This window comes from Crassostrea angulata, chromosome 6 (assembly GCF_025612915.1).
Source record: "Crassostrea angulata isolate pt1a10 chromosome 6, ASM2561291v2, whole genome shotgun sequence".
Taxonomy (NCBI): domain Eukaryota; kingdom Metazoa; phylum Mollusca; class Bivalvia; order Ostreida; family Ostreidae; genus Magallana; species Magallana angulata.
The window spans coordinates 47,382,492-47,589,998 of record NC_069116.1 but is presented as its reverse complement, the minus strand read 5'-3'; the positions used below and the strand labels follow the sequence as shown (position 1 = coordinate 47,589,998).

At 34.3% G+C, this 207,507-nt stretch overlaps 10 protein-coding genes and 2 pseudogenes across 29 annotated transcripts; 4 read left to right on the top strand and 8 right to left on the bottom strand.

Annotated features, from left to right (window-relative positions):
• Positions 1–5,656: 5,656 nt before the first annotated feature.
• On the bottom strand, positions 5,657–21,548 carry LOC128189122 (leucine-rich repeat-containing protein 15-like). Of its 3 annotated transcripts, XM_052860594.1 has the most exons (5): positions 21,414–21,548; positions 21,194–21,315; positions 17,351–17,499; positions 14,393–14,520; positions 5,657–8,411 (listed from the first exon to the last, which is right to left on the bottom strand). In XM_052860594.1, the coding sequence occupies exon 5, from the start codon at positions 8,406–8,408 to the stop codon at positions 5,769–5,771; it is 2,640 nt and encodes an 879-aa protein (XP_052716554.1). In that variant the 5' UTR covers positions 8,409–8,411; positions 14,393–14,520; positions 17,351–17,499; positions 21,194–21,315; positions 21,414–21,548; the 3' UTR covers positions 5,657–5,768. The 3 variants fall into 3 exon arrangements, with proteins under 3 accessions (XP_052716554.1, XP_052716553.1, XP_052716555.1); XM_052860593.1 differs by lacking the exons at positions 14,393–14,520; positions 17,351–17,499; XM_052860595.1 differs by lacking the exons at positions 17,351–17,499; positions 21,194–21,315; positions 21,414–21,548 and having other exon boundaries at positions 14,393–15,063.
• A 10,224-nt stretch (positions 21,549–31,772) lies between these two features.
• Positions 31,773–37,692, bottom strand: LOC128189450 (uncharacterized). Of its 3 annotated transcripts, none has more exons than XM_052861062.1 (7): positions 36,845–37,084; positions 34,150–34,415; positions 33,631–33,873; positions 33,351–33,404; positions 32,860–32,919; positions 32,455–32,505; positions 31,774–32,241 (listed from the first exon to the last, which is right to left on the bottom strand). In XM_052861062.1, the coding sequence occupies exons 1-7, from the start codon at positions 36,874–36,876 to the stop codon at positions 32,105–32,107; spliced, it is 843 nt and encodes a 280-aa protein (XP_052717022.1). In that variant the 5' UTR covers positions 36,877–37,084; the 3' UTR covers positions 31,774–32,104. The 3 variants fall into 3 exon arrangements, with proteins under 3 accessions (XP_052717025.1, XP_052717022.1, XP_052717024.1); XM_052861064.1 differs by lacking the exon at positions 36,845–37,084 and adding an exon at positions 37,619–37,692 and having other exon boundaries at positions 31,776–32,241; XM_052861065.1 differs by lacking the exon at positions 32,860–32,919 and having other exon boundaries at positions 31,773–32,241; positions 36,845–37,085.
• Positions 37,693–42,706: 5,014 nt separating this feature from the next.
• Positions 42,707–46,148, bottom strand: LOC128189982 (uncharacterized; annotated as a pseudogene).
• Positions 46,149–63,392: 17,244 nt separating this feature from the next.
• LOC128189980 (uncharacterized) lies at positions 63,393–68,823 on the bottom strand. Its single transcript, XM_052861826.1, has 2 exons — positions 67,292–68,823; positions 63,393–64,865 (listed from the first exon to the last, which is right to left on the bottom strand). Exons 1-2 carry the CDS (start codon positions 68,809–68,811, stop codon positions 64,598–64,600), a joined length of 1,788 nt encoding a protein of 595 aa, XP_052717786.1. The 5' UTR covers positions 68,812–68,823; the 3' UTR covers positions 63,393–64,597.
• An 8,480-nt stretch (positions 68,824–77,303) lies between these two features.
• On the bottom strand, positions 77,304–81,061 carry LOC128189981 (uncharacterized). The gene is made up of 2 exons (XM_052861827.1): positions 79,403–81,061; positions 77,304–77,900 (listed from the first exon to the last, which is right to left on the bottom strand). Exons 1-2 carry the CDS (start codon positions 80,908–80,910, stop codon positions 77,627–77,629), a joined length of 1,782 nt encoding a protein of 593 aa, XP_052717787.1. The 5' UTR covers positions 80,911–81,061; the 3' UTR covers positions 77,304–77,626.
• Positions 81,062–82,035: 974 nt separating this feature from the next.
• On the bottom strand, positions 82,036–103,894 carry LOC128190287 (peroxisome biogenesis factor 2-like). Its single transcript, XM_052862292.1, has 8 exons — positions 103,816–103,894; positions 100,912–100,989; positions 100,484–100,546; positions 86,890–87,087; positions 86,233–86,385; positions 85,811–85,858; positions 83,643–83,837; positions 82,036–82,205 (listed from the first exon to the last, which is right to left on the bottom strand). The coding sequence occupies exons 1-8, from the start codon at positions 103,858–103,860 to the stop codon at positions 82,107–82,109; spliced, it is 879 nt and encodes a 292-aa protein (XP_052718252.1). The 5' UTR covers positions 103,861–103,894; the 3' UTR covers positions 82,036–82,106.
• LOC128190285 (rootletin-like) lies at positions 94,893–149,456 on the top strand. 10 transcript variants are annotated; one of them, XM_052862282.1, is made up of 33 exons: positions 94,893–95,809; positions 108,277–108,552; positions 125,800–125,985; positions 126,910–126,993; positions 128,284–128,387; positions 130,123–130,288; positions 130,456–130,668; positions 130,967–131,088; positions 131,190–131,747; positions 131,969–132,220; positions 132,583–132,710; positions 133,075–133,238; positions 133,745–133,868; positions 134,685–134,791; positions 135,414–135,564; positions 135,943–136,113; positions 136,244–136,413; positions 136,509–136,688; positions 137,275–137,471; positions 137,604–137,779; positions 137,873–138,058; positions 138,187–138,431; positions 138,728–139,160; positions 139,372–139,595; positions 139,724–139,844; positions 143,028–143,191; positions 143,801–143,980; positions 145,051–145,331; positions 145,626–145,755; positions 145,847–146,047; positions 146,251–146,420; positions 147,483–147,624; positions 147,755–149,456. In XM_052862282.1, the coding sequence occupies exons 1-33, from the start codon at positions 95,060–95,062 to the stop codon at positions 148,097–148,099; spliced, it is 7,101 nt and encodes a 2,366-aa protein (XP_052718242.1). In that variant the 5' UTR covers positions 94,893–95,059; the 3' UTR covers positions 148,100–149,456. The 10 variants fall into 10 exon arrangements, with proteins under 10 accessions (XP_052718242.1, XP_052718243.1, XP_052718245.1 ...); XM_052862283.1 differs by lacking the exon at positions 126,910–126,993 and adding an exon at positions 127,076–127,156 and having other exon boundaries at positions 94,894–95,809; XM_052862284.1 differs by lacking the exon at positions 126,910–126,993 and adding an exon at positions 127,349–127,402 and having other exon boundaries at positions 94,895–95,809.
• Positions 149,457–150,007: 551 nt separating this feature from the next.
• Positions 150,008–156,404, bottom strand: LOC128187009 (alanine--glyoxylate aminotransferase-like). Of its 2 annotated transcripts, XM_052857029.1 has the most exons (13): positions 156,024–156,402; positions 155,559–155,637; positions 155,264–155,377; positions 154,758–154,822; positions 154,387–154,487; positions 154,125–154,195; positions 153,799–153,883; positions 152,914–153,009; positions 152,660–152,729; positions 152,227–152,322; positions 151,979–152,061; positions 151,518–151,657; positions 150,008–150,231 (listed from the first exon to the last, which is right to left on the bottom strand). In XM_052857029.1, exons 1-13 carry the CDS (start codon positions 156,294–156,296, stop codon positions 150,227–150,229), a joined length of 1,278 nt encoding a protein of 425 aa, XP_052712989.1. In that variant the 5' UTR covers positions 156,297–156,402; the 3' UTR covers positions 150,008–150,226. The 2 variants fall into 2 exon arrangements, with proteins under 2 accessions (XP_052712989.1, XP_052712988.1); XM_052857028.1 differs by lacking the exon at positions 150,008–150,231 and having other exon boundaries at positions 150,238–151,657; positions 156,024–156,404.
• Positions 156,405–159,380: 2,976 nt separating this feature from the next.
• Positions 159,381–201,288, top strand: LOC128187011 (inactive pancreatic lipase-related protein 1-like). Of its 2 annotated transcripts, none has more exons than XM_052857033.1 (7): positions 159,381–159,386; positions 196,732–196,781; positions 197,177–197,493; positions 197,872–198,112; positions 200,062–200,178; positions 200,521–200,643; positions 200,989–201,288. In XM_052857033.1, the coding sequence occupies exons 1-7, from the start codon at positions 159,382–159,384 to the stop codon at positions 201,225–201,227; spliced, it is 1,092 nt and encodes a 363-aa protein (XP_052712993.1). In that variant the 5' UTR covers position 159,381; the 3' UTR covers positions 201,228–201,288. The 2 variants fall into 2 exon arrangements, with proteins under 2 accessions (XP_052712993.1, XP_052712992.1); XM_052857032.1 differs by lacking the exon at positions 159,381–159,386 and adding an exon at positions 195,827–195,893 and having other exon boundaries at positions 196,730–196,781.
• On the top strand, positions 159,494–186,694 carry LOC128187008 (rho guanine nucleotide exchange factor 10-like protein). Of its 5 annotated transcripts, XM_052857023.1 has the most exons (27): positions 159,494–159,631; positions 160,369–160,505; positions 162,108–162,263; positions 162,814–163,561; positions 163,813–164,031; positions 164,261–164,293; positions 167,292–167,357; positions 170,806–170,940; positions 171,713–171,879; positions 172,473–172,517; positions 173,540–173,617; positions 174,442–174,615; positions 174,708–174,824; positions 174,931–175,023; positions 175,355–175,567; positions 175,806–175,885; positions 176,640–176,773; positions 177,086–177,201; positions 177,401–177,525; positions 177,771–177,859; positions 178,632–178,750; positions 179,059–179,324; positions 179,998–180,173; positions 180,422–180,570; positions 181,660–181,683; positions 182,638–182,806; positions 183,373–186,694. In XM_052857023.1, the coding sequence occupies exons 2-27, from the start codon at positions 160,452–160,454 to the stop codon at positions 184,377–184,379; spliced, it is 4,752 nt and encodes a 1,583-aa protein (XP_052712983.1). In that variant the 5' UTR covers positions 159,494–159,631; positions 160,369–160,451; the 3' UTR covers positions 184,380–186,694. The 5 variants fall into 5 exon arrangements, with proteins under 5 accessions (XP_052712983.1, XP_052712985.1, XP_052712986.1 ...); XM_052857025.1 differs by lacking the exon at positions 164,261–164,293 and having other exon boundaries at positions 159,495–159,631; XM_052857026.1 differs by lacking the exon at positions 172,473–172,517 and having other exon boundaries at positions 159,495–159,631.
• LOC128187010 (pancreatic lipase-related protein 2-like) lies at positions 189,230–192,709 on the top strand. Its single transcript, XM_052857030.1, has 6 exons — positions 189,230–189,281; positions 190,035–190,351; positions 190,567–190,807; positions 191,046–191,162; positions 191,561–191,683; positions 192,418–192,709. The coding sequence occupies exons 1-6, from the start codon at positions 189,239–189,241 to the stop codon at positions 192,654–192,656; spliced, it is 1,080 nt and encodes a 359-aa protein (XP_052712990.1). The 5' UTR covers positions 189,230–189,238; the 3' UTR covers positions 192,657–192,709.
• A 781-nt stretch (positions 201,289–202,069) lies between the features above and the next one.
• Positions 202,070–204,476, bottom strand: LOC128189556 (tripartite motif-containing protein 42-like; annotated as a pseudogene).
• Positions 204,477–207,507: the final 3,031 nt, after the last annotated feature.

Sequence of the window (207,507 nt, the reverse complement as noted above, 5' to 3'; positions counted from 1 at the left end):
TTGGTCGATAGGTAACACAAGACACCCCACACTGATGAACAATAACAGGTGGTGTCTGGGTAGAAGCTGTTGCTGCTGAGGGAGTATTGATTTCCATGTCTGTGGCTTCTGCTGCTGCTTCATCTCCTCCTATGCATATAAGGCCACTTTCTTCATCCTGCTCCTGCTCATCCTCCTGATTAGACATGTTCCTTACCAGTTTTCTCCTACCTTGCTTTATCTATTTAAAAATCATGCATAGTAATATATCATACATATCTGAACACATATTGTGTTTTTACATACCCGAGGATGATCCTGCATCCATAGTTAACTTCAATCATGTCCCACACAGTCATTGTACCCGCCAGCAGGCAATCACTGGTGAAAGTATGACCACTCAAAATAGCTTCATGTAAGTTCAAACTGCTATTTAATTTGACAGTTTGAAAATACTAAACTATTCTAATAATAGTCATAGTAATATGTGAATCACATTAACTGCAAGTATCTCATTCTGAAAGTAGAATTAAACAAAATTCAGACTAAAATTTATGACAAACATGTAATTTTTTGCACCCTAACCTCTTTGTGATATCCCATATGTAATTGTGGGTCAGGGTTCAGTTTGGTTGGACACCCATCAAGGAAATGAATTGAACAGACCTGTTAGCATTAAAAGATAAAAATATAATTAACCCTGATGAAAACTGTGAAGATGCACAGTCATATATCATATTTATACATAAACATGTATGTTAATGAATACTGTATACGTCTACATACCAGTATATAAAAGAACACATGTGGTAGTTATACATGTGTATACATGTACATGTGTAGATATATATGGTCAGCATACATTGCATATTCAGCTGTTATTATTGACGATGTAATTCCGATATGAAATTAATATGATCAATTTAAAAATTAAAAGACGATAACTGATAAATTGCGACATAATAGATATACTTGGTCCTTTTTTCCAGGTTGATAATCCTTTCTATTGATAGCTTTGAGCCATCTCATTCTGGTATCCACTTGCGCTGGAATGCAAAACATCCTGAAAGGCGCTTGGCAAGGACAATCTTCGTGTCTTTTCCCGTGCTCAGAGCATTCCTCCATCTTCCATCTATACAACTTTCTCTGATTATTGGTACAGTTGAAGACAACACAATGTCTTCCACCTCCTTTTTCGTACGGCATCGTATCAATCGAATGTTGACCGTCAGCACCGTAATGGCGGTCGACGATAGCGCCACCTTCCGTCTAAGGGCGATAACTGCGTTAATCTTACGTACTGGAATTATGTATAAATCTGACTTTTAAACAGACAAGTATAGCTTTTTAAAAAAGCTTACCGTCTTTAGAGCAATTTCTTAACGGCAATGTTATCAAAGAAAATTTTTTTTTTAATATAATGTCGCTCTCCTATTCATGTGGAACATGTTTTTATATTCCATAACTTGCGGGCCGGAAATTGAGAAATACCACGTGCTTCTCATTTGAGGTCGGTTATAGTAGGGAAACAGAGACCTCAGGAGAGGTCGTATTATTTTTCAAAAAAATCAAAGTTAAGGTAACTCCATACTCTTAAAATTCTCTGATGAAAGTTGAAAAACAGAACTGATTTCAACTTAATAGACTTAAATTTCATCAATTATTACAAAAAATATACATGTCATCACAATTTTTGAGATGTCAGATAAACATGAACTAGAGCATATTTTTAGCATCATAAAACCGTACTTTTTTTGTTTATCTTTTTCCATTTTATTATCAACTGTGTTAGAAAACTAAAACTACAAACACATAGAAGACATAGATCTTAATGACCTTTTCACACAATATAAAATACATATACCAAAAGTTAATGAAATGGAACAACAACTCCTTGATAATAACATTACCTTATCTGAAATATTGTGTTCTCTTAAGAACATGAAAAACGATAAAACCCCTGGAACTGATGGTTTCACGACGGAATTTTTTAAATTTTTCTGGATAGACTTGAATAAATTTATATTAAAATCCTATCAATGTAGTTTTAAGAAAGGGTATTTATCAATAAGTCAAACCCGAGGAATTATTTCTATTATTCCAAAAGGAAATAAACCAAGAGAACAATTAAAAAATTGGCGACCAATTTCACTACTAAATACAACATATAAAATTTTATCTGCTGTTCTAGCTAATAGAATGAAACCTCTCCTTTCTTCTCTTATACATGAAAATCAAAAAGGTTTTTTGAAAGGGAGATACATTGGTGAAAACTCAAGACTCCTATATGATGTTATTCATTATTGCAACGAGAATAAGGTCCCAGGACTTGTCCTTCTTATAGATTTTGAAAAAGCTTTTGATTCAGTTTCATGGAGTTTTATGTTTAAAGTACTTCATTTTTTTCATTTTGGGGAAATCTTTATAAAATGGGTCAAAATATTATTTTCAAAAGCAAGCCTTTGTGTTATTCAAAATGGGTTTTTTTCTGACTTTTTTGAGATTGGAAGGGGATGTAGGCAGGGTGATCCAATTTCACCATACTTGTTTATTCTATGTGCCGAAATAATGGGTATATTGATCCGAAATAATCTCAATATTAAAGGTATAGTTATAGCAGGGAAGGAATATAAACTACTACAATACGCAGATGATACTGTTTTACTATTAGATGGTTCAAAAAATCAATAAAAAATGCCTTATCTCTTATTGATCAGTTTGCAAAATACTCAGGTTTAAAACCCAATTATGATAAAACATTATGTGTTAAAATAGGTTCACTATCAAATTGTAAGCAAAATATACTCCCAGAGGTTAATATAAGATGGTCCCAGGAGCCGTTTACAGTTCTTGGTATAACCTACTGCATAGACCTAAACCCTATAGCCATGCATGAATTGAATTTTTTACCTAAACTATGTGAAATGAAAAAACTTGTTGCTTCTTGGTCGAAACGTCTGTTAAGCCCAGCTGGAAAAATAACTGTAATAAAATCTATTATTTTGCCAAAAATTATCCACTTAATTATTGCTCTTCCAAATCCTCCGTCATGTTATATGAAGGAGTTAGAACAACTTTTTTTCAATTTTATATGGAATAATAAACCTCCAAGAGTGGCAAAAAAATGTATCACACAAAACTATGAAGATGGTGGACTTAGAATGATAGATCTAAACAATTTATGTACAAGCTTAAAGATCACATGGATTCGTAGATTTCTAAATTATACTTCCTCTTGGAAATCACTATTACTCAGTATGTTGCCAAAAATTGAAAACATTTTTCTGTATGGAAATATGTTTACAAAAGTTTTGTCAAGTTGCTGTACAAACTTGTTTTGGAGAGATGTATTTGATGCTCTATTTAAATTTAGGAAAATTGTTGAAACCGAAGTGTCTGAATCTGTTGTTCAGCCAATCTGGTATAATGAAAACTTTAAAATTAACAACAATTTTTTTTTTTATGAATGCTTGGCTCAAAAAGGTGTTCTGTATGTATATGATTTTTTTAGTACTAATGGTCAAATACTGCAATATGAAGATTTTTGTGATAAATTTGATGTACTGATTCAATTTACAACCTATTATGGCATTGTCAACAATATTAAAATGTTAAAACTGCCTTACGATGTAAATACAATTATGTTCAACAATCCATATTATCCAGTTTTCTTAAAGCCAATTCTCAAAAACATAAAGGGTTCAAAAGAGATATATGATATAATCACAGCTACATCCTGGGAAAAACCAAAATATGAAACTAAATGGGAAAATGAACTTAATCTTGATGTAGACAGATTTTGGTGGAAATTACATAACCGTGCAATCTTTAAGATATCCACAGATGTACAAATTCAATGGTTTCAATACAGAATTGTTCACAGAATTTTAACTACAAATGTATTTTTGAAAAGAATTGGAATTGTGCAATCTGATTTATGCTCTTTTTGTGACCTTTATCCTGAAAACTTGTCCCATATATTCTGGGAGTGTACTTATGTTGAAGAACTATGGAATTCTTTTTTTGAGTGGATTAATGATCAAACTAATATGATGATTGATGCCAATATTGTTGATATTTTGTTTGGTAAACTGTCAAAGCACAATAATATAATCAATCTTTTGATCATCTTAGTAAAACGCCATATTTATAAGAAAAGAAATAACAAAATGTTACCTTCTTTTGAAGGCTTAAAGAGAGAAATACTGTATTATAGAAATTTAGAACATTATATGTATAAAAAAAAATAACAATGAAGACAATTTTTATAAACGATGGGATATTTTCTCTTCCCTTCAATAAGTGTCCTCTGTTTTAATTTACACTTGGGATACTCTATTTTTTCCAACTTCCGCTTTCTTTTTTTCTTATTTTTAAATTTGAACAATCTTAGTATATATAGTTACTCTGTGTACACAACCATAAACACTGGATGAATGTGTGTGTATATGCAAAAAATGTCCTATGTACAGCTTTTTTCACAATAATATTGTGTAAATTTGATGACTTCAGGGCCTCCCAACCCTGACATCAAATAAATGTTTAAGTTGTCTGGGACAATAAAATATTTAAATAAAAAAAAAAAAAAAAACTACAAACACATTTTAAAATTAGTTGTTGGGATTAGAAAAATTATAGCATTTAGACATACAACTGAGAGAAAAGTCAGAAAAAGAGTTATTTCCCCTTAACAGAGATAAAATGTATAAAAAAATTGGAAATTTAGGATAAAATTAAGCTGCAAAAATATCTTAAACTTAACAGTATTCTTATTACATCCATGTGATTATATTACAAATAAAACTATCTTGCACAAATTTTAAAGAATTCAAAGTTTTATAATAAAGTATGACATCACAGAACACTGGATCTACTTTAATACCAAAGCATTCAGAATCTTGTTTTACTGATATTAGTTTTACCGTATCTAATGTGCAAACTATTAGCCATACCGTATCAAAGTTTCACATTTTTTGTATTTGCATAAACAATACAAAAAGAAAAGAACAAAAAATTATTAGGGAATATTGCTTCCAACAAGTTGTAATGAAAAATTAAAGCCAAAATTTCATTCATAGCAATTTTTGATGGTTTTTCGTTTTCTCACTTTTTAAAGTTTGAAATCTACGAATATTGTTAAGTCGTACGTAAAAAAGATCATCAGAAAATTATCTCCCTTGCACCGAACGGTATTTTACCCAATGAAATAAATGTAAATTTTCACATGTATTTTCTACCAATCACAAAGAAGAAGAAATGTATAACACGGAGATTGTGTATCATTTCAACTACATGTTTGCCATAGTGGATCCTTGAAGAACTACTTCTAATGTACATATTGGTAAAGAGATCGAGCACCAGATGCACCGGTACGTTTTTTAAACTCTTTTCATTATATTCATCGCAGGCATATTTGCAATAACTTTGTAAAATACATCGGTACCATCTTAAAATCTCACTTCATTTCATTTATACATTTTGAAAGAAAAATAACATTTTATGATGTAAAAAGAACCTTGGAAGCTGAGGATCGGAGAACATTATATTATTTTTCTACAAAATCTCAATTTCAGACATAACAACTTTATTTTATTCTATAATGCAAGCAGGTACATGTTTGTCTTTTTATAATAATAAACAGCATGAGTATATGAAAAAAAGCACACAAACAATAAAGAAGAATATTCCAACTTTGTATTTCATTGGCACCAAATGTCAAAATCACAGTCTATTTCAAGCCATAAATATAAAAATAATTGCCCTTAGTTGACAACCAGTGAATAAGTTTTTTAAACAATGACCTCCCTCGTTTTCCGTTTACTCGTCAGTGCTTCTATTAATCTCTGTTTAAATACTCTTCTGGCATTGACTTCATCTTCCCATAGTAGAAATTCGTCTCGAGAAACTTTCCTTTGCAGCGATTTTGGAATGGATTGATATGGAACACCAAGAACATTAATCACAATGATATCATCAATGATGTCTTTTAATTTCAACATAACAGCAAGATCAATTTCAAATGTGTGCTGAGCACTAGAAAGATATTTCTTCGTCAAGACGATGATGACTTTTCTGCTCATTTCAATGTTGTCTGAGATGTTGGAAATCATACTGCTTCCAGGAACAGAGTCCCTGTCGTTAAAATACAACCTAAACTCCCCATTAAATGTTTCTTCCGGTGACAGCTCTCCGGAGTCTATACCTGGGAGTAAGTTTTCGAGGATCCACTGGTAATCTTCATCAGCATACGATAGATAGGCGTCATATTTCCATCTATGTTCACTATTAATTGGCTGATAATCAGCTCTGCTTTGTGGAGCCATGCAGGAGTTTTTCAGACGGTAACACCGATAGAGAATCCACCATCGCTTTCTATAGATGAAGACACAGAAGATAAGCATAGCAACAGAAGATGCCACGCTAACACCGATCACAAAATACAGGTTAAACCAAACACAGTTAATTTTAGTCCGATCAAATGACAAGAAAGGTTTCCCCTTCCATGCATCTGGGGAATTGCACACGTAATTTTCGACATTTGCAACATTCACCTTGGTTTGGTTTACCCAATCTCTAAACCATCGAAGGTCGCAAGTGCATGCAAATGGATTGTTGCTCAGGTTCAGCATCTGAAAATTTTGGTTTTGTGAAAGATCTTCCAAGGAAGTTGAATTCACTAACGATATAGAATTGTCACTAAGATCTAGGGTTTTGAGCGCAGAAGTTTGTTTGAATAAAGCATTGTTCCACCCAGAAATTCTATTGCCCTGCATTGTTAATGTTTTTAAGGAGCTAAGATCTCTAAACATCGATGTTGGTAGGTTGTGGAGGAAATTCTTTGAAAGACTAAGTGTTTCTAGTTTGTGTAATCCAGCAAACAAAGTCCCAGAATTGTCACTTCCAATTAGATCTCCAAGATTATTACCATCAAGTAACAAGTATTTCAGTGATTGCAAGTGTTTGAATGACGACAATGGCATTATACTGCAGCCGTTATCAGCCAATGAAAGATACAACAAGGACGTCATTGATGAGAAAATGTCTGGTGAATTTTGAACTGTTTTCAAATTGTTCTTATTTAGTTCGAGGGAAATCAGCCTTCCGAATGGAGCAAACAGTTCTGCGGCTAGACTACTTATACTATTGGAAACCAAATGCAGTTTTTGTAGGCTGACCAAACCATTGAAAGCCAATTTGTTTACCTCAGAAATTTTGTTGGCACCCAGGTAAAGGTTTTTCAACGATACTAGATTCACGAATGAATTTTCACCAAGAGCAATGATTTGATTTCCATTGAGATATAGTATATTCAGCGATGATGGAAGATTTGTGGGAACTTTGTCCAAATAGTTGTCTGCAAGGTTCAAATTGGTGAGAAAGTGGAGTCCTGCAAAAGTGTCGTTGGCAATTGTCTGAATCTTGCAGCCCTTCAAGTCGATCTGCTCTAGCCTTTTTAAAGTGGCAAATGCACGACTAGGAAGTTGATTGATTTTGTTATTACTCATAAGCAATTGCTTCAGTACTGTTCCATTAAGAAGTGCAAATGTGGAAGAGGGCAATTGTCCTCCAAGTTGAAGTCTTGCTATATTAAGTGAGCTGAGTGAGGAGGATTTGAGACCTTCTAATCCAATTTTAAGTTTAGGGGCCGTTAAATGATTTTGGCTGATTGTAAGAGACACCAGTTTTGTTAAAGGCAGAAAGGCTTCCTTGGAAATGTCAGTTATTTTATTTCTCGATAACTCCAACTTTCTGACGGGACAATTTTGCAGACTCTGAAAAGTTTCCTTAGTGAGATTTTCTATGAAATTTGTGCTAAGACCAATTGTTGACAGCAGTGTGCAGTTTTCATAGCTAGTTGGAAATGTTGCGTTTTTTACTTTGTTTCCTTGTATGCTGAGCTGCTGTAGTCCAGTTAGAAATGATATCGCTGGAATGTGATCTAAATAGTTTTGTCCTAAATGCAAGAAAGACATCTTAAAACATTCAACAAATGAAAGCGGATTAATATGTGTGATCATGTTATTAGTGAAATATGTAATATTGAGGTTTGTCATGTTGAAAAATGCATTTTCTTCCAACGAACTGATGCGATTATTGTCAAGTCGTATCACTTTTAAATTCGGTACACATGTTCCGGTAAATGTCAAACTCTTTATAAAGGAAAGTTTGTTATTCTGTAGATAAAGTTCCTGCAATTCGGAAAGCCCACAGAGAGAGTTCGGCTCTAGATCAGCAATTTCGTTGTGCTGCAGATACAATTTTTCGACCGTTTTTGGCAGGTCTGTAGGTATTTTCATCAACCTTTTGCCTTCGCAATTCACCGACGTGAGTAATTTATTGCAAAAGCAATACGCGGGACATGTATCTGCCCATGCAACACCAGCTTGCAACAGGCATATGCCAACTAGAAGTACTGGAGTAGTATGCATCTTCTGAAAAACAAACAGACAAAAAATATTAAAATGACTATATTTGACTGTTATTGTGCAGGATTTTGTGCGTTATATTATTAATAATTTGACGTTTCACAAACTCTAGGCCCTTTAAAAATGTTCCGTCTTTCATTAGTCTTTAGTTATTTGTCTCTAAACTTTGCTACACGTCTGATGAATATTAATGTGGTCCGCCATATATAACGCCACTGCGCATGAGTACGGGAAAACACAACATTGAAACAGATTGAAGAACAGTTTGTTTACAAAATACCGAATTGCAAAACCCCTACAACTTCATGATAGAAACTTTTAAAGTTTAATTCGGCTTTAATTCCTACTCCATCAATCTACATGGTCTCCGATGACAATCTTCCCTATGTTCCTATCCTTGTCAGTCTGTCTCTTTTTTCTTTCATTGCCAAACATGTCAAACTTAACGGTATACCTATCTTTTCTCGTCGTCGCCATCGTTGTTGAGAGACCGACATGGATGTCACGTAACCCTTTTAAGGCGGGGTTATTCAAATCTTTTGTATTTTTTTTTTACCGTGCCGGTAAAAGATAATTTTTTTTTAATTCTTGTATCTTTGTTATGCGAGGCCCTTTTAAGGCGTAATTTGTGTGCAAGTCCTATCTTTAAGTAAAGAAATGAAGCATATAATTAGATCCTATTATTGTCATTTATTAAAAATACCCGACATATACCTTTAAACACAACTGTGACTGGGCGAATTTAAGATATGGCGAAACTGTTTGCAAGTGTAAAAGGGTAAAAATTACATGGGGCAAAAATAACCCTGTAGTAAACTTAAAGGGTTTTTTTGTTTGTTCATACTAAACATATTAAATTGTCCACTTGGATTGCTTGTTGTATATTTAGGAGTTCAAAATTTATTTTTTGAAAAACATGCATTTTCTCCTTATATGATCAAAGATACTGCGGGTCCCAAAGTATGCATTCTCGCAAGCCATGGGTGGCGACGCGATAGCCAAGGTCGAAGATCCTTGGTGTTTTTGAACGCCGTCGTGAATAGAAATACGCCGAAAATTGTCACCCTTGGCTAGTTTCATCAATGAATTTTAAGTGTAAAGTTCCTATCGCGAATTTTCCGTGAAGTTGATCGTGAAGTTGTGGTTAGCCCGGTAGCATGCCATTCGGCTTTCTACTAAAATACTACCCAACATACACGAACGTATCTTGTATTTAATTTGTGTTGTAAAATGTAAATTGTAAGGTAAAAAATTCTTAAAATCCATATGGTGAACTCAGGGAAAGCTCAATTCGTTACACTCGCTCAAGTTTAAGCAGAATAAAAAAAAACTCCAAAACGAAACAAAAGTTCAACAAGTTGTATTTAAGTTCGTGAAATAAACGGTACATGGTATTCCAATGAAAACCGATTCTCGGAGTTCCGAGAGAACAGCTTAATAACGTGCGGAGATTCCAGCACGGACAGTCCGATATAATTCTGTGCACAAAATCGATACTAACGTGCGGAAATCCAGCACAGCTAGCCCGATATCACACACACTCCACTAGCGTGCGGAGTTTCAGCACAGTTAGCCCAACATAACACTCTATGCTAACGTGCGGGGTTCCAGTACGGTTAGCCCAACCGTTCTCCTCCAGATCTTAAACAATTCTCTCTTACATTTTTTTTTACAGGCATCTCTTTTTTTATGACAAAGGGATAGTAATGGCATGCCAGAAAAGTAAACATTCACACATATGGTTGTTGCGATAATTTCACACTTCTATTGTCCAAAAATTATTTAATTTGCCTGGAGATTAAATAAAGAAGATATCAAAGACTTGTGTCAAGAGGATTAAAATTTTTGTCACATGAAAGAATCTCCGTTTGTTTGTTTGATTATTTATTATTTCCTTTTTTACAAACTAAATTGCGTAATTAATCTGAGAGAAAAAAAATTAAACTTAAGACAGTTCTCAAAGCAGCTTGTAAATTTGAAATCGATAACCTGTTACATTAAAGGTTTAATGTAACACTAGCAAAGTTGCAAAAGTAAATTGTGCAGCGCATCTCCAATATATATTAACGACAGCACGTATCGGATATACTCGTACCATTGTACTCTCTGAAAGAATCGCTTGTTTGCATTTTAGATCGCATGACTCAAGAGGATTGGTTGTTGATGACTTTAAGGGGGGGGGGGGTTCAAAGTTGCGTGTAAACCCCATGCACCCTATTTTTAAACAACTACATTTACATAGAAAATACGACTTTATTTACAAACAAGTGGGTTGAGAAGAAAGTAAATTCTCAGAATAGAATTTTAATTATAACTAGAGCAAAGCTCGTTGCAAAGTAACGAGTGGGTTTTCCGCTAATGTCGAAAGCAACGCTAGAAGTACGTCTAAGAAGCAGAGTTCTTAATCTAGTAACAAAGAAACCTAGGTACAAAAAGATAAAAAAAACGAATGATTTTTGGTACAACTTAACATAATCCGAATGGTTTTAAGCACGACTTAACCAAAAACCCTTAACCATTTCAAGAACGACTTAACAAAAAAAAAACAATGTGTTTAAGTACGATTTAACAAATTTGACTTCATTTTAGGTACAAGTTAACTTTACCTTGAACTAACATCTTTTTTCTTAACCCAGAATGCAAAATTAAAATTTACGTAAAAAATCAATTTTGTTTAAAACATAATTCTGAGCAACTTTTCCTCTTCACTGCTTTTCAAAGGGTTGACCTTTCGTACTGTGTGCTCGTTGCGTCATTAATTGTCAGAAACTTATCGATGTAATGTTTACTTTACTGTACCTCTGTGAATATTTTATATGTAAAATTACTATGAACCAGACAACATTGAAATGGTGAACATTTCAAAGGGCCCCGCTTATGTTATTTCAGAGAATTTTGCTTTGACCTTGACCTTTAACTTGAAATTTTTCCAGCTGGCATAGAACTTTTATTTCAATTTCATTCCCCCTAACATACATGCATTTTTGTTCAATCTGACCAAGATTAAGCATATTTGGAAAATAATCTACTGTCTAAAACTAATTTTGAAAAGATCTGCTATGACCTTCACATTGACAGACTTGGTTCAAGGTCACTGCACGCCATTAACCAATAAACTCTGTAAAGGTAAAATATTAGCCAAATAGGGGCTAAAAGGAGAGTATATCTATGCTCTTAAAATATGGATTTTTGTGTGTTCTGATATGACCTTGAGTCTTCATCTACAAATATCATTCGAGGTCATTGCATATATTTTGATCAAAGGCATCATGTGGGTGAAGTATGAGGCTGAATGGAGCAAAGGGAGAGAAGATATACTCCAGACAAGGATTTATAAAAATATAATTCTGCTATGACCTTCACAGTTTCTTTTCACTGAAAATAGGTTCAAGGTCACTACACACCCTTTACTCAAAAGCTCTGCTTATGTGAAGTCTGAGCCAAATAGGGGTTAGTAGAAAGTATATATGCTCTCAAAAAAGGATTTTTGCATGATCCGATATGATCTTCACCCGTTACCTAGAAATTTCATGCAAGGTCACTGCACATCATTTAACCATCGAGACACTCTGCGAGTATTAGCCAGATTGGACCAAAGGGAAAAAAGATATGCCCCGGACAAGGATTTTATATATATAATTCTGCTATGACCTTAACCTTATACCTAAAAACATGGTTCAAGGTCACTGCGCATCCTTCAACCAAAGGAACCCTGTGGATGAGGTATGAGCCAGATTGGGCCAAGGGGAGAGAAACTATGCTCCAGTCAAGCAATCTCGGATGGACAGACGGACAAATTGATCACTAGAAGGCGCCCGCATAAACATGCCTTTTCATCTAATTTAAAATAGTATCCATGCTATCTGCCCTTGGTGAATAGTCGTCAAAACCATTCATCAGCAGAATTTGATTTCCCTCCTTTTTAAGGTGGTATGGGACATCTGTCGATATTAATGTGGATTAAAGTACTACCGTATATAATCGAAAAATTTTCACCGGTTTAGAATTTTCAAATTTTACAATATTTAACCAAAAAATAGCTTTTAAAAATATTTGAAAAGGTAAAAATTGTAAAAACCCCAGCGGGATTCGAACTCATGACTTACAGGTTCCTAGTAAACCCTCTAACCCACTGCGTTAAGGAGTAAGGTGACCATTTTTGAAAAGAAACTACATGTTCTTATATAATTACACTTTATTTTATTGTTTATTTCGATAAACAATACGTCACAACATGGAAGTGTCCCATATCACCTTAAACTCGGAACACCTCTGACCTAATAAGATCGCAGCATTAAATACAAAGTTTGATTTAACTCTAATTTGTTTATCATCAAGAAATTCTGCATTGCTGACAAATAAAGTTTTCTTCTGTATAATGAAATACCAATTAACTGACTATTCGGACAATAGCAAGTTTATTGTCCCACTCCACAGCAACTATTTCCCTTGGCTTTGCCTCATTAAATAGTTGCTGTCTTGGGGGACAATAAACTTGCTATTGTCCTCATACCCAGTAAATACTAAATAGGCATATAATATCCCATCCACCTACATTTCATGTTATATAACCTCCCGTTTGTAACCTTCAATTTCACTGTAAAGTCAACACATCTGTCATAGCCGCAAGTTTCACAATTTATTTCTGCTTCTCATGTACTTAAAATTAGGGGCCTTAATATTGCTTACCAATTCCAACAAGAGACATCCCTCTAACTATTGATAATCATTAAAATTCATTTCATGAATCTACGCAACAATGATAAACCTTCAAGTACAGTCACTCTCAATTTTACAAAAATATTGACGATATCCGAAACTGTTCCTTGTACCTTTAACTTAGTACACTAACATTTTTATGAAAAGACGGTTTGTCTTAGAATAAGAAAGCTAAAGCAATTCTGAGAAAAAGAATACTACATATTGCCAATTCCATTGAGGTTTAATAAAAATATGGCCATTTAAGTGAACCCCCCATTTCCAATTTCCTTTAGTAAACACAGATTTTACAGGGTTCTCCATAGTAAAACATCTTTACCTGACCTTTTAGAGGTCAACTGTTGTTCAACCACCTTTAAAAAGAAACCTTATACAATACAACATATGCCTACATGATATAATCATGATAAAAGCTTCACATCACTTAGAAATACCCTTACATGTATACCCCCCCCCCCCCCCAATCTTTTGATTTTCATAAAAAGTCATGGTTTGAAATGTTTTACCTAATTTTATGAAACGTGTGGCAATTTCCTTGAGTAATTTCTCACACATATTTGAAAACAATCATCAATGATTCTAAAATTTGATCTTTATTTGTTTATTGTATGATTTGTACCATTTTAATTAACAAATAGACAGCTGTCCTGCTTGTGATTTCTTGTTTTCATGAAAAAAGTAAGCTAACAATCATATTTAGTGAATATCTAATCTATTCTGATTTCTAGTCTCCTTCTAACCATGCTAAAACAGTAAGTTACAACCTACAAGTTAGACATCTGCCTTAAATTAGAATTAAATTCAAACACACCCAGGTAGCTGAAGACAGAGTTGATTTCAATGAAAAATGTTCAAATTTGACATGTTTTTCTACTTTTTTTCTGCATATATACCTTAGAAAGGTAGAAATACATGTAGGTTGTTTCTTGTTCATTTCAAAAGTAATTATCATAGCAGATGCTATTTCAAAGTCAAATGTACATTTACATATCCTACATGTAATCTTAATGCAGACAATTAAATAGAGGGGGGGGGGGGGGATTTTTCAATTATGTAAACACATCTAAATATCTTTATGAAATAAAAAATAAAGGAAACATAATTGCATACTTTTATTGAAAAACAAATTTTCACAGCAATTATGAATTTCTTTAAACAGCCTTAATTTTGTTTTCATAATTTCTTATCAAACACAAACCACAACATGGTATGATGCTTTCTTCAAGTTCCATTATTGTTCATGCATTATTGGATTTAATTTGAATTACCGGTAAATAGTCTGTAGAACACAAGGAATATGCATGTGGATAGAGGTGACAGGTTAATCTCAGGAGCTGACCCACAAGAATCAACAGGTACCGGTAAAAGCCATGTGGTAACAAGAGGCTGTTTTGAGCTGAAATAAAAAAAAAAAATAATTAGCTGTGTTTACATACATGTACTAGTAATAGCTGTGTTTACATTAACATATGCATAGTATTTCTGTAAAAAATACACTGACCATGCAGTGTAATAAGTATGACATATCCCAATACATGATATAACATTTAGGCAGTACAAGATCAAAAAATTGCATATCAAGTCATAATATAATATTAAGAAATTTTCATAGGTATAAACACTTATCAAATTGAGAGAGAGAGAGAGTTTGAGAGAGAGAGAGAGAGTTTATTACGGTACCGTACTTGTAGTGCAACAGTCAATATTTCAATTCGTAAATTACAAATGAATATTACCCACCGAACAGCGTCAAAGTACATGTACTGGTATTAGCTTCTGGTATACCATTTTTTATCAATTCTACTGTGTTTTGTTTTTTTTGGCAAATAAATTTAGCGAGGGTTTTTGTTTATTTTCTTATAAATTACATGTTTTAAAAACAATACTATGTGTAATAAGCATAAAACATGTATGAGTAAACTTAATGAAGAATTTTTAATAGATTATTTTTCACAAAATGTGTTACATTACATGTATGTCAATCTTTATAAAACTAGCGTATATTTCGTGCGCCATAAATTGCAAGTTTTTGGTAAATATCATTTACTTGCATGATAGGTATATATGGTCTAACCAAAATTTTTCTTCATAAAGCTACAGCTGTATGTACCACATATATGTTTTGTCACAAGTATACATTTAAAAAAAAAATACCCAAATTCCAACAGTTGAAATAAACTCAACTCATTCTCTGATAAGTTCATTGTGTTTTGTGCGTGCATATCTTATTTGTCTGCTGCAACAGCAGCCTATCAGTGGTAAGCTGAATCCACAAAAAGAAAGTTTGTGTTTTAGGAGCGGGTAAATTGTTTATGCGACACTGTCAAGAAAACCACACCAAATAATAACAAGAAACATAAATATTCACTTAAGGTAGCTCCATACTCATAAAATTCTCTGAGGAAAGTTGAAAAACCGAACTGATTTCAACTTAATAGACTTAAATGTCATCAATTGTTAGAAAAAATATACATGTCATCACACTTTTTGAGATGCCAGATAAACATAAACTAAAGCATATTTTAGCATTAGGAAATGTATTTTTTTTTCTGTTAAAAGTAAAATCTTGTAGGCAGAAATTTGTTTTTCTTGTTTAATTTTAAAGTCAACTTTATCAGAAAACTAAAATTACAAAAATATTTTAAAATTAATCGTTGGAATAAGAAAAACTATGGCATTTAGACATACAACTGAGAGAAAAGTAAGAAAAAGAGTTATTTCCCCTTTGCATAGATAAAATATATAAAAATTTGGAAATTTCGTATAAAATTAAGTGCGAAAATATCTTTAACCTACCAATAATTCTAATTACATCCATGTGATTATATTCACATAAAATAAATAAAACTATCTTGCACAATTTTTAAAGAATTCAAAGTTTTACAAAAAAGTGTGACGTCACAGAACACTGGATCTACTTTAAATGTATTGTGTTGTAAAGTAAAGGTTTTTAACACTTATTGCATCTTGCAAAACATGTGATACCCTTAATCATCTGTCATATATCTGATATACATGTATATGTAAAAGATGGGAGAAATAACGATAGAACAAACTGGGATTCGAACCTGGCCCTCTGAATCTCTAGTCAAGTGCTCTACCAACTGAGCTACATGTATCTGGCACCGGTATTCAAACCAGTCTGACCGTCACATTCCTCCCCCCTTAAATGATCTTCACCCTCGAAGATCACCCCTGGCAGGATCGAGTTAACCTGTTAGTTCCAGGGGTTGGTCACAACACCAATATTGTAACAGGATGGTAGAAATAATGAAGGACCAAATCGGGATTTGAACCTGGGCCCCCTGAATCTCTAGTCAGGTTCTCTACCAACTGAGCTATCTGGCACTGGTATTCAAACCGGTCTGATCGTCACATATATAAAGAATTATTTTAAACAATGTTGTTCAATAAAAAATAACACTCGCAACCTTCAGTTTTTGTCTGTAATTAATCAATATTGGCGTGCGATCAGTTCTCGCCGAGTACCATTTCTCACCAGTGCATTGTTACGTCATTTTATCAACACATAAAATTACATACGAAAATATGATGTAACAGTGCACCAGCGAGAAATGGTCCTCGGCGAGAACTGCTCGCACGCCAGTACTGCCAGTAGTCAGATTAAAAAAAGAGAATAAAAAATTACTATAACATTTAAAACATTAACAAAGACAATTTAAGTACACATCATAACTGCTAAACAAGAAAAATTATGTGAACTGGTAGAATGGTACGCATAGTTCTAACTTGTAACCTACATGTAGAAGTACATGTACCGGGTACCCGTTGGTCTGCTAAACCTTTCTAATGATACAATGATCGGCATCATAAAGATATTAAAGTCATGTTTTAACTCTGAAGTCTGAAGTATACAATTTTATTTACTTGAAGTTATGTCTACAGGGTATTCATGACTACATTTGGAGTCTTCTGCACAAGAATATATGATATGTTTCTAATTAGACCCTGCTTTGAATTTTGAGTTGAAAATTCACAATCTGTTATTTTTTTAAATAGATAAATTCAGTTACCCTTTCCAGTCCCCCATGAACCTCGAGCGAGTCTAAACATCCATGAAACATGTAAAAATTACACGTTAGTAAACAAACACCCACATCATAACAAAAACATCTAACAGTATGCACGTACTTACATGTACATCTATACTATATACTAAATTTTAACCAGTTAACAAGAAACTTTAAAAGGAGTAAAAGCCTCACCTTCTTCAGTAACATCCACATAAATCACACACTTTAATGTCCATCTTTTCTCCTTTATTAAGTACTCGTAGCTTATCAACCGCCGATCGTCGACAGAAGTGTGACTGTCAGAATTTCCTCGTAAACGATTCACACGAGAAAATATCCTCCTTAAACAAATATGTAGTATTGTTCCCTGTGCATGTTCATATGTTTCACAGTAAATTGAAAATGCATGTATACACCGAAAGAATACACAACTTCTCTTCTGCATTACGGCTCTCTCTTTTCTACAATGCCGTTCGTTACTGTTTACATTCGGCGCGCGCGCGGGGGTTACATACAGGGGCGCCCCGACAAATAGTTGCACATAGAACGTTTAAATAATGTGTGTTCATTTAATTCATAAATGATATAGATGAAAAAAATGAAATTGAATCACAACAATTTATCTAAGACGCAACACAACGTAATGCAGTATATGCCTGGGCCTTAAAGTGGCATTTGTTCGCTTGTGTGTCTATGTAGACATATTAACTCGTTCATGTACGATTCTCACATATTTGTTTTATGAAATTTGAAAAAAAATATAGCACAGAACTTGTTTAATTTGATACCAAATGACATTATTCAATATATTAACAATAACTGAATTCGTTTTTTTCATTAAATGATAATGATTTTTGCTATCAGAAAAATACGTGTATGAGCTGCTGACCCCTAATTATAGGGGCCAGCCCTTTTTTCTTAATTTTAAATGAAAGCTCTCGTTATTCTAAACAACTTTTGCTCTATATGTATTAACAAAATATTTTTAGTTTAAAGGTTATTATACAAAGAACAACAAAATTTCAGACCCCCCAAAACCTTATATTTTACCGGCAAATAGCTTAAAAACTAAAAAACATTTTGCCAAACTTTTCATGCCAGCAAAACTATAAAATGTTACCAACAATTCTGCTATATTTCATGCAACTATCTTATGTAGTTCCCGAGATCAACTCTGGACAAAAGACCCCCCAATTTCAATTAAGGTCAAGATCTAGTAAATGAAAGATGCCTACATGTTTATGAAATTCAAGATATAAATTCTTTTAATGATGCTTCATAACAATATCTTGTTTCATAGGCTGTACCGGGGCTTAAATTTTTGGTAGACACAATGAAAAATCATGTTTAAACAACCATTTTCTATGAAATATGAAGGATAAAAGTAGCAAATCTTGTAGTTTTGTCCATTTTTTACTAATAAAATATATCTAGAATGCCTACAGTCTCTCCAAAAACGGCATCTAACAAGCTCTTGGCCTCCTCTTTAAAATGATGTCAAATTAAATATAGGTACCGGGATTACTTTTCCCATGATTAAATGTAGAATGTAAAAATATTGTTTTATTTTCTACATAATTCCTTTAAAGCAGTAAAATACGGGAAAAGATTCATCAAATCAATTATGACGTCATAATGGTTCTAGCACCAAAAAGACTGTATGGGATCATTTACTAGATCCTGACCTTAAAGGGCAATAACTCATAACCGGAAGTGAATTTTAAAAAATTGAAAAAAAAGTCTCGAGATATTAACATTGTCTACATACCCTGAAAGTTTCATAACAATCAGACAACAAATGTACGAGAAATGGCCTACACAAAATTTGCGGATAAAAAAAAAATAATAATAAGAAACAGTAGAATAACAGAAGGGTTTTCCGTTGAAAAACCCTAATTACCATGAGCAGTCACTAGGACAAGAGCAAACAAGCAAATTCAAACGTGGCCTAATATCAAAGTCTTTAAAAAAAGAACATCTATTTCGGGGCATGGAGAAGCTGACCTCGATCTATTGATGTTGCATAATAGTAGCTAGGAAGACGGCTTGATTTATAAACAATGTTACGTTATAATGCGACCTCAATAGCAAGTTATGATGGCATTTGATGTTTTTCAGTCGCATTAAATTATTTTAATACAACTCTTTCTTTGTATACGTGTTAATGCTCTTTGTAGAGCCCTACTCAGTTTTCTGAAGAAGAAGATACATTAACATTTAATAATTACGTAAAAAATATAAAACTAGACAAGGAATTTACGAACGGCTTTCCCCAAATTTATTTCGAAAAAAAATTTGTTGACGGTTTATAATGATGAAATTATGGTGTACAGATTCAAAATATTCTATATTTTGTGAAAATACCGTACTTTTTTAATTATTTTACATCAAACTGATCATGTTGATTGCTTCTAGCTATCAATATATCATTATTGCCGATCATTCCTTTAAAAGGAATACTTGTCAATAATTTTACTGATAACAAGTTCTACTAAACCGGAGAGCATTTTGATAATAAGCCCAGAATTATTTCTTATTTATAGGAATCGTTTATAGAGCTTGAAAAACTTATGTAACAATAAGATCTCGCAGACATCTTTGTTCAGTCTTGGATAATTTCCAAAACCGCTGTCTACACAACTTATTGCAGAGCACTATCGATTTGCCTACAGATAAAGAACGATGGAAAAATAGCTCGGGAAAACCGGTTTTGTTTTAGGGTTTTTACATGTAAATATCTAATCTATCATTATACATATTAAAGAAAAACACTTCATCAAAACAAATATTTACTTTTCAGCGAAAATAAATAGATCTGGACCATTATTGAGCAGCCACAAACATACGTGTATCTAGTAGAGGAATTGATTCTTCATGAAAAATTCCTTATTAAATTCACATAAATTGACAAAAATAAGCAAAGGACCCACCTCTCCGAATAATTCATCTGCCCACCCCCCCCCCCCCCCCACCCCACCCCAACCACTTAAAGCTGAACACCGCTCGTAAATAGGCATTGTCCGCCATATTTCTCTTTAAAGCTGAACACCGCTCGTAAATAGCCACTGTCCGCCATATTTCTCTTTTATCACTGCTGTCCCTACAACCCTTATATAAGGGACAGACCTCTAAACAGTTCAAAGTACTTCGCTGTAGAGGTCTCACCTGTGTGGACGTACATTTTGCCTCGTCGTGTTACTCGGTCGCGATGAAATTATCAAATTTTACGCACCTTTTTGAAGCCAGGAGAATACTTACATCAAATAAATTGGTCAATGCATTATTTACGAACAGAAAATGAACATAAGTTAGGAAAAAATGCATAAAATCTAAAGACCACGAAAGGAATACTACATGTCTGCCACGAGGTTCAGGTGTGCAATCGGGTGTAACGAAATCAAAGGGTTTATATACCAGGTATCTGTGTGACGGTGCCTATTTACGAGCGGTGTTCAGCTTTAATCACTGCTGTCCCTACAACCCTTATATAAGGGACAGACCTCTAAACAGTTCAAAGTACTTCGCTGTAGAGGTCTCACCTGTGTGGACGTACATTTTGCCTCGCCGTGTTACCCGGTCGCGATGAAATTATCAAATTTTACGCACTTTTTGAAGCCAGGAGAATACTTACATCAAATAAATTGGTCAATGCATTATTTACGAACAGAAAATGAACATAAGATAAGAAAAAAATGCATAAAATCTAAAGACCACGAAAGGAATACTACATGTCGGCCACGAGGTTCAGGTGTGCAATCGGGTATAACGAAATCGAAGGGTTTATATACCAGGTATCTTTGTGACGGTGCTTATTTACGAGCGGTGTTCAGCTTTAACAAAAGAAAATGGATCCACGCAGAGATAATCAGAGAGATCGAGTTAGAGAGAATATCTTTTGTAAAATACTTTGAAAACTTGTAAACTGTAAATCATATTATATAAATTAAGAGACAGTTATTAAATATAACAATTAAATAGCAAATTATTTATTTCAAAAAAAAAAAAAAAAAAAATATTTAAAAAAAAAACACTTACCATTTTTGATGTACTAGATTCACAAATCTTGTCAATATGTGCTCTCGATCTTTATTTTGTGGTCCGTAGCCGGATAATTTATATCATCAGCAGCACTGCAGGTAATAAACGTGCTGGCGGTGCTGTATATAAAAAAAACCAAATTGGCAATGACGTATACAGTATAATATCTGAAAACTTCATTATATAGAATCCTCACTCGTAATGTCTCAACACCTACCTTGAGATTGAGTCCTTGGAAACTGTTTAACACAATTAAAATTGGCTCCTTTTTAGTCGGTGTTGCAATGAGTCAAACGGGAAATCCTGACCTAATTTAATAACAGCTGCCGTTTTCTGAAAATATATCTACAGGTATTTTCAAAATATAATGAATGCATTTTTATAAGATTATTATAATACTTCAAAGAATGAGTTATCAAACAAATTTTGTGATCTAGCTGAAGAATACTTTTTTTTTTTACAAAAATTTTAAAATTTTTTTAAAAGATACTGAAAATAAACATTTATAAATGTTCCACAGGAAATTTGAAGCCATGTTTTGCTTTATTTTAGATACACTCTGTATTTTTCCACGTACCGTCTCTACTTTCATTTTATTCGCTACTGTACGGAAGCCGGTTAATACAATACAAAATAAAAATATCTAGCCGCCAGATGTCACCACTAAATTGCGCTCACCAGATAAAATTTCGGTAACTGTCCCACGGGTTCAATTGCTTCATGTAGTGTATTGGATTCTTCAACACGTTTTAATTATACTGAAAAGCCAGTGTTTAAATTTTTTTTTCATCTAGCACCAACCGGATTTCGTACTAATGCTCTAAAAATATGTGGGCTACCAAATGTAAATAAAGGCCAACTGGAAAGACCTAAATATTATCAACAGGAAAACCTGAATTTAATATTGAATGCATCGACAATATGGTATATAAAAAATTGGGGTTTTTTATTTGATCTAAGCCATTTGTGGAGTAATTTCTGTGTATAAATAGAATTTTTAATTTTCATCGTATACAGTTAAACATTAATGTATTTCTGTATACAACTCGCATGGAAAACTTTTCAAATCGAAAGTGTAGATGCTTTTAAAATAAAATGAAGAAGAACAAATATTGCAACCTTTGACTTGCAATATAACTACGGCATTCATTTCATAACTATGCTGAAGTTACATGTAGCAGCCATTTACAGCCATGTTAAGCCCGTGGTAATTATTCATCAAAGAACTGAAAGTACAAAGCTGTCAAATTATTTCATTGATAACTTATGACAATTGATGCAGAGATATTTTGCACTTCAAATGACGAATTCGGTGACAGACATGTAGATAGCTGTGCATGGTGCCGAGGAAGTGGCATTTCAGGTTTACATGTCATGCCTGGTCCAGGATTTTTTTTCTGGGGGAGGGGGATAGGTCCGAGACCTTTTTTTCCGTAAATTTCATAATTTGAATTTTTCTGAACCCCAGCCCTAGATCCGCGCAACCCTGTTTCGATATTTGATTTCATAATATATAATAACTAACGTTTTGTATTTTCTGAGAGAAAGCTAATTTAAAATTGATCAGCACACTTTAAAACACGCTCACTAGAACATCCCAGGTTGAAAATTATGTACAAATATTTTTATCTTAATCAACTGTTTTAAAACAAAAATATTTAAGAAGACATCTAGCTGTTTTAAAACTTGTTTCGGTAATAAAAACACTCCTTAACTATACTTAGTGCAATAAAATAATTTTATATTAAGTTTATTTTCATATTTTCAGTAGCCTTACGACGAATTTAATGAAATTTTTCTTTTTATAATGAAACATACATTGCATAACAAATAACTTTTCAAGAAAGACTTACTTTAAACGACCCACTTAATCAAATAAAACACTTTACAAAAGTTATGTCCCTTGGCCGCCATCTTTGGGGAAAAACCCATATATTTCTCACAGTAGCGTTTGTAGTTTAGAGGGTTGTAACTTCGTCATTTGACATTAAAAATCCGTTTCCGCTGTGAATTTCAATTGCCCCAAGTTAGGGCAACCCACACATCGAAGGAATAAATCATATCCCAAGAGATTCCTTCAGAGGACGCCCAAATATTTGGTTGCTTAAAGAAGGGAAAAGTTGCTTTTTCCCTTTTGACCTTTGGGTTGACCCTGCAAAGGGGAACAACTTTTGCAAAGTGTGGATTGGACTGTTTACCCCATGCTTTCAAAACAGATCGATTAACACAACCGTATAAACATTTACTCGGAACTCTACACTATAGGTTACTTACCTTGTTAGATTACAGTCAAAAGATATGAATTTTTATTTTGAGGAAAATTTATATGCGCTGTGTAAATTTGTACACGAGATCATGATTATAAAAACAATGTACTAATAACCCCAATGTGAAATTAACAAGAAAATCCAGAATGTATGCCTATTTATAGACATTGTTTATATGTTGCCATAGCAGGTATAAGGTGGTCTCGTAGAACTTGCATTTTCGTACCGGTTGTATCGCCCTAAAATTCAAATTTTTATTTACAGTTTGAGTAGAATAGGACGAGTTAATCGATTTTTTTTTAAATATATAAATCTGTTTATTAATGGCCTGACAATCAATAAGTTTTTGAACGTAAATACACGTTATCAATCGTTCAATCGATAAAAAAAATTACAGAGAAAATGGTTCAATATGAATCATCATGTTATTATTTTCTGCAGAAATTTATAATTATAAACAAGTTTAATACGATAAATAAAAAATGTATGTATTTCTAGGATCTTGATGAAGTGATTCGGGAATTCTTCCTGCAACAAGAACAAAACTCTAATCCTGATAATAGAGCAGACAATGAAGAAACAATTTTCCCCGAACTGATAGAATCTGAAGAAGAGTTCATTAGCAGACTTGCGTCAAATTTTTCGCAAGATCATGAAGATGAGTTACAAGAATGTGCCGGGTTTAGTGAAGATTCTGATTTGAATGGTGTTAGAGATAAAAATTTCAAGTGGTTGTTCTTGTCATTTTAATTGTTTTGACAAAATTCAATATGAAGAAATTAAAGATCCTATACTTACTATGCGAGCACTTACTAGAGACGAAAAAGACATGTACATTATGGGAAAGCTAAAATGTAGAAATACTGGTGACAAAAAAACGCCAGCGATACATATATACTTTTGCTGATAGAGAGGTCTGTAAAGTAGCTTTCCTTATCATACATGATCTTAGCGAAAAGCAGCTAAACATTTTTTGAAACATCTGAAAATGAATGGACCAATTCCTAAGAACCATGGCAACAAAGGAAGAAAGCCAAAGCATACCCTTTCATTTCTTGACATCAAAAGAGTGGTGAGTTTCATCATACGCTATAGTGAGGAATACGGGTTTCCCCTTCCAGCAGTGCCCCATGGAAATGCAGCTGTCGAAAATCCAGTCCGTCTGCCAGCATCCTCAACTAAAATTGATACTTATACTAGATATCAATGTGTTTGTGAGTAGAGCAATGAAAGGTATAACATTTAAAAAAAACATTTTAAAATTTGCGTGAGTGGCAAAGGTTTGTAGAACTATCAACGTTTAAGAGCATATGGCTACAATGTGTTCCTCGCATCAAAATTGCCTCTCCACGAACTGATGTTTGTCCAAAATGCGAATCTCTAAGATGTAATGTGATAGGCGCTGTCTCAGAGGAGGAAAAACTAACTGCACTGGATGATTATACGTATTTTATATTAATCTATAACATTTAAACTTATAAGCTATGTTATGTTGAAAGTTGCGAAACTTAATATGGTAAAACCGTCGGTATTTACATTACTTACTCAATGCAACAGCAGCGGCATGGACAAATACACATGATGCAATCCAAAAGACAAGCCCTTCATGCACCCACCAAAGCGGGCAGCACATTTCTCAAACATACTTGAGCAGCTACATGAACCTTCGGATGAGACGTTGACGTGAGTTAGATAACGTCAGACAGAACTAGCCAATGAGGAAAGTCCATTCAATATTCCTTTAACTTTTTAAGTGCTTACTTCAGCGCCGTATTTTAGACAAATCTATGAAGACGATGTATCAGAAATGTTTGTGGAAATTTAACGAATGCGTTGACAAAGAATACATCCGTTCATTTGTCAAGATAATCTCTTATTTCGGTGTCGTGGCTTAAAGCTGACATTAATTCATAAAAGCATTCGGTCGCCATATTAGTTTTGATCATTCCTCAACTGCCACTGGGGTGTATTTACATCTACCATGTATAATTTCCTCTTTTTCTTACGGAAAAATATAGTCAATTCATAGCTCTACAGAAACAGCCAAACTGAAATTTACACGCCCCATTTATCGATTGGTCGAAATCTACAGCGGCTGAAAGTGACAGGACTGAAATTGACACGCCCTGTTTATCGAATGGTCTGAATCTACAGCGACCAAAGTAAAATCACGGACTGCACGAAATAATCATGATGATGCCAGACTCAAAGTCTCACAAGAGACGATTTGGCTGTTTCTTTTAGCCAACGTACTTATTTACATTAACAGTAATTTAGCGAATTTTACGAACTTTTCATAATCAATTTATTAATTAGTTAAAGAAAGATGATAATATAAACAATAAAATGCTTTCTTTGATGATTCATGCGGGTTATGAAGGTAGCGATCATTGCTGGAAAAATTAACATAACCCGCGTTAGCAGGTTATGTATTTTTCCTGCAATGTCGCTACCTTCATATCCCGAATGAATCGCCAAAGAAAGCATTTTATTGTTTAAATATATACCGGTCGAGAAAGTTACGGTCCGTTGCTTTCCGATCGAGGCATTCAGGTTGCATGGACTTCTAAATGCATGAACTACACATTGTAGTAAAATGTTTGTAAAAAAAGAATAAAGGAAACTACAATCAATAAAACATGATAGATAAATTAATTCTTTGAAAGAATTTTCAAGGTATCCGGATTATTCTGCACAAATAGGACTGTCTAAATTCACATGCAAATCGAACACGTGTGTCGTTCATACAGAGTGCTTAGGTCTGCTTCTTTTTTTTAAGAACCCCGCGGCACTACATCCAACACAGTAGATAAATGATAATAAATCCAACGTAACATCATTTCCATCGGGTTTTTTTTTTTACAAAAGAAACGCTCAGTTTCTAGAATCCATGCGGTCATTGTCATTGCTCGATCAGTGTGCCATGACAGTGGATTGCGCATGTGCGATGATTTCACATACACAGGAAAACGTTCTGCAATTATCGAAGATTTTTGAAAGATGTGTGCCTGGATTTCAGTCTGTCTTGTTTTGTCGTTCATTGGATATTCACTACCAGTGCAGTGGTTGTATTATTTTTGTTCAAAACGCTTTTCTACAAGTTTTATCGTCCAATGTAACTTGTTCGGGTGAATGAAATACCTGAATGCGGTGAAGCATGAATAGTGCTCTCGGCCTTATATAGGGGGTGTGTAGCGATGAGCAGAACAGTAGAAAACGACAACTAATATGGCGGTAGAAGGAGATAAAAGGTAAATAATGCCTATTTATGTCAGCTTTAACCTGTGATTCTGAACAATCTGGTAAATGATGTTATCCAATTGCAATACTGCTAAAATCGTACCAACGATTGTAAAGTAAAAACACTGCTCTGGTACGTTCTCATTTAGCTCTGTAGTGCAGACTTTCTTGGTTGGGTAACCTGATACAGAATCTTAAAGGGAACTAACTGGATCGTGCATGTCCGAGTACTTCAGCCAGTCTGACACCAGACTACTAATTATCAACAAGGCAGAGAATACCTGACTTGTTGTGTACCACCATACCTTCCGCGGCTTCTTCTCTTCCTTATCGTTTTGACCTTCAGGCTGCTTAGAATGCTGTTTTGAAGTTGAGGTCAACCCTGGGTGATACAATGTATTTGCATTCACTGAAGGCTTGCATTTTATAAAACATCTGTTTAAATATGTTTTAAATGCACATTTAATTTAGTTTTTTTTACAAGACATCCCTGTTTTATGCAGAAACAAGGTTACTATTTAGAGTTTTTGGACATTCAGGAATTATCTTGAAATTTTAAAAATACAGTTGTTACTTATAATTTTCATATATTTTTTTAAATGTTATCAAATTGATTGTAGTGTATAAAACATTGGATGAATAGAATCTCATATGATTTGTAGTATAATATGATTTATATCCAACTTGTGTGTTTTATCCCCTCAATAAGGCTCAAGAAAAAAACACTTTATTTGTTGGATGAAAATCATATCCAGCTACAAATCATGAGATCCTATATATTGCAGTTCTTTACATCTTATGCCGGGCATTTATTTTTCATCATTGTTAATACAAAGAGGATGGAATTCAAAGTTTTTTTCACTTCTCTATATCAATTGTCATAGCGGGGCCCTTCCTGACTGGTCAGTTTTCTAGTTTAACTACAAATTTCATTTAAGATTATATACAAAATTACCCGCCAAAAATGATAATGAAGGTGTGGTGTGTAAATGTAGTCAAATAGCCTCACTTTCTACATTTTATGGCAGATGATTTAGATTATGATGAATGATTTCAATAGCTACCTTAAATTATACTTATATAAACTGGGTGAGATCAATTAACACAAAACCTATAAGGTTCAAAATTTTCAAAGCCAATAAATATGCATAATCATAAATCACTTAGTTCTCCTCTTTCATCATGACATCACATATTGTGTTTCAAATATAACGCTAATGTATTATATGTATTATATGTCTCTGTTTTGTTTTGAGATTTGCAACACATTTCATATTCAAATATCTTGTAAACTATGAAAGACATAATAGTATTCAAAATCGTATTTCTGCATTTCGTTCAAAGTAAAAACCCAAGATAACATGTTTCCACTGTATATACATTCCTAAAACTAAGCATAAAGTAGACCATATAATCTTAACATGTTCACCCTTAAAAATCATTTTTTTTTTCATTTTACACAAAAGGCAACTATGACAGCACACAGTATTGTTCAACAATTTGTAATTAAATTCACATTTATCCTATTCGTTGGTCAAATATATCTTTTACTTTGTTTTTGTATCTGTCATTCCAATATTTTTTCCACAAAAAACAGTCTTGTAAACAATGCCTGGTGACAGGGATACTTGATTGTTTTTACAACAGATTTTAATAGAAACATTTACTTTTCTTATTCAATACAATGTAATCTATTCATAAAAAGAAAATCGCAAGTGAATAATTTTTGTATATATTGACAACATTTCATATCATATCTTAGTGATTTCATATATTTCCAATATAATAATAACAATTTAATATTTACACATCCAGTTAGCTTTTTGCTTTAGAGTGGATGACAATTCTTGAAGTGTTTTGAATCGGTCATCAGCATTAAAAATACCCTTTACATACATGCCGCTTGGAGTCCAGTTTTTATGACAAATTGTTTTACTATCAAATTGAAACAAATTATTATTCCAAATTGGTTATATAGCGTTTATATCAGATAATTTAGTCATGCCAATGTTGTTGTTTTTTTTACAATCGGTGAAACTACAGAATACTTCATCATAAAAAATGGGAGTTTGGAAATCATTATAAAATTAGAGCTATTAGTCTCCGATACGTTTAATACATAAATAATATCATATCTCCATTTAAAACTCTTAAATAAATATAACTCTTTTATTGATTTTGATTGTTTTGTCCATCAAGATTACACAACATGCAGCTGCTAAGGCCTTAAACTTCGATTCAATATCAATTACTCCTACACCGCCATCTTCTTGTCTTCCAGTCACAGTATCTCTTTTTTTCTATCTCTTCCAAATGAAATCAAATATGCTACTTTTTTGCGTTTGTTTGAGGTCGATTTTACCAGAGTCTCCGTTGTTTCTTTTCCGTATTTGTTTGCGATTTTTTCGTAAGTAAGCCAAGTATACGTTTTTTCCTGGCCAGCGTTCCGATTTTGTATTGCGGGTACCGTCACTGTCGAGGCAAGAGCCCCCCTCTCTGTTGTAAGTTGCATCGACAAATGCTTAAAGGTTAAATCTTATCTCGAAAAACTGGTACTTGACAAACTTGATTTTCAATATTTCCTCCATAACGGAAACCTTTGTGGACACCCACTGGTCATTGGATTTGACCTTCCTACCCAGGCGAAGGGTGGCAAGCGCATCATCGCGTTTTGCAATCGCGTTAGCAGAATCTAAATTGCGAACTGCTTTGAAATACTGAAACACGTGTTCTGTCGATTTATGTTTTACTCCAAAAAATTTTAGTTCACATAGTTCACATCTTGGGCACCGCAAAACGTCGTAAGATGTTTCTGTGGTTGATAATGAGGGCGTGCCTTATTTCCTGGAGAATGGACAGATGTCTTGCACAACTTAAAACAAGCATCATTTGCACACGCAGACCGATTATGATCGGTTTTCCAACAGTTTGTGCATATCAAATTGATATTTTGTTTTGTTTGCCATAGTGAAACAGTTTGCACTGAATACCGCCGCAGTAACTAATTCTGGGAAGATGCTTTCCTGTAAAAAGTGTTTCTACGTACATAAACCTAATCCCGTTCAGGAAGCTGGTGATGCATGTATGCTTTGAAACGGGGTGGCGGATTTTTTCGAATAGAATTGTGCTTGTTAATTTAACGTCTAGTTTGATAAATAATTCATGTCACTTTAATTCAATCAGCCACGGAAAGGGGAAGACGACATATCCGTAATTTGAGGGTTTTCTGAGATGCTGATGTAGCGCTAAAAGTTTAAGGGTATGCCATAGAACTGGTGAGACACATTATTGATATCAATACCCTGTGAGAATAGCTGAAGCCTACTCTTTTGACTTTTCAGATAAATTCATCATATATTTCTGTCCAGTTGAACACACAAAAAATCGTTACCGATTACCTGTTTGATCAAAATCAGTGATCTGTTTATCAATAGAGCCGCGGAGATCATTGCTCTTTTACCAAAAACGGCTTGGATTTTTATCAACTGTAGCTGAGTCGAAGTCCGCCATCTCCAGGTAAATTAATCCACAGGTAAACGAGTGAACAGAAATCACAGAAGAAATCAAAACATATATTACAAAGAACCAAACTTATTTACACAAAAGATAAGGTCCCAAAACGTGAGGTGATGTATGCACACAACAGTGTAAAGATCCAAAATGCAACACTTCAACAAACAAACTTTGATTCTGGGAAAAATCGTCAAAAAAATACAGAGCATCACGTCCACCTGCGTCTTTGTAACGTCACCTTTTGGTTTTGTTTTTGTTTTTGTAATTTTTTACGCAATTACAATTGTATGTCACTTTATTGGGGGTTTTTTCATATTCATCCACTTTCACTTTGTTTCTCTTTTATTCTTTATGGTTTGCTTAATTCTATGTTTAAACATTCTCTTCTTATTCGTGTAAATTCTCACTTCTATATCTGTTACAAACGTGAATTCAATCACGCAAACAATTAAGCTCTTTTTTTAATCATATGTTGATGTATGCTACACTAAAAGAATTCACAATCAAAGCGAAATAAGCTATCAATAGCTATGTATAATATATATATATACCACTGGTATAAAAGGAGAAGAAGGTTGGCAACTTGGGTTGGAACAGATTGGAATACTGGTGGAGGGGGGGGGGGGGGAGGTCCCGTCCCCAAGTACCTGTGTACGTAACGAGAGAATTTATTGGGAACTTACTTAGATTACACATAGAAGTAAAACGTTGACAACTGTTGAATGAATAGAATAAGGCCATTTGTTTCTTGAATTTGCAATTTTAGTTTTGATGGATGGAACTCTTTCACTTGCAAAGCACAAACTCTAGTAAGAGAGCGGGTCAGAAGTAACAAAGAACGCGGGTTGACTTATAAACGAAAGTGTATGATGAGTTTAACATGCATCGCGGGGAGATACCTTGGATCGGACCCATCTGGTTACTGTGAAAATTAAATAAATAAAATTTATAACCGAAAAATCGACAGGTGTCCCAGTCTACCTTTAGAACCACAATTTCTATTTACAGTCTAAAACAAATATAACAAGTATTTTGAGAGTATTGCATAAGCAATACACGTCCCCTACCGGATTGTAGAAAATTGTGAAAACAATGCACTAGTTATGCAGAATATTATTCCTTACCGTCCTAACAGACCAACCCGATAACGAACCCAATTGTAATTATACAAAAAACCCTGTCAATTAAATTTACAACACAATGCTTGACACTATTTTACAGAACTTATTTGTTTGTTAGAAAAAATAAAAGGAATGGTCCAAGTAATGCACGATATTATTATTACCGACTACATACTTTCCTCCTTTATTCAATACACACCGAACCCGATCATTAAAAAATTGGAATATAAAAAATCAATTTTCTCGAAAATATGTCAACAAGACGTTAAAAAAGTGTAAATTTGATCTGTAGTTTGACATTTTGAAGCTGTTCAGCAAATTTCATATTATTCCTCCAACGCATAGAGGAACAAAAGTGTGGAAAACTGAAGTGGGACAGACAGACGGACGGACGGACAGACAGATAGACAGACAGACGGACAGACTGACGGACGCTGAGGAAAGCTATTGTCCCCTCCGGTGAAAACCGGTAGGGACTAATAAGGCATTTACAAAACAAAAATATGACTAATGAATGAATCACAGGCAATCCTAAATGAAAAACATTAAAAAATATTCATTATATCTTTTATTATAATCTGATTCAAAATTCAAAAATTACAACAGACGAAAATCTAAAAATATGATAAGTATAAAACAATTATACTGGTATGTAATTATACAAAAGATATGTTCAATTCCAGCAGTATAACGATGAAGAATTTAAATAAAAATATGTAAGCAAAAAAATGTGTTAATAATTATTGCAGTGAATAAATGGAAATGTTCTATGCATCGGTGGCGTTGCTGTCATCCATGCTAACCTCCAACGTTACGCATTGCCCTTTGAGATCTGCTATGTCAAATGAGCTGCTAGGCGCCACGGTGTGAGTATCTGTATTCAGATGTTTCGGTCGAGTAGTTTCTGAGAATGAGTTATCGTTTCTTACTACGATAATTCAAAATGCACTTAGGACAAACGCAATTTGTAATCATACTCTTGCTTTCAAGAGAGTAATTTATTTAAAAGTAATATTGAAATCTTTTATCATAATGATGATTTTGAATTAAGCTTTATGGCTATGAAGCCTGAACCTCGTGTCTGTGCAGCTAAAGCAATATTTAAGTCTAAATTTACCTGCATAAGCACGTTGATTATCATCCAAGGATTCTGTTGGCTCCCTTCTCACTGTTTAGAAAGAAAAATTTCATTTAATTTTATATACAAATAATATTTAAAGCTTCTGTAATAAAGACGTTGACATTTTTGTTATTTTGTAATTCTCTCGTTTTACACTTTTAAATGATATCTTCGAAGCAAATATAATATATGTGTAGAGTGGTAAAGTTGTTGGTAATTATTCTTTCCATACATCTATATTTATGATTTTTAATCTATATAATCTATGATCACAATGAAAAAAAAACCCGTTCTTGAACGAAGTTATTTTCTTGGTATACTAGTACTAATATTTTTTTTATTTATCCAATCTGCCTTTTTCTCTCTCTTTCTCTCCCTTTTCAGAAGAGTTATGATACCTACGTTTATCTGAACTAACGCTGTGATAGCCGCAATCGTGTTGATGCTGCTTCACATTTGACCCTGAAGAAATTATTATAATTTTAGAAAATATTTTTTAAAAATTTTCTTTTAAATCATACATACATTTATTTCAAACAAACAAAAGCATTTGCTAATTCGCTTGAATGATTGGGATTTAAATATTTAAACATTATTTTCATGTGTTTGGTTTACTATATGGGCACAGTTAAAGGGGTCGTCAATACAAAGAGAATCATTCGATACAACACTGTACCACAAAAAACTGCAATTGTGTCAAATGTACTGTGACAGCAAGCAAGCTTAGGAAGCACATGTTGTTTGTGGTTATTTACAAAGAAATAGGAAAAACTAGAAAGATTACAAATTGGTTGTCAATCTTGATTCCGAAACGTAACAAACATTTTTCCGTCTATGAAAAAAAAAAAATGAAAGTAAAAAAAATATTGATAACTTTTTCTTTATCAACTCACTTCCTTTTTTCCCACCCCTCAGTTCCACATGCATGTCTTCACATTCGATACCATCTGTTTATTACAAGAGGAAAAGAGATATTTAGTGGATATACTCATTGTATGTTTAAATGCAAAGTAAAGTGAAACAATAGAAATTCGTTCATATAATTACCCTAACAGTATTACTAAAAATATAAACATACTATTTTTATTATCATATGTCTGAGTGCATGTTGAATGATAGTTCTGAAATGAAATGTTTTATTCTGATCTTGATATTTTCAAAAAATGTGCTTACAATCGCATGGGCATTTGTTCTTCATGTTGCTTTCCTGAAACTGGTTTTTTGCTCTCTGTAACTCTTCAACAAGACCCTGACATTCTCGTAGAATTCTCTCTTTACACTTCTTAAAAGGTCTTCCATCTCCATTCTTGTAATTTAGATCATCAAGGTGGTCGTTGTATTGACGTATGCGTTTTCTTGTCTTTGACATGACCATTTTAATACATGTGTTGTCTTGGGAAGCATTGTCAAAGTCCTCTGTAAAAGACAATTATTTTAATCTTGCTTTTATAAACAAAATGACATTTTTATTATATATGTAATTTAGTGTTTATGCGTATGTGGTATTGATGTGTATTGTATTCTGTTTCGTTTTGTAATGTCTAATAGAAATACAGTTGTTCTATGATACGTTTAAGCAGTTAATTAAAAAAATATTAAAATGTTTTCCTTAGAATGTATACGCTATGTATTAAAAAGTGTTTTCTTTGATACAGTTGTTTAATTTCCAAATCCAAATTCTACTGATTTTACCTTTTGAAGAGGTATCGCAGCAAACCTTTGAGATCTGGGATGGAGAAATTTCATCCTTAGAATAGTGTTCTATCAAACGACCACATTCCTTATTTAGCTCACATGCTTCTTTAAGTATCGATTTTTCACAGTCTTTACAAGGCACATCATTATATATGTGTCCTAACTGTGCGTCTTTAATTTTATTATTAAATTCACGTACTCTAAATCTACAGTTGAAAATGCTTTTTCCGGTGTCTTCAGCTAGTTCAACGCCTGACATAAATCTAAAAAACAAATACCAAATTTACAACTATTTAAAAAAAAACAGCACAAAAATTACGCCTGTCATTTTCTTATTATCGTTCTTATTTTAAGATTAGTAACCTGAATGACAAAATGAAGCAGTTGAAATCTTAATTATTTATTTATGTTTCAGCACTTCCGATAGAAAATTTATTGTTCCTTGGCTACTTTTACCTAGCACTGTGTATCTAGCAAGAGAAGACAACAAGGCTGAACGATGTCCCAAAAATATACAAGATTAGATAGTAATGTCAATTAAAAAAAACCATGAGGATAAGTAATAAAAAAAGAAAGATGCCAACAACCTAAACAACAAGAAAGTAGACGAGGTTTGAACATTTTTTTACCTTGTAGACACAATGGACATGACCAAAGTGACAAAAACAAATATAAAGAAAAGACAAGAATTAGCCAGGAGTGCCTTTTCATTTCTTAACAACGTATGAAAAGCAACTCAATACAGCACAAAGACCAAGCTGAGAATATTCGACGCAAATGTCAGCTTAACTATGGTGAACCACCGAGAAAGCTGAGAAGAAGCTTGATGCATTCCATCAGAAATGTCTTCAGAGAATTTTGAAGATACACTGGCCACACAGGATATCAAATCAGCAACTAAATGAAAGTACAACAACGATCAAGCTTTCGCGAACAATCAAAAGAAGACGTTTGAAATGGGAAATCCATGTTCTCCGAATAGGCAACAGTTCGAACTTAACATTAGAACTGAACTTCGTCCACTTGGGTTCCCTATGGAAAGAGAATGCGAAGAAGACCAAGGCTACCAGCTGGAGATGCACACTGGAGAAAGTGAGAAAAAAAAACTTGGGGGGGGGGGGGGGGGGGGGTTACTGTTAGAGAGAGGTGTAGGTTGTTGCAAGCGAGTGTCGTTAGTGGCGTCTTTTGTTACACGGTCTCATGCGTCCTCCGGGACAGGAAAGGATAAGTAAGTAAATAAATAAGTAAGTAAGTTAAAAAAGCAAGTAAGCAAGTTAATAAGGAAGTAAGCAAGACCACTATCTTTAAAGGGGCTAATTAAGAAAATATGCCACCTTTAATTTTAATTTTGACCTTTGGAATGTCTCTACTAAAACACAATCCAATTAACATGTTCATGTATACAAAAAGTTGATTTTACTATTCCGTAGTCATACAATCTATGTTTAAGAGGACCTGGACGTTCCAGTCTAACTTTATTTGTCAATGAATGTTTTGGGGTCTTTTAAACACTTCAACATTAAGATGTTTTTATATATACATTATTTTTTAGGCCACTTTCTTACCTTGAAATTGAGATATGGATAACCCCCCTTTTCTGGCATAATGATTTTTTTTTTGGCAATTTCAATTTTCTGAAATAATGATTTAGAAATAAACCTTTTTACATAACAGTATCATAATTTTACAAAAATATTGATAAAATCACCCATTTAAATGTTGATTTTTTCCCTTTTGAACAGAAAGTGACAGAACATAAAAAAACCTCAATGGAGTTTTCTATACAAAAAAAACCCCACAAAAACATCATATATCAACCTATGCTTTATATAATTTCATTGCTTTATAAAATTTCATTGCTACTTCTTTGGCATTCAACGGAGTTTTTACAATAGAAATGACACCCCTACCCTTATTTCTGGAATTAAGTCTTTTGGTGACAAAGATATATTTTTAAATTTAAAAATAGAAATCTGGTGATGTCAGCCTAAAGGTTAAAAGGAAAACAAAATGCAATACATGTATTCCACTTTTTTATGTTACCAAACACTGGGGCGTACGGTGATGAATAATTGTCTTCCAGATAAAAGTGAATTTCTTGTCTATGTCATTTTAATTTTAAAAAGTCAAAATGAAATGATTGTAAATTCTGTAACAGTTACGTCACACAAAAATCATTTCCAAAAACAAAAAATAAAAATAAAACTGACATGTCTTGTAACATAGTACTAAAAACACTATTGTAATGATTAGGGTATGTAAGTAAGAAAGTACGATACTATCGTATTGTAAATTTTGTTTTACACATCCACCCAGTAAATCCATCTCTGTGAATGGTAAATATTTTCAAAGTAAGTATATTTTTTTGGATGGTGTTAAAATTTATCATCATACATGTATTTGAAACTAACACAAGGAAATTTAAATACTTCAACAATTTCAAGTACAGTTTTAGTCAAATTGATTGAAATGGTATCTGTGATTATGTCATAAATGGAAACAGATGCATGGAAATGAGTAACTGCCTCTTGGAATACCAGTAAGCATTTATGACGGTTTTAAGAATTTGTCCGATATTTTTTTTCAACTGAAAAACAACCTATTATACCTGAGACCTTGATAAGGTGTAGTATTCTTAAAAACATACTAAAGGGACTTGTGTAGAAAAAAGCGTCGTTGAAAAAGTGGGTACCTCGGAGAAAAAGGAACAAGGGAGGACGCCATCTTGGATACCGCCTCGCCTTATCAGCTAGTTTATCATTTAAATTGTTAAACTACATGTGTGACCGATTTGTATTCCTTTATAAATGATTCTTCTTTGAGTTATCACATCCGGTATACTTCTTTTTTAAATGAACATTAACAAACCCGCTGATTTCTTGCGTAAATATTTGAAAACTGACAACTCCCTGGCTTCCATACAAAGCAAAAGTACGGCACATGAGATCCCTGTCATGCGATTGGTTATTGGAAAAGACAATGATTTTTCGATTTCGGATGTATACCCCCCCCCCCCCCCAAAAAAAAAAACAATTAATTCTTTTGGTATAGACTTCAAAAGAATTAAACTGAAGAAGTGATCTTAAATCAGAATCATTTATAAAGGAAGGTGAATTGGCGCAAGTGTCCTGTTTAACATTTTAAAGGATAAATTGGTGATGAAGAGAGACGGCATCTAAGATGGCGCGCTCTCTTGTTATTCTTTCAAAGTACCCATTTTTAAACGATTTTTTTTCTACACAAGGTTCTGCTAACAAAATATAATGCAGAATTGCCCATAAACGTTTATCGATACCATTTTATTATTTGAATAAGACCTCATTTCGTGCCACCGGAAACAGTAAAATACATCAATCACAACATCTTAAGTTCGTTTATTACAGGCAAAATACAAACTAAAGTTTCATAGAAGTGCAAATAAATGTATACTTATATACGTTTGCAGATAAATACAAGTTGTACTTACTTTTTAAACGTCTTATTAACGCCTACTGTTGACTTGGTGTGTTAGAAAAAGATCGATAACTCATCTATGTTTATAGGGTATGACAAATCAATTGGCGGATCATATCAGTCAATTCAACATTGGTGAACAATTTTAAATTTGTTCAATAAACGTGTCATCTAATACATGACTGTTTTAGGCTTTCTCTGTTTTCCTAAGAATTTCGCTTAGCAGATACTTTTAACAAGAAATTAATTTCTTTCATGATTCATTTGTTTTCATTTTTATTTCCCTATTCCGGGTACATAAGCGTTCATAGTAACATTCGTGCTTAATAGTGCAGTGTTTTGCAGCTGGTTGTACGCATCGAACTTGCGAAAGCAGAGGTACAGATTCCCAAATAATGTTAGGGAAAGGAAGAGATAGATAGATAAAAATTAAACCAATGAATACTGAAACGTTCTGATTACAATCAATTAAAAATGGGAAATAAAAATGTAAAATTCTAGAACAATGAAATTTTTAATAGAAATTATGATAAGATAATTTGATTAGAAAAGATATACCAGAGCAATGCTTATTTATATGAATGAAGTCTTTACAGAAGCTGAGAAAAAGCACCATTTATTGAAATAAAATACATGTAATTTAAAAATGGAAAAAACAGAATTACTTTCAATATACAATATCTTGCATTTGACTCTTGTTACAAACAAAACACTTTAATGCACAACCACAAATACACACACAGACACACACCCATATATATATATATATATATATATATATATATATATATATATATATATATATATATATATATATATATATATTAAATAAGAAAACACGAAAAACGTTCAATATAGCTTAAGCGCTTTCATTTTAAAATCTTCAGAAGCTATATAATTCATTATATAGCTTCTGAAGATTTTAAAATGAAAGCGCTTAAGCTATATTGAACGTTTTTCGTGTTTTCTTATTTAATTTTTATCTATAACTCGCCGACCACTGTGGATTTTATTGTGTTTCAATATATATATATATATATATATATATATATATATATATATATATATATATATATATATATATATATATATATATTTGCATGATCTTTACAAGATCATGCAAAATTCTGTCCGATTAATGCATTTTAAAATGTCGTTTAATTGCCATATCTATTCCTCCGGGAACTTAGCACATACATATACTGGCATATTTAAATGGATAAAAACTTACTTAAACAAGGAAGGAAGGAGGCACAAAAATATGAATACATAATGAATACATAAGTATATAATCAATGCAAAAAATGTTAGCATTTTAACACTTTCAGTTTATGCATATCAAAAATACTTTATGAATTCAAATAATTATTGCAATAATAACACTTGCAGACAGTAACAAGATTCTTTTAGCCGGATTTTGACTAGAAGGACACGCATAATTTGTCATCATAGTTCACAGCCTTTGCATTGCACATAATCATAAATGGATCCAAACTGTGCGACTTTGAGTTTATAAATAAATTCACATACACTAATTAATTAATTAGTGTATGTGAATTTATTTATAAACTCAAAGTCGCACAGTTTGCAATTTTTCCGGGCGCTTCAACTGTTGTAATTTCTGCCATAAGTGTAAAAGAAATATAATATTTTTAACAGTTTTTTCCTTTTGAAACAACACCAAAATTGTGATTTCATATTCTTATCATTCTTATTTTCAGGCTAGTAACCAGATGGACTAAATAATGTAAAAAAAGATCTCTATTGCTCTCGGATTTATTCCACTAAATTAAGCCGAACGATATCACAAGATATACCCAGGATTTAATATTATCATTAAAAACTTCTTAAATCATGAGGATGAATAGACAAAAGAACAATGCCATAAACCTAAACAACTAGGAAGTAGAGGAGGTGCAAACATTCATTTACCTTGGAGCCACAACGGACAAGGCCGGGAGGATGGAAAGCAGATGTAAATAAAAGATATGGATAAGCCGGGAGTGCCTTTTCACCCCTGAACAACCTGCAGAAACTAGCTCAGTAAATACAGTACTAAGACAAAACTCAGATTTCTGGACACAAAAAGCGTCTGTGTTTCTGAAATGGTCTAAACTCTAGATAACCGTCAATAAGATGAGGAGGAGCTTGATACATTTCATCAGTTTGTGGAGAAATTACACTGGCCACACAAGATGTGAAATCAACAACAATATAAAAGTACAGCGATGATCAAACAATCAAGGACATTCTAAGAAAGGTGTTGGGCACATGTAGGTACATATACCCCAGTGGCAGTAGAGGAGCGATCGAAACTAATATGGCGACCAAACGCTTTTATGCTGACATGAATTCATAACATCATTTGGTCGCCATATTAGTTTTTGATCGGCTCCTCAACGGGATATATATACCAGTCTGGAAAGTTACGATCGGTTGCTTTCTGATGCAGGTACTCTGGTTTCACGGACTTCTAAATGCATGTATTACACATTGTAGTAAATCATTTGTTTAAAAAAAAACCATAATCAAAATAACACAAAAGAAATTGATTCTTTGAGCAGAACAATAGAAATCGACAATTAATATGGCAGTAGTCGGATATATAATGAAATATACGTATTTATGAATGTCAGCTCTAAGTATCAACATGGAACTGACGTGTTGAAGCAATCTACGAATGTACTAATGTTCTTCGTCTTTTAGGTATCCAAGTTTTCCAGATCCCTTTCTAAAAATTTTGCAAATCTGTAACATCTGAAAACTTTTCATTTTTCTCAGATATCCTCCCATAAATCTCGTCATTTAGTCGGTCCCTTTACTACTTCTTTTTTGTTATGGACTTTTCTTAATCTCGAAATATTTCGTGTTCTTAAGTTGATACGTCTTTCTGTATAGCGAAGTTCTTCTTGTTAAATTTCTTTTACGATTTTTTTTCAACTTAAACATAAAAAGCAAAGTCAAATTAGTATTAGCATTAATATTAATATTAAGGGCATGGAAAAAAGAGGCAGAAATGAAATGAAAATTGCTACCATTTTGAAAATATGTCTACGTACTCTGCTACTTCTATCCATAAGACGACAAATAAATGGGTAATAGTTACAAATTAAAAGAAGCAAAAAACTCCTATTGTCAGGACTTCAAAGCACATAATGTTAGAATCCTAAACCGGTTTATAGGGACTTGGGACACGATTTTAGATCAAAATTTTCTTTTTCTTTTTTTATGTATAAAATGATTTACTTGCTCATTTTGAATGATTGACCAAATCTTGAATGTTGAAAGTCAAGCTATAAGAGAGATACAGAGGTAAAAAATCATTATTATGTATACAAAGCTCGAGTCTTATATTTGTTTACAAATAATGTAAAGTATGGGATTACCATTTCTTTGACCAAATGACTCGTGGCAAACAAGGTAACCTGATTCAATGTGTTTATAGATAATATGATAAACCGAAAAAGGAACATTTGATTGAGACTTATACCAATAAAACATATATGTAAACCATAACAAAGCTCACGATTTGTTTACAAAACAAAAAATTTTAAACTCTGTATCTTGCTTATACCTCAATATTTGAGCTTTGGAGTTTAGAAACGTGGGACAGCAATTATTATGTAAATGGTTTGCCTTTTGGTATAAATTCATGGTTATGTTATTGTTGAAATTACAGGTATAGATACAAAGATAACTTACATTCTTAAGCTTATCTCCATTACTAACATTTTCACCCTATATCCAACTTCAAACTTTCCAACATTCAACATACTTGTACAAAAAACTTATAAGTATTGAGGATATGAAATATCTAAACAGAAGGAGTTTCTTTAAAGCTGACATGAATTCATAAAAGCAATTGGTCGCCATATTATTTTTTATCTCTCCTCTACTGCCACTGGGGTAAATATACCGGTTGCGAAAGTTACGATCGGTTGCTTTCCGATCGAGGCATTCACGTTGCCCGGACTTCTTAATGCATGAAATACACTTTGTGGTAAAATGTAGTAATAAAGAATAAAGAAAACAACAATCAATGAAATACAAAACATATCTATTCTTTGAAAGGATGTCCAAGGTATCCGTATTATTTTGCACAGACTGTGTTGCCTTACTTCGCATGCACATCGAACACGATGTCGTTCATACAGCGTGCATAACATCTGCATCTTCTTGAAAACCCCGATGACACTACATCCAACTCAGCAGCTAAATGATAGTAAATCCAAGAAGGTAACAACGTTTCCATCCGTTCTTACAAAAAACGCCCCGTTTATAAAATCCATGCGATAATTGACATTGCTCGATCTGCCACCGTGTGTGGTTTGCGCATATGCGATGTCATAACATACACAGGAAAACGGTCTACAATTATCGAGGAATGTTTGAAGTATGTGCGCCTGGATTTCAGCCTGTCTTGTTTCGTCGTATTGGACATATCTTGCCAGTGCAGTGGTTGGCATATTATTTTTCTTCAAAACACTTTTCTGTGCGTCTTTTCGTCCAAGAACGTGTTTGGGTGTATGAAATTCCTGAATGCGGTGGAGCATGAATAATTATTCTCGGCCTTATATAGTGTGTGTGTAGCAATGAACAGAACAGTAGAAATCGACAACTAATATGGCGGTAGTCGGAGATAAAAGGAAAATAATGCGTATAATTATTAATTCATGTCAGCTTTAAAGAAAAAAATAATATTCACTCACCTCACCCTAGATAGGTATATATACTTATGTTAAAAAATAATTTCGATAAATTGACATTTGATCATAATTCTTATAAAATAACCAACGAAAAGAATTACGGATAAAATTTTTCGTTTAAGAGGAAACGATGAGTCCTTCCAGCGACCAAAGTGGTTAGTTTTATTTTTCCCTACGTTTCACCTCAAAAATGAATCTTTTCATTTCTTATTTAATACATATATTAAATTACAATACCTTAAGTCAAGAAACAAATTTTACATAACGTTAACATAAAAACAATTACATACATGTAATTTATACAGTGTATAGGGCGGGTTAGAGGAGGGAAACTATCAACTGACAGACTTGTAACGAACATCGCAATGGCCAAACCAACACCCATAATACGATTAATACAGCTCGCCAAGTGAGTCGTACACGATGAAATTACTAAGAATAGAATAAGAAATTCCGTAATGTCATAGAATCAAAATCTTTTGGAATTTTTTAAATACAATGTACAATTCTCGGATTGAAAAATACTTTAATTACTGAGTAAAGTCACACCCCCATCCCGGATTACTCACTGAAGGTCGAAGACACAAAAGTAATTGAAAAGTTGCAGACAATTGTATATGATCAGCACCTTAAATACAGATTAACAACATCTGTTCAAACATTAATTTTCTCTGTTGATCAGTAGAAATTTTGAAAGAAATTGTGTTGTTGTTGTTGTTGAGGCTTTGTTTTGTTGTAAATATCTGGAAAGTCCACAAAGGTAAACCTGACTCAAAATAGATTTTTCAATGTCAGCATACAAAGTTATCTTACCTGCTAGGCATTTAAACCAAATTCTACTTAAATATAGGTTGGAACGTTGCACTGCGATAAGACAACGTCGCAATTCAAGAATACAAATCTCTGCAATAGCATAAAGAGCAGGGACGTTCAAACTAAATTGCAGTTCAATTGCAACCACTCGCCTTGAATATCATTCATTTACAAGGATATTCTGTAATAAAATTCGTATAATGGAGACATCGTATCTGCATTACAGCAAACCTAAATTATAATCACCAAACATTTTATAAAATTTTCCTATCACTTTTTTAAGTGGATGTTTTTGTAATTTTTTATATACATCTGTATTTATTGTCGTAACAGTGGTAGCAATAAAAATGCTAAACAATTTCACTGTCACTTTAATGAATGTCTCAGGGATAAAACTACAAAATTCCTTGATTAAATATGGTTAGAAACAAAACTCAATAAATGAAAGTACGGTGTACAAAAAATTCACAAAGAATCTTTAAATACGGTTTTGTTTTAACTATACAATACGCTAAGATTAAATAATAGTACAATAATAAAATGGCATTGAAAACCATAGTTTGCAAAAAGCGTGATAAAAATGTTATTTTCAGGGGGAAATTGAATTCATTAAAATAAAGGGTTTTTATCTTTCTCGATTTATTGATTAAAGTGTTAAGCAAGCATCTTTATCATTTACATAATCTTAACTGTAAAATCATTTTATTCATGGAAACATTTTTTTGTGGATTTATAATTAATAAAAGTTCGTTAAGATTTTAATTACATGGATTTGTTACTATGTTTACAGACATATGTTCAATTATTAAATGTGAATGTGAACTCGTGGATATGGGGTACAAGTAATGAATGAATCTCCATGAATATTAATGAGTCTACAGTGTATCGCCACAATGGTCCGTAATTAAAATTTTAAAAAATGTGGGGTTGTTCTTTTTTTTCTTTTTTTTTTTTTACATATTAATCAAATATACATGTATATGCAAGACTAAATCAGCGTTCGTCAGCGTTAGGAAATAATACAAAAATAACATGAATTTATAAATGGATTATATATAAAAATATATAAATTAAAAAATAAAATATATAAATTTATAATAAAAAAATATTATTTAATGCAAACACGTTTACTGCAGTAGCGAAAAAGTACTTTTGTCTTTATACATGTAATTTTGTCAATTCTATCAAGCATAACATCTATACCCTAACATTATCGAAAGTATTATTTATTGTACGTTTATATGTAACGATTGATCTCATATGAAGCTGGAACCGTTTTATTCACTGATGTTTGAAATATTATGTTTATCGAGTACTTGAACATCTTCATTTAAACACCCAGTCCCACAGGCAGCCTAGTACAGTGTCGTAAACAAAATCACTGACCAACGATATGTCAATTGTGCAGGCGTATTTGATAAACCTTAGCACGTTCAGAAAAGCGACGAGTGATGTTGGAAAACTAGCTAGATCCGCTAACAAGGAGGACGAATCTGGTTCACACAGCTTACATCCACCTTTGCAGGCACTTTCAGTAGACATCTTGGAATTTTTACAAATGACGTAGACACAGCAGCAGGGAAGAAATGTTTTACAACTAAATCATAAAACATAAACAAGGAATTAAAATTGAATAATGAGAGCAAAGAATGAAGAGCTTATTGCTCCGGAATTTTTTTTATAAAGATTGTAAAACTGAAAAGATATAGTTTAAATGTACATGACTTACTCAATACAACAACAGCAACATGGACAAAGGCACTTGATGCAACCCAAAAGGCAACCTTTTATGCATTTCCCGCAGCGTGCAGCGCACTTTTCAAACAAGCTTGAGCAGCTACAAGAACCCCCAGATCCAGCTGAGACTTTGACATAAGTAAGATAACGCCAGATAGAACTTGCCATTGAAGAAATTCCATTGAACAATCCTTTTATCTTTTTAGGGTTTATTTCAGTGCCACATTTAAGACATATGTTACTTTCATATCGATGTATCAGGAACGATTGGGGAAATTTAACAAATGCGTTGACGAGAAAAACTTCGGTTCGTTCGTCTAGCCAGTCTCTTATATCTGTATCAGGGGGTAATCTGTGATTCTGAACGATCTGGTAAATTATGTTAGCCAACTGCAATGCAGCCAAAACCGTACCAGCTATTGTGAAATACAAAAACTGTTTTGTTTCATCTTCGTTTGGCTCTTTACTGCAAAACTCCTGTTTAAAAGAGTCTCCAACTTTGTCTTTTACGTCACCAATTGCATCATTCATATCCGAGTATTCCAGCCAGTCTGACACTAGACTTGTTATAATCAAAGCGGCAGAGAATACCCGACTTGTTGTGTACCACCATACCTTTCGCGGCTTCTTCTCCTTCTTCCCCTCCTGACCTTCTGGTTGCCCTACTGTTTGATACTGTACGTTTAATGGTACCTGAGTATTCCAAGCCGTTGAACCGGGTTGCAAATGAATATTTAATTGTGGAAATCCGTCGCCGCGATCAATATACTGGGCATTTGGTGGAAATCCGTATCCACGTTCAATAAACTGGGCATTTGGTGCAGGATAGCAAAGAACGCTTTCTTGATGATGTAACGTGCTTTCCTGGTATCCTCCATTCCAACCATGCCCTCCATCATTGCGGATTCCAGTTTTGATATAATCCGTTGCTTCGAATTTAGATGAATGGTCATTTTTTCTAGCTCCAGTTTCCGGTATTTCATACATCCGAGATCTTTCTCCAAAACGTCCCTGATGGTTTTCGCCAAGTTGTTCCATGTGTTCTTGTATGGGGTTGTCATGTATTGTAGAATTCCATTTACCGCTTTCTTTATATTTTTCCTCGGTTTGGTAACCTCAATTTCTAGACCCTTGCAGACCTGAAGCTTTTGCATGTTGAGACATCTCATTTTCCTCGAATCCCCTCTCAGGGATCTCATTAAGTCGATGGTTTCCTTTATGCATTTCCAAACTGTAGCCATTTTCTCCTATAGACAAACCTCGGCAATTATGTTCTAGGTCTGCCATTTCTCTTGTGACTGTGTGACTGAGATCTTTGATATCAAGTATCAAATACCTGTAATATTGCAAACGAGTTTCATATGCAAGGTGAAAAAAAATATAATGCAAATTCTTGGTTCCTAGCAATGGAAGAATGTGACAAGAGATAGTCAATAAATACGCTTAAAAACCGTTAACGGAAATTTGCCGAGACCCGATTTTAAAGTTTCAAGAGGTAATAAATTTACATTAAAAAAAATAAATTTAAATGCAAGATTATTGCTGTCACATTCAGCAAAATACAAAACACGCATGCCCGCTAACCACTCGGCCATCTAGGCCGCTTTCGATGACGAACGAAACCTAGCAATCCGTTCGCTCACTACACGTCGTTTTAGATACAGGTGGAATACAGTTAAACGACGATTTGAGCGGATCGAGACGATACACATTGCAATAACTCTCAAACTGACATATACCTTCCTATAATGAATGACATAGATATACAAAAAGCTCCACCTCCGGCCCGGTCGGGACGTCACAATACTCTAAGAATGACGTTATAATACTCAAGGGGAGATATAATTCGTACTAACTGTGTATGGAATATACACGGTCTCCACGTGACTGCTGTTCACTAATTGTTTCCTTACAATTTAGCAGGAGGTAAGATTTATTTAAACAATAAAATGCTTTCTTTGGTGATTCATTCGGGATATGAAGGTGGTGACATTGCAGAAAAAATACATAACCCGCGTTAGCGCGTTATGGAAATTTTTCTACAATGATCACTACCTTCATAACCCGAATGAATCATGAAAGAAAGCATTTTATTGTTTATATTAACATCTTTCTTTAAGTTAATCGATAAATTGATTAGGAAAAGTAAGTAAAATTCACTAAATTACTGTTGATGTACGTAAGTAAGTTAACAAAAAGAAACAGCCAAATCGTCTCCTGTGAGACTTTTAGTCTGACATCGTCATGATTATCTCGTGCAGTCCGTGACTTTTCCTAGGTCGCTATAGGTTTGGACCAATCGATAAACAGGTCGTGTCGATATCTGTCCTGTCATTTTCTTGTCAGTTCAGCCGCTGTAGATTTCGACCAATCGATAAATGGGCGTGTAGATTTCAGTCTGGCTGTTTCTATAGAGCTATGAATTAACTATAAGTTTCCGTAAGAAATAAAAAGAATAATACTTGGGAGATGTAAATATACATATATTGAGCACAAGCATTGCATTAACTCTCAAATTGACATCTATCTCATACGTGTGGTGTGTATTACCCGTGTGATAAACCTTTGCTATATCAAACGGTTGATGCTTTATCAAATACGTCCGGTCCGAACTATTCGCTTTAACGCTTCAGTGACCTATTTTCAAAGATTAGCAAGTACTTTCAACATAACTATATCTACTACCAAACATGACATAAAATTTTGATAAGATTTTGTCAGAGATTTAAATTACAATTATGAAGAAAAACACATAACATTGTAGCATATGTGTCAGAACAGTTAGATTTATCTCCGAAATGACATACTAATTTGTATTGCGCAAGATCACAATAACCGCTTAACAAAACGTTGCATCATCTATTTTTTTATCGTTAAAAAAAATTTTATTCGGGTCATATAAGGGACTCTCTCAAAAGCTTTATAATAGAAAATCAAATTGTATGAGATAAATAGAACATCTATAATTGTGTGATACTATATTTGCTTTATCCAACTCGTTGAAATGGTTATATTCGCTCGGCAAGCCTCGCAAATATATACATCATTTCAACTCGTTGGATATAAAAAATACAAACTCACACAATATAGATATTCTCTATAATTCTGTTTATACTGACTGCTATAGATATACATAAAGCACAGGGAAGTCCACTATACCGGAGCTCCAAACGCCCTAGTTTCCGTTCGAGTGGGTTCCAAAGGTCGTGAATTCAAGCCCCGTCCTGGGCGGAGGTGGAGCTTCAATATAGTGAATTCCCTGTGATATATATATATATATATATATATATATATATATATATATATATATATATATATATATATATATATATATATATATATATGTGTGGTTTGTAGTTGCCCAAATATGGTTTATTAGTGGTCAGTAAATTCAATACGGGGCGAGCGCTGAGCTCGAGTTCTATGTAGAATTTACTGACCACATATAAACCATTTCGGGTTAACTACATACCATATAACGATTATATCTTACCGTTCTGAATAAATGGCAGAGAATGAATATACCAATGCAAAAAAATAACGTTTTATAATAGAATTATAATTTCAATTTAGGTACGAAACCCAACAACATATCAGACTTAATATAATATTATAATGCTCAAAGGGAGTAATAATTTGTACTGACTGTGTACGACATATACCTGGTCTCCACGTGACCGCTGTTATGTAAGTACAAACATAACAAGTATTGTTTGGTACATGTACCTGTATCTTAGCATTATATTATTTTCGTATAACTGTTATAAAATAATGTCATAAAATTTACCATTACCTGATAAAAATTTAGGATTATAGCAAATATTTTTGTTTGGTACCTTGGCAGCAGGAAAGGTTTACTGTAGACTGAAAAAAATGAGACGTGGGGTAAACATTAAAGGTTATTAAATGTCATCGGATTTCCCTACAATGAGGATATTATTCCACTTTTTCAACATTTATGGCCTTGATATGGGTATATTAAGAAGATTGAAAGCCTGTTTTAAACGAATTTAAATAGGTACTTCGTGTGTCAAAGACACAAACGTTGAATCGAGAGGAAGTGCTTATGGACTAAAGAGTCCTATCACGTAAAAAAAAAAGTTCCTTGAAGAAATGAGACGACACTGAATGTTTTTCATTAAAAGTAAATTTCTATTCAAATATTTTTTTTTAAAACAAAATTTTGTCTGAATTGAATAAAAATAGAATATGATAAGGCGAGCTTGTTACTTAATCAGATGGGTTGCAGCGACAGTTTACTTGATTAAGGCCAATATTTCTGTTTGTATAAGAACATTTCATTTAGTAGTCTGACATCTGACAATCTGCAACGACATTGTTTTTTCTGGAATTTCAGTAAATTCAACATACATATTTGTAAAAGATATCCCCATTTTAACATCTTATAGAAGATGGAATCGCTAAATAACGTTTCTAAAAACATACCAATAAGCGTTTAATTTCTTACATGTAGCCATAACATTTTTTGTGTAATATGTTCTAGAATTGTATAACAAATTACCATCAAGTTTGTCTTAAAATTTTGAAAACTATTTTTTCAACCATTAACTGTTTTTAGCAATAAAATCCTCGTAATATTTTTGCTCTAAAAATTGCATTTTATGCAAAACCCTTCTTCTTAAGAAGATAAATGTTGTCTTAAGGACACAACCATGAAGTCCTTTTAAATCCTTTTGTCAAACTGATAGATTAGATACACGCAGCAAAGACTTCAAATTTAGGAACCGCCAAAACGAAATTGTTTTATCTAAATAAACTGATATATTTATAAAAACAACATTACACTTTCATTTTGAGTTTATTGAGTCACGTGACACCAAATTTTGAGGCTCAATGTTTACACATAACTGAATTAAAATATAAATAAAGAATAAGTAATACTGAGTCATTGAGTCACGTGTACCAATTTTTTCAATGTTCTACAAAAATATGAATATATGAAATACGATAAGTTAACTTTGGTTATACCATGCAAGTGGTGGGAAGACAAATATACATACAAATATTTAATAAAAGTTTTTTTTTTAATTCACAATGTGTTATTTGCAGACAAAACGTTATTTTTAACAAATGGTTTAATTAAATACCTTGAACCAAAAGAAACCTACAACAGTATCAAACACAAAAACAAGGACATCCGAAATATCGATAATGCAGAAGTATTTCACAACCCTAAGTCCATATAGAAATGTCACGAGAGCTATTGGTATACTAGCTAGTTCCGCCAATAAAGATGGTGCCTTTGGGTCACACATCTTACATTCACATTGGCAGACATTGCCTAGGCGGACACACTTGGTAGACATCCGGGAATTTTTACAGATGACATACATACAGCAGCATGGAAAAAAGGTCTCGCAACTAGAACAAAAAATACATTATAATAAGATAGTTAAACACATTAAGTGTAAAGCAATTTTAACGAAGTTGAGACATCTTCATAAAACAACAAATGACACTGACACACTAGAATGAAAAAGGCAATGCATGATACTCTGAAATATGAAATTGACAAAAGTACTTGAACACAAAATTATTATAAGAATAATGAAAGAAAATAAAGGGGGAGGGACGTTTTAACAAGGTATCAAACATTAATTCCTCAAATACATAAAGCAATTACTAGACCTGAAACATGAGTTATAAAAGCATAAGATAATGCATTGACAATTTGAGTAACAAAATCAAACTAGTATAATATGTGTTGCAGAAGTTGTATGATATTTTTATTAAAACAATATTTTATTATGCAAACATAACATAATAATGATTGGGCAGTAGGCAATCTGCCTATTTGAGCCCTCTCCTTAAGTATGATATTTTGAAAAGCAAGGCGATGAGAAGCATCACAAGTATTTAAGACGGCTAGATGGTCGTGGCCATTTTAAGACTTATAAATCTCCTTTAAAAGAAGAGCTCTATATAAAGTTATAGACAAAAATCCACGTTTCAAAAAAGTTTATAGCTAAACAATCTGATGGTTTATTAGTTGACCACTGATCTACCTCAAAGGTGACAAAACAGGACCGAAAATATGATGCTTAAAGAGACAAAATATTTGATTTAAAAATAATTATAACAATTAGTGAATGAAGCACTGAATTATATAAAATGAAGTATCATTAAATAAACCACCAAAGCATTGAATTATTACAACAATAAAAAGAGTACAGAAGCCTTGGAAAATAAAAGTGTTGAAGAAAGCAAAACAACCTGATATAATAAAATAAAATATTTCTTTTGGCGTTTTATGCGGAATTAAGGGTTACGAATTTTGCGGAAGAAATTTATAACCCAATATCTCATGTACAAGTCTTAAGCTCCGGTAACACTGTCACAATTAGAGCTACGAGTTGTTGCGAGTTATAACTCTCCACAACTTTACAGGAGCCCTGTAGGATTCAAGCAAAATAGTTTGATCGTGTTCTGAGGACATTAATACAATTTCTGCTCAACATGCGCCCGATATGCAGCGAATTTGAAAGCATTCTGTTGGAAGTTTTTTTTCTATTTACTCTTTACTTGATTACATACATTAACATAAGATCACCTCAAGCAGTATCTTCCTACATTACTTTAAAACAGTCTTAGCTTCTTAGCCTTTGATGGGCAATAGTGATAATGTTGTATCTATATATCTGAGTTGTTACAGGTCGTCTACACTTGTAAGTGTTTCGTAGAACGAATGTCACAAATCGTGCAAGTGTTGACTACAGTCGCCTGAGATCCTTCATTCTTATACATTCTCAACTCTTGAAAAAATGTCGTACACACATCGTACAGATGTAAGGCCCCTGTCGCTGTTTCACGATTTTGATCTACCATAACGCACGAATATAAAAAGTTCTCTTATTTTAAGTTCATCGTTGACACTCGTAGGCCATCTTTCTTCATCGTTGGAAGCCTCGGTAACTCATAACACTCATCCATCTTACAAGACTGCTATGTCTGTTTTTTAGAAATTTCATAAGAAAATATATAAGACAAGTCCTGAATTTCCCATCAATGAAGCACAGGTTATATATTTTGTGTCATGGCTACATACGGAGGGAAAATCACACAATACTATGACCGGTATAAATACACAAGTCGGTGTAACGAACAATAATTTATTAACGATCCAAACTTGTCGTTTCTACACGATCTATGCAGTCGGCATGGACAATACAAGGTCCAGTCTCCAACTGACGATCATTGTGGATAACGACTAATTTATAGGTAAAAGATTCATACAGGTGTAAATAAATAGAGTTACTCTTGACACATACAATAATTAATCTAAAGGATTACTCAAGATATATAATTAGTTCAATAACAGGTGGCACCTAAATGTCCGGCGACCAAGGTCTAATTAGCACTAATTAGCACTGAATACAGAAACAAAATGTCACTCTAAATAAGTGTTTCTCACACGGTGATAATACTCTCTCGCCCCCCGAAACACGTCCTCGTGTTTCCGATAGTTCTTTGCTCTCCCGGTAGCACTTCCGGTACATGAATGGGCAATCGGATAAGCATGGCGAGGATTTCGTGTTTGGAAATGTTGTCCCGAATGACGTGTTGGTCCGGATTGAGCGCGGTGTGACGCTCTTGGTCTCTCGATTGATGCTTTTTGATCTTCTCTCGATTTCATTGATTCGAGTTTGTCTTGTAAAGCCTGCAATGCGACTTGGAGCTATGCTTGTTTAATCCTCGCTCCCGCCAGATCTTCTTTTTGGGCACCGAGTTCTTCACTCTGTTTCTTGATGGTATTGTCTTTTTCCAACATTTGACGTTCGAGGGTTTTTCGGTCACGTTTCCATTTGTTTCTGAAAAAGTCCGCTTCTGCTTTCCTGGATGCCGCCTGCTCTCTGTATTTTTCGATTTCTGTTTCAATCATTTCACAGTGAATTTCATTTACATTTACGGTTGCTAATGGCATTTCGCGTAAAGTATTTCTTTCACTTCGATCTTTGTTGAATCTTTTAATACGGTCTTTATCCCTAGTTCGTTTTCTGTCCGATTTTCTTTTCCCGACGTCTTCTGTTTGTGTTCCAATTGTGCGAGTTGTAATAGAAGAGACGGCGTTGATGGCAGCTCCGGAGTTCCTAGTTCTGCACATCCGCGCATAATGTCCTTTTCTACCGCACTTGAAACATTGAGATGAAACGGCGCTGCAGATGTTCCATCCATGCCTTAATCCGCAGCGTCCACACGGTTGTAGAGGGAAGCGCGGCCGGACTGGATGCATCCACGCAGGGCTCAGGGTACAGAAATTCATGGATTGGGGATTGTTCGTTGCTGTGAGTAGGTACTGGGATCTGACTACTACAAAGTATATGTAGCAGCCCCGGGTATCTTTACCCTTAGGAATTCTCCACCAAATATGACCGGTATAAATACACAAGTCGGTGTATCGAACAATAATTTATTAACGATCCAAACTTGTCGTTTCTACACGATCTATGCAGTCGGCATGGACAATACAAGGTCCAGTCTCCAACTGACGATCATTGTGGATAACGACTAATTTATAGGTAAAAGATTCATACAGGTGTAAATAAATAGAGTTACTCTTGACACATACAATAATTAATCTAAAGGATTACTCAAGATATATAATTAGTTCAATAACAGGTGGCACCTAAATGTCCGGCGACCAAGGTCTAATTAGCACTAATTAGCACTGAATACAGAAACAAAATGTCACTCTAAATAAGTGTTTCTCACACGGTGACAATACCATCAACACTTATGTAACACCTGATATTAAGCTTCCCATAACACCACATATATTGCAAAAACGTGTCCAGGCAGTTAAATACACAGTCTGTGGTAAATACAATAGGCTCATTCTAAGGGCAATGTTTATTCTCAGTTTCTTCGCTTTTTGGCGTGTTGGAGAAATAAGTGCAAAATCACTCGGTAACATGAAAAATGTAATCCAAATGAATAACTTGACCACAAGCGTACCTTCGAAAAATGCAAAGTGTATGACATTAACTTAAAGACATTTCAAGCATAATGATTCCTGCAGACCAGTGTCTTTACAAATAGCAACTCAGAAGTGTAAATCTATTTGTCCTGTCCAAGCTATGGTGAAATATATAAAAGCGCGTAATTTCGCTTGCGGACCTTTGTTTACTTTTGATGAGTGTAATCCCATTTCACAGTCATATTATACATCAGAGCTTAAGAATGCACTGATGTATTGTGGTCTTGATTCCAAGCTTTATAAATCACATAGTTTTCGCATAGGTGCAGCTTCATATGCTTTCCATTCAAAAATCTCTATAAAAAAAAATACGCCTAATGGGCCGTTGGAACTCTAGTGCAGTAAAACGTTATTTTCGTATTCCTGTGTTTGATTCCATTGAGGTTTTTTCCTCAGAACAAAAGTCAGACTGACTGAGGCAGCTGACTTCATTTCCAGTGCCAATATTATTGTCTGTTTCAATCGAACTCTTATTGTTTTATTATATTTGGAATGTATGAGGCAGCTGAATGTAAATAGTTTATATTGTTAATATTTTCTGAACATTGTGACCTTAGTTCAGTCTCCATTCCCGTTCTTTAGACTAGTGCAAGATATTTGACGAATTAAGGTCATTTGTATGGACTTAACATCAAGTAATGTTGTTGATGGAGACAGCTATGCAAAAGTAGTGTTCAGAATACATGTACTGTATTAAGACTGAGGCAGCTTGGATTGTGTATATATTTTTGTTTCTGTTCAAATAGCAGCTATTTTTCTACATGTTTTGTTAGCTACCGGTAGATGTATTAAATTTAGACTGTCTGAGGCAGCTAAATAAATGTCATATATATTTGTGTTGGATTGTGGCCATTCTCCAATACTCAGTATTTTGGTGCATTGGTTATGTTTCACGTAACATGTGATTTCATAAGTCTACTGACTTGTTCATGTGTTTTATTTTACTGATTTTGCTAATAGAAAAATGTCGATTTTGCTAAATCAAGTTATGCAGGTTTGTTCATGATGTAAATAACTGTGTTTTGCTATTCCCCTGCAGTTAACATAATCTTTATTATGCTGCTGTTCAACTTTACTGTAGTCAATAATTCATAATCAACATGTATATGTTACCCTGTTAAGGTTATAAACATTTTTTTTCTCCCATTCGTCTCCACTGGATGGGGCACTTGTCTATAACCTGCTGGTTCTCGACAAGTTTTGGCATGTTTTCATAGAGATATAGTAGTCCCACCTTTTTTGCCATTCCTTAGTCATGTGTTTTTTATTGTGTATGTACATTGATAGCGGACAATACCACTACATTTACATTGGCATTTGTAATTAAATGCTCTTTTCAATTCAACATGTTGTTTATATTGTCTTTCAAATTGGCAAAAAACAGAGCAGTGTAGACTCTGGTTGAAAAAATTAATATATAGGTTATATGATCGATAGAAACATGGACGATGGTATATAATAAAAATAATTGTGCCCACAGTAGGATTTTTAGGTATTTTTAGACTTTCGTGTGACACTCGCACTGCATACATGCGCAGTAAATCTTTAACATTCATAGAAAACTAACGAGTTCCTGCGATTGTTTCTCGAGTCTTCCTTGAGTGTCCTCCGAATGAGTAGGAATGTGATTCAAATTAATGCAAATACAATACGAAAACAAAACGAAAACAGGCGATTGGAGGCGAGTGCAAGACGAGAACTGAGTTTGTGCGAAAATACGAAATAGGTGTTTCGTAATAAGCAATAAAAGTTTTATGTTACTTATGAGTACCATGTACATCATTTGGTAATTTTGTAGGTTACTTTCACAAAACTTTGTCTTCTAAATTTTACATATATTTGTAATTTCTCCTTCCTTTAAAAAAAAATGAATATTTTGTTCTCTTTTGATAGTATTATTCAGCAAATAAATTAAACATGACTGCTGCTGGTTTCATGCTAAAAGGGCTCGATGTCATGGCCATTTTATATTGTATTTGTCTTCTTTTAAAAAAGAGCTCCATATAAAAACATAGGAAAATACACAAATACAAATTCAAGACGTAAAATCAAATGGAATTTATAGACATGGTACATGTAGTTTCTATAGCTTATCAATTCGTAATTGTAGAAAAATCTTACTGTTAATTTGTTGATCGTCCAGCCTTCTTAATTAAAATAATTCATGAACTAAAACAATAGAATGATTTTTTTTTTGTTCATTTATTATTAAAATAATAATCGTCCGCCATACAATTATTAAAACTTTTCGTCACAGTTCTAAACATTGTAACAAATATGATTTCTTTCGTTTGAGGGACGAATTAGACAGAAATCAATTTCTACTTGGTATAATAATGAATTAATTATCCGGATATGTAAGGTTTTCATTCGAATACCTGTTTGTGTCACCTGGTTCTTAAGAACCGGTTTATTAGCAAGGCTATATAAAGAATTGCTCAGGTGTTAAATATCAGTTTAGGACGACACGTACAGCGGAAAGGTTGCTAATTCCACACAATGTGTTGTTATTTACTAGTATCATAGTATTCAGCTTTCATTTGGAAAGTAATGAATGGATTTAAGGAGAAAATGGATTTTGTTGGTCACCTAAACTCACTAATTAACATATCTATGTACGAGTTTTCATGTGTATCTAGTATTATGTAATAATCTCTGGGAATAAATATTATCCCGATATTAACATCATTTATCTAATGTTCTACTTATAAAAAATATTGAATAAAATAAATTTTAAAGGTTTAAATACCTTAAGTGATTAATGTATAAATACCTGTACCATACATTCATTTTTTCAATCAACAAACTACTCGGCAGATAAAAATCCGTAAAATCGCTTAAATTCGTACATAAATCGCCACAAATCGTCCGGTTATTGAACAAACATTATACAGTGTCGAACACACATTGTAACCGCAATATACTTGATTTTAAAAAAGCACCGCCTGTAGAGTCTTGTCTGACAAATGGTATATTTTTTTTTAACTTTTAGTAGTTCATGGGTAATCGTAGTATAAATTGTAACAGTTCGACAGGGGTTTAAAACATGCGATACAAAAAATTGTCCTGATCTCGTTTCAATTTGGAAGGGAACTCGAGCAATAATCAAACTCAGGTCCCTATCATATGGTGTCCTGATAGGGCCATTTAAGTTTTGCGAAAATGTACAGAGTGCGTTAGGAAGAACGGGCTAGTGCAAAGTGACAACGCTAGCGCATTTATAATATCGTTAAACAGTCAATGGGTTTTACTGAGGCTACCACATTAAGCCCACCTGATCCTCAGGGGCAAACCCCAAATTTGTTGGATTTTGACCCCTAAATACCCAGGATTCACCCCCAGTAATTCAATGCCCACCGGGCCTGCACGGCCCGGATGCCAGTCCTCAGATAGCCAACCTGTTTATTCACAAGGGGCTACACCCGAGTCTATGGATGTAGGTCAGGGGCAGCAGTATGATAGACCAGTTCAGGTAGTTGACTTAAAGTCCCAGGTTCCACCCACCCAGAACCCCACTGTCCCAGATGCTTATCCAGTCTCAGCTCGGTGGTGGCCTTCGAGATAATAGGTATTAACCAGGCCCGTTTGTTATGGGCGGGTGTTTGGATCATCAGCCTAGTAGTTATCCTGTACCAGTACCTGAGGTCCCTACCCTCCCTTGTCATTTTGGGGGTGAAGGAGGGATGAGAATGGCACATACATATGAGCACCCAACCACTGAAAGACCTTTCAATGTAAATCATGCGCGGATTCCCGCAGCATCTCAATGTCTCTCAGATTACGCGCGGATACCTGCAGCATATATTCATCCCTCGTAATACTCGTTGAGACCAGCAGCAGCCTATGGTTCACCTAGAGATGTGCAGACCCCTGCAGCGCGCTACAACCTCCAACAGTTTGTTGCACCGCCCACTAGCTACCACAATCCGACAGCCTGGAGCAGGCCGAGGTATAAGGATCTGCATTTTGATGGGAGATCCAGCTGGAAGTCATTCTTGCACAAGTTTGTTAGACTGTCACGAAGCCAGCACTGGACAGAGACTGAGCAACATGACCAGTTCTACCAGTGCCAGTACTACACTCTGTTACTGGAGATCGACCAGCCCTGGCCTATGCTTCGCCGACATCCTGAGGAAGTTCGACAAGCGCTTTGACTCAGCAGCGCCTGATTTGGCCCACCAGCTCAACTTCCAGTCCGCAGTCCAAAACAGCGGTGGGTCCCTGAGGCAGTGGTCAGACCGAGTACTGACGTTGGCTACTCGCGCCTTCCCCCAGTTACCGGATGTTCACACTCAGGCTGTACTCCGTCTGTGTCACGGGGCAGAGGACCGGGAGGCAGACTTGTATGCCCCGGATGGCCAGCCCAAGACCGTCGATGAGGCTGTAGACCGGATGCAGTTCTACCGGCATTCCCGACGGAGCAGACCCCATGCGCTAGCTACCATGCTGTGAGGAGTTTGGTTGTAGGTGAGGAGTCGGATAAGAGATGGGAAAGCCGAGAGTCAGATACGGGAGTTGAAAAGCCGAGTGCAGCATCTTTAGAAGACCCTAAAGGAAGTCCTCGATTTGGTCCAGCTTGGGATCCCGACGATTTGTTTCCCTAGATGCCAACCCTGCCAAAAGGCAAGTCAGTTTTTCAGACGTGGAAAGACTGGGCATTTCCGGGGAGAAATTCCTTGACTAATTTTATTTATTTGACATTTGTCAAATCTTAACTTCTATGTTTTCTTTAAATAGGCTCACAGTAAATATTTTCACTCTTTACGTAATCATTCAATATTATTTCATTGCAAGTATATATTTTGATTGAGACTATCCCTGATTTGGATCTGCCAAAGCGTGTCCACCACCTTACTCTCATTTTTGCTATTTTGGGCTTGTTTATCGAAAATGAAAGTAGGTTTTTGATTAATTTTACAATAATTACTTATCAGATAAAATTCAATTATACCTTACGGACATAATCTCACAAGTGTTGAAATACCAAAGGTGTAAGCAGTTACACTGGTGCAGGCGTTTTGTAGTTTATTTGCAAAATGCCTTAATTTATAAGTATAGATGTCAGGAGCCATTTTTCCAAGCAGGGGAGGATGTCGCAGTTGTTATAGTTTTATATTTTGCGTACATGTATTTATATTTGGCGCGCATTGCCAATAGAGCGTCTATGAGAGGTGAATGGGTGAATGTATGAATGTACGAAAGCCGAGAAGGATCATTCGAGATTCGAGATTCGAAATACGAGATTCGAAATACGAGATTCGAGATTCGAAATTCGAGATTCAATATCTAAATTAACCAATCAAATCATGGATCTGAAACCTGTATCCTAGCAACATCAAACTGTTCTAAATAAAGATCATTCGTACATGCTCTTTCCTACAAATAAATGTCTTAATAGCTCTTATATAGTGGTTATAAAATGGTTAAATTAACATTGATGAATTAACCCCTCACAGTATAAACAATTAAATTAGAAATAACACTGTTGGCTTTGCGAATCTAAGTGGTTTTGTTTGCCCTGTATGTATTTCCCTCCGAACAATTTTAACCCGAAGTGTATTCGCCCCAACTGTGTAAAAATCGGCTCGCGAAGAAAGATCTGTTTAATCTAAATGTTTTAGCTATGAAACGAAACTAAAAAAAATAATCGACATGTCAAAATATAGGTTATGATAAAGTTTTAAACCATAGAAAATATAATGATTTACAACCTCAAAGACAAAAATCCAGATAAGAATAGTGTATTGTAGGGTATGGCAATGCCAATGTCGATATGAGAGAGAGAGAGAGAGAGAGAGACAGAGAGACAGACAGACAGACAAACAGACACAGAGAGAGTTTTGTAGTGTCAAATTCAGTTTGATTTAGAATTTGAAATTGATTTGATTTGTTACAAGAATATATAGACAATAATTAAGCCTCTAAAACGAGAAAAGAGAGGATGTAGCTAGGGTAGGGCAGACCAACTAGCAAGCTTTAATTTTAACGGTGTTAGCGCACCTGTGATTTACATCGACTCTCTCTCTCTCTCTCTCTCTCTCTCTCTCTCTCTCATCTCCTAGCATTTCCTTTTCCGTGAGGGGGCTTGGGGTATTTGTGATGTCTTACATTAGCTAGCGAAAATGATAAAAAAAAAATGAAATTTTCTTTAAATTGTGTGCGGATGTTGTACGCCAATAATCTGTTTTCAGTATATACATTTCAAGAGGGGGGGGGGGGTGGCTATATAGTCCTAATTAATTTGTCAGTTACTCTGGCCTGATTATATATAAATTAGAGCTGCGCTGGTGCATATATTTACCCAAATGGACCAAAATATAACCAAATGAATCTAAAAGTTTTGACAAAATTAGTTTTAAACGTACGACTCTTTTTTTCAATTCTAATCGGGTATGTCCTTTAGAAAAATCTTGAACCACACACATTTTAGCAATTAAAACGACAATTGTTTCATTTTTTTATGGGGAGGGAGGTGGTGCCGGTAAAGGACATGTATTGCTTGTGGCAGTTGTGCTATACTCTTATTTGTTATAATAGGTAATACTACATATTGATATAAAATTAAAGTTTCCAATTACACTGTACATAGCTTCTATCACGCATTTTGACCCGTGCGATAGTTTAAAACAATTTTCAAAGCATTTAATGTAATTCAACCGATCATTTTTGAAATTTAATTTTCTGGATCCCCGCCTGATACGTCCGCCTTCTTGTATATTAGAATTACATGTACGTTGACCATATGTACACATTAACTTAATCGGCGATAACATTTTTTATCAATGTTTTTGCAGGATATGTAACAAATAACAGCCTATTTGTGGGTTTTTGCACTGATTATTTGAGATAATTTGCCGCCATCTTTATGCATTCCACACCCCACTCACAGTTTCTTTATTTGGTGTTCTGTGTGTATGGCGACAAATTGGTAAATTTGCACCACGCACCCCTTGTAGCTTCATCCTGATTACATTTTATCTGGCTAAGTGTAATGTAGTAGTATATTAAATGCACACATCTTTGTTTGCAGTGCTTATTTACATCTTTAGAGATTTACTTACAAAAAAAGTAAACATTTGTATGACTAATATGTAATTATTGTCAATTTTGGTGCGGGGGGGGGGGGGGGGTGTAGGAAACTACAGAGAAACTTAACTTGGCTGTGAAACATATGCTTTTATTCTTTCTTGTTGATATATCAATGAATGAATTATAACAAAATATATGTACAACAATTAATTTTGAAATATTCATGCACAATCAAATAAAGGGTTTTACTGTTCTCTGCACAAGAAATCGGCAGTGTGAACAAATTGGCACCCTATCATCCCTACCTTTAATTGTAGAGAGTAGGTATCCTTCTATATTGAAAACAATTCCAAAAGTAAGACTCATAATAAGTTGTTTACTGAGGAAAAGGAAAAAAAATGTATTTATTAATAATTCCGTATGATGTGATAATATCTCAATGATTTGTTTATAATCATAGTACTAGTGTATCACTGTATGCATACATAAAAACGATAAGTAATGCTTATATTTATTAGTGAAACAGGACAGATTATTTATATTTAGATTATTTAGATACATGTACTAATCTTCATGCGGGGATCTAGAAAGGAGGGGGTCAGGGGATCTGGACCCCCTCCTCGGGAAAATTGGAGCTTATGTAATTTACATAGTAAATTTTTTTAAAATTGGCCTAGGACCCCCTACAGAAAAAATTAGCTACGCTTATGAAGTTCTCTACCATAACCGCATTTTTACACAAAAGGGGTGAATAAACCCGGGTTTTAAACTATTACTGGTGGTGAAATACCTTAGGGTTCAAACGCATCAGGTGGAAATGCACCAGGGCAAACAAAATCACTTAGATCCGCGAAGCACACTGCATTATTACTAGTCTATTTAGATATTCTGTGTAAAAGTAAATACAAATACTTATTTAGTTAGGTAGGGAGAAGTGAACATAGCATTTATTTGTATATAAAAGCATGTACGTATGATTTTTATTTAGAACAGTTTGATGTCGCTGGGATACATATTTTCATATCCTTGATTTGATTGGTTAATTTAGATATTGAATCTCGAATTTCGAATCTCGAATCTCGTATTTCGAATCTCGTATTTCGAATCTCGAATCTCGAATGATCCTTCTCGGCTTTCGTATGAATGAGTTTTGGTTAGTCACGTGAGGATTTTGTTTACGGGTGAATGTTGACTACGTCTTTATTCTTTACTACTATATTATAGCTAATCAATAGAAATTTACGACTGAATTCATTAATATGCCTGACTTTACTAACTCACTATAAATAGCGTAAATCCCGCCAATTCACCAACCCCACGACTTTTATATTCAGGGTAAAAAACAGTGAAGTGTACCTTTACCTTACCTGTACAATATCGTTCATATATTTTGTAAACTCATAGTTCTGGATACCTGGTAAGCTTTACCTTCTCACTGAAATATATTAATTGTAAATTACTTTTAATTCTTTTTATTCAGATATTCTAAATTACCGTGCGATGTTGCGTATGAATTTTGCAACTGTTTATGAGTGTGAGTATGTTTGTACTTATAGGTTTTATTTATTAATATACAATCCTTGAAATAAAGAGCCAGTGTATAGCTGAAATCAGTACCAGGGATTCAGCGTTATTTATTTTTACAAGACCCACGACATATATAAGTACAAGCAATGCAAGTATTGTTTAGTCTCTGTGTCCAAGTACTGCATTATTTCAAATAACTGTCATAAAATGGTGTAAAAAAATACCATCGCCGGATTATTGCAAACTGATTTGGTACCTTGGCAACAGAAAAGGTTTACTGTACACTGAAAAAATGAGACGTAGAGTAAACATTAAAGGTAATGACATGTCATTGAATTTCTTACAATGAGGATATTATTTTACTTTTTCAACATTTAGAACTTACGTAAAAACGCTTTTCAAAGAAATGAGACGATACTCAACGTTTTTCATTAAAAGTAAATTAGGTATCCCAATCATATTCTAAAAACAAAAGTTTACCTATAATGAAGAAAAATCAAATGTGTGTGTTTGGGGGGGGGGGGTGTTACTAAAATAAAAGGGTAGGGGTAACAGTTTACTTTAATAAGGTCAATATTTCTGTTTGTAAAAGAACATTTTATTCAGTTTTTGACAAGTCTGCACCAAATTACCAATCAGCGTTAATTTCTTAATTATAATCATTTTGTGCAAGTATTTTGTTCTAGAATTTTATTACAATTAACAATCAGATCTGTCTTGAAATGTTGAAAATTAAAGCAGCCAACCACTAAAACTAGTAATAGGCCTATAATACTCCAAATAATTCTATTTTGTACAAAGCTCTTCTTCTAAAGGAGATACATAATGTCAAAATATGGCTAGGACCATCCTCCAGTCCTTTTAATATTTGTCAAACTAATAGATAAACGCAGCAAAGACGTCAACACAAGGCTCTATGAAAACAAAATTGTTTTATCTAAATAGACCGCTGTGTTTACAAATGCAACAACATCAAGATTTGATTTTGAATTTATTGAGTCAAGTCATACCAAGTTCGAATGCTCAATATTTATACATGTACATGTCTGAATTTGAATATGAATTAACTGAATTTAAATATGAATAGAAATTTCGTAACATTGAGTTTATTGCAGCATGCGTATCAAATTTTTCACGAACTCCTGATGATAATGTTTACACATGTTTGATTAAAACTAGACTTTGACCCGTCCGTGCACAGGTTAACATTGCATATGATATCGGACATTTACGAAATAGATACATCGACACACCGTATAGTTGACATTTACATAACCAAGCTTTAAGCCAACAATAAAGCTATTAATTTCACTACACCCTGCTTGGTTAGAACAATCTAACTGAGTCTCGGGACAGGCCTTCTACCAGTTGAAATGCTTCCCATATTCCCGTAATGTTGCTTAAAATTTCAGAATCGCTCCGAAACGATTTTGAAGAAAATTAATGAAGCTGCATTGAAAAGTAAAATTATTCATAACCCATTTTGAGGCTGCAAATACCTTTTATTTAAAATGTAATTCATATCTATGAAGAATTTACATGTAACACTTTTTCACTAACGTTTTTACCCGCTTCTTATTTACCCACCATGTTGACATTCGAAACTCTCGGGATTTTTCATATTAAATGCACAGAATTAAAGTTATCTCCCGTATTTCCTTTAATGAAAAGAATATATGACAAATTTTCAATGAAAATTTACACGCATTTGTAATATCGTTTCTGAGTTCATTCATGCAAGTATGATATTGTGGAAACATAAACTAAAGAGCCTCCCGTAATTTAGCGTGAATGTAATGCACATGCGCAAATTGTAAAATCCAAAAATTCCAGATGATTTCCGAATTTTTTAAAGGAATTTTCGTTGATTATTAATAAGCGAAGCTTGATTGAGAAAATATAAAAACAAATTGGTAATCTTCAAGAACCAATGATGTTTAAAATATACAAAACAAAAAAACCCAGTACACTTCCGATTTCTCGGTATTAAAGCCCAAAAATTCGAGTCTATTATTTTAATATAGTTACTGTAATATAGATTTGAATATAAGAAATAGAATATAAAGTTATATTTGGTTATAACATGTAGTATGTATATGTAAACATATCTACATAACACCGTATAAAATGATACTTATTAAATAACATGTTATCTGCACACTTAAACATTGTTGAAAAAGAAGGTTTATTCATTATAAAACATCCTGTTCCAAAGGAAGCCAATGGCATCATCAAAGACTGCGGTGATGATATTCGATAGCGGAGGCCAGCAGAAGAATTTCGCAATCTTAAGTCCAATCAGAAATGCCACAAAGCTCGTTGGAATAAAGGCTAGTCTTGCTATTATTGATGGCGACTTGGATCTGCATCTACATCGGCAGAGTTTTGTTATACACATCCAGAACTTTTTACAGATGAGGTGCATAAAACAAAATGGAAATAAATCCTTAAATCTAGAACAAAAAAAAATACAAAATTTAAACAGTAAATTGCTTTCTTTGTGATTTATGCAGTATATGAAGGTTGCGACATCGTAGAAAAAATACATAACCCCTTTAGAGGGTTATGAAATCTTTTCCTGCATTGATCGCTACCTTCATAACCCGCATGAATCATCAAAGAAAGCATTGTATTGTTTATATTTACATCTTTCATTTAATAGATTGATAAATTGATTGTCGAATGTAAGTAAAAATAACAAATTTGCTGTTAAAGTACATCAGTGTGTTAGCTAAAAGAAACAGCCAAATTGTTTCCTGTGTAATTGAGTCTAGTATCTGACATCATCATAGTTATTTCGTGCAGTCCGTGTTGGTCGCAATACGTTTCAGCCAATCGATAAACGGGGCATATAGATTTCAGTCATGTCAGTTTCTACAGATGTTTTCGTAAGAAATAAAGAGAAACAAACTTTATGAATGTAAATATACACTAATATTTACATATACCAAGAAAAAAATGTAAATATGAACAATAAAAAAAAAACATGCATATTTTCTGCAATATGTTCACCTTCATTTTCCGTATGAATCCCCAAATAATGTATTTTAATGTTTAGATGAAACACTGAAACAAAGGTCACAATAAAATGAAGGTCAAATAATAACAGTTCTAACAAGAGGCCTATCGGCAACATCGCTCAGCTGAAAAACAGTTCTTGTACCATTCTATTTCGATATATTTAAATATGAAACTTTTTAAAATACTCTTAAATTTTCATATATTCCAAGACCTTACAACACATTAAATGATACATAAAAAGAAGCTTTCTTTTTTGACATCATTTCCTAAGATTTAAGATGCATCAACTGACTAGCCTTATTATCCTTGGCCTCAACGTATTTAAAGCAAGATAACAATGTTGTACAAGTGAAAAGCTGATATATGTTCAATTGATCTGCAAAACAAGTTCTCATTTTGAAAACTGTAGGAGGAGATGTCCATACAGTAATGGCACCCTTTTAGCCGCCGCCGCCCCTCCTCCCGCCCGCCATTTTCACCAATTCAATAACCGGATTTTTCCTATGTAAAACCGGTTATTTTCAATGTTTCGTAATTATCTCCCTTATAAAAAAAGGTTTCGCTCTTTATTTTAATGATTTAAAATTTCCTTACCATAAGAATGCTTTGTACCAAGTTTGGTTAAATTTGGCCAAGTGGTTCCAAAGTGGAAGTCAAAAATGTGAAAAGTTTACCGCGGACGGATAGACAGACGGACGGACGGACAACGGGTGATCAGAAAAGCTTATTCGAATCTTCGGTTCAGGTTAGCTAAAAAGTTAAAACCTTACTTCAAATAAGACACTGGTAAAAGAATAAAAAATGTCAATGCATAACGCACTGATAAATGAAAAATAAGCATTTGAACAACAAAGTTTTAAAATATGAAAGATAATCAGAAAAAATATTTTAATAGTATATGAATTTGAATAGGGTATCAAACGATAAGTCACAACACACTTTAAGTAATCACTGGCTCTAAAACTCGAATTTTCAAATTATATAAGGCTTTGACAATTTAATTTATCTCCTGGCTTGGAAAAAGGTGAATTAAAATTTGATAATTTCATCGCAATGCATAATGTACGCCCACAGAGTCGATACCGCTATGACAAAATTCTTTGAACTGTTAAGAGGGCAAGATGGTTGTGGTCATTTTATACTGTATTGATTTCCTTAATAAAACTTAAAGAGCTCTAGCAAAATACGGTATATAAAGATATTCAACTTAAAAGGTAAAATACATGTACATGTATAAAGATTTTTTTTCTTTATCAAACAAGAAAAATCGCAACGTAATTTTACCGATGACTTAAACGCTGGTGTGAAGTGTTCAATAAATCCAAGATGGCGGCGACGTGTACCCTGTGTATTTTTATGTAGAGGGTATATATATTTTTTATTATGAGAAAAATATGTAACGGTAAGTGTCTGTGCGTGCTAACGCAAATTTTGTTTTTTTTTCTGCAATGTTTCTTCTTCATATACTGCATTAAAACATTGTCTATATACATGACTGTATTAAACAATACACGTCGACCGTATTATGTATTCAACCTTAGGATGAACAAATGTTTGATCCCGATAGGCTTACTGAAATCTGAAACTAAAACGAGAGAGAAATCCTACTATGGGAAAAAGTCTAATTCATATTAAATTTCGCCGGGGCCGAAGAGACTACTCTGTAGTCAGTTTTCTTGGAGAGGGTGCTACTCTGGGGTAAAGCTGATATACAACTTGTTAAAAAATATATCAGGTAACTTTAAAACCACCATGTACATATAACTGTGGACTTATTACTCTATTAGGTCTGTGTATTATGTGCAATGTATACCAGATTAATGCAAGATATGCAGCGGTTAAAAAGTGCAAGACTTACTCAATGCAGCAAAAACGAGTTGGACAAAGACTCTTGATGCATCCGAAGAGGCAGTTCTTTACGCAATTCCCACAGCCTGCAGCACATTTTTCACACATCTTGGAACAGCTACAGGTTTTGAAGTGAGTTAAATGACGCCAGACTGTACTAGCCAATGAAGATAGACCATTCAATAAACCTTTCAGTTTTATAGAGGGTCCAATGTCGCAAACAAGACATAAGTTTACTTCAAAACGATCTATCAAAATAAGCTGTGGAAATTTGATAAACATATTCACTAGAAAAACCTCAGTTCGTTCTTCAAAACAGTTTGTAATATCCGTATCGATGGGTAATCGGTGGTTCTGAATGATCTGGTAAATGATGTTAGCAAACTGCAATCCAGCCAGAACCGTACCAGCCACTGTTAAATACCAAAAATAATTTGCTTCATCTCTTTTGGGTTTTACAGTACAGTTTTTAGAAGTGAAAGTGTCGAAAAATGTATGACCTAAGGGGTCTTTAAGTGCATGATGCAGTTCATTTATAATTAGATCTTGCATTTCAAAGAACTGTAGCCAGTCTAACACAACACTACAGAATATCAACAAGACAGAGAATACCCGACTTGTTGTGTACCACCACCTTTTCCGCGGCTTCTTCTCTTCCACTTCCTCTTGACCTTTTGCAATTGGCTCCCCCTCTAGTGGGTATGGTACAGTGGACGGTGCCTGAGTATTCCAGGCCGATGTGTCGGGTTGGCATTGCATATTCGATTGTGGGAAATCCGATCCACGATCAATGTACTGGGCATTTGGTGGTTGATAATTTAGAGTTGTTCTTGGATGATGAAGCCGGCGATCCATGTATCTAATATTCTGAGGATAATCTCTTCCATTTCGATCACTTGCTTTGCCGTCGCAGAATTCTGTTTCTATGTAACCTGTTTCATCATTCATTCCCTGATATTTACTGCGATTACCTCTTCTTTCTTTGCGGAATTCTGTTTCTCTGTAACCTGTTTCATATATTTCCTGATAATAATTCGGGTCATTGCTTGTATCTTTGCCAAATTTTGTTTCTCTGTGACCCATGTCATTCATTTCCTTATATTCATGGCAGTTATCTCTCCTATCTTTGCGGAAGTCTGTCTTACTGTAACCCTTTTCATCCATTTCTCGATAATAATTGTGGCCATCGTTGTTATCTTCATCATCCGGCATACGATACATCCGAGATCTTTCTACAAAATGACCTCGATATCCAGCGTTACGACTTTCCTTATTCCTATGATATCTTTGTTCCATGTCATCAGACATCCCAAAACTCCTTTTGTTACTGACCTTACGTTCTTCATCTTCGTTGTATCCAAGGTTTCTAGACCCAGAATTAACTCTTTGGGGGCTCGAACCTTCAGCGCCATGAAATCCCTCATGTTTTCTGAATCTCCTCTCTGCAATCTGATCATTAAGTCTATTCACTCGATAGTTCCAGTCATGAATTTCCGAACGACTGTTGTTAGTCACTTTGCCACTGGACATGTCTAAGTCTTGGTGTCCCTCAGTTATCTGGCAAGTCTACTTGTAACTGAGATCCTTGTTATCAATTCGCATCACATCACATGCATTTATCTTTTTCGTGGAAAATAAAGGCATGTGGTATGAAGATTGAAAAAGTTTAAGAGTCAAAACATAGTACATAGTGTATGTGTACATGTCATGTGCTATCTGGAATGAAAGATATAGGGTGGCATGATAGCCTCAATTTTCTGACTCCAACAGTCAATGTTGACTCAAGCAATGAACCAAAGGACAGGGGACACCGTGCACGTCTTATTCTACATGCAGATATGATTGAAAGATGATAAAATGTTTGCGATCGTAAAATTATTTTAACCCCCCCCCCCAAAAAAAAGAATTATTCTAATGTTTTTCTATGAATATAATTATGAAACGAATGAAAAATAAATATATATATATATATATATATATATATATATATATATATATATATATATATATATATATATATATATATATATATCATAAAAGAAAAATTACATAAGCAATTACAGGGCTTCCAGTATACTTATTTCACCAAGAGCCTCTCCTAAATATAACAATCATAGCACTCTTTTAGGTCACCTAAGTTACTCACATGACCTGTTGTCATTACTTTCGAACAAAAACTGCAAAGATGTATGCAATTTTCAAAAACTTCTTTTCTAATTGTGCATATTCAACTTACAAACTAAGCACATGATTATACTGTAAATTCCTAATTAAACGCGAGGAATTAATATCCGCGTAAAATCGCGAGAAGCCTGTCTTGCGAATTTTAAAATTTCGCTTTTAATTTTCAGACATTTGTAAAGTAAATGAAACTATAAGAACATTTCGGCATTCGCGATGATGTGTTCTCTTAATTTGATGGAAAACCGTTGATATTCATGGCCTGAAGTTCAGGGGCTCAGGCCAAAGATGGCCATATAGTAAATATTATTAGATTTTTAAAATCTTCTACACTGCCATATATATTTGACAAAAACTTAATGCATGGTTATGGTGTCCATGAAGGCCTCTATTTAACTGGTGTAATTCATGCCCCGTGGGTCAGGAGTTCAGACCCTAGGGCAGGACCAATATAGTCATTTAGTAAAACACATTAAATCTTAAAAAAAAAACCCTTCTATTCCAATGTATATTTAACAAAAACTAGTTGCATGGCTATGATGTCCATGAAGTCCTCTATCTAAATTGTGAAATTCATGCTCCCTGGGTCATGGGTTCAGGCCCTATGATGAGCCAATAAGGCCAAATAGTGAAAATGTATTGATTCAATACTGTGGTTTCATCAATATTCGTTGAATACCAATTTTCGTGGATTTCGTTGTTAAGTTGATCAATAAAATTAAATGTTCATTGAAGTTCAATTTTAACTAACATTTTGTGTTGATTGGATCATTGGCCACAAAATTACGTATCCTTGAAACTGTGGTTTTCAGAAAATCCAGGAAAATTGATACCCACGAAAATTAATAAACCACATTATTATGTTGCTGTACTATAACAGTCATCAGAGATAAAGGCATGCATTATAAATTTGTTCATAATGTCCTGATGTTAAATTCACTGCCCATGCCATGGGGCAGAATTTGATCCTTTTCATCTATCTTAGAAAATTTACTTTAATATCCTGTACATTGCATACTTGAAGAAAAAAGCTGCATGCATTTTGTGGCCTGTGAATATAATAAAGACTGACCATTAAAAGCCTGCAAGTCTCTTCTTACCAAAGGTTTTTTAAATTTTGTCCCTGGAACTAAGGTATAGATAACCAAGATTCCTCTGACTCTTGAACCCCAAACCCTCTTTTTATTAATAAATATTTTTCAACAATAAACGAAGGGTAGTCAAATTAGAATTTAGACTTCAAAATTAAGCTATAAATGCAAACATGGCGTGTCAATTTTAGGGTTTTGGTAGTAAGCTGACCGTCAAGGCCTGAGGGTCTCTAGTTGATGTAGCATATAATTTTGATCACTAGGAAAAAAACCAAGCACATTAATTAACAAAACAATTAACTATCATACAATTTAAGGATATTACCGTAATTTTTTTCTAAAATCATGTCACTCGTTAGACTAAACACTGCTAAATATTACATTTGAATGCAGATTAAAAAAAAATTAAGAAAAGATAGATTTCCACGAACAAATTGGTTTCAACTTGTTAATCTATTGTTTATCCTGTTTGTCACTTGAAGTACGAATACATTGGAATACTTAGTGGATGAAAAATACAGTTGTATTTGTATGTATATTTTGCCAGATGATGCACAATAATTATTTACGGAAATATAATTTGTTTCAATATACTTTCATGTTAGATTCTGAAATCTGATTGGTTGAGACGCAGTTGATAATCCGTTCTATAACCCTCAGCGTTAGCAACACACTTAGCAACGGGTAACACAACGAATTGTTACGTGCGCGTAAATTAACTCAAGGTACAATTTTTGAATAATATTATATCTTATGTTGCTCATAGAATTTAAAAATTTAAGATGTTATGTAGATTTGAAGAAGAAAATGAAACCTCTCAAAGTCTAAACGAATATGTAAATAATTACTTAATTAGATATATGAATTACATTACAATGTACTTAAAATCATCGAAATATTCACCAAAACTTAAAATATTAATAAATATATTGTGATTACTATTGTATACCCTAGACACTTAGGGTCTGCCTATGTGTATATGTGCTATACCCGGGGACCATGTGATGGACTGTATGTAGATGTGTTTGTCCTCCGGGTTAGCCAGGGTATTACATGTACATTTACTTAATTTATTTCTAACTTTTACTAAGATAGCTTACTATATACCAGTTTTTTCATATTTTTGTACACAATTTTGTGTGTGTGTGTGTGCACATGTATATTAGACGCAAATATTCTGAGTCATAGTTATGCATATCTATAGATTATCGACGTACCTGTATCCCTACATACATATTACATAAACAATTAAATACCAAAATTAAAAACATTATTTCTAGGTATAAATATTTATATATGTAAACATGTATTAATATACATGTTTTAAGACAAATAGTTAGATACTTTTAAATGTCTTCTCAATGAAAACCTGTACATTATCTGTAGCATTAATATGAAAAATTAAGGAATTATACAAGATGTCTGTACGCTAATAATTGAAATTTTTGAAGTTTTTGTATATTTGTTTACTCTTGTGAATAATGATGATAATAAAAAAAAATAATAACTTTATGAATAAACATTGAAACTTTCAAAAAAAAAAACAAACGTCATTTTTATATAAAAGCAGCAAAACAGCTATAGAATAAAGACATTCAGTATAATAAAATAAAAAGTGCCTGTTTAAGAGGATAACAGTTGAAATTGACACCCCTCGAAAACCATTGTCAACCTCCGCTCCGCGTCGGTTGACAATGGTTTTCTCGGGATGTCAATTTCAACTGTTACCCTCCAAAACAGGTACTATTTATATAATGTTATATCTCTAATGTTGTCCCTTAAGTTTATAGTAATTAATGCTAAACTATTTTTGGCTCTAAATGTGTGTCTTTATAAGGTGGCAACAAAATATGACAGTCATTGAATTAGACAATTAGTCTAAGTTCCCATGTTACAATGTATTGTCACCAACTCTTACCAGTCTCATGCTAGAAAAGGCGTTTGCCTTTCTAGAACATCTATAGGAAATGGTACAACTGTGGGAGAAATACTGCAATTGTAAAAACAACGTATAAACACCAACGGGATTAGAAACTTCTTTTCCGCCATGGTTACATTTACTTCCGAAAATATTATGCAGGTTTTGAAAACAATCGCAAAGTTTGCGTTATCTTCCCTCATTAAGGACCACATAGCGTAAAACATCCGTACTAACGAGAGACATTACTTTAAGATCTTTCTTGTAAATCGTTGTGAAATAAATAAGTTAAATCAAAAAAATCTTGTTGAAACATTGCTTCTGATTGAAGCAAATGAATGTGTTCTTGTTGATACGGATCTGTTTCATAAGTTTAGAATATTGAATGAGATATAAGGAAAATAAAAACCTGATTTAAACGTCAAGTGGACACGGTATATGTGAAAATTTAATCATCGTAATTATGATCCTGTACGGGAATGAAGTAGAATAACATATTCCTTATTTCTTAAAGGATATTCTGTTAATGTTTTCAATAGAATAAAAGAGAATTGATGCATAAAACGACCTATGGAATCGCAATACTTATGCATGATTAAGAACCCTTACTGCTTAAGGCAATTTGAGGTACCTAGGTCTCAAATTACAGTAATTGTTTCATGATGAGAAAACCTTTCTTCTCCGCGTCGGTTGACAATGGTTTTCTCGGGATGTCAATTTCAACTGTTACCCTCCAAAACAGGTACTATTTATATAATGTTATATCTCTAATGTTGTCCCTTAAGTTTATAGTAATTAATGCTAAACTATTTTTGGCTCTAAATGTGTGTCTTTATAAGGTGGCAACAAAATATGACAGTCATTGAATTAGACAATTAGTCTAAGTTCCCATGTTACAATGTATTGTCACCAACTCTTACCAGTCTCATGCTAGAAAAGGCGTTTGCCTTTCTAGAACATCTATAGGAAATGGTACAACTGTGGGAGAAATACTGCAATTGTAAAAACAACGTATAAACACCAACGGGATTAGAAACTTCTTTTCCGCCATGGTTACATTTACTTCCGAAAATATTATGCAGGTTTTGAAAACAATCGCAAAGTTTGCGTTATCTTCCCTCATTAAGGACCACATAGCGTAAAACATCCGTACTAACGAGAGACATTACTTTAAGATCTTTCTTGTAAATCGTTGTGAAATAAATAAGTTAAATCAAAAAAATCTTGTTGAAACATTGCTTCTGATTGAAGCAAATGAATGTGTTCTTGTTGATACGGATCTGTTTCATAAGTTTAGAATATTGAATGAGATATAAGGAAAATAAAAACCTGATTTAAACGTCAAGTGGACACGGTATATGTGAAAATTTAATCATCGTAATTATGATCCTGTACGGGAATGAAGTAGAATAACATATTCCTTATTTCTTAAAGGATATTCTGTTAATGTTTTCAATAGAATAAAAGAGAATTGATGCATAAAACGACCTATGGAATCGCAATACTTATGCATGATTAAGAACCCTTACTGCTTAAGGCAATTTGAGGTACCTAGGTCTCAAATTACAGTAATTGTTTCATGATGAGAAAACCTTTCTTCTCACAAAGTCATAAAGGAGTAATGATACAGTAATTGTTGCATGGCAAAGACCACTCTTTACTTTTATACATTAATAAGAAGGTACCATGTCTCATAAAACAGAAACCGTTGTATGTTGAGAAACCCTCATTACTCTAAGGTAAGGTACCCTTGTTCAATGTTACAGTAACCGTTGCTTGATAAAGAACCTTAATATTTCTAAGCTTGTAGGAGGCATGCAAGTTCTCAAGCAGGATCATTTAAAAAATAACAATCAATCATGCTTTTAAAAATATCTGTCATTCAAAAATTAACTTTTTATTTATATTTATCCAGTAAATTGATCTCAGTTTTGATTTTTGGTTCATTCACCGTTTGAAATCAAAGTACATAGCTAAACATAAAATAGTTGTTTGGTGACCATTTTATAATGTTTTACATGGATTATGTAATCTGTTATCAGGAAAGATTGCCAAGCTGTGCTAAAGCAAATAAAAGATAACCACTATGTCAAACCAATATGGTTTGAAGCACAACTTAAAGTCATTCAAAGTTCTTAACTATCTCACCTCAGATGTTTTTAAAATTAAAAAGAAAGAAAACATTAATGTGAAATCAATAAAATTCAATTGGAGCCAAATTTTTGTGTATAATAAATATACATGTAAATCAAATTCATTATCCAGTGCGGATGAAAATTGGTTGGAGAAAGTTTCCCATGAAATCCATGACAATAGAGTCATCATGAATATTCATGATTCCAAAGTATTTAAAATACTGCCAGGTATTGTACTGGTTATTGGTAGTTACCTGTACACAGTAGTAACAAAACAGATGGGAGCAGCCTTTCTCCTGGGGGTTGGTTGGAACATCCTCATACACTGCACACTCCATCACCCTCAGGCCATCGATATCAGTGTCCTCATGGCGATATAAACGTGTCGCCTCAAAAAATTCTTCACTCGTTGAGAATTCACCAGCAGAGGGGTGAAAAGCGAGAATTACTGAAAAAGAAATACATGTACCACATTTGATTTTAAAAAGACTTTGTGTGAAAAAAAACCCTTGTTTTCTATGAAAATGGTTGACAATATCATGTATTATAGGCATGGACCTCTTGAAGATAGTAAGTAAATGTAAAATGTTTAAAGATGGGGGGGGGGGGGGGGGGGGACAGACAAATTGATCGCAGCCAGACCAGAAATGTTCAGTTTAGCTAATATATGTACATGTAGCTCGGGTAAGCTAAACACTAAAGGACAACAAATGCATTTTACAAGTCTCAAGGGGGGAGGGAGAAATGAGTCACTGGAGTACAAGGCTTTTAACTCATATCTACTCTCCTTTTTACATACTGTTTGAGAAAGAAAATGCTGCATTTAGCACCTAATGAAGTGGCACAAAGGACTATTAAACAGACATGCATATAAACGTTTTGCTAACATGTAACACCAAAATTCATGGGAAACAATAAAACTATAATATACATTTGCTCACAAAAAAGGTTTTACTGTTTCTAATTTTACAAAATTGGACTAAAATTGTTGGTAAAAACATCAGTATAGATAAAAAGTATGGTACCGTAGGAATTTTAAACTTTTCGAGAATCCGTGCCAAAGTAACTCCCTTGTTAGTTGCAGACCTGAACCTTTTACATGTTGAGATATCTTATCTTCCCCGAATCTCCTCTCAGTGATCTCACTAAGTCGATGGTTCCTATCATGCATTTCCAAGCTGTAGACATTTTCTGCTATAGGCAACCCTCGGTAATTATGTTCTAGGTCTGCCATCTTACTTTTGTGACTGAGATCTTTGATATCAAGTATTAAAAATGACAAGATTTATATGCAAAGTGATAATAAATATAATGCAAGTGCTCTAGTCTTAGCGATAGAAGAATGTGACAAGTCTGTAAAATACGTCTCAAAACCATGAACGGAAATTTACCGAGTTCTAGTTATAAAGTTTTATTGGGTAATAAATAAGTTGGCATGGAAAAAAATATTTAAGTGCCTTAGTTTTGCGGTCACATTCAGCTAAACAGGACACACACACACACACACACACACACACACACAAATATATATATAAATGTATTGTTTAGTATTTTGTCTAAAAGTACTAATTTTGTTTTGTGTATAAATTTGTAAAACGAAATAAGAAAATTTACCATAACCGGATAAAAATGTATGCTTAGAGCAAATTGATTTGTTTGGTACCTTGGCAACAGGAGGATTTACTCTAGACTGAAGAAAATGAGACGTGGGGTAAACATTAAAGGTTATTAAGTGTCATTGGATTTCCCTACTATGAGGATAATATTAAACTTATTTAAAATATAAGACCTTGATATTTGGCTCTACTGAGTATAAACTCAGAAGAGTCAAATGTCAAGGTCTTATATTTTGAAAAAGTTAACTAGTATCTTTATAGAAGTGAAATATATAATTTTGAAAATCCAAAAAGGTGCCTCGTGTCTCAAAGACACAAACGTTAATTGGGGGATGAGAAGGAAGGGGATGCTTATGGACCTATGGACGCATAAAAACCAATGAGTCCTATCCCGAAAAAAAGTTCTTCCAAATAAAAATTAGACAAAACATGATGTTATTCATTTAAAACAACTAAAGGTACATTTGTGTATCAAAATTTTATCTTAAAAACAAACTTTTTTGCCTGAAATGGATGAAAACATGCGAAGGCGTGTTACTAAGTTTGGTTGGGTTGGGACGATACTTTACTTAAATAAGGCCAATAATATATAAGGTTGTTCAGTTTGCAATTACATTGTTTTTCGGGAATTACTTTTTTATGCATTTTACAGATTTGTGACGAATAACTTCATTTATACATCTTCAGAAAGATAGAATCGTTAAAAAAAGTCATTTCCATTAAAATGTTAACAAGCTTTAAATATTAAAAATTATAATGATTTTTGGCAAGTATTATGTTCTAGAATTGTATAACATATTACCATCAGATCAGTATTAAAATTTTGAAAATATCTATTTAAAGAAAACAACCTTTTTTTTAACATTCCTAACATTCAAGCTCTTAAAATTGAATTTCAAAACCAGCTCTTATTTTAAATGAGATGAATTTTATCTAAAGATGGCCACGACCAACCAGCCTTTTTATTATTCTCTCTTAGTTGTTAAACTGAAAAATCAAATGAACGCAGAATTTCAAAATACAGATTATAACTTTATGATTTACCAAAAACTAGATTTTCTCATCTAAATAAAATGCTGTATTTACAAATTCAACAACACATCAGTTTATTGCGTCATGTGAAACCAAGTTTTGGTGAGGCTCAATGTTTACACATATCTGAATGTAAATTAAATAACACTGAGTCATTGCGTCGTTGTGTATATCATTTTTTCCCAAGAACTTTGGAAGTCAATGTTTACACATGTCCAATTAAAATTTGAATATAAGAAAGGGTAAGTTATATTTCTTTATACTATATGCGGTTGGTAAACATATATACATATCACACCTAATAAGAATGTTTCCAATTTCATAACATAGGATCCGCACACGTAAATATTGTTGAACAAGAAGGTTTACTTATTATTTAAAAATCTTGTCCCAAACGTAGCCAATAACAGTCTCAAAGACGAAAGTAGTGACGTCTGATGATATAGAGATTGTGCAGGTGTATTTCCAAACCCTCAGCCCATACAGAAAAGCCACAAGGGTTGTTGGGAAACCAGCTAATTCCGCCAATATAGATGAAGACTTTGGGTCACACGTCTTACTTCCGCCCTGGCAGACACACTTGGTAGACATATGGGAATTTTTACAGATGACATGCATACAGCAGCATGGAATAAAGGTCTTGCAACTAAAACAAAAGATTGCAATTTATATGAATGAAGCGTTGAACGTTATAATAGTCTTAGCGATTTAAAAAATGTTGAACTATAACAATAATACAATAAACAAGACACTGGTCATAGAATTACATGTAGAACGACAATGCATGATCAAGATATTGAAACATAAAATTATGAAAATGGTAAATAAGATAATGGCACTTTAAAATATAGTTTTGAAAGCAATGAAATGAATGCCCTAAGAGTCATAACAGCGATAAAAGAGAATCAATATTATAAAAGCATTAAATGAGGTATTGAGCTTTGAATCATATCAGAAGCGTAAATTATATAATCAAGCAGAAGGGCATTGATAATTTGAAATACAAAATCAAAATACAACGTATTAAATCAAATGATACACTTATATTATTTATGAAGGTAATGATTGGTTGAGACATCAGTGTAACAAGTAATAAGAAAGAACTCAAAACATAAAAATATGGGGAATTGAAATAAAGAATAATTAAGAAAAATCATAAAATGAAGTAACAATTGATAAGCCGAGATTGCATTATAATCTATACTACTATATTAAAATAATAGACTCGAATTTTTTAGCTTTAAATCCGATAAATCGGAAGAGTACTGTCTTTTGTTTTATACATTTTAAACATAATTGGTACTTGAAGATTACCAATTTAATTTTATTTTTTCTAAATCAAGCTTCGTTTATTAATAATCAACGAAAATTTCTCAAAAAATTCCGGAAATCATCTGAATTTTTTGGATTTTACAATCTTGCGCGTGCGCATTACATTCACACTAAATCACGGGAGGCTCTTTATTTTATGTTTCCACAATATCACATTTGCGTGGATTAACTTGGAAACGATAAAACAAATGTGTGCTAATTTTCATTGGAAATTTTTTTTTTGCAACTTTATCAATTTTCTCGATAACTTTAAATCGAAAATCGTTTTGGAGCAATTCTGCAATTTTCTGCTACATTACGGGTATATGGGAGGCATTTTAACTGTGATGAAGGCATTTCCCGAGACACAGTTAGATTATTCCAACTCAGCATAAAGTAGTGAAATTAATAGCATTATTGTAGGCTTGAAGTTTGGTTATGCAAATGTCAACAATAAACGGTGTTTCGATGTATCTATTTTGTAAATGTCCGATATCATATCATGCAACGTGCACGCACGGGTCAAACTCTAGTAGCAATTAAAAATGCACTTAAACATTGTATTATGAAAACGTGAATAAGCCAACGAAACATAGAATTATTATAATTTAAACAACAAAATGCTTTTGTTAATGTTTTGTGTGGGTATGAGGGTTACGAGCATTGCAGAGAAAAAAATAATCCAGATATTTAAATACCGGTATTACATGTTCAAAATATTTTAGGTAATGTTAATATTACCTTCAACATAAATGCTGAGTGTTATTAGCTTTTTTTTCATGTACATATACGATATCAACTCAACATCAGTAGCGGGTAAGAGATTGCAAAACTTACTCAATGCAACAACAGCAACATGGACAAAGGCACTTGATGCAACCCAAAAGACAGCTTTTTATGCAGTTACCACATCGTGCAGCGCATCTTTCACATATGTTGGAGCAGCTACAGGAGTTTCCAGCCGAGACTTTGACATGAGTTAGATATCGCCAGACAGTACTAGCCAACGCGGAAAGTCCATTCAATATGCCTTTGATCTTTTTACGGTCTAGTCCGCATGTAACACTTAGACATATGTTTTCTTCATATCGATATATCAGAAAAGTTTGCGGAAACTTGACGAACGCGTTGACGAGAAAAACTTCGGTTCGTTCATCAATATAATCTGTAATATCCGTATCGATGGGTACTCGGTGGTTCTGAACGATCTGGTAAATGATGTTGGCCAATTGCAATGCTGCCAGAACCGTTCCAGTGATTGTAAAATACAGAAATTGTTTTTTTATGTCCTCTCTTAGCTCACCAGAGCAGGCTATCTTTACACGTTTGCCTGATAGTTTATCTTTTACATAAGTTATTGGGTCGTCCATGTCCGAGTACTGCAGCCAGTCTGACACCAGACTACTTATTATCAACACGGCAGAGAATACCCGACTTGTTGTGTACCACCACCTTTTCCGCGGCTTCTTCTCTTCTTTTTCCTCCTGACTTCCTTGTTGCCCCACTGGTGTATACTGTACGGTAAATGGTACCTGGGTATTCCAAGCCGCTGAACCGGGCTGGTACTGCATATTTGATTGTTGAATTCCGGATCCACGATCAATGTACTGGGCATTTGGTGCTGGATAATATAGAGTGGTTTCTGGATGAGGAAGCCCGCGATCCATGTATCCCATTTCAATATTTTCTGGATATGCTCTTCCATTTCGTTCAATTGCTTTACCATTACAGAATTCTGTTTCTCTGTAACCTGTTTCATCCATTTCCTGATAATGGTTGGGACTATCTCTCGTTTTTTGGCGGAATTCTGAGTCTCTGTAAACTGTTTCATCTATTTCCTGATAATAATTTGGGTCATTGCTTTTATCTTTGCAAAATACTGTTTCTTTGTGACCCGTTCCATCCATTTCCTGATACTGCTGGCGATCATCTCTCATTTCTTTGCAGGATTCTGTTTCCTTGTAATTCTTGCCTTCTATTTCTTGATTAGAATTGTGGCCAATACTTCTATCCTCATCATCCGGTATTTGATACATCCGAGATCTTTCAACAGACTGTCCTCGATATTCTGCGTCACGACTTTCCCCATTTCTTTGATACTTTTGTTCCATGTCATCAGACATCGTGAAATCTCTTCTGTTATTGACCTCAAGTTCCTCCCTATCGTCGTATCCAAAGTTTCTAGACCCATAATTGACTCTTTGTGGGCTCGAACCTTCAGCGCCATAAAATCCCCCATCCCTTCTGAATCTCCTCTCCGCGTTCTGATCATTCAGTCCGTTCATTTGATAGTTCCAGTCATGAATTTCCGAACGACTGTTGTTGGTCACTTTGCCACTGGACATGTCTTAGTCTTGGTGTTCCCCTGTAATCTGTCAAGTCTACTTGTAACTGAGATCCTTGTTATCAAATATCAAATAATTTAATCAATTTACATGCATTTATCTTTTTCGTGGAAAATAAAGGTACGCGATATAGAGTTTGAATATGTTCACCTTAAGATGAGATGCGTACGGTCAGAAAACTAAATGTTACACACACAGTATTCTGGAGCAGAAACGTGCTCTCTTTGGTAATGATAACCTCGATATGCTTTCAACTCATGCAGTGAACTGAAGGCCGGGGCAAACCGTGCATTATTTTATTAAACATATAGCAGTGGCGTCGGAAGCAAATTGAAAGTGGGGGGGGGGGGGGCCTAGACTAATCCAAAATCTTGACAAGCCAAAAAAAAAAAAAAAAACTAATTACCAAAATCATCGAAATCCTAATCTTTGGAGGGGGTGGAATCTATTGATCGAAAAAAATCTTACCTACCAAAAATTTTCCTCAATCATTACTTTCTTAATCCCGGGGGGAGGGTGGGGGCTAGTGTACCTACTTCTTAGTATTTCAATCATTTTAAGGTTAAGTGAGGAACTATAATTTTTGATGCGAGAAAAAGTGGGAGGACTGAATCCTCCATGATGGTATGTGCCTAATGGTTAAGTCTAACTTTAATTTGCAAAAAAAATTGGGGGGGGGGGGGGGGGGGGGGGGCTAAGGCCCCTCTAGCCCCCCCCCCCCATACCTATGTATAGATAGGAATGCAAAATGATATAATGCTAGTGTCATAATCAACATCAAAAATCATTAACTATGGTTTTTATATAATATGATAAAGGTGGTCTCATAAGGGTGATACTTCATAAAGGTGATGCATCGTCTCGGTGAGCTTTGTAATCTGTGATTACCCATGCTTTACTAGTATTATGAATTATGACACTTGTAACTTTTCACTTAAATGCAATTACTTAAGGTCAGAAAACATAAAAATTCTTCACTTCATACACTTTTTTTTATTTTATATCTCCAATGCTCCCTCTCAAGTTTGAACATAAGTGAACAGCTTTTTTCAAATTTTCAAAATTTTATTTTTCAGCAAAAACAAACTCTCTTTCTCGTTTTTCTTTTCTCTCTCTCTCTCTCTCTCTCTCTCTCTCTCTCTCTTTTGAAAGACGTAAGGCTTATATGTTGAATGTTGGTGATAATGCAAAAGAGGCTATGAAATAACAGTTCTGTATGGGCGGATACTGTCAACACTTGGAATACTTGTCCGACATCTGGGACATGAGAAACCAGGATCAGCTTTGTAGTTACTCTGAAAAACATAAAAAAAATCTTTTGATAAGTAAATTGAATATACTATCTTAATATTATTCTTAATATACACCTACTGAACACCATTTTAATTTAAAGTATTTTGAAAACTGAATGATTGGTATCTTATTATCAACAAAAAAAGAGAGAGAATATATTATAAAAAAATATTTTTTCAGATAAGAAATCTATGAGCCACATTGCTCAACTGGGTTCATAGTGGCTCTAAAGATAATGTTATATTGGGATTTAAGATAAATGATTCCTGGCACTGAATGTGTGTCTAAAGAGGCAAAAAATTAGAAGAGTCATTGAATCAGACGAGACTCAGTTCCCAAGTTACAATGTATTGTCACTAGCTCTTACTGGTCTCATGCTGTAGGTTCTGAGTACCTAATACATCTGTTGCATGACAAAGAAACTTCACTGCTAAAAGCAGTAGTGTCCATGTCCCATTATAACAATAACTATGCATGATAATTAAAGAACTCTTACTGCTTAAGGAAATTTTAGGTACCTAGGTCTCAAATAACAGTAACTGTTTCATGATGAAAAAACCTTTCTTCTCCTGAGCTAAGTTACAAAGGAGCCATGATACAGTAGTTGATGCATGACGAAGAGCACTCTTTACTTTAAGAAACTGATTCAAAGGTCCCAGGTTTCATAATACAGTAACTGTTGTATGTTGAAGATCCCTTATTACTCTAAGGTAAGGTACCATGGTTTAATGTTCCAGTAACTGTTGCATGACAAAGGACCTTAACATATCTTAGCTTGTAAGTGCAAGGCATGTATGGGTTAAACTCCAAGAACTGTGACCATGTCTCCATTTGAATGAAAAGTTCTCAAGCAGGATTGTTTAATAATTAACATTTAAAAATCATTCATAATCATTAATTCAAAAATATATCTATCATCCATATATTTGTTAGCTTTTTATTAATATCCATCCAGTAAATTAACTTCACTTTTGATTTTGGGTATTTCATTTACACTCTCTTTTGAAGTACAGAGCTAAACATAAAATAGTTCTTTGGTGACATTTTATCATGTTTTAAATAGATTATGTAATCTGTTATCAGGTAAGATAGCCAAGCTGTGCATAAAGCAAATATAAGATAACCACTATGTCAAAACAAATGGTTTGAAGCACAACTTAAAGCCATTCAAAGGTCTTGGCTATCTGATGTCAGATGATTAAACATAAAAAAAAAATGAGAACATTACTGTGGAATCATCAGAATTCAAAGGGGCCAATTTTTATATTAGACAAAATTTTATGCCTAATAAATATAAATCAAATTAATTATCCAGTGAGGATGAAAATTGGTTAGAGAAAGTTTTCCATGAAATCCATGGCAATAGAGTCATCATGAATATTCATGATTCCAAAGTATCTAAAATACTGCCAGGTACTTTACTGGACATCAGTAGTTACCTGTATACAGTAGTAACAAAATAAATGGGGGCAGCCAATCTCCTGGGGATTGGTTGGGACATCCTCACACACTGCACACTCCATCACCCTCAGGCCGTCGAGAGCAGGGTCCTCATGGTGATTTAAAATGTGTCGCCTCACAAAGTTTTTCACTCGTTGAAAATTCACCAGTGGGAGGGTGAAAAACAGGAATTCCTGAAAAATTAATACATTTTAAAAAAAAAAAAGATTTTCTATTCTATGATAATTGTTAACATTATCAAGTATTATATGCATGGACCTCTAGTTCGAAGAAGTTAGTAACTAAATATAAAACGTTTACTGATGGGGGAACAGATAAATGGATAGCAGCCAGACCAGAAATGTTCAATTTAGCTAATACGAGGGTCAATCAAAAAATACGAAGACAATGTGGCTGTCTATCATATTTTTTTCATGAAAGTCATACTTAACAGATTAATCTGTGCATCAACACTTATGTCATTGATATGCGAAGTTTAAGTCCATTTGATGAAACGGTATTTTTGTTACCCCTTTTTAAAAACAACATGTTTTGTCACCACGGCGCACTGTTACGTTCAAAACATGACGTCAAGATTAAACACGCACAGTTTATTGATATACCCCATCTTTATATCATGCTTAGTCTCTTGAGCCTTTCTCCTTACAATTTAAAATGGCACTGAACCACTTAACATCTCATTTTCACACATTTGTTCGAGAATCATAAGTTAGTTCTTCAAAGTTTTCATTTTCTAACCGTGTATCTATTAGTTTACAGTAAGGATAACCTAAACGTCGGTTGACGTTACTTATTTTTTGACAAAATATTTACAGATATTCTACTCTCTCTTGGACTGTTTTATATTCAAAATACAATTACCACCACCCCCAAAAAATTTATTACAGTTAAACACAAACTTGCAAATAATTGTTGACTTATTTTTGCACCATTGAGCATTTTCACAACTTGTATCGGCTTTTTCCTGGGTTAAATCTATTTGGTTTGTACTTCTCGTTGCGCCGTGACGTCCGGTGACGTCGATGTTTTTAGTCAATTCTAAAGAGGACTACCTGTCTTTAGTTACAAATATCTGTTCGAAAAAACAATATAACCCGTCATTATTTGGAACATGGAATTCCATGTCTATACTTAATGTGAGGTTTCAATGTTATTTGGTTTTAAGCCCAATTTATAGAGATATTACTTTCAACATTATATGGTTTATTGTTGACATAACACAAATGTTGACCGTGCGCCGTGACCTCATTTTTGCAGGATTTGATTCTAAATAATTATTAGAAATAAAGGAATTAATTAACTTTTTTTCTTGCAAATTGTTTGAAACTATTGCTAAATTATGTCTTCAAAATTTAGTAATGATATGACGTTAAGTAACATAGCTATGACAAAAGTCTTCGTATTTTTTTATTGACCCTCGTACATGTAGCTCAGGTGAGCTAAATACAATGGGACATCAAATTCAGTTGTGTATATAAAAGAAACAAAGTCTCAAAGAGGAGAAATGAGTCACTTGAGTACAAGGCTTTTGACTCATCTATTCTCCTCTTTACATACTGTTTGTTAAAGAAAATGCTGCACTTAGCACTTAATGAAGTGGCTCACTCCACCCTCCAACGGACATGCATATATATACACATGTGTTGTAAGCAATATGTCACACCGAAATTCAGGGGAAACAAACAGACATACCACCTATCTATCCATACATAAAAGGTTTTAAGGTGGAATAACACACCTTGTAAAAGTCACTCAAATTAACTGTACATTATTTGATTATGAAAGATATAATGATAAATAAACTATACATATGTCAAGTAAGCAAAAATTTGCAAATTGGGGATAAAAATTTATATCTAAAAAAATCAATTCAGTAAGTAACAACAAAAGCCCCAGCGGGATTTGAACTCGGTATGTACGGATCACAAGCCCAACACTTTATCCACTCAGTTATGAGGTAAGTATATGTTGCCGTCAATAAAATCCTTTTAATAAAACAAAATGCCGTTTCGATCAGAGGTCAGCCATTTTATGACTATGTGTTATTCCACCTTAACTGTTTCTAATTTTACAAAATTGCACTAAAATTGTTGGTACAAAAAAAAATCAGCATAGATGACAAGTATGGTAGCAATTTCAAACTTACTGAGAATCCGTGCCAAAGTAGTTCCCTTGTCATGTATTCAAAACTGACCTAAAAAACATATACATATAATATTTCATTTTACAATGCAGCCTATTTGATTAAATAGTAAATGAACAAACATTTACAACAACTAAGATTTTATGAAAAACTACAGTTGAGAAAAAGTTTCTACAGTATCAAAATCACAAGAAGTTAATAATAAATCCATAGATATGCAGGGGGGTCTATTTCTATTTTCTTTACTGTTACATGCTGAGGGTTAATTGGAGAATATGGCTCTTCTCTAGATTAAATCATCATCTAGGTATTTATTAATGAAATTCTAGTATTAAATACCAGTAATAATTTTAGACTTCAAACCATTTCACTTTGTAATTTGGATACAGTTATAATGATAAACTTGCTGGAGCAGGTTTACCCACCTGTCTGATTCCTTGCCGGGAGGGAAACATGGCCTGTATCCCCAGCAGTCTCTCTGTGATAGTCTGGTACACGCCCCTCTGAAGGAAGACAAGGAAGTTCCACACTGCCGCCAACTTCAGCGAGATATCAAGCCATCTCAACACTTTACGGATCTATAAAAATATCTATAAATTAGATACTAAGTTTTGAAATTCAAATAAAAAGATATTAGCTAAAACAATAATCTGCTGATTTTAATTTTAAATATTATAATTCTTCTGATTTCTATTATACATAATACTGTTAAATCATTAGATTTAGTGGTGGCTAATTTTTTATGGAATTTGTGGGTACCTCTCATCCACAAATTAATGAATAAGGGTTTAATAATATCACATTTCCTTATGCTGCTACATGTATAAGAAAACACACAGAATTACATTCCTACATACCAGGTCCTGTAAAATTTAAGAAATCCATGAAAATTGGCCCCCGCAAATTTTAATGTTTCCACAGTATTCATTTCTAATCATCAATATTTACTTTAAACCTAAAGTAAATCAATGTAAAATGATATCAAATACATTTTACCCGGTATATCATTATTTTTCCCTAAATATAAGGAAATTGAAATAAAACTCTGACTGGGTGCCTTTTCTCTGCTAAAATATTTATACCTTGGCCTGATATTTTGATACTCCAACAAAACTGGCCAGGGTTTCTGCCCGCTCCCTCAGCCAAGGACAAACGATAAGAATCAGACCATACAGAATCTTCTGCCGTCTGCTCATCCATGACGACTGTCCTTCAGAGCCACTGTATTTCAAGTTTAAAATCTGCTGCCCAATAGTGCTGTCATGAGCATTTATGGTAAACTGAAAAAGTGATGAAATGGTTAGAGTTATCTATCTTAACCTTTCTGGTACCTGCATATTTCCATGTCTGTTAGAGATTAAAGTTTGTTTTTTTTTTTACTAAACTTCATATAATCATGTAATTTTCAAGAAAATGATATGTTTAAGGTTCAGAGGTAATCATCATTAAAGTAATAGAAAACGTAAAATTCTATTGAAAATTTAATTTTAAAGGTTCTAGTGCAAAGTTATAACCGTTTCAGTATAAAAATTAAAGAATCTAAAAAAGTAACCTGTGTAATTGGTTTAGAGGTCTTATGAATGATAAAGCACCAAAGAGCAGAATTTCCTCATCATCAAATTACAGGGTTGTATTTCAAATAGTAATATATTTGTTCCATCTACACTTCTTAACTTTCGTGATACCTATATGGCAAAACTTTAACCCAAATTATAATAATGTATCACTTGTTTGATTTGGTTTGAGTCAATTTTGGAGTTTAAACTGCTCTCTTTATATTCAGTCAATCTTCAAGCTCAATCTTGCTTCCATCTACAGAACACCCATTCAGAAAAAACACTATTATTCTGAATCCCTGACTCAATGAGAACAAACCCTCACACATTCAACTATTTAATTACTTACTTCTAATGTATAGGCCATTGTCATATTGTTTAGCATTTTAAAAAAAATTGAATTAAACCAACAAGAAAATCTCAGTTTAAAAAGTTTAATTGATATTAAACTATGGAGAACAACATCTCTGAAAGAATTTCTGTTGGAAGTAGGCAAACTTCCATCACCAGGACAAGTCAATACAGCAAGCATTTGGCCATTGAAACTCAAAGCCAGTCCTCTGAATCTTCAAGAACCAGTGGCTATGGAAGTTTTACCAATGGAAGTGTGCCCAATGGGCATCAGATATCAGTAGCAAGCCAATCGCAATATTTGTTAGATGGTCAAGACACAGATTTGATACAGAGCAAGGGATTGGTCACATCACATGTGAGTAGACTTTCTTTTCCCCACTTTAATTTGTTTTAATTCTGCCAACAACCATCCATTACCCAAATCTCTTTTTTATGGAGCATACATCTTGAAGATCAGCCAAAACAGTTCAATATGTACCTTTATGAAAATTCCATATATGCTACAAATGGCTTATAATCAAAACATCCTCAAACACAATTAAGATATTGCGTCTCCTAAGATAAGAGTTTAACAGCTTAACCCACGTACGGGTATATACAACACACTTTTGGCTAATTTCAAATTCAATGACCTTGATCTTTACCCATGGCATGTGTTTAGGGTTGATTCCCTGATGGTGTGCATGTTTCTTTTTAGAAACCTGATTGTGTTTTATACAGCATGTACAGTTACAAGGCAAACAAAAAACACCATTTTTTCTGCATATGAAAAACTGCCCTTCAAATGCATAATTTAGCTCACTCTAGTTCATTAAGTGATACCATGTATTCAATTCTTTACTGAACATCTCAGCCAACCATGGCCAAAAAGGAGAGTATATACATATTGGCTGTGGTTTAATTATGACAACTGAGGAAACACTTTGACCACTAGTTTTTTATGTTGGAGCCAAAGAACAGACACTTTTTTGCAGCATCTAAAACACTTATTTTTGCTTATCTTTGTAAACTAAAAATCCTTCCATCAAACCTTATAAGGACTTTAGCAATATCTCTGTAAAACAAATAAGAGACCACCCTTTGTTAAAATGCCAGCTAAGACAAAAGGGTTATCTGAATCAATTCTTATATATCTACTTTTGTACAGTTTACAATCTAGAAGTAATCAACAAATACAAATCACAATATAACATCAAATTTCAACACCTAACTAAAAACTCCTCCATTAAAGATTAAATTTTAAAGTCCACCGTAAAACAATGTCTCACAAATAAATCTTTATCTAACTTTATTTATGTACTGGTCTTTATTTGTCAACCCGATAAACATTCTTAGAACCAAAATCAGATAAAACTGTGATACACAAATATTCAAAGGGAGACAATTCCCTTAATATGAAAGAAGGTACAACAAACTTTAAAATAACACTTTTGGTTTTTCATGGCTATTACAACCAATCTGTGTATACAGTTGTGTTATACTCTTGTGTAGATTCCATGAATCAGTCTATCTTCGACTTGATTTGAGGATGAAAATACTTCTGTATCTATAAGTACACAAAATTATTTAGAAATGAATTCAGTCATCCCCCCGAGTTACAAATATTATAGGACAGGTATGTTACATGGTAAATATTTCTTTCTATAACTTTAACAAAGCCCAGCAGGTCATTGAATCTTGAATTATTGATGGTTACACCACCATTGTAATGGCTAATATGCCAGCTAGTACATTAGGTAAGAAGGGTTCAAAGTACCCTGTTCAGTTTATGTCACAATAATTATACACTATTTACAACTTACTGATAAGCTGTACTTATTGCTTGTGAATAATTAAAGACCTTGGATAAGGAAACTGCATGCAGAGACACTTAATGGCTGGATTTCCATTACAATCAAAAGATTTGAAAATTTAAAAAAAGAAAGTATTCTTCATTGTAGTTAATATAATCTCCCAAGGAGTGCATTGTCAAACATTTCCACATACATTGTGTACGACAAAGGCATTAAGGATGCACCACTCTTTATCTACATATAATCAAGTAACAACAGCCATGCAGTATCATAGCAAGAATCATACAATGGTCAACTTACAGAAATTTTCATTACTGTATGTTCATGTTGGCTAACCAAATTACCTTTTAAAAGGGCTCAAGGATACGTATCTTTGTGATTTACATGCAAGCTAGGGCAAACTAACCTTAAATCAATTATCAAATGCATACACAAGTGTCTTTTTGAAGTCCTATTTGCTTTGATCCATTTAAAAAAAAAATGAAGCTTTGCCAACGTACTATGTGCAAACATGCAATACCTGGATTCCTTGAAACTGAGCCTAAAGACTAAGCAGGTATGAAAGAAAGACGTACCATCAGATGTATTGATTGAAGACTTTATGTCTGACTCGCGTGACCTGCTCATAACACAGCATATTTAATTTTGAGACCCTTCATAAGACATCGACTTCATTGAGGCATCGACTTCATTAAAGCCACTACAACAATTTAGGTCAGAAGAGCAGTATCTTATATTTTATTTATTGAGAACAACTACTCGTAAAAAATTCATTGGAAACAGCTCTTTTATGCCCATTTAAAGATTTGAAGTCATCAATTTTGGCGTTGTTGGGAAATTTTCGATTATCTGAGAGTCGGAGATGCTGCCTGAACGTGCAAGGCATCTAGAGTCAAACAGTAAGAGTTAGTGTACTACAATTCATTCTGAAAAAAAAAGAGAAGATATATGGCCTAGCTGGCAATTTAATTGTTTCAATACAGTGTAGTACCATTGAAGCCAATCTTGCAATCTAAAGATATAGACATAAAGTACATTCAATCTTACAGGATATTGATCAATGTACCCCTCTGTGTGCGAGACATTGAGATAAAGTCTTAGACACCTCCGATAAGGATCATCTACAGAGCTGCCATTATTCCAATAAATCTGCCTTAAATACCTCTCAACTCCAAAGAGTTTCATGTCTGCAATATTTACCTTATTCGGTGCAAATTGTCTTAAAGAAAGATAAGTCTTTACCAAAATCCAAGTTACAAGACAAACAATTGTCACTCATATGTGATTTAATTAGGAAACTGCTTGTGTTTGTACTTGGAGTTTGCAAAAAAATTATGTTGATTCAAGATTTGAATTTTTGTTTTGATTTTTAGCTCACCTGAGCTGAAAGCTCAAGTGAGCTATTCTGATCACTTTTTGTCCGTCGTCCGTCTGTCCGTCCGTCCGTCCGTCTGTCCGTCCGTCTGTCTGTCCGTCTGTAAACTTTTTACATTTTGAACTTCTTCTCTAAAACCGCTTATCCAATTTCAACCAAATTTGGCACAAAGCATCCTTATGGGAGGGCGAATATAAATTGCAGAAATAAAAGTCCGATCTGTATTCAAAGCGGAGAAAACCTTGAAACTGTAGAAAAGGGGGGTGCATTTTAAAAAATCTTCTTCTCAAGAACTACTGATTCCAATTCAACGTAGTTTAGCATAAATTATCCTTATGGGAAGGAAAATATAAATTGCAAAAATTAAGGTCTAATTCTGTTTCAAATCTGAGTTATTACGAAAATAATAATAAAGGAAAGGCGTGTTTCAATCAGTTTAATAGCTTCGGATTCGGCATCCGGTAAAATGGGTAGACAAGACTTGGCCTGGGCAAAACAAAAGATTGGCAGTTATTAATCTGCCAATCTCATTAAAATTTCAGGATATTTGATGGACCAATATATTTGTATTTGCTGTAAATATTGCTGCAAAATAATGCGTATTTGGAATTGACGATTGCCGATCTGCCCCGGCTTTTATTTTGCCACGGCCCGGGTTTGCGTACCCATTTTACCAAGACTCGTATTCCATACATCTAAAACGAGGTTCTTTGTTTAAAGCAGCCATGACATTATACGAAAAAGGGTCGATTTGACTATGATGAATTTGCTTGTTGTGCAACAGTTCGCGAATGAAGGGAAATTTTTGAACATGCAAAATATATTGGTGCCGATTTTGTGAAGTAAATTGAGGCTAAATATTTCAATGCGTTGACAGTTTTCACACATGACGTTGGTGTTCTGATTTTCGTTTCGTTTTCATTATTTATGCTTTGTAACCTGGGAACTATCGTCTGTATTTCGTGATTTTTACGTATCAAATCAAACAGAGACTTCGGTAAATCAAACAGTTAACTGTTTACCTGCGCAAATTAAGCAAAATCTGATGTATCAAAAAAGTACTGAAATACAATTCATTATTCTATCGGTAATTCGGCATTATATTTTGCGTAATGGTAGATTAATGCAATAGGTTTTGTTGAGATGCTCGGCATTTTCTCGAGTTTATTCACTTTAAATAGAGTTTGATATCGCTGTCGGAAATATGTAGGTATATACATGTACATGTATATATATGATTCATTTCGAAAAAATAAATTGTGTTCTTTATTTGTTATAGTGCATGTTTTTTGTGTTTTAATTGTTTACAATTTCTATTTACTAACCATATGTGAGTGTTAAGCTTCGAATTATAAGCAAGATACAGAGATTTGCTCACAATTCTATGTTTGTACACAGATCTTAAAAACGAAAGATTAAAAAAGTAAAAAAATTGTCAATATTTATAAAGAAAATTTCCAAAGTCTCTTCTTCCAGAAACCAACTTTAACAACTTATTGTATTGTAAACTTAACCTTTTTTAGCTCACCTGAGCCAAAGTCTTCTTCTCAAAAACTATTAGGCCAGGAAAGCTCAAATTTGAGTGGAAGCATCCTCAGATAGTGTAGATTCAAGTTTGTTCAAATCATGGTCCCCGGGGGTAGGGCGGGGTCACAATGGGGGATGAATTTTTATAGATAGAGAAAATCTTTAAAAGTCTTCTTCTCAAAACTCTTAGGCCAGGAAAGCCCAAATTTGAGTGGAAGCATCCCCAGATCATATAGATTCAAGTTTTTTTTAAATAATAGTCCAGGGGTAGGGTGAGGCCACAATGGGGGATGAATTTTTACTTAGGAATATATAGAGAAAATCTTTAAAAATCTTCTTTTTAAAGAATTTTTGGCCAGAAAGGGTTTCAACTTGTGTAGAGGCATCCTCGGGTAGTGTAAATTCAAGTTTGCAAAATCACAGTCCCTAGTGGTAGGGCGGGACCGTGATGGCGGTTTGAATTTTTACATAGGAATATAAAGAGAACATCTTTAAAACTATTCTGGGAAAGTGTTCGGTACAAAAGTCAGTACTTAGTGTGAAAGCAAAGGTTATGCAGATTTAAGTCTGATGAAACCATGATTCCCTGGAGAAAAATGGGGCCATGAAATGGGGGGGGGGGTATATAGGAATAGAGAAAAATCTTCTTACAGGTACAACAACAAAAGGGGCTTGGTATTTATTTACCAAAAAATAAGAGGTTGATAAAAATTGGCAGATTTTCAATTTTTTTTTAGCAGGATCTACTGTACTCAGTTGTCAAGATATTTTGATACTGTAATGCTAATTTGATCAGAATTTAGGCAATTGTTGCTCAGGTGAGCGATGTGGCCCCTGGGCCTCTTGTTTTAAACTACACCCATAACCCTCAATTTTTAACCCTTTGATACAAAAGGTTTGAGTTTTGCATTGATTTATTAACATCTTTTCCCTTATCATTGAATGGTTAGGATCATGCATTATGCAGTTGGGATTTTGGCCTTACTTTTCTTAACCGAACTGTAAAATCTATGGTTCCAATTGTTACAATAAGAACAAAATATAATCTACATGACTGAAATAAGACCACTGTAAACTAGAGTAAAGTTAATTTTTAAATATCTGAATCATTTCACCTGAAGCAGGTGACAAAAGAGTTGGATTGATTAAAAATCATATATGAAGAACACAGCACGGCAGATCAATGGGCTATTGGCACTCTTCTTTGTCTATAAACATAAGTCATCTTCAGTCTTAACCAGCGTCATTTAATTGCACTGTGGAGAGTAACAAATTAAAGCTCATTGCAAACATTGCTGCATGCAGGTAATAATAATTACATTGCATGTTTTAAAATACATGTAAATGGTGTCACACAAAGCGCATGTCAATATTGCATTTAATTTTGTACAGTTATACTTATCTACTATACACAATCTGTGATCATATATTCCTGACCATCTGGGAAAGTTAAGGGCCACTGGTCAATTCTTTCTGCTTAAATAGGTACACCTTCATGACTTAAATTAAAAGGCTTAATGCTGAAAAGCCAACATGTGATTTGTGAATTAATAACCCTGTATTATTCAGTGGTTTGGTTATAGGCACTTGATGGTCTTGTGTTAAAGTATAATGCTTAATTAATTGAATCAGACCTGTTTGCATGTCGTTGCCTGAATTTTTGGATCTTAAATAATGAAAATGTTATGTGCTAGCTTACTTTGCCTTATTATTGGCAGTGCCCATAAAGCTTCTTAGGGGTAGCCAACAATAGCATAATTATTAAATGATTTACATTTAAACAAACAATAGTGATATTATAGTCCCACCATATTCAATCTAGGAACAAACAAAAGTGCAATGAGAACCTACCCTCAGCTTCTCAGTGTAGGCATTTCTATATGATATAGGTTTCATGTTATTCTACTCAAAAGTAAGATTTTGTAAAATACGGCAATGATATATACATGTGTATGTATATCGATTCAACTGGTTTTTATTGATCTTGACATTATTTTTTAAAGTCAGACAGTTATTCCACTATCATGTATTACCTGTGTTTAAAGGTCCATGCTGTACTGTAAAAGAAATCCAAAAGTTTAAAAAAAAAATAAAACAAAACTAATTTGAGCATAAAATTTTCATTTCAATTTCAATAATTCGCCCAAACAAAGCAAATACATAAAGAATATGACAATAGAGCTCAGAGCTGTAGTTCAATTCGTTTGATTTCATTTCATGAAAGTCCTCAAGACCATCAAATAAAACAAAATGAAAGTAGCTTTACAACATCTACATTTACAACATCTTTCTGAACCTCTCCTGATTTTCCTTACTTTCAACTGATAAGAACAGAGAACAGGATCAATGAATGGTTACCTGCAACTATAGTACACTGAAGGAATTGATTACTCTACCTTATTGGGAAAATATCATTGAGATTTGGCACACGGCCATTTATATTCAGGAAACATGTGGTAGTTAAAGTGACATAACCTTACAAGACTTCTGGTGTATAACAATTGCACCCTTCCAGACAGATTTACAGGAACAATTCCATTGTGCAACATTTATGTTGGGACATTTTTCTAAGAATAAACTCTAGCTGTGGAGAGATTGCTATTTTGATTCTGTGCACCTAAATCTGGAAATTTCTGGAGCTATAAATATGGATGATAGGGAGACCCAACAGGAAAGCCAGGAAGAGATGAATGAAAGTGAGGCCTCAGACAGGGAGGCCTCAGATAAAGAATCGGAGGAAATTCCGGAGAAAATCATCATTGATAGTGGCAACACCAGTGGACGAAGCTCTGCAGCCATAGAAATCAGTGCAGAGGACATGGAAAATGGGAAAGACTTTGACAATGAAAAAGAAGAGGACAGTTCTTCAGTGACAAGACAGAATGAAAGTGCATATAGGTCACCAATAACTAGCCTTCAACCTGAGCCGAATGAATACGAAGATGATTTTGAGAATGATTCGTTGAGTGAAGAGGGTAGTGATACTGGAAGGAGGCAAATGGCAGAAAGTGATGATGATCAAGATGAAGACAATATTGGCAGTGTAAGTGATGGTGAAGATCAGGACTTTACAGGCGTGAATCTCCAGAATGGTCACTTCATCTTGCGGGACACGGAACGAGCTCCTAGCTCCAGCACCGACGAGCTGATGGCTGGATACAGGGAGGGGGGCTCAGTGGTCAGTGACAGGTTCTCCGACTTCAGCACACAGTACAACATCCAGCCCCACCCTACTCAACCAGACTCGAATCCTTCGCCCTCAAGAGGATCCAAGTTTGACCGTCTGAGATCTGCCTACACCCGTCCAATGAAGCAACGGCCTCCAGCTCACTTGCCCCCACAGGTTGAAAGGTCAAGGCCATCCTATGGTTATTACATGGATTCTGATGAATTAGAGGTAAGGAAAGGATGTCAAGGTAAATGAAGGATAACTAGATAACACCAGGTGTATGCAGTTGTACTGCTAGTTTATTTATTGGGTTTTTATGGCTGTCATGCTTATTTTGTTACCTAATGCATATCGTAAATCAGTGTACACACAAGTTAGCTAAACTAGACCACATACAATATGGCAAGACATGGATTGTAAAAGAATCAGTTGTTAAAGTGGCCTAAGTCATAAATTTAAATTCTAAATGAATACATGTAATGCACACACTCTGTGCAACATTGCTGATTACAGGCATTTACCGGTAAGTATGATTCATTATAATTCAAAAGTGTTTTCAATTTTTTATAAAGGTAGACCAAATTAGAGATATTTGCTTTCAAGATAAGGCATACCTTCGACACTTTGTTAAGCTGAATCTCAAACAGTGCTAATACCAATCACCTACAAACATTAGTAACTCTATAGATGTCACATGCTTGAATATATATGTACTGATATTTACATGTAATATTTTCTTGTGATGTAGATATACATATCTATATCACTAGAATCCCATTTCTCCTTTGCATCATCTTGAATCTCTTTATATGAGAGCCATTTAGACATTTCATAATTTCCATTATGATAACAAACTTTTATGAGCACATATTTTTATTAAAATGAAAATTACACACACACTTTTATGATTCAAGAAAACAATTCAATTCAATTTTATTTTTTTATTTTGGGGGGGAGGGGGGTCCTAAAAAACAATACTGTTGCCCATGTCTGTTTAGCTGAAGTCAAAAGTTTGACCAGAGGTCAGAATATATCCTATATATATATTCTCAAGAATACAGTCAATCTATGTTTTTTGTAATCTAATAATTTTTTATGTTAGATGGAGAGATGCAGGTTGAATGCTGTTTATGACGTAGGGTAGCTGCTATAAAACATATTGTCAATGAATACAGAAACACAAATTTGTAAGATTATTGTATAGATTTTGGTGCAATTAACTCTTAACACGATAACTATCATTACAAAAATTCTCCCTATTAATCAAGTTGAACAGGTTCAAATGGGGTCATGTATGGATGGTTGATAAGGAACTCTTAAAAACCAAATAATGTGGTATCAAATTCAGTGCTCTTTAAAAAACTGAATAGGTATAGATCAGCTATTTACATTTAATTCATTAATTTAAACATGGCAGCATAATATTACTTTGTGTGATTCAGCAAATAAACTCGTCTCTCTTGGTAATTGTCATTATCAAGGAATACACAATTATATGCAAATCAAATGCCAGGCAAACAATAGAATTTGCAATCATGATATTGATTTTATTGATTTTACACACATACGTGAGAATCACTCTTTTAATAATACATGTATTCTTAAATGTGTCAAAATGAACACATTTCCCATTTACATCAATTTGAAAATTGACAACAATTCATTCAGCATAAAGAACACACAAGGGTTTATTAAGTTGGATTCTTTAAAATATATATCGTCCAGTAGTTTTCCTTATCATATTTGGCATTAAAAATATATCAAATTCAATGTCAAATATACCCATACATTTCCTGGCACAATCAATTTCACTAAGTGCAATCAGGAAGAAAAAAAAAAGAACAAGATTCAGCAAATTTCAGTTTCGCTGGAAATCAATCAATAGTTAATTGAAATTCTATTGATTTTCCTGAATGATATGGCCTCACTGGTTGTTACACTCCGCAGTAAACAATAAAATCAGGGACCCCACACTGACTTGCTTTCTGATCAATCATCTTTCGTATTCTTAACATCATTCTTTGGCCATTACCAAAGCATATATGGTACATTTGGCGCAGAAATATTAGTCATATGCTAATTTTCTGTCTTGCATGCATCACATTTTTCAGAAGTATGCTTTATCTAGTAATAAAGTAACATTAAAATCTACAGCCTAAGAACCTTCATTTATTTCCCTACATTTAGTAAAAAATAAGGTTTCTAGTGTATTGGAACTGATCAAATCATTTACTATGGGACTAAATCAGCAGACTTACTGTTTACCAATAAATCTAATCTACAAATGCATAATTTAGAGAGACCATTTGCCTAACACTGATTTTTTCTGGATAAGGTAAATAGTCAATATTTACAACCCATTAACTGAGCAGTTCAATTCATCTGCAATTCAGCACAGAGTTTTTAAAAATGTTTTTCAATTTTTTCTTCATCAAACAAACTAAAAATCAAATTAACTTTAACATTTAATATAACATATTTTAGATGTCACATTTAATTATTCTTGTGGTTTTAGCATTCAAATATCAAATCAAACATACTTTATACTTGCATACATTTACAGGATACAAACAATATATTGTTGAGAGGATTGGAGATCACTTCTGCATTCACATCTACCCAAGAACCTTTTTCACCATTAGCTTAATTATATCACTGAGGGAATTCAAATCTTCCAAAACTTGAATTAATTAGATGCCCATCAACTTCCCTTGAACCACTTATCACTCGGTGAACCAGTGGATTTCTGCCATTGTTGGAATACATTAACAGGAATAGGCCAAAACACAACCCATTCAATATCTTTGAATTAGAGATTTTAAGACTTAAATTCAACAATGATTTGGTGCAATAAACAAACTATATTTTTTAAAAGCTTCATGCTATGTCTTTTTTCATCAATTTTGTGTGCAACAAAGTTTAAGCCATTCTATTATACCAGCTTAAAAGTCTGGATCAGTATGTCAAACTAATATAAATTTATGACGGTAGATGCATGTACCTCTTTCCTCCTTAAGCATCACTGACAGGGTCACTCCTTTAAGAAAAATCAAAGCACGAAAGATATATATAATTATGCAGCAACATCCATAATACTTCGCTAGCCAAGGGTTTATGATCTGCTCCTCTCCTCTACAAGTCTTCAAAGATTTAGTACCAAATTGTAGAGGAGGGGAGCAGTTCGTAAACCCTAGACTGGTGATGGTACATCTCAAAGGACCCATTAAGTACCGGTACATGTTGTTTAGGAGAGGACTGGATCATAAACCCTTTGCTAGCAAAAGTACCGGTACACCTCAGAAGAACTCAGAGTACAGTCCACTGCCACTGATTCCCAAATTGTGATCATATAAGTCAACTGATGCCCAAATGAAACTCTTGTACTGTTGGAGACCTTGCCTTGCTGTCACAACAACTTTATTTCATTTCTATTTTGTGTTTACCAGAATGCATAGCCACAGCACATCCTTTGTGCATGCTCAAGATATGATCTGTTAGAGTACTTGGTTTTGGGCAACCTATCTACATCAAATGTAGACAGCACTGCTGGTTGTTCAGGTGCTGTACGTATGAGACTCTACCGTGTGCACAATTTGATATTCTGCATTTTTCGTAGATGCTACAATATGACTTTCAGAATACAGCCTTTATGTTACAGGGGTTTTATTTAATAATTTTACAAAATTTTCAGGCTCTTCTCTGACGAAGGACTTTTTTCTTGATGTATTTCTTTGTAAAATATTATGCACCTTAAATGTGTGGCCCCTTTCTGGCCTCCATGGGTCATGGTTTTAAAAATAATTACCGGTACTTATTTTCTCTTTCTTTTACAATGATTTTGAGAGAAATAGCAATCATGGTTTTAAGAGGAAGATTTCAAAGATTTTTCCAATCTATTTGTATAACGAACTTTGACCCCCTTCTTTTGGTGCCCTTATGCAGTACTAGTTTGAACCTAAAAAATATGATGTAGCTGAGGAAAGAGGTTTTTATTACTTTCTTTAGGGTTACCAAAATAGAAGAATCCTATCGTTTTTTTAATTATTCCCATATTATCTTCCCTTAGACTCCCCTTAAAACTTTCAACTACGATGCATTCAATTGAAGAAAATGCAGCTGCAAATGTGAAAAGTTATGTGTTGGAGAGTAACAACAGATTATTGCCTTTATTTTTATTCCATTTAGTTGCAACTCAGCCTACTACTGTTTGTATGAATTTGTTCCTTCTAAAACCTTGCAATATTTTCAAAATAAAGTTAAATACTTCACTTCCTTTATTTATCACAAGTAAAAGCATAGATGGAAACAACCTTGAAAGAATAATCTTAACATGACCAGGCTTCGCTCAGGTCACAGTAAGAATTTGTCCCATATACTTGCAATGTAGCAGCTGCGAAGCAGATCTGCTTTGCGTCGATTTTAAATCTGTTAAAAATAATCTGCAGGGGAAAATAACATTTTCATACAAAACAAACCTTTTTAAAGATGCACATGTAGTTAAGTCCACAAAATATCCATTTAATGGGTCATACCAAGGCATTTTGTTAATATACACCTTTGAATTTGCCTGCCATTTTGTGATTTCGTTACAAAAACATTTACTGTGGTAAAATGGGATTATAAAAAAGCAACATTGTAGGTATTTGAGACCAATCATATGAAAATTTAGGCAAGATAAAGTGCGGTATATTTTTTTAAATTTGCTACGAAGCGAGTATATGGGATGAATTCTATTGTTAAACCGGATCCATAGGACATCTGCCATTTTAACAATAGAACATTCTATCTAGAAACAACCATAGTTGTTCTGAGTATGTGAAATGGGTTCATTTCTCTTTGGCCTTGAATCTATTCATATCTTCTAATATTTAATGAAATTTTAAAAAATCTCTTTGTACTTACTCTCCATATGAGGGTCTTTATCAGTGCAGATACCTCCGGATCATATGTAACCAAAATGTTACTCTGGAGAGAATTAAATAAAACATCATTAATGCTAATCTTTTTCAGCTGAAAAGCACATTATTTGTTCTCTGACTTTGAAATGGTGCTAAAGGGATACAGTGAAACACATTTATCCCAAAGTGCCAATTTTTGGCTGAGCAATTTTGATTTGTATTTAATCTTCTTTATATCCAAAATATATATTTCAAGATTTGGAGGAACAAAGCTGTCTTGCTAGATAAGTGTGATTTGTTATAAATGATATTGCTGTAAAAATACTGAATTATTAAATCAAAGTAAAAAAAAAAACACTTTTAAACTAAATGACAGTTCTTGCCAATCATCTTATAGCTAAAAACAACTTTTTACAAATACTATTTATTTACCTTGTGGTATTTGAACAATTTGTTTAGCTGTGCCTTCACTATGTGTACAACTTCACTGTCTAGCTCTGAAGCATCTAGCTGTGGAATGAAAGAAAACAAAATATCCACAGCTCCATTGGCCTCAGATTTGTAAGGTACCTGTTCATGTATCTTAGCAGAAATCTTAAACATTTTTTTTACAAACAAAGAGAACAAATTAAAAGTTACAGCTTTGAAAAATATTTTGTAGGATCAATCATTGACAATTTTCTGCCAGACCCACAACCTTAGTGTTTATGTATTCCATGGATACCCCTAACCCTAGTTAAAATAAGCTGTGTCTCAAAACAAGCCCTTACTACAAATAGAATATGACTGTCCCATATAATTGCAGTATACTAAATCAGAGCAGATACACTCCCAAAAAATTTTGAAGAATTCAATAGGAGTTAATTGCACTGAAAACTACTTCCAGGTTAATCATAACAAATCTTTTTTAACTTCTATATATATTCTAGCAGTATAGGGTCTATTCGCCTTACCTACCTGTTTGCCTGAGTCTATGTTTCCCCAGAGTCCGTTCGCTCTTAATATCGTTTGCTCTAATTAGCGTTTGCCCTAAACCTTGTTTGCTCCACCTAAACCTCTTTCATAAACTACATCATTTTATAATAAGATAAAAATCTTTATTTATATTCTTTTTTACTTTTTAAATGATAAATTCTATTTACTAAATACTTTAATATCAAATTGCTTTACTTCTAAAAGCTATTTCTTACATTTTATGATTTTCATTTTCAAATACGTAACTGGTCTAATTTTATATTTCAATGCCGTGAAATATGTATAACTGTCTAGTGTTTTTTTTAATGATTTGCTAAGATGTTTTTATACAATTAAAGAAATTGAGACATTAATAAGTCGGCCCCGTTACAAGGTCAGCAGTGGATAAGCACCTTTTCTATCTTTAAAGAAGTTATATACCAAGGCAAAACACAACCCATTGATCACTAAATGAGATATATCCGTGATGGAACATGAAACTGTATCAAACTACAGTACTGTGAACCATATATAATTATAATTCACAATAAGTCATTGTAATGTTATCAGGTCAGTCAGTTCGTTGTCATTATTATGTAAACATGCTTAAATAATGTTGTTTTATATAATATTATATCTCTTCATAATGGTAAAATGATCAGAATACAAAAAAGATACAACTACATTAATTCTGTATTAAATTAAGGCAAATGGACCTTGGGTGAATGGAATTCAGGGCGAACGGACTAGGACAAACAGCGTCAAGGGTGAATGCGTTTTAAGGCAAACTAACATACATTCTATTCATACCTGTTAACCCTCCCGCATTGCGCGGGAGACTCCCGCAAAACGACCTAAAAATCTAAGATCTCCTGCATCCAATCTATCTCCCGCGCGGGAGACAAATTTCTCCCGCAATCGTATTTGTCTTCCCCATACCCCCCCCCCCCCCCCAATTCTGAATCTTTACATGCAAATTCCAACAACCACTGCGGGTTTTTCTCTTATTTTGAGTTCAAAAAGCTGCTGTGTAGCTTGAATATATCAAAATCCATCCAAGTACTGTCTACCGTGATTATAGTATGACATGTTATAGCCCAGTTTACGTTTTACTTAAAACATCTTGACTGTACTCTGTAACACGAAAGAAAACAATAACAGCCAGTGGTGTCACTTAACAGGTGCACAGGTAAAGCACCCAAGCCACGTGCAGTGAGTCGTGACTAATTCTGTCTGGCCAGCACGGTCGGTAAAAATCAAAGTAGTTTGGAACACTGAGTGTTTATACAAGCTACTAATAAAGTGAAGCTCGAGGAAAAAGTGTAAAAGCATTTCACAAGAGTCTTTAAAGTTTATAGTACCGGTACTATGAATTACAGGGATGCTATATAGACATTACAAGAGAGGTGACCATTTTTAAATGATACTGGAGAAATACATGTTGTTTTGTGAATTAAAAATCTATCCTATATATAAGGCAAAAAATAATTTTAATGAATATTATTTTCTGGTATTTTCTTAACTGGGTTTCACTGAAAATTCAAAATAAGCAAAATAAATTTTCTGTGTTTACCCTAGATTTCAGCATGCAGTGATGGTTCAATACTGAACAATAAGACTTCATATAAAAAGTGGCACTATTGACTTCTTGTATTGTACCGTGCAAACAAAATAATAGTTGTCTGAACATGTAGTCAGCAACACAAGTTGTAATTACGCTGGTAATCATAGAAATAATAAAATTTAGAATGATTGCAAATGCATTAATTACAATGGTAAAATAAGGTATCTAACAGTATTTTTAATATACCGGTATATTTGCATTTCACGTGAAAAACGTCGTTTACGCAAAATCTCCCCCTTAGCCAAGTTGGTAAGGGGGAGATTCTCCCACATAGCAGCTTTGAAAGGTTAACAGGTATGTCTATTCTAACTTAATATCACAGTGTAATTCATTCTGCTATCAAGATATCACATGGAATAGATTCTGTCATTAAACTGATCTGTACTCTGTTGGACAATATCATATTAACTACATAACATTCTATCCACTTATTGATCTTTATTTATTAGTTCAAAAGTGAATCCATACAGTAAAGTCTTCACAATCCTGTATAAAACTGTTAATCAACAAAAATAGCCCCTAAGAATTTTAATGATTTCACAGTATTCACAGAATGACGAACGGTTATAATTTATCAACTTGAGCACAATTTGTCTTTTTCTACACTGTTTAAGAAATTAAGATCATTCAGAAGGGCCTATATTTACTATAAAACTTATCTTTTACTACCAAATCTATTGATAAATTCCTCACAAGATATTTATTTGCATATGTGTAACATGTGATGGGAATGTCAATCCGTTAATTGGTGAACTTACTTGACTAACTCTGAGAGCTGGCGTTTTCTCAAGGGAGTCCGCCATTTTGCAGTGAATGCCGAACTTTATTTGTAAGGGTCGATCTTATTGGATAAAAATATATTTGTTGCATTTTCATTATCTTCATAGCTGCTTTATATAATATAATATAATTTTTTAATGATTATAAAAATAAAAATAAATGTGAAAAGAATTGTTGAATTAATTTTGATTAATTTATGCGAAGGTTGGAATTTTATAAAACTCAGACCTAAACGTATACAAATTTCCGGAAAGAAATGAAGATCATATAAAATAATCAAGATAGCTACATGAGCTTATTATTTAAACGGTTTTTCCATTTTTAATAGGATATATACCTAATATCCTGAAAACTGAAAATTCAAAATTTAATAATATGATATGGTGCATTGAGATACACATGCAAGTTTATTTATTTGAAATTTTTTCATAATTTACTTTTATAGTACGTTTATCATACAATTTTAATTTTTATAAGAATGGGTCATACCACAGTTCAAACGGTTTCACTTACAAATATTTTGGCAAAATTGCAAAGCTTAATATTTAAATGTGTATTCAAAATGCAGGAAAACAAAAGATTACGTCAGTTCAAAAGACGTACAGCATTATTGTAGGAACAATAGAAATATGAAAAATATATAGTCTTGCTAATATTTTGATTATCAGTAATTGCATTTACATTGCATATAATGACCTTATATTCAATTCGCATGCATGGTGACTACTAAACAATGAGAAGTATCTCCTCATCAATATAAACTCAAATATCCCACATATATATAAGAAACAAAAACGATTCGTAGTTAAAATGCTTATCCAATTATGCAATTCTTTAAAGTTATATTTCCATTTTAAAGTACGTTGTGTCAAAACAGTTAAAAGTCAAAGCTAACACATATGGCGCTGTTAAAAGGACATGTACAAACATGAATTAAAAGTTCCGGCCAGCCATTATTGGAAAACGAAATTACAGGTGTTCGGGGGAATCTGCACCGTGAGGTGTGTTTACTGAAGCGTGTGAGAATCTGGGTGACATTTGATGCAGAGTTTGGTCCTTCAGATAGACAGTTAAGGAGTTGTTAGTTTCATCCCTTGGAGGTCAACTTGTGCTTAGGGACCCCATGTCATCAGACGACGAGCTTGATAGGGTCATACAGGTGACACGTTTTAATTCATTTATTTTTCTATCTTAAGGGCGGGTTAGGGAAAACCACACATGCCGATGACTGAATTGAATCTTGTCATTTTCTCTGTCAATTTTATTCACTGAAAGCAGTGTGATAGGCTGTCTTAAACAGTAAACAAAAATTGGTTTTGAAGTAAAAATTAGATTTACCTTTGTAGATTATGATTGAAATGCATATTGTTGTTTTTTATTTATCTGAACGAGTGTACGTTTAGCTTTCGCAATGGGAAATTTTCATAGATATTACTATGTAAACATGCAGGATCAGCTATATTATCCATCATTTTTTACCATTGACCACTAAGGCACCATTACATTACCATGAATACCTCATAAACGTAGTCGTATGTCGTTTGACAGGTGCGCGTCACGGCTGTTAAGGACGCCGTTACCATAGAAACATTTTCTATTACTGCGGAACTAACATTCTCCGCAAAGAATCTCAAATTACATGGTATTATTTACTTCCGGTTTGGATGGACGAAGTTTGCAGCTTTTTATTGACACGGTTTGCAAAGATTTTATCGAAGTGCTCGTAATGAGCAGGTCTGAATACCGCAGGCATTCTCCACCAGTGAGAGATTTATTTGGAAACTCCTCATCTTTTGAATCCAATGATTCCATGGCAGGGTTCTCCTTTCTGCAGTGGAAGGAACACGAAATTAAGTTTAATGCACGTTATCCCATTGTTTATATACACTCTACAGTATATTTCATTGATAGGAAGAAATGCATACATTTTTAACAGTTATTTTTGTTGCATGCTAGACAATTTTGTATGTAAACACTGGTAAAAGCAGTTTTTACATTTGAAAAATGCATTTCTTAGTCTCTACACATAATAATTACATGTAATTCATTCTACCGCAACAGAGTTTAGATTTTTTTGCATTGGTTTAATTTCTCTGAAACCTGTTACATTTTTTGAAATTCGTAGCAGTAACAAATTTGCAAGTCAGTTGTTTTCATGGCCAGGTACTTTTTATACATGGCAATTGATCTTTTATTGAATTTTGATGATAACATAATAACCATGATTACCCCCCCTCCAATATTATTTTATTCATTTAGCCATTGGCAAAGTAATTAAAGTAGATGCCGTGGTGCTGTATTTGGGTTGATTATAGTTAAGCTTTGATTTGAACATATTTTATTGTATATGTATAGGATACATATAGAAATGGTTAGGACACAAGTTCTATCAACTTAATTAAGAGGTATTTACCATTACAATAGTGAAATTGAACAAAACTTACAACAGTTTTAACATGATATAAATTTATAATTACAAAATTAGTAAGCCATTGTTGATATGATATTCAAAGGCATGATAATTAATTAATATCTGGACAACTTCTTCTAAATCTCTCATTATCGTTGCGTAGAATGACATATTGCTAAAGAAGTCTTCTATATAAATTTGGTTTTTCACAAAGAAAAAACCTTATCAAACTAAGTCAGATTTTTTTGTATCATAAAGTTATTTCCATTTATATCTGCTCCTTTCATAAAACTAAAAAATTCATTCAAGGCGAGTACAAAAGTGGTTGAGCTTTGTTTATTTATCAGATGGAACTCATTCTCTAGGCAAATAAAACACTGTAACCCGTTCTGTTAATGTAAGACTTGCCTTTAACTCTCCTTAATTGAAAACAAATTTCATGCTTGAGAAACACTTTGTAGTTTATTTGTTGGGACAAGAAGTGTTTGAAGTCTTTGTTGGAATAAGATGTGTATTGAGCTGCATAAATGATGTAACTGGATTTGTGTCTTAATTGATATTTATAGTTTAGAATTTTACCCCATCTTGCAAGGATGAGATTCATGAAAATGTACAACAACACATCAGCATGTAGGAAACAGAATTTAAAAAAATTAGCAACACCTCATACAAATTTAAACAGTATTACAAAATAATCACACATACGATTGGATAAAATATGCAGTTTTTACTTGCAAAATTATTAGTGAAATCTTTTTTTTTGGTCACATAATAATTTCATTGGAAATACAATGGACTTTTGGCTCTACAAAATCGTATACCAAACTAAAATAATGAATGCCAAGCTTTTAAAACTTACTACTTAAGTAGGATGAGTAGCAAAACTTTTTGTATACATTATTTTTTCATTAACTGGTATGAAGGAGACATTGAAAACTTTTATGTATGTCATGTTTAATACCTATGTATAATGAGCAAAACCAAATGTAAGAAAAGATAATAACAATGTGACACAGTATTTTTTCCAAATTATGTTTCAATATCTCCAAGTCTTACAGGAGTGTAACAATTAAAACAAAATTGCGCAGCCCTTATAACAAGTACTGGTAGCAAACTCAGTACTTTCAAAAGTGTTTGTTCAGCTTTGTAGGACAACATTACCAAGAGCTGATGCCTGTGAGAATTAAATCTGTCATGTTGACTATCAGAGGGAAAGTAGTAGTCGACAATATTTAAACAGCAAACACAGCATATGTACGCTGTAGGTATTGTCAACATTGGGGATCCATTTCAAAATGGAGTGAAACAGCAAGTTTTGTCACCAGCTCCGATCAATAAGCATAAATATTCCATTGTATGCTTTCTAGAAGCAGTAGAAAAAGTTTGACAATTGAGAAATTTTCGATTGTATTCTAATAAACAGATTGAATAATTGATGAAGTAATACTTTTCTAATCAGCACAAAGACGCGGTGTGGGTTAAATGGTATATTGTGTATGTGTGGGTTAAATGGTACATTAATTGATAAATTGCTGGCTCTGCATTATCGTTTTGTAGAATGACATTGCTACTTCAGCTCATTTACAGTCGGTATAGACTCCCTAGAATGTTCCAATGTGAATGTCCTTTAAACTGAAAGTAAAAAAATTAAAAAAGACATCTGCTAGGTATATTGAGAGTTGACTGTACCATACCATGTATTCATTTGTAATCTATATTATTTATTAAAATATGTATCATGTTTAGATATTGCACTCTTATTCATTTTAATCTTTGTTGATAGTATGTCATTAAAAAGAAAATCAATGATTTTTCGAAGCATGATTTTTTGAAATGGGAAATGTTGATTAAATCTTGCAGAGTTACTAATCAATAGTTGATATTGCATGTATTCCTTTTTATTCATTCATCTTAGTCATATGCATTGAAAATTTATCTTTTGTTATTTGTAAAATACAATTTGAAGGAAAAATGTTTATTGTGAAAATTAATTACGTTCTAGAAGAATAAATATTGACTATTCTTACAGAGATTAGAAGACTCGCTGCGAGACGATATCACGGTCCTTGGTGAGGACAACCAGCCCGCCAAGCTCCCCGCCCGTGTCAGGGAAATCATCACCAAGCACCTGCAGGAGGACGAAGACTACACCCCACCCACCATGTCCACCACCCCCACGGTGGGTCAACTCCAGGAGGAGAACAGGCTCCTTGCCACCGAGCTCAACCGAGTCGAGGACCTGTTGGCAGCGAGTCGAGCTGAGCGAGATGAGCTCGGGATCAAGTACAACGCTATCAGTGACAAGGTGAGTCTGGAGTGTAGAGAGATGGCTTAGACACTGAAGATATCAAGAGATGAAGAAAGGTAGGAAAGCTTCAGGCTTACACAGAATATTTAGAGAAATTGGAAGAGTTGAAACTTAATAGAGACAGCTATAATGCTGATGAGAGGTAAAGAAAGGTAGGTAAGCTTCAGGCTTATACACAAAAAGTTTAGAGAAATTGAAAGTGTGGAAACTAGAGAAATATAGACAGGTAGAGATGACTGAATGGTTAGCCTTGGTAAACATAAAAGACGAGGAGAGCAAGGTTGCAGAAAGTATAGTTTTGGGGAAATAAAAGGCAAGAAGAGAGATTTGTAGACAAAAGTATTGAATTGTATTGAAGGTAAGGGAAAGTGAAAAACAGATTGCATGGCTCGAGCTATAACTGTGTGCAATAAATTTCATCCCAGTAAACCTGTTCTTAGCTGTTATGATAATCTCTGAATGAAAAGCTGTTTATTGAATGGCTTCTATAGTTAATAGTATGTTTAATTGATATGAAATCGCTCTGCAGGTTTACATTTGTTCAAAACAAATGTAAACATTTTAATGAATTTTTCGGAAATTGATCGCTGCAGTTTGGGAAGCAGACACATTATGTGACATAGATCAATGATGCAAAAGATGACTGTAATGAAAAATAGATTTAAAGCAGATCCGATTGGTGAAGCATGAATCTCATGCTCCGCTTTATGTAGCATATGGATCAATCAACAGAACGATCGATCATTGTGTGAAATCAAACACTTAGCTCAGCGAAAACCTCAATTAACCAAATAAAGTGAAAGGGAAACTTCTAATGTGATACATTAGACAAGAAAGTTATTATTACACAACTTGCCACACGGAGATTGCATGTGTGGGAAGAGTCTATTTAAAAAAAATGCATTTTCACCACTTTAGCAGTTTTCCTTTCATTGAGGGCTCAAAGATTCTGAACATACTGTCTTTGATTGAGATAACCATGTTTTGTTACCAGTAATAAACACGACTCGTCACATAGAATCATTTGTCAACCCTAACCTTACTTTCACCCAGACACACTAATATAAATAGACATGATAGATTGTGTTGAATTTTTATAAGAGATAATCTGTAAGATAAATACAGTTGTGTATTTAACCAGGACTGTACTATTTCTCCATTGTCATCTAGGGTATCGAGGTAAAATATATGTTCACAGGCGAAGTGTCCTGTACTTGGATTGAACCAGTTGATAAGGACTTATTTGTGTGAATATTTCACACCAAAAAACAATAAAATTAATGCACTGTCTGCTCTGCGGGAGGGCTTAGATTAAGTGATTTGTTGCAATAAAGCCCCTTAGATCTACAAAGAATACGAGTGACAGTGCCAGCTCTATTGAAAATTTCTTCGTTAATTCAGAAGTGTTTATGATGTGAAAAAACAAAATGAATTTAGAAAAAGATGTAAAAGGAATAATAATAGTGCAAAGCTCCATTGGTTATCAAAAGTTTATTGAAAACCTAAAATGAATATGAAAATAAAGACCCATTCAAGTTTATTTTTCAATCAACTCGGAGTATATTGTACATGCATGCATTATTAACCAGACTCAATTAAAAGTTAGGGTTTTCAATTTTTAACAACATGTTAAATGATTTTATTGATTTATTTCCATGCGTTTGCTCTATACGTGTTACTGGAACTGTCCGACATTTTTCAAACCAAACCTATATATTAAACTTGTTCAAATACAATAACTGTCACCCCTCAAAACTTTTTTTCATTCACACTTGCAGTTGCATAGTAGTTGATCCTCAATGCAAGAATGTAAAAATCCAAAATATTAAAGTTCAAGCTGATAGGATACCAGGTAAAACTCCATCTACCGAGAATCAGTGAATGATGAATATGTTATTGATCATTTAAGTCCCTATTGGCATATTTCATCATAAAAAAACTGACTTAGTCAGAAAAAATTGCATGAAGCATTAGGAAAGATCATACAAAATGAGTGATCTCCGTCGGAAGTCAGGAATGCTGTTTATACGGAGAGTTCTATATGAAACAAACCCTACAACAGCTAGGGGACTTTTCCTCAGAAGGCCCTTTATATATCCTGGAGATTTTACTATTTATTTTGATATCTCTGATCTAGCTGATCTATTTGTGCTCTATGGGTAATGGAAATTTGCATAGTACCTTGTACTTTGTAGACCAAAGTTATCCTAAACTTGGTTTTTAACAACAGCTAACAGCCTGCTTTCAGATTTTACATGCATCACAAATTTAGATGGGTTCTTAATATATACACACGAGCAAAAACATGGTATGGAAGTCTCAGGATTTTTCAAGGATTTCTAATCTCTGTTGAATTTAAGTACCTAGTTTTTTTTGTAAATAGTTTAATATACTGTACATGTATATTAAAATTTGTCTGAAAAAAGAATTGTTCATATGTTATTTGGATTAGTTTTTGTTTGATTTTTAATTGATATGGAATACTTTCCTTAGAAAACATGGAGAAGTATTAGATAGCCATTACCGGTAATTTTGTCATTAGAAATGCATTTCATGCAATTTATTGCAAATAAAGTAGACCTTTAAGTTCTCTGTATTTAATCAGAGTCTGTAGAAAGTATAACCACCGAAGAGAAATGCCATTGTAAATTGATTCAGTTAAAAGCGGATCTTCTTACTATTTACCAGATAACTAAGATATTAAACATGGAAATACCCAGAACTTGTCAATGTTTTCCAAGAATCTAATTGATGGAAGGTATTTACCTTGAATACATTACAGTAACTCATATTTTATATGTATCCGCATTGGATATTTTAGTGTACAAAGCTTGAATACCAGGCTTAAACATGTCTTCAAACCTATATCAATTGTTTTTTATGAGTGGACAAGGGAAAAGAAATTTACATTACACTATGAAATGAAACCTGGGGAGTGCTCTAATGCTAATACATGTAACGGTATAACAAATTTACTGGCAAGCAACTTTAAAAGGGCTGGTAGATGGCTAGTGATGATAGTGAAATGAAATCTTCTGGGCCTATTTAGATCAAAGCTAGACTTTTAAAAAGGGGTAATCACATGTTTGATAGTTCATGCTATGAAATAATCCGTTTACATTTTGACCTATGTATATTAATGTTCCGATCCTTTGGGTTGGTACGTTGGATTTTTTCCTTAATCAGGTTTGAAATGGCATGTAATTTGTCTTCGTTGTAGGTAAATGCCCTTGAAAATTGCACTCAATGGTGATGTTTTCAAGGTACATACCTAACTGTTGACTAAAAAATGCCTTGTTTGTAACAAACCATAACAAGTGTGATATTAAGAAACAAAAATTTTGCATTACATTATTTGTATAAAAGTAATTAATGTCGGAGGTTACGTTAAGTACAGCGACATCATATATGATGGTTCAAGCCATTATTTGTTTCATGAAACATGAATACACTGAATGAATTTGAAAAAGAAGAAAACAAAATGAATCATCAGGTAGCATAGAATGCAGAGCTAGATTTCGAGATCATTGCGTCTTTCATATAACTGTTGCTTGTTTGAAAAAATTTCTATGCTGAAAAAGTGAGAAGAAATTGTAGGAAATGCCAACTGATCAAAACCATTATTTGTCATTGCATGTGTTACTGCCTGTAGTTGTTTTGTAAAGATTTGGAGTAGGTGCATATGTCCTTATTAATAAAACACTTCATGACAACTCAAGATTATAGTTAGATTAACTAAAGTCTTCACGATTTGAATCTTGAATTGTACTCAAACAGTAATTTTTAATGAATTCCAAACAGTAGGTGAATTCATGAATAAACGTATCTGAATTGTAAAGAGTGCGCTTAAATGGTTTCCATTCTTCCAGGGTTACAATTTGATTAAAAGGTACTTACTCTTTTCTAAAGTCTTTAATTAATCAAACAGAAATTATGTAAGAACAGGCACAGCTTGATTTGTTGATAATGCCTCTTAGGCACATGAGACATGTCTCGTTACCCAGAAAAAGAAATTCAGCGAAAACTATTATTTCCAGTGTTTTCTTGGTTCTTATCGATTTGGAATGGAAACCTGCCACCCCAATGTCAGATTGAAAATGAAAGTACAATAGTTAGTCAATATGATCACGTCTATAGTAGACATAGTAGTTTTGTAGAATAACAAGTCTTAGCATATCCAAAAAGCATTTAGTGCATAAGTGGCAGAAATACATATACTGATAACAGAGGAGGGGCCAAGAGATTGGAAGATTTTCATTCTCAGAAATGTAGATTTTAGGTCTTAATGTATTTTCTGCCACTCCCAAGGAAACTGAGCACGCATTAACTGGGTAAAGGGTATAATGGTGTTCAGTTTCTTATTGGCAAGGTTTTTAAGAAGGTTTTCAATGTATACAAAGACATATTTTCCAAATATTAAAGGGATCTGAATTAGAGTAACAGAAATTCATGCTGTTGTTCAATCAACTTGAAAGATATATGCTGAGAATAGTTACAGATCCATTGTCAACAGAAAAGTCATGTAAATTACATGTATCATATATGGGAATTAGGTTTTCTTAAATTTATAGTGGGAATTTGTGCCTTTATGTATTGAATTTTATTCAGTGTATATTGGGATGGAGTTTGTTCCCTTGGTATTGGTCTCTATAATCCTATTATCTAAAAAGATCACAATGATATAAAACAAACATTTCTTGTTTTTTTTTCTACGATTGTTTAGCAATTAAATCCCAATTTAATTGTAGCGAGAGAAAAAACCTCCGTGTATGTGTGATCATGCATGCATGTTAAAGATTTGAATAAAATGATTACCTTATTCAGTTCTGACCTTAAATGGCAAATCTTTACACCAATGTACATGTCTAAATACGTGTCAAACAACTTAATCAGATTGAGTATTTAAAAAATAATTATTTTTGAAAGCTCATGTTTCATGATGAGAGATTTTTTTTACGTTTAATGATAAAAATCAGATTAAGTAATGTGTAGACAAAGATATGTGAATGGTTAGGCTTATAAATTTGCGTTGTTGGTATTTATTATATATCCGATATTTATGCTTTAATTATGAAGATAAGACCAACTTAAAAATATTTGGACCTCTTTTTTATTCATATTTGTAAATACTAAATAGTTCTGAAATAAATGCGTGTTGAGTTGATTTTAAAACCAAAAATCCATGGTTCAAAATTATAAAAATAACCTGATTGTCAATGAAATTATCGTGATAAGTAGACTAAAATCCTCCGATTTTGCAGTTCATTCTTGATTGAAATCAGCTAGGGTTTTATGAAGTTATGTAATTTTAAAATTGAGATAATCAGAATTCGAAAGATCTAACCATAGTAATCACCCTGATTATCCAGAATGATTTGATGTATGTCTTATCTACGCCAGCTAGTCTATCTGCTGGTCTTCTTCTGAGCTTGCAGTCCCTTTGTGTTTTGTATACCAGACAGACCTATCTTTACATCTATCTGCCAAAATTTGCTAATACATGTACGCAAAATATGATTTAACAGCTAGCACATCCATTCAATAGATTGGCCAATACTGGGTCACTTCATTGTGGTGTGTTTAATGGGGTTATGAACAATAGCTTCAAAAATATCAATTAGGCAGTGTTTTTTACACGTAGCTCCGAAACCTGGGTTTGCTCTATAGTCTTATATATGCAGTGAGTATTTCTACTCATATTTTTTTTTGCATTTTCTGTTTGTTATTCTGACAGCTTATATATTGGTTATATGGTTTTGTCTGTACGTGACATTTGTATTTCACAATGTAAGCATATACTTAGCAACCATTTATTTTTACATGGTAGATGTGCTCTTCAACTTTTAATATCCAAATCAAAGCATCATCTTCTGCTTGTATTGCAATGAATGAAGTACCTGCAAAGGTTGATTTTAGTAAATGAATTGTGGGCCATTAACATTTCACGACAATATTTTCTGTGCTTTTGCAAATAGTTCCATTCTTCTGGATCTATAGCCAACCGTTTAATACTGAGTTTTCTGCTGTTGTGTGTGACTTTGATGTTTTGTAGAATGCAGCACCCTTGTGGAGGACAATTCAACATAGAGCAAACAGGATTATAATTCTGTTTGTTTTTCATTGTTCAGCTCTGAAAATATGAAGTTTTTAATATGAGTGTTAAAATAGAATCCAGCCAATTTTGCATTGTGAAATGAGAATGAATTCTGTAGTTTGTATCCTCGTCCCCCTGTTATGGTTTTGGTAATGAAAATATTTTTGACTTTGAAATTTGTAGACATTTAAATGCTCACTCCTGGTGTTATAAGTCGCCTTTGATAAGAATTGACGAGATAAGGAAAAGGGGGGGGGGGTAGAGGATAGATATTACTTTGTGTCAAAGAAAATTTAAAACTTTACTGTGTCAAATAATTGTCACCTTTTACATAGCTTTTATCTTATAATACAACCAATTCTGCCCCTGGGGCTCAATGAATATCTCCTCTCAAAACCTTTGTTCAAGTTTAAATGTCAAATAGCTGTATTGTGGCTAGAAATTAATCATCCATTTTTCATTTTCTATAAAATACAAAGGGATTAAGCTCTAGTACTGAGGCTTAGCCGTCTATATATTATTTTGTGTGCGCAATGTATAATAGCATACCGTGGACCACTGGCCAAAACAGAAAATGAAAATTAATCATTACTTAAGCTTTTATTTCACCTAGATCCGCAAAAACCTTTTAAATATCTAACATGATAAGACCAAGCCTATTGTTTAGTCTGAGTTCCTTACTTGGGTGCAAATTTAAATGGCAGAGCTATAAGCATGCGGATATCTACCAATAAATGAACTCAGCGGGAAATTTCATAAAACATGTCCGTACAGAACTAGTGTGCAAAGAGAGGTTACATGACATGAACGCATTGTGAGAGAGAGGACCTTGCAGACACGTCCAGGTGAATATCTGTTATATTATCCTGCTTCAGTGCTTGTCAAAGATAAAAACAAGTATTAAGGGAGATAACTGAGGGCATCCATTGGGGAGATCTTCTTTTTGGAGGTGATTTCTCTTGTAAGACCTATGATTTACCAATGTTATCTCTTTAAATTTGCTGGGAAAAATTTATTGCCTCTTTATGAGCAATCTTGGGCAGAATTTTAAATGGAGAGAATGGACTATTCTCAGGTATTTTGTTTGTTTGTTGCTCTTAATTGTAGCAATTATTTCAAGTGAGGGACCGTGGCTAAATTTGTCAATCCTTGGGATTTTATTAGATTACATTGGAACTGTGAATTTGTTGTATTGCATTGCAGTTTAGGCAAAAGTATTATTTGCAATTTTTTAACTATCACATTCTCAAAGAAGAAGTGATATATTTATATATTGAAAGCTTAATTTTTGGATTTTTAATGACTCTCTGGAATGAATGTTTTACTGTTTTGTTTTGTTTTTTCATTGAATTTTAAGAACGATAGATAAAAAAGAAGTGTACAAGAATTCGATTAAGGAACTAATAAAATTATTTAATGGACATATTCTTCTGTACATTTTGCAATCTCTAAGCAGTATGTTTGCAAATATAGAAATGTGTTGTGTGCATAAAAGGAATATTGATATTGTGAATTCTTCAGTTTAAACAAGTTGCATAGAAGGAAATACAGTACTGTCAAATCAGCTCCAAATGTACCAGTGTATACATGTAGATTGGTATCGATGGATCTATCTCTCATTGTGAAGTCCACCGAGTTTGAGACGTCTTTTGTCTACTGACAATAGCGAGCGTTTTGTCCAGATATGAATTAGGTCAGAATTGAAGTCTTTGCATGTTAAAGGAAGAATTTTAAGGTAGAAATTCTTGCAATAGCCGAGTAATTAATCATTCGTTAAAGTTATTAATTGTGTATTCTGGCACTTATAAATTTGGCACATATAAAACAATGCATGCAGTGAATTGTGACTCTGCCTGTCCAAGAGAAAGACACGCCATGTCAGTTATATTGGAAAAAGTTTGATTTTGCAACAATAGTGAAAGTTAAAATGCCCAGTGTAGAGTTTGTGTTGTCATTAGAATTGAACTTTAAAAGATTACAGCCTTTATTTGCAATACTTACTGCAGATTAACAAAGCAAGCAAAGAGAGAGAAAAAAAAATGCCTAGCAGACACTTTTGTTACGTTGAAATTTAAGAAAGACATAGCTTGAGCTGCATAGATACCATTTCTTTGTAAAAGATCTGAGTTACCTTCCTTTTTGAAAACTTTGCATAAGTTGTTGATTCAAATCATTCAACTGTTCATAACAGAATATAGTCAGCACTTGAAAATTTTAATCAGTGAAACATTTGACTAATTGCTCAGATTGAAAGTTCTGGCAGACGTATAAGGGTCATTAAGTGACCTCAGAATTAGAAATAGTCTGTCAAGAAAAACCTAGGTTCGCTTTTTCTTGTTCAATTATATTCTAGCTAAGCAATAAACTTTCCTTATTGATTGATGAAATTAAAATGAATCGATGGTATAAGTACATGCAAGAGTTCCTTTGAAGTAGTATATCCCCAGTAAATTTTGTCTCTGTAAACATGCTTTATCAGCAAAAGACAGTCAGACCAATATGGTCTGCAGACTGGCAGGAATAATAGAAGCTCTGCATTAGACAGTTGGCCATGCACAAGTATACAGATTTATGTACCCCCATTACATAATACTTCTCAACAAGGTGTATATTGGCAGACTTTGCAGGGTGAAATCAAATAGGCTTTATGTACAATACAGGGTTATACAATGCTCCAGGTGTGATATCCGGGTGGGTTTTGGTGCCTCCTAAGCCGTCTGGATTGGTTACGTAGGTAAAGCCCATAACCTCTTATTGGCCATACAGTGCCTTAATGTATGCTTGATTTATCACATTTTATGGATTAGCCTTTTTGTTGAAATCAAAAAATGTACTTTGATGTAAATTGATTTTTGACAATATTTTGATTTGAATTTAAAACATGATTTATCCATTAGGCATGGTTGAGTAGTAGTTCATAGATATGATTACTACTGTATATGTGTTTACAATTTTTGATTAGCCAGATAAAAACAGTGATCATGCTGGTGTTGAGGATTTGATGAACATTCCTGATGATATATTATAACACTTAAGAGGGTTATTTGACATGGACAACTTTATATATGCATCAGCCATATTGAAAAATTTCCTTTGAAGGGTGTAAATCTTCACTTCTGAAATTAGATTTTGCTATTACCCTTAGTAAGCAGTCTTTGGGAAAGGTTAAGTGAACTAAAGGACAAATACCTTTCCTATACCCCCAGTGGCCAAAATGTCTCAGCATGTCACAAGATAAGTTATAGGAAGTTTAACTGTCGATATAGATGTGAAGAGGCTCGTGAGAGCTGAACAAGCACTAGTTATGGAGGAATATGTTGACATAAGTTCAATTCGTGGAGTGAGAACAGTGGTCAAAGCCAGAGGTCTGCTCTGGAATCCAAGTTAGAGACCTAATCAGTTTTTATCTGAAACACCGTGTTAATTTGACTGAAATTGGTCAGTCCCTTTGGAATCGTTGTGTGCTTTTTGCTAAGTTATCTCACAATTTACCACTTTGTCCTGCGATTTTATTGACTTGGGGGCTGAGCATGTAGAGGAACTGGTATCATTCTGGGCACCTTTTGTTGACTTCTGTTTACAAAGGCACTCTCCGTGTTTGACTTCAGTGATATGGTCAATCGTCAGAGCTTCGAGAAAACAGTTACTTATCTGATAGAAGCTGGTTTTGATTGGAGGAACCAAGAACTAGTCCAAGAACAAAATCATCTTTTATTTGATGCATTGTTAGTAAACATACATCATTATTATAAGAAAATTGATTTTCAATTTTTTATGATACACTGTAATTATAATGGTAACTTTATGCTAATACCGGTAAATCAAATTTTAATTCTTCAAGTTATGATAATGAAAAAGGGGGTTTTACCCCCAAAACACACCCATGTTGTTGTAAATCTTTAGGCTCTTTCTTATTTGAATAGCATTAATCCCAGCATTAAAACAAGGCCCATATTTTCCCAAAGAATCATTCATTTTTATCTCCGCCTGATAAAGTTGTGATATGAGGAAATTTGAATCAGATACGAATTGCTGTTATCAAATCCCCAATTTCTTATATGCTTTATCATCAACTGAAGAACACAAGTATTTGCATTTCAAAGACTAAATGGGCCCTTTGTCTTCAGTCCAATGATATATGACGGAATGCACTTTAACCAGTAATCTTTTGGAGACTTGGCAAATGATTTGGGACGTACCCTTTAAGTTAGGTAATTGTATGAAAATTTGTCTGAGCCTGAGATGGAAATGTTTGCCAACAATTCTATATCCATCTTGTTTGTGAGTCATTCATTCATATTGACCCGATTGTAAAACAGAGACCTTTTTGCTGATAAAGCTTTCTAGTGACCAAGAAGTTTGGAGACACTCTCGGTTATTCAAAGTTTTGATTTCCATGTCACATTTAGAAATGGAAGTTTTGTCAACTTGTCAGTTTAAAAATTTTTGAACAAATTTGATTTCATACAGATTAATAAAGATGTTTACCTCGCAAAGTCTTAGAAAAGCCTGACAAAAATAAATCTACCACTAATTGTATTGTTCTGAAGTGGTAGTATTATGTTCTTGACAGTATTTAAGTGAAAGAAATAATCTGATATGGAGAACCACTGAAAACAAAGACATTTAATTGAATAAATCCATTTCTACACACAATCCTTTGTTTGCCCCGCAGTTCTAGCTATGCAAAACTGAAAGGAACAAAGTTCAACAGCCACTTCATGTAATTGGAATGGAATTTACCTAGTAAGGGAAACTTGTTCTAAACTAATCAATATGTATTTAAGAATTATTGGCTACTGGTTTAAACTTTAACTAGAAACTAGAATTTCTATAAATATTTTAGTAATGATAAAAAGCTGCAGAAATGAAAAATTGAAAATCAATCCTTTACTTTGCCAATAGATTTTGTTACCGGTAAGTCATGAAAGTGATTTAGTGTACTATAAATCGTTGCAGAAAGAACTGGATGAACTAAATTAAAAGCTTAGTGGTAATTGGTGTGTAGTTGTGTTAAAACTGTGCATTACTGTATCTATGGTTGACCCCCACGAGGCATTCAGGTGCTGGATATGTCAAACAGTGGTGTATTTAAACTTAAGACAATAGTCACAAAACGTGTCAACACTTATCGAAAAGATTTACAACCCAGTATACCCATAATGCCCTGACTTCTAGAACTCTTCAGGTCTTCTAGACTCTTTGGTATTGACTTTGATATGCTAGTTTTATGTCCACAATTGCATGCATCTCAACTCAGATGGTAGAACTTTTCATCTATACCAAAGGGAGATAATTCATGACTCTGGACTTCACGCTTCTCCTCTTCATCTGAGTAGAACTTCTATTTTGGGGTTTATTAATGCTTCGATCTATACAAACATTTCTTTTGTGACCATACAATGCACATTCAGATGAAATTTGTGATCATTTAAGAAATCTGAATGAATTGTATTGAAAGGATTATTATTTCTTTGTTGAGCATTTTACATTGATAAGGGGCCCTGAGACACAAAATCAATGGCTTCATGCTAGGTGTTGTCCTTGTTTCCGGAGTTCTAAATGGGAATTTCTGTATTTGAATTCGTGCACCTGACTCTAAAACTCCTGTGGATTATCTGACCTTCATTGCAAGTTGATTAACTTTCCGTAAGAAAAGTGTGTTAAGGTTTTAAGCCCCTGTGTGATAGATAGAATTGAACTTCGGTGGATAAATACTTGCAAAGTAAAAGCTAGGAACACTGATAAGAATTGGCCTGTGCAAAAACTTTCTGGAAGTTTATTGAAGTTTTGAACAGGTCTCATGGATTGCCTTTGATATTTGTTTTTCAATTGAAGTTCTCCTCGTGCGCAAGAACTTGACATCTTGGAAAAAAAGAACAAGCCTATTGATGAGCGCATCAGTTGTATTGATTACATAAACGATAGTTTACATTGAAAGAGTGTAATACGTGGAGGATTTGGTTGTTCGTGCATTTCATTCAACAGTGAGAGTCTTTGTCAGGTGGAGGGGCCTGGTTCAGCAAAGTGTTTCAAACTTTCATTTCATTTTCTGATCGTGCAAATACAAAACTGTAAAACCTACTTGTTTCAAGCCGGAATGGTCGATAAAGATTAATAGTCAATTCCAGGGAAATATTGAAGTTTTCAAGTGGTCTTAATACACACGGACAGAATATTATTATCTTTTACTGGCTGTCAACAGCTTGGGATATTGACCCTTGGCAAAGCTGACTTTGGAAGGGAATGCAAACATATCATCACCTCACTGTAGATCTTTACTACCTTTGTACATACAATTCTTAACAAATGCTCAATATCAATAACTGGACAATTCTAAATAGTTGAAAGTAGAAAAATATTACTTCTTTGGAGGAGATCAAATGAAGTGATCAATTTGTTTACCAGGGAAAATGTCAGAAGATTTCCAGATAGAGAAAGAGGGCAGTGACATGGAATCCGATGTTCCAGAAGTTCCTAAGCCGGGATTTGTTCGGCAGAAAGTTGATGCAGTCAGTATCCCATAATGCATCTAGATGTGCATTTTGCAAAATTTGTTGAATGCTTTATAATGATGCTTCATTGTACATGTCTACTTGTGGGTACCCTATTTGAGTGCTATAATAACTGCTTATATAGAAAAAGTGTCTGTAGAATATGGTAAACATGAATGGGAAATGGGAATACCCATTGTCATTAGATTTGAAGATTTAATTTCAACATTTGGAAATAACCTTTTTGAATTTTGCTTTCATTGGACCACCATTTTGTTCGGTCTTCAGTATACTTTCACTGGCAGCAAGTTTTAGCTCAGGTTTAGGCATGACATCAGGTTTTTGGTTGTTGTTCAAGGAATAGATATTTGTCTGTTATTATAGAGTGAAAACTCAATCTGGTTAAAAGCATTTAAGGCACTACATTGTATATACGAAATAGGGCAAAGAACATCCAATAGAGAGTGCAAGCCTTCTCCATTGCAGTGTTTGTAATTATCTTCATTACACAGAACCTACAGCCTCTGTAGTTCTTTTTTACTTGACATGAAACTGATAATCTGAATAAGTCATCTGTATTTGCAAAAGCATTTTGTTCTGATATCAGATACACTAAACTGTCCATTTTTAGCTCACCGAGACGAAGTCAGGGGGAGCTTATGCTATACCCTCGGCGTCGGCGTCGGCGTCCGGACCTGGTTAAAGTTTTTGTTGCATGTCCTGTATCTAAGCTATTACTTGTCCTATCTTCACTAAACTTGCATGGATGATGCATCTGGACCTACTTATGGACTTGAAAGACTAGGATGCTGAATCTGAGTCCTAAATTTCAGATGCTGGAGGAGGTTAAGGTTGTTGGACCAGGTTAAAGTTTTTGTTGCAGGTGCCCTTTGATAGCAATATCTAAGTTACTGCAGGTCCGTACTTCACCAAACTTGCATGGATGGTGTGGCTTATGATACTGATGCACCAGACAGGCTTGAGTGCTGAATCTGAGCTATAGGTTTCAGATGCTGGAGGGGGTTAAGGTTTTTGGAGCAGGTTAAAGTTTTTGTTGCAGGTGCCCTTTGATAGCAATATCTAAGTTACTGCTGGTCCGTACTTCACCAAACTTGCATGGATGGTGTGTCTTATGATACTGATGCACCAGGCAGGCTTTGGTGCTGAATCTGAGCTATAGGTTACAGATGCTGAAGGAGGTTAAGGTTTTTAGAGCTGGTTAAAGTTTTTGTTGCAGGTGCCCTCTGATGATGATATCTTGGTTACTACTGGTCCTAACTTCACCAGACTTCTATGGATGGTGTGTCTTATGATACTGATGCGCCAGACAGGCTTGAATGCTGAATCTGAGCCATAGGTTTCGGATGCTGGAGGAGGTTAAGGTTTTTAGAGCTGGTTAAAGTTTTTGAAACAGGTGCCCTCTGATGATTATATATTAGTTATTGCTTGTCCTAACTTCACCAGACTTCCATGGATGGTGCGTCTTATGATACTGATGCACCTGACAGGCCTGAATGCTGAGTCTGAACCATAGGTTTCAGATGCTGGATATGGTTAAGTTTTTTGGAACAGGTCACATGTATAATAGATGATAGTACTATTTCAAACTTGCATGTTGACTAAACTGCAATATGAATGAATCACAGAGGAAGCTTCAGATGCAGAGCTTGATTTCCATTATCAAGGATGCTAAAAAATATATCTTAGTTATTACAGGTCCTAACTTCACCAAACTTGAATGGATGGCGTGTCTTATGATACAGATGCACCTGACAGGCATGAATGTTGAATCTGAGCCATAGGTTGCGGATGCTGGAGCAGGTTAAGTTTTAATTGCTAGTGCCCTCTAATGATGATATCTTAGTTATTACTGGTCTTCTGAACTTCACCAAACTTGCATGGAGATGCGTCTTATGTATACTGATGCACCTGACAGGCTTGAATGCTGAATCTGAGCCATAGGTTTTGGATGCTGGATGAGGTTTAGTTTTTTTGGAACAGGTCACATGTTTTATAGATGATAGCTTGCATAGTTGATTTAACTATATTATAAATTAAACGCAGAGGTTTCTTCAGATGCAGAGCCTGATCTCCATTATCAAGGATGCTAAAGAAATCTCCTACCTCACTTAAACCTGCTTGATAGAAAGATGAGGTTGTTGTTAAATGATATAACATGATTCCTATGATAAAGTATTGTATGATGTGAAACACTTTTGTTTAATATGATACAATATAATATCATATGTTATATTGTAAAAAGTTATATGATACGATATGATATTGTATCAATTTTTTTGATATTTTATGATATGATATTGTATCATGATATTGTTTTGTATAGTATTGTATATTATGATACGATATTATATTGTATCATACGATATTGTATAATATGATATTGATTTCTGTAATTTACCATTATATCACGCAAAACTGTAATTTATGATATTGTAATATTATATATTATCGTATCATACGATATTGTATAATATGATATTGGTTTATATGATACATTATTGTATCATATGATACAATATGTATGTATAATATTGTATTATATAATATTTTACTTTATCACATTATATTGTATCATTTGATATGATACAATGTAATATCAAATTATACAATATCATATGATACAATATCATATTATGTATCAAATATTATACAATATCATACAATATAATATATCATACTGTATTATACAATATAATATCATATGTTTCAATGTTATGATGTATTATGTAATATGATATTGTATCATATAATACAATATTGTATTATATATAATGATATTGTATTATGTGATCAAATACAATAAGGTTTAACACAATACAATGTCATTTCATATTTACAATATCATCTTTGTTTATTACAGTATTTTATTGTATTATATGATATATATTGTAAGTATGATAGGATGCAATATTTAATTTTATATTATTATATTGATTAATATATGAACATATGATTATCATACAATTTTTTAACAGATGATATATGATTTTGTGTCAAAACAGAATCCATGAATATCCAAAATCGTATGATTTTCATATAATATGATAAAGGTGGTCTCATAGGGGTGATGCCTCGTCTCGGTGAGCTTTGTAATCTGTGATTACCTATGTTTATACCTGGTAAATGCTCATAATTTCTAATACCGGTAATTATAGAGGGTTATGTATGACAGAAAAGCATCTTGACATTTGCCTACTGAAACTGTTCAAAGGACTTCCATAGAATCATTGAAGCTTCGGTTAAAGTTTGTTTTTAACTCTAAGGTTTGGTAATAGGACAGAATTTTAAATGCATTAAAAGGATCAGTGTATCATCGAATAAGCAAACAATGGCCGTGTGTGTGACTGATTGCCATCAGGTGTTGGTAAAGCTTTTTAGTTAAATGAGGCAAAAAGAGTTAACACGAAGGTCAAACATTGGCTGGCCACAGGAAAGGAACCTAACTACAATGGTTCTATTTCTCAATGCCTTTAATCCCTTATATAGAAACAAAGAAGGGTAGAGAATAAGAGAGAAAGGGGGTTGCAGTGGAGAAACTTTTGTCCAATTCTTTCTTTTTTTTGTGTGTGCAAAATCCTCAACTATGATGAATATAACAGGGTTTTTTTAAAGGACCATTTGTTGGATCATAATTGACGTATGTATTTAAAGTACTAAACCTTGATGATGCAGTTAACTCAAGGTAGTGACATCAATTGAGATCTTTATGATCGTGTTAACTTTTTATGTCCTTTAAATCACTACTTTATGGCATATGAAATTCAGAGCTTTGGTAGATTGGCCGGCAATTGAATTTAATGTTATGTATTAAAGGATAAGGAAAAGTATTTTGCTTAGATAAGCCTTTTCTAATTAGAGAGTATTAGAGTTTGTGGGAATAATCTATTATTGGCTAATTCATGGTTATAATCTGAAATGTTGTAATAATCCTCAATCGCACAATCAGCATTTAAATTGCTTAGTTTGTAAGGTTCTTTGTTGAGTATGAATATTTGAGTACTTAGGAGAAAAAAGGGATAGTTAATTTAGTTGAATAATATAAGACACACCAAAGACTTATTTTAAGCAACAGTAAAATTTAATAATTTCAGAGAGCAATCATAAACATGACATGACTTGAAAAAAAAAAATAGTTTAAGTTCTGTTGAGGTTAATTTATTTACTGATGTTTATTAGGAATACAATAGGTATATATTCAGAGTTCTTGCCATCAGAGCATTCCAGTCACTGATGGATATTGAATTTCAATTATAGAACTCATCTACCTGTGCAAATAAGCCGTGAGCTTGTAGTCTGTCCCCAGTAACGATTATTGATAGCATTTGGGTGTGAATCTGTGACACAATGTCAGAGGAAGGGTCTTTGGTGCTTTCAGAGGCTGTATCCAATATGGAATAATGGCTGATGTTTTAAGGAATTAGGAGGGGAAGGAATATATACTATAGAAGCCATTAACAGGTGAAAATGGTGATTATGTAAGCCTGAAGAGATAATCTAGATGTTGAATTATTCATTGTCTTTAAGGCAGCAATATGTTTTCTTCCTAGATTGCAGAATCCAGTTTTATGATGCTGTGTATTTTGTTTATACATTTTCTAAGTGTATTATGACTGGTCCCTTTGTCTGGTTTTACAGTTAGAACAGTCTTTGAGAGGACAAGGAGGTGAATCACTAGAGGCCCCCTCCAAAAACCTTGTCCAACAGAACATCGAGCTCAGACGCAAGCTCGAGGACGAGCACGCAAGCTACAAGCGCAAACTACAAGCTTATCAAGACGGACAGCAGCGACAAGCTCAGCTTGTTCAGAAGCTACAAGCTAAGGTAAATATCGTGTGCACTTTACTGCCTTATAAGGTAAATATCATGAGCACTTTACTGCCTAATGTTTTGAATTCTTTTCATAACAAAAGTATATATTCATGTTCTGACTTCAAAGTCTCTGAAATGTAACATTGTATAAAACCTTATTTCAATGATCTGATTGGCTTTTCTTGGTGCAAGGTAAATATTATAACATTATCCTCCCAGGGCTCCTGTTTGAAGGTGTGAATAGAAAGTTAATTACTTACCATGGTATATAAATATTAAAGCTGAGCGAAAAATTTTAGCGAAAATGATTCCCCAATGTAAACACATCCTAATGAGAGCAAGAACTTGTGAGGATGTAGGAATTATTTATGTTAGGCTAATAGTGATTTCTGCGGGAGTAATGCACACAACATTCTATAGAGAGCTACCCTTAATGTTGTTTATATTGATGAAATTGTTGGATTTGAAAATTTCAGGTGTGTATTTATATGAAGATGATTATTGTTAGTTTTACATTGATTTGAACAAATAATTTTGATTTCTTCACTTCAGGTTGAGATAAAAAGGGTGAATTTCTCATCACATTTTTTACTAGTTTTCCCCTCAATTTTTTTTTCATAGAATAGTCAAGAAGAGAAATTGCTACCATTATATAGAAACAGATAACTGACCCAATGCATGTTTACGTTATATTTGAACAACGTTTTTTAATGTAACTTTTTAATTCAAACTACCAGTAGAAAAGATTTTTATAGTACTTTGCTTGAATAGGTAGTACTAGGTAATTTTATGTTGGAAAGAATATCTTTAATTCAAATAGTATGATTTTTCTGATTAAAAAATCCACTAATCATTCAAGTTATGAAGATTACCAGAGCCCCTACATTGAAGAAATGATTGCACTGTCATATCATTATAAGATTTTGATTTTAACAGCTTTTGCAATACAAGAAAAAATGTACAGACTTGGAAGATGCTATGCGCAACAAAGATTTTCATTACCAATTCGCCAACCAGAAGGTAAAAGGCCACAACGATGGTCAAAAACACCATGTATATCAGTGTATATCTCAAATAACCCTCCATATATATACAACTCTAGGTCTTACAGTACAAGAAAAAGTGTGAGGATTTTGAGGCAGAAAACGGGGATTTGAAATCCCGTAACGATAACCTTAAGTTGGTAAGGGTCATGTGAAGGCGCCATCTAGTGGTGCATGTGCTCTCTCATCACTGTTGGATGTCTTCATTTTGTTGGGTGTGCTTCTCTAAAACACTTGCATGATCAGGAATCAGATCAACTGCGTTGGGTTGATGGTAGCTTGTTCATTATTTTATTCTTTCTGCAACAGCATTGTCTTGTTTCATTTCATAGGTCCTACAATACAAGCATAAATGCTCTGATCTCGAGGATCAGATAGAAAGTAAAGTGAGTATTATTTCCCCTGCAACCCCTTATGGCTTCAGCCATCCTAATACGAAGTGATTATAATTTCTAATGGTGTGGTTTTTGGCTAGACTTACAAACTAAAACCTTCAATCTAGACTGCCGTAGATTTTCAAAATTCAGTTTCTGTTATGCTTTTTGATAAAAAAAAAAAAAAAGAGATTTTGATCAAAATTTAATAATTTTTGATACTGATAATATCTATGTGTAAATAGTGAAAAAACAAAATCAATGTCTAAAAAATCAATGAAAATTTGTTATATTTATGTTAAAAATATAAAGTAGCTTTTGGAAACTTCAAGAATAAAGATATAACATTAGTTTTGGATTGCCTCAGGTGATGGTTTCCATGGATAGGTTGATAGGATTCTTTCTGCACAGCTTCTGCCTCTATTCTCCTCTTAAATAACTTTAGCAACTCTCCCACCCTTTTACTTGTGTGTTACCTTCACTGTGGAAACTATTAAGCACTCTTTTGCTACCCACTGCACTATTTGACCCTCACTTTTGACTTCCGACCTTTGCAAAGGGTTGTGATGTCAAGGTCATTAGTTTGAGGGGAAGTGTTTTTGCTGTATTTTGACGTGAACTGCCGCATAAATTCTCACAGGTTCAATTATGTGTTCATTTTTGTGTCTAATATATGAAATTTAATCTTACAAATGGAATTTTCATAACTGAGCTGCTGAAAGAATTCATATAATTATATAGAATAATGATAATTAATCTGGCATGTTTGAAAACATTAATTTTTAGTCACAGATCTCTAATGAATTAGTAATTAAACTTTGCACCTGTAATGAGAATAGAACTAATATTCACAAGTATACTGTACTCAGCTAAGATTATTTCCTTTTGCACAGCTTCAATCAACAGAGGAGTCATACAAAAAGAGTTTGGAAGCCTCCGAGAGCCGCAACATGGACTTGGAGAACACGCTGATAAAGCTGGAGGAGGAACAGCAGAGGTAAGGGCACAGGCTATAGGCTACAGACTTTAGGCTATAGGCTACAGACCATAGGCTACATGGCCCAGATTCACAGGTCCAGGTTAAAGCTACAAGACCATAGGCCATAGGCTAACTCTCCTCTTGTGAAACAAGAGGGGATTCAAGATGTGCTTTAGTGATTTGCATGTAACATGCGTAATTCATGCTATTGGTTGGACCTGTATTTTTTGGAATATAATAGACGGATGATCTTCATAGCCATAGTTTAGATATTAGCTGGTAGAGGTCTTTTTTTTAAGAATGCATAAGCAGGATTTCAGAGGAATTTTTAATGCCTTTCACAAGGTTAAGAAAAATGGCATTCAGCAACTGAAATTTTATTTCTGAGCTTTGCATAAAAAATCTATGCAATTCAATCTACAAGCATCCTATACCTTCATTTAAAATTCAAATTTAATGGAATCAAACCCAAGGGATTTTGTCATTTCAACATTTGCTGAGTTGGTACTTATTAGGATTTATCACTGATCACTGAGTTAAAACATGTAAAGCCATTGCCAAACAGTTTAAAGGTTTCAAAAGTCAAGCAGAACTTTAAAGAATGAACGTTAATTGGTAGACATTGTTCTGTATGAAAACTGTGAATGGGAACCAGGTACACTCCTGATGGAAAATCACTGATAATAGAAACCTTGCCCAAAAATGGGATTTATCTACAACAGAGAATGACTGGGATATCTCCTCGAGCCATTTAAAATGGAACACAGGAATCCAGTCATTATTTATTGAAAACTAGCCACTTCCAAAGTCATGAAATTCCCTGTACTTTCACGAGACCCCCATTAAAAGGAAGATTTTGAAATGATTCGCAGTTTTTAATGGTGATGAATATTTGATGTGGAAAGCTTTGGCCAGTTTGTTCTATGCTTTTAATTATTAAACATTACCTTGTCATAGATAAGGCCCTTAGGTTTGTTTTTATCTTTTCTCTATGGTTTCAGCTACGTAGGGGTCCTTTATAGTAGATCAAGCCTATCCACAGATCTGCCAAGATCCTTTTTTTTCAATTTCATTCACCGTTCATTAAGTTTCCATTGCATTATTAATCATGTGGACTTGACTCAGGTCAATGTTTGTTTAAGGTGAATAGTTTTTGCTACGTGATCAGATGAATTTAGAGTATATTGAAATAACGATATGATTGATTATGAATAAAAGCTTCACTTTTCAAAAACCTAACTAGAACAAATGCCTCTGTAATATTTATGACCCATATTGTTCTCCAATAGGCCTGAATTGCAAATTAAGGAAATCTAAATAGTGCAGACTTGAAAGCTAAATGTTTATTTAATCAAATATAGATGCAAGGCAAACTTTAATTTTCTAATAGATATTATCATTTAGTCATGATTTTCATAACTCTCTGTATTTTAAACAACGTTCTCTGTATGCATATAGTTCATCAACATGCAGAAATAGATTTTTTTCTTCTTTTTTTTAAATGTACTAGTACTGGTATGTACGGGGTAGGTTAACTATCATAATACTGGTATTTTTGCTGAAGAGAGAAAACAATATTAAAGGATGACAAATTTTTTAATGGTATCTTTTTTAATGGAAAGATATATACAATTTCCAAGCGCACAGTTTTCAAATACTTGTATATTCATATCCATAACCATAATAATAAAAAAACAAATAAAAGAGAAAGATTAAGAGATGTTAAGTTTTATGATGTATTTTTTTATGACAGGAGTGCCAGTCTGGCCCATGTGAATGCCATGCTGAGGGAACAGCTGGATCAGGCGACCGCCGCCAACCAGTCCTTGACCTCTGACATCCACAAACTGACCCAGGATTGGCAGGCTGCCAGGGAAGAGCTCGACATCAAGGAACGAGAGTGGCGCGATGAGGAACAGGTAAATAGGCAGTGATAACAAGGTTAAATGCTTATTGCATTCCAAGATGTTTGACTTTCAGTGTCTCAGCCAGTGCATATTATGATTCCAAGAATAATGGCATGTGCATACATGCAAAAAAAGTAAAAATGTGTTTTGCTAGAAAGAGTATCTCTGGTTTTTTTTAGTCCTTTAATGAGTACTTCAGTGCTGAGCACGGTCGACTTCTGGCTCTCTGGAGACAGGTCGTGGCCTTCCGTCGTTCTTTCGGGGATCTGAAGACGGCAACGGAGCGCGACTTGTCCCATGTGAGGAATGACGTGACCCGTGCCTCCAGAAGCATGCACTCTGCCTGCCTTAATCTGGCCGCCAACGTCAGAAACTCGGACACTCAGTCCCAGGTAAGGAAAAAAGGTTTATTCACAAGTACACATTCGTTTGACTTACCTGGCAGGTGTGCATTTCATGATTCTTTGACACATTCATGATTGTGAATGTGCTAGGTGAAAGTACTGATTGACATTCTGAATTTTTCACTATAATAAAAGAATCCTTTCTGCTCAATTGGGTGATATATATTGAAAAGCTCTTTAATGTGTGACTCACTAACAAAAAAGGTAAATATCAGTTTATGAGTAGGGTACATGTAGATTATTGAATGAGAAATTTTCATTGATTTCTGATAATGGTCAATTATAGGTTTTGTTGGATCGTGAACGTTCAGACAGGGCAGCCATTGACAACCAGCTGAGAGAGAAGAACCGTGAAATTTCTGAACTCCAGTCTCGTTATGATGCTCACAGCTACGAACTGAACGCCAAGTAAGTCATTTTGTATTTAGAATCTTCATAACTGCAAGCTCTAAAGCTTTGTGCAATATTGTAAGAAAACATCCACTGATGTTTTGATTTGTTACTTGCAGGGTAAATGAACTGACCATGATGAACGAGAAACTGAAGATACAGCTGGAGGAGAGAGACAAATCCATCAACACTCTGCAGCGCCAGATCAACAACCTGGAGACCAGACTTGGAGAAAGAACCAGCTACGACCTTCCTGAGACAGACACAGCTAGACAGATCCGAGGCGAGACCGAGGCTCTTCATGATGCCCTCCGTAACATCGCCGAGGCTGTCATTAATGACGCTGACGAGTTTGATGGCGAGGAAGGCCGAAGATCTATCTCTCCATCCAGGGCACGATCCATCTCTCCATCTGCCCGGGCACGCTCTCCAATGCTCAGGGATAGATCTAAGTCTCCCATGGCTAGGTCCAGGTCCCCAGCACTGGCTGATGCCACATTCTCTGCTGTCCAGGCAGCTCTTAACAAGCGCCAACTTCAGCTGTCCGAGGCCCGGGCCAAACTGAGGGCGAGCCAGGACCATAACGCTGCCATCAGGAAGCAGATGGATGACCTGGACAATGAGCGAAGGCGCATGGAGTTACAGATTCTGCAGCTGAAGGAGGATGTAGACATTCTGTAAGTTGTTTAATGCATTTGATAATTACTGTTTTAAAAAGGTTGTAGACATTTTGTAAATAACTTTAATAATTGCCATTATTAAAGATGTTTAGAGGTTGTTAGTTTCTTTAATAACTTTAATAAAAGCCAGTTGAAGAAATACAAGTAGTACTGGTATTATTTTGAACAATTTGGCAGTATTTTTTGTATATATTTTACAATTTATCTTATTTTTGCAGGAGAAGAGAGAGAGAGGATACATCCAGAGACCGTGACAGGGTGAAGAACGCGCTGAGCCTTACAGGAACTGAGAAATCTCAGCTGGAGAAGATCAGGAACGAGCTGAATGAGCAGATCGAGATGATGCAGCAGGAGAATGAGAAACTCCAGGCGGCGAACACGGATCTCCAGAGACAGAGGGACCAACTGGAGGACGAGAAAGACGACGTCACCAAGGACAAAGAGCGACAGGTCAAGGAGAACGACAGATGGTAAGGAGAATTTGGATTTTTTGTCAGTTAGGGCCCATTGAGTGAGCATAAATGCCTGTGCCTGCCCTCTGATTGTCTGAAGTGACCATTGTGGTGCTTCATGTTTACTTTTTGTGTAAACATCCTGACCCAAGCTTTATTCTATTATGAATTTTATTAAAACCAACACAGACACTCAAGTACCCCTTATTAATATTTTTTTTTGAAAAGCCTAAATAGTATGTAAACTTCTGTATATGAATGACCTGATTAATACAGACACTCAAGTACCCCTTTTTAATATATTTTTTTGAAAGGTCTATGTAAACTTCTATATATGAATGACCTGTCTGGTGTGTATTAATTGGGTGTCTGTCTTTCAGCCACAGAGTAATCGACCAGCTGGAACACAAGAATAGCACCATCAAGGAGGAACTGGTCTCCACAAAGGAGGCCCTCAATAGAGCTCTCCTGGACAAGGAGGTGCTGGAGCAACAGAAGTCCGAAGTCAGTAAGTATATTAAAACGTGGTCAAATAATGCATGGATATTGACACATGAAAACTAGGTAGAGAGCATGTGTCATGATTTTCGCATACCTACAAGTACATAGAAATATTAGATTTACAGATAAGCATGGTAATGGCCTATACACTTCATTAAAGAATTTAAACTTATAACAATGTTAATTTCATTCCCCCTGATCTCGAAATATATGTTAACTAATTCATGAGATAAGATAAATTATGTTTATAAGGAATGAAAACAGCTTGTCACTGGCTCTTCACTTCAACTATTTTTAATGTAGTGTAATTCATTTAATCAAGCAGTCTTTTTATTTCCTTAAAATAAAGTGATTTTGTTTCCTCTCTTCAGGTGATGCTCTGTCAAAGGCTGAGCTTCAGAAGGCTGAGTTGGAGCTGGAGATCAACAAGGCTAAGACAGAGGAGGCCACCCTGAAGGACGCCCTGCTGAAGATGCAGGCCATGAATGAGGGTCTGGGCCAGGACAAGGTCGAGCTGAACAAAATCATCATGCAGGTAACATACCCCCACCCTCCTCACAGCTTCTTACCTGTCTCGTATCAAGGAAACAGCCTGTGTGTGTAGAGAGAGAAAGATTTACATGCAGGAATGAAAAATTACTTTTGATGAGCGCATTAAACATTTTATTGAAAAAGGTGTTCAATTTTTTAATATGAGAAGTGGTTGGGAGATAGTGTAAAAGGGGTTGACTTCTGCATAAAGCAGTAGATTTAACATTTATAGATCAATGAAACATTACTTTTGATAAAAGCATTGAATGTTCATGAAGTTAAATTTTTCTTTTGTTTTGTTTTTTTGGGGTTGTTTTTTTATGGTACTTGATAATATGTCATGCATTTTTTGGAATAACACAATTTTTAAAGTAAAAAGATAAAAATCAGCATTTAAATGTTGAAAAAGTGTTTATGAGCGGTATGGAAGAATCTAGCAAAGTGGGTGATGGCATTAAAAAGTAGAACAAGTTGAGAAATGTTAACAGTTATGGTGTCATATGGTTGTAGATGGAGGCTGAGCAGGCCAGTCTGACTGGAGAGAAGGACGCTCTCGAGATGGAGAAGACCGGCATCAAGGAGGAACTGGTCCGCGTGGAGCAGGAGAAGATGGACCTCGACACAGAGAAGATGGGTAAGTGCAGAAAGGTTATCAGTGGTAGGCATGTCAAAGGGGGTTATATACTAGACACTGTGAAGATGAGTAGGTGCATAAAGGTTATCGATAGTTGGCATGTTGGATGGGGTGGGGGGGGGGGGGGGGTTACATACTAGACATTGAAAAGATGGGTAGATGTACAACTCCCTGCATAAAGGTTTTCATTGCAATGATAGGCATATTGGACAGGGAGGGGGGTTATATACTAGACATCAAAAAGATTGGTAGGTGCATAAAGGTTATCAATGGTAGGCATATCAGAGAGGGTTATGTTCGAGACATCGAGAAGATGAGTAGGTGCACTGTGCAGCTGCACAACTCACTGCATAAAGGCTATCAGTAATAAGCGTATTGGATGAGGGGGTTACCTATGTTGTCGTTAGTAGCGTTACTGGTTATGAATTTATAATGATCATATAACACTTGATAACTTTGTACAAGTTTTTTTATGCAAAAATTGGTATCCTGTATCCTTATGTGAAAATGAAACAAAAGGATGTATCTAATGGCAAGTTCATCCCATGAGGATATAAAATGTGTCACAGGAGATCATGTGTCCTTATCTTTTCATATACAATATCAATTTTGCATGTCAGCTCGCAAAGTTGTTCTTTTATCACTTCAGATAAATTGATAATTATAATCTGATCTGTTCTGTTTGGATCTCTGTAATGGAATACACCATTACATATTTATAAATGCATTTCCTCCAAGCCCTTCCCATCTGTAGGAGATGCTACTGTGATATTTTTTTTGACTTCCACTATATTGTTGGACTTTTTGTTCGTGTAGGCTTGAACCAGACTCTGGAGTTGAGTGAGATGACACGCCAGCAGCTGGAGGAAGAGATCCAGGCCCTGAACCGTGAGAAGGGAGACATCCAGGAACAACTGTCTTCTGTAAGCAAACAAACCAGCATCTCAAGAACCCACTGTAATATCATTATAATGACTCCCTCCAAAAGATCTAACACTATTAAAACTTGAACTACGTCCTCAGGCAATTACAGAATCCACTATGATGATAAATTTCCCCCCCCAAAAAAAACAACTAACATTGAAAACATAAACTTTGTCATTAGGTGTGTGTTTAATTAAAAATAAAAATAGAAAAATTTATAGGGTTGAGCAGTCTGCATTTATTACACATTTTACAATTCCTTATAATACAGAGATCGTTCTTTGTTTATAATCCACTTATCAATCTTTGCAGGAGGAGGTATACTAATGAAATACTGGTTCTGAAAATTAATGTTTCAAAACATTTTGTTCTGCAAGATTTTTTTTTTAAAAAACTGTAAAAATATGTATTCAAAATTTTGGTTCTAGTTGTATTTTTTTTGTTTTGTTATTTGATTATGATTGTTCATTATGTTTATTCTGTGTGAACAATTGCCAGTAAATTCATTTTAATACAATGCTTTAAATGCGATGATATCAACCACACTTATGGTTTTAACTGTAACTGACTTACTTTGAATGAATGGACCACTGATGTGAGCTGTATACTTCTACTGTGTAGGTTTCCCGCCAGAAACAGGCTCTCGCTGAGGAGCTGTTGCAGGCTCGCCGGGAAGTAGAGAGACAGAACCAAAACTATGTCAAGGTCGCCAAGGAGAAGGAGATGCTGACCCAGGACAAAGGAGAACTCATTGTCCAGGTCACCGCCACAGGTAACAAAAGGGAATCATGTTACATGTAAATATTAATTCCATATACATGTACATGTACTACATTGTACACAGAAAGAAAGAATAAAAAGAAACAATGTTATGATAGATTGGAATCATTTGAATTCAGGGGAGCTAATTTTTGTGGATTGTCAATTTTTTAAAGATTTATTAGAAGGTTATAAATAGATGTGCCTAAATATACAATGAACAAAGACTGTGTTTCATAATTTGTTTGGAGTTGTTTATTTGATGGCGTACTTATAAAAGCATAGAAAATTGAGCCATCACAAATATTAATATTTTCACTGTATCTTGTACCATGTAAAACACAAAAAGATAGAAAATTTTTGATAACATTGAGCTTTGATTCTTCCACAGAGCGTGAGAATCGACAGCAGAGTGAGGTAATTTCATCCCTTCGCAGCGAGAAGGACAGCTTGGAGAGCGCCCTCTATGAGTCTCAGCAGTCTGAGAGTCAGCTCAATGTCAGGAAGGAGCAGCTCGAGGGAGAGAACCAGGAACTGATCCTCAGGAAAGAAAACCTGCAGAGTAAGCCCCCTTTGTATATACTAAACATCAGTTGTTGTATTGATAACACATGTTTACATATCTACATGTAATTGTTATAGGCCTTGGGTTATGTCTTTTGCTAACTTTTATTTTTTTCATTGTGTCTCAGGTGAGATCAACCGTCTCATTAAGGAGAAGGAGGCTGACCTGGAGAAGTTTGAGCGCATTAAGGAGGACTTACAGAGACGTTTGGCTCAACTCGAGCGAGACATGTCTCTGGCCCTCACCCAGGAGAAACAGGCTCATGAAGATGATGTGGAGAGACTTGTGAAAGAGAGGGTAAGACAGGACTAAAATTTTAAAATGTGCTAAAATAGAGATATGTGCCTTGTATCTGGTCACAGAGAATAATGGTTGTTGTATTTGTGACACAGGAGCAGCAGCGTCACGAGTTTGAGACAGAGCGAGATGAGAATGTGCACCAGAATGCCATGGAGAAGGAGGAGTTGTTGAACCGTTTCGACCGAGAGCGAGAGGATCTCCAGGAGGAACTGGCCAATCTGCAGCGAGAGCGAGACAACCAGCTCCTGATGGCTGAGAACGACAAGCAACAGGTAACTACCTGTTGATGTATACAATCATGTTATGTATTTAGTGTATCCGCATGTTATGAGTGAAAGAAAATCTCTGTAACGGACTTATGATTCCTAACTGGTGATGCCTTTATAACTTAAAAGTCTTTTCTCGAGTTGCATCCCAAAAGTTTTTGAAAATATTGATTGCCAGTAATCATGCAGGATAAAGATATCTTCATCACAGCTGTTTGTGTAATGTTTATTTACTACAAGATTTATACAATTATTATGTTGATCCACATTTGCCCTTTAATTTGTCATTCTAGAAGATAACAGTTGTTATAAACGCTCCAAACTCAGTGTTAAGTGTTTTATTGCAGTCATAAAATTTTTAAAATATCACTGACGTTCACATATGTAAATATGCCCTACTTTCACTTTCAGTCTTACATGCAACACTACATACATGTACATGTTGTAAATAAGAGAGAGTTATTTGCTTGTACATGCATGTTTGAAATAGAATGGTGCCTTTTGCTGGATCATGCATGCTGTAAATAAGACAGTGCTTTTTCATATATAATTGCTATGTGCACGTGAATCTTCATCTTGACTCCTTTTGTAGACCATGTCTCTTCTGGAACAAGAGAAGAGCACTCTGGCTGAGAAGAACAACACTCTGACAATGGAGCTCGCCAATATCAATGTAGAATACGAGCGTCTGAAGCGCGAGTACCTCGCTCGCCAGGAGCAGGACAAGAACAACATGAACGCACTCAACCAGGAGCTCAGGAACCTCCGAGGACAGTTTGAGGACACCTGGTGAGTGTTATTGCTCTTTAAATTATCCTCTCTTAATTCTGTGTAATATTGTAACAACTGAACATAATATTGTAACAAGAAATTGGATTTGAAATGATTTTGTAGTTAATGTAATGTTCTTTTAATATGCAGCATGAACCATCAGAAGGAGATCAAGGATCTGACCAATCAGATCAGAGATCTGGAAAGACAGAGAGAGGCTGCTTTGAGAGAGGTTGCTGATCTCAAGACTCAGCTCAAGCTCGTTGAGGAAGCTCGGGATAATGTCCGCCGAGACCTGATTGATTCCAACAGGAAAGTCAGAGAAGGTCAGTACATGTGTATCAAGAATCAATCAAGGAAATTATCAGTGAATCAGTCACTGAACTCTTGATTGTAATGTTCTGTAATTTTGTTTATAGAGGAGGAAATGTTGGAGCTGATGAGGAAAGACATGGTGGAACTGAAGAGAAACCTGAATGACGAGGTCAGAGAGAAGGAGCTGTTCTCCAAGATTAATGATGAGCTGAGGGGCACCATCAAAAAGAATGAGGGAGAGAAAACCGAGCTCAACAGGGACCTTTGTGATCATAGACAAAGGTGTAGCAGTAAGTAGAAAGTGATTGATTCTAGTCTCCAGTTCTTTGATTTTTATCAACTGATATAATAGTTTAGTTAGATAATGAAATAAGAAATATCACTTTTTAAAATTTTTTCTTACTTTTTATTTTTGCAGTTTTGGAGGAGCAGAAGGCAAATGTTCAGAAGGAGGCTGCTGACCTGAGAGCCAGTCTGCGTGAGGTGGAGAAGGCACGACTGGAGGCAAGACGCGAGCTGCAGGACCTGAGACGTCAGGTCAAGATGCTGGATGGCGAGAGATCCAAGCTTGGCAAGGAAGTAAATGATCTACAGGCACGTGTTGCCAAGGATGAGGAGAAAGAGGAGGAAGGCAGACGACATGCTTTTGATCTCAAGCAGAAGGTGGGATATCTCAGATACTGTCAGTAGAATGAGATGTTATCTAAAATAATGTCAGAATATGAATTTCTCTATGATTATTGAATTCTTTTTAGGAAGAGAAAGATGCTTTGGTAACTTGATTCAATTTGCAGTTTAATTTTTACATTCATTTTGAAACAGATTGACAATTGATGATTGAGAAAATTTCTTCAGCCTTTTGTTTTGCATGGTGTTTTTTCCCAATTATTTATTTTGTTATTTGCACAAAACATGCATTGTAACTTCACAAAAATACAGTTTTTATTTGCATTAATTAGGTGGTTGAGACTGAAGCTAGCCGTGAAGCTGTGCGTAAAGAACTCGCCAATCTTCAGCGCAAGATGGGTGAATTGATCGACGAATCCCGACTGAAAGAGAAGGACTACCAGATGGCGCTAGAAGACAGCCGCAGGGCTGAGAGAAAGTTGGAGGATCAGCGTCGTAACTTGGAAATTAATCTGGAGAACACCAACGCTGAGGCTGCTGAACTGAAGCTGAGGCTGAGCGGAACAGAGGGAAGAGTTAATGCCCTTGAGGCTCAGCTTGCCAGGATAGAGGGAGCTAAACAAGATGTTGAGTTTAAACTGAGCAGCATTGTGTCCAGTCTGAAGAGAACTATTGGGTTCAGACAGGAAATGCCACGAGCCAGAAGTCCCGTCAGATCCCGCAGTCAGAGTCCCAGGAGATCCCGACCTAACTCCCCATCTAAAGGTAACCATCTTTATGCATTGCTAGATCAGATTCTGGGGTCATAATCTTAGATGAGCTCTTATTTGATATATATGTAAAGTGGAAAAGTGAGTGCAAAAGTTTGCTCTTAATTTTTAAAAATTTAATATTTTAAATTCAGACATTCAAGACATAGACAAGACATAGAATAGTTTGAAAAGCAGACTTAATCTTTTTTGCATTATCCATATAGGATTTGAGAACACATATGCCACCACCACTGAGGGTCGTGGAAGCCCCATCCCCAGGACTGGTTCTCCTGAGAGAAGTGGTAGCCCTCACCGCATGTCTCGCGGTGCATCACCGATCAGGTTTGACAGGACTGGAGAAGTTAACGCTCTTGATGTAGACCCAGAGGCAGTCCGAATGGCCCTCAGAGATTTCGTACAACAGCTTGCTGGAGCAGAGCGAGAAAGGGTGAGTATATACTGTTAAGTCCCATAAAAATAGTGCATCTGCCAAAACAAAGAAAATAAGGGTAATTTTCCTTTGAAGTCTTGAAGGATGATAAGACAGAATTGACCTGATTTTTGTTTTGGTTGCAGGATGATGCTCTGGCCAATGTTCGCAGCATGGCCATCCAGCTGAAGGAGCTGGAGGAAGAGAAGGACAGGACCGAGAGGAGACACCAGATCCTCCAGAAGTCCCTCGGTGATGTGGAAGAAGGTAAGGGGCACCTGTAGATTATTTGGCAATACTGTGAAATCATTTAAATTCCTTTGGGGCCAATCCAGTTATTTAATAACTTTAAAACTTGTTCTATTGAACTTTTTTCATGGCTTTATATTCACAAATAATAAATGAAGATGGAATTATACATAATTTGTTGAAGATGTGAAGATGAGTACCCACAAGATCATGAATTTAAAATAGAGCTACCACAAATATTAATGATTTCACAGTATCTTACTCAGAGGTATCACAATTAAATCAAACACACATTAAGCAACTACTCATGTCCTAATCACAGAGTATGATTGATTTAAATCAAAAGGTTAAACTGATGACCAAAATTAATTTGCAAGTTGACAGTAACCCACACATAACTCAATCATGCCCCATACATCGAATATTTGATCGAATAATAATTTATGGTTTAAAGATTTTTATTATTTTCAATAAGAGTTGGCACCTGTAGTACATTGAATTTAATAGCGGTAATTTGATCGTTGATATGCGGAACAAGTGTCGGCAATATCTCTGCTACATTGCCTTTGGTGGCATTAACATGTTTGGTCAGCTCTTGTTAAAGTTCATTAGAATCATTGCCTGATTTCCCACAGTGTTTGACAATCATCAAAGGCCACTCAAAGGCGATGAAATTGATTTCCTCTGATAAAACGGAATCCCAGGGATTGAATATATATTGTAGTCTTTAAATATATGTCCATTGAAAATTAAAGATTGCCACATGTCCGTGTGAACCCTCTGGCTTTCTGTGTGTGTAGCCATTGATAAAACAGGAAATTATTCCACATTGAAAAGTGTACCCTGGTAATTCATGCGGGGTTCACTCAGAACAGAAGTGAATGGTAGAGTTTGATTACGGGCCAATCGTCCACTGTGCTCTTACAATTAATAGTTAGTTTCTGCCTAATGGTTTAGCTGATAAAAACTCCTGAATATTTATAAGTTTGATTACCTGATAAGAACCATATTCTTAAGATGTGTTATTAATATTATGAAATATAATTGAATATTTGAGGTATCAAGTATTAAAGTTTGTATCAGTTTAATAAGTTCATATTCCATTCCAATTTAATACTGTACTCTGTGCTTCTACAAATTTTAGAGGCATCAGATTTCAAGTGACGCAAACTAAAACAAATACAATTCTCTTTTGAATCTTATCCATGATGTAATATTTGATTCAAAATTTTGACACACTGAAACGTTTACTCAGCATATTGTTTTCATATGCTCAAACAAAAATACCCCACCAGTACATATGTATTGTTTGATCAGGTTTCAGGTTTTTGTCCAAATTAGTAAAAACGGGCATGAATAGCACAATGACCATTCTCCCATTTATTTCATTGGTCGCTGAGGGAATTCTAAAGGGGTTATTGTATATCTCTGATCCCTATGATAAACTGTTGACACGATGCATTAACGATATATACTAGTAGGTAAAAGAAACTTCCCGCCCAATGTCCTAATGGGGTGGACATGTTGGAACTTGTCTCATGGGCTCAAAATCAATAGTGCTTATTGCCGTCTACGAACCATAAAAGTTTAAAGGGAAATGCAGTTATTGTTTTTCACTGCATAGATTTTTAAGGTGAAATGGTGGTATGATAAAGAGAAGACCCTAGTTTTAGGGGGGATGGAAGAAAAATGAAGGTTTCGGGGCTAAAATGAGATCATCGGGAGGAGAGGAGATTATCTCAGGGATTTTTCTGTGATATTTTTTGTGATAGGCAGCAATTAATTGCCATAATCATGGCGTACAGAATTTATATGATGAACTATACTCCTCCAGTTGACTTTGAAAGTATCTCGGCAAAAGTTCCACTCAGCAAACCTATTCCGTCTGTGCAATATTACGACATTTTTGGTATGTAGATTGCTTATCTGAACAATTGTTATTTACTTTGGCAAGAAAGACGAGAAATCAAACTAATTTATCTCAATGCTGTCTCAATTTGATAAGGATATGTTCATTTTTGAACATATGCATATCAGGAAATTTGCAGTTAAGTTTTACAAATTCAGCAATATTTTTTTATGATTATAGAATATAAAAATGGTAGGTAGATTTTTTTTAAAGTTAACCTTATAAAGAGATTATGAGGTAACGACCTGAATTCAACTGAAATCTATTGTGCTGGGACGGTGACTTGCGTGCTCCATAATCCTTGTGTCTCTGTGAAGAAAAATCCCATATATATATTGAATTTTTGCTGAATAAGCTAATGCAATCTTCTGTTATTGTGCCAGATATTAAAACATTCCTAACAAAAACTAGCTGTTCAATAGAGCCATTGTTATGAATCAATTTTCACACAAAAACAAAACGATTTAAACAAATTAACATCTACTGAAGCAATTAGAATTAGCTTTTGTATGGTTGTTGAAACTTTCAGTTGTTGAAATTCATCAATTTTGTTCCATTTAAAGACCTGGAAGGTTGTAAAAATAATTTGAGAAATTCCCATGGACAATAAGTGTTTGATAAACTTGTTTAAATCCCTCAAGTGACAATTGAATGTTGCTAGTTTAGTGAATAGGTGGAGGAGATTGCGATCTTTTTCCACACATTCCCTGTACAGATTAAGGTTTTTATTGATTCTTTGTACTATTACATACCAAAGTGTCACGTTAAGAGAATCATTAGGCTCCAGAGGACAAAGTTCACTAAGCCAAAACTCCAGGTATCATACCAATATAGCGAACTTCTCAGATTCTTGATGACTTTAAAGAGACTTGTGGATAAGCTACGATAAAATCCCGCGAAGATCCGCAGGACTGTATTTATTTAAGATAGCTGACTTGCTAAAATAGCCACTTAATCCTAACAGTTGATTAAAGTCTATTATGCATTGTTTGGATTGATGAAATGAAAGTAGCTGAATTAAATTCATAATATTTTGGCCTCTGCAGAGTTTACTGATATTGGTATCTCATGTATAAATAATTCTGGAGATATATCTCGCACACACTGTCATACAATTACACATTTTTATGATGAACTCATTTAAAAATCATAATCATATACAATGTATTTTAAAGCCAGTTCAAATTTGAATAGATATTGGTTAATTTGTTCTGACAATACATTAATTGATAAATATTTTATGAATTTCTTTCATTTGACAATGCACTAATGAGAATTTTTTTTTTCCACAGACAAGAGGGGAATTGACAGCCGCCTTGCCAGCGCTCAGACTGCGCTTATGCTGCAAGAGGAAACCATCCGCAGAAATGAGAGAGAACGTAAAGTCATGACTGACAAGATCAACAGCCTGGAGAGGAGTCTGGCTGCAGCAGACACAGAAAAGAGGCAGCAGGAGGTCAGCTGACATATTTATATCTCTGTCGATATCTGTCCAAACACTCCGGCCTACTTTGAGATCACCCCTTGATATCAGATCTGTTAGCTGTGACCTAGATAAATATATTTTTTATAAAATGGAATGCACTGGACCTGTATTGTACTAAGAAAAATATAGGAAATCTATTGAGACAGTCATAATAACAGCCATTAACAGCTACAAAGAGACTGTAGATTGGGTGTAATTTACTCCTTCATTAAATATTGATGGAATTTGTTTCCCTCGAGTACACTCCAGTTTCCAACTGTGACCTTTTATCACACTTGTGAATCTATACAATTTTAATGAGTATTTTTAATTGGCTCTTCTGAAAGAATAGATTAATTAACATACAGTTACACACTAAAATGCAGTATATAAAGTCTCAATCTAACTCAGATTATTTGCTTTTTTGAAACAAGATTAACACACACACACACACACACAAAATGCAGTATACACTCAATCAAAGGTAATTAGAATTGTCCCTCCAAAAGCAATAGATTTATACTCACTTACACACTGAAAATTTAGTACAGCATCGATCCAACTCGGATATCATATTAAAGATTTGTTTTTGCTAAACAGGAGAAGATTGCCAAGCTGAAGGCCAATGAGATGCGCAATGACGAGAATAGGAAGGCCCTTAAGATGGCCCTGGATGAAGCAGAGAACCGCTGCACTAAACTGGAACTTGGGAGACGGTCCCTTGACGGAGACCTCCAGAGATTCAAGCTGGTCATGAATGACAAGGAGACCGAGAACCAGGTGAGGGGTAGATTCAGTGTCTGTGTGTGAGGTGGATCCAGCTTCTATCAGAGAGGTGGATCCATATTTATTGTGAAGGGGAGAATCCTATTGTTTGGGATGGATCCATCTTGTGTGAAGGGGTGGATCCAGCTTTTTCATGAGAGGTGGATATATCTTCTATATGGTGTATGGACATCAGATTCTTTCCACTACTTGTTTTAGATGTCTTATTGATTATTTAGCTCCTAAAAATGAAAAGACCAGCATTTTGTTCACACTCCTCCCCACCTGTTTTCTGTAACAAACTGACTCCAGATTTTCTGAATTCCCATTTAGAAACCCAAGAAGGACTCAGAAAGGCTTATTTTATAGAAGTCCAGTGAATAATTGATTACATGAGGGAGGAACATAGAAAGTCTTAGACAGAGAAGTCATTTATTATTGATATTCAGTCAGACCTGCTTTAATCTTGGTGCCTTCATCAGTGTTTAACCTGTGCAGTTACTGGTGCTGACTTTTGGTGTGGTGCATTTTGTTTTTGGTGCTTAAAAAACAATGTATACTCCTGATAAGCCACCTACTGGGAAAAGAACCAGAAAAACAAATGTTAAGAGCGAGCAGCATGAAAGAGGTGGGGGTTCTTACAACATGGAGGACAAAAAGATTTACCAGTGTCAGAATGACTTGTCTCGTGGACCGATTCCTGATATTGTGCTCAGACACTTACAACAGGACAGGTTTAGGATGGTTTTCGTGGCAGAAGACTCGGGGGCTGGTGATACCAGTAGTGTTGAAATGAGGCACATCAAGGTCATGATTCTGATGAGAGGCTTGTGAAATGCATACCTTTTCAATGCTTTGTGTTGTTAGATTATTTTGAGAGAAATATTGTTGCCATATTGAAATTTTAGTTTCTTTGGGTTCTGTTTTTCTTGTTTTCATGTGCAAGGTGGAAATCTTTGCTCGTACATTAAAATTCATATTGTGAAAATAAAGATATTGTGGAACCTTCTTCAATAAGTAAGTATTTTTTGTAAATTTGTGGAAACTTCTTCAAAAAGGATTTTTTTCTGTAATTTCACAAACAGGTCTTACAAGATCGCATTGAGGCCCTAAACAAACAGATCCAGGGTCTTGAGTCCAAGTCTCAGTCCCTCCAGCTGACCATTGACCGCTTGTCCACCAACCTACAGAAGACGGAGGAGGAGGAATCCAACCAGAAGGAGCGTGTGCAGTCCCTCAATCTGACCCTGTCCGACAACCAGGCCATCATTAACGAGCTCCAGGACCGCATCAGCCAGCTCCAGAAGGGACTCACCAGCAGTGAGCACGATCGCCGAGTCCTGCAGGAGAGGCTTGACTCCACCAGGTAAACTTGGCTCGTCCGTTTAGTGTGTATAGGTGTTTAATTATTTTATTACAGGTACAATTCGATAGAATGCTGTAATTTTTGCCTAAAGTGATTTACCATTGTAAATGCTTAATTTTTTTTAACACAGGAATTTTCAAAATACAATGTATTTAAGAATTACACCAAGAAATGATTGCTTGAAATTGCCTGGAATGTTAAAGCTGAAGTAAAATCCTTTATCTAAAGACAAGAAATACCATGTAAATTGTCCATTCTACCAGTCATGGTTATCATTTGATCAATTTTCTGTAGACAAGCCCTGAATGAAGCTAAGAAACAGAATCATGGTTTATTGGAGCGTGTCCAGGGACTTCAGAATGAGGTTGCCGATAGCGACGTCCGTCGCGCTGAATTGGAGGGTCAGCTCCGTCAATCCCACACAGTCAGTATATTTTATCATCACAAATATAATGCAAAGCATGTAATGCTAACACTGTATTAAGGTATCCAAAAATTTGTGTTTGTTCTTTTAGATGTTGGTGCAGAGACAAGAGAGAGAGCAGGACCTTAACCAAAACATTCAGAAGATCAGCTCAGAGAAACAGCTGTTGCACGAGCGAGTCCAGGAACTGTCTCGACAGATGGCCAATCTCGAGACCGAGAAATCTGAGATGGAGCGCTCTTCTGCCAGACTGGAGAAAGACAAGTCTGCCCTGAAGAAGACGTTGGACAAAGTATGAATCTTGTATATTTGTCAACATTTAGCAAGCATCTAATTCATAAAGAGATGTAAAAAAAAAAAATGATGATCTTTGATGAATAATAAAATTGTTTCCTCTAACAGTCCTTTCACATGTACTATATATTACAAGCACCTTTTTATAACAATTACATGTCTGTGGTTTTGATATTATAAGAGATTATTACATTGTTTTAGGTTGAGAGAGAAAAGCTTCGTACTGAGGAGATCGCCAGTAAGTCGGTCCTGGAGAAAGGTAACCTTGACCGCACCTTGAACCGTCTGGAGGACGACAACACAGATCTCCAGAAACAGGTCCAGCAACTCCAGGCGCAGCTTGCTGAGGCGGAACAACAGCATGCCCAGAGGTAGGCCCCAAACATTGTCCTCACTCAGCACTTAATTCACTCACATGTCCCCAATGTCTATCGGAAGACTATCGTAATCTGTGACTGTGATTCAAAAAGATTTCTTTATGACATATTGTATAACTGGAATTTAAAAAAAAAACAGAAAATTTTAACCTGCAGAAAAAACAGTTACATTGTATATGGTATTCCTTAGGGGATCTTTTCTATCCTACTATTTGTCTCGGAAAATAAGAAATTAGAAAAAGGATTTTAATGTATAGGTCCTTTCCTTAGCTTCAGTACAATGCAGACCGAACATATTTGGAGGTACGGGTAAACTAGTGTTGTCGATTGTTCACGTCAATAAGGAATGCTGAATGTCACATGATTTATGAACACTCAGGCAAATCTCACTCTGTTTTATTTAGTTTGAGCGGAACTTTCGTAAAAAATATTTGGAAAAACCACGTTCTGAGTTTTGGACAAATGCAAGTGAATGTTTTTATTTGTTGGAGCAGGAGTTAATTGCTAAAGGAGCTTTGTGAATTGGGTTGCTATGTAGAAATTAAGGTTCAGAGAGATGTAGGCTGAGGGTTTGCAGAATTAGGCTCTCCTAGCATCCAGCTGCAGGGGATTGATACATCGGCTATTTACTTTGTTTTTAAGACACTTTGCCTCCAGATTGAGCATTCTCTTGTCCTCATCAGAGAATAAATGGTGTATCAAGGATGTGTTAAAGTATGCCTAAAGCATGATCCAAACTTTTCTTTAGTTATGACTGATTTATTTTATAAAGTTGATGCATGCATTTAGTTGGGTTTTATCTTTTTAGTTAATAGCTTTTTTTCAATGATTCATTGTTGGTTTCTGTTTAATTGATGAAGAGTTCCTGTACATTAATATATGGATGTTAAATATTTTTTATATAACAGACTTAAAAATTTCAGAAGTTCAAAATATTTCAACAATTAGAAATTGATCTATTGGCTTCATTTGACTGCGTTCCCATTCAGAAGCCAAATTCATGAACTTGATATTTAAAGTGTAACAAATACCTAATAGGCATGTATTATATTACAGGTTGATTGATCTGACCACAAGACACAGAGCCGAGACAGAGATGGAGACTGAGAGACTGAGATCAGCTCAAACTCAGGCTGAGAGAATGCTGGAAACTCGTGAGCGTGCTCACCGAGCTAAGGTCAAGGGACTGGAAGAAACAGTGAGTTGCAGATTATATAATACAGTCTATATTTAAATACAATTTTCTCATAGCTGTGTTGCTTGTGGGATCTTGTGTCTTTGGAGAAACCAGTGCAAATTTTTAGCCTATTTCTTTGTTTGAATTTTAGGTTGCCACACTGAAGGATCAGCTTGCCACCGAGATGAGGAAGAGACAGCAGTACATCTCACGAAGCGCCCGCACTGGGGATGAAATCCGAGACATCCGCGGTGTCTTGGATAACTCCCTGACCAACGTCATGCGGGATCAATCTCTGGATCCGCTGCTTCTGGAAACAGAGACCAGGAAACTGGACGATTCCATGAACTTCGAACGCAGTTATCCGAGCCAGTCCGCCCCTCGCCGTAGGTTGAGTCCTGGGCGGGATTACAGAAGATACGGCGGACTAACATCCACCCCCAACGTCCGCCGTAGCATGAGTCCGCTATCCCTCCGAAAGAAACTCCAGAAATAACTGCCTATTTAACAGATATCACTTGTGTAGATATAACAGACTATATTTATTTTTGTAACATCTTGCTTTGAAATCTATGCAAGAACGAACATTTCATGTTGGAAAGAAAGGGGAAAATTGATGATTAGAAGTTTGTGTGAATCTTTCATTCCATTTTTATGAGAGAAAAAAATAAGACATTCCAGCATTAAGAGCATGGCAGCAGTCTTGTGGCTGAAAGAAAATCAAATGTATAGATAGGTATATAATTTAGGTTTTTATATTTATGATTTTGAGTCACAATAGTGATGAGGATTCACTGTATTAATCATAGCATCTGGGTGTTTCTGTGAAAAAATTGAAATGGGAAAAGGTTTTATATGGAAGAATTTCTTGTTATTCCAGAGTTGATTTTTTTTATGTTGTGTGTCTTTAGGAATATTATATATCCATCAGTATTATGTTACTATGTAGGCTGTCTTTGTTAATTAATCATGAACACAGTGCTGTGATATGACGACCAATTTGAATTCTTTTTTTTTTAGAGATTCATTTTGGTTATTTTTATTGCATATTCCGTCCATGGAACTGACTTAGCGTTAAAAAAAAGCAAGGATCTTTTTTTCGGAGCTGGTCCCAGTATGAGAATTAATTATCAGAATTAACGTTGGTAATTTGATATTAAAAGATTTTTTCGCCAATCAGTGATATTTTAATTAGAATATATTTTCAAGATGCTGCTTTTTTCAGTCAGTTATGCATTATGATAAATGAAATCCATCTTGGGCCGGTTCGTTTCAAAGAGCGAAAAGATGCTGTAGGTATTTAGTTATATTATTTATTGATGTTACTTGATTAGAATTAGTTGATGATATATTACCATTATACTAGAAGTTTTTTTTTGGCTTTTTGTCCCAGCACATCAAGTTACTAGTATGGTAACAGTAGAAAAAGGTCCACCGATTATTCTATTTTACCAAATATTGTTTTGTATTTGTTGTGAATTCTTCATTTTTTTGAATTATTGTATGATTTTTATCTTGATTCAAAAGTTTTACCTGATTTTATTTTAATTCATTTTCTGTGATAAAGCAATGAATTTCTTTAATCTATTTTTATGTTTACATGATTAGGCAATGAACAAATTGTGATGAACTCTGACTCTGAGTCAGAGTTGTACTAAGTCAATTCATTTCGTCCAATTTTATCTGAATTTTATTTTTTAGATTTTTTTTTTCTCCTTGCAGCAAGTTTGTTTTGTTTTGATGTTGATTTTTGCTATCTCTTTCTTTCTCTCATCGTGTTTTGTACATCTGTTCACTTTTTTATCTTTATTTCTTCACAGCAGAGAGCAATGATTAAAGTGTGCATACATATACTACAGTTTTGTTGTCTTTATACCCAATAACAGTGAGCAAATCCTGTTTGATTACTACAAACATCAGCTACATTCAAGAGGTTGATGACAAGAATGACACCAATGTTAATTGTTGCAAGTGGTGGAGTTTAACCATAGAAGATTGCTTGTACAAATCTCATTTTGAACTGGAAGTTCTATCAAAATTCTGCACGTTTTACTGAATGCGCAGACAACTTTGCATTAAGGGGCCCTCATTGAGGGGAAAGGTGATGACTAACATATTTGGAATCCCAAATATTGTACTCATTTGGACATTTTTGTTGGTATCTGAACTACTGTATACCGTTATGCTCTTATTTCCCCAAAACCAACCATCTTTCTTGCACCCTTTTATAATGCTGGAGTTGCAGAATTTCTTTCCACAGTGCCTTGATCTGATCAAATCAGAACATCTGCCGACTACAAGGTACACTTACAAATGTAACAACTATACACTATACCAGTATATTACCAGGCATTATGCTTACTGCTTGAGATATATAGATAAAAAGGACAAAGGAAAACTTTACTTGCTTTTCTAATTTTAATGATTTTACAACTATAATTATAGGTAATTTGTTATAATACATGTATGTATAATGTATAAAATATTCATAACAGGATCAATAACAATCATATAAAATAGAAGTGATTATTGGAATGATGAGCAACTAGGAATGTTTATATTGTCAAAGTTCATTGTTCCACAGAAAGTGGGGATCAAAAGGTCAAATCTATAGAGCTGGCAGTCAACCTGAAATAAAAAGGGAAATGCTTATGAATGTGGCAATGGTGTGTTTAAAATACAACTATTGTTTACATTGTACATGCCATGTCATTCAAAATTAATACAAGGTTTGTAAATAATGTAAGAAATTAAATATGGGGTAATGGTTCCTCATTCTATATATACATTCAGACACACAAATACAAAATCTTCATAACAGTACATGCAGTTCTAGCGGGTTCTGATTGTCTGTAGCACAGGGCTGGACTAATAATCTGTCTCATGCAGTACATGTTCATTAATAATTTGTTTTCTGGATAATCAACAATTTTAAACATGGGATAAACTTGAAGCCATAAAAACTCAGTGTTACATATGTTCGTAGTAAATCAACCACAAGTTTTAATGCCTACATCAAGTCATTCAGTCAGGTTTGGTGATCAATAGTTCCTCAAAACATTAGTTAATTTACTGATAACATCTTTGCACAGTAAAATAAAAACCTCTTGCATTTTGAAATTTAAAATTCATCAAAATTATCTGAAAACATTTTCATAAAATTGCATTCACCTCCTAACCTTCAAAAGTAGCAAAAGTAACAATTGAAAAGAAAACACAAACTTGAATTCAAACTCAACAAACAGCAAAATGAACTTTACATGCTGTAAAAAAGCTCCCGCAGAAAAAGTTAGTAACAAACTGAAGGAAATATCTGAAGTCTTACCCAATGAACTTATAGGTCAACAGGGCAGAGGTTATTGCTATGGTAACCTTGACCTCCCAATCAGTGTTGATTTAATGGATTGGTTACAAAAATACATTGTACGTGTACATAATTAAAAGTAAAAAATTATAAAATCAATGTACATTCATAAAAGCAACAACACAAAAATGTTATTAACATTGAATCTGGAATTCTGGATATGTACATCTATTGTATAAATATTGTATGTAACAAGTGAACATTTGGGAATTGAACAACATTGGTACATAAAATAAGATACTGTTTAATATAAAACAGATTTTAACAAATTTAAGACACAGAAATTTCATCAATGAAATGCATGAAGTCTCTAGCTGTCATTTGGGGGGAAAATATACAGATCAAAGATTTACTCTACATGATTGTATATCAGTACAATCATATCACATAGGTAATACATTAATTATCACAATACTGTAGCTAGCAGTGGGATTGAACCACAATCATGTATACCAGTCCTTGCAGCTGCCTCGTGACGGTCTTAAATTATGTGACCTGTCGTACCCTAGCAACAACAAGTTGGCGGCCTACAATTGGGAGCGGGGATTACCTCTGACACTCTTCAGTCCCTCGTCTAGAGCTCGTAATACTTTCTGGACATTTTCTGGTGTAGCGTTGTACCCCATGATTCCAACTCGCCAAATCTTTCCAGCCTGAGCTCCCAGACCTCCAGATATCTCTACTTTATATCTGGAAATTGAAAGTTTTACACGTTTTTACAAAGTAATTGTTGCTGTCTACAAGTAACAAAAAATAAAATAAATAAAAATATACACACAATTATGTACATGTGTTTGTAAGTGTTTTTGTATTACTTTAAAATTACTGGTAAACACTTTTTTTGTAATAAAAATTTACACATTTAAAGCTGTAAAATTCTAAGGAACCTTTATTTTGAGAGCAATGTGTACCAGGTACTAGCAAATAGTAAATATGAACTTAGAAATATAAAACTACCCCAATCTTGATTTCATGACCCTGTCAGTTTGTATAATCATATAAAGTACTTACGTCTTCATGGCGTAATCTGACACATCTTTCCAGTTGACCCCTTCTGGAACTTTGATGCCTGTCACACATGGTAGTCTGTTGGCCTATGTAAAACAATAGAGTATTCTAATAATTTTTTAATACATATTCCGTCTATGGAACATAAACAATAAAATTAAAATCTAAATGCAAATCTCTTACAATACGTACAAATCTGATGGTAATGTTTTTTTTTGAGACCTCAATATAATTCTATTTCCCTCACAAACCTTTTCCTGGACCAGTAACTCCAATCCCAGTTTTTCCGCTCCTTCCCACAACATTTCAGCACACTTCCTGTGTGTTTCCCAACTCTTCTCTAATCCCTGTACAACATATGCACATATATGCATTATCTCCCTTGTATTAAGCTCCACTCAAGACCAGTCATAATTAATTATTTGCATCATCACATGCAAATAAACTAATAATAGTAAATTAACTTTTATTTGCAACCATTATGCAAAATGATGCGATACTCTTATGACATACTTATTTTTTCTTGACCGAGTTTATGTTGATAACCACAAACCAATACAAGAAGCACAAAAGGGCTGACTTGATTGGCAGAAAAACATTTTGCAGCGACAATATTCTTGCCAACCTAAAGATTAAAGATTAAAGATTTCTCCCATATGAATACTAGATGTATTTGATTCTGACCTCCTCTGCCAGCCTGGCCAGACCCTCCCTGATGGCATACACGCTGGATATGGGACCAGTATGGTGGTACCTAACATGGGGAAACAAACAAAGAACTGGTTGAGAGTCCATCAAAGGCATTCTCATTAGTTACTATTATATCCACTTTGATATAAAATATTCAAGTTTCATTGATGAAATATTTAAAATTATCTGTGTATGTTTAGAAATTATTTTATACCAATACTTAAAAAACTATTTCCTAATACATGTACCTTCGAGCACTGCCATCACAGCCCCAGTAGTTGGCCAGGTGTGTCATGTCAAAGTAGTATGACCTGATAGGTGTCTTACGATTCAGCACCTTGTTCCTGCAAAATGTTGGATATACTGAGTTCTGATGAAATGAAATATAACTACTAGCTCACATAATCCATACAGGTACATACATGTAATTATATACCTGTTCATACAATATATAAAATACCTGGTACATCAAAATTGCCAAACATGAAAATTGTATCCGCACATAAGTTTCAACAAATATACAAAGGACTATGTGCGGTTTTATGCATATTTTGCCCCCAAAATCAAAGTTTTAGAAAGAGGTTTAAAAATAAGGTGAAAGATAGTTAAAATCATATTGAAAATAAAGATGTAAAAGGTTTTCACCAAAGTGACGTCATAATGTAGAAATGACGTCATGAAGATTGCATTAATTTGATAAATTGATGTTTAGTAGCGAAATATGGGTGTTTTCCGATGGTTTTTCGACTGGGAAACATCGAGCGCAGGCTTGCTCAAGTACCATATTTTAGTATAAGTGTATAACAATCTGAAGAAATACATATGTTAAAATCGCACTTGAGCAGACCTGCGCTCTACACTTCCGAATGCATAATATAGAGCAAAAATGAGAATATTTTCATTTGATTGCAAATTTGCGGGAAATTGGCCATTTAGGTGACGCCGTAGATACACAGCGAATGAGCAATGATGACTAAAATCATTATTAAAGTTATGGGTATCCTCTATACAATGATTTGTGAAGATTTTATTTTTATACGATACTATTTAAAATTGGTTGAAATTGGGGGCAGATATTTGACGATACCGCACATAGTCCTTTGTTTGCATCATTACATTAGCTGGGTACATACTTGGCCCTCTCAGAAAAGGATACGGGACTGGCCCCTGGGGGTGCGCTCAACACTTTCTGAGCTCCTGTGTAAATGGCATCTATCTCTATAATGAGAAACAAACAATAGTCTGAAGACTGGTCTGAATACTGGTATGTGTACAATAAATCATTAAATACTGTACACCAGTATACATGTATGTGCTCACTCTTGATAAATAGAGAATACACAAAAAAAGAACATACTGCAGCAAAAATAAATCTATCTCTCTCCCCTCTCTCCTTCTCTCTCTTTCTGAAATCAGACTGTATTTATATAAATATTTATATAAACAGAACAGGGATTACCCCAGTCATCCACAAACAGAGGTACTCCACCACAAGCTGCCACAGAGTCCACCAACAGAAGACTGTTATATCTGTAAACAAAAAAACAACAGTCAGTGGAATGGTGAACATTCTATAATCATTGCATGAATAATGCAACTGAATTGGAATTCGCCTGCTGACAACGAGGGCAAAAGGGGTAAAAATAAAATGGGAGTAATATTTCCCTGTACACAGTAATTAGTTTCTGACTCAATATCAAAAGGTTTGTTTTAGCTCTTACTTGTGGCAGAGCTGCCCCAGCCCTTCCAGGGGCTGCAGGGTGGATCCCGAGGATTCTCCGTGGGTCACGAACACCAGCACCGGCTTATGCTGCTGCAGTCCCTGTGTTATGTCAAAAACGATTCTTGAATATATTTTTCCCCCCAAAAAATTATCCTTACAATACAAAACTCTCATATTTTTTCAGAAGATTTTTAAAAAAGCAAGAATTTAGTTTTGGTGAAACAAATCGATCTTAGCAGCTTATTTTCAAAGAGATTTCATGTATTCATCAATCATTTGAAATTTCATTAGTGGATATTAAGAATAATAACAAGGATATCATGAGAGCAGCTGGAATACCATTTGACCACAGAATACAATCTGACTTACTGCCTCCACATCCTGTAGTGTAAACACTTGTCCCATTGGCTTTATGATTTTCTGGACGACAGCACCTAAAATAATACATGCTGCCTGTCAGGATAATTTGCTACTAATTTTTGCATGACACTTACATTCTGTAATTGTTAAGCCATGCAAGCATATGATATCAATATGTCCAACTTACTTTTAGATGCATAGAAATTAGGTCATATACAAAATGTGCTGTTTTTGCTGGATTTATTAACATTGATTTTGTTATTTGATTTGACCACATCTATTGTATAAAACTGGACAAAATAAAATTCTTAAATTTCCTTTTGCCTTAATTAATTACCGGTACTTCTTAAATTCATCTATTTCTTTCTCGTACTGGCTGAATCAAAATTTTACTATTAGTCTATTACAAAGGACTGTACGTCAACTGCATGATGTATACAAATCAAGTTGCTTTGAAATGGCGAGATATTTCACAGTTTGCAGAATTGCATTCTTTCTTGCAAGAAAATATTTACCATTTCGAGTACACATGTCCGCAAACCTCTGCCCCCACAGTCCATTCTCACACACCAGGACGGTCTCACCGGGCTCTAACAGATTGGTGCAGGCGGCCTCCATAGCACCATGACCTACAACACAGTACTTCTATTATAAATCATTGTTTACAAATAAAAAATTCTATAAGATATATTTGAGCAGTTTTGTAAGTGTACATGTATTACGATTTTCCACATTCGTAGTTAAGCTTTCTATTATTTATTTTAATTCATAATTGATCTCAGGTTTTCATCTATTCAATATGTTATTAACCTGTTCCAGAAACACACACTGTCCACTGATTTTTGGTCTGAAATGCATACTGGATACCTGCTTTAACTTCATCCATTATCTGTTGAAAATCACAAATTTTCACATTATTAAATTCTAGTTCAATAAATTTTACACACAGGCACCATATTAATTACTCTGTAATATAATTTAATTATTTTGAATGTAAAAGATCAATTCTAAAAATAAAGAGACACATTATTCAGCTGTTATTATGTTATGTGAATTAAGGTCAACTTTCTTTGAAACTTTTGAGACAACCCCTAATGTAGTTGTCCTACATATTAATTCTGGTTGAATATCTTGGTGAATCGCAAACAACAGCACATACATGTAATTCTAGACAGCCATCCATCCATAACAATGTACGTCTGACTTTATATAAACAAGACATGAATATCTATGTCGCGTACACGCTAAACCACATAAACTATGTCATGTCGGTACCTGAGTAAATTCGGGGTGCAGGTGCCCGAGCAGCGGTAATGCAGAGGCATTCAGTACACGTGGAGGGCAATTAGAAGGCCCTGGTCCCATCAACAGTTTCTGTGGAAAATCCATTGGCTTCATCAGACTCTGGGGCGGTGGTGAAAGGGTCGGCATTTTGGTGGACAAACACTGTATGTGTACACGTCCTGTCTTATTCACTGGGATTAACACGCAACTCCGGACGACGCTCTTAACAGGGGCAATAACTCGTAATGCGGACAGTCCCCGCATCTTGTGTAGCTCCCAAAATGCAATGGTTTATAAAGGAAATAGCATGCACATCTCTTCCCTACATGTAGCTACTCAGATTACCATAAGCTGTGGGTAAAGAAATTATGGAATTACATTCGGGGTCAAAATTTTGACACTTGAGTGGTTGTGTCGTCAGCTCTCAGGTGATAGCTGCTTATCGTCTGTTCCAAACGATCGAAAGCAAATTTGAAAACAATTTTGAATAAGAACATCTTACAGGCTTATACAGTGCTTGAGGGTTGGATGTTATGCCCCTCCCCTCTCTCTCTCTCTCTCTCTCTCTCTCTCTCTCTCTCTCTCTCTCTCTCTCTCTCTCTCTCTCTCTCTCTCTCCGAAATCTCCGAAATCTCCGAAAATCTTGACAAGCATAAAAAGGGGGGAAACGGGAACCTTACTCGCAAGTCTCATGTTAATATGTTTAATAATTCTTCTCTTTTTTTTTTTTTTTTACATATTCTCCAAAAGAAGTTTGGGGGGGGGCTGATCCAATATTCATTTATCTACACGTATATATATGAATTTAAGGAAAATGTTTCAATGCTAGTGGGGTGGCCATTTCCATAGGGCTTTGTTTTTTTTTTTTTTGGGGGGGGGGGGGGGTTGGCACTTGTGTAGTTGGTGGGTAAATTGTTAACCATCAGCCTCCTTAATTTGAGAGAGAGAGAGAGAAAAAAAAAAAACAGACGTGCAATGCAGAAAGTTACGATTCAACTCGTACATTATACGCATTGCATGATCAAATGTTTCTTGAAGGCATATTCAACATTAATTGAACATTTGCATGTGAATAGACTTCGTTTCATGCATTGATACAGTGGTAACATAGTAGAGGAATATGAGGCGCCATTATAATATTTTTGAGGTATTTTCTGATATCAACAAATGTCAATTTTTTTTATATGAATAATTCATTTTTGTATATAAATGAATAAACATTGAATATAGCAAAAATTTATCGTTCCTATGTAAGAAAAGTCGAAGTTTTGATATCGGGAAATGATGTTGATATCGAAACACCGAATTTCTGCAATTAAAAAGACCCTTTTCTAATATCAGATAAAGAAGATCGATTTTTCAACAGAAGGCAATGGCTGTAATATTTATATATTAAGAAATTTTTTTCACATCGAAAAATGTTAGGTTTCTAATACTAGTATCCGAAAACCATTTTTTGGTATCAGAAAATAAATTGTACTTATCACTGTTAAAACAGTGCCTGATAGACATCGAAACGAATTCGAATCGAGTCGAATCATTTGCATAAGAAAAGTTGTTAGGCCTAGTCGTATCTTTGCAGAAAATACAGAATACAGTCAAAAACTTTACATTCGAATAATGGTTTAATTCGGATGATTCAGTGGAGTAGCTAGGTGTAAAATATTTGTAAGCGGGGAGGGGGGGATGGGGGGGGGGGGCTGTCACCAAAATTTCATACCTATTATATGTTGTTAATTTACTGTTAGCAAATGATGCAAATGTGTATTTATTGCCTAGCTGTTCTGAAAGGAGATTGGTGGATAAGGCGTGTAAAATGCATTTATAAGAAGGATAAGATACTAAAGAGTTAGAATATCAACAAATCTGATAAAAAAAAATTAAAAATCATTCACAACAACATACTAGTATACGAACATAACATCGATTTGTAATGCGTATCAAAACCTCCAAATAGTGTATTTTTTAAAAACTTCAATGCCTTTTGTTTTATGGAGTGAGTCTGTGCTACAGGTCTCAGCAACCTTTGTTTTTGGAGGTTAGATTTTTCCACCAAAAGAGGATACTTACCCAAACTATGCTGTGAAAAAGCAGTGCTGCTTCTTTTCATTTTGATACGCATTGAAATGAATATTTGTTATATACTTTGTACTATAAAGATCTAAATTTTGAACTTACGACTCAGTCTATTTTAAATTAATTACTACGGAATGCATCCTTTGGGAAAATTTCGACTGAAACACAAAAGGTTTTTCCCGAGGATTTTTCATGAAAAAATATCATTAATGTTTTGCGTTTGAAAAATTTGAAATTCAGCTTAGAATTTGCACGTGTTTACAGTGCATTTTTACAGTGATTTTTGAGTTGATTTTAATCAACTGTCCTATGCAGTTACCCTGACAAACCGAAAGTGAAACAATGTTTGGACCAAAGCACAAATCATCGCCGCTGACAAGAATTCGTTCTTGAGAATACTTGATAAATCCGAAATAATGTATGATAAAGCATTGTTTTTCAAGGAAACATATTTAGAAATACCTTGAAAATAGTCAGATTTTAAATGGCACGAACAATTTAGATATCTTTTGTAGTTGTATGTATTCTTACGCCAGAGTTCAATATAGTCTCGTTCAACTCGACGCTCGGCTGTCTACGTAAATCTCCGACAAGCAGAGAGTCTCTCTTGCTTGTCGGAGATTAACGGCGATAGCCGAGCGTTTGGTTGAACGAGACGAGAGTTCAATAGTGCTTGGATCCATAAATTTTCCAGAAATATTTCTATCACTGATACATAGTTTGATTGAATTTATTCTATCTTTAAATATTACTTAACATGATTCATATGGGGTTTTATCAACATTCTTGTGTCGAAAAAGTCCGAAAATTCATATTTTAAAAATGTGCGTAATTCAAATACAGATTAGAAACTACCTGTACTTGTCATGCAAAATAACATATCATTGATTTTAAAATAAATAACCATTGATAAAATCAACTCCCGTCAGTTCTTCGGTACTTTGATTATTGATTTATTCGCATGTGAAAAAAAGATGCCCTGAATGAAATATATCTGAGACCTGTATACATGTATAACAGTTTATAAAAAGTTTCAAATTTATCAATTTAAACTTAACTATGACAGTTTATCAACTGTTATAGTTAAGTTAAAATTGATAGATTTTAATGTAACAAAATATCTCTTATAAATTGATTTGCTAGAAATATTGATCTTTTATTAATTACAATCTATGTAAATAAAAATTTAGCTGTGTACTTAAATTTGATCGTGGGTTAAATTAACCTTTTATACAGTCAAGAGACATGATTATTTGTCACTTGTTCGCAAATCATGTTGCGTTTTTCGCATGTTTGCTTATCAGAAAATAACTTTTGATATCACCATATTTTAGCCAATGAAAATGCCTCTTACATACAGTAGTTCCACATGGAATTGGACTTCCGGATTACTTGACAGGTAAATAAACATCGATTAGAACTGAAATTGATTTAAATGGCATTGATAAATATGTTAGCATCCCGTGATCGGTTTAAAGGTTACAACCGCTAATGAAGGAATGCACCTGTGTAATGGGAGATAGGTAAAAGTCATAGCATCTGAACAAATTCTTTCTATCTTTTGATCGGGTATCTATAATATTTTACAGTGATCGACAGTGTTATAAAGATCAAGTACGTAGATAGACACTCTACTTTCAATTTTACTTCCTTTACGAAGTATATGCAATTTTTTGGAACATGTGATTTTATAGTACTGTCATCAATTTTAAAATATATTGCATCGTATGAAAACTTTTTTCCCCCCAAATTTGACTTCCACATTATGCTGTTATGTATTGGTTTGATATCCATTAGGCAACTACCAAAACAACATCAACGAGCGAACAATTATTGAATGCATTGGACAGACAGCTTTATAGCAATTTCTTCGTTGTATACCTTTTTAGCTCACCAGAGCCTAAATGTCTAATGCGCTTTTTTGTGAACAAGCTGTCTGTTAATTGTTGTTGTCATTTTCATCGTCATTAACTTTTCCCAATTCATCTTAAAATCACCAAGCCAATTTCAAACAAATAACTAGGCATAGAGCATCATTAGGTTAAGAGTATCCAGGATTGTTCAATTGAAGGCCAGGCTAAACCCACTTAATCTTTCTAGGAAAGATTATAATGAAAATGGGTTGGGGTGTTTTAAAATCTTCTCATGAACCAAATGGCCAGTAATATCCAAACGTTTATATTTGATTAGCATCTGTATGAATAGAGAAAAAAAATTAGATTAGTTGATCGATACTTATGAATCTTTTGTATATTGTCAGGTGAAAGATTCCTGAAAATGGTAACAGTTAATACAGGTTTAACCAAGACATGGTCAAGAATTTAGTTGGTGCAAAACTCTAGGATGGCTGGAAGAGATAAAGAAACCACCATTCCAAGGACTTCAAGTACACATTTGGTATGATGTCAGGATTTAACATTCATCATTGTTTTCTTAAATCATCCTTTCATTTATATTCACATGCAGTAAAATCTTGTTAACTCAAACTCATTGAAAATCTCAAGAAGTGGGAGATATTTCCAAATACTTGTAGAATTAGTGGTTTAAGATTTCCATATCAAGTACCGGTACATAGAGTCCCAAATACTGAGGTTCAGCTGTATAGTACACGGAAACTATAATACTTTTAAAGAATTCCTATTTTTGCAGTATGTGCACTTAATGAATATCATATAGCCTAAATAGAGACATATCTGATTAAAATGTGTAGAGGCAGACATAATTTAATTTAATACCTTTCTTGCGTTTTGTTTGATTGAAGTTATTCAGATCATGTGACATTTTGTATAATTTTTTTTGCTAAATTGTGCTCTCATTGACCATAATGGTCCAGTTATAGTTTCGTGAAGAGTTCATGTGTCCCGGTAAGAAGCAGTCTCCAGGATATGTCCCCTTTTCTGAGTATGAAACTATTGGAGGTAAATACTAATGGAAGTGTAAAGTACTTGTTTCTGTTTATGTTTGACAGCATGGGAAAGTAGCACTTAAAATTCACATGTGTACTGTCAGTCACTTGAAAGGAATGCTATAGCCGGATAATCTGTGTACAGTAGTAGGGCAATGTTAGGATGATTAGTCAAAGTACTAATGATATTAATCAGAATCAACGGGCCATGAGACGAATTTCCTGGCCCCATTAGTTTGACAGGAAACTCTTGTAGAAACAGTGATGTGATGCAATGAAGCAAGTGTTTTGACTGAGGCTTAAATTGGTTATAGTGCTTATAAATATACATGTACTTTAAATTACATAAAAAATATATAAAGAAAAGTCTTTGTCAGCTGCACTAACTTATTTCCATTTATAAGACATATGCTTCTTTTAATATTGAGAGATTTGTTGCTGCTGTCATGTACATTTAGCAGTTCATGTAAAAAATGAATTGCAGTGGTATACAAATTTAGACTGTTCACCGGGATATGATCTTGGTTGGTCCAGTGAGCAATCAAATATATTGATGTCCAAAGAATTTGATGATGTACCATTTTAATTCAAACAAAGTTTGAAGTCAACAAATTAACCATCAGATCTACCTTAGATATTTTAATAAATGAGATTTTTTAAGCTATCATAATCTATCTTAATCTATCATTTGGTTATATAAAAAAAATCAATGTATTTAATATCTAAGTTTTTAAATTTGATGTACTGTGGAATCATTAGATTTCATTGTGGCTCAATTTTCGTGGAATTTGTTGGTACCTCTCATCCACGAATTAACATCTTCCATGAATTAATAATTTAGGGTTATAAGGTCCATTAAATTCCTTTTGTAGGTATAATATAAAAGACGAAATTACGTCCCCACAAACCTGTAAATTTTAAGCAATCCACGAAAAATAGCCCCAATGATTCCACAGTATTTTCCAATACATGTATCTATTGGGAGCTCTTCTTTTCAAGGAGACCGATATAGCTTTAAAATGGCCACAACCATTTAACCCTCTTAAAAGTAATTCTGTCATTTTTACAATATTGTTTGATCTATTCTGTAACAGATCGAGCAGGCAGAGGCTGTGCAGGGCCTGTCTCAGACCGACTTCCTGTTTGCTGTCCAATCCTCGGGGTCCCAGGATGAGGAGGGAGAGCACTCTGGCAGGGAGGGGTACACAGTCGACGACATACAGGGTGTACTGCAGAATGATGCTGCACCTGTGAGTTTTTAGCATAAACACATCAGATTCTGAAAATGATGTTTTAACCATTTTGGGGGGGGGGGGGGGGGGGGTTCTGACCATGATCTCAAGGTACATATTAAAAGGAACATAAAGGGTTTTAAAGACACATGATAGCCATTATATCATTTTAACAAGTGGTTTAAAGTTACTTTATTATAAAGAAGAGTTGTTTATTGTGGAATCATGTCAATTTATGGGTCAGAGATCAAATTTCATGGACTATGTGGTATCACCCATAAAAGGTAGCAGCGCATGGATTGTTTTTCAGCCTAGCTATTACTATTAGGTTATAAGTTAAAGTGTCATTGACATTATAAATTCAAAGAAGATGGTCTTATTACACACTTGCTGGAGTATGTGTATAAGCAAACTGTGAAAGAAGGAGATAATTTAAAGGTTTTTTGTCAGGAACAATTAAGAAAAAAATGCATGGATAAATTTTGTGTGCATTTATTTGACTTTTTCTGAAGAAATTTGATGATACATGTATTTGTCTTTGTTTGTTCCTGTTAACTTTCATTCCTAGATTCTGGGAGATAAATTGAAATCAGACAACTTTTCACATAATGGCGACCAGTCTCCAACATATGATGATGCATGGAGTGTCAAACCTGGTTTTACCCAGAATTCTCAGTCATCCAGTGGTCAACCAGGCCATGACCGAGAACCAGCAAGCAGTGACTCTTCAGGGACTGTGAAACAGCCAAATTCCTCCCCACTTTTGCTTCCAGAGTTACACGTAGACCAGGACCAATCTCTCCATCCGAGTGTGGATGCTGACAGTGACAATTCCTCAAAGCCAGGTTCTCCGGGGCATGTGCTTAAAATTGTAGAATCTTGGGAGGGGAACATTGATGAGTATCACTTGTCAGGGAGGGACTCAAAATCTCCTGTCTTAGGGTCAGGGGGCAACTTGGAATCACCGAGGTCAGAATCTTCGGGGAATGAATCTTCACCCCGGTCTGGTTCCCATGGACATTCTACAGACAAGGAAAATCCATGGAAACCTTCGGCATTTAAGACAGCCCCTCAGCCTCTTCCAGGAATGGTGAAGCCCAGTATCTATTCACTGGCTAGAAACGTGAATCTGGATTCTGATCCTGATTCTGAAAACTTGGTAGAGGAAAATGTGTATGAATTTGTTGCTCCTGTGAATAAGAAACCAGAGAAGAAACTCAGTCCATACGATCCTCCATGGTCAGATGACTATGCTGATCCCACTGATGCCATGAAGGAAGCCAATGCTCTCAAAGCAGCTAATGGAAAAAATACAGGTGACTCCATTTTATATACTGGTACCTGTACATAGTTTGAATTTGAAAACGAAAAATTTCACATTTTAGATGATAATGAAAAGAGGGTAATTTTAGTGCATGTAACAAAAAATAAAAATATTTGGAACTTTAATTCAGTTTTAAGGTCATTATTTTGACTATAATAGAGAATTCTAAAGTGGAAGATTACAATGTTTATTTGAAGTAGACATTTTTTCTAGAAATTGTAATTGATTGCATTTTGACTACAGAGACAGACCATAGCCATATTGACCCCACCACAGGGGAGCCTCTTTATGACACGCCCCTGGAATCCAGTGCTTGCTATGACCACCTAAATCTTGGGAAATCCCAGAGGGAGTCCACCAACACAGATCATCCTTATGGCTTCCATAGTGGCAAGAGACTGCTTGCTTCAGTGGAAGAGGGATCTGATGGCAGGGTTTACAGGAAGAAGCAAGGAGGAAGAGGTAATACTGGGCATTTATTATTGATGTCTCCATACAAGGTCTGAAATCGTGTTCATTTAATGTTTATTACCGGTATGGTATGTGGCAGCAAGTTCATTTTCTAGTATCGGAAGATGAGTATGCATGCACACATTCATGCTTATTTATGTAAGGATACACATGCATATATTTAAGAATGTAAAGATTTTAACATATACATGTATAAGCACAATCTGATTATAATTGTCAGAGAAGAGTAAGAAAAAAGTTCGAATATCACAAAGTAAGTGACTTTAAATAACCTAAGCAGAAAAAAAAAGCTTGATAAATACTAACGATATCATGCACAACTCAGATGTATGGCCACACACAAACTCCAGGGCTGCTTCTTCCCAAGTTCCTATGCAATGTCCTTCAAATTGAAGATTATTGAGCTTAATTCCTGATTGTATGTCATACATATTAAATTTTGTCCTTCATTTTTGGGGCAATACATATTCACATGCCTATCACGTAAATGTTAAGTTGGCTCTCTTCGCCACACACATGCAATGTCATTGATTATCAAGGAAATGACAAAGTGTGTGTAACACTCTCTGAGCTCCGACCAGCGTTTCCTGGTCTTCAATGGTTAATTAACTTTCAGTATCTGTTACCTTGGTTATTCTGTTGAATTATAACCCTGTGAAATTATTTACGGATGACTAAACATTATTGTGATTTCTGATCGAGGATGCAGCTAGCAGATCCTTGGAATGTTTGGGAGCATTCAGAAAGTTTACCATGAATTACAAAATCACGGAGTTTATCTAGATTCAAATTTTTGCGAAATTATATAAAAATTGGAAAATAACCATTTGAGTAGTTTCATGGTAATTTACTGTTGGATGAGGAATTGAAGACAATTATGTTGATCTTTATGATGTTGCTTTTCTAACGGTCAAACATGGAACTCGATCTCTTGTTTAGAAGCTAGAGTTACTGATGTAACAAATCTCCACTGATCACTTCATAGCCTGCAGTTCAAAACCTAGGACTTTTGAAATACAGATCCTCTGTTTCTACTCTACATGTGTAATGGTATATTTTGGAAATGATTAATGTACAATGAAGTGGGTTTTCCTATTGTTTTTGTGGCCTGTAATTGGTCCCAAAGCATGTGAATGTTTCAGAGTGTGTCGGGCAAACCCCCATACATGTATCTGAAGTGGACACTTCACTCTTTACTGCTAAATATGGATGAAAGAGAAAGTATTTATCAAAACATTGAGAGTTGTGATTCTGTACCAGAGGGACCCCATACCTACATCACAGTTTTGGGTGATAGTAGTCCAACATACGAGGATGGGGACATTTATGAGGAAGTGGACACTAATTCTATGTGTGATGAAAAAACGAAATGCAATACAATGTTGAGTACTAATCAATTTTTCGGAAATGGGCTACGTAGTGGAAATGATTTAAAAATGAAGAGTCCTAATAGGCCAATTAAAGTTTTAAAGACAAACGAAGCTCAAGAGAGGGCGGAGAAGAGACTCAGTCGATATATATCGGAGGAGGAATATGTCACTCCAAATGTTCCCGAAATTCAGCTGGAAGAATGTTGTGTCTATGGAAACGTAAGTGATGAGGATGTGCCCAGGTTGAGGGTCAAGCAGGGAGAAACGATGCGAGCCGAGATAGAAACCTTGTATGGAAACTGTGTGCGGGAACTGTATCATCTGCAAGGCAGGTTCCTTAGTTTATGAAAAATATGGTGCATTTGATTGCATGTGGAAATCCAGATTCTCTTGTCAATGTGGAAACCTATGGTACAAGTAGTTGATCTAAGTTCTATTCCCATAGTTATATATGCATATTTTATTTAATGCCTCATGAGTTAATTTATTACATAATACATGCTATTTATGTGGCTCTTACATTGTATTTGGAAAAATATAAGTTTTATACGTGTGTCTCTATGGTAACACAAAATATCTCTCAATTTTAACTCAGACACAGTTTGAACATCTTATCCTTTTCACAGGTAACAGTTGGATTTGAAATTAGGTAACATTTGATTCTAATTCCTGTATCATCTTGAGTTGTACCATTGACAAATCCTGCTTTAAGTTTGATTATTAGTTTCAATGCTTGTTAAAGTTAATAAATTCATGTCTGTTGGGCATGATATTCATGTTAAAGAAATTAAACAATTGATGGGGCTTAATTTATTTTAGTTTTTCAGTTTTATGATCTTTTAATTTACTGATTTTACATAAATAAGCAAGGAAAATTTAAATTATTTTTTTTATCAAATTGATATAGCAAAAAAAAATAATGATAATTGAAAGATTGGTAAAACTTACTGCTACTCAAAGATAAAACATTGTAAGTTACACTTAAGGGTAGATATAAGGAGGAATTTGAATTTGTTTACATTACATCCTTACGAATATATTTCATAGATTCTCTGTTCAATTTTGACACATTACATAGGCGTCGGAACCGGGGGGGCTAGGGGGGGCTTAGCCCCCCCACTTTTTTTGCAAATTTATACCTTACCATTAGAAACATAGCATAATAGAGGGTTCAGCCCCCCCCTTTTTCTCGCAGAAAAGATAATTGTTTCTAAATTTACCTTGAGAGATTGAAAAGTTGGATTCAGAAGCATACTCCCCCCCCCCCCCCCCCCCCCCCCCCCCCCCCCCCGGATTAGGAATTTCATGATTTTGGAAAAAGAAATCGTTGGGTAAGGAAATTTTTTTTACGGGAAGTATAGGTATACCCCCCCCCCCCCCCCCCCCCCCCCCCCCCCCCCCCCCCCCCCCCCCCCCCCGGATTAGGATTTCCATGATTTTGGGAATTACTTTTTTCTCAATATTTCAGAGGATTAGTCTAGCCCCCCCACTTTCAATTTGTTTCCGACGCCAGTGCATTAATATTATCTTGTTAAGGTTTTTTTTCATGATATGTGTTAACTTCTTGTCTGAACAAAAACATTATGATTATGAAATGATTGAAGCATAAACAGACATACCGGTACATGGTGGAGGCAGTTTGCTTTGATTTGATTTGTTTTTCATTATTATTTTATGTTGCTTTTGTTTAGAAATGGATTTTCACTCTTCTTTTTTATGTAAATAATCAAGGTTTAGTATGTTGAATCTTTAGAATGCCATTTCAGTTGAATTTTGGCATTTTGAAATCTTGTCATTCTTTGATGAAGGGACTGATATGATTATAATAACATAATGATATCTTATGTCTTATCTAATTTATTAATGAATTGTTTTTTGCAGATCCCCCAAAGACATACGAAGTTGAGAAACACCCAGAATTTGTAGGGTCAGGGAAATATGATGAAGGTAAATTTAGATATATGTTACTATTGTAGAGGTGTCGGCTTAACCGATCAGCATATATAAGTACATTTGTACCAGTGTCATATAATATTTTAATACCACGAAAGATTGAACCCGGGTTCAATATATTATGCGATATTATGAACCCAGGTTCAATATATAACATACAGCGAAATATTGAACCCCCCTATGAAATATTGAACCCTGGGTTCAATATATTATGGCCGTGATATATATTGAACTATTTTTTATTTGCTATTGGAGTAGTAATATCAAAATATTATGGAAGCGTTGAACCCCCTGATAAATTTCCTTGCTATTGGAGAGGGGGTTTTAAGATATTTTGGCTGCTATATATTTAGCCCCCCCCCCCCCTTCTATTTCAAATCCCAATGGAAAGGGGGTTCAAAGTATCATGGCCGCAATATATTGAAACCCCTTATTCTTCCAATTTCCAATTCAAAGGGGTTCAACATATTATGGCTGCAAAATAATTTGAATAATTATTGAAATAATTTTGAAACCCCTTTCTAAAGGAAATAGGTAATAGGAAGAGGGTTCAATTTATTGCGGCTATAATATTTTGACCCCCTCTCCAAAGGGAATTGGACATGGGAGAGGGATTCAAAATATTACATCCATAATATTTTAAACCTCCTCTCCAATGGGAATGGGAAATAGGAGGACGGGGTTGAATATAGCGCAGCCATAATATTTTTGGACCCCCTTTCGAATAGCAATTGAAAAGCAGACTGGGTTCAAAATATCATGACAATAATACAGCAAAACACCCTTATAACGACGTACCAGGGATGTGCAATTTTGCTTCGTTATAAGCATAATTTGTTATATCCTTCAAGTTTACAACGTAATAAATTCACTGGGAATTAAAATCACTTCACTATAAGCATCAATTCATTATAAGCATGTTCGCTATAACTGTGTTTTACTGTATATTGAATCCGGGGTTCAATATTTTAGGGGGGGGGGGGTCAAGTCAATATATCGCGGTATTTTGAAACCAGGTCCAAAATATAGTGGGGTTCATACATAATCACAACCCCCCCCCCCCCCCCCTTTAAAAAAAATATATGGGTAGTTATTTTTTCTTCAATATTCCACTTGAAATATTGTTTGTCATATATTATTTTGTGTGCTTCAAAGAATGAAGTTACTGTACAGATAGTTATTTATAGCCACCTGCCAAATAAGGAGATCACTTTACTGTGGTTCAATTTGAAAGTGAATGCTACACTTTGGACTCTTAGATTTAGGAAATATTTCTCATAACTTCACAATCCCAGTGAAAAACCTCATCATACTGCAGTCACAGTTACCACATTTTTGGTCTCATTCAGCTTTTTACATTCCGGAAAAGGGAGAATACATGAACCTTTAAGTTTTTTATTATCGTGCATGAACAAATAGTTAGAGATGAACTGCCCAATATAGGCAATCTTATATGGTACACTTCTATCCGTATAATGAACAAATGTATGTACGTGTGTATATATACAGTCATGTAGAAATCTTTGTGAACAGGAAAATAGTGTGAGATTTGACCTAGTGAACAATCATGCAAATATTTAACCATTTATTTACTGAGATAAATTAAGGAGTAAATGTTAGAGACATATACAACAGAAAGATGTAAAAATACTGTACAATGAAACACGCTTATAATGAAAAGCAAGGAACAGGCGATTTTACTTCGTTATAAGCGTAATTCGATATATATATGTCAAGTTTTTAACATGTAATAAAGTCATTGGAATGAAAACTTCTTTGCTGTAAGCGTCAATTCATTATAAGCCTGTTTGCTATATCCCTGTTTTACTGTATATTTTTTCTTGCTATATCTGTAGAATATAACCATAATTAAGTTATTTTTCAACACAGTCAAAATGTTCTTCAGATGAAGTAACTGGATCTTTCTATACTTGTAGTGAATAAAAACCAGGAGATTACCAAGTTCATAAGATTATTAATATAATGTCATTATATATTCCATAATTTGAACACCTTTAAAATTTTTTATCATATTCCTCTCCAATACAGTTTGATTACGTGTCAATTTGTCTTGAAATTGTACAGAAAATGAATTAATGATAATGATTGAATAACTCCATACAACTTGATATAATAACATAACTATTAAAAGTAAGATTAATAAAAATATTCATTACCAGTATATAGTCAGGTACTCTAGATCTTTCTTCAATGTCTGGAAAGAGGAAACTAACAACTTCTTTAATGGTGGCCTGCATGAGCATATCATATTTGCCATATAAACAGTTAGTAATAAAGAAATGTTAAGGAAAAACAACCAGACTCTCATTATATGTTTTTAAAGGCAAATTTCATGAGGTCAAGGTCATGTTCTGTATGTCTTCCTTCATTTATTATAAACATTAGAATGTCTAAGTGGTAATTATTTCCATAACATTTAACTCTATTGTGATAGATTTGTATATCGTTGTTATTCTTTGACCAATGAATACACCATTTTAAAAGATAATTTTGATTGAAATGTGATCTGTAAATGACTGTAATTGATTCAGGACATAGAGGGAAATGGGAATTTAAATATTGAGTTTTTATTTCGGAAGAGCTAGTACTTGATATACATGTAGTATTTTAGAAAATGAATATACAACTAAGAAATGAATTGTTAAATGTTCTTAATGGATTTGCACTTGTCGGTAAGCCAGATTTCGTTTCGAAAAAGTACATACTGTCTATTATTATCAACATTTAGTTTGAATGATATGATCTGAAATTTTCCTAATCAAATTATACACAATGAAACAATTAAAATAATCAACTTAAAAAAACTGTATTTTGATACAAAATAAAAAATTATTGTAATCTTGAAAGGACAATGTTTATCTATTAATTTTTTGTGCCGTCTAAATAAATTTGCAAAAATGGGGTAAATATATGATACTTTTATTTGTGATAGTCATTTTATGCAAATTAAGATGGTTGGATCCTGCAATCAAAAGTATTTAAGTTTTTTTTATAAAGAATTTTTTTTATCTATATACATACACAGCTTAACTAAATCAAAAACAAAAATTGATGTCCTATATGCTTCTCTCCAAGCTACTGTGAATTTAACTTGACCTTTCTGCACTGAAAGTGCAATTAACAGATAAATTGGTTTTTAAAACTTTTTTTATTGAATATAAGTTATTTGGCATTGTATGATAAAAATACCAGAGTATAAACGATGCAGAATTTTAGACAAGAGGTGACCCAAAATGTCTACCAAATAGCAGAGGAACAAACCTCTTTAATAAATTTCTATATTTAATTTCTGCATATTGTGTGTTTTAATTGCGATTTAAAATTTATCGCAAAAAAGGCAAAAAACTATAGCTAGTTCATTGCGATAATAACTGGATATATAGTAATAAGCACATGTAGTTGTGATGTTGTATTTTGGCAGTGGCCAGTGACAGTGAGGAATTCTATGAGCCCGTGGGGACACGGTCTCCTCACCGAGACCATCGGAACTCCACCATCGACAGCACAATATCCTGGGGGTCGGACTTCAGGGGGTCATCAGAGGAGGAATACATCAGTTAGTGCTATTTTTTTTAATTTTGTGTCTTCTAGAGGTTACTTAATGAAATTTTACCCTAATTATATACAGCAATTTAACCTTAAATATATAGCAGTGAAATAAAAGCCAGTATTAATTTAACAAGTTAATGGATGTTGGTATCACATGGGAAATACCATTAATACTGGTAATACTAAATTGTGTTGAGGGCATATCTCAAAACATGTAATTAAACTTGTGTAAAACTTGAGGCCCCTCACACTGCAAAAACTAAAATCATTTTACTTTTCACCATTTTATGAGCTCGAGAGTGCTATTTCAAATACCAGAGTGTTAAAATTTTTAGAACTTGTATGTGACAGCTTGAGGTGAAAAATGCTCGATTTTTTAAGAGAAATGGCATAAAAATAACAGGTACCTGATGCATATACTAGACATAAAATCTATAGAACTCTTCATAGTGCATGGCAGGAAAAGTTGAAATCATATTTAAATTGTTCTACATGAACGAAGCAATTCAGTACACTATCATAATTTTAATCTCAAAATGACTGCAGCCTATTGAACAGCTTATCTAAATTTAATGTATTCATTTTAAAACCTTTTTTATGGATCTCAAGTACTCAAAGTACTTCAATAGCTTTTGCTTCGGGAAGTACTATAAAGTAAGTAAGGAAGTATGGCCGAAAAGTAATACTAGTAATTGCTTTGGGAACTACGTGTGTTATTATAAATGATATATGTAGCATATTGTATCAAGATTTGGTCTTAGGTAGATTTTTATTGATAGATACATCGGAGTACCCAGATAAACCCCTCCCACCAACCCCGGATAGGGTCCGACCAGAAAGGACCCCCTCAGAGGAAGAGTGTCCAGTCAAACCTGTGAAGATCAATCTGGAGAAACACCCACCCCCCAATCTACCACCCCCGCCAGAGGGTATCAAAAAGGAACAGGTGTTATACACTACAAAGTTTATTTCTGGTTATAGATGCATATCCATCCTTATTTTAAGGAAAGAGAAGTACATGTGTATGCATTTTCCTCATGTTGTTTTTTTTTAACATTGCAAAAGATATTTAAGAGTTTGTTGGAAGGAGGGGGGGGGGGGGGTGATGCATGTACTCTTATCAAGGTTTGCTGGTACTTGAAGCAACAAGGAACATTAATATTGTGTATAAAAGGTTTATAAATGTTTAAAGGAAATATTTCTAAATTTTATTATTATTTGATTTTGTATTTCATATGTATTTACTGGAAAACCAAATTTACACTCAGGAAATTTTTTTCCACTAAGTCTTACAACGAATTTTTAAAAGAAATTAAGACTTTTATTGAAACAAACAATTGTAGCTTACCGGTACATTGTTTGACAAAATTTAACATTAACCTTAGCCTTGGATTTGTTTATTACTTTAAGGAATTCTAGCAATATCAATAAGGAATCCAAGGACTATCAGATGTAAAATATTGATGTATATTGTTATCTTGGTCCAGAGAATAATGTTCATGATTAATTATTAATGTTGCCAATTTGATTACTAATTAGGTAAAAATCAGTTCCTCTCAGTTTTTCAAAACAACAAAGCATGGAGTGAGTATGAATTGGTTGAATCGAGGGGGCACTATGCCATGAAGAGGCCTTAAAAAAACTCTTCTATATCATTGCTTACTTTAGGGGTTGCAACACTTTTGAAGGTTCTAGCTCCTATACAATAATAGCCATCATACTGAGACTTACTAAGCTTTAGTTCAGCAAATGTTAATAATTATATATATTCAGATACATAATTTTATTAAATGTGTAGACTATAAAATTATATCACTCTGTGTTATTCTGTTGTGCTTAATGCAGGTATGTGTTTGTAGCTTTGCTTTGAGGTTTTTGTTACTTGCACTATATTTTTGAAAGAGGTTTTAAAAGATACTTTGATCTGCATGTATACCTACAAATTATACAGTACTATGTGATATAGATATTACATAAAAGTGTGACATTGGAACTTGTCACCCCTGAGAAAGCTACTGTTGGCTGAGGCTGTGAGAATGTTTTGAGCTTATCAAGCTTATTAGAACCATAGGTATACCCTCCTATTTAACGGTACCCCCCCCCCCCCCCCCCCCCCAAAATCATCAAAATCAACAAAGTTGTGATAATTATAAACTACCTTTTCTTTACTAAAATAAGAGGGAAAACACAATACATGTACATGTACAGTAGTCATGCAAATATGGTTTTAGTCTAATATATCTAATCTAATGTATGGAATATACAATATTGCACATTATAATACATGTACCAAGTATGTGTAATGTAGGTGGGTTCTACTGTATTTATTTATATATACTTTGCATTGATCAAAGATCAGCCAATTGTGTCTTTATTATATATTGCATCCCCTCTAAGAATACTTGTTGAGGTGAAATTGACTGTAGTACTACCTATTGAAATATATCAGTTCTGTATATGCAACAATATCTAACCACGTCTCATTTAGATATATTAAGCTATTATTGGTTGATATTTATATTACCTCCTTGCATGTGAAATTATGCTGAAATATTTTGACTCCTTGATGTTGAACATGGTGTAACCATGAATAATGTGTATTTCAGGAGAAGAAGGCTCATGTAGTGAGAAACATCATTGACAGCGAGAAGTCTTACTTAGATGCGCTGGATAGGATTGTTAATGTAAGAAATCTTGCAACCTTTCTTTGAACTCGCATTAAAAATCCCATTCCAAGACTTTTTGTAGGATGATTCAATTATTAGATTAATCAAAATAGTAGATTTTTGATTGAACAAAAATTTTGTATTACCTAATATAATTTTTCGATAATTTAAAAAACCAATAAAATGAAATACACATTTGCATCCATTATATAGCTTGTGAAAGTTTATATTAAATTCATTTCTTGTTTTTATCAAATGTTGTACAGTAAAACACGCTTATAACGAACTGTGAGGGAACAGAAATTTTCCTTCGTTATAAGCGTAAGTTGTTATATCCGTCAAGTTTACAACATGTAATTAAGTCATGGGGAATAAAAATCACTTCGCTGTAAGCGTCAATTTATTATAAGCATGTTCGCTGTAACCGTGTTTTACTGTACTGTGTTTTACAGTTGCAAAGAAGTTTCTTACATAAATTTCTTCTGATTTAAACAATTATAATTGTATAAAAGATTAAAAATGGCATCACATTTGCTATTTAAACTGTTCATGGTATGTACAAGTGTTGACAATGAAGACACATTTTCTTACTGTAGATTCCTTGTTAAACACAAGAAATAAACACGGGAAGCAACCCTCCCAGAATTAAAAAAAAAAAATTGAACTATATGATTTATTATTTTTAAAAATTGGTGCTTACAACGTCACCTTATATTCTTGCGACTTAATTCAAATCAGCGGAATCACTGAATTAAGTTCTCATGTGAAATAGGGAAATTACAGTAATGTTTAAAGATTCACAAAGAGAAAACTAATTTGAGACATAACTGTGGTTATTGTAGGACTACAAGAGCGCCATTTTGTTTACATTTAACCTGGACAAGGAGAGTGTTCCAGTGGTTTTCTCCAAGGCTCAGGAAATTCTTCATCACCACAGGATGTTCCAGATAGAACTAGCAGAGAGCGTCAAAAACTGGTACACAGAGGAAAAAATCGGAGCAATATTTACAGCATCAGTAAGAGATTTCAACCATTCATAAATGGTAGATTATCCTGGGGTTTTTTTATTGTGAACCACTGTGACATGATTCTGGTCTTGTGCTTTTAGTTTTCTAGAGACATGGTTGTGAATGTGTACAGTGAATATGTCAACAACTTTCCCATGGCAATGGAGGAAATCAAGGCAGCTCAGATCTCAAAACCAGGCCTAGAGGAATTCCTAAATGTCAGTTAAGACAGAGTAACCTACTGCCAGTACTGATTGTTTTGTTATTTCTTAAAAAAACAGATTAAGTGAAGTAAAACAATTTTTTTTTACTTTTCTGAAACAGAATACATCAAAGAAGAGTATAGATCGCCTGACATTGTTTGGTCTCATGGTAAAACCAATACAGAGATTCCCTCAGTTCATCATGCTCATCAAGGTTAGACAGCTCACTAGTGTAAAGGGTAACTACCCACCACCTGTACTTAATACTGAGGTCAAGGTTTCAGAATGTATAACTTATAAATATTGAATTCTAGTGACAGTTAATGCATCTCAATAAAGCCTACAAAGGCTGTGTACAAATCTAGCATTAGTTAAATAAATGCAGCTAAATAATCATGATAATGTGATAAACTTGGGCACTGTATTTCATTGAGGTCAAGGTTATATATATATGTGTCACATTAATACAAAGCATTGGAGAAGAACTTTAGAGGATAAAGACAAGTTTGATTTCTGATATGACCTTGAAATGTCCTTTACCCCAGGATCTACTGAAGTACACCCCTCATCATCACCATGACAGGTCGTCCCTCCAGACCGCCCTCACAGACCTGGAGAACGTCACCCACATGCTCAATGAGCGTAAACGCGAGTCTGAGGAACTCTTCCAGTCCAAGAAACTTCAGAAAACGCTCAACTTCAAGATTCCTGGAGAGAAACAGTGCCGCCTCGTCAGACAGGATGACATGGAGGAAGTCGTAAGAGTCTGAGCTTTAATTCATGCATATAATTGCTAGTTCTTTAACACAAATATTATAATAATTGTATTTTTTTAAATAGGATATTGCTTTGTGTAGCTCTGGTGTAGATATCTGATTGAATTTTATCAAAAGTAAAATATGAAAACTTTTTAAGTTAAATAAAGACTCTCTTAATTTGTTCATTGACTTTCTCTTTCCTGTATTTGTACTGTACGGTGGTGGTTGTGTTTTGTAGTCACCAGAACGAGGCACACCTGTCAAGGTGAGGAAGCTGTACCTGTTGGACGACTGCATCATCTGCTGCTCTATGCAGGGGTACGGCTCTATATAAATACTTGTCTCAGGTGGAGATAACATTATAGATTCACACTTGCACATATAATCTTAAGCCATTATAACAAGGCTAAAAAGCTTGTATAAAATGATAGGATTTTTGCAATTAAGTCATGCATAGTTTATTAAATTCATCATTTACAATTTTATTTTCATCTTACAAAAAACACTTGCATACAGATGTAACCAAAGTATATTAGACGTAAATGCCCCCCCCCCCCCCCCCCAAAAAAAAAAAAAACCCAGTGAACTTACTCAAACCTCGAGTTTGGTTGAAGGTGATAAAAAGTGATACTGTAAACCACTTTTTCATTTTCGAAAGAGCTTCGTTGTGGTGAATATTTCTCGCTGCGAACCAGTCTTTATTGTATGGTTGTTATAACAAAATATGGATCTGGATAAGGCTTGGTTGCGAACATTAGTGGTCGCGAACCAGTTTATTGGAAGTAAATCGGGAAATGAAGTAGCTGCGAAGATATGTTGGTTTACAGTAGTTAGCTTCAATTAGTGAAATCAAGAGACCTGTTATATTATAGAACTCATCTTGCTAAAATTTCCTTTATCTCTAACAGAATTGTTTGTCAGAGCCTTTCTGTTGAACAGGCCTCAGGAATACCATTATGTTCTTGTACTATTGATAAACTGACAGATCAGGAAGTTTTAGTGAATACATGTAAAGGAGTTACTCCTTTCCCATTGTGTTCAGTTAAGGAAATATAATTCTTTTATTCCAAAGGAATAATCAACAGAAGATCAAATGGGTGAAGCCTCTGTGTGACTTGGAGCTAAAAGACACGGCCATTACCCCAGACATGCAGAGCATCGTGAGAGTCAACACCAACAAATACAGTATACACTCGGCAGTAGTAGGCAAGTTTTCTTCAATGAATCATTAATACACTAGTTGTCTCATATGTAACACTTGTTATCATGTTGACTTCATCTATTTCTTCATGATGTCATGCACTCGATTTTGACAAAATTTTTAGAATAGATTATCATAAAATATGTCCGCAGGTTTGTTTTCTAGAATAGATTTTCATTATATATAAGAATATTTGTGACTTTTACTTTAACAATTTCATTAAAAAGACTCTTATTAGATTATTCAGTGATTTAAATTTTTACAACATTTTTAGAACAGATTTTCATTATACATGTATTTATGTTGTATTTTTCCAGAGAGTAAGGAGGATGACATTTTTAACCTTCATCGTGACATCAGTGACATGATGCATGACGTTTCCGTCCTAGGTCAAATCAGCACGCTCACCAACTCGCTCAAACTCTCATACGAGGTATATCTATACTCAGTCTAATGTCTTGTTGTTTGAGGTATTGGAGAATCATTGATGTTTAATTTGCAATGGCAGAATTTTTGTTGATTTTATTTGGGGGGTTTTGGGGAATTTTTTTCACATGTGAATAACATTCAGAAAATGGGAGGGGGGGTTAAATATCATTTAGACTGGACTTGTAATGATTTATGTTTTACAGGGTATTACTGAGGATAAAATCCAAGAAGCCATAACAGACCTTCAGCTGCAAATCCAGTCAAAGGATCAACAGCTTCAGGTCCTCAATAGTTCTACCATCACTTTACAGGATCCCAAATACACTGGGTAAGGTATAACACACTCACAGGTCTCCCAAAGTTTAACTATCACTTTTTAGGGCTTCCAAATAGAGGGAAAGATTGTGTTAACAAATTCAATTTATTTTTACATAAGGCAGTCTGTTATATTATAACATTAATGCTCCTAATATGTTTCTTTAGTCAGTTCCTTTCATTTACCAAGAAATGAAATGTTGAAAATTGTTATTAAATGCTTCATGGGAAAATTTGTAATGATTTTTTCATTTTTAGAAAAGAATGTCGGTTTGTTTTCAAGACGTCTTCACCAGAGATAAGACAGGAATGGAGCATTGATTTTATCATGACGAAACTCACAAAAGGTTTGTAATGTGTCTTTGATATTCTATATTTACATCTACCAAGTATAATATCCCCTATAGAAGCAGCCGTACTAAAATCTACACGCCCCATTTATCGATTGGTCGAAATCTACAACGGCTGAAACTGACAAGAAATTGACAGGACTAAAATTGACACACCCTTTTTATTGATTGGTTGAAGCCAACAACGACCAAAGAAAAATCACGGACTGCACGAAATAATCATAATGATGTCAGACTCAAAGTCTCATAGGAGATGATATGGCTGTTTCTTTTAGCCAACGTACTTATGTACATTAACAGTAATTGAGTGAATTTTACTTACTTTTCATAATCAATTTATAAATTAGTTAAAAGAAAGATGTAAATATAAATAATAAAATGCTTTCTTTGATGATTCATGCGGCCATGATGCGGGTCATGAAGGTAGCGATCATTGCAGAAAAAAATTACAAAACCCGCTAACGTGGGTTATGTATTTTTTCTGCAGTGACACGACCTTCATATCCCGAATGAATCCCCAAAGAAAGCATTGTTTAAATAAAGAATGATGGTTGTACATGTACATTTCACTAAGGGAGACCATATCAGGTTACTAGTAAATGCCTGTGAACATTAAAAAAAAGATAATACATGTGTATTTAAAATTAGAAAGGTGAAAGATTACCCATCTTGGTCTTTCACTTTAGATGATCAATAGATGTAACTAAAACTATTTTACTTTATCGAGTTGAGTTGAGCATATATTTACGAGTCTGTGGTGTTATTACAGATCCATTAAACAACCCCAGCTGGCACATGTCCAGTACCTCAGGTAAACAGAAATCCATTCACCAACCTGCCATGTATGTCAGACATATGTCAGTGGACTTGCCCAAACACTTCACAAAGGTATGAATAAAAGTCTTCTTTTTTTTCTCTTTAGGTTTTGTTTTTTATAAACAGACACCATTATTACGTTCAAAATACATTTCTCATATGAACAAGGGCTTAGATTTTATAATGTTTTGTAAATAGGAAAAAAACTTTTAACGGTTATTGAAAAAATCAAGATAAGGCTACAGCTTCAAGTTTTTAATAGAATGATATATTGTAACGATATTGTAAACAACTAGATTTAGAAGTAATAGTCATGATGACTTTTTTTGCTAAAAATCTATATTTAGATGTAAGTGTCATGTGATTTCATTCATGACCAGGTGAAGTGTGCTGTGCCCGTCTACCTGTCTGGCAGGGGGAGTAACTCTGACATCAGCATGCAGCATTTGTGGGTAGTGACAACCTCTGAAACCCGCGCTCAGGTGTCCCTGGTCTCAGTCCACACAACACGACTCACCCTCATTGAATCCTTCAAGGCAGCAGACACAGAGATTGTTACTGTGGAAACAGTACCAGCCATTTCCATCACTGACCAAGACGAGGCGTTTGTGGAAGACACAGTGTGGATGTCAACAGAAAAGTGCGAGTAAGTCAAGAAAATGTATATGTAAATCCATATTTAAACTCTTTTCTCCTTTTCTTTTCCTGCTGATCAGGACTGTCGATCCCCTCCTTTATCTCTCTTTTCTTCCCTGTCTCATTCCTTCAAATAAGTTCTCTTTTTCTCTCTCCTCTTAATTTCCCTTTTTCTCCTCTCCTCACAGTTTCATTCCTTTTCTATAGGTTAAAGCTGAACACCACACGTAAATAGGCACTGTCACACGGGTACCTGGTATATAAACCCTTCCATTCTGTTACACCCGATTGCACACCTGAAACTTGTGGCCAACATGTAGTATTCCTTTGTGGTCTTTCGATTTTATGCATTTAATTCTTATTTTATGTGCATATTCTGTATGTAGATTATATTTTTACCAGTTTATTTGATGTTAACCTTTTTCTGGCTTGAAAAAAGTGCATAAAACTTGATAATTTCACAGCGACCGAGTAACACGTCGAGGCAAGATGTATGTCCACACAGGTGAGACCTCTACAGCAAAATACTTTAAACTGCTAAGAGGTCTGCAGCTTATATAGGGGTTGAAGGGATAGCGGTGATGAGAGAGAAATATGGCGGACAATGGCTATTTACAAGCAGTGTTCAGCTTAAATAACTGTTTTCTTTGGAGCTGTTCTAATTTCTGTTAATTTATTGACAGAATACTTGTGTACAGTCTACTGGATGAGAATGGAGTGAGAAACTTTACCAGTGGAGGAAGAAAGCCCCGCAGTAAATTCTATTGTCATGGCATTGCAGTGGCGATTAAGTATGCAGACGACAGGGTCTTTGTTGGCCTTCGAGATGGAAAACTTGTCATCTATGACAGAGATGACAGTATGTAACAAATAACTTTTAAGCAATCGGTGGTCCTTTTGTGTATGAAATTGAATGAATGGGTGATTGTATACATGGTGTAGCAATTTCTATTGTTATATAGTAATGTATGTGGAAAAAGCTCTTAGAAGTTAATTATCATGTTTAATATTGCATGAAGTGTCAAAGTTACAATTGTAAAAGTAGTTCTGAATCGTTGAATTCACTGTCTGATTTCCATCGTTCGTTACATGTTCGTCTTATTACAGAGGATGGGAAGTGGAATGTGGATTCGCCACATATAGTGGAGATAGGCAGTGACATGCCCATCTCGTGTATCATTGCTATAGAGGATGAAATATGGGTGGCCTGCGGGGATACTATATATATCATACCAGTGGATGAAAACGAGTTCCAGGTAAAAGCAGTAAATAATAATGGGTGCAATTTTTCAGCTTTTTGATTAAGCTATCAACTGCATAGCAATTTTTATAAAGCATATTACTTACATGTACCATATATTTATTAGATTATTAAACTGTTCTTAATGCAGCATATATTACATATATCTAATAGATTATATAACTTAATTTGTTATGAGCAGTATATACATATATAATTTTTCTTCTGTGTGATTTGAGAGGATTTTTGCAGAAAAAATTAAGGACCCTCGATCTCTACACTGCAAACTAATTTGAGGGCTTTTGTAGTTTGAGTGACAAATTAATAATTTGATGTGAATTTTAAAAAAACACGGCATTTTACTTAGTGTATCACATAATTTTTTATCAATTTATGTACATGTATTATAAACATTGAATAGACAAAGATAAAATGGTAATTTAAATTGTAAACTTTATTTTGCACATTTTTCTCTTATAATATACAATAAGCAAATGCTATCTTTATACAATAGTACTTCATTATTTTTCACTGGAAAAAAATAAACTTATAACATTTTCACCTTGATAACTGTTTATAAAATATTATTAACTCAAAGTAAAAAAAATCAGTGAATGGAGGGTCCTTGTAATTTTTTGGCGAATTTTGAATTAGTCCAGCTTAAATTTACTAGTTTATTTGTTTAATATCTGCACTTCTGTATTAAATGGTGGCTTTTAGACTATTATTTATTGTGATCTTAGTTTTATAGGTTTGGAACCTGTTGATAAGTTACACACTGCATGCAATTATAATAGATTAAAGTATTACGACTCGGATAGATTTCCCCAAAGAATAAACAAATGCCACAATAGCATGTGCACTGTTTTATCATTTCTTAGGGAAAATGTATTGTATACCAGTATTAGTTTTATTATCAAGAAACAGCCCCCTTTTCTACCTCTCAACTAAATTGTCATTAGATTTACGACTGATCAATACAGATGTTAAAATTTTAATCTCAATTTAGTAACTCCAAAAATCTAGAATTAAAAAATTCAAATAACACTATTTCATTATGGTTTGCAAAATTCAAACTCATCCAAAACTGATTTAAACTTTACAGAACAGAAAACAATATTTACAGTGGGTGAGGGATATATTTATACTTGACATTTCTATAGTTCCACTCCTCTACAAAATTTGAAATTTCCATCAGTCGACAAACACTGACTGCTAGTCACCTTCTAGTGCTTCAGAACTGTGGAATCATTAAAATTTGAGATGGCTCAATTTTGGAAGATTTTGTTGATTCTCCTCTGCCTAAAGATTATATTTTCAACAAATTATGAAACATTAATCTTTCAAATCTCAAAATTACGCCCCCATGAAGCTGTAAATGTATGACAATTCACTCAAATTTACCCCTATTAAATTTAATGATTTCACAGTATTATCATTCAATTTTATCATTTTCATGCTGTTTTAGCATTCGATGATATTGAAATTGATAAACTAAAAATTTAATTAACAATTTCTTATTTCATCTGTGCTACGGAAGTTTTGTTTCTCATTTTAAGTTCAAACAAAAAATTAGAATTTTGATACTAATTTGATTAAAATATGCCTCTACATTCTACATTTGTTTATGAAGGGTTTCAAGATTTAGCTGCTAAAATTTGCATCCCGCTTGAAGTTATATTTGCTCTATATCACTTCCCTGACTATAACCTGCATGCATGATATCAGTTTTCAGAAATCCTATGTTTTCAGAAGTCTAGGTATGCTAATAAAGGTATTGGTATTAGGATGTGGTTCAAGGCAATGAACTAGCTAGATGTAAAATTTTAAAATGTATTATTGAAAATTGAATCTTTAAAGTTGACATCCTTTTCTTTAAAAAAATTCTTTCTTTGTCTTCTAGTTAAACACTACATTTAAAATTTCATGTGATTGATCAAATTCTAAAGCACCTAAGAGTAAATTGTTTGATTATAGAAAAATTCCTATTTATTCATACTTATTCAAATGGTTCTTCAAAAATATATATCATCTGATATTGCATGTACTTTCAATAATTTGACTTCTGTTTTGTTTGTTTAAGGATCGCCTGGTGTGTGACGGAGAGGCGGTGATAGCTGACATGGTCCGCTCTGGGTGTGGCCTGTGGATGTCGTTCAAGGACAAGTCGTACGTCCGCCTCTACCACATAGAGACGAAGGAGAACCTTCAGGAGATCAATATAGGCTCCACAGTGGACAGGATGATGTCAGGTAAGAGTTCTCTCCCTTGTCACTGAATATAGACAGGGACACTGGATTTTCTTTTTTAATTGAATTGTAACATTTCTAGATATACCCTACTAGTATATCCGGTATCACAATTCTCTAATTTTCACTCTTTTCGCATTCTCTTTTAAATGGCAAATTATTAATTAAGCAGAAATTATGTCCTGTATCATTTTCTATAAGATACATTTGAAATCGCAAAAAGCGACGGACGCAAATTAAAAATGCTACACATTTTCCTCATTATCCCAAATTTTGTCACACGCGAAAACCCCCAGATATAAGGTATTATGTCACTCTGTATACGTAATATGCACTCATGTACTGGCAAGCAGTCTTGTATACTCATTTTAATTTACTGTTAAGTGAATGCATACTGGTAATCAATAGGGAAATGCGCAAATTTGAATAAAATAGTTTTTCAAACACATGATTATATAGCTATCTTTGCCTTATTATTTGAGTATTGAATTAATAGATTATGTGTAGAGTCGCATAATATACTTGATGATGATATATTTATTATCTTGCCTATGACATTTATTTTACAGAAAGTAAATATTGTTCAGATGAGAAAAGTCCCAAGACAACCACAGTGACCAGCTTAATGGCCAGCCGAGGTTTGTTGTGGGTGGGGACGAGCCTGGGTATTGTCTGTTCCCTCCCTCTACCCCGGCTACGGGATGGGGTACCCCTTATTAAGGGGAGGCCAGATGTGTCACTACACGCTCATAATGGACCGGTGCAGTTTCTGATCCCTATTTACTGCGGAACTGTAAATCTATGGCAGAAGGCTCAGGGTTTGAACTCTACAGAGTCTGTTGCGTGGAGGGAGAATGCAACAAGTGTGAAAAGACGGAAAGGCAGCAAAGACTCCATTGATGAGACCATAGCTACAGAAGTGGAAATTGACAGTCAGACAGAAATATTGGATATCAAAACAAATGGTCCCAAAAACAATGAAACAGACAGTGTATCCGAGTCGGACAGTAGTAGTCTTGATCGAAGGAAATCCAAGTCTGCTGAAGAGTTAGTGTCAGCAAAACCTCAGGCGGAGTTTCTGTGTTCTGAGAATATTCAGAGTAAAGCATTGACACTTAGAACAGAGTTGATGCAAAAATTAGCTAAAAGAAATTTAGCCACCCCAGACACCAGTTCCCAAGGGGATGAAAATGAAATCAGGATGTATTATGGAGATTTGATGTCCAATGAGGACGTCAAAAGAGATCAAACTGTGAAATGTGACATATCCCCTCAAATGATACCCAAGTCATCAATTAAGGAAAAACCAGGAAAAGAGAGACCAAACTTTAAGAAAAGGCTATCAGTGGGTCTTAAGGACATTAAGAAAAGTATAATTCATAAACAGCCGTCTGTTCGTATCCATGGCGATGACCGATCTTCCTCCGCAGTGTACGAGACACTGCGGAGAAGAAACTGTAATGCGGTGGTGGTGGTTAGCGGCGGTGATGGATACATAGACTGGAGGAGCACCACTCAGTCCCACAAAATCCACAGCACGGAGGCATCCATGATGTTGTGGATTTACAAATTTTAAAAATTTCAAGAAAATACCTTATTCTGTTAGAAATTATGTTTTGGTTTTTACAAGTGCCTGCATGTAATGAATTTTATCAACTAACTTTCATATATTGAATTTACCCAGTACATATAAATGTTACCACAATTACTTTATATAATTTGAATTTTTAAAGCATTATACTCATAAGATTTTTAAATCTTTTTTAATTGTTTATTTAAAAAAATTAATTTCATTTGGATAAAATGTTAAGTTGGAATTTCAAGCAAGCAAAATAATGGTATGTTTTGTTGCTTGGTTTAAAAAGGATATCGGTACATGCATTGAAAACATAAAGCCCTTTGAAGATTAATAACAAAATTAGATACAAGTCTTTTTTAGTTACACTTGTGTAAACACGGATTTACATTCCAACGAACCTTGTAAAAATTTGGATAAACCATGAAAATTGGCCTCCACAAATTTAAATGATTTCACAATGTTATGAAATAGCATACATGTATTTCATTTTGACATCTTCCTTTTTTTTCATACATAACCATCATGCATACTTGCCAATCTCCAACATGTGAAAATCTGGTCATGACTAGATTTGGAAAGTAAAAAATCTGGTCATGACTAGATTTGGAAAGTAAAAAATCTGGTCATAGCGCGTAATGACATTCACGACATATTTACCATGCATTTCATAGGTATATACAATAGAAATATGTGTTAAAACTTATGTGTAGTACTTTATTGCAAAGAAGCATTGTAACTAACAGTTGCTGAATTTGAATTTTGTAAAGTGATCTGACACAGAAAATGGTAGGTTGTGTTCAGCTAAAAAAAAAATGCAAAAAGAGTTTCTGCTACATTAACCTTGTTTTTGAACTCTGTAAATGATGGCATGAAAGTTGTAAGTGACTTGGAAGACTTTTGTGTATTAAAAAGCATTCTATACATGACTTAGCGTTTTTGAATGTTTAGTCAGATCATTTTGGGCACACAATCCAATATTCAAATGTGCGTTACATAGAACATGACATGCTTTTAAATGACCAGTTCCTGCATAGAGGGAAATATTCGCCCGTTTTATTTTTGCTCCTTTAACCCCCGTTGTCAGAGGGTGAATTTAGGACTGGACGAATTACAATGCTCATATTTTTTCTCTTTAAACACAACTTTGTCTAGGCAAATTCAAATCAGGGCAAAACTGTATGCAAGTGATGAAGGGTGAAAATAACATGACGAAAATAACCCTGTATACAGTATCTCAGTGAAACCAAATTCCTAAATTTGTGTGTAATTGATGTGAAATCATTTCCCCAGGAAAAAAAAAATTATTTTGAAGCTTATTTTGTTCAACATATTTCATTTCACTGATGTTTTCATTTTGTTTTTAAAGTTCTCTATGTGTAATATATATATATATATATATATATGTGTTAAATTCATTGATAACTGTAGAACTGTTACAGTCTTAATCTGAGATGAACTCTCAACAAGAAACAAGGGCCAATCAATACATTTATCATATTCCATTTTTCTGAAGAGATAAATTCATTGCTGCAACAAAGTTGTCATTGAACTTTTACTGTGAACGTATAATACACGTATTAAGTTTGTACAATATTTGGCGGAAATTAATTATTCATCAATTTTGCGCGGATTTGAATAAGTGAATTACTAAAAGTATCTTTTCTTCTACATAATTATATGCAAGGCATAAAGCAGTGTAATCGTTTAATTGGATGCAGCTTTCCGCCAAAAGCAATAAATAGAATACACAACCAAATAAAATACATTTATGTTAACTTTGCAGTATGTATTCTATCAAAATGAGTGCTGTTTGTTTGTGAAATATGAATTAAATTGTTAAATCTAAATGTCCTCCGTTACATGTGCCGTGTTTGATTATACAGTAAATGCACATCCTTGTATTCTGATTAGAGTGCTGTATGTATGTATTGAATTTTAGAATTGTCAATTTTTATACAGATAAGTGGGTCACAAGATGGAGTGCAATACATGTAGAGTAGTTTTGTTGATAGCAAGTTATTTCCCCTGTATTTTAATAGTCCCAGTGTGTTTACCTATCTACTGGTGCAAAACTTCTGTGATAGACTTGTAAAAATTGAAATTTGTTGAAAATTGTATCATTGTTTATAAATTTAATATCTTTAACCTTTTGATTTTGATATTTGTCGAATATCGTAGGTTTGTTATGTTTGTTTTTTAAATCTTATGATTGTATTTTAAATTTATTCAACAACAACAAAATATTCAACAATGGGTATAATAAAACATCATAATCATAAACAAACTAAATCATTGTGATGAGTTATTATTTCAAATCTTGGGGAAAAATTCTTATTAAATAAGAAAAAAATGGTTGATCTTGAAAGATATAAACATTGTATCAGTGCATGCATATTTAGATATGAAACATAATTTTCATATAGCATGATAAGCAAATTTACCGCCATAGAGCACTGGTTTCGTATTAAAGTCGGTATGCGATGTGATTCATCCACTGAGATGTGAATTTAAAACAAAGGTAGATTTTACCGTGATCGGACACCCTGGGATTGTTCTTTCTGATTCTGCATCAATTGTGGTCCGAATTTAAATATAACTTGCTTTTAAAGTTACAGGTTTTCCTCTTGCTTATTATTTTTAAAAAATTCTTTTGTAATATACAAATGATCTTTTGACCATCTTCACACATGAAAAAAAAAATTACATGTATTATGTTTGGTAATTACACCCATCTTATTATCAAAATTTTGCACATTTTATATTAGTATAATAATGACAATTTAAAAATAAGTTTGAATGCTTTTTATTTGTCTTTTGGGTTTTTTTTATGTATAATTATTTTTTTCTTTTGGGAGGGAGCGGGTATTGTGTGTTCACCAAAAAAAACAGTATGTAGTGCTCCTTTAATTTTTTGTTGTGCTTGTGTGAATAAGAGTCCATCAATGGCTGTAGAAAATTAAAGTTTAGCTTAAATGTCGATGGATATTTAAATTTTTGAGTTAACTATCAGAAACAGACTTCCACTAAGTGTATACTTTTTACTGTTAACTGAAAGTCACGTGTTCAAGTTTTAGTGTTCACAAATCGGAACTCCTTTGGTGTCTCAGTGATTGTTGATTGTGTAAGACATCAGCGGAGTTCCGATTAGAGTCTTTACTTTACGCTGACACATCAGAAATTGTCATGGAATAATTAGCCAATCAAACAACGCGCGTATTTTTCTATAAATAGACACAACTCGTCAAACACCTTCTGTGCTATAAATACCGCGAAGGCGCTTTAAGCGTGCATTCGTCGGAAACTTCGGCAGCAAATCATGGTAAGATTTTGGACAATTGTTTTTTAATTTTTGACATTAAAACATTATTAAAAACAGATGAATATGTATTGCATGATTTACAAATGTTGATAATTCAATAAAGGCAAGACTAGTTTACACGGTAAAGTAAATTGTTTAAACCTTGTCGTATACAGCAAAATTATACCGTGTGTACAGCGCTATTTCATGAAAGGACTGCGAACGATAGCATTGTCTAGCCGCCTAACTAAAAGTCATTTTTTGAAAGTTGTCTAATTAAAGTTAATTTTTTTTATAATAATGTAAGCATTAAAAATTTTATGTATATTTTCATTTAATATAAATGATTTGGTCAAATAAAGAGAGGTAACTTTGTATTTTGGGTTAAAATAGCTCATTTCATAATAGAAAATTACGGAAAACGGAAATATTTTTTGAAACATCTCTCCCCCCCCCCCCCCCCCCCCCCCCGTGAAACAAATTCTTTTTGAGGGGTTTTAATTATTGTTATTTAGCATATTTTTACCAAAGGGTTTGTTGTTTCACGGGGGGGGGGGGGGGGGGCATATGTCGACAGACCGCAATACATTCCAAAAAAAGAATTTTGCTTTGTAAATTTTTGAAAACTAATTAACAGATATGAATTTATATGAAATTTTACTTTTATTTATATCGTAAATATGAAATTATTAAGTTTTTATGCACATATTGGCCACAAAATAATATTTTCCTCACTTATAGAGACCGATTTCAATGAAAAAATTTTTAGACCCCGTGTTAGCAAAACTTTTGTTTAAAAATGAATAATTTGATTACAAATTTTATTTTGATATAAATTGATTAGGATTTGATTATACTTTTTAGTAGAAAACTTAGTTTTTGAATATCTGACAGGAATTCCGAAATGTTTGGATGTAAAATGTAGGCGGGAAACGGGCGTTAGCGTTCGCAGTTCTTTAAACCTCCCCAGAGTCATGTGATTCACGCGTTCGAATAGAGCATTTCTATTCTGTACAGCGAGACGTATGATACCTTCTTTTGCCAGCTAAACAGAGGCCTGGGGTTTGAACGTCCATTTGTTTCATGATTTGTTTCCATGATTATATATATATATATATATATATATATATATATATATATATATATATATATATATATATATATATATATATATATATATATATATATATATATATATATATATGTGTGTGTAAATTTATAATTTAAGTTATTCAGTCAGCAAAATGTACTTGAAGTAAACCTCATCCCTCTCTTCTGGTGCATTAATGTCGACAAAAACTCGAGAGGGGCGTGTTGTTTCTCTTTTTACCGTATAACAATAAAGGGAAATAATATCTGTTTTATCGCGTGGACTTAATTGTGCGCCAGTTTTTAGCACGCATACATGTAGCTCACAGGTTGTTCATCTTAATTTTTTCAGACCGGGAGCTACAGACCACCGCACTACTAGTATTTACACTCTCGAGCTATCAACCTATTTCAATTATATTGTCGATCATTTCAATTCATGTTTATATTTGTTTCCCAGTTTTCCCCGATGACAATCGCAATTTTCCTTCTCTTCCTGACGACAGTACATGGTGAGTATAGTTAAATGTTATAAATGTTAGAGCATGGGGGCTTTCTTCCCGCTGGAAGGGAATATCCGATTCCGAAAATTCATAATCAATTTTATATTAATTACGTATTTATGAGACTAAAGCGCGATTTCACTGTTACTTATATTACAATTTACATGTAATATTGCAGCTTGTTTAATTATTGAGCCCAATATTAAATATTAAACTTTCGTTCTAATATCGTCAGCAGGTCAAGGTTGCTCGTAGAGATATTTCCATTTATAGTTCTTTTTTTTCAAATTCCAAAAAACGAGAATTAGGATTTGCATGTAGTTTAAATCACACATGGTCTCGTGTAAACAAAATGTATTACCTGCATAAAAATATTCAAATGGTTTGAATACGTTTAAATATCACGTCGAATGCTTGCAAGTATTGTAGATAAGATTTTTTTTTTCGTATTTCAAGGTTTTTTTTATATCATCAATCATCAAACGGAAGGTTTGTTACCCCCATATTGGGTGCTTCAGCAGCAAATCTCCATTCAATAATGGGAAGGGAATCCTCCCATTACAAATGTAGGCTTTGTTTTCACTATCGTCAAAGTTTCCCAAATTCAAAACTCTAAAAACGAGAATTAGCATTTAGTCTAAATTGGACGTCGTCTCGTTTGAAAAAAAAATATTAGCGTAACTCACTACATAAAAAAATAATCACGTACTATGTTTTACGTTTGCAAGTATCTTAAATAAGTTTTTTTTTCTTCATTTTAAGGTTTTTGGATATCATCAATTAAGAACGTTTTCAACCGTAAGGTTTGCTACCCACATATTGGGTGCTTCCGAAGCAGACCTCCATTTAATAATGCAAAGGGAATTCTCCCATCCTCGCCTGATGCAATCGGTATAACCTTCATGCTATACACAAGGAAAAACCACGACCAGGGACAGATTCTCAAACCTTACCAGCCCCAGACGATCACAGGCTCCAGCTTCGTGGGCAGTCGACGGACTATTTTCATTACCCATGGTTTCACAGACACCGTAAAATCTGGATGGGCTTTGAAAATGAAGGACGCTTTATTGAAAAAGGTTGGTTGGCAGTACTGATAAACATACATTTACATATATATAAAGCAATAATTTATAGAGCCGAACGCAGTTTTTATTTCGCTCCTTTTCTTTAGTCGTATAATAAAGAGAAAAGAACAAGTGCGTTCTTGGAACTTTTATTTTTAATATTCTTTGTAATATGTAGATTAAAATGTGTTTAAACCAATTGTATCATCGTAACTGGTCATATTCAGGATGATTTGAACGTGATTACCGTGGACTGGTCACGTGGTACACGAGGCATCCGTTACGACAAGTCAACAGCGAACACTCGCGTGGTTGGGGCCACGGTGGGGAAAATGGTGGAGGCCCTAATGAAGAATACTGGGGTGTCTCTCAGTAATGTTCATCTGATCGGTCACAGCCTGGGCGCCCAGATCATGGGGTACGCCGGAAAAGAGCTACGCCGTTTTGGTCAAGTTGGCAGAATCTCTGGTAAGTTCAGGTACAGTGTACTTCTGTTAACGGAGACAACTTATTATATCAAGGGTGTCGCTGAAGATTACTGTTGTTCTGTTGTTGTTGTTGTTGTTGTTATGATATTTTGTTGTTATGATATTATCATTACACAAGAAAATTAAATGTATACTATGCGGATAAATTAAAGTTTTCATTCTACATGCTTAAGCGATGTACATGTACATAACAACTGGAGAAAATTATCTTTTTTAAGGCCTAGATCCTGCTGGTTTGAATTTCGAGAGATATTCCAATGAAGTCAAATTGGATCCATCTGACGCTGCTTTCGTCGACGTAATCCATACAGACGGAGCCTCGCTATGGGAAATGGGTACAGAATTTTATCTAAACATTTCCGTATGCTACAAACATTTTTGGCAAATGGAGAATTAAGGTGGTATGGAACACCAGCATGTAAAAATATCAAAATGAATGAAAGTACATCATATTCATTAAAAAAAAGTTTTTTTTACAAAGTTTGACAAAATGTCTATAGGAAATTATTCGAGAGATAAAATGTGAAAGCGGGTTTCGCACTCGTGACTTGCAGATCAGTCGCTAGTGCTAAACCCATTATGATTAGGTTATTTTTATTGTTTATTGTGCACAGTATAGAGATGTGTCATGCCTCTATAAGTGTTTGTTCAAGCTAAATGTGTCATATACAGTTTGCCATTTGTTAAATGCCTGTATGTAGTTTTTTTTAACTTTATTTTCCTCTTTCCTTAGCATTTGGCATCAGAATACCCAACGGACATGCTGACTTTTACCCCAATGGTGGCAGAAAGCAACCGGGGTGCAAACGTTACTTGTGGAAAAACATACGGAACATGTTCACTGGGAAAATAAGTGGTTGGTGCTCATTTTTAATTTTTTTTTTACATGGAATTCAATCCGTAGCTTTAAATAATTGTTCCAATAAAATATAAAACCCGCCATCTACTTTAGGTAAACTTTATATTTTCTCTCACCCAATAAATTAAAAATTTACAAAATGACAGATTACGTTAATACCCCAGTCACACATTCACGGATTAAATGCCGGATTAGCTACGGAAGCGACCCGGAATCATTCGTGGCGATATGTATTGACCCGTGGCTTTTCCGTCTGTTATCGTATCCAAACACAGTTTGTATAGCTGCGACAATTTTTGAACATGTTCAAAATTCCACTACGGATGAAACCACCGTAGTACTTCCTTAGAAAAACTTACTAAACCGTTTTAGAACGTAGAAGTCCGTTTTAACTCCGTATAAATCCTTAGTAAATCGTATGTATCAATTTGTATCCATTCCGTAGTGCATCCGTACTAACTCCATATCAATAGATTTTCCGGTGTCAACCGTGGAAAATATTCCGTAGTAGAACCGTGGAGTTGATCCGTGAATGTGTGGGTGGGGCATAATAAAAATAATTTTTCATCAAAATTTGATATACAATGTATTTTATACCCCGTAGATGTTGATTACAAATTTATGACTAATTTAAATAGTCTTTAAATAAACAAAGTTAAAACGTTTAGAAATACCGTATACATGTTCAATTATTTTGACGCATAATTGTCATTTGTTTTCTTTTTGCACAGTTATCGCCAGCAATGTTGGCTGCAGCCACTCCAGGGCTATCCACTTTTTCATCGAGTCCATTAACACGTCCTGTAAATTCACGGCGGTTCCCTGTAAATCCTACTTGAGCTTCTACACCGGAACCTGTGATAATTCATGCAAGAATGGCTGCAACAGAATGGGCTACCATGCTAGCAAAACGGCAACTGGGAATTTTTACTTGAAAACAAATGCTGCCGCGCCTTATTGCAAAAACTAATGATTGCATATATGTATCTGGTGCTCCATTGTTTAATAAAACATGAAACAATTTTTCTTTTCAATTTAATCAATTCATCATACATATTTTATACAAACTACACGAATGAGGTGATAGGTTTTGATGGGTAAATGATTAAACGTTATTAAAAAAAATTAGTTTTTTTTAAACCTTGCATTGGTAATTAGATAAGTGTTTGGTGGTTCAGTAACCCTTAATTGATTAAAAAAGATTTTCTAACAAAAATGGACAATTTCATTTTATATATACCTTGCAAACCTTGATAAAAAAAAAGCTCATTCGTAGTATATCTAATTGAAGGTGTTACCTGTTTCGTTTTTCTATATTTTTTGTGTGCTGAAGCAAGTGTGGGCCCAATGCGTGGCCTTGTGAAACATTTTGAACATTAATTAGTTTATAAGTTAGTAATACCATCAGTTTAAAGTGCACATGTCAGGGGATTTCTTCTATTTCGTTTCATTTTTTGGGGTATCGGCATACAAGAATTCAGACTGAGGATGGCGACTAATAACAATCAAAATCGGTGCCTAATTTAAAAACATCTCGAAAGAGCGAATCATAAGTCATAACATCTTGCCCGGAATTATATGTGGTCCTTAATCCACAAAGGTGCCTGGAAATTGGAAGTAAATTAATTTGTTTTAACAATATTTTAAGAATTTTAAACCCACTATAGATATAAAAAAGACACTGTATCGCTACACAAATAAAAATCAAAATAAAATTTTGTATCACTACGCAAAAGTTAAGGTACTTCACTTCACTACACCGAGACTTATACTTTTTAAGACACTACGTCACAAGATGGCGATTTAATTGTTTTGTTAAACTGTATCAATCGGTTCAGATGTATATCGTCATCGCTCAGTGGTTAAAGTATCAGGCTTGTGAACCGCAGGTCATGAGTTCGAATCCACCTGGGGCATTTGTTTATGTTTACTGAATTATATTTTTGAAAATATCATTTTTTAACTAAAATTGCACATTTTTTCGCTTATTTGACATATGTACTTCTTATTCATCATGCTTTCTATCATAATCCAGTAATTTTCTGCTGATTTGAGAAACTTTTCCAAGGTGTAATGGGGCACCTTAAGCACTATTTTTGTCTTATACTGGACTTGATCCAATCTGACAATCGGTCAATCGCATCTAACCCCCGCCGATTACTATAGAACACGGTTAACCGTATCAGACTTCTTTTACTTTACTTCCTTTTTATCCATTTGAATTCAAATTCTGAAAACGTGCATTATCAATATTTTTGGTAAAATTAAAAATCTATCTATAATTAAAACAACGACAAGACATGCATAAAACAAATGTCTTAATCATATGTAGTATTTTAATCAACTTTCATCCTCGCCTACATTGGATTAAAAAAAGCCATAATTTTATGATTATAATAAATGTACATGTGCTCTAATATACAATATCAGATCAATCACCTTTTCCAAAATTTTCCTAAATGACGACGGTTATTATCAAATGATCGTATTCATGTACTTTATATCGTATAAACATTTTTTATGCATTTTTGTGCATCTTTTTCAACAAAATCTTGTTCTTCAACTTGAAAAAGACTTGTATGGACGTCTTGAGAAGAAAGTAACAACTGAGGTAAAGAGAGGGTTTACGTCGAATCTGTAAGTCATCAGTTCGAATCCCATTGGGGATTTTAAAATTTTTACCTTTCCAAACATTTTTAAATTGGGTTTTTTGGGGGGTAAATAATGTAAAGGACAGGGGCGCACAAGGCGTTGTATATCCCCCTCTTGGAGCAATGAAGACGGAAGAATTTCAATTTAAATTTGAATATTAATTATTGGCATGTATGCATTGTTTTTAGTATAAATTTCACGATGGTAGTAAATACTGTGCTTTCATTCTATAAACACGACAATTATAGATTTCCAAATTAAGCTGCACATCGTTTTATGCCAAATCTTGGATCATTTACTGTTCTAAATTGCAAAATTTACGTATGAATGGGTCTCGACTCCATCCTAAAAGTACTTTTATTTAAAGTATAATTTTTTTTTTGATTTTTATCATTGACTTATTAAAATGGAGTCTAGACCCATGATAGGTCAAACTTGTGCTTTTAACCAAAAATCGTTTTACTTTATTAATTATTGTCAAACAGTTAAATTTATTCACCTATACGCTAATGTGTCAACGTAGCTCAATGGGATAGGCGGAGGCTCGTACTCCATTCTTCTCGATTGAGAAGGTGTTCGAATCGTATAGACGGCGTTCTATTTTTAATTCATTTGCATTTAAGTAAACATTTTTTTTTGCCTTTTTTGCCTTTTTACTGGATTATTATGAAAAAATATCTTATACCATTTATATAAAGACAAAAATTTACGTAATGTTCATTTTACATACAATGTCGGATAAAAATAGCGCTAGCACAGATAAGAGATCATGCTGTAATGTTTAGAAAGCAAACAAATCAACCAAAGGAACTAAGTACCAAGTGCATTTACATGTATTAATGTATAATATTTATTTGTCAGAAAGCGCAGTTCTACATTATAAAGGTACATGTCCTTATGTACACTTTCAAATGTAAAGGTTTTTACACATGTTCATATGACATTTCAAAATCCTGGTTACGGGGGGATTTTTCAGGCCTTGTACGCTCTTGTCCTTTGAAAATTCTAAACTGATGAAAGAATTTTAATTACAATGTACTTTATTCCACATCGATGTCGACAGATGTACCGATTGAGCGATATTAAAGCGAACGAAGGTCATTCGTGTCATTTTAGGAGGGGGTGGGGAGGAATTGCAGCCTGCGCTAAAAAGTACATGTATTTTCTATAGCCAAACCTGTTCTATTCCATCGGTGATTGTAGAAAATTAAAGTTTAGTTTAAAATCGATAAATATTTGATTCTTAAATCAACTATGAGAAACAGACTTCCACTAAGTGTATACTTTTAACCGCAAACTGAAAGTCAAATAGTATTCACATTAGGAACTCCTTTGGTCTCTAGGTGACTGATCGTTGTGTAAGACACCAGAGAAGTTCCGACTGGGGTCTTACCTGTAAGCTAACACAGCAGAAATTGCCACGCGATAATCAGCCAATCAAACACCATCTGCATTTTCTATAAATAGATGCAACTCGTCAAACACCTTCTGTACTATAAATACCGTGAAGGCGCTTTGGGCTTGCATTCGATGGAAACTCGAATTGCAAATCATGGTAAGATTTTTGTTATATTTTTAATCATGACTTTAAAACATTGACAAAAACTAGCAAATGTGTAATTGCGTGATTTATACATTTTGATCATTTGAATAAAGGTCAGTTTACACGGTAAAATAAGTTGTATACACCTTGTCGTATGCAGCAAAATGCTACCCTGTGTAAAGCGCTATTTCATGAAATTTAAAACCTCCACGGAGTCGTATATTTCACGCGTTAGAATATAGCAAGTCTATACTACACATGCAGCGAGTCGTATGATACCTGCTTTCTTTCGTCAATCAGAGGTCTATTTATGTTCCATTCATTAATTAATAACTATATACAGAATGTCTATATTTACTTAGACATGTACATCTTTAATATAACTTATCTAGTCAGTAAAATGTACCGGAAGTAAACATCATCCTTCTTTTCTGGTGCTACAATGTCGACAAAATTTTTTTTTTAAGGGGCGTCTGATTTTTTTGTGTATAACAATAGAGGGGAATCTATAGCTGTTTTATCGTGTGGACATGTAAGGAACATTATACAAATTAAAGTTGTATGTATGACTATAATCGACCAAAACTAGGGCATTTTTTGTGCGCCGTTAATTGAGACTTTTTAACACGTTTGGAACTGTTGCACCCAGGTTGTCCATCTGAATTTGTTCAGACCGGGAGCTACAGATCTGCAGCTAAAATCAACTGTACTAATAGTATGTACAGTGCTAACCCGGCTAATTGCGTGGATTCGCTGCCATAGTAGAAATGAATCTCGAGCTATCAGTCTATATCAGTTATATTGTCGATCATCCTGTTATAAATTCATGTTTATATTTTTTTCTTCAGTATTTCCCGATGACAAACGCCATCTTCCTTCTCTTCCTGACGACGGTACATGGTGAGTATAGTTAAAGGGCGAATGTTAAAAAGGTTAGAGCATGACGGCCTTCTTCATGCATGCTGGAATGGAATGTCCGATTCCGAAAAATCATAGTCAATTTTACATTACGTATCTATGAGACTAAAACGCGATCTAATTCTTTCCAATATGTAACTGCAATAAACTTGCAGCTTGTTGAGACATTGGGCCTTAATCATTAGGCTTTGTTTTCACTGTCGTCAAAGTTTCCCAAATTCAAAATTCTAAAAACGAGAATTAGCATTTAGTTTAAATTGGACGTTGTCTCGTGTGGAAAAAATATATTAGCTTAACTCACTACAAAAAAAACGTACTATGTTAACCTTTTAAATTTGCAAGTATCTTAAATAAGTTTTTTTTCTCTTCATTTTAAGGTTTTTGGATATCATCAGTTATGAAAGTTTTCAACCGCAAGGTTTGCTACCCACATATTGGGTGCTTCCGAAGCAGACCTCCATTTCATAATGCAAAGGGAATTCTCCCATCCTCGCCTGATGCAATCGGTATAACCTTCAGGCTATACACCAGGAAAAACCACGATCAAGGACAGATACTCAAACCTTACCAGCCCCAGACGATCACAAGCTCCAGCTTCGTGGGCAGTCGACGGACTATTTTCATTACCCATGGTTTCACAGACACCGTAAAATCTGGATGGGCTTTGCAAATGAAGGACACTCTATTGAACAAAGTTGGTTGGCAGTACTGATTTAGATACATGTGTATCTATCAGTGGCGAGAAAATTAAAAGTGGGGGCGGGGGGGGGGGGAGAGCTACACTTGTCAGAAATCTTGACACCCCCCCTCCCCTCCATAAAAAAGGGGTTTCTGGGTTATGGTTATGGTTATGTATAACTTTGCGAAAGGGGGGTTGAGCCCCCTCCCCCCGGTTACGACGCCTTTGTTTATAAAGTAGTAATTAGAGCCCACTTCACTTTAAAAAAAATGGCTTCCTTTTCTTTAATCTTATCATAAAGTAAAGAACTAACATTTTGCATTGTTAGTACTTTTTTCCGAATTTTTTTGAAATCTGTAGAGTAATGTGTTTAAACTAATCGTATCTATTTAGGATGATTTGAACGTGATAACCGTGGACTGGTCACGTGGTACACGAGGCATCCGTTACGACAAGTCAACAGCGAACACTCGCGTGGTTGGGGCCACGGTAGGGAAAATGGTGGAGGCCCTAACGAAGAATGCCGGAGTGTCTCCCAGTTATGTTCATCTGATCGGTCACAGCCTAGGTGCCCAGATCATGGGGTACGCCGGAAAAGAGCTACGCCATTTTGGTCAAGTTGGCAGAATCACTGGTACGTTATGGTACTGTGTTCATCAGTTTAGGGAGATAGCTCTTCCATGGGGATTAGACATGAGATTCGCTTTCGTTTTCATTCTTCATGCTTAGAGTATATGTACACAGCAACTGAGGAAAAGTATGGGTTTATAGGTCACCTGAGTCACTTATGTGACCTATTACAAATTGTCGTCGTCAGTCGTCGCGCGTCTGTGCGTTAACAATTTTACATTTTTAACGTTTTCTTAAAAACTACAAGGCCAAATGTTACCATTTGGTGTAAAACATCTCTATGGTAAGAAAAATCTAAATTGTGAAATTCATTGCTCTACCTCCCCTGGGGGCACAGGCGGGGCAAAATATCAAAAAACCAAATTTTCAAAAATCTTCTTCTCTATTCCCACACATATGAGGAAAAAAACTGAATGCAGGGTTATGATGTCCATGAAGCTCTCTACCAAAATTGTGAAATTCATGGTCCCTGGGTAGGGGTTCAGGTCGGAGGGGTGGGGGGGGGGGGGGCAATATGGCCATATAATGTCAATGCACAGAATATTTTTAAAAAATGCTCTTCTCTACAGACACAGAACACGGAATAAAAACAAACTGCGTGCATATTTAGAAAAAAAATATCTTGTCATCTTTAATATTTCTTGTCACCTGCATGTATGGCAAGGGTTATGGCTGGGAAGGGGTATATATATGTCTTATTTTACTCTGCTCAGGAATTTCTATGAAAGAAATGAGTTAATTCACATGTTTAGAAAAGAAAAATAATAAAGCTGTCCATCAAAGTCATCGATATAATATTGTGAAAGCATTTGAAAGGAGTTCAGGGAAGAGGATTGTAACAGTAAATAGAGTTATCTGCCCTTGCCTCTTCAAAATGGAGTTCCTACCTTTGCTTGTTCATATTTAGTAATTAATAATTAAATATAATGTAATTTAGAAGCTGTAAGATCAAAATAGTTATGCAAGTTATTTATCAATTGAAACAAAAACAGTTTTTAAATTTCTTAAAGCTATACACGCTATAATTTGCGTCAATTTTGAATGACAGTGAAAACGCATGTGTTTGTCTACTTATAAAAGTTATCCTTAATCTATAAATTACAAGGGTGAATTCCATCTCGTTACAAAGATATAGATTTTTAATTGTTTATTTTCCTGCCAGGAAAATATACCTTTTCATGAATATTGATGAAGGAAGAGCAAACCGACCTCATTGCGCATGTCCGCTGAGAACTAGGTGGTCGTTATTGTTTGCCTAATTAAATATCCAACTTGATTTTTAATATGCTTAACAGTTGTTAATTTGAAATACATACATGTATAATGAGTAAAATACGCTTGCCATTCACGATACCCTTACTTCTGCATTAACACTTATAGGATCTATAAATAGCACATAGGGGAAAAACACAGGTCTACGTCATTTCTTTAAAGGAAGTATTCATATCTACTCACAGGCTTGTATTTTTTTCTTTTGTTTGTACTCGTATATCGGACAAATTTATGCTTTACTGAAAATATCCTTTCCTTTGTGAAACTATCACAATTATGAAGATGTTGACCCTTCACCTGTTTTGGTATGATAGGCTAAATTAAGTTAAATTAATTAAATTAAGTTGATGGAAGCTGTGCTTTTTTTCAGTAGAAGGTCATACACTCTGATACGAGCGATAGGTCTTGTGCGAAAATAAAAGATTAAGAGTCCTTTCCAAAAGAATTCAGGCATGCAGGGATGAAATGTATGATACTCCTTCACAATTTTGTGTTTAGGTTATAGTACTCAGGTGACCGTTAAAGCTGAACATGACTGTACCAGGGAATACTGTCGCTAGTGAATACGGTCGTTCTAAAAAATAGAATTAGAAAACGGTAGCCATGCAATTCGACCCTTGTATGGTGCCTATTTACGAGCGGTGTTAATCTTTAAGGCCTATTGGCCTCTTGTTTTTCCAGGTCTAGATCCTGCTGGTTTGAATTTTGAGAGATATTCCAATGAAGTCAAATTGGATCCTTCTGACGCTGCGTTTGTTGACGTCATCCATACAGACGGAGCCTCGCTATGGGAAATGGGTACAAAATTATGTCTAAACATTTCCGTATGCTAAAAACATTTTAAAGGTTCATATTCTGCACCTACCTGTATTGCAAATGGAAAATTGAGATGGTAAGGAACACCACCATGTAAAATACATCATGCTCAATACAAAATCATCATTTTAGAATTGTCAATATTACAATATTTTACAATATTTGACAAAATATCTTTTGGAAATTATTCGATTGATAAAATTTGAAAGCGGGTCTATAAATGTTTTGTTTGAGCTAAATCTGTCCTACACATCTTTTGTTAATTGTTATGTACACGACTTTAGATAGTTTTTCTTTTTAATTTGTGTTTTCCCTTTTTTTTAGCGTTTGGCATCAGGATACCCAATGGACATGCTGACTTTTACCCCAATGGTGGCAGAAATCAACCGGGGTGCAAACGTAACTGGTGGGACAACATATGGAACATGTTCAATGGGAAAATAAGTGGTTGGTGCTCATTTTTAAAAAGACTTTACATGGAATTAAATTCGTAGCTTTGAATTGCTGCTATAAAATATAAAACATGTCTCTCTACTTCTTGTAAACTTTATATATTTTTCTCGCTCAATAAACTTACATGTTGATTACAACATGACAGATTACGTTAACAAAATTACTTTTTAATTTTTAACAAAACTGATAACAGTGTATGATATATTTTATACCCAGTATTTGTCGATTACAAATAACCGTTTACGACTAATCTAAATAATTAAGACGTTATGGATATACCGTTAACTCATTCATTTTCACACATAATAATTATTTGTCATTTCTATTGTTTTTGAACAGTTATAGCCAGCAGTGTTGGTTGCAGCCATTCTAGGGCTATCCACTTTTTCATCGAGTCCATTAACACGTCCTGTAAATTCACGGCGTTTCCCTGTAAATCCTACTTGACCTTCTACACCGGAGTCTGTGATAATTCTTGCCAGCAGGGCTGCAACAGAATGGGCTACCATGCTAGCAAAGCGGCAACCGGGATTTTTTACCTGAAAACAAATGCTGCCGCGCCTTATTGCAAAAACTAATTATTATTGTTTGTACGTATATGTATCTAGTGCTTGACTGTTTAATAAAACGTGAATTGTTTTGTTATGTGTTAATTATTTTACATGTATCATGGATCTTGTTTTCAGACTTTATGATAAATGGAGTTGATTGCTTTGATGGGTAATCGATTAAAAGATTTTTTAAAATCCTGCAACGGCGATTGGACGAGTGTTTGATTACTCAATTGTGAGGTTTATTGATTTAAACTTTGTTTCGTAGACACAATTTTATTTTTCTGTGTCAATCTTTTACAACAAAGACTTTAAAGGCTTGTCCTTACCTGCAAACGACATGTATGGACATCTTGAGAAAAAAAGACAATAATGATTTTTTATTTGCTTTAAAAAGAAAACTAAATGTGGGCTGTTGAATAATTCAAATAATTCTGATTTTGAATATAAATGATATACTATATGTATGTTGTTATTATATTCCTAAAATAAAACGACTTTGTGATGATTTTGTTTGATGAGCAGAAAATACTACGGTGTTCCGTTCTCTGTAAATTAAACTCAATTGCTATTCTTTATACCATTGATACAATAGTCTCGTTCAACCAGACGCTCGGCTGTCTCCGTATATCTCCGACGAGGAGAGAGTCTCTGTGCTCGTCGGAGATTTACAGAGACAGCCGAGCGTCTGGTTGAACGAGACTATTGATACATTATCTATCAAAAATACAATTCATAGCTAACCTTTGCTGGATAATTCTACATGTAATATGTGGTGCTTCCCCATCTAAAATTCAATCTAAATCTAAGAAAATGAATTTTTTTTTTTAATTTGATCGAGGACAAAAACTTTTGAAGAGGACAAATTAGGGACCAGGCCTAAATTTGAGGCCAGACCAAAATTGGGGCCAAGCCAATTTTGAGGCCAAAGGTGAGGGAGGCAAGGCCAGGTTTAAGCATATGCCAATCAACAAAGGCCGGTATCGAATTTCTGCTGGTGAGGGAAATTTGGGCTTGGTTGATGTTGACAAGTAATGAAGCAAACTGGCAATTTTAAACTGCGTTGCACACTGACAGAGATAGCAAATTGATGTTTTTATCAATACTTTACTCAGGCCAGTCTCTTAAAATGATAGTTTGTTTTAATATTCTAATAACAGTTTGTGTATTTTGGCATATTTTAAAACCTAGTCTGGCTGGCCTGGGCCCATTATCCTGGCCTGACCTCAAAGTTGGCGTGGCCTCGCTTTTGGCCTCAAACACATTTTAACAAACTATTTCTTTGCTAAAACATACATAGCCTTTCAATGAGGTCAATACGTAGTTTTATAGACCTGATGAGAATATATCGACCGAGGACGAAGTCCGAGGACGATATATACTTATCAGTACTATAAATCTCAATTAGTCAGGTCACTTGAATATAAATAAAAAAAATTTCCCCATGATTTATGGGATAAGATTATCCCATATACATCTAAAAAATCATTAAATTTTCAGTTTATTGAGAAATCAATAAAGATTCAGTTTAAAAAAAACTATGCATGATAATGTTAAAAAAGAAAATTAATATTTTAGGCCAAAAATTTTTGAAGAGGCCAAGTTTGGGGCCAGGCTAAAAGTGGAGCCATGTCAATTTTGAAGCCAGGTCAGATTTTAGAGGATGCCTACTTAAACATCTAAATGTTATTTCGTTGCCACTTGTCCATATGTAACAATCTGGAGCTATTCTGTAAAGGTGCTCAAAGGGAGAAGAGAATGTAAAAATCACTCTGTCCGGAGTTGCAACAACAGCGGCTACTTGTTTAGATTCACATTTCTTCAAAAATATTAGCTATATGCTCTAATATGTCCAACGGAACCTGAAAATCTGGTATTTCTCCAAAGACATTTTCAAGAAGATCTCCGGGAATTGGCTTTGGTGTGAAATCAGAACAGATGACGATTCTTAGAGAGGAAACTTTACCTATATTGTCATTTTCCGATCTGTGTGCAATCAGATTTAAAGCATTCTTTATCTTTAAAAGAGCTTCGTTCTTGACAGCAGCTTGTTTTGCTTTTGACAATATTTCGTTTACTTTTTCTTTCTGCAGTTAAAGAATCATTGCATCAGCTTGTTTCCTCAGCTGGACGTTGGTTTTGTACTTGGATACAACTTCATCAACTCTTCTATGAAGAACTTTGCCACGCTCCTCAATTGATGACTCCAATTTGTCGTAAGCTTCATTCAATTTCTTGAGATTTTCATCCTCCTCACATGACATTTTTTCAAAAGCTGGTATGATGCACTGTTGCAGTTCCTTCGTTTCGTTTTGAATATCCACACAGAGTTTTTGACACAACTCTGTTAGTACTTCAATTCTGTGGTTGTTGTGATTTGAGAGAAAACAGTTCAGACAAATCGTAATCAAACATTTCCTGCAAAACAAGTCGCATTTTAGTTGGGGATGAAAGAAACATGGAGGCAAGATAATTTTTGTGTCCTCAAAATCAAAGAGAAATAAATCGTGTTTCTTTGATTTATCAAATGACATGTGCCTGGCGACACAAGGGCTGCAGACGTTAGTGTCACACGTGTTGCAGTGGACTTCCGCCGGGGATTTTTCCCGCTCTTTGTCTGAGCAGACGTCACATCTGATGACATCCTGTGCTCCTTTTATTGGGTCCATAACCTTCATTTAAAAAATAAAGAAAGTTAGAGAGAGCAAAATGCAACGAGCTAGCTTGTCTTTTGGATTGTAATTAAAATGGATTCTACACTTACGTATACATTAACAACAGGTTTATTAAGACGTTTTTATCACCCTTAACAACACATTCCATGACTTATTGGTAGAAATTCATAGGAATGTGTATAAACCGTGTTGCGTTAAATTGTGTTTCTATTTTAAAAAAAACAACCAGTAATACGTGTATCATTCATTGATTTAGATTTGACTGTCTTTAAATGAACAATAAATTAATCATGTTTAGCAAACCCGGAAGATAACTCTCCTCATACCAAAAGAGGACGACCGAGAAACTGTAAATGTAGGTTACAAAAATTGGGTTGATACCTTTTAACCGATTTGCTCCGGAAAAGTAAAATTCCTGAAACTTAGGGATTCTCAGAAAAACAGAGAAAGATGGGAACAAACACAGTTGGCGAATCCCTTTCTTCAATTCAGGCCCTTGTTTGAAGTACATCACTGCAGTAATTCCTTGCATTATATTTCAAAACATGGATGAAGCAAAAAAATTCCCGAATTCCCCTTTGAATTTGTGCGTTTCCATCCGCGAAAGGAGCTGATTTATTTAAAGATGTTTGACTATCCAAGTCTTGTAACAATGCGAGGTCATTTGATTTTTTTGTGCGTGTTTTTTTTCGGAGGGAGGTGAAGAGGCCTGGATTTGATTTTCAAGCCCATATGTTACTCGACGTTAACAAGGTATCGTTTTCCCAGGATGCATGTTATTGCTACTTGAATGTAATGAGTGCTTTTTTAAACGATGTTAAGAGGATTTTTCCAGAATTTCGTTTAGAAGTTATCAGGCACGTAGCATCGTTTTTAAAAGTAGGGGGGGGGGGGGGGGAGGGAGACCCATCCAAAAAATCTTCACAAGCAAAAAAAAAGAAAGGAAAAAGGTTACTTTCCAAAACTCTGAAAAATCCTAGTCCGTGAGGGGTGGGGGGGGGGGGGGGGTGGGGCGGAAGTAGAGAGGTAGTATACCTTTAACTTCAATTTCACTGATTATTTCCTTATTTTCAATTCAATTTTTTTTACATGGTCCCATAAAATAGGGGGGCCAACTCCATGTTAATTTAATTTTTTGTATGTTAATTTAAGAAAATTCTTTGCTGCGCAAAAAAGTGCATGGGGGGGGGGGGGGCAGCCGCCCCCCTCCCCCGATGCTACGTGCCTAGTTATAACCTGTATCTAAAATTGTGCTGGTTATAACCTGTATCTAAAATTGCGCAAATCTGGTAAGAATACTAGTATATACATGTACTAAAATTTAAACCTATAGTGACACCTTATCGTACGAAAGATCGTCAGTCGCAACTTCTCGGGCAAGCTCGGAACAGCACCTCAAATGTACATTTATTATAAACCCATCAATTTTCCCTTCTTGATACTGACGATTTTACAGTGTGGTCCGATTTTCCGGATCACCACACAGTTGTTATAACTATTTAATAGACAAGTATGGAACGCCTCAACTGTCTTATGTAGATAATCTTTATAATATGATGATACTTCAACATTACATGCTGATACTTTAACATTACGTGATGGTACTTTAACATTACGTGCTGATACTTCAACATTACATGTCGATACTTTAACATTACATGATGGTACTTAAACATTACGTGCTGATACTTCAATATTACATGCTGATACTTTAACATTACATGATGGTACTTTAACATTACGTGCTGATACTTCAACATTACATGCTGATACTTTAACATTACATGCTGATACTTCAACATTACATGCTGATACTTCATTATATGATGGTACTTCACTATGCGGTAGTTCTAAAAATAGGGTTAGGGAAGCGTCGCCTAGGGATCGAAATACGCTAAAACTCAGAACACGTGGATGCCTGTAAAGTTTTTAACACTGTGCTGTTTCTCTGTTTCAGAGATTGATCAGATTGGACTAAGGTCCACTAAAACTAGTTTAGATCGAGATACTCAACAAATGCTACTATTTGATTAAGTGTTGTCTTTTAAATGGGTCATTTTAAATTTTAAAGAATGGCTGCATTGTGAGTCCATTGGGGCTCAGCGCATAAAAATCAGGGAGTACGAAAAGTCCTTCAGGGAATTTTGTCTAAAAATGTGCATTCAGAACCCAATCTTTTGGCGCTTAGTCAGAGCGAACAGCTAATTTTTTTTTTAAAAGCACCTAAACAAAGACTTCTGTCATTCATGTTACATGTAGATTGGACTTATTGGGATTAATGGGTTCTCCCTGGAGATCCACGTGAAAGAGTGGGCAATGAAAGCACTCAGTCTTATTTGTTCAACAATACAGTCACTGCTAAAATCAGATTCAACAGCAATGCAATGCTTTATCCTTTGCATGATCTTATAAGTTGCATGTGTGGTTGTCGTTTGCCTAAATACATTGCACCAACACAAATCGTATGTTTCGACAATATTTTTATTCCGTAAAAATCCTCTCTCATGAGCTGTAGTGTATTGTGTTCTTCAGTTCCAGCTTTTTTTTTTTTTTTTTTTTTTTTTTTTAATTTTTTTTATATTTTTTTTACACATAAATCCACATACACACATATTTCAGACATATTTCATACATTTCAAGATTCTAGATATTGTAATATCTTATTAATCTAATGAATAGATTATCCGTGTAGTGTGAAAACGTGTTTTCTTGTAAAAAAAAAAAATAAAAAATAAATAAATAATAGCAGTAAATGAAAAAAGAAAAAGGGGGATATAGAATATTAAAAAAAATACAATAAAAAAGGGGGTTCATGTATCAAAATATTTGTTCACAAGTCAATATAATTATAAAAAAAAAGAGAATAGTTTAAGCAATCACATATGTCTTAAAACTTGGTATGATTTCTCACAAATTGTTTGCCAGTGGTTTTCATAATCTGAATATCTACAGTTTTTCAATAACATATATTTTTCAAGCAGAATCCTGTTTTTTATTATGTGTAGTTCCAGCTTTTTGAGAGTTGATTTTAATCAACTCTCCTATGCAGTCACTCTGGCAAACCGAAAGTGAAACAGTATTTGGACCTAAGTACAAATCATCACCGCTGACAAGACGTAGATCTTGTAAATAATAGATAAATTCGGTGTACTGTATGTTGTGCCATTGTTTTTCAAAAGAAAAATATCTATAAATACCTTGAAAATAGTTAGAATTTATATAGTACGAACAATTCAATTGTTTTTTGTAGTTGCATGTATTCCTACGCTAGAGTTAAATATAGTCTCGTTCAGCCAGACGCTCGGCTGTCTCCGTAAATCTCCGACAAGCATAGAGTCTCTCTTGGTAGTCGGGGATTAACGGAGACGGCCGAGCATCTGGTTGAAGGAGACTAGAGTTCAATATTGCTTGGATCTAGACGTGTACAATTTTTAGAAACATTTCGATTACTGATAAACAGTTGATGGAATTATTTTTATCTTTAAATATTACACAACATGATTCATATGGGGTTTTCTCGAAATTCTTGTCGGAAAAGTTCGAGAATTCATATTCTAAAAATTTAAATAACGTATCGTTGATTTTAAAATTGATAATAATCAATAAAATCCACTCCCGACAGTACTTCAGTA

Bases quoted from the DNA above. Each gene is read 5' to 3' on its own strand.
- LOC128190287 (XM_052862292.1), bottom strand. From the start codon at position 103,860: ATGGCGGACTCCCTTGAGAAAACGCCAGCTCTCAGAGTTAGTCAA. The intron at 100,547-100,911 runs GTAAATAAATAG...AATTCTCTCCAG, and splicing joins AATTGTTCAAATACCACAAG to AGTAACATTTTGGTTACATA. The intron at 86,386-86,889 runs GTATAAATATTT...ATATTTTTATAG, and splicing joins TATCAAAATATCAGGCCAAG to ATCCGTAAAGTGTTGAGATG.
- LOC128189450 (XM_052861062.1), bottom strand. From the start codon at position 36,876: ATGGCGTCCTCCCTTGTTCCTTTTTCTCCGAG. The intron at 33,874-34,149 runs GTAAAATCAGTA...TGTCTTTTACAG, and splicing joins CTGCGATACCTCTTCAAAAG to AGGACTTTGACAATGCTTCC. The intron at 32,506-32,859 runs GTAGGTATCATA...CTTTCTAAACAG, and splicing joins CAGCGTTAGTTCAGATAAAC to TGAGAAGGGAGCCAACAGAA.
- LOC128189981 (XM_052861827.1), bottom strand. From the start codon at position 80,910: ATGTCCAGTGGCAAAGTGACCAACAACAGTCGTTCGGAAATTCATGAC. The intron at 77,901-79,402 runs GTAAGTTTTGCA...CTTTTGTTTTAG, and splicing joins TGTTGCTGTTGTTGCATTGA to TTGCAAGACCTTTATTCCAT.
- LOC128187010 (XM_052857030.1), top strand. From the start codon at position 189,239: ATGACAATCGCAATTTTCCTTCTCTTCCTGACGACAGTACATG. The intron at 189,282-190,034 runs GTGAGTATAGTT...CTTCATTTTAAG, and splicing joins CTTCCTGACGACAGTACATG to GTTTTTGGATATCATCAATT. The intron at 190,352-190,566 runs GTTGGTTGGCAG...GGTCATATTCAG, and splicing joins AGGACGCTTTATTGAAAAAG to GATGATTTGAACGTGATTAC.
- LOC128187011 (XM_052857033.1), top strand. The intron at 197,494-197,871 runs GTTGGTTGGCAG...GTATCTATTTAG, and splicing joins AGGACACTCTATTGAACAAA to GATGATTTGAACGTGATAAC. The intron at 198,113-200,061 runs GTACGTTATGGT...TTGTTTTTCCAG, and splicing joins TCAAGTTGGCAGAATCACTG to GTCTAGATCCTGCTGGTTTG.
- LOC128189980 (XM_052861826.1), bottom strand. From the start codon at position 68,811: ATGTCCAGTGGCAAAGTGACTAACAACAGTCGTTCGGAAATTCATGAC. The intron at 64,866-67,291 runs GTAAGTCTTGCA...TTTTTGTTCTAG, and splicing joins ACTCGTTTTTGCTGCATTGA to ATTTAAGGATTTATTTCCAT.
- LOC128187009 (XM_052857028.1), bottom strand. From the start codon at position 156,296: ATGCGGGGACTGTCCGCATTACGAGTTATTGCCCCTGTTAAGAGCGTC. The intron at 155,638-156,023 runs GTACCGACATGA...GATTTTCAACAG, and splicing joins TGCACCCCGAATTTACTCAG to ATAATGGATGAAGTTAAAGC. The intron at 154,488-154,757 runs GTAAGTCAGATT...GACATAACACAG, and splicing joins CACTACAGGATGTGGAGGCA to GGACTGCAGCAGCATAAGCC.
- LOC128187008 (XM_052857023.1), top strand. From the start codon at position 160,452: ATGGCTGGAAGAGATAAAGAAACCACCATTCCAAGGACTTCAAGTACA. The intron at 175,886-176,639 runs GTACGGCTCTAT...TTTATTCCAAAG, and splicing joins ATCTGCTGCTCTATGCAGGG to GAATAATCAACAGAAGATCA. The intron at 180,571-181,659 runs GTAAAAGCAGTA...TAAACTTTACAG, and splicing joins TGGATGAAAACGAGTTCCAG to AACAGAAAACAATATTTACA.
- LOC128190285 (XM_052862282.1), top strand. From the start codon at position 95,060: ATGGATGATAGGGAGACCCAACAGGAAAGCCAGGAAGAGATGAATGAA. The intron at 135,565-135,942 runs GTAACAAAAGGG...ATTCTTCCACAG, and splicing joins TGTCCAGGTCACCGCCACAG to AGCGTGAGAATCGACAGCAG. The intron at 145,756-145,846 runs GTCAGTATATTT...TTGTTCTTTTAG, and splicing joins AGCTCCGTCAATCCCACACA to ATGTTGGTGCAGAGACAAGA.